Genomic DNA, 288358 nt, shown 5'->3' with positions numbered 1-288358 from the left:
CCCCACACCTGCACTCGCTGGGGTACCACTGCCCCAACCCTGCCCAGGTGTCTTCGCCCACCCACTCCATGGGGCAGCAGCAGCAGCAGCAGCAGCAGCAGCAGTCTGCGCCTCCGATGCAGCGGCCCATGGGGGGCTACCACCCCGCCGGTCAGCGCTCCGCCTCCTGCCCGTCGCCCTCCAGCATCCCCCAGCAGCAGCAGCAGCAGCAGCGCATGGTGCCCTCCCCCCATTCAGGGCCCTCGTCCCCCCAGCTCCACTCCCTGCCCTACCAGTCCCCCACCTCGCCCTCCCCGACCGCGGGCAGCCCGCTGGGGCCGATGTCCCACTCCAGCCAGCCTTCCCCCCAAGCCAGCAGCCCGGTGCTGGGCAGCCTGCCCTCGGCCGCGCCCATGGTGCACCCGCTGGGTCCCCAGGCGCCCTTTCCAGCAGACGGGGAGCGGCTGAACATCAAGCAGGAGCCGGAGGAGCGGGAACCCACCTTCAGATCCATCGGCCTGCAGGACATCACGCTGGATGATGGTGAGCCCTGTCCAGCAGCCTCCCTATTATCATTGTTTTTTTTCTTTTTTTTTTTTTCTTTCATTGTCTGCAAGTAACAGCACAATGCAGTATAAAGTATATATCATATTTTGGTCTCTGCATTTATCCCAATCCGTGAATTAGTGAAACACACACAGCGCACAGTGAACACACAGTGAGGTGAAGCACACACTAACCCCGACGCAGTGAGCTGCCTGCTACAGCGGCTTTTGGGGAGCAGTGAGGGGTTAGGTGCCTTGCTCAAGGGCACTTCAGCCAACCGGCAACCCTCCGTTTACAAGTCCGAAGCGCTAACCAGTAGGCCACGGCTGCCCCATAAATCCAACCCTTTATGCCCCAGTGTTTGTACTGCACTGTAGATACTGTACTGATATGTTGTCGACATAAGTTACATAACACTTTTTACTCAGCGCTTTCACAACCCACTTTCAAAATAGAATCACATAGCAAAATATTGCGCCATTGGTACTGTAAGCACTGTATGTATACAATTCATTTTTTCTTGTTAGTGTAATCGAGGAGGCGGTGGAGTGTTTGGGCTGTGCGTGACCCACAGTGTCTGCACTCCAGACACGTTTGCGCAAAGGAGTGAGCTTAGTGTCATTATCAGCCACTATCAGATTAATCATGTTTAACATTCAGCTCCTCAGCACCGGAAGGCTTACTGCAGGGAGGTACGTCAGGGAGAATATGCAGACTGAACACTTAAAGTCACACCTTATCAGAACTGACCAATGCCTTCTCACAGATTTATTTAATTTGTGAGTGTGTATCTGTACACGTGTATGTGTTAGTTTTGTTTATTTTGTATGTGTGTCTAAGTGTGTGTGTGTGTGTGTGTGTGTGTGTGTTTATATGTATTCAACTCCTTATGCCTGCTGGAGTAGACTGTTTTGTGGGTATTTACACACAATGCGAACACACACACATACACACACACACTCATTTAAACTCTGCCCAGAGGCTAAAACACTGCTTCCCCTTCAGGGACTCCTGCTTTCTGAGCGAGCCCACCGTGTGTTTACACGGGCTGTCAAATAGCCTCGGATTAATAAGCAGCCAGAATGGCCGCGGCATTAGGGCCTTCTGTATTCTGAGTAAGCAGCAACAGGCCAACCTAATTAAAACAGACCATTCTCGGCCAAGCCATGTGTGAAAAGCTACCTCAAACGTCATGTGTCGACAACCCTAATTACACACACTCATACTCATACACACACACACACACACACACACACACACACACACACACACACACACACACACACACACACACATACATGTTCTCTCTTTCTCTCTCTCTCTTTCTCTCTCTTGCTTGCTCGATCATAATAATACACGCACACACAACCATAGTCACACATAGACAGTTTACACACATGCTGTGCAATCAATGCTTTATATATAAGTAACTGGTGTAGCATATGGCTGTATATCCTGGTTGTCGGGGAGACATGCTCAGTATTCCTGACGCGATGCGTAGGGGAGAGACAGGGGAGGGGTTTGGGGAGTTTGAAGAGAGAAATTTTGGGTTAATGTATTCCCCCCGGAATCGTAAACTCCCCAAAGCCGAGGCTATAAATAGCTTCCGTAAGAGTCTAATGGCGAGTTGCGTCCCATGAAGCTGTTCGGCGTGCTAAGTTTTTAAAGAGGTCAGCCCTGTAAATAGACCACAACTCAGTTCACATGCCCCAGAGTACAGCTCTCCCTATCTGCCTCTTCAATCCGGGCTTGCATCCACACATTCAGTACACACACGCACGCACACACAAAGCCACAATCTCTTATGGTAATCACATATAGCGTGAGCACCCTATATCCTTTGCATTTGTATGACCCACAAAGCTAATTTTAAGATTTTAACTGTGTCATTATTTTGATGTTGTGACAAGTCGGTGGTCGTCATTTTCAGTAGCAGTAAGGTTCTTATTTAGAAACTCACAGAGACAATAACAGCATGAACACACACACACACACACACACACACACACACACACAGTTGGCAGAGTGGGCTTGAAACGTGAGCGTATGCGGGTAGGGAGAGTGGCGCGTCACAGGCCGCAGCGTGAGGAGAGCGGAGCGGAGAAGGAAAGTGCCGCCATAAGACGGCAGATGGCGCAGGTGGCGTCAGGGCGAGGGCCCGGGCGGAGGTGGCCAGGGAAGGGCCACAGACTGACTGACAGATGGACAGACGGGTCCAGAGCTCCCACTGCCTGACCCTCCCATGCCAACCCCCCGCAGGAGCTGGCCCCTGTGCAGGAATAAATCACTCAATACCAAACACCCAATACTCACGTGCAGTACGTGTCTCATTAGACTTTTTCTCTTTTGATAGAATAGAATTTAATCTTATAAATAATTTAATATCATAGCTACATTATGAACCTTGGCTTTTGACGTAAAAAAAAAAACACATGAATAATTAATAGAGTATTATGTCGGTAAAGCATGTTTCCTGTAATGGATATGAAGTGCTCTGGGTTGTTGTAGGCAGCTGGGTGGAACAGTAGTGTTACAGTGTAATGCCCTGGTTTTGGTGAGCTGTAAAGGGTGCTGTATGAGAGCATATGTCACATGCAGTGTGTGACAGCCAGAAGGTCTGCACCGTGCAGTCTGTCCATATTTGCAGAAATGAGTTGGACTCGAGCCCCTATACAGCTAGCAGAAGGAGTTCATGTTGTGTATCGTCTTCTCTTCTCTTCTCTTCTCTTCTCTTCTCTTCTCTTCTCTTCTCTTCTCTTCTCTTCCCTGCCCTTCTATTCCCTGCTCTTCTGTTCTCTTTCCTGCTGTTCTGTTCTGTTCTCTTCTCTTCTCCTCTCTTCTCTTCTCTTCTCTTCTCTCTCCTGCTCTGTTCTTCTCTTCTGTGCTCTTCTCCTCTCTTCTCTTCTCTTCTCTTCTCTTCTCTCTCCTGCTCTGTTCTTCTCTTCTGTGCTCTTCTCTTCTCTTCTCTTCTCTTCTCTCTCCTGCTCTGTTCTTCTCTTCTGTGCTCTTCTCTTCTCTTCTCTTCTCTTCTCTTCTCTCTCCTGCTCTGTTCTTCTCTTCTGTGCTCTGCTCTTCTCTTCTCTTCTCTTCTCTTCTCTTCTCTCTCCTGCTCTGTTCTTCTCTTCTGTGCTCTTCTCCTCTCTTCTCTTCTCTTCTCTTCTCTTCTCTCTCCTGCTCTGTTCTTCTCTTCTGTGCTCTGCTCCTCTCTTCTATTTTCTTCTCTTTTCCTATCTCCCTTCTTTCCCCTCCCTCCCTTTTCTTTTCTTCTGTTCTTTTCACTTCTGGTTGTATCTGTTCTTCTCGTCATGTCTCTTGTCAGCTGTACTCTTTCCTCTCCTCTTCCTTTCTTTCCTCTCCTCCTCTCCCTCCTCAGTGTCCTCTCTCGCTTTCTCTCTCTCCATCATTCTCTGGTGGTTCCCATTCTATTCTTTTGCCTCTTGTCCTCACACTCTGTCCATACCTGTCATTCTTCTCTATCAGTTCCTCTTCTTCACCTCTCTCATTCTCTCTCTCTCTCTCTCTCTCTCTCTCTCTCTGTGTCGTGGTTAACTCTCCTGTGAGGCTGATTATGGCCGTCATGGCGACAGACTTTGAGGGCCCTTGTGGTGTCGACCTGTGTGTTTATCTAATTAATCACCTCACACTGGCTGCTGTTTGTGTTGCCAGCACAGATAGAGCCTCTTGTGTGTGTGTGTGTGTGTGTGTGTGTGTGTGTGTGTGTGTGTGTGTGTGTGTGTGTGTGTGTGTGTGTGTGTGTGTGCGCGCGTGTGTGCGTGTGTGTGTGTGTGTGTGCGCATGTGTGCTTTTGTATTTGTCATGATGAGTCTACGAGTCTATGAGTTCTTGTGTACTCACACTTTAATGCATACATGTATGCAAGCGTTTGTGTTGTATCTGTTGTAGTGATTGTGTGTGTGTGTGCGTGTGCGTGTGTGTGTGTGTGTCAGCGCGTATGTGGCACTCCTGTGTCTTTGTTTGCTCTCCAGCCCGGGAGCGCAGCTGCCTCCGCCGTGAGAGTGTGGTGATCTAGGTTAATAATAGGCAGAGCCTGCTGCTCCACTGCCCTGCAAAAAAAAATAAAAATACACACAGACACACACACACACACACACACACATATACACACACACACACACACATAGATCCACATGGGCTCTATGACCACAAATTATCTCAGCAATGTAATATCCGATGTACTCTGAAATTGTATTTAGAAGAGTAAATGAGCACCAAAGTTCCTTTAAAGATTTTTGAGTAATAACTATTTTAGAAACATGGAAGATGAAGTGCTTTGCTGTCTTCCAGGCTTGCATGGGTCTCCACCGGAAACCCATCAACCCAGTGTTTAACTTTGAGCAGTCAGGAGTAAATAAACAAAAGGCCAGCAGTAAACTTACTAATCTCCATGGTGGGTCTTGAAGCCGAACTAGGATGGATGGCACCTTAGGCTACATTGACGTTGTGCTATTTTTAGCTATACATTTTCAACCATAATCTGAACCATACCAGTTACAGGGGGATGAAAAAGAAATCAATATGATGTAACTGACATAACCGCTGACGAATGGTTATAATGTTGGCTGGATTGTAGCAAGTGGTTATAAGGTTTCTATCTTGATTGCTAAGATATTGTCAAAATGACAGTTAGTCTCAGTCTCAGCAGGCAGGAGATACAGTACAGTGTCTTCGACTGTGAGGAGACTGATCCAACCACACCGACGGTACATGATTTATGTTGGTTTGGCTTAGGGTATTTCTAGTACTGTGTGTTTGTCATGTGCTACAGTACATGCAGATATTGTGGTTTCCAGAATTCACGTAGCTTACACCACATTCAAGAGTACGAGTGTATCCAACACACAAATGTATCTGAAAGTTCAGTTAAATAAATTTTCGGAAGTGAGCATGAGATTTTTTCAGCAGTGCACGGAATTTGCGACGAAAAGCATTTTAATTAAAATCTACCGAAACATTGCACAGCAATGTGTACTACAGTAAAACATCCCAGTTTTTTTTTTTTGTATTGACTATTCATGATGATTGCTTCCCTGTGGCCTCCAGATTGCTTTTGGCTGGTCTCCACTCATTACTGACTGGCTGGTGTGGTCTGTGGAGGGAGATGCAGAGAGGTTTGCAGCAGCCTGTGCCTTTGGGCATGAGCAGTTTAGTGGTCCATCTACTCAGAACAGGAGTAAAAATGAGGACAGAGGCACCTCACTGCATATTAATATGACTGTATTCTGTTAGACCATACTGGATGGCTGCTTAGTTTCCCATATATAATATGATCGACTAGTCTGTTTATGTTATAGATTTAGAAAGGTTATGTCCATTAATGATGAGCCATATAGATGAAGGCATATATAGCTATAGAAAGATAGTGCATTATTGATTTACAAGGTGTAACACTAAATTGATTTTGGTTCTGTGGTTGCAGATTTCATTAGTTTCAAAGGAATGATTTGGCTTGCACCAAAACAGTCAGAATTGACTGCCAAGAGTTCTCAATGCTTTAACTGTTGGAGTGGGGAAAACCCCTATTTGAATTTGAGGGAGCAAGCGAAGCATTTTTGTTTTTAGATGTCTTTTAACACAGGCGTGATTAATTTCCCTGGTCCCTGGCCCTGACTGCCTTTTAACTTTTAATCAAAAATTAAGATCATGTTAGTTTAGTTTGCAATTTATTTTTTTACTTGACATCATAAAAACAGGAGTATGTATTTGAAACATACCAAATATATCATCAAATTCCATTCTCATCACTTCTGGCAGTAAATGGAAGATATAAATTGGTAGTGATAAACGCTTTAGTCAAATTAGTTAAAAAAATGACTAAATAGTATCTAAAGACCATTTCAAATGGCAAAAATCTTACACTATTACTATGTTTTCTATATATATGAAAAAAGCATTTCAATATTTAAAATATACACTCAAGTGATCAAAAGTGATTATATATTGTTTGACCTATGATTTTGCTATACCTATATTTTTGTTTTGTAACTTTAATTTGATACTGCAGTCTCATACATATGTGTATGAAGGAAGAGAGAAGTCGCAAATGAATAGCAAACACCTCAGCAGGAGTCTCACCAGAAAAGCACTCAGTGCATATGGGTATAATGCACTCCCAGCATTACTGATAGCAGTTTTGCATGCATATGGACACACCCTTACGCACACACACACACACACACACACACACACACATGCGCACGCACACACACACACACACATACACACACACACACACACACACACACACACACATGTATACACACACACACACATACAGTATACACACACACACACACACACACACATATGCGCATACACACGCACACACACACACACACACACACACACACACACACACACACACACGTGTGTATTTGTCATGTTTTTACATATTGTGAGTTGAGTAGACACATGCAAAACTCTCAGGGCAACCGCCCACACGTGTTCTTGCTCATGCTCTTACCGTATGCGCCCTCTCACCAAGAAACTCACTGCAGCCAAATAATGACACAGGCATCACTCGTGACTGCCACGCTTGGTGAGAAACCTGTTCGTCTACAAGGCATCACCACAGCTGTCACTCAGTAGAGACCTACTTTCACTGATGGCATTCTACAACCATCAAGTTAATTGTAAATACTACATGTTAAGAGGAAAATTAGGGTCATTCTGATCTGACTTGGTTCTTGTTCTTGCCCCTGTCTGGCATATTTTGAAACCGTGACGATTCAGATTCTTTGGTTCTATAGAGATCAGTTTTGTAAGTACGTGCAATTGAATTTTCCACACTTCTGGCATAAGTCTGTTTCAACAAACAATAAAACCAAAGTCAATAAATGCATTCTCAGTGCTTAGTTGAAAACCAACCATATAACACATTCTCTTTTGATTTGTATACAGGAAAGCAGTGGGACAAACTTAGTGTTTTTATGCATTTTGGATTTGTACATGAACATTGGCGATTGAGTGCGCATGTGTAACTGTGTGTGTGTGTGTGTGTGTGTGCGTGTGCGTGCGTGTGTGTATATGCATGCCCTTGTGTGTGTGTGTGTGCTCTCGTGTGTGTATGTGTGTGTGTGTATGCATACCCTTGTGTGTGTGTGGTGTGTGTGTGCGCTCGTGCGCGTGTGTGTGTGCGTGCTATGGACGTATCCCACTCCTTGGCTGGAGATTGATCCTGGGGCTGGCGTTTGTTATGGAGCCTCGCTGGTCTGCAGACAGAGATGGAAACTCCTTCTCGTAGCCCCCAGTCCTGCCTACGGTCTGCGGCCGAGGGCCGAGAGCGGCCGTGTCAAATTAATAACACAACTCCATATTCATCCCAGGGAAAAATCAACAGCGGTAGGAAAATGCAGCCCTGGACCAAAGGCAGCTCATTAAGTCGAATCACAAACATGCGGCGGGGCCCCTGGAACCAGTGGAAACGGACTCGATGTGTCACCTTTCCATACAGTTAAGGGCCTGAGCAACACAATGCAGAGATGTTGGCATGTGCGGCCGTGTGGTGGTGTGGTCAGCCCAGAGTTTGCATTTCTGCAGCGACTCTGCAGATGACGGGCCGGAGTGATCGGCCAAGAGAGGTCCCTGGAAGCTGACATGACACATGCCAGTCATATGCCAAAAACGTGAAGAGGTTTTCCTTTTTTTTTTTTCTCATTGAAACCTTAGAGCTGTTTTCGGTGAAGATGAAATCTGTTTTTTTTTTCCTCCACACTGGAAAATGCCTGAACGTTTAACCTGTTATTTGACATGTCTTTTTTTCCCCATGGAAAAATGTGCGGTTGGCTGGGTCAACGACAATGACAATGACTGGCTCATTTATGAGAATGAAAAACCATGTGATTAATAAAATCATGCTGTTCATATTACAGTCTACGCAGGTAGCTACAGTTAAAATATCTGTGATTACTCATATCACCTAATGGTAATTGAAATATTCTGTAAATGAACACTTCTCACACATACACCTCACAATACCCCCTTTAACATTACGTCAAGCATCGGAAATGTATCCCTGGTCATTTCATATTAGTGAGACAGAAATTAAAAAAGTGCAATGCTAGGGTTTGGCTTTGCATGGATTTCTGGTTTTACAGTTAAGTTCTTGAAGTCCTCAGGAGCGTCGTTCAGGTCACAGGGTTTTTATTGGGCTCGAAGCGATGCAGTGTGGTCATTTAGCCGCTTTCCACACGAAGCAGACATTTTGTGGCACGGATCAAAGACAGAGGCTCCTCTGAATCACTGCCGGTGACTTGAGCTGGGAAATCCACCGATGATTCACAGAGATGACTGACTGCGCCGTTAAAACTACACCACCTCGGCCTATTCAAAGCAGTCCTTAATTGACTCCGTAGGCGGCCTTATCGGCCAGTGTTAATGGCGCTGAAATGGCAATGGCCATAACACTCATGTATTCAAACACCCATAAAACAGAAAACTTTTTTGCGGGTGGAACTTTTTTTATGCTGAAAAGAGTTAGTTTCAGGCCATTTATTTCCAGTAATGTGACTCGAGGGATTTATGGCTGCAACTTCTCAGTCATTGTTTCACATTTTAAGGCTCTTTCTCTTGTGTGTGTGTCTGTGTGTGTGTGTGTGTGTCTGTGCGTGTGTGTGTGTGTGTGTGTGTGTGTGTGTGTGTGTGTGTGAAGGATGTGTGCATGCCGTCGTGTGGACTGTAAATGGAAACAAATGTTCCTCCTCGTGCCTTTGCCTCTGCAGAAAAGCTGAACCTTGCATCTGCTATGCACTAGAGTTTTCCACTCGAGTTGTCTTTTCTTTTTTCTTTGATACTTTAGGACATGAATGCCATTTTTCATACTGTTTTAGTCAAGTATTTCTCTTGCACCATTACGGTACATATTTTTTTGAAAATTAAGCTTTTAGAAGGTGAAAATATGAAATATGCTTCTAATATTCTCCTTAATGTAGTCTTAGCATGTAATTGTTTTTATATTATTGATTGAATGGACATTATTGTTTTTTTATTGCCTTTCCCCTTTTTTTCCATTGCTTTTTATTAGGCTATTGATTGAATTGATATTATTGTGTATTATAACTATTCTCCTTATTATATTTGACCTACATATTAATCTGTTCCCTGTTCAGTTTTTAAATATTATTATGTTGCTTTGTATTTATGTGTCGCATTGGACAAAGGCGTCTGCTAAATCCATAACCATAATCATAACCATAATATCCATCCTGTTTGAATGTTTTGTTTTGTCTTTCAAATATATCAACAGTTTCAAACGAAATATAGTCATCAATGTTATTATTATTATTATTATTATTATTATTATTATTATTATTATTGTTATTGTTATTGTTATTATTATTCCTGAGGGGTATTTCACAAAACCTAGATAAGGGATTAAGCTGGGATTTTTAGGTTATCCTGGATGAATTTAGCCTTGACTTGGTTTCACAAAAGAGATGGCACATAAGTTACCATGGGGATTTATTCTCTGCACCTAGCCAAGCTAAGTTAATTCTAATGGTAATTATGGCGTTTTATTGGAGCTTTATTCCATGTATAAACTATTTTCTAAATGTATTTGCTCGCAAAACAAAACAGATTGTCTGCCTACTACCATATAGTTATTATTTTAATTGTGATAGCCTTATAATTATTAACATAGGCCTAGGTACTCTTTGTTTGCTTATTTTATATATAGGCATTTGATGAATAGCCTACTGTAGTTGATTGGAAGAGGAGGGGCAAGTTCTCGAAGGTATTTTCAACTATAATATTAAGGTATATCATACTATGTGCATCTTTGCAGTGGCAAGCGCTTTCTTAATGACGTTGCGTGCCGAGACAAGGAAGCACTCACACGTGGGTGCATACGTAAATTTGCATTCAGTTGGTCTACCACGCCTACTCCAGAAATAGCCATGATTCCCCATTCCCCATTCCAAAAAGGACAACTTTACTTCATTGTTAGTCTATATCAAAAGCGGTTGTTCACTTTGTGTGAATGACGCTATTTTCCGCGTCTTTTTTATTCCAACCATGGGCACTTTGGAGCAGAAACGAGAACGCGCACACATCCTGAATTACTTACACCTGGTTTGACATAGTCGCTCCTACTCATCCTGGATTGGCATTAGTGAAACGAGTTGAGCTAGGATGACCAGACAACGCTATGTCAAACCTCGCTTTATCACTTATCTTGGATGTCTTAATTCTGCCTTTATGAAATACCCCTCTGGCCTGCTTTCATGCTGTGTTAGTCAGGAATTTCTCTTGCACGGTTAGTTTGAAACTTATGTCTTTAGCAGGTAAAAAAATTCACCAGGCATATTTGGGGACGTTTTTTTAAATAGACCATCAGCTTTTCAGCTCAACACGAGTTAATCAGTAACGGTATGATGCTTTGTGATTTGTATAAAGTAAAGCAGTAGTTCAAAATGTGAACAGACAGACACACCTTGTTTAGTACAGTGGGAGTGAGGCACTAACAAAATTCCCCTCTGTGTTAGTAAATTATGTGTCACTGTCTAAACCCCTCGCCCCACTGCCCCCTCTGAGCGCACATTTTCAACCTTTTACACCCCGAGTCTCCCCTCACCAACACACACACACACACACACACACCTCAAATGAATTTCTCTTGAATATTCTTTTGCATGCATTCCCACACACACGCACTTCTATGACACATCCACCCACCCAAATGCTTTGGACTCTCACTACTGTCCCTACACTACTGAGCGCTAGTTCCCACAAACGCTAAGCTAAGTGTGTGGGAGGAAGTAAGGTCAGCGTCCAGACGTACTTAAGCATGGTGGCACACTCGTGGGCTAAGTGTCCAGACGGACAGAGAGACTAAGACAGAGATTCTGAACTTCGAGGGGTTGTCCCTGTCTAGTCATGTAGTCAGGATCCCCTTCAAGCGACTGAGTGAAAACCAGAAAGCAACACAATCACATCAAGTGCATCATATGTTTTCTGAAGACGAGGTTGAAGCATTGGAGTTTATGTCAGATCAGTGAGACCTGAAGAGCATCGAAACTCAGCGACTTCCCGCCTTTGTTTTTTTTTCGCGTAGCATCGAAGTTGTTTATTCCAACAACAAAGAGTTTTTATCAGCTATTTCTGTGTGTGTGTGTGTGTGTGTGTTTGTGTTTGTGTGTGTGTGTGTACAGACTTGCCTCATGCTTGAATACGTATAATTAACCACAATTTGCAGACAAATTCTGAAATTGAGATTGCTCTGCAAAGCGTCCGGGGAGTCTAACTTGTATGTGTTCTAATATTCTTTGGGAACGTGTGTGTGTGTGTGTGTGTGTGTGTGTGAGAGAGAATGATGGAGAGGGTGCGTGAGCACGAGGCCCTGTGAGAGGGGCTGTGACAGACAAAGATGGTGCATTTCTGATGGCATGCAATGCAAACCTCGCCCAAAATAAAATCAGATGCCACGGGGTCCAAATTTACCCTGCACCCTGTCCAACTGTAGCACTTCACTCACACAGCTCAACCCTGCAATTTATTAACTAGAAACTCAAATAAACACAAGTTGATGTGCCTGCTGGGCATAGCAAGTGAATCCACCTACAGTTAGTGGAAAGTTTATATTATGAATTTTGCCCTCAAAAAACTGAGTTGATGCTTGGAGAAACATTTATGTGTATTTAGTTGAGGCCAGTTCCACCTCTTATACCAGTATGATTGCCACCAGCATTTTCAAGTATGTTATTTTTAAACTCTTGTTTTTAGGCTTTTACATCATAAGTCAATGAAGGTACTGGGTTATATTTAAAGTTCTTCTTCTGAAAGCTTTTAGTTGCCAAGGTCTAAATCAGTAAGGCCGAATGGCACTAGGAGGGTGAACTGAGAATGGTAAAGGTCTCTGACATTGACGCACCATAAGGCATGGAACTGTCAATGGGCTCGCTCTTATTGGTTTTGCTCACAGCAGCATTGCATGAACAATCGGTACAATTACAGATAGGCCAATCTGAAACCTTCAGTAATTGTGTTGTGAGCTTCAATAAGACATAAAGGAAGAGCAATCTGTTCATGGTACATTGAGTCTCTTTGGGTATAAGAATGCAAAGATGCCAACTTGCCAAGTTAGTAAAATTGTGTGAAGAATTATGTGCTTCCGACTTATAAAGGGCACCTATTGCGAGTGTCTCAGCTCAGTCTCAGCGAGAGGCAGAGAGCATCTCTCTCTCTCTCTCTCTCTCTCTCTCTCTCTCTTTCTCTTTCTATTTCTCTGGCAGAGTTGTACGTGTGAAGCGTACTGATACGAGAGGAAGAGCCTCCCACACGAACAGGATGATCTGTGACAGGTGGCCAGACTCGCAAAAAACAACAACCAACACAAAAAAAAGTGCTGATCACTCTCAAAAACCTCTGTTTATATGTACACAATGAGTGGAATTGGGAGGGTTCTCATTTCTAGATATCTACACACCTCGTGGTAACTTTTACTTCTCAAAGGCCATTTGATGTATACATTTAAAATGATCAAACTACCACAACCAAAAAAAAACATTTACAGTTTGCGTGTTAATATTCAAAATATGAGCTTATGTGCTAACATCCTTAGCTCTGTCATATCTATCTAAAATAAACAATCTTGTCCGGTGATTGTCAATATGGGCTCATTGATAAAATATTGATCTTTATTAACTATTTAGGTCACTGAGCTTTGATCGGCCATGCTGAGTGCTCACAGGAAAAAAATACATTTAACCCCTCCCCTCTTTGAGAGTGGAGAATTTCACCTATTTCAGTCATGCCCTCTTTCATCAGATGAAGTTGCACAACAGGACGGCTACAGCCCTGAGAGAGAGAGAGAGGAATGCAGTAAGCAGAACTACTGTTGCCGTCATGTAGAGACAGGCCTCCATCGTTCCTCATAGTAGACTTTTCCAGGAGTTGGTTTTATGCCCTCCTGTCGTGTACCTGAGGGATGTGGGTAATCAGTCCTCCTCCCCACCCTGGCCCTCCCATCGCTCCGCGTTACAGACGCGCTTTTTAGGCATTGCTGTACTTGTTGTTAGGAAACCGTGGCAACTGCACACACTTTGTGATTGAGAGCTGATTTGACTGTTGGAAAACTTCTGATCACTTTTTCCACAAATACCAGGAAACAAGTGTGCGTACTGTCTTTCTTTCTTTCTTTCTTTCTCTCTCCCTCGCTCTTTCACTCTGTCTGTCTTGCTTTATCGGCCTCCCTCTCTCTCCTTCCATCTGCCTCCTCATCAAGTCCCATTGCGTGTTTTTTTTTTATGTAATAAAGTCAAAGATCACTGCTCATCTGTCAAGGTGCAGGATTGGTAGGTAACTTATAAAGGATAGAAGAAAAATCCACACACTCCAGTGTGGGCAAAAAAAGTAAAAAAAAAAGATTTAATGATGTGGAAGTACTTTACAGCCGCAGTTTTATTCTTTCTTTGTAACGGGGCGCCCTGTGGGGCTGTGCTGTGAGCTGACCAGTGGGAGACCGGTGCAGACCCAACGGCCTCGTCACCGCAGCAACAATCGGCTCTCTGTTGGAGGCCCTCTCTCACCCCAACTGATGGGGCCTTGGCTGCGCTGTGGAGCTCCAACGCCACAGAGCTGCGGCACTGCCCCTCAGCCCTATTTATTTAATAAGAGACTTCCAGGCAGCCAGAGCGAGTAATTACGACCCTCGCCTCAGCGCCTCTCCACCACGGAGAAACATGTGTTTTAACAAGGCATTACTTTTTATGTGCCCTCTCGCCCCGCGCGCTCACTCACTAAACCCTGGGCAGAGGCTGGGGGAAATATTTATTTATATGTTTAATTGTGAAGAAGCGACGGACAGCGTGCATGGCAGCTGGAGCCATCAAATGAAGTGGAGGTGTTTCATTGAGGGTTTATGTGTTGTGGTAACCCTCAATAAGACAAGACACTGTGTGCAGAGTTTACGCCTTCACACACCCTTTCAATCTCTTTGACTATCTCAAACTCTCTCTCAAACCGACACACACACACACACACACACACACACACACACACACACACACACACACACACACACACACACACACACACACACACACACAGTATGTGAGAGAGAGAGAAAAATAGTCTGTTCCCGGATGACATGCCACACCACTGATGCCACTGAGTGGAAGAGTTTTTCTTTTCTTTCCACTTGTCGTATGTGCGTTTCATACCAAGTCTTTTTTTTTTTTTCATTTTCCACGAGCTCTTCACCATCCGTCACTGGTATTGTTGAGCTGCGCTTCGCCGACAGCTGGGCAACACTGCCACCTACTGGTATTCTGCAGAACCTCTCCTGAATGAGGACCGGACCAAATATTGGCATATCCATATTAGATATAACATTAATTTGCTGTTTAAAAGTGTATGTTTCACTTATGCTCCTGAAATTGATATGAAACATAAAAATATGCTTAGGTCTGACGTATAACACACGTATAACCCACCCATGGAATTCTATTGTTAACAATAGATGGACATTAAATGGGTGACTTAAAAATGCTTCAAATAGTTTAGGTGTGAATTGTCCCCTTGTGGACTGTTGACAATATTGGATGATAGTAGATTGCTATATACCATACCAATTGTGTGTTTTGTGTTTGTGTCCTCTAATGCAGTAAACGAGATCATCGGCAGAGACATGTCCCAGTCTCCAGGGTCTCACCACGCGGCCCCCCCACCCCACAGCCAGTCCTAGCGCTGCCAGCGCAGCGACACAGCAGCAGCAGCAGCAGCAGCAGCAGGCCAGCCCCCTGGTCATGCCCAGTAGCCCTCGGCCCTAACGGCTGCAGCAGCGGCCCCCTCTGCTGCAACACTCTGCCTTCCTCCTCTTCATCATCATCGTCATCATCATCGCCATCGCCATCACTCATCCTCAGATCTACTGCGCCCTGCCCTTTCGCACACACACACACACACATATGCACATACACAAGCACGTAATACTCTCCCATTTACACCATTACTCACCTATAACATCTGCGTCAGAAAAAAAATAGCCTACATGTGCTTGCTCAAACATACACACACATGCTCACATACAGACACTCACACACCTCAGATTTGTGATTTTAACAAAGAGGTATGCTTCACAGAACATTAGACTCCAGCTGCCAGCTAGCAAAGCAGTAAAATCAGATAAATCTATGCAATATGAGGTCACTGCAGTGCCCATCTGTCTGCGCTAACGAAGAGAGCCATGCTTAATCTGCTTACCCTGGGTTTTTCTAATGGCCAACCTGTGTGTTAGGGAATCTTTGGGAGATAGCTGGAAAACAAGGGTCTACCACATTCATACAGGTGCAGTATCCACTCACACACACACACACACAGAGTGATGCTTGTCTGACCAGCAATCCCCACCCCTCCCCCCGTCTGTTTCGGTACAGGAGTACTAGAGATGCGTCCGATGCCCTCCTGGGTTCGGCAATATGCAACATTCCACACTTCTAGTGACCTTTCAGCATTGTAGATAGTCTGTTTTATTGTACTCCTCTCCCCCACCTTTTCTTCAGGTTTAACAAATGCCTTATTAAAGTCTAGCAGCTTTGAATGAAGATGCTTTAAAATATATAAAGTTACTTTTTCTTGCACAGTTGACCTTTGTGCTGATGACGTGGTTGAAGCCTAAAAAAAAAACGTATTATTTTAGAATTAGCTGTAGTGTTAGATACCATTAGAGTTGCAATTTTTTGGATTGCTAGTGTGTTGGTCAAGTGTTACTTTGTTTCAATACAGTGGTTTCTTGCAATGAGTGATTGTGGACAAATATTTTATTTTTTGTTTGTCAAAAGTCAAAGACTGAAATGAGCAGATACGAACTGTGTGTTTATGCTAGAGTAGGAAGCGCATGTCAACCCTACTGCAATAGGAATATAGAAGGGAAGGGACAATCGAGACGGAATTTGGTTGATAGCTGGGGGTTCAGCCTCGGTCATGATATACTATGAGATGAGGAGGGAATTATATGTGCCTTTGACTTTCCACTTTTCTAAGCAGCCGTGCGTAGAGGAAACCTAGCTACCGTTCAGAATAAACCCCAACCTGTTTATGCTGAATTTGACGTCAGTAGACAGACCACAATTAAGTGGTTGTATTTTAATTTTATTTATTTTTTTGTGTGTGTGTATGTGTGTGTGTATGTGAGTGTCACACAAACACACACACACACACACACATAATTTCCAAATCAACCCTGTCCCAGAGCGGATATGGTTTTTATTCACAGAAATGTTGCATCCTGACAATCAAAGACTAGTTCAAATTGCAGTGTGGTCACAAAATTGCACTATTTGGACATAGCAGAGACACACAAAAATATCCCATTGGCAAAAAGAAACTGTAGAGCACTGTCCATTTTCACAAGCATAGTTTGTATGTTAATCAGGATGGTAGTCCCAACATTGCAGCAGGAGGGCATTTCAAGGGTTGGTTTGGCAAATGTACAAAAACCAAACAAATAAACAAACAAACAAAAACAGTGACCGCTTATAGCATGTAGCTTTGAAATGAAATGGTTCTTATTAACAACTTCTCTGAGCAAGTGTTCTGTCGGATAGTGGGCAGGGAATTCCAACTTTGGGAAATACTCCTGTGATTCATGAAGACAATAACACAAATTTACAACAATCTGTGGGACAAGGGACAATTTTCAAATAGAATTTGAGAGCAGACGTGCACGAAGACTGACTTTATGATGAATGGTGTTGAGAGCTCAGTAATGTAGTCACGAGGTGCAGTTCATCTTTAAAACTACAGATTTTTTGGCGAACGTGGTTAGAAGTTTCATACAAACAAATCTATGAAGAATTGTAACGGCTCTTTGCCTTAATTTTTTTTTTCTAAATTGACAGTGATGTTGCATGTATATTTTTGTATTCTGAGGGAAAAAAAGGTACAGTCACTTCATAGTTTTTTTTTTTTAAGTTTTTAACTATAGCTATATTGACAACTGTTCATTTTTGTCCAAGAGAAAATGAAAAAAGAGACAAATCTGCTATGCACTAAGAACCTGCCTGATGCCTTTTGAGAAAAGAAAATCATAACAAAAAAAAGACAACCTTGATGCCTCTAGGTGTAGCAGCTCCTGAGATGCTTTCTGTTAGACTAGCATGCCACATGTCCTATTCCCACAAGAGAGGTTTGGAAGGGTTTGCATTACTGCCTTGGTTTAAACAAAAAGAATGAAAATGACAAAAAACAGTGCAAGCGTCTTAACAGATTGTGTGTGTGTGTGTATGCGTGTTTGCGTGTGTGTGTGTATGTATGTGTGAGGGTGTGTAAATTGTGTTCTTGAGTGTTTCTATTCAGTAGACTGTAGATATGATTTTTTTTCCACTTTTTTGGATTTCAATATTGAGAAAGCACACAAATCCATGAGGCTATGCAAAATGAAAATCTGCAACTTGATTTTGGTGATATCCAGCATCAGGTAAAAATGGGACAGTAAATTATGATTTTCCTCTGCATTTAACCGGTTGTATGTAAACCATTACATATAGCAATTGAGGATCATGATGCCACTCTTTGAGTTATTTAATTTAATCTATCAAACATACTGTAGGAAAGCCTTAACTTGTGTTTGAAGTACAGATTACTGATTTGGGTGTGAACCTTTGGGATTAATTTAGGACTGGGTTTGATCTGTTGAGGCAGGATGTCACTGGGGCTGGTTCCAAGGGTCCTTACTAGTAAGCCCTCAATGTCTAAGACAAGACCAGTCCTCACAGTAACTCCTTTTCTATAGGAAACCAAAGACCGAACATGTTCCCATTTTACATGCAGGTAACAACAGACTTTAGAACTCTATTTTTGATACTTTAAAGTGGATGTCATTCCTAAAGGTTGGTGATATATAAATATATATGCATATATATCTATATATAAAATGTTTTGTAAATTAAAAGGGAAATACAGGTTAGCAAATGTTTACGGAGCCTTGTATTGTCATTTCATGTACATTTTGTATTTTAACATTTTGTAATTTTTAAGACTGCAGTGCTTTTTGAAATTATTCAAAGGGAATACCTTGCATTGTAGGCTCTTCTATGGTAATGTATCAATAAAAACGAAAACCCCCAGTTATTACTGTTTGTCTTTTGTCAGATCAAATGTCACATTTACATTGAGTTACACATGATACTTCCCCACTGGTCTCCAAAGGATTTGTTTTTTTTTTTTTTATGTTTTAGGATTACTCTCATCATACTGTCCATTTCATTCTAAAGATGCATAATTATTTGCTACACTGTTAAAAAAGTCAGTTTAAATATTCTTTTGCATAATGCATCGAATGGACTAAAGCTAGGTCACATTGTAGGCCACAGCACCATCTTGAGGATTTCAGAAGAATTGCACACTGGGAAATGTCACATGCCCAGATACAATATAATAAAACAATACATATGTATTTTCTCTTAAATAACAAGTATTGGAAATATTCCTATTTGAGTAGAACCTCAAGCTCTCTTTGAAATGATCGGTACCAGAAAGCCTCTCTACTAATTAAAAAGACCCACATAAAGGGATGCGCCAAGGACCAAGGAAATATATACTGGCATAGCAAGGAATAATTGAATCAGGGTCAAGGAGCATTTTTGATTTATTGTCAACATACAGGAGTCACAAAAGAGAGCATTTCTAAACTCAAACAAGTTTCAAACTTGTTTAAAGGGGAGGAAAAAAAACAAACATGCACTGCTGTTGCAGGCCCACTCATCCCTTAACACTGCCCCCTGAATGATGCTGGCATGGCAAAATCAAGAAAGAGAAACTGTCCCAGTGGCCTCGTCACAGTCATGAAGAAACAGGACGTAGAAGGACGTTGCTGGTTTAAAAAAACAAACCTAAGGTAAGGGAGTGGATTTGGGACTGGGGAGGGCACTTTAAGTGTTTTTGACAAATGACATCCTCGAAGAATCAACTCAACAAAAGAAAAGCCTCTTTGATAATCTACTGATGACAATGAAAAGCATGCAAAACAGACAAAAAATATTCAGCTCCTGCTTCAATAAAATAACGGGGTTTTTTTTTAAGGGGATTGGATGGATTAAACTATTAAATCACATTTACAAGACATGCAAAAGAGTACACAGTTAGAGGCACATTTGGTCTATACTTGATTATAGCATCTGATACAAAGTATAAAAAGCTTCTCGAGTTCTACAGTGCTTTGACACTTTCTATAGAATAACATAACATCTTTTTCTTCTTACTGCAACAAAAAAGCACAGACACATTTGGCTTTGATTTTTTTTTTTTTTTTTTTCGCTTCTGCACACAGTGGCTTGGACTAGACTGACCATCTAGTCAAGACCGTCATCAGTAGTGCTTTGGCTTTCCCTTTGCCCTCCAGTGTGCACTGCAAGGCTAAGTGATCAACAGCATATGGCTTTAATATTATATTGCAACAGCCTTGGCATGTCAGTTTTACAGTTACGGGGGAAAATCAAACATCATCCAAGGGACAAGCAAAGACACGAGTTTTAAATAGGAAGAGCTTTCCTTGTCGTAATGCAGCACTTATTTTGTTCGGCAAAATAAACATCCCGTCAAACTTTGAGGGACTTCAATGCCTTTATGAATATATTTTTTTTCTTTTTTTTATCGTCTCCACCACTAGAGAATGGTGTTAGTACAGTGTAGGGCCAGAAGAATCCATGCTCACAAGTCCACACACGCACTCTCTCATGCACACACTGACGCACACAGCACAGGCACTTTGAGCGAGACTTCTAGAGACACGTTTGTATATATAAATACAATATGTACATAAGAGTTTATACATGTAGCATGTTGGCTGTCCTCCAGTGGGAGTAGAAGAGGAGAGGAGAGGAGAGAAGGAAGGGAGGCAGGGAGGGAGGTGCTGGTCTGGTTCTCACAAAAAAACAAAGCAGTCGGTGTCAGGAGTGAAGTGGTGAAGTGCAGTCCTCTCTTTTGCATTATTTTTTTTTGTTTCCTTTTTTTCCCCCCCTTCCCCCTTTCCGTCCTCCCATCCTGGTCACTTGCAGCAAAGCAGGCGCACGGAGTGACCGTAGAGGTTCTGGTTGGAGCGCTCGGCCACGGCCCGCCTGGCCGCCTCCTCGCTGGGAAAGGTCACCAAGGCCTCGCCGCTGCGCTGGCCACTCAGGTTGTACAGCACCAGGATGGCGTCGGCACTCAGCTGTAGCAGGAACCGGTCGGACACACACACACACACACACACACACACACACACACACACACGGAGAAACAGAAAAATAAAATTAGATATGCAAACATTTGAATATTCTTATGCAGCTAAAACTGATCCCTTCTCAAATCCAAACAGGAGAATGGACAGACAAACATAACATGCCAAGGTTGAGTCCGCAATTTCAGTAACACCCCAATACAAACATCTTATTACACTTTGCACAGATGATTAAGGTAAATGGGCATTATAAGAACAGATAACAGTTAGATGCCTTACTAAGAGCCCAAATAATAAATCATTAATGCAGTTTACTATGCAATCACCTACGCCTCCAAACAAACACCCCAGGCAATGCTGCTTTTTTTTTTTAAGGAATCCCACAAGCGAGAAAGTTCGCTCAAGAAAGAGTTCAATGTTAAACAAAACAGAGAACCAAGTAGCAGAAAAACTACTAAGAACAAAATTTTCACCACCCAAGAGAGATGGATATGGGAGAGAGAAAGAAAGAAAGAAAGAAAGAAAGAAAGAAAGAAAGAAAGAAAGAAAGAAAGAAAGAAAGAAAGAAAGAAAGAAAGAAAGAAAGAAAGAAAGAAAGAAAGAAAGAAAGAAAGAAAGAGACAGAGACAGAGAGACAGATGTTAGAGGAGTGTTAGCGAGACGGGTGAAGAGGGTCATCGGAGCACGTTTCTGATTAGAGGTTAGGAGCTTGCGACCAGAGGTCTAAGGTGGTTGTTAGCAGCCATGCCGGGTCCTTACCTTGTGGGTCTCCCTTACAGGCAGAGCCACTCTTTTGGCTGGATCAGACTCCGTGCCTGATCGCTCATCTGAACCATGCTGCTGTACTCATCGGGAGCGTACTACAGTCACAAGTGGGTTTACAGTCAGCACTAGGGCCTTAGGATTCATTCATGCACACATACTGCTCATTCATTCGCTCATACTATACATTCATACATTCTCTTGTTCATACACCAACAAGTTTCTAATGGTATCTACAGTATAACACTCAAAATTCACACAAATGCCTACAACTACAAGACCCATGAGACCCTAATTGTGACCCACAGACCAAACATTAGTGACAAGAAAATAATAATAATAAAAAAAACAAAAACATGGTCTACACACACGCGCACACACACACGACACACGACACACGACACACTTCCACCCCCTACAAAGAATCACCTGCAAACAGCACATAGAATCCAAGAGGATGGAATCCACTAGCAAGACCTAAAGCAGTACAGGTACATCTAGACTAGATGAGCCAAAAGTCAAACTTACATTTTACAGTCTCATTCAAATACACACTCACTCTCTAATGTTGCTCTGCAACAAAAGGAGTTTGGCTGTTGAGTGTCAACAACAGCATAACCCACCTTTCCCTCAGGACACACACACACACACTTTAAATGACTTTTGGCCATTCTGAATGAGAGTGAGGACAAACAAAGGACCCAAGCCCAGTTCAACACAATAGAATGCACAGCACCCATCCCCCCCTTCTGAAAACCCCTCAGCACTGCTTGTTAGAGCTCATACCGTCCTCTGAAGACTCCGCCTACTCAGGTGTCAGCCCACAAGGGAGAAAAAAGGTGGAGGAGGTGGAGTGGAGAGGGGAGGGGAGGGGAGGGGAGGGGAGGGGAGGGGAGGGGAGAGGAGAAAAAAAATGCACAAGGGAGGTTCAAAAACATACAGGCAGGCGGAACCCTGTTGCTTTGGTTACATGGGAAGAGAACTTGGGCTGCCGCATAAGCGGTGTGGGGTGGAATTTCTGTCATGACACAATCAGCTCTGAAAACTGAAGCGCTTGTACTTATGGTAGCTTGCCAGATTCTTTACATTCAGTGCCAACAAGAGGCATCTTCACAAAAGAAACACCAGATATACTGTATCTATATACAGATATATAGTACATTCTAAAGTACTCTGGGGAAAAAGCTCCTTCAGTGTGAGACATGGTCAGACGTGCGTGTGTGTGTGTGTGTGTGTGTGTGTCAGTGCTGGCCGTAAGTGGAGAGGGGAATTACGTGCCTGTGAGCGGTCTTTAATGTGGCCACTGTGGTGTCTGCTTTTCAACCAGACGACAGCAGGAACAATACAGAACGCTCATGTTGCTACTCCCTAGCCCAGGCTGCTGTCCATCTCCTTCACTGGAAGGAGGCCGGGGGGGGGCTGTACACGATGGGGACTGGGGCAAAAGGAAGAGTAGGGAAATGAAAGCTCTGTGGCCCAACGCTTGAGTCACCCTGACTGACACACAGCTACTGTGTATTATAATGAGTCAGCGCCCGGTCTGGTTTGACACCAGTCACTAAGGAAAGGCAGGGTGGACCAAATCCCATTCACAACAAGAGCTGGATAACAGCACTGGGGGGGGGGGAAAGGTGATCTATTTCAAGGACTGGTCACCTGGAAGTCTTGCTAAAACAAGGCTAAAGCTGAACGCAGATTCAGAGATGCTTACGATTCTTATAAACCGCAGTGAAGAGATCAAAAGCTCACCTGGTAGCCCTGGAAGAAGCTGAGGATGTCCTTGACGCCGGCGTTGTAGGGCAGGCCCTGCATGCGCACCAGCGCCCCGTGCTGCGCTCCGTGTTGGAGCATGGCAGGGCTGGGCTGGGCAGCGACGGCCGCCGCCACAGAGCCCGGGGGGGCCGCGAAGTAGCTCACCGTGGAAGGGGACACGGGAGGACTGAGGGGCCAGGGGGGAGGACACACACACCAAAGATTAGTGTGAAACTGAGGAAATGGTGGACAGTGGATAATCACGTCGATACTAGATTCCTTCCTCTATCTGAAACTAAGAGGACTCCTTTCTTTCCTCCCTGAAACTAGCTAACGGCTAGACAAGTTTACGTTAATTTTTATTATTATTTTTTTTTTTTTTACATATTACGGCTATAGATTTGCTCACTCGTTTCATAGGTCAAAACAAAAATATTTTGCAAGTTTTCCTTCATTTGGAATAAACAATAGACTTTGCTGACTCTGAACAGTGTCATTTATTTGATCTCCTATGAATAAATGACTACTGGCATTTGAAAACCGTTTGACTTCATTCACAGCGAATAAGACCTTGATGACACCACACACACAGACACACACCAAATTTGGATAGTTACCTGGGGTAGTAGGCTGTGTAGTTCATGTTCATATTCATGTAGAGCTGGGCGTGTGGTTGCGGGGGATAGTAGGCCAGGGTTGGGGCGGCCGTATGCGTTGGCTGGGGAGTTCTCGGCGTGGCCAGCAGGGGGGGTTGGTAGAGGGCCGCCTCAGTGGGGAGGAGGGCTGCAGGGCTGGTGAAGGCAGCGTATGTCGGGGGAGAGAGACCTGTGCACAGGAGGTGGAGACGTCATCAACACCAGAGCACGGTTATTCAGTCACAAAGCAAGGCTCAATTGTATGCAGAGAACAGACAGCCTACATGAAGTGAGCAGGGCCTTCATTAAGCCATTAAGAAATGGCCAGGTAATGTAAACATCAACACAATGTGCAGGAGAGGACTGGGCAAAGCACTCATGTTCTGGTGGCAAGGACACAGGGAGGGAAAGAGACTAAACGTCCTTGGGGAGATTTGGGTTAAGTGCAAACACACACACACACACACACACACACACACACACACACACAAAACACACATACCCACACACACCCACAGAGAGAGTGAAAGCGAGAAGGAGCAAGAGAGAGAACAAATCGCACCTCCCCAGATATTTACACACAAACAGGCTGAGCAGGGCTATGTGGGAGCCTATGCATTCTCCCTCATCAACACTCTGGCTGCAAAGACAAAGGACTCTCCTCCCCTCACCCACTGACTCTGCATACGACTGACCCCAGGTTGTACTGCCCCTACAAAGCCCACTGTAGACCCAGTACCTCTTGCTAATCATTACACACTAATGATTACAGCAAGGTCACTAAGCCAAAAGGAGATCTCTCTGGCCAGTACATGGTCTGGCCCGACCGCTGCTGACACAGGATGTTTGACATTGTGTGGTTTCATAAAGGGTGACTGCAGTTGCAGCAGGTCGGGCCATTTCTTCCTTGAAGATAAATTGGAATCTTATCTCCAAACGGCTATACTGATATGAATGGCAAATACACCGGCAGGGCACTGGGCACAGCCCTGCTTCACTCAGTCAGCAGTCTGCTACTGTCCTAGCTACTCTGGACCATCAAACCCCAAGTGCCACAGCACATGACAATCTATAGGTTATGGTTCCATTGGGGGAACTAGGTGAGGGTACGAGATAATTAGCATTCAAAGGCCTTAGCATTTCAGTCAAAGTGACGTATATGAATCGACTGAATAGAAGCCGGATCGATTGCCAAGCGGCAATGCCAACCACTACACCAGGTCTACCGATGTGTGAACAGGAGGACTTACAGGGTAGTTTGCAGGGTGGAGGGGAGAGGCCACTGCGGTTGAGGGTACCCCCCATCAGCACGTAGCTCATTTCCTCGGTGGAGCACTGGAACACCTCGACGTAGCGGTCCTTCATCATCTTCTTGTGGCACTTCTGCGCCACCATGAAGGCCCGGTCAGCAGACTTCATCTGTATGAAGGCATCGCCAGATGGGCGCCCCTATTGGGTGGCAAGATGGATTGAGAAGAGTTTTACTTGGACCCCTACCTGGAAAATCTCATCAGTAAAAAGCCTGGCAAGTGTTTGAACACTCCGGCACAGCAGGATGATGAGTCTACACAGAAATAATGGACTTAGTCTGCAATTGGCTTTCAGTCTGGAAAAAGTCTGCAGAAAACTACACTGCTGTTGCACACTGCGATTGTGCTGCATAGTATTACTCGTAACGTTAGGCAAAGATGAACTGTTCTGCAGTTCATGTACAGTTTTTGTCAATTGTCTACTCTAAGATCTAAAGTACTTTAAGCTTGTACAGGCCATTCATGCCAATAGTTGGAGTTTTTTTTATGCATTCCACGTGTTAATATGTATTAGATTGATGTTATTGTTGTCATCTAATGAAGTATGCGTACTTGTACAAGAGTCAGATGCTTGCTGAGTCACAGCAAATTTATTTGTTCTGAAGAAGCTTATGAAATGCACAAGCTTGTACAAGAGGAGTCACATTAATTCGGTTGAGCGAGCTGGCAGAGTCAGTCACCTGCTGGTTGAGCACCATGTGAACCCCGTGGGGCTTGATGTCGATGGTGTGCTCTCCCATGAACTCCAGGATGTCTTCGATGGCGGCGGTGTAGGGCAAGCCCCGGAGCCTGACACAATCCCGCGTGGTGCCTGTTGCCAGGAAGGGTGGGGTGGCCAGTACAGGAACCGGCACCATGGGAGGAGGCGGCAGGGTGGAGATTAGAGGAGTGGACATGTAGCGGTTCAGCACCTGAGAATACAGGGAAGTGAGAATGCCAATGTTGAACAACGGAATTGTTAGCTGATTAAAAACAATGCAGCGTGAACATTATGCTTCCAGAGTGCAGTGTTTTTCACGTGTTGTAGCTAGCTATGTGTGCCAACGACTGAAGAGAAAAGTGACAGTAGAGCTATAGAACGTCCTTAAAAGCTGTTTACTAGTCTACTACAATTTGTACTTCACCAGCATATAATCAACGGCAACATATTGAAAACAGAAAAGTTATTCTAGCTTAGTAGATTTGACCACATGAAAGTTAGAATTCTTTAGGAGAAAGTAGTATTCGTTTTGCGGACCAACATACCTGCTGCACCTCAGCGGCCGTACTGCGGAACAGCTCGATGTATCTCTTGCCGAGGATCTGCTTGTGCTTCTTCAGGGCGTTCTGGGCGTACTCCTCACAGGCAAACAGCACAAAGGCGTCGCCCGTCGGGCGCCCGTCTGGGTACTTGACAAACAGGAGCCCGTCGGTGCCGTCAGTCACTGGGCTCTCGGGGCCCAGGAAGCCCAGTGCATCCTGGGGGGTGGAGGTGAAGGGCAGGCCACGCATCCGGATGATCACCTGGTTCTCTTTGGACAGGAACTGAGCCACCTCGTTGGATGTGCCTACGGTAAACAGTTTGGAGAGGTGAACGTCAATATCTCGTAGGACACACTGAAATGCCAAGCAACAAACACTTGCACATCAACTTAAGACATTTCTGGCCAAAATCCCTGAACATGAAAATGATGTGAGCACAATCAAAGTTGGCTTGTGCAGACTCGCAATGTACACAATGAAGTTCCAAATAAAACGTACTGCAGGTATTTTCTTGTACTCTATATTACTTGAATGATTGTCACACGTATTGATTGTCACACGTATTAAGGTTTTGTTTTCTGGGGGGGGAATGTCTGGCTACCCAATTATGGTGGGAGATACTAGTCAAACATTATTGATCTGTTGGTGTCTGAGCAAAGTCCTGCAGCGTATGTGTACGTTTATCAGGGTTTATCTGCCGAGTGAATCTGCCTTTGCTCCTTCCCCCCCCAAACACACTAATATCGGCCCGCCCTTTGTCTCTTTACACCCCCTTTGTGTGGTGTCAGAGCCGGGCTTTTCACCGGCCGCCGGCCCCCCTCTCTCCCCTGGGTATCGGCGCGCTCTGCGCGGCCCTGGCAGGGGGCTACCGCACACAGGTGAGCCGCTGTTGGACGGGAGTAGAGTTTCCAGCAGCTGGCCACAGCGAGGCAGGTCCAGGAGCGTGCTCACAAAGGCCCTTTCATTCCCACAGGATAAGCCTCTGAGAATGAGCCCTGGGGAAGAGCGTGTGTGTGTGTGTGTGTGTGTGTGTGTGCATGTACATAGTGTGTGTGAGTGCACATGTACGTAGTGTGTGTGTAGTGTGGATGTATATAGTGTGTATGTATAGTGTGTGCGTGTGTGTGGATGTACGTAGTGTGTGTGTGTGTCGCTGGTGTCACAGGACGAGCCTGACTGCACAAGCTCTCACTATAGAGTAGCCTGTCTGTGGATGTGTGGCATTAAGGTCCTGCACGCATGCAGCAGGTGGGGGGGGGGGGGGGGCAGATTGAATTTAATGTGAGCTGGCACACAAAGTCTCACCTCCAGCAATCTTCAGGAACTCCTCACCACTGGCCTTGTAGACCTGCAAAGATAAAAGACAGACTGGATCAACAAAGGAACACCAACAACCAACCAGACAGAACCTCAAAATGTTCCCGACTCACAAGACCTTAGGTGTGCAGTGCGAGTCTCACCTCTATGTAGCGGCTGCCCATGTGGTGTTTGTGACGCTCCAGTGCCATGTCTCTGTGCTCAGAGTTGATGAAACGCACCAGGGCCTCGCCATTCCTCCTTCCCTGAGCATTCAGACACAGAGCAACACCACCCCTGCCACACACACACACACACACACACGTTAGACATCTTTTTTTATACACCAAAAAAATGAATGGTCAAAATGACATAAAAAGATGTTGCATTACTTACTTTGCAATGTTGAGGCCCTTGAAAAAGCGTGCAATGTCCTGGTCGGAGGACTGCCATGGCAACCCCCTGGCCCGGATGACCGTCTCGCTGTCCACTGCTTCAGTTTTGCTGCTGTGCCACAAGCAGTCATTTACTACAAATGCTATTTGGATTGGTCTAAGCACATAATCCCACATACAGTATACACACGCAGGTCCATATTCAGGCACTGAATTAACAATTATGTGGATAATTGGTAATATGACAAGCTGTGAAATGCAAGCTGGAAAATCCAATTTTGCACTTACCATGCTCCTGATTCAAACTTGTACTTGACGGCTTCAAAACCTGTGAACTTGTGACCTAAAAATTGAATGACAATTTCGGTTATTTGTGAAGCAAAGGCTCCCTGATATGATCATCAATGACCTACATCTACATTTCTAAACTTTCAGGCCAGTTTTCTGGTCTGTTTTTTTTTTTGTTTTTACAGCCAACATGCTCTTGCTTTTCACAAAAAGAGCAGGGAGACCCCATTGTCAGAAGCTGAATTCTTGACTTCTGCCAGTGCGTTCAAACATGAATCATCTGCATGTCTCGGACAAGCAACAATTTGAACCCAGTCACTCGGGCTGCACTTGGTACAGGTCCACACAGGCTGGCAAACTGCCTCATCTTATCCCAGCATTCCAAGCCACAATTAATACACGTGGAGACTGGTGGTCTGAGTGGGTGGGTGGTTGTGGGAGAAGGGGGGAGTGTGGTTTACTCACTGTAAGGCTCAGCCAGGATGTGTAGTGTGACCTGGACCATGTTCTCCACCTCTGTTGCCCCCGCCATTTGATCCGTAACGGGAGGTATACATACATCTGCATTCATACGGTTAAAGGAAATGCGGACAAAAGCTTGAACAACTTTGAACAGTTCAATTTAAGAGCCAAATTAATATGCTCTTCAGCACAAACAGTCATAAGAGGCGTTAGCACTCCTATTGTGGGAGATGAAAGGATACAGTCCAGCATGGATGGCAGGGTGAGGTCTTTGGCGGGGCCTGCGTTGGGACAGCATTTGTAAAACTCTTTCTTCAAGTCCACAAAGGAGTAAAAACACTCGGGCAGGACCAAATTCTGGAAAACAGCCGACAGTCGAGTGTCACCTCAAAACAGCACGAGTAGAATTACTTTACTTTGAACACAACAACTCTATGGGAACTTCAAAATGGTATTGAATACAAAGATTGAGGACGAGTCAGAATCGGTCAAGACTGGCAGGTGTCTAGCATATGCTACAAAATCTTAGACTCTGACAAATAAACCTACACGTGTGGGCCGATTATGAAACGTGAGCATTACACAAAATACTGCCAAGAATTGCCACATCACCGTCACATAGGAGCACATGATTTCAACATCATGCGCTAGTCACTAGCATGTGCAAGGTCAATAAAGACATTGGGGTTGCAACATCCCACTGACAAATATCTGGACACCTCATTGTCTGTAGGACCTCATTTCCATTATCAGTTACATTTACATTACATTTAAATTCACAGGATGCAAACTACACATTCTGCAGCGTGCAGTGCATTCAAATCCATCAGGGGACGACGTCAGTGGTTTACATGTGGCGTGTGCAGTGCTGGCGTGTGGTGGAGCCACCAGCTTTACCTTTTTGGAAGCTTCTGGGTGGAGAACCTGTCGAATTATCAAAGGGCCATCAACGCACAGCGTGTAAGAACTTCTGCCAAGGGCTTTCACTTCTGCAGACACCGACTGCTGGAACTACAGAGTGGGGAGTGTGGATAGGAAGGAGGAAAAAGAAAAGAAAATAAAACAAAAAAAAAAGAGGTTACTTGGAGATAATATGGCTGACACATAGGCCTTTAAGCCTAAGCCATGTGCATGCTTGCTTAGGTTTCCATGACAAAAACGATTCATCAACATTATAGAAGTATTGTTTTAACAACACCAGAGAAACCAATTGTCACAGAATAGATGTTTGTAAAGCATCTAAAAAGCACCTTGGGCTTTTGTTGTAGTTTTCAGCAAACAAAAACAGTGTTTATATTGGAGTTTGACTCATTTCTCAAGTCATTAAATCTGCTGTGAAGACATCTTAGGCAATACATTGTGTACAGGCTGTTCTCTGCTTGGTAGGTGTGGGCTTTACTGTGCAGGTGTGGGCTGGTTGGACAGGTTTCACATTTGGCACACAGAGGTTGCCATCTAGCTATCACTAGAAGATCAAGGATTTCACTGAACAAGTGAAACGATAACTTGGGCTCCTCAGAAACAACAGCCAGCACAGTTCTTGCCATTATACACACACACACACACACAATACCTTTGTTTAGTCACAAACACCACCTTTATTTGAGTCAAATGCACTTGTTTTGTAAACTTCTTCCTGATTGCTGTGTTAGGTCACCAACAACCCCCATCACCCAGTTGAGAACAAAACGAAAAGGGAAAGCCCTCCAACTCTGATCCAAAACAAACATTTTTCTAAGTGCATAAAAATGATTGCTTGTCAGGTATATAAGCACAGGCTGCTTGCTTAATTAATGTTAAACCGTCATGAAGACATACCAACAAGATACCTGGAGTAAAATAAATAAATAAAATAATAATATATATAAAAAAATTTTTTTTAAAAAACACTGCAGACATCTTTTGTGTTGGTGTAAGCAAAATATCTATTAGATTAAATTAATTTATGAGCAGAATTCTTTCCCTTTTAGTGTCGTCAGTACCGGCATGTACTTAATCACCCCACCCAAGTGAAAACAAAACAAAGCACCTTCAAAATTTGACCCAGAAAACAATCATTTGCCTTTCATAGGAAGCTACTAATGTGGAACCGCCCCACTCTGCTTCTCTTTCAAACTCACGTAAGAGCAGCCAATCAAATTGTCTACTCTTTGGACACAGCCTTTGGCTATTAACGGCAGGTCTCAGACTGAGTGATTTGAAGCACTGTCGTGCCTCAGCATGCTGTTCTATGAGAGCAAGGGAGGGAGAGAGCAAGCAAGAGGGAGAAGATAAGTCTGACTCTGGCGGTTAGCTGCGGTCATTCAGTTACAGAAACTGCTGCTTCTGAACAGAGGTCATCAACCTGGTTTACGTTATTCTCTTTGATCATATTTAGGGGCTTAACTGTGTTTCACCAAATTTAGTAGACCTGAACATGACCTAGCAGAGCATGTGCGTTTCTGTGAGCGTGAATATTAGTAACGTCATTCATTTAATGTCCCAATCGTTTCCAACCAAAGTCCAATAGTGGCTGATAATTAAGACGAAGTGAAAGAATGTTTGTGACCCTTCCCAATGCCATATGTGCTATGACGTTGGATAATGGCACTTGTGAGAAGGTTGTAGCATTCTGACTGCCAACAAGAGTCAGATCACAGGTTACTGATTGATGAGCCATCCCAGCATGCACGGAGGAAGACGGCCACTCCTATTGTGGCCTACTCCACATTTCATAATGGCTAGTGATAACATCTGGCTCAAGCCTGCTACACCAGCCACACAACCAGTGACTTCAGATACCAGAGGACAGCTAGGAAATATCAACCCCAGTAGCAACCATAAAAAAGGCATCCACATAATCATCTCAACCACATTCAAGTTGTATCAGGCACTACTACTACTACACCACCCTATGTCAAGCTGAGGGTCCATCATAGCTGCATAAAGCAATTAAGTCATTAAATCTTGTAAACATAGATTAAGCAGGTAGTTAAGAGCTTTTAACAACAGACAGACAGAGGCATGATTAGAGAGGGTGGGGTGAGTGCGGGTTCAGATTGTCAGGGCGTAATAATCTCACTCAGCCACATTCTTCATCATCAAGGTTCTTCTGTAGACACGCCGATGCTGTTCCATCTAGTCAAACAGGACTAAGAGACCAAGCTCACCAAAACCGATGCCAAGGCGGATTACCACAGTGCAGCACAAAATGGCAGCCATGTCTGGAGACCAACCCATGTATCAACACAATAAGTAAATACCAGCGCTGTAATTCTGACCCGCGTCCTGTTCTGCAATGCAGGGACATAAGGGGTTGGCACAATAACACCTCCGCATGACACCCAGTCACACTGTTTACTCACGGCTGTTTTCACAGCTATGCGGTCCCACCTTGCGCAAATCAGCCCTGGGGATTAGCAAGTGCAACACAAATGGTTTAAGGTATAATTGACACACCTCAGGCCTCACCCTTTCTGCCATTAGAGCTAAGTCTCAAATGAGAGCAGACGGGTGCAGGTAAACGTGTTTTAGGGGCTCTTCTTTCTGCCTGGGGGCAAACAACAGCCTACATAATGGGTCAGAGTGGAGCGAAAATGCAAAAAAACACCTTCCTGCTGTAATAACAGCAGTAAAGAAAATGGCTTTTTCAGTCAACTATAAAAGATGGGATGGAATTCAAAAGGGATCAGGCACCAGTTTCATTTTCTCATCTGAAATGATAGCTGGACATTGTGGCGGTGCATTCAGTGAAAGTGACACAGTTGATCTTTAGCACCCATGCTATTGATCAACTCTTCTCGGACTAGGGATGTTTGCTCTGTGGCAAGGCTGACGTGTTTGTACACTGTGGCCCAGGCCAACACACAGAAACACAGAGGGGGGGGGGGGGGGGTTGCAAGATAAGGCACCAGGAAGTGCCAGGACAGCTGGGGCATTAAAGGCACAGTAACCTGGAGACTTCACAAACTAGACCGACAAAATCTGAACTCTCATTCACTCCCATTGAGTCGAATCGGACATTTACCATCAAATGCCACTACAAGATATTGTGATGTTCACATACGTCGCCCAATGTCTGAGCATGTACATGATTTATCCACACAAAATCGTTCAACTACAGTAACGTACAGCACAGGAAAGAAACACTTATGTCAGTGTGTGAACTCCTTAATGAAATTCATGACCTTGATGCTACTAGCACCTGGCTCTACCAGTTCAGCCACATGAACATAACATGGATGGATTTGCATTTTAGATCTGCTGTCCATCCCTGCTAGTCTGAAAGCCTGGGAGCCTCGTGCTTCCTGTAGTGAGGCGAGGAGAGGGGAAGCGAGGCACGTCTCACAGGCTCTGGCTTGCTCCCTGCCAGGCTCTAGCTCGGGCTTGCCGGATCAGCTCTGGCTAATTCGCACAGGTGAAGCAACGTCACTCCTTTCCCACAGATAGTGTTCTTCAGCAGGTGCAGAGAGCAAGATACACAAGATAAGGTGCCAGGGGCCGTAAAACTACCTCTAGCTCTATCCCTCCTCTCCAAACGAGTGTCTTCCCCTCACTCACATACTCTATTTAATCTTTCAAGTGCTGATGAAAAAGCCAAAACTCAAGTGAAGCAAGTTATGGCCATGTGTGGACCTGTTACAAATTGGCTAATATCAAATTATGCAAATGATTTACAGTGGGTGAATAAAAGTTTTAATGAAAACATAAATAAATAAATAAATAAAAAACACACATCTATCTATAAATCACTATGATTATGTGTAGCTCAATAGTTAGTTAGTGGGGGGCAAATCAAGCAAAAGTGGGAGGTTAGAATTACATCTGTGCTTAAAAGAGGTCATTTATAATAACAAAATAACCCTTCTCCTTATTTATTTTACCTAAAAACTTGCCACTGCAGCTGAACTGTTCAAATCAATATGGCAACATAAATAATCTTGATTACTTGAAAGAACACATTTCACAATTAAGTGAATGAGTGCAATTGATTTTACTGGTTAATATTTACGTACAAGAAAACACTGCAGCTACATTTGCGAAAAAGGGCCAATCAGTGGGAGCCTCATCTTAAATAAAAACATCAACTTCATTACACTGAGCTCTATCAACGATTGCTGGGAGGCAACACAGGCTAATCTCTAACCGTATAGAGACCGTAACCTTTTGAAGGGAGGACAAAACAATTAGGGGTTAGCAGCACATACGAAATAATGGAGGGCAGGGATGGGTTTTCAAACGGCAAACACATTCTCTCAGCACAGAGGTGGAGAAACACGTTTGGCAACATGCGCTTTTGACAAAACATACCGGTACAGGTTATGAGGAACCTAAAACTCATTCACATCCTGGTCATGAAAGACCCACCTGAGTCTTAACAGGGCCAAAAGAAAACCCCTCATCCACACCATCAGTGGACCAACAGGTTGTGTTGGTTTCTACCCTCACTCTCTATACCCCCCACTCTCTCTCCAAAAACAAATCACCCCGATTTCTCATTCCCATCCTTGGCCAGCTTCTCATGCCTCTGTCTCGTTCCTACCTGTGAGAGGGCTGACATTTAGAGGAGGGTGGTGCACTCCCAGGTAAACATTCCGCCTTCCAGATGTCTGTGGAGTGCCTCAGCCTTAAAACAAGACCGGACCTGCTGCTCTCTCCCCCTTCCAAGCCTCTGGCACTGCCCTGCCCATCTTCCCACAGCAACTTCTAGACCTACCAGCAGTGGAGATAGTGACTTTCTAAAGCTTACTAAATATGATTTGGCACTCAAGGATAGGCCTACCTTCAGACATAGGCAACATGCTATAGGCTATTATGCTAGGACCTGATTATATTTAATTCGGTATGAAATATATGCGATAACATTCTTTTACAAAATCTTGAACCACAAAGCACTAAGGAAGCGCCACACCACCTGAGGCCTATTTCTACATCGAGCACAGCAGGTCATCAGTTGAAATTCAGCTCACCTGTTGAAGAACGCTGTCCAGTGGTTCGGCCTTCAAAAGTTCGTCCACGGTCAGGCCGGTCTCCTCTTTACATTGTTCTGTTAAATCCAATGAGTCCGGCTTTACTAGACGTCTCTGAAGTTTCCCCACCTGTTAATGAGACCCAGGAGTTCACAGCATGTTGCTTTTTTGCAACATTGAGGTTCATACACCACGCACCGAAGGCCTACCACAGAAATACTAGTTATGCCTGATCAAAGCTTACGGTTTCCCTCTCAAACACACCAAGAGAAGCCATGTGCAAAACACTGCAATATAACCGCAAGATATTTTTTTTATTATTAACAATGTAGTGGCAAAGCAGTTAGAACTAATTCGTCACCGGTAGCCTATACGCTAATAACAGGCTACGGCTCTGACATATTCTTAAAAAGGTACGTTTCGCTCACCCTTATTTTCAGTCTGGGTTAACTTAGTGTTAGATTTCTATGAAACACCATGCAAGCCAATTTACATCCAAGGCCGACACAAAGAGTGTTGTGAAACTTTGTGATGGTCGCCCGTTTGTTTGTCAAACAATTTAACCCCGCTTTACAAAACGTCTATACACGTACCTCGTTAACAAATATGTCAGCTGTCAAGGTAGTATTTTAATTATGGGCTACTTGTATGGCATTAAATAGTGAGCCACGTTTAGACACCTTTCAACGGGTCAGAAGGTCCGTACCTTTTTCTCATGTAGATCCACAATTTGCCACACCAAGAGAATTAATTCCCTCTCATCCGAACCCAGTTTACCCCCATTTGCACCAGCTGTTGCCCCAAAGAACACCACCAGAGTATCACTGTGCGAAGCCATCAGGGACCACAAGGGTAAAAACTACAATTAAAAGCAAAGACCAAAAAAAAAAAAAATAACACGAGGGTTCACCTTCCTCCAAGTGATAAGAGAAGCAAACAAAAGAGCTGGAAATTCAATTGCAGTAAACGAAGAAGAAAAGGAGATTATTTTCGAAGAGAGGACGAAAGAGTTTGCGACCACAGACTCTACCTGATCCGGTACTTGTGTGCTCTATCCAGAGTTACTGGTTTAACTGGTAAAGAAGGTTGGAAAAAAATCGTGGTTTCTTTCACTCTAACCCCATAACAAGCCCTAAGGGTTTTTTCTCCTCCTCGCTATTTTTTTCTTAGTTACCTGCGCTTGGTTCTGCCTCTCTTCTTGTAGTCAATCTCCCAAGGGAGTTGGTCTATTGGCTGTTTCCAAAAGGTGAGGGAGGGACGCGATAGCACCAATACTATGTAACCCAACCTGATTGGTCTATTATGTTGAAAGGAAGTTACCACATTCGAGAATCCATTTTTCCCTTCGCGCTCACCTTTGCAATTATAGGTGCGCCTCTGTCTCGGTGACATTGTGCGCCACCTATATGCAGCCCTATTAGCCTACTAAAATGTTCTTTCAGACCAGTTCTACTTTTGGCATAGTTATATTTTGTTTGTTATGGTTGTCATACTTCACAATGGCTAATGATAGATGTGCTAACGCCAAGGTAGATGGTAGAACGTTTGGACATGTAGCCTACCATTGCTCAGTGTATTTTTTGGCTATGTGTTGCTATGCAGGCAATATGTAAATGAATGATACAATTGCTAAAAATCCATGATTGTTAACCCTTAAAGGAGTACCGTCACACCGGTGTGACGGGAATGTTGGGAAATGAACGTTCTAACGAATATCTGGGTTCATTGAATTCAACATAGAATTTTAGAACCTTCAATTGTTGCGGAACTTAGAATGTTCAAAAACCTACACCTTTAGACAATATGACAGTTTCTCTCATATTGTCCCACCAACCTGCTTGATTACAGCACTTTGCTTCACTGACATCAGTAACTAAAATACTTTTGCCCATTTGCCCTGCAGTGAAACCAAAAGCTGGGTATCATCAAATCATTGAGATCAGAAAGGTCAGTAGTGTTCCTTAACATTCATTTGTAGATTGAGGTCATAATGTGCTCATCAACCATACACTCAAGCCACCCCTTCTATCTAAACAAAATCATGAGTCAGTATAGTTTTCAATGTCACATAGACTTATATTTCATTATATGTGATGTCTTTGTCTTTCTTAACATGACATTTTGGATTTGCAAATAACTTTGAATGAATCCAAATTAAAGAGTATATGACTTTGTATCTGAGAAATACTCATATTGTTACCTTTCTCTCTCGTGAAAATTAACATGAACAGCCAGGCAGGACACACTCTCTCTCTCTCTCTCTCTCTCTCTCTCTCTCTCTCTCACTCTTTCTCTCTTACACACACACACACTCTCTCTTCCCCCTCTCTCTCTTTCTCTCTCCCTCTCTCTGTCTCTCTGTATTATAGCTGTCACCTCTCTCTCTTTAAGTGAAACTAATACAGGCGGGACTTATGTATGGCCAGACGGAGCACTCTTGAGCCTCTTTCTCTCTCTCTCTCTCTCTCTCTCTCTCTCTGTCTCTCTCTCTGTCTCTGTCTCATGTCTGTTTGTTTTTTCACTCTCTCTCTTCAAATGATCAACTGAAACCTAGCTGGAGCAGATTGATAGCAAGTGTGGCCAGACAGGGCACTCTCAAGTCTCTTTGGGATTTATGTGTGTGTGTTGACAGACTATGTATATGCTAAAAATATATTGAAAATGCATACTTGCAAATATACATTCAAGGAAAACAAGAGAAAAACATAGTAGGAAAAATATTTAATGCATTTGTTTTAAGGCTTTCTCATTTTTACCTTGCAGGATAACAGTATACTATAGTAACAACACATGGATGTTGTAAAATTATTAAAAACAAAAATAAAAGGTAGCTTAAATTACACAATATTCCTAATGAACTCTCATTTGTTTTAGCAACTCTTAACAAAAACAGTGCGTCTGGAGGAGCCATTTCCTCTTTTCACACACATGTGCACGCAACAGTAGTTGTGAAATCCACAGAACTTCAGAACAGAACACGCAAGTAGCGTGCATAAAAAGCTTGCACCACTGCACATTTAAAACCCCTGTGTCAGCTGTTCATGGTATCAACCATGGTTGAATCTTCAGTGTTCTCACAACTATTTCTACTAAACCTGTTGTTGAAATTACTCAAAAGGACCGTATGCCATTCTAAAAAAGACTAAATCGTCAGATTCAAAATCACGAACATTCAAAAAGATCTCAATTTTAAGTGCTTAATTTGTTGATACAGTATCATTTGGTGATTTAATAGTCCTAACATTTCAAATGTAAATTTTATAATTTTAGGATGATTTATAATATGAATATGAAGGTTTAAGGTAATTTATACACCTGTGTACTTCTGTTTTTCTTGTAATGAGTTATTATGACTTATGGATTCATTATATGTTGGTTTGTAAAAATACAAAACAGTAAGCTAAAAAAAAAGTAAAAATACAAAAAATGCAAAAATACAATACATTATTTTCCAAATTTGCATTAAAATGCATTATAATCAGTTCCATAACAGCACATAAATGATACTTTCCTATGCATAAATGTTATAAATTCTCAATAAAAACTTGTACAAATGCACAACAGTAAAATCTCATAAAGTTGAGGCCTGGTGACAGATGTCCGGGAGGTCTATTTGAGTTTTTGATTCTGTACAACACTGTGAAGACTGGGTGTGAGAGCTCTGCCTCTTGGATGTGAAACATAAGTCTTTATTCCCCTCACCAGTAGCTGTACTGGAGATGTGGCGGAAAAGCTTCTGTATCCCCGTGTCGCGCAGTGAACTTCGAAATGACCGCGCAGCAAAGAAATACAGCACTGGGTTAATAGTGCTGCTGACAAATGCCAAGGCTGCCGCAAAAAACATCATGGTCTGTCTAACCTCCTCCAAACGTTCGGCTGCCTCTTCATAAGATTCTTGGATCCCAATGTAAATCAGGGAGAGGATGTTGCCAATGTGATGAGGGGTCCAACAGATGACAAACGTGACAACCACCGCTGCAATGATACCTGTTGACTTGCGCTTGGATTTGAAGTTCATCTGCGCAATGCGGCTATACAGACAGCCATAACAAACCACCAAAACGGTAAGTGGAGCGACGAAGCCCACAATGGTCTCCAGCAGCACATTTATAATTTCTTCAGTGTCGGAAGTGTACTCCCTAAATGTACAAAGCTGTTGGCCTGTTTGCTCACCCAGCGCTTGCGTGGGAATCACCGGAATGCTGAAGAGAAGGGCCGCCACCCAGACACCAAACAGTAGCTTATGAAGCGCTTGTTTTCTTCTCCAGCCAGCTGAGGCAAAGGGGTAACGAACAGCCACAAAGCGCTCCACACTCATAATAGTAATGAAAAACACACTGCTGTACATGCAAGCATAGACAAGATAGACCACGGCCTTACATGTGACCAGCCCAAAGATCCAGGAGTGGGCGAAGGAGTAGATCCACAGGGGCAGGGTGATGAGCACCATGAGATCCGCAACGGCCAGATGGAGGATGAGAATGACCGTGTGAGAGCGCTGCTTGATGTGCTTCAGGATGATCCAGATCACAAACAGATTCCCAGGAGCGCCGACCAGAAAAGAAAGACTTAAGATAACAGAAGCCACCACCAGCCCAGTTTCTGGACTGGACTGAGGCTGACTATCCATACCCACACTCGCCATGGTCACAGCAAGGTTTGTCGAGACTGTGCACCCTTGGAAAATGCTGTGGCAGAAGACACAGTTTTAAAGACAGCCTTGACTTCCTTCTTTTGAACAGAAAGTAAGAAATGATGAACAGGGAAGATGCTAAAAAACAGCTTTGGTCAATGCTGTGACAAAAAAAGCAGACATTCATGTTGAGAAATGATATATGATTTCATCATTCCATGGGTTTCTCATAGTTTCCCCAGACAAACAGATATAAAGAGTATCTAATTAATAACAAAAAAATAACAATGCTTTACCAACAAAAAAATTAATTGATTTGTTGAGTTAGAAGCATGCATTTAATTTGACACACAATGTAACAATTTACATAAGAAATAAAAAAAAACTTTTAAGACATAATTAAACACACTTCTACAGCTTCAGTCAACCAAATTAATTTATGGTTTCTTGTTGTGTTTGGCTGGACGTGAGAACATATCTGTGTGCACATGATATGGGAGAGCTTATGTCACTCAACTACGTTGAAAATGGCTTAAGTCTATACTCATGGACAACAAGTGTGATTTGTTGTTTTTTTGGCTTTTACAAAATGTACTGGTTCTTATATTCTTATTCTTATATTTGTATGGAAATATATAATTAGATCATATTACTGGTTACCTAAATATAAGAATTTCAGTGAATTAAATATATTTTTGAAGTACCCATGAACAATTACTGTGACTCTGAAAACAAACCAGCATACACCTTAAAATCTTCTGTTACTTTGTTTTCAAAGGTCCGCTATTATTTAACTGACTTTGCACAAAAGGCCACCAGGTAAACTTTTTTATGCCAGAGGTAACATTAATACTCTGTCTTTGCATCTGCACTAAGATAAGATTTTACTGTACAGAAACAGTGAATTTTTTCAATTTCAAAAATTGAGAACAATCTCAATGTTTGTTTATTCATGGTCAAATCATCTCAGTCATTGATGCATTAACATTATGTGTTGCATGTATTTTCTTAACATTACAGTGCATGAGTATGATAAGTATGATGAGCCTTTGAGTATAATGAGTCTGTGCGTGGAACCATAATGTCACACTTACATGGTTGCCTTGTCTGGTAGGAATCACTAGGAAATTGCTTTTCTATAGGCCTGCAAGATCAACAGTACAAGTGGTTCTGAACCTTTTTTGAATGCACATTTGTTGCTTTGTCTTTGTCTGATTGACTTGAATAGATTATGTTTACTCTTAAATGCTCATTCTAATGAAGCTTGTCTACATTCAATTTTAAAAAAGAGCTTAGCAAAACCACACAGCGCCTTCCTCATTCTGATGAAATTATCTGATAAAATGGAACAGTCAGTAATGGACTAATGAGAACAATGTTAATGTTTGTTTATTTTTGGTCAAATCAGCTCAGTCATTGATTCAGTCATTAACATTCCCACTAAACATTATACATCATTAGACGTCTGATGGACATGCAGATCATGTCTTTATTGCATCCGTCTGTCCAAGACCAATTCTGGAAGACTGCAGGATGTGTAAACGTCCGCTATTTTGATGTCTAACCATGACCCCATGCATTTGGACTTCAATAGGACTATGTAACCTATTTTGGACGTTATAGAGAGGTTCTGTGGATGTCAATACTGGACGTCGGGAAAAAAGACTTCATCTGGCGTTACAATCTGCACCTGAAGTTGGACGTCCAAAATAGGTATTTTTGCACAGTGGGAAACATCAGGAAGTATGTGTGGGGACGGCAGAGGAGGGAGGGACCTATTTCTCCTGTAACCTGTTATACTTCAGTTTGTGCTGTGCAATCTTGAACCTTTGAATTCTCTTTGGCTTTTAAAGAATTGGAGGCTATGTCAAGGAACAGTTTCACAAAGCCAGACCCCCTAAGTCCACCCTGGAAATTTCGTGCCGCAAAAGCATACAGCACAGGGTTCACAGAACTGCTGATAAAGGCCAGGGCGCCTGCAATGAGCACAAAATTATCTCTGTAGTCTGGTGTAGAGTCAGAGTTCTCCGTGGACAGGATGATAACGTCGATGACATTGAGGATGTGATGAGGAAGCCAGAGAAGGGCAAAGGCCACCACCACACTGCTGATCAGAACAGTTGACCTCTGTTTGGTGGCGGAGTGTAGCTGCTTTAGCTGTGTGGCCACCTGACAATAGCTGATGGCCAAAATGGAAAATGGAATCACAAAGCCAACAGAGGATTCTAGGCAGAGGCAAAACAGCTCTTGGTTCACAGAGGTATAATTTTTGAAAATGCACTGAAGAGTACCATCATCAGTCTCATCCACGTAATGGATCAGGATCACTGGAATTCCCAATAGAAAAGACACAAACCACATGACTCCCAAACATTTGTACAGCATATCCAAACCTTTCCAGCCACGCATTTTGAAAGGGTAGTGGATGGCCACGTAGCGCTCTATACTCATAATGCTGATGAGAAACACACTGCTGTACATGCAAGCAGTAATGATGTAAGTTATGGCTTTGCAAGTAGCGTTCCCAAAGACCCAGGAGTTTGCCAGGGAGTAGATCCACAGGGGCAGGGTGAACAGCACCAGAAGATCCGCGACAGCCAGATGGAGGATGAGCACCACTGTGTGGGAACGCAGCTTGATGTGCTTCAGGATGGTCCAAATCACCAGTAGATTCCCGGGAGCCCCTACCAGGAAGGACAGACTCAGAATCATGCAAGCCACAGATGTACTTGCCATAGACCACTCATCCAATGCTGTGCTATTGAGGTTGGAAGGTCCGGAGGCATTCATGTTGCGTGCTCTAAATCAAATCAATGTTCACTGGTCACACAAACCATTGTCTACATTAGTTCCTTTTGAATTGTTCTTACTCAGCAACCCTTACTCTGCTCTTGTGATTCACTTCTGCAAAACAGGGTGTGTGTCTACTTATGTCACAGCAGTGTCAGGAAATACCCTATACTTATTAGATGCATATTCTGTTCTTGACATCATTTATTATCAAGTTATTTTTGTTCATATGTAATGTGGTTTGTCTCTTAACCAGCAAATGCAAGTTATGTCTGGAATCTGGATGGTGACAAAATAGGCTTATACAACTTCATTTAATTACCAGGGATATCCAAACAAGTGCAATAGCCTAGATCAGAGGTTGCCAAACTGCAGGGACCCCTTTTGAGGGAGAACATTCCCCTTCCCCTTCTTTTTACAGTGTACTCAAGGAATGGGCAGCTAGCGGTCATGAGATGATTGCTGAATGTGACAACTATTTTGGATGGCATAATTTGATGATGTGAACTGACACGCATTTCTAAGCAGCTAGAAATGGTTTATTCATTGAAGTGAAGTGAGTAATTCAAGTGATTCATGAAACATTGATGTGATCTGTCACAAACATATGAGTTATTGTTAATATGGGTGGGAACAATGGACACCGTTTGCTAGTTTTATTGGTGCAAATGGTCATCATCTATATGCATTTTTGAAATTATACAGCAAAACTTTAACTTAGTCTATTGAACATTATTTCACTGACCCCCTGTCTATGGGTTAAATATTTTAAATTGAGCTCAGACATTAAAAAATTAAAGTGTTAATTCAATTAAATTTAGTTAGATCAAATCGAAGTTCAATTAAATTAATTATATTCAGTAGTGAAGTATGCATATAATAGGCCTATAGGGGCTTATGTGGCTGACAGCTTGGTCTGATGAGAGTGATGCATGTAGCCTAACAAGAAAGTTGATGTAGTGTGCTCATCAACTTTGGTCAATGTGAACACACACAGTATAATATTAAATACAATTACCAAGACTAATGTGTGGCTTGACTGTCATTATGAATGAAGTTAGGTTTGATACATAGATTTCTATTAGTTTGATACATATTAGTCCTGGTGGCATTATGTACTCAAGCCAGTAGGTGGCAGCATAGATACCACTTTCCACTTTGAAATTGTCTAGTCTTCTCGCACGAAGCACTCTCTAGGTCTGTGGTATAGTCGTCGGAGAAGAATAATGTTTGGGGACTATGCTGGGATAAGCCACCTGAGTCAAACATATCGGACAGTGAGATTGACATACTCAAGGAACGCATTTGGTAGATGCAACCCTAAAGCTAGATTCTTGTAATGCGCCGTTTCAAACTCTGACGTACATATCTACGCGTATCTGTCATGGTATCCTTGAACCGAAGCTGCTAAGTTTGCTAGCCAGGTCAGGTGAGCCTTAGGTTGATCATTCATGTGATAGCTAGTATTTGCTAACGCAAATATATGTTTTTCATATATTCAACTGCTGTCCATAATCGTGATACATCTGTCGCGGTGGTTAATCTTGTTCAAAATCTAACGAGAGATAGTTGTCCCATAGGAAAGCTAGAAACAGCTAAACGCGGAGGTTAGCTGCAAAGTGATAGTTTGTGGAAAGCTAGCTTAGGGTTAGAAACGTTAGCGATACATTTGCCAATTGTGGTTTGCTGGCGCTGCCCATCTCATAACATAATTTTGTGAGGCCAATTTCCTGAATTTAGAGATCTAGGCAGGCCCTGGCAAAAACATTTGATTACAACCTTAGTATATTAGTCTAACCTTAACTCATTTTATTGTGTTGGAACTTTCAGCGATGATTAGCCTCGAATTAACCTAGTTAACAGTTAGCTAGCTAGCTCGCTCGCTAGCTTAATATTAGTTATCCAGCTGTCTGGTCCACGCAGCTGACTGTCTGACTGAACGTGTTGACAAGTAAAGTTTTTCCGCGCAGTTGGCGCGGAAACTTATTTACATTGGCAGACGAACTTGTTTGGAGTTCCAAGGATCTAAACTCTGTAAGACTGTGAGGATTTGGACATTATTTATTCCCCACACGCTTTAAGTTGCAATGCCACTGATGTTTTTGGAGAGATTGCCATGGCCCAGTTTGCAAACCTACATAGCGCTCAGCGTAGTCCTGTTGACAGGAAGTATCTACAGCGCTTACAGCACCCTGACAGATTTTAGGCTGAAGTCGTCATCTTTGGATGAAGCCCCTGGCTCTGTTGACACTCTCCAGCACCCTGATCAAGATGTGGACAGTGAAGTTATGTTGTCCACAGTCCTGTGGTACCTTGTTAATGACAGTGTTTATGTTTGGGTAAGCTTCATATGAACAGTATTTTGTCCGTAAATGCACATTCAAATAAGATTGATGTCTTGTCAGATATGCTGTCGTGCCTCATTTATACAAACCTAATTTTGATTTTACCCTAAGGTGCTTGTCAACACCGCTTGTTGCACTCTTATGGTCATTGCCAAAATGATCCAATGGATGATTTTTGGAGCCCTCAGAGTCAGTGAAAAGCAGGTATGATTATTCATTCAATTCATGCTCCAGTCAGCCATAATACATCAAAAAAGAGGCATTTAATAAGGGAATGATTTAAATACACATGAGTAGAAAAACTGCCGCTCTATGATGCCGAGTAACTATGAGAATGCAGGCTTCTTGCATGGGACTGGTAGGCTACTGCTTTTCTAGTGTGAGGTCAGCTATATTAGGAGCGAGCCCCTTCTGTAAAGTTTACTAGGTGTAGAAGTGTTAAAGTTGTCTCAGTTGTGGTGGTTACCTCTCCCTCTAGTCTTGAGACCAAAAAATGAAGGCTCGTGTGTACCAAGTTATGAACTTGTCTTGTTAGTATTACTTGTTGTGCCTTCCACCTCAGGTGGTCTTTAGATGCCATACTGCTGTCCACTGTTTTATCTCAGACCAGGGCGACATCTGTTCGCTTGGATAACCTTTGCCATAAGTTTCTAGCTTTCTGACTCTGTTCTTGTCCTGATCTGTCTAGCACTTGAAAGACAAGTTTTGGAACTTCATCTTCTACAAGTTCATCTTTATTTTTGGAGTCCTGAACGTGCAGACCGTGGAAGAGGTGGTCATGTGGTGCCTCTGGTTCGCTGCTCTCATCTTCCTCCACCTCATGGTTCAGTTATGCAAGGACCGCTTTGAATATGTGAGTTAAATTGGGCACTTGTTGCTCTCTAGTGTAAACACAAAAGGGAGTTTGCATTCTAATGTACTAACAGGTGTGGTGAAACCGAAGGGAGTTTTGAAGTTTACAGCACTTTGTAACTTTGTTTTGAAAAGTGCTATATAAATAAAGATTATTATTATTATTATATTATTATTTGGGGGCTTGGGGATGCCATGAGTCGTGTAAATGTAGGAAGACTCTGAAAATCTGCTCATCTGCTCTTTCTTAGTCTTGCTCCGAGCCTGTCTTTACACTTTCTTACTTGCATAGCCACAACACAACACAACGCATTGCATTTGTATAGTGCTTTTCAAGTCACCCAAAACACTTCACAGTGAAGGGGCTAACGCTGAAACACTACAATAATACAGTATAAACTGTTACAAATTGCTGTGCTATGAGACAGTAAATCTTTTTAAATGAGTGACAACGGTAGGCCATATCTTTTTCAGGTCTGCCTCTATTAATAGTATCTGGCTAAAGCATGTGAGGCCTAGAGTGTTGGTCATGCAGGGAGCTGCTCATGTTGTGCATCTGAGAAGCTAGGTCTCCAGGGACTTGTTTTTATTTGTTGTCAGGTTATGATTGCAGGTTATGGACATGTTACATGTAGGTCAATGTTAAAATGGCATATTCTTTGCTTTTAGATTTTAGGTTGTACCAGACATTGTCCTACCTACTGCCGTTAAGCATTAGGCTATAGTTGGCTGAAGTGATCTATCCTCCTAATATAGGCTCGTTTCCATATGGGCGTTCAGGGTAAAACCTAAGGAGGTGGGAACTTGTCCAGGAACCTGCTCTCACTAGGTCCTCTCAGTCCTTGTGTTTCCATTAAAATTGAAGGACTTTGGTCAAACTCGCCAGCCTCTGGAAGTTTGTTACAGGACATGCCCATATGCGGCTTTTGTTGCATGATCGCGACACTAATTAGATTAACTAAAATTGCATAGCAGATCACACAATCTGACATAACAGGCCGATCTGTGTTTGAGAAGGGGTCTGTTGGGTTCCAGTGTTCTAACTTGTGTGTTTGTGTTTGTGTGCGTGTGTGTGTGTGTTTTGTCCCAAAGCTCTCCTTCTCCCCGACCACCCCTCTGAGCAGTCACATGCGGGTGATGTCCCTGCTGACGGGTCTGCTCCTCTCCTGCTGTGGTCTAGGAGTGCTGTGTGGCCTGTGGGGGCCGGCCCATGGCATGCACACGCTGGCCTTCATGGCTGCTGAGGTGAAATATGTAACATGGCAATCACCCATGAGCTCACCCATGTATTTTTCTCTTTTGCGTAAACACATATTTTTTTTTCTCTTCTCTCTGTAGTGTATGTTGGTGACCGTGCGCACTGGCCATGTCATTATGCGGTAAGCCTCAGAACACCCAAAGATAATGATCTAATTTCTTGCTTTGGCACCTGGACTTAGTCGCCTCCTGCTTGTTTGAGAGAAACTCCTTTCTCCTTGCTCTACCAGAGCTCGCGTCAGCTGAAATGGCAGCTTTGTGTGGTAAAGGGAAAGGGGGATTAGGGCTTTATTTAGTTAGCAGACTCATTAATTAAAGGATTATATTTCAGCTTACAAACTGTAGGCTAGTCAAATTAGCAGTCTAGTGTCTAAATGAACCTTAGGGCTATGTTTATTAAAGACCGATGTGCACAGAGATGTAAAATCATTCAGCTGTGTTGCTTTTCAGTGTATGTTTACTTTTCAGCAGACCAGTTTAAAATCACACCTCATGAATGGAAGAAGCACATGTTTTACCGCTAGTGCATGACCTATCATCTCATTTGTCAGTATCCTGGACAGCACACCTGCAGAAATAAACACTGCATGTCCACATTAGGCCGCATTCTCTCAAAGTTCAACAAGTTTAAGCTTTAAAACATAACATTTCACCAGAGGCACACTACAGTTGTGTGGTTGTGGTCACTGAATCACTATCCCCCTCATTCTTTTAGCTACTCCATTCACCTGTGGGATCTGAACCACGAGGGCACCTGGGAGGGCAAAGGTAGCCACATCTACTACACTGACTTTGTTATGGAGATGGTCATGCTGTCGTTGGACCTAATGCATCACATCCACATGTTGGTGAGTGGGGGAGGGGGGCTGGTTTCTGTTCTAACTCGCAACGAGGCTTATAGTACTCCAGTCATGGTTGCATGTGTGATGCTAAATTACTAGGGAGAACTATCAAAAGTGTTCACCTGACTATGTATGTAGGCATAGAGATAAAGGATCTTGAATGCCACTCAAATGAGCTATGAAGAGAAATATCCCAGTAGTAGTGATAAATACATGATCACCCTTTCTTCGATCTGTCTCTGTTCCTACCTCTCTCCCTCACGGCATCTCACATTATCTCTCTCTCTCTCACACTCTCCAGCTCTTTGGGAACATCTGGTTGTCCATGGCCAGCCTGGTGATCTTCATGCAGCTGCGCTACTTGTTCCACGAGGTGCAGCGTCGCCTGCGTCGCCACAAGAACTACCTCCGCGTCATCGACAACATGGAGGCCAGGTCTGCTGCCCTTAGTTGTAGTTAGTTGCTCATGACACCGGCCCCTACTCCTCTGTCATGGCCAGGGATTTACTGCTGGCCTGGTTGCGTAATGTCCAAGCCTTAGGCACAGATTTAGTGCGCCGGTAATCCTTGGCCAGGTTTTGAGTAAATGAGAGGTCTTGAGAATCACCTGGGAGAGTGGGGTGGACTGTGGTCGTAATGCTGATAATCTTTGGTTGGTTGGGGTCTGTGTGTGTCTCTGTGTGTGTCTCTGTGTGTGTGTCTGTGTGTGTGTGTGAGTGAAAGAGTTGGTTTTGGCTTACTCCACTGTCTGTTTTCATAGATTTGCAGTGGCCACTGCAGAGGAGTTAGAAGCCAACAACGATGACTGTGCTATCTGCTGGGATACCATGCATACTGCACGCAAGCTGCCCTGTGGGCACCTCTTCCACAAGTGAGTTGTATATTGCTCTGCTGCAGAACCACTATGAACAAGAGGATTGCCAACATTTGTTTCAGGAAATGTTTTGCATTTGTTTCCTTTTTTTTGGCTTCAAAACATTTTTTTTTATTCCCTCAGAATGCCATGTATAGGTCATATCCTTAGTGACCAGCATAGGCCATATCATTTGTGATCTGACACACCATGATATGCAACACTGAGTATACCTAGGGAGTTGGCCACTGTTGCTGCTGTTATTTGATCTGTGCTTGCGTGTGCCTGTGTGTTGTGCACATGCATGAATAGGCTTCGGCTTTGTAATGTTTACTGTGTCGTTTCCTCTCAGCTCCTGTTTGCGCTCCTGGCTGGAGCAGGACACTTCGTGCCCGACCTGCCGGCTGCCCCTGAACATCAGCGGCGAGGGGGGCCATGCCCGGGATCCCCCGCAGAGGGGGGCCCTGGAGGGCAACCTGGCCCCTGGGGGCCCCGCCGCAGACGCTCGACCCCACATCAACCAGCACAATCACTTTTTCCACTTTGATGGTAAAAGCCCATGCTGGATCTCAGATGTGACCTTAGATAACTGCAGGCTTTTATTATGCCAGATGAACTGTGCATTGTTTGCTTTACTTGGCCCCACCTCAACCTGCGTGTTGCAGCCTCTTTGAAGTGAAGAGTAGTATTTTGTGTATTCACCAATACTGCTGGTGTTTGGATTATGTAGTTGGATCTTATTTTTTGCAATATCTAGAATAAGTTTTAATCTTTTAAGTGTGAAATGATAATGATAGTATTCACATTGTGGGCATTGCTAATGGGTACATGTTTGACTTCCCACGGTGTTGTGGTTTGTAGGATCTCGCATTGCCAGCTGGCTGCCCAGCTTCTCAGTGGAAGTCATGCACACCACCAACATGCTGAGTATTGCACAGGCTAACAACTCCCAGCTCAATGCTATGGTGAGACATGATTTTTTGTTGTTTTGGGAAGTGAGAGCAAAATATTAAAGTATAAAATGAACTGATGACCTCTAGAGTGTTGCAAAAAGTTCAAATTTTGCACTTTTATCTCCATTTAAAGAAGACATTTTAAACATGAGTCTAGCTGCTACCAGTACTTACAAGACTGAAATTTGTATTCTCTTCAAGAACGCTTCTATTCATTCTCAAATATTCTTCATGGTTGTGAAGAGTAATGTTGCCCTTTAAAGATAATCCAGAATGGAAAACCATTTTTACCTTGGCTTTGTTGAATAAGTTCGGTGCATGACCATAAAACTACCGTGAATGGGAAACACAGTTGTTTCCTCCTTCATATGTAGATCTTGAACTTTGAAATGACCACTACAAAATGGACGAATCTGAACGATGGATTGTGACGTAAATACAGACTGTAATGCAAACCATCCTTCTGATCACCGCTCCCCTCCACACGTTACTTTATCACTACGAGTTGGAGATTCAGGAGGAAGTTGCTGGAGCCTATTGTTATTCCAAATAACGCCTTGAGGGGGCGCTATATATCTGCTTAAACGGGCCATTTTATTCCCCAGCCTACCCTAATTACAGGGTTGTAAATGGGCTTGTAAAATAGCATCTGAACATTGTTTTTTACAGACCAAAGTTGCATACAGTACCTTTAATGTTAGCACCAGAAAACATAAATATCTTCATCATTCTATGTCATCTTATTTTGCATATATCAATCTTTTTTATCACAGAAGCGTTTTGGCACAGTGCCACCTTCAATGTGCTCTGCACACAGCCTTTTCTCCTTTTTTGGTTACTTATAAGTTTGGCCCAGCACTCTTAAAGACAAAAAAAGAGAATGAGTGAAGCCAGATCCTACCATTGTATTCTCCTAAAATTATAGACTCAAACTCAGCAGAGAGTTGGTTTCACTCTACTTTTTTTTAGAGAACTTGCCTGAAAGCCAGCGCATCATTTGGTAGACAGGCCCAACCTTAGTATGATAAACACCAATAATTCCAGTAGTATGATAAACACCAATAATTCCAGTCAGTCTCTGTTCCTGAGTTTGCCATTTCGCAGACAGACTGCAGCCAGATGGGTGGTAACACCTTGTCCCCTTTTCTCTCAGGCCCATCAGATCCAGGAGATGTTCCCTCAGGTGCCTTACAACCTCCTGCTCCAGGACCTGCAGCTCACACGCTCAGTGGAGGTCACCACCGATAACATCCTGGAGGGACGCATCCAGGTGCCCTTCCCTACTCAGGTGATTTCTGCTTCCCTGACCTTTCTGTTGGGAGTCATTAGTAGGCAGCCAGTGGGCCATTTGACTCTTTCAGTTCTAAACACATCCATCTCACTACAGTAATTTCCTGTGTATTAGCCGCATTGTGTATAAACAGGACAGTGTTGTATGCAAGTTAAAAGAAACGAAACCATATTAATACCATATTAACTGCCCCCCGTGTATTAACCTCATAGCTGAAGAAATTTTGCAAAATCAATATATAGGCCACGGCTAATAGTTGGGAAATTACGGGTATACCAAGCGTGGTATTCAAAATCCAGAATAAGAGGACAAAATAAGGGACATAAAAGCTACTAGATTAGAGAAAGAGGTAAGATTCGTTGACAGCCTGAGAGTCTTGTAGATGATGCAGTGCCAATGATAAAGCAGCAATGTACAATGTACACAGCATCAGGCAGAGTTACTCTTAACCCCTGTGTTCTACATGGTGTGTGTGTGTGTGACGGCAGACGGTGGAGCGGGTCCCTCTCCAGATGGGCGCGCCCCCTGAGGATCTGGCGGCGGGGAGCAGCACCTCGGGCGGGGACGCCGCGTCTGCGGAGCCAGAGAGTGTGGAGGTGCGGGGCAGCCGCTTCTCCAAGTCGGCTGAGGAGCGCCAGAAGATGCTTCTGCAGAGGAAGGAGGAACTACTCCAGCAAGCGCGCAGGTACACAACAGCACTGCAGGGCCGAGCATATTTTTCATTGTTGGTTGTATGATTAGTTTTGTTTCGTTTGTGATTTTGTAGTGTATTGAGACCATGTTACATGGTGATACTGCACTATGAACAATACATGTATTGATTTGATTGGTTAACAATTTTAAACATAAATGTTGCCATTTGTTACATGGCACCAGAGTTAGCATTGGACTAATTCACATCTGTCCTGAGATATGCTTTTGATTGTGTTTTAAAGGAACTTGAAAGATCGCAGGTAATATCTCATATGTGATCTCATTACCATAGCATATGCACTTTTTGATATTTTTCTTTATCATAAAGGCTAAATTGTTGTGGAGTGTCATGTAAGATTAGGCATAGGTTGTGAAAAAATATGTCCTCTGTGCTTATCAGATTTGAAGTTCCATATATCAAAGAAACTTTGTGAAAGCTGAAAATAACAAAAGGTATTTCTGAAAAAAAGGAAATGTTGACCAGAAGCATTGGCAGTTTCAAGAAAAGTAGCCTAGACAATATGACTAATTATTATGAAGCAACAATCTGTCTTTTGCCCTAGGACAAAAAGAACCTTGGAAATGAGTAGCCTATAAGAGGAAAAATGACTAGCATAACTTCGGAGAAACGTCTTTTCGTAGAACCAAGGGCCAGAAAGGACATTGATGCAGCCAAAGGCAAAGTTCTTTAATAAGAACTGTTTCTGAAGTTAACGGTTATGCTGCAGTTTGTGAATATCGTCTGCCCAGATAATGATATTTAGAAAGTAAATACAAATACAGTCTCAAATGCAATGGCAGAACGTTAAAACATGATGTACAGGTGTGCACTAAACCAAGAGGTGTGAATATCCACTCACTTGATAAAAACACAGGCATGTGCTAATGTCAAATGACAATGCTCAACTAGCTATTTATCAGGGGTTGGAATGACTGTTTTGATATGACAGAGGATTTCCCCCTAATTCCCTATTGCACTAACCCCTCCCACCCCCCAGCACCTCCAGACTATTTCAATGGTTATTGGCACTGTACAAATGGTTGTATTGAAATTGAAAACGCTCTCACACACGCACACAACCAGACGGAAAATAAATCTACCCCGCACAGCCCGTGAAATCACACTTCATAGAGGAGTCTGCTGTCTGAGGTTAGTGTATTGTGTACAGGCTATTAATATCTGTGTATGTTCCTTCCTTCCTTCTCATAGGAGGTTCATGAATAGAAGCCCAGGAGAGGAAGAGGAGTATGAAGACGAGGATGAGGACGAAGATCTGCCGTCTCTGGAGGAAGCTGAGCCCAGCTCAAACCCAGCACTGAGGAAGCGACACACTTTGGCAGCCGCCGCCGAGCGCCGCATGCACAGGCAGCCATACCCTACGGAGTGAGCCAGGACACTGAGGACCCTTGAGCAACACACACACACACACACACACACACACACACACAGAGATACACTCACCAGTAAACAAAGCAGAACCAGTTCAAGCAGCCTGCGCTCTCTCTCACACACAGCCTTCTCTTAAAACAGTAGTTAAAAGTACCTACAGAGAACCAGACGAGACAAAGCGGAGAACTGCTGCTTCGAGGGTTGCCTTAGCCAGATCTGATCGGTCGGAGGAGTCTGTCTTCCTACTCCAGATAGCTATTAGGAGCTTTCTTGAAGAGCGTTGGCATGGCGTTGAAGCTTTCAGTGTTGCAAAGGACGATAGACGATGGCTGGTGGTAGCATGCAAGTTTGAGATGGCTGCTGCATGGTGTGTGTTCAGAAATTGTGTTGCAGAGTCACGACAAGCAACAGAGTTGGTTGCTACTCTTTTTTTTTTCTCTTATTTTTGTCGGGTCCGAAGAATACGTTTATAGCTGTGGTTTAACCTGGGATGTCAGTGTTGTTTGTGTAAGGGATACTCATGTTGCATCTGTCTTTCTCTCTCTCTCTCTATCTCTCTCTTTTTCTTTCTTTCTTTCTCTCTGTCTCTTTCTTTCTTTCTTTCTTTCTTTCTTTCTTTCTTTCTTTCTTTCTCTCTCTCTCTCTATCTTTTCCTTTTATTGCTCTTGAGCCAGAATCTACCACCGGAGTGTTCTAATTGGATCTAGCAGTCGAGTGGAGACAAACTGTACTACATAGATAGACTTTGCTCCCACATCACCCTTATTACTACTGCTTAAGGCTACATATCAGACATCCATATCATTGTCTTCCTGATGAGACACTGTCAGTTTGTCATTTTATCCAGCATCATTGTTGATTACAGCATGGAACTTTTGCCTATGTGTTACTAACCCACGCGCCCATTTTATTTTTCTAATGTAGGTGGATGGCAACATTGTTATTCTATTCCACACAATCTGCCCAACTTTAAAAAAAGCACTACTTACTTTTTAAAGTTAGCCTTTTGTTAGTATCAAAGACTGCTAAGGACATTTTTACCTTTAAATGATCAATATATTCAGAATGTATGGGTTACTTTCCTACAGTCTTAAAGGGACACATATCCCCTGTTGCACATGGTGTTTAAACAAAAGCAGAAAAGGCTGTGATGTAAAACATTGACACACAGATAAGAAGTTGTTGTTTTTTTGTCTACTGTATGGGGGCTCATGTAGAGGTTACAAAAAATGTTCCTGTTTGCGTTTCTTTGCCTACTTGAGTGAGGTGGGCTAATATCTCCCATTAACAGTAACCGTTTACATTTAGCTAACAAGAGACCGGAGAGGTGCTGTTGCAGTGCCTGGCCATAAAGCTACCATTGTTATTTCATATCTGTCGAGTAACACTCCGGCGAAGGTATTACATTTGATTTTCTTTATGTCCTTGACCACCAGCAGAGAGAAACTAACATGCCCGGTAATGCCACCATGTGAGATGTGCAATGGGAGATTTTATTTTATTTTAGGTTGCTGGACATTCATCTGTTTGCCCTATGCAAAAAATTTTTTGTCAAGTATATTTTATTTCTGAAGTCTATTTTGTTTCTTAATATTTTTCCCCAACATTGTAGATGATGGTCTGAAATGTTTTCTCAATGAGAGATTGGCTGTAGGGCCTACTGATAGAGCTTTATTAAATTATTGTGCCTAAATTGGAGAGTAGTGTCAGTGCTGAATGAATTAGTTTTTATATGTATTATAATTGTACCATTATGAATATATCTGCTAATTAAAGTTTTTAAATTGAGCTTTAATCTACTGTTCTTTGTTTATATGAACATCCGTAATTTAGTCAGTAGAGGGCGATGATGAGACTGAAATCTCCGACAAATGTATGATTTAGTCTGGTTCAGAAAGTTCAATATTACAGCGTCATGGGTGGGGTGTACCGACATGGACATGGTATGTAGCCGAACGCATATTTCTCTCTGACAACTACGACAGAGTGTTAGCCAGAGGTACTCTGGAAAATTAACAGTAAGTTTGCCATTGGCAGTTTGTATTCTATATAGTTCCATTTAACTATAGCGTAGCCTATAGCAATTAAATAAATGCATTTTAAATAGACAATACGATTAATACTTTGATGAAACATATCAGTTCATCTTACGGGCATTTATCTTTAAAGACCACGTAAACAAACAAATAAACGCCTATGTGGGAGTTAGTTTTTATCACTCTGACATGCACGGAAATGTTCTAACTAAGGCGTGCATAGGCTATTTATTGCATAGCCCATATTTGTATGCGACCTTTCTTCCAAATGTACTTATAGCATCTTTCTGCGAATGTCAATGTCACATTCACGCCACATGCTCTTTAAAGTTTTACATTTCTGTGAGTGATTTTTATGTATGTAAGAGATGTGTGAGTGTGTGTGTGTTTGTTGTGTTATGGCTGTATAAGCTACTGGATGCCTAAAATTTCTCTCGGGTGAATAAAGTATCTAACTATCCATCCATCATTAGGCTACGCGCTTAGCTACTGAACAAAATGCCCCAATGCCAATGTATCAGTTGCATTTTAACCGGAACGTTAAGTCGGTTTTGGCTACTGACGTGAATTTCTTGACTCGCGAATGTTTGCGCACACAAACCTATGTTGATGTATCACAGGAAATGCTGCCGCACACTGTCTGGATATTCTTATGGTGTGTCCTCTTGGTCCAGTGTGATGTTAACTCTGGGTCAAGCTTGGGAAAACAAACTGTGGACCTTATGTTAAAATATCCATTAATAGACGGGTAAGTCTTTATATGGTTGCGTTTTTGTTGTTGATGGAGTTTAGTTTTTCCTCAAGTGTGTTAGTTTGTTGGCTTTTGATCTAACCCGGGGGATATTCCATCAATCTCGCTAATGAAGGCGGCGCTTAACAGAAATAGCCTGGCTTGAACTAGCGTAGACTTTCACTTGGGGCTGAAGCCGTTCCATTAACTCAAGTTAGCGGCGTCTTGGCCTCGGTTATTCAAGCGAGGTTTACTTCAGCTTCATCTCTGCTCGTGCACGAGGTAGAAAAGTAGACCAAAACAGTAGATTGACGAAAAGACGATATATGTCGTAAAATTAAGACAATACTAGACGATTTATGTTCGATAGGCAAGAGCCATCTACATGATTTTCATCGAAAGTCATCAAATTTAACATCGAGAGAAAAAAATAGATTGCCTACAGAAATTGGAGAACAATGAAAGCATACATTTACAATGTTAATGGTTTGAAATCAATTGCGAGTTTGATTGGCTTCACTCTTGAACACATAGACTATACAGTCTATGCTTGAACAAAACGAGTGAATGAATACATAGTATAAAGTCAAAAACAACTTTGGCATATATTCAAAACTATCTATAGCCTACGTTCTTATATTAAAAGAGTTCACTCCAAATTATTGTCAAGGTGTAGGTGGTCATAAAATAAATTATCATCAACATAATAGCCTAATGTCTCCCATAAGTCCCAAAGTGTTTGAAATAAAATGATCTGAAATGCAATGGCTTTCAATTCAATTTGTGCCTAGTATTTAATCTGTGTAGCACACAGTTGATTTGACATTCATGAACAATCGTCGACACATGAAGCAGTTTTAATTATTAGCTGCCTAGGCTACAGAATAATTATCATTTGGCTTGCATCAGACACTGGACAGCCTACCAAATGTGCATTGACCACCCGCGCGTAGCGCGTTTGAAGCCATATTCAGCGTTTGAAGCCATATTCATGCGTCCTGCAAATTGAGACTGTCACGCATAATCAATGCTTGCTCAAAATAAAATTGGTCGCTCTATATCCTGCAGCCGGTTGCACGTAAGTTCCATCTGCATGTGGGTTGCACTGGTTAGCACTCTGGATTTGTAACCGGAGGGTTGCCGGTTCGAGCCCCGACCAGTGGGCCGCGGCTGAAGTGCCCTGCTTTGAGCAAGGCACTTAACCCCTCACTGCTCCCCGAGCGCCGCCGTTGAAGCAGGCAGCTCACTGCGCCGGGATTAGTGTGTGCTTCACCTCACTGTGTGTTCACTGTGTGCTTGTGTTTCACTAATTCACCGATTGGGTTAAATGCAGAGACCAAATTTCCCTCACGGGATCAAAAAAGTATACTTATACTATATAGCTCAGTTCTAACGTAAACTGGCTCGTTGAAGTTTACGATACTAAAATGTATAGGGTTGTACCAAATTGAATAGTTTCAACGTAACACCAGAGAATCCGTAGACGGGCTCTGGTAACACAAGTTATGACTTAAATTACACCCCCCTCTCCCTAGGTGTAAGGTCCGTCGTAGGTAATTTGTTAACATGGTTTTCTAATTTAAATTGTGGGGATGTTAAATTTAACAAAGTATAGGCCTAAGTTCCTCCCCCTTATCGTTTTTTACAGCTCCTTCTTTACATTATAATTTATTTAAAGTGAATAAATGGTAATGAGAAATAAATAAAATGAAATAGGCCTAGCTAAAGTAAATCGTAAGTGGAAGTGGATCTGTCAATTCACTGAATGTTCAAAGTATTATGAATCTTTATTTAGAAAAAAAAATACACATTGGTTGGCCTATTCATGATACATCAGCAATTACACATGTTTAGGGGAGGGCATTATTAATATACCATGTACGGTGGATACGTGCTAGAAATTGGTAAACCACTATCAGTGAGTCTGCCCGTGAGGTGGGGGCACCGCCGCGCCAGGCAGTGTCCCACATTGTCCCTCAGAAAAAATACCCCCTGTCCGCCCTTGGGATTATTAGCAGGTGGTCACCCTAAATGTGCATGACCCTTTATCAGCAGTAGACATATGTCTTTCATCAAAGATTATAACTAAAAATGTTATTATCAAGGTGATAAACAATGTAGCCTTAATACTTCGTATGGGAAGCGAACCTGCGAACACGCAAGATTGTAGACTAATTCCTTTCCTATGCCGTCTCGTTGCACGTTACACCACCACCGAACGTAAGTGACGTAGAGTAGCACGATTCCTAGAACAAGGATACAAGGAAGTTTATTGTCACATGCATATAGTTACTGGAAGCAAGAAATGCAGTGAAATTATGTCTGGTGTCAGCCTATTTGTGCAAAGTGGGGGGGTAAAAAGTGCAGTAGAAGAGGGGTTTAGTAGATTAAGTGGCAAGGGCTGCATAAGAAAGGTGGGGGAGAACTGGAATTGGCGGGGGCACCAACAAGGAGCACCCAAGAGCAACAGGGGCAAGGAAAAACTCCCTTACCAAGGAAGAAACCTTGGGCAGATCCACGGCTCAAGGGGCTAACCCAACTGCCAGGGGTCTTGGTGTGTGTGTTGGGGGGATGACAGGGGAGATGGGATAGTGTGCTGTGTATGTGGGGAGAGGGCAGTGTGCAATATGTGTGTTGGAGAAGCTTCCACACGCATGTGAAGCTAAAACATTTTAATCGTATAATCTTCATACATTCTTTGGAGCTAGTGAATGTGTAAATCCATGCTTGATGCACTGTCGGAAAAAAACATGTCTATAGGCCTACTTCTATTTTTGAAGTTGGCTACAGGTGACGAGAGCACAGGTTGAAGGAACCATCTTTTTGGACTCGTTTTCCGACAGATTGGGTTTTTTTGCAACACAGCTTAATTTAGCTTGAAAGTTAACCTGCTACGGAGCAGGTTAGTTCTGTGGCATAAATTCCCATAACTGGGATTCACGTTAACCTCATTAATGGAACGGAATTCTCACTAAAATTAGCGAGACTTATCAAAATAAGCCAGGTTTGGCCTTTAGCGAGGTTGATGGAATACCCCCCAGATCTGTTTGGTTATCCTACTTCTTTCATTGATCACATTTACTTTACAGGTGTGTTCAATATTTGCACTTGAAATAATTTGTCTCCCTTTAGACACAATGATCTTGCACTACAGCTGAGGATCAGGCATAAAAATAAACTAAGTCAGATTGACCCATACAAGATTCCACAAGTTGCCACAGACATAAATCGCCTTAAAACTGGTTATGTTGGAGCGCTGGTAATGTGACTCTCTACTTACAAATATTTTTACTCTCATCCAGTGATATCTTAGATGATAATTTCTGTTTGTCTTCTGTCTCTGCAGGTGTTTGCTGCGTATGTGATGTGCACTGCCCAAGACAAAGATGCTGTGCGACTGGCCCTTGAGCAAATTGATGTGATTCTCCGGCTGTGTAGTGAATGGCCAGATTTTGAGATGGTCAATTCATCCGAAGGTACTGTAAATACTAAGAGGCTTATCTGTAGAGGAAAAGAGATCTGCACACCACACATTTATCTCCCATTTATAATATTTTTTTTTATTATTGTGTGACGTTTTAAACTCTTGGCTCTTCCTCAGACTTAGTAAGTCTGGCCACAGAAGTCACACAACAGAAAAAGGTTAGAATGGGAACTAAATGGAATGCGGAAAACTTTTCCTCTTGTGATACATTCATGCTGGATCCTGCATCTGTCCAATTTTTGGCTCTGGGATGTGTGTGGTCTTACGTTTCTACTAAACAGACTTTGTTGTTGTAAAAATCAACCTCTTCTCTGCCACTGTGTCCCCTCAGCATTCTTTCCCCACTTCAGTTTGATTGAATTGAATATTTCTCATTGTCGTGAGAGGAAACTCATTCAGATGTAATTATGTGACGGTACTGATGTCTGTAATAGCAGCAGAAAACTTAATGATGTCCTTGGGCTTTTTTCCTTAATTATGTGCAATTTCTGAGGGTTGCCCAATTTGTTGTTTGTGTACGGCGACTGCCCAGTTGTCAGGGCTATTATCCAGACAAAGCATCGCTTAACATTTCCACTTTTCACATGGATATAGAAGAAGAAGTGGAAAATCCAACTGCTTATATCCTGTGTAGCTTGTCAGTTGTAACATTTGCCATTAAATCTGGATTATGTGTTTTTGTGGGTTCTGTCACTTAAGGGCTGAGGAATACTAAGAAAATTGCATGTATACTGAGCCTTGAGGGTGGACACATTGTAGACAGCTCCCTTCCTGCGCTACGCATGTTCTACAGACTAGGAGTGCGCTCAATGGCTCTGACGCACACATGCAACACACCCTGGTAAATAACCAAAACATCTCTGTTAATGTCTTTTATTTATAGATCTCTGTGTAACTGTGTCTACACTTGTAATGGCAGAGTACAAGATGAGTATCCACCTTAAAAGACTGATGTATGCAACCACTCATGATGAATTGAGCTGCAGAAATCCTCACTCTATTAGTAACGGATACTGTTGTTCTTTTAAGGGCTGAATCATCATCAAACCTTTATACAGTGTATAAAAAGAAGAACAGCAGTTTATCAGAATTTGGAAAGGTAGGATCTTGGAGGTAAACATATCAATTAAACTGATAAATGGAATGATTCATAATGGTCATATACTGTAGCTGAGTAAAGATAAAACTAAAGTCGAATGTTTTCAAATCGAATTGATTGCAAGTCTGCAATGACATGCCTGGGCTGCCATGGCATGAACTGTTTCAGGTGAATAACCAAGAAATTGAGAGAAGAACATTATGTTCCCAAAATGATTCTAACCCGGGGCGGAGCTTGGGGGGGCGCCCCTCTCCCACCTCCGGGTAAGGTGGGACGGGACTCCCACGGAGGAGCTAAGATCATGCAAACGGTTTCTTTTCAATCATTTTTATCAGAGTGGGAAGTATTAGGCTTATAGGTTGCCCCAGTCAGGACGAGTTATGACTACGGTTGCTGAAAAGTTTTGAAATTTACTTTGATGATTTAGTAGGTGTAAAATATTGAATAAAATGTTCTGCTGTATGACTGGTTTTATTTTAACTCTCATATTGAACTTTACGACGTGCAAATTCGCAAAATTGGATCAACGATATTGTCTCCTACAGGCGTCAATGAGAGAACACTTACACTTACATGATTTTGGTTTCGATTTTCTAATTGGAGTAAGTCTTTGTGACAACACGTCATCATGATACATTTGATAATGTTTGATCGTTGTTTTGGTATGAAGCATCTTTTACGTAGCCTAATGAATGCGCTCTAGAAAGTGAAAGTAGCCTAACCTAGGCCTATATGCGCTCTGTGTCTCAGCTGTCTGTGCACGCCCGCAATTGATTACCTTCCTCAAATGGAGAACACATCAATCCCATGGTATTTTTTGCCCTAAAATGCATGAAACATGCAAGTTCAAAATCCCGCCGGTAGCCACGTTACATCTACGTTTCATATTTGCCTAGGCTATTAGCCTACAATAAATTGAACGAACTCAACTGACAACAGGTATATCTACTGATTCGGTAATTGAGACTACAGACTACAGAATACAGTACAACAAACTTTCTGTCTTTCTGAAGTTTATTTTTGTATTCCGGGGTACAGTAGCCTAATTGCATAATGTCTTGACAATATTTTTTCTTACCGGCTTTCTGTTTAAACTGACTGCGGCGCTCTGAACTTTCCTGCCAGGTTTATGACGTAAACCGCATCTCGGATCTGGCATTGCCTAAACTCATCCTGTGGGAAATCAGATTATCTGTCAATATTGGGCTTTGAAAGTAAGGGATATTTGCTCAGTAATAGTAGGCTACATTTTGTAACATTTACAGAGAAACCGAGGGGAAGTTAAATTAAAAATTAGAATAGTTGGAAATTGAAAACACATACAAAAAAAGATTAGGGGCTTTTGAAAAGAGATTCGGGGCTTGAGCCCCCGAAACCACCTCCTCGCTCCGACAATGCAATCACACAGCAGTAACTTTTGCATTCAGTGATTTGCACCGCCCTAATTTTATTTTTGACTCTTCCCGTCACCGTTGCAACCTCTGAGCGCTCATTCTCCAAGTTAAAGATCATTAAAAACCACCATAGAGAATGAGAGAGCAAAGAAAATGGACATACACAGAGCATCGTGGACGAGTTCGCGAAGCGCAAGGCTCGTCGTATGCCCTTCAAATAGTGCTGCGTATTATTGTTGTTTTATTATTATGGGTCATGTAGCCTGTTTTTGTTGTTGTTCTCTTGGTTACACTTCATGTACGTTCGATGGACTTCAAAATTACAGTTGCTCTCCGTGGCGCTGACGCTTGTAAGACCCGCTGTTGCGGGCATGTGTAGCCTATGTTGTAAAATTATGTTATGATGAGTTTAATAAAGGGCCCGCTCATGTGCCCCGCCCCCGGCCCGGCTCTGACTTGTTCCGCCACTGATTCTAACACAACGGGTGAAATCCTTAACGTCATCTTAATTAACAGGTCACAGATCTTGACAAGTCTCTGCAGATATGCAGAGGCATATTTTAAAAAAGGGAAGCATTTAGTCTTCTCAGAAGGAAGGAAATGTGACCTTTTCAAAGAATCTGCTGTGTTTAGTACTATTAGTACTCTTAGGTGTAGTATGCACAATGCCTTGTTGCATATCAATAGCGTGCAGCAGATGATGGAGTGTTCTTAGCAATGAGGCTGCTTTAAATATGTACATTCAACCATTCATCACAGCTCCCACACAGTTGCGTGTGTTGCAGTCACTTTACATGGGCTCTCGTCATCCGTTGCCGAAAAGTTCAACTTTTGCTGCACCGACTGACGGCACCAGCCAATCAAATTACGAACAAGCGAACAACAGACGGCACCAGCCAATCAAACAATAGACGGCACCAGCCAATCAAATTACAGTTATACATGAAGTCATTTGGATAGCTACCGTCGGGAACACCCACGCAGCAGCTGAACTTCTCAACCGAGTGTCGGGAGCAACGCGACGCAACTGACCCACAATTCAGTTCGGCAACGGATGACGTAAGCCCATGTAAAGTGAACGGGATGCGTCTCCAGCACTGCAACGCACGCAACTGTGTGTGGGAGCCGTAAAGCTGGTGATACATTAGCATGCGATGCGAACTCCGCGACGCAGTATCCCTATTCATTTCTATGAGAAACGATTCTGGGTATGCGGTGCGACGAGAGCTGTGGCTGCGGTGCGTCCAAAAGTTCAGCAATCCCCAACTTTATGAGAATGAATCCGTCCATCGCGAGGCGAGTATCCAATAGCAGAGCAATACGCAGGGGAGCTCCATCATCACGTAGCCTAAACAAAACCTAATTTTCCGGTAGTGTGGTTACCGCCAAAACAACGTACAGAAACATGGCAGATGAAAAATTCATCATAGCAGTGTCTACATTTCCGTGTTTGTATGATGTGTCACTAGAATCATACAGGGACAACTTCATGCGAAATGAAGCGTGGAGGAAAGTTGGTGAGATTGTTAATGTAGCATTTAGGCTAATATAAGAACGGCCAATTGACCTGTCGCTAAGCCCCGCCCCCCATTGTTACCGTGTAAAAACTCGGACAAACAAACCAGACTTGATTAGAAATACATTGTGGACAATGGCAGCTGACAGTATATGAAAGCAGGCTTTGAGGACGTTTTGATCGACAAGAGGATTTACTTTCCTCCAGAAGCTATCAAAAGGGACTTAATTATGCTATGGAGGGGTGTATTCAAAACTTACATACAAGGTGACAAGCAGTTGTGGCGAGTAGCCGTGCAAAAACCACTGACGTTAATGCTAGCTAGTGGAAGATTGATACTAAGATATGTTACGTTAATATTTGATGTAGTAAGAATATAGTAGTTGGTTAATGAGCATTTTCATCTTGGGATTTAACCCTTTAGGCGCCAGAGGTTTTTTTCCGAAACGATCAATTTTGACATCTTCATTTCAAAAGGCTATATCTTAAAAGTGATAAGAGATAGAGACTTTCTGTAAATTAGAGAAATATTAAGGATGACCCAAAGTGTATGTAGAGATTAAATGTTTATATCTAATTTGCATATTATGACGTCATATGGTGGCGGCCATCTTGGATTATAGAATTTTCATGAAAAGTTGCATGTTTGAATGATAAATGCACCACTTCTTTCCCCCCAAAATGTCCCTCACCTTCTGAATGCTATATTGCACAATACTGAATGCTCAGGTAAATAGTAAGTAGTGAACAAACTGTGTAAATCATTACTAATAAATGGCAGAAACAAACCAAATGCATGTAGCGGTAGACTGGCCTTTTGCTGTAGAGATTTTCCATTTACTACATACAGTAGGCACTCTGATTCCATGTATGGGGCACATATATATTATTCAGATGACACACAAACACAAGTAGACAAGACCTGTTTAGTTCAAAAGCTCATTTGCCACGGCAAGGCACAGATCAGGAGTGAGATGACGAGACAAGACAAGAGACAATGTTAGTATTTTTTTTCTTTTTGTTGATGTTTTTTTGTTTTTTTTCTTAGCTGACAAAGACACACACATCACAAGGACATGAACACACAAAAAGGAACACATAGTGTACTGTATGTCCTAAATGATCAGGGAAGTAGATAGCAAATCAACAGTGTAAATCATTACTAAATGGCTGACTTTTTTTTTTTTTATGTAGCAGGCCTTTTGCTGTAGAGATAATGACTCCCTATCCCTATCCATACAGGGCCGGCATTCCCATCATCTTGTGATAGACTATGCATGACCTAATGTGTGTGTGTGTGTGTGTGTGGGAGAGGGAGAGAGCGTGTCACCACCTCCACCATGCGAGCAGCATGGCCAGATCTGCCTCGCGCGCGCCGAGTGGAGAGAATTTGCGCAGCTCGGACTAGGCCTACTGTCATTCTCATTGCGACTCCCCACACTGCCACTACGTTCCCCCCTAACTGTCCTATGAGCACTTCGACCTCGTCTAACATACCCAGTGGCATTAGACAAAGGCTCCACCACGTTACTGTCGCCGCGATTGTGGAGAGGCACACGTTCAGAAGACAGAAGCTAGCGCTATGGATATTAGGCTACCTCCAGCCTCGTTCGCCACACCACTAACACCCTGCTAACTTCCCGATGAACACTCCGAACCTGTGAAACATTATTCCCACCAGTGACATTGGGCAAACGATTCAACGTTTGTGCTTGGTGTAAGCTAAACTATGGAGTAAACTCTCACTTTGTCCAGCTGCATCATTGCAAGGCAGGGACGCATCTGAAGCCTCACTAAACGAATCACCGTCATTTTCTGAAGGCAGATATTCCCCTTCAGAATCAGGGTCCGCGAATAGAAGACCCAACACTTCATTTCAGGTAAACTTTTTTGATGCCATTAGACGATAATCTAATGCAAATACTCGCTGACGTTGACAATATCGCTCTGACAAAGTGGCTCACACGCACACTAGCTCCGGTATTTCATACACTGATTCACTGCGCTGTAGCTAGAAAGTTTTGTTTAAAGCGTGTCCTTTTTTCGACTCGGGGATGACGTATGACATGTCTGCCATCTAGTGGAGTGGAAGTCGAACGAAATATGACACCCTATTTGACTAAATCGGCCGTTTTATTCAGTACCGCATCTTGTCGACTATAGTCGCCTGTGGCGCCTAGAGGGTTAACAGGGAACCTGTCCCCACGTTGTTGGCTTAGTAGCCTACATTACGTCGAGCTGTTGCAAATGCGAGAGACATCCTGTAGGCTACTGTTGATGAAAATATAGACCCCGTTTTCTAGCCTCTCGGGGTACCGGCTATCAGTATTACACGTCCCCCATGCAAAACGTTTGACGTTTTTGAGTTAATAAACTCTATAAATAACCATTAATTTGTCATTTTATGCCTGCTCCCTGTTGTTTCCTATGGAGTTGTCCGAGCTGATGTCCGAGTCCCGTTGAGGCCATACTGTCATTGGCTCATCAGCGTTCTAAGGGTGGCGCTTAGCGACAGGTCAATTGTTTATCAGTTACCATGGGAATGACAAGTTTGGGGGTGTTGAGGTTCCGGTGTGGAGGAGATCTCGTTGTTGTAAGTTGTGGTGAACCGCCATTAAACAGAGAGCCATTGTCTCATCCAAAGATATATACGTATCAGTGTATGTTCTTAAGTGACCTCGGACGCTACATTAATATAGATGGTGAGTGTTATGAAGTTATGAAGTTTATTGGTTGGTTGTTTACTAGGCTACCCTAGTAGCCTTACTAGGCTGCTCTTGCCCTGCCGTTTCCACCCATCTACAAAAGGGAACGCCCATCAAAGCGTCTTCATGGAGGGTAGCGTCAAGATTTGGTACTGCGTTGCGGAGTTCGCATCGCATGCTACGGCGCTGATCCACTAGCACGACACGACATACGCATGGTGTCGCGCTGCCTCCCCTCGTTCAGTCGTGTGTGGGCGTTTCATTTAAAATGTCAGTTAGCAGCTCATATTCAGTTCGTTTTAACTTATCCTAAGTGTTTTTCCACAAATGGACCACAATAGGCATGTACTTATAAGATAGATAGATAGATAGATAGATAGATAGATACTTTATTGATCCCCAAGGGGAAATTCAACTTAACTGTATACAACACATTAATAGCCTATACAAATTATGCAAGCCATTTCGAAATCTTGTTTTATTTAAACTACTCAATGCAATCTCAAATCCTCACCAGAACCACCAACAGTCAATGTATTCCTCCAAATCCTAGTTTCGTTTGGTTTATGGACTATTAGGTGGTCGTGGAAGAGACGTTAAAACATTAATTTGTCTTATAAGCGGAACCAAAGTTTCACAGGCACTGTTGTGGTAGAACAAAGGACCTACAACCTCGTGCTTTCATTGGATAGTCGCGTCGCGTTCAACGGATTCATTTGCATAAAGATGGGCATCAGCCTTTTTGACGCGCTACATTTTTTCAAATGCAGTGCTGCCTTCCCGGAATGGAATGCGACACGACAAAATGTTGTGCAGTGCTAGTGGATCAGCACCACACAGACTCTGACGGCCCCACACACGGTTGCGTGCGTTGCAGTGCTGGAGACGTAAAGCATAGTACAAAAGTACAAAATATTCCACTTATATCCAACCCACAGTTTCTGAGCTGAATGTCTTTCTGTGATATGTAATAGAAAGGGGTAATGTTACCCCCTTTTGATGTCCGAATGTTATCCAAAGTCGTCATCGTCTTCTTCTTCTTCTTCTTCTTCATCGTCTTCTTCTTCTTCTTCTCCTAACCATCTGTGTCTAATTCAGCTTCAACCGTTTAATGTAGAAACTTTGTAACGTAGGTCTTGAAAAGGACACTTGAGCAATGTATTTTTCATTTACTGGATTCGGTCCTCTCCCGTCGATGCGCTAGATGTGACCCGCAGTAGCGCGGAGGTATATTTGTTTTCAATGTATTTTTCATCTTTGTCAACTTTATACTTGTTGAAATACAAGAAAGCAAGCTTATTTTCCCCCATATACGTTGCATTGGCACTATGACATCATAAAGGGCTAATTCAACTGATTTGCACCTGTATCAACTGCCAGCTGCTCATCTAGGCCCCCTCAAAGACCCAATTAAACTGATCGCACCTGTATCAACTCAACTAACTAGGCCAACTCTCTGTCTCCCTCCATTCTACAACGATATAAGGCACATTCCATCTAACTTTCTATCTATCCATCTTCAAACCATTCACTCAACAATCTGCCTATCAAAATCCATTAAACTTTCTATCTATCAACATCCATTACACTACATCAACTTATCTTACTTGTATCTACTTGTCTCTAGCCTGGGTGCCATTCCGAACTTAGTCCCACCCACAACATTTGAGGTCGGGAAGTTCTGGTCTGGCATTGCTCCATTGTGGAGCAAGTATGCTCGCCCTAGATCGGGCGGACCAATCAAATCGGGCTTTACGATGATGGACAGGTGAGCAACAGCGCCTGGTCTATCACGTCATCTGAGCACGCTTAGATCAGGCTTATGTTTGAAAAAAAAACGCTGTACCAGAAGGATACATGGCTTTTAAGACCCCATATGGAAAATGCATATTATTTAATGAGGTTTTATCATTGAAAACGATTATTTCTGAAAACTTTGGCCAAAGTTGAGATGTGGGAAAGCTCGTGGTTTCACTTTCATCAAGGGAAAGCAGCGCTGTTGCGTTGCGACATGTTCCCTCGTTCGTTTGAAATCTCTGATTGACCACCTGTTCGAGGGATTTGCGACAGCCTTTCCCAGCTGTTTAACATGTTTGTAGCATATCAATGTTCAACAGAATTGGGTCATTCCACGTCAGTTCAACCAGGGCCCACGCACTTAGGTCTCAAAAAATTCTGAAAAAATTACCAGGTGTACCTATGTTACCCAGGAGACACACTGTAAAATTACTCTTATGTAAGATCAATACTTTCCAAGATACAGCCAGTTTTACAGGGGGAGGGGGGTGTCGATTTTGTTCGGCCTCTTTTTTTTGTCAAAGTTCACAAGCCCACAGCACAAGAACTAAACCATGTAGGAGGCTCAAATTTTGCATGCTGGTACATAAATAGGAATAGTATGTAGCAAAATCGTCACGTTTGGTCTGGATAATCCTGCATGGTCATAGCTGTCCCTCAAAGTTGATAAAAATTTTATTGGAGTTTTTGGCTGGGCTCTGTTTAAGCCTTCAGAAGACATATTTGTACTCAACATAGGCTCTTGATTTATTTTCCTTACTGAGATAAGTAGAAACACTCTCACAAAAAGCAATGAACAGAAAACAAATCCCTTCAGGGTCTGAACAGCAGACCTCACAAGTCTGAAAAATCATTTTGGTTATCATTTTCAGAGCACCCAAACACCTTGTGGGAATATACAAAGATTTTTTAAATATGTTTTTATTTATTCTCCATGATCCCTTCTTTTTGAAAACACCAATTTGACTTGTCTTATGCAAATCGTTCTTTTTTATTTTCCACCCTGAACATGGGCAAAATGCCCCATTGACATCAATATGTTTTATATAGTCACCACACTGCCACCTGTGGTTGTATAAAGTAACCTGTGGTAGCAGCAAGCAATTATTTTTAAAAATGGAGGGGATATAGGCTATCAGTTTTTTCCTAATAGCCTACCCTACTACGTATCTCTTAGATTTCGCTAATGAGTGTTGTAGGCTAGGAGTTATTGACGGCACTAACTTTTACAAAAGACCAGAAAACAATGTTAAGGCATTTGTGGAGAATAAGGATGGTTAGTGTGTTTTCTTCCTACACCTCACGGTAAGCTATTTTGTTGCTCTGATTGGTTAGGTCTATCCAATTGAGTGCAGAGGCATTCCCCCCCTGTATCGGTTGAAACACGCCCCATAATTATGAGCAGTATCAGACTCATATTCTGACGAGAATTGAGTATGACTACGTCGTGCTAACTTGTCTCAGGCTTTAAGCATACAATCTGGCTCTCTTAAGACTACAGATCCTATTCAACCGTTTCCTCTTCCCACAACTGTTTCAAAATAAAAGTCCTCACTACAATAATTCACTATTAAATAATTTAACTATTTAAACTATCCGACTATTTAACTGTTCAGCCATTCCAACTGATCAGTTGTCATGTGTAATCGTACCAAAATAGTTGAAAACCGATCAGCATCAGCCCTTTTAGTCCAGTCATTTTAGGAGAAAGGGTTGAACAAATTGCAACACAAGCAAACTTAACTGATTTTGTATCCTCAATATGTCCTGAGTAAGGGAAAAAAAGCCCCGAAGAATCCCAATAGGGGAAAGTTTAGAAAAAGACCTAAATATACCCTATTCATGCGCCTATACAGTATTTTTCTCACGCAAATAGGGGGAAATAATTAACCTTCACATATCACCATGAAAATTACTGAGTTGATTACTTACATCAAGACAAACAAAAAATGTATTATAAGTTTTTTTAAATTGTTTGTTAACATGGGCAAACAGGGCATAATGTAATTATGTATAGCTAATGTATAGTGACCCAAAACTAATTGCAACATTTGACAAACAAATTGTCCAAGGCATGGAGGAAGATAATACATGTCTTAACTGGTATTATATCTCATCTAGAAGGTATATGCTTATAGAAAATATATAGTTTATGGTGTTTAATTTGTTTTCCCTGGATAGTATAGGCCAAAATGTATCCACTTTACACTAGATTCGCCTTTACAGAATAGAGGGCAATGTATTGTGCATGGCATAGAGGAAGATGGGAAATGTCTTAAATGGTGTTATATCTCCTCCGGAGGGTATATGCTTTCAGAAAATATATAGTTTAGGGTGTTTAATTTGTTTCCCTTAATAGTGCAGGCCAAAATGTATCAGCTGTTCACTTGATTTAGAGGAGTATGTGTTATGCATGGTATGGAGGAAGATGGGACATAAGTTGATTGATGCTATATTTCATGTACAGTGCATATACTTTTAGAATATGTATAGTTTTGACTGTTCTATGACTTTGGTAAAACCATGATCCATGCATAGGCATGCATTGTTAATTATTAATCTTAAACTATATTTATTAGTATAGCATTTTTGCCAGATGTCACAACAATAGAGTCACTTGGAAGCTAACTGCAGTTATCCCATCTGCACCCTTCTGTCGAAGTAGGACATTATCATGTCCATCTTCAACTTTGCCTTCACAATTTTCCTGCATTCACTAACATAAACATACTGTGCTGTCCGATTATTGTTTTAGACAAAAATTGTGCAAAGTAAAGGGGCATCATACAGGCCCCTCTGATTGGACAGACAGTATATCAGTCAACCCCTGGGCGAGAGGACAATTACTATAAGACTTGCAAAATGATGGACTGATACTTTAGTGCAGGGGTGGGCAAACTTTTTGACTCAAGGGCCACATTGGGTTTTGAAAATTTGCCGGCGGGCCGCACAACATTTTTTATAGCCTATAATTTAGTATGAAAAGTATTTATTTTAAAATATGAATTGCTTAAAAATACTGCTGATGTTATGTATAAATTGTGCACTGTCGCTTTAAGACAGTCGCGTTAATTCACGTTTATTTCTCAATGATCTTCTGCCTGCTCCGCTATGGCTAGTGCTGTACCTACGGCTGGGCCCTCTCACAGTTTTTAAATGGTCAGTAGTGGGAACTACTGTTGCCTTCATGATTTCCTTTTAAAAATTTCTTATAAGAAGGAGATATCAATTATCAACAATGACAAGCCATCTGGAACCGCGGCTCTCTCCCTCTCGTGAGTCCAGACGCGTTCCCAATTAAATGGATCACATAATGTTCACATTAGATCTGCTGCAAAGGAGATAACTAAGAGTTAACTTAGTTTAACATGATGTTATCTCTATTTAACATGATATTTTGACATTGTAAACATTCTCTAAGGAGAGTGAAAAGCAGTTTGCAGTAAAGCTAACCAACGTCGTCTCTATCGCAGGAAAAAAATAGCGAGGAGCCTGATAACCAAATGAAATGCTCGGCGGGCCGGATGAAAGTGCTTGGCCCGCGGGCCGCAGTTTGCCCACCCCTGCTTTAGTGTGATATACTGTATGTTTCAGTGACCTCTAAATCAGATTACGTAAACACCAAAACCACTTTCCTAGGCTGAATAATGACTAACTATGTGTTTGTACAGATTACACATTGTGGAACACTTACATGCAAAAACCTACTTGGCTCTATTTAAAGATTCAACAACCATTTCCATTGATTCAAAGGGCCAAAATGTAAAAATACACCAATTTTGCAACAAACCAGTATGAAATAAGCCAAAGGAATTCACTCTTTGAAAATAAAAGAATGTTCCTCAACAATGCAAGATTCTAAAATTCCATGTTAAGTTGGATGGGGTCAGATATTCTTTAGAATGTGTATTCTACAACATTCTAATTACAGTTTTGTCAGTATTTGCTGAAGAATAATGCATAAAACAACCCTCATTTTAACATTTCCACCAACTGGATTTTCATGGTCTTTTACTATGGTGTAAAGATCACCAATTGAAATATTAAAATGTGAAAATAAATTCTGTTGCAATTAGTTTTGGGTCAGACCTTTGCCTGGACTATTAGCTCTGTTGTGGTATGTATACAAATTAACTATACGTAATTACATTATGCCCTGTTTGCCCATGTTAACAAACCATTTCAAAAAACTTATAATACATTTTTTGTTTGTCTTGATGTAAGTAATCAACTCAGTAATTTTCATGGTGATATGTGAAGGTTAATTTTTTTTCCCCTATTCACGTGAGAAAAATACTATAGGCGCATAGGGTATATTTGGGTCTTTTTCTAAACTTTCCCCTATCGGGATTCTTCGGGGTTTTTTTTCCCTTACTCAGGACATATTGAGGATTCAAAATCAGTTAAATACTCTTAAGTAAGTATACTCTTAAATAGGCTTTTTTGGAAAAGCCTTTATTTGTAATGGCAGCTTCAAGACATTTCCTGTATGACGAAACTAATCAGACGCAGTATTTAAATGTGATTTTGGCCCGTTGTTCTAAACAGATTATATAACAGTCTAGAATAGATAATCTTGAAGATTCCATGGGTTCTCTCTGTATTTCATAGGCTTGTCCAAATGTTGTGTAGTAAACTTTAAACAAGCTTCGACATGTTTTTATTCAGCAATAGAGTCGTGCGAGGTGAGCGTACTTACTGTACTTACTGAATAAAATGTTAAAGCGTTCAATACTTATTTCCCCAGCTATATGTGTATAAGCCAATATGATTTAAATGTAAACTAGAAAATGTAATTTTGAGGAATTACCAGTGCATGAAAATGCAAAACATATTATGTAAAATATATAGTGTTAAAACAGATAATATATAGATAGTTACAATGGTTTTGGTTAGGTAGACATGGTTGTTGCAATGCTAAATAAAGCTGTTTCTATGATGGTTGATAGGATAATCATGTTGATTGGTATGAAAACTGACTGATAGATGCTTTATTTCAATGGGTGCTATGTTGGTGGCTATATAGGTGGTGGTTAAATATAGTTGGCTGGAGGCATAGTTGATGATAACTGACAGTTGGAATGGCTGAACAGTTAAATAGTTGAGTTGAACAGTTAAATAGTTTAAATTGTTAAATTATTTAATAATGAATTATTGTAGTGATGACTTTTATTATGACCGCCGCGCAGCGAAGTCATATAGGTTTAGTCAGATTTTTTTTTTTTTTTTTTTTTTTTTTTCGCATGCCCAAATTTCCATCAATGAGTCCCGGGACACTGAAAGACCGGGGTACACGAAACTTGGTGGGCATGTAACCCCACATGGATAGCATGGAACCATCGTTTTTCGTTTTGATCTGTAACCCCCCCGCTTGACTGGACCCCCCGAAAGGAGGGTAGGGCAGACAAGGGGCCATGTCAAGGGGCCATGTCAACCCATTCCATAACCACTCATTTCATGTATAGCGCCACCTAGTTAAACACAAAAAAGTAAAAATGAGGTGTTGTAATTGAAGGTATCTGTGACCTAACATAGTCAAAACTGCACGAAATTGGAAGTGTATGATCATTATGACACCCTCTGTATGCACGCCAAGTTTTGTGGAATTCCGTTCATGGGGGGCCACACAATAAATTAATTTATGTTACTATACACCAACTGGCCTGTAGGTGGCCGGAGACAGTTTTCTGTGAATATCTCGAGAACCGTAGGGCCTAGGAGGTCCATCTTTTTTATGTATGTTGGTCTTAAGGGGGCATGTCAACCCATCCCATTACCACTTATTTCATGTATAGCGCCACCTAGTTAAAAATTAAAAAGCAAAAAATGTGGTGTTTTTATCACAATATCTCTGGCTGACAAGGTCAAAACTACACAAAATTAAAAGTGTAGGATCATTATGACACCCTCCGAATGCATGCAAAGTTTTGTGTACTTTCATTCATGGGGGGCCTTACAATAAAATAATTTATGTGTACATTTAGTGACGTACACCAACAAGGATTCCCGGGACACTGAAAAACCGGGGTACACGAAACTTGGTGGGCATGTACCCCCACATGGATAGCATGGAACCGTCATTTTTCGCTTTGATCTGTAGCCCCCCCGCTGGACTGGACCCCCCGAAAGGAGGGTAGGGCAGACACAGTTCTCTGTGAATATCTTGAGAACTGTAGGGCCTAGGATGACCATTTTTTTCCGTATGTTTGCCTCCAGGGGTCATGTTAACCCATTTCATGTGCACACATGTGCACAAACAGATACACACACACACACACATACATTCACAGTAATCATACGTATGACACATACTCACACAGTAGACATATGTACGCTTGCATGCACAGGCACATACGCAGGCACAAACACAAGCACGCACGCACACACACACACACACACACACACACACACACACACACACACACACACACACATAACATAAACATAACACAAACAATCAAGAATTTCTCAGAATTATAAACAGGCAAGATGGAGGTGGGGTTGTATAAAATGAATTTTACATGTGAAATCTATGAACTAATTTTCTTTTTACTTGTTGTCTAGCAGATACCAGTGAGAATTGAGTGTGGATAATGCAATTTAGTGAGACAGTTAGAATCATATAGGCCTTTCAGCGTGATTTCTTTTTGTGGAAAAAATGTGCTGGACTGGGCGGCGGTCATATTTTGTACCGCTCTGCGGTACATCTAGTTTTGAAACAGTTGAGGGCAGAGGAAACGGTTGAACAGGATCTACCGTCTTAAGAAATTTCCGTAGGCACGTTTTTTCCTGTGTCATTCCACTTTGTTACACATAACTCCTATGGGTGGATTATCTAAATTAATACTAATCTCTGGTGAAAATTTCATGTAAATAGCCTCACTGGAAGTATACTTACTGAAAAAAAAAAAGATTTGTTCAATACTTATTTCCCTCGCTGTACATGCTGAATGTGTAGTACTGTTATTGCCAATGTGACGTGTGTCTGCGCTGTTCCTCTCTCTAGGCTGTGGTGGATGAGATGAACAGACTGGGGATGATTGTGGACCTCTCACACTCCTCCTGGGCCACTGCATGGGCAGTGCTGAACGTCTCCAAGGCCCCGGTCATCTTCAGCCACTCCTCGGCCTTCGCTATGTGCAGCCACCACCGTAACATTCCAGACAACCTGCTGCACGCGCTGGTTAGCCTCAGCACACACAAAATGTGTATCAAAGGGTATCATACAGTGTGGAATGGCATTCTTGTGTTTTGTATCAATTTTTAGAAAGACAACAAGGGGCTCATCATGGTCAATTTTTACTCTGAGTTTGTTGGCTGCGGACCCAAAGCAAACATCTCCATTGTTGCTGGTGAGAAATCATTCATGTCAACTGCTATACTGAATGCTCTCCCTCAATCAAGTAAATGATACATTGAAGTGCTCTTCTTTTTTCAGACCATTTTGACCACATCAAGAGCCAAATTGGGGCTGACAGTATTGGGATTGGTGGGGACTTTGATGGTGCCTCTAAGTGAGTATCTCCAAATGCAATGAGTATATCTGCATGCATGGTTCCATGGCAATAGCACATGTGACAGATTCATTACTCACCCTGTTCCATGTGGTTTCCTGTACCTCAGCTGCGTCAGAGTGTTTATGATAATGCAGCATCACTGTTCCGTAGTTTCCCAGAGGGCTTGGAGGATGTGTCCAAATACCCGTCACTGATCCAGGAGCTTCTGCGTAGGAACTGGACCGAGGCCGAGTTGGCAGGAGTGCTCAGGCTCAACTTCATCAGGGTGTTCGAGGATGTCGAGAGAGTGAGTTGGGCTCAAGATGTTATCTGATATGATAGCTAATAATAATCTTATAATGGAGTATCTATCTAGTGGGTCAAACACTAATCCACAAACTATGCTATTTTTAAGATTTTTCCTTTAAAGGAGAATTCCGGTGTGATATTGACCTAAAGTATATTGAAACATGATACCGAGTGTGAACGTATGTCTCATAGCCCATCTCGGCTTGTCCCTGCACTCCAAAATCTGGCGCTAGTTAGCCGATGCTACCAACAGCTTTTTCAATAGTGGTGCTTCGGCATCGGGCTAGCCATGCAAATAAATCACTGTTTTACACCCATTTACGAGGCTCAATGTATCTCCACACTTCATTGGTAGACTTCCGAGGGCCCTGACATTTAAAACGAGACATTGAGAACTTTGAAAAAGCACTGGTAGTTTACTTACAAGACGATTTATACAGACAGTATCTTCACGAAGTTTAGCGTTTGCAGCCATCTTGAATTTAGTCACGATAAGTCGAGCAACGAGTAAGAATGAACAGGTATGATAAGGGATCAGATTCCAAAAATAATTCAGTGGAAATACATGGATTCCAGTTGCTGCTACTACTCCCTTTCAATTGTCCCGAGCGGTCATTCTCTCTCCAAACTAACTTTATTCTCAAAATGTTGAGTTTAATGTTGACACGTCGAGATAAAAGTCGACATGTCGAGTTTAATCTCACCATGGCAAAAAATATTTTGTTCTTCATGTGTTGCCCTAATACTCGTATATTCTCGTCGTATATTTCACATTTGCACTTTTTGTTTTATGTAAGGGATAATATATTGTCTGCCAATCATTATCGGACAATAACTACCGGCAGGGAGAACAGGACGCGGAGGGGTTTTGCTTTGTTTGCCACACAACAGAAGTTTCGAGTGCTGCGTGGCAATTGTATTACTTTTTTGAGCACTTTGGTCAACCACAGGTTGTTTTAAATTGTGCTATAATTAAACTTGACTATGACTATTACTTGCTGACTTTCACTTTCAGTGAAGTTCCATTGCGATAAGCAAACCAACTATTCGCGGAATTGTATGACAGACGTGAATCAGAAGCACAAAACCCGTTGCCATTGACAGCGGTCATTATACAGATTTAACAGATCTCCGAACGTTGGGAAGGCCCATTCAAGTAAATGGAACTTTCTGCAGAACTCTGAAGAGCCGTTCTCTCACTGTTTATTTTTTTGGTGACTAAAAAATATCCTACCCATGGACACTACATTTCTGCCAATTAGGGACTTTATTTTTAGTTTTGGATTATTTGATTCTTTTTTTATTTTGTAAAGTGCATTGAGACCGTGCTACATGGTGATTTTGTGTTCTAAATAAATCTATGGACTGATTGAATGAATCTTATTTGGGTTCACTTTCCCAGGTACGAGACACGTTGAAAGGCACCCAGCCAAGCGAGATGGAGATCCCACTGAAGGAGGTTGATGGTGCTTGCCGCCTGGATCTGAGGCCTCCAACGCCAACCAAGAAATCCATCGGGCTGACAACTGTCAAGAGTGAGAGCAATTTCCTGTCGGGTGGAGCTCTCATATGGATGCTACTCCTGATCTGTTTACTCCTTCAGTAGAACAGGCAAGGACCTCTCCTCTGGGTTTAGACGGACAGCTAGAAGCTCAGATGTAGCACTTTATTTCAGGGCTGTGAAACTATGAAGGATTATTTTCACAGTTGATTGTTTTATCAATTGATCAATCAGTTGTTTGGTCTATAAAATGTCAGAACATTCAAAAATGTTAATCAGCATTTCCCAAAGCTCAAGCTGACGTCCTCAAATGCCTCATTTTGTCCACGCGTCAAAGATGTTCAGGTTACTGTCAGTACTACAGTTTACATAGAGGAATAAGTAAATTACAGGTTACTGAAGTTTAAGTAGCTTCAATCAGAGAACTTTCCTTACAAATAACTAAAATTGATTAATTGATAACCAAAATAGTTATTAGATAGATAAGCAAATTGTTTAATAGTTGACAACTAATCCCTTTATCAACTAATTGTTGCATTCCTACTTCATTTATATACAGAGAGGAAATAGAATAAAGTAACTGAGAAATGTGTCGGAAAACGTCTAAATGCTGATTACCAAACATGCCTCTTACTGTGAGTGAGTGAGCTCACAACATTATATGAAAATGTTATTCTTTTGAGTATTTCTTTTGATATTAACACTATGTGGTAGCATATTGTACTGTGTTTTGTTGCTATGCATTGGAACTGTAAAATATAGTCTAACTTGTAACTTTCAGATTACCATTTATTGGAATATTTAAGTGTTAGACGAATGTGGCATGTCCAGTAAGTTGTTGAGTATGGAAAATGTAACCTTCCAGACATATCAAACAAAGGGTTTGAATATCCTATGGCAGCAAACCTGGAGTGTTCTTGAATACTTGGAGTCTTGGAAAACTAATCACCTCAGCTGTTTCGCATCACTGTTTTTATGTCCACGGAGTTTCTATTTTTAGCTTCATGTATCGATCATTTTACATTTACACTTGAATGTATTTGATATAAATACATATTGTGTTTAATGTAATCATAACCATATATAATGCAAGATTATATTGTGCTTTTAATTTAAAGTGGTTTATGTCATTTTTGCATGATGATATATTATTTGTCAAATAAAATAAGTGCACTAATCAGTGTAATATATGAATTGATTTTTTAATGTACTTTATTATCTTCACTGCTGAGTGGCAGACAAAGGATGGTGGTCATAAATGGTCATATGTATTTATTTATTTTTTTTGTCTTTATTCAGTGTTTATTATTTAAACATCAGACTTCATAGCTGAATAATGTTTTTGTTTCTACAAGCAAAATACTTTATTTTATAAATAGTATTATTTATAGTATAATATTCTGGCGCAGGTCCTATTGAGTATTGTACATGAATTTACAAACTATCTCATAGGATTATCAGTACACATTTACAGACTGAAAAGCGTTCATTCAGAAATACAAAGCAAATATAATGTACAAAAGTCATAAATTACTTGCTCTTTCAAATGTTCCATTACTCTATTACAAATTCCTGCATTTACAATTTTTAACGGCAATCCAAGCAGCGAACCCCACTTCAGTTAACTATCTACAACCTAATACTTGATCCCAATGGGGGTGTTACAAAACAAAATAAATAAGAAAATAAATTATTTTTCCAAACTCGAAGACAAACCAACGTTTGGCACTTTTGTTTGCAAAGGCAGTGTAACATGCTCAACACTCGAAACCTAGAGGAATGTTAGCTGGACGTGAGCCTTCACATGGATATTGCTTCTATAGGGCCACAATCATATCAAACATTTGCTAATTTGTTGTCTAACATTTGACTAAGTGTCTTAGTCAGCAGGTTTCACGACTTTTTCATCATGCTCAATGCACCATGTTTGTTCCAAATGTTGTCATGTCAGTTACAAGCAACAAAAAAGACTTCCTGATAATAATAGTCCAATAACAGTCCTGATAGTTATTCCAATGATTGTTCAGTGGTGGGACGTGGGAGTATATACAGTTCTGTTATGGCACTGTCAAAGGTTTTGGCAAAGGTTTTGGAGCAGTCCCAACTTGACATGCTGCTGAAAAATGTTGCAAGATTATATAAGCATCCTATTTGGGGGAAATACATTCTGTCAAAGTGCCAAGCCCATATTTTTCAATCATCTTTCTGTGTGTTTACACAGAGCATCAGCCAAACTGAACCAGTCGCTGCGTTTATTGTGTCTGGGTGTTGGAGTAGATCCAACCATGATCAATCATGAGTAGATAGTGATGACCTCTCGACCCCCTCCTCTCACCAACAGAACTCTTTCGAGACCCTCCGTCAAGACTTCCAGGAACTCCATGTCTGAGGAGCAGTTAAGGACACATAATGCAAAACAGGAAGTCTGGCATAAGAACCATATGGTGTCTGTCCATGTGCCAATGCTATTCCCAAAAAAGTACCATATGCTAGTCACTCAGGCATATAAGCACAAGCAGAACCTCTTCTTTACTGGTTCCAACTCTGTAATGTAAATCAGGTTTCTAGGCCAAGTATACTTGCATATACAAGAAATTTGGTCTCTGCATTTATCCCATCTGTGAATTAGTGAACACACAGTGAGGTGAAGCACACACTAACCCGGAGCAGTGAGCTGCCTTGCTACAGCGGCGCTCGGGGAGCAGTGAGGGGTTAGGTGCCTTGCTCAAGGGCACTTCAGCCGTTCCCACTGGTCGGGGATCAAACCGGCAACCCTTCGGTTCCAAGCCCGAAGCCCTAACCAGTAGGCCACGACTGCCCTAACTACAACACTCAACCAGATTAAAGGTTTTCTGCCATTCAGATACATGTTAACTATGACAGTGATGACATATTTCTCCCATGTGAGTAAAGGATACAGTTTTCATCCCCGTCTGTGTTGCGAGGAGGACCAGGCATGTTGAGCAACACCAGCCTTGCATCATGTGATCTGTTTACGATGACTTCATTGAGCTTAACAGCTGTGTGCATTCTTCGTACATTAGACTGATCCCTAAAAAATGCAAATAAACTCAAGTCAACACAAATGCATCTAAGACACCATCGGTGTTAATTTCAGTTGTCTTCAATAAACAAGCAGCAAAATGCTTGCAGGCTGACTTACAGACCGACCCACTCTCTGCTTGCACAACAGCAAAAACAGAGTGAGAGAAAGCATTAGAGCGACAAGGTTAAAAGAGATGTGTCTGAGATGCCTGAAGTTACGGCTCGTTGTACATACGGTTTGATACTGATGAGCTCTCTGAAGTTCTCTGGAGCATTGGTCCGGTTCCTCCTCTCGGCCTCACACTTTTCCATCGTCCAGGTCATCTGGATTTTATCAGGGACGGGCTCCGGCACGTCCTCCTCCTCGTCTGAGTACAGGCTGCCCATGCGGATCATGGAGTGCCGGTCCTTCACCAGCTGGGCCTGGGAGAATGTTTCACAGACATGCAGTGAGGCTAAAATATTTTCAGAGCCGCAAATGGAAACCCTTGTTATATTCGAAAGGCCAATAGGTAATTGCGGATGGTCCTGGAGGCATTTACCTCTCTCTCTCTCTCTGTGTTGGACAACCTCATCTGTCTCAACATCTGAGACCTCTGCTCCATCATCAGAGTCCGCTCATATGTGTACGCAGAGATATCACTGTCGTGCTGGGGAGGGGTGAGGAGTGGGGTTTATACATGATAATCACAAGATGTTACTTTGATGAATTCACATTAAGGATGTTTAAGGAAATATATCTATTAGCATTAGTACACAGAGATGGGGTGGATACTGGAGCCTACCATTTCCACCACCTCTACTTCAGCCTCTATCCTTAGCTGGTAGAGGAAGGTGGCCAGGTCTTTCTTCATCTGAATGCTGTTGTCGTCCATCTGGGCCACTGTGAAGATGCGCATTTTACACTTCCGCCAAACCTTTAGAGTAAGTGAGAGTAAATGAGAGGTGTTATTATTGACTTAATCAGTCTGTGTCTAGAGATTCCTTGATTTTCAAAGTTTCTATGTTCATTTTGATCATTTTGACACCGCACATGGATAATTGAAAATAAAAAATGTCCAAAGTTAACTGAATTTATATGAATGACAATGGTACAAATCCTGCATATTGTCACTTTAGTTCTCTTAGATGCTTTACCATAGACAGTGATTATAAGAAGACAACACCCTCTCACCTTGTGCTGTTTAAGGAGGAAGGGAAGCAACATGAGCATGCCACCGTCATGGACAATCCACCAGACGTCAATATGGCCATCAATGAAGCGCTCGTGGTTGCTGGGGTAGAAGGACACATTCTTTGGCACCATGAGGGCCAGGTGAGCCGCTGTTATGCACCTGACCGTATCTGCAATGACCACAAGCCAAACTCATCAGAGATGCAGTGTACCAAACTATAAACAGTGACTTTTCGAAGCTCTCCTTTTGTATCATTACAGCATGAATATATCAACAGACATATCAAAACACAGACACACACACACACACACACACACAAAGAGCATACAGAAGGAATGGGAATAGCTTGTTTGTAATAACAAGTAATAATGCAATCCATCAATGTTTGTATAATGTAATCTATCAAATATTTTATTGTTTGTTGCTTCAGATGTTTAGGTGCTTTACTATACATGTGTCACCAATCATCATCATCATTGTAACTAATAATTTTACAGACTGCACTCACTGATGAAGGTCTTCCAGGCCCGAGGGTCCTCACTCTGTCTCCAGCCGTATGGCCAGCCCATAACCACGGTGTTGTGCTTCATCCCGCCCAGACCACACGACTGGATGAGATGGGCAATGCCCTCTCGTACTTTTGACGTCACCACGGCCTGACAGAAACCTTTCACCCTCTCAATCTCCATCATGTTTTTAATCGCCTGAAGAAAAAAAAACAAGTTATGTGAAATTTACAATTTCAGTTTGTAGTTAAAACTGTAGCATGTGCATTGAAGAATATACAGTAACTATGGGTCACTCTGAGACCAAAAATATGACTTCTAGTAGTGGTACCTGTTCAGCTGCTTGTGTTTCACCATAGCTGTCAAGGAAGTTGCCCTGAATGACAGACCCAACTATGGTCAGGCCTTTCCCAGCCTTCAGCTGGGAGGCGAAGGTCAGCAGTCTGGGATACTTCACGTGTAGGTCCTCATCTAACTTCAAGAGCACCAGCAGCTGAGGCCTGAGGGAATTGAACGATAAAAAAATATCTAAAATTAGAAATATTTCATGTATGCTTTGGCAGAACACTGTTGTTGCTTTCACTGCTTGAACCCTTACAGCACTATTTGATAACCCTAGTGATATGCTCTCACAGCCTGCTCTGTTTGAGAGGTTTTTTTGGCCACAAAGGTTGCTTTTTATTGGTGATTTTGTTTTTGACAGTAAATAGGCTAATTGATTTGCCGCTGTGTGAATTCCTTACCTCTAGCACTAGGAATTGAATCTCACATCTCTCCTGTGTATATTTGAAACTCCTACCCACCCAAGGAGGTTATGTTTTCACTTTGCACTTTGTTTGTTCGTTGGTTTTGTGCAGGATTACTATTACAACTACAGGCCCGATTTACAAGAGAGATAAGAACACTTTGAGCAACTCTGATGGCTTGGCAAATTTAGTTTGACTTTTACATGACAAGATACAGCATTTGGCAGTGGTCCGTGCTTTCTGGGAGGCCTTGCTGTTGTTGTTGTTTTGGTTTGTTTTGTTTCATAGGTCTGTTTTCGGCAGCCTAGAGGATACCGACCTCCAGTTTTTGGTATGAGGTGGTCCTGCCTCAAGGCGTAGGAGGGCGTAGCGAGCAGCACTCAAAGATAATCCCCTTATTCCATCCCCCCACTCCTTCTCAGCTCTTAGAAAGAGAGAGGGAGAGAAAGAGAGAGGTTTTATACAACACACTCCTTTAATCAAAATAGCATAAATCATGCATGTAAACAACAAGATAAGAATCTGAACTCACCCTTGATACTCAATGTACTTGTATATCATTCCAGCTATTCCCATAGCCACAATGGCGTAGTACCAGGAAGAGATGAACATCAAAGCCAAACACATGCTCATCCCCAGAAAAGAGAGAGCCCTAAAAGCAGAACACGCTCAGAACATTACTCTTAAAAGACCATTACTCTTCCAATAATAGGGTTCATTACAGTTTGGCATAATGTCTATATCCCTTTATGCTATGATGTCATAATGTTTATCTACGGTGTACTTTTCCAAGTAATTTAACAGGTAGTGTCTCCGCCTTAGATTTCCTTGGAAAGGACACTTAGGTAACAGTAGGATTGACATTAAAAAATATTAATTCGCTGACAGGACACACCTATCGCAGGCAGGGTAATTATAACTAACTAGCAGGGACTAATCTGATGACTCACCAGTGGTAATATTTGAACCTTGGCCTCCAGTTTGGAGTTCGGAGTAGTGTTTGCACTGCACAGGCTAAGTTCACAAACAGATAACACATCAGGAAGAACCTGTTGGGCAAATTAAAACATTAACATTGTACACATGTGTACCTTTTATGGGTAAACTCAGCCCTATACAATGTTACTTCTAGTTTCAGCATTTCAACATCTTGTGAAATTAGGGTGAAAGAGACTGGTTGCAAATGGAGTGCTGAAATGTGTTCCAATAATTAGTCTGATTTCTGATAAATTCATATCAGATAACTGCCATAAGCAAGATGCCAGTACCATTAAAGAACCTTCCATGAGGGAGTGTACTTAATGAGTTGTAAGCCACATGTGTACGGGTTCGACTGTGGTCTCACATTGAGAGAATAGGCGCCACCATATCCAACGAGGCGATGAGAATACCCAGTTCAGCAATGAGGCCAGTCAACAGCAGGGCCCACGTGGGTTCCCCATTGGCCTTGCTGTGTCCAAACACCTAAAAGGAAACCACAAAACGTGTTGACTGAGCACTGCCATAACGTTTATTCTTAGCCAAACTTTGCATGTGGAAATGCAAATGCAACCATGCATATCTGATGTACTGCTGTTTTTTTTTTTTTTACATTCCTGTTGCACACAATGTGCTTATTGCTGACCAGTTAGGACTTGCCCAGCATGACCAAGGCGGAATTAAAAACTAGATCTACTTGTAGCAGGTTACAGAACCCTACCCTGAGAAAAGGGATGATGTTGTCCTTAGCAATGGCCTGCAGCAGCCGAGGAGCCCCGGTCAGGGACTGCAGCCCAGCTCCCACCGTGGAGAAGAAGGAGCCGACCACAATGACCCAGGGCGAGGGCCAGGAGAGGGTGCCCACCACCAGGTTCTTACTGACAGCGTCCCCAAACCTGCAGCGTTCAGTTCAACTCAGTGACTGGAACACAATCAGGAAACTGTACAACAACCACACTGACTAGGAAATAAATAGTAAATAAATAAATAAATAAATAAATAAATAAATAAATAACCAATTACTGGCCAGGATCTGTCCTAGACTAAAAGCTTTTTCCATGGAGAATGAAGTTTTCTTTTAGTCTAGGATGAGGCTTAATCCGTAAAATATGCTTGAAATCCGACCCTACAGTAGCCATTCAAAGGATTTAAAAGCGTTGTAAATTGAGCTAATGATGCATTGCACTGTGCTGAGAGTATAATCCACAGTCTCCTTACTTGTCTCTTAGGACCGCACCCTCTATACACCCACCAAACAAGACCACCGAAGTCATATCTGTGGAACCAACAGTTAAGGGTAATATTTCAAATCAATACATTATCATTTCAACATCAAACTGACTTTCACCAAAGTGAAACACAAAACTTTAGCTGCAGCTGTAGAGACTTGGCTTATGCTGCTTCAGGAACTAGATGTACCGTATAGCATTACATGATATGACAAGCTGCTAAAATCCCAAAAATAAATCCACTTTTCAACTTCTATCCATCCCCTGCTTCTGCAACTCCTGGTAAACCGGCAGTCTTATTTAAATGTCCTCCCATTGATTGCTCAATAGTTGTTGAAATCTGGTTGAATAATTGTTGAATCAGCTACTTGCTTATGTATACATGTTCATTTCACAAAATGTTCAAATTTTAAAATGTAAGTGCATTACCTCACTAAAATATCTGTTTGTGCATGCATGTTGCTGTGTGTGTGTGTGTGTGTGTGTGTGTGTGCGTGCATGTGGGTGGAAATATCTGCCCATGATGCTGCTCTGAAATTGATTCAATGTACAGATACACATGCTCACACTCAGAAACTGCGATCATAGGGGTCTGAGCAGCTATTGAATTATGCCAGTTATAGCACCCCCTAATGGACAGTGTGTGTGTCCATTGTGCTCAAAATTTGGCATTTAAAGATTGAATGAAACACTTCTATTCCTTATCAGCCTAGTGTGGCCCACCAAGTTTCATGTGCTCAAGGAACCATAATAAACACTACAAATATTGTTTGCAAATATCAAACCTTATACTGATGGCAAAAAAAACTAAATTTCTTAAATGCCCAATGTCCAACAAACATTGGAAGTACACATAAGAATTGTTAATGACCAGATCCTTTTCAATGGATGTACACTCTTAAAATGAATGTATTGAAAATAACATGACTTGTGTTGTATTTAACACATCTCTATGTTCAGATAGGGACAGTCCAGTTTAGAAACGGAATGCTTAGGCCTACCCTGATTGTGTCCACCGATGTTAACTTTGGCATTATACCAGAATTCCATAGTAGGTCACTCACTAAAAAATAATGGACTTATTGAAGGATACAGACAAGGGATGTGGTTGCTATTGCCAGAATGGTTCCCACTGGTATGGACCTTTGTGCATCTTTGAGATCTCCAGATCTGTTGGAGCCTGCCATAATACCTGCAGCACAAATAAGGATTCATGAATGACATGGGAATGTGGAACATTTTAGCACCCCCATAATAATGTTCCACAGTAACGTCAAAATTATGCATAACAGGGCATAAACTTAATCTTGAACAGATGGACAACGTGGTTGTGGAAAGTTGTCTTTTTACCAGTGGATGATGGGAAGAATATCCCCACTAGGAGGGTGAATGAGGTGGCTATATCAGCAGACACATACAGGCCAAAGTTCTCCATGGAGCCGTGCACATCCACCGAGGCCAGACCAACTTTCTCCAGGATCTGCCCCTTATCAAGGTAGTTAGACCACATGTTGTCTATCGGAAAGGCAGAGCAAAAATACCAAACAATTATTGGAGCAATTGTATCAACACAGTATTTTGCCACATACCAGGACAGCCGTGGCCTACTGGTTAGGTCTCTCTCTCATAAAAAGTTGGCATATCCAGTAGGCTACATAGCCTAAAGGCGATACAATAAAATGAAAAGCCTAGGCGCGAGTGGCGCTTTTGCGCAGTAGGCTATGCGCACGGTAGGCCTTGGCTATAACTTGACAGATTTTATAGAAATTGATTCCTTTTAATTAATTTCAACATATTATTGATTGCAATAGTCCATATTTCATTTCAATTTCACAATACAAAAAAATAGACTAAACTTAGTTTAGTCTGAGTGCCATTCTCAATTTAACAACGTAACTCATTTGAACCATACCACCATCTCAGATAGGCTAAATTAAAACACAATAATGCATGTAGTCTTTAACTTATACACAGGGAAAATGCACTAACTGGCAGAAATGAATAAAGCCATTGCAGCCAAACTATGTTCTAGTATTATAGGCTAATGTACACATAGTGATATCAACACCGGGGTGTTCAGTCGTCTCGTGTGTTGAACCGTGGAAATAAATAGACGAACAATTTTGGAATTTGCACTGCGTGATGAGATGTAGCCATTGGGTAGCCATTGAATATTCCGCCATCAGAGATTGCTAACAGGTGTTTCAAAATGTCTGGGAACTTTCCGGAGCTCGAATGGCAGAGGATAGTTGCAGATCAATTCACACAATCATTGAAGTAGGCTGTATTATGGGCCATAATTTATTTTTGTCAATAAACACATAAGAGGCGAAGCACAAGTTCAACAGCAAACAGGACTTTTTCAGCCCAATGACCGCCTATGTAAATAGACAAAACACTCGCATCAAAGCAGGGTGACTTCTTCGGACTTGCGAGTGCTGTCAAATCGATATTAGGCTATGCGGTTTTCTCATAGGCTATAGTGGTGTTCTGCCCTCTACCCCCAACGCCTTGCCAGGGTCGACAGATAGTTAAACTCCTCTCCAGGAACAAACCACGCAGACGACGTATTCCAGTTCACTCTTTATGGAGTTCTTGAAGTAGGGTAAAACAACGATGCTTTCAGAGGCCAATTTGAACAAGACTTAAACAAGTAGAGTGCGGAGCACTGCGCTTATTAAACCAGTGTGAAATAAACAAAGTCCAAGGCATATGACATCATCAGACAACGACAAGTGTACGCATTTATATTCGAACTACCAGCTTTCACCATTAGATGGCAGAAGTGGACCATTACTAAATCTTAAAACACGGAGTTACAGTCATTGAACACAAAGTAAAAACACATGTAGCAGAACACTCCCCGCCTGATACCCATGGGTTTCACTCTAAGTTTTTGAACATAACATTCCAACATTAATAAATCTGTATTATGCCTGTTTCTCTTGTCTAACATTTACTCTTGTCAATACATTCAGAACATCACAGTATCATTTATCTGGGGAAATGAGCAACACCAGTTCATGCACAGGCCTGAGGAGCAGTTTTGGTCCATCCTTTCTGGAAATTCTTAGTTGAACTTTGCGCACCCGTCCATCTTTGCTGGGGTATACATCTGTGACGATACCAAGAGGCCAGTCGTTCCTTTTGCACTGAATGTCCCTGAGAAGAACCACGCTTCCTTCCTTGAGATTGGGCTGGTCAGATAGCCACTTCCTGCGGGGTTGCAGTGTCGCCAGGTACTGTTTCCGCCACCTGTCCCAGAATGTGTTGGACAGGCTTTGCACTCTGCGCCACTGTTGTTTGAATAAGTCTTTGTGCTCAAACTCTCCAGCTGGAGGTGGACATGGGCCTACCTTTTGAGTCAGCAGTGACGCTGGTGTGAGGATGAAGGGATCTGAGGGGTCCGTGGAGACAGGTACAAGTGGACGGTTGTTCACAATGGCAGCGACCTCCGCCAAGAAAGTCGTGAGCACCTCGTGTGTGAGTTTAGAGGATCCCATTTGCATGAGCATTGAGTCCAGGATACGGCGTGTGATGCCAATCATCCTTTCCCAGACTCCTCCCATGTGGGAGGAGTGTGGGGTGTTGAAAGTCCATGTACAGCTATGTTCTGAGAAAAATCTCTCCATTGTTTTCTCATCGGCATTGGAGGGGATTTCGAGGTCTTTGGAAGCCCCGATGAAATTCGTGCCCCTATCAGAGCGTAGGTGTTTCACAGGCCCTCGGATAGACTGGAACCTTCTGAATGCATTAATAAAGCTGGAAGAGTCCAAGGACTCTATCACTTCAATGTGAATGGCTCTGACAGACAAGCAAGTAAAGAGAACTGCCCACCTCTTACTCTCAGCGTGACCTCCCCTTGTGCGACGTGCGGCGACAGCCCAGGGCCCGAAAACGTCCATGCCGACATTAGTGAAGGGCGGCTCCGTGCTGAGTCTGTCCTGTGGTAGGTCAGCCATTTTTTGAACTTCACACTTTCCTCTGAGTTTACGGCACACAATGCATTCAAAAATCACTCTGCTGACACATCTCTTGCTACCTACTATCCAGTAGCCAGCAGATCGGACAGCCCCCTCGGTGAAGTGGCGTCCCTGGTGATGTGTCTGTTCATGAAAGTGATGCACAATGAGGGTGGCTACATGGTGGCGTCCAGGCAAGATGAGCGGCCTTTTCTCATCAGGATCTAGGTCTGCTGCAGCGAGACGTCCCCCTACTCGCAGCAGGCTGTCCTGGTCGATGAAAGGATCCAGTGACCAGAGTGGGCTGGTCTTTGGAATGTTCATGCTGGATGTGAGGTACTCCAGCTCTCTCTCAAAGGCTTCGTGCTGGACTGTTCTAATGATGACTGCTGCGCTTTGACGAGACATATCCACCGTTAAAGGCATGTGACAATGGTGCCATCCCTGACACTTTCCGTTCTTTTTTCTGAAGCTCTGGATGATGTGAATCAGAACTCCAACAGACCTTGTGAGGGAGCTCCAGCGTGAGAAGCGGCTGAAGCGCTGTGACCCTAGATGTTTTAACACTGAAGTGGAGAGTGTGGTCACCTGCGGTCGGATTTCAGGGTCCTGTTCTGGCTGTAAAAGTTCAAATGTCCGTTCAGGAAGTGACATGTCCACAGGCTGAGACAAGAATGCTGGTCCGGTGAACCATATCGTGTTTCTTAAGTGTTCAGTTGGGATAGACCGTGTTGGGATATCTGCGGGATTGTGCTGTGTGTGAACATACCTCCACTGTTGTGGCAGTGTGCTTCGTCTGATTCTTTGAACACGATTGCTCACATACACGTAGAATCTTCTTTTCTCATTGAAAATGTACCCGAGTACAATCTTACTGTCCGTGTAGAATGTGACCGCATCAAATGTGATGTCAATTTCAGACATGATGGCCTCTGCCAGATTCACTGCCATGACTGCTCCACACAGCTCCAGACGGGGTATGGTGTGTTCTGGGCGTGGCGCGAGTCTAGCTTTGCTTGAAATCAGTCCTGTGTGGGATGTTCCATCTGCATGTACAGTCTTTAAATAGGCAACCGCAGCAACTGCCCTCTCTGATGCATCTGAGAAGACACATAATTCAGTTCGTTCGGCTGCAGACAATGACGCACCTGTGTAAGCTCTGGGGATCTTTAGGTGTTGTAGCTCCTGAAGAGAATCTCTCCAGCTGTCCCACAACTTCTCCTTTTCTGCAGGCAGTGGGGCGTCCCATTCAGGAGAGTCAGAGGTGAGTTCTCGGAGGAGCGCTTTACCTTGAATAGTCACAGGAGAGACGAATCCGAGCGGATCATACAAGCTGTTCACTGTGGAAAGGACTCCTCTTCGCGTGAACGGCTTCCTCTCATCCTGCACACGGTAAGTGAAACAGTCAGAGTCCAGGTCCCAGTGTAGCCCCAGGCTCCGCTGCACTGGTAGACTGTCAGCTGCCAGGTCCAGGTCTTTTAAGTCTGTGGCGTGGTCCTCACAGGGAAAGGCCTCCATAACTTCCTTGCTGTTTGAGGCCAGCTTATGCAGTCTGAGGTTGGAACACGCCAGCATACTTTGAGTCCTTTTAAGTAGACTGATCGCCTGCTCTGCTGTTGGGAGGGATTTTAGCCCATCGTCCACATAAAAGTCACGGGCTACAAACTGCCGCGCGTCCTCTCCATACTCACTCTGTTGCTCTTGGGCTGCACGCCTGAGACAGTAAATGGCCACTGCCGGGGAAGGGCTATTTCCAAAGACATGGACATTCATGCGACATTCTGTTATCTCTTTCTCTGGGTCATTATCTTTGAACCAAAAGAACCTGAGGAAGTTGCGGTCCTCTGGTTTGACCTTGAAGCAGTGGAACATTTGTTGTATGTCCACAGAGAAGGCGACAAGTTCTTTTCTGAAGCGGAGGAGGACCCCCACGAGGCTGTTGTTGAGGTCCGGTCCAGTTAACAGCACTTGGTTCAGAGACAGTCCTTTGTGTTGCGCACTGGAGTCAAAAACGACTCTTATCTGAGAGGGTTTTTTTGGGTGATACACACCAAAGCATGGTAAGTACCAGTGCTCCTCACCAGGTTTCAGTGGGGGGGCTTCCTCAGCGTGTCCACTCTGAAAGATCTTTTTCATGAATGTGATGAACTGTTCTTTCATTTCAGGCTTTCTCTTGAAAGAGCGTTGTAGCGAGTTGAGGCGTTCCAGTGCTTGTGCGCGATTGTCGCACAGCCGTGGCCGTTGAGCTCTGAAGGGCAGGGGAGCCACCCAGCTGTTTCCTTCGTCCTTGTAGACTCCACGGTCCATGATGCTCATAAACTGCATGTCCTCGATGGAAGGAGCCTCTGTGTCATCGTCCTTTGTTGTCTGAAAAACATCACAGTTCAAGATGTTCTGTACCTTTGCATGACTGTCTCTGTGTAGGATGGCGTGTGAGGGGGACTCAGCATTACAGTATCTCTCCTTCACCGTGTAGCTGTTTGGGCATGGCGGAAAGAGAGAAGGGCGTCCGTTTCTCAGCACGTTGGTGTAGTAGGCGCTGACCAGGGTTGGTTTATGCATATCTCCAATGCACACATCACCCACGATCACCCAGCCCAGATCCAGCTTTTGGGCGTAGGGTGCGTTGTGTGGGCCGTTCACCTGCCTTCTCACCTTATGAACTCTGATCATATCTCTGCCTAACAACAGTACAATAGGAGCTTGAGGATCCAGCTCAGGGAAGTGCTTTGCGAGATGTTTTAAGTGTGTGTGGCTTAAGGCAACCTCAGGTGTGGGGATTTCTGTTCGGTTGTTTGGAATTTCGTTGCATTCAATCAGTGGTGGCAGTGTGAGTGTGACACTGCCATCAATGGGCTCCACCATGAAGCCACGTGCCTGTCTGCCTGCAGTCTCTACTGTGCCAGCGCACGTTTTCAGAGAGTATGGTGAGGGGCGTCCTGAGATGTTGAACAGACTGAAAAACTCAGACCGTGCAAGAGATCTATTACTTTGGTCGTCTAGTATGGCATACGCACGGAGAGCAGAGTCAGGGTGGTCGGCTGGGTACACCCTCACAAGGCATATTTTGGAACAGGAGCGTCCTGAGATGTCCTTTCCACACACCTTGGTGCATGTGGTCGAGACTGCAGTCTCCCCGCCGTTCTCTGATGCAGGACCTGAGCTGTTGGACCTCTGGACCGGGCCGGGATGCAGTGCAGCGATGTGCGTTTTGCTTCCACATTCTGTGCAGCTTACCTCCTCATCACAGTTCTTTGCTAGGTGTATGGCCTTGCAGCATTTGTAGCACACTCCGTGTTTCTTTAGGAGTTCCTTTCTTTCCTCTATGGGTTTTTCTCTAAATCCACGGCATTTGTGGAGAGGGTGAGCTTTGTTGTGCAGCAGACAATGTTTCGCTGGGTCCTCTCTGCTGATGGACTTACTTGCTGCAGGGGAGTCAGATGACATGAGTGAGGTGTTGCTGGACACTCTGGTCTTAAGAACCGCCACTGCCCTCTGACTGTCAGGTTTAAACGTTGGCTTGTTATGACCAGAAGGTTCGTTACTTGACGCTGACAGCATAAAACCTGGGTCATTTCGCATTTTTGCTTGCTGACACACAAAGTTCACAAAGAAACTGAATGGGGGATAGGGGGCCCTATGTTGTTCTTTAAAGTTAAAGCCTAATGTGAGCCACTTTTCCTGCAAATAAAATGGTAATTTCTGCACAATAGGGTTGACCCCACGGGGCGTGTCTAAGTAGCTAAGCCCAAGCAGGTCCCCATCATCCTTAGCCGCTTGTATTTCCATAAGCAAGTCCCCTAGTTCTCTTAATTTGCGGCCATCTTTGTTCTGGATCTTGGGGAAGTTCTCCAATCTCCTGAACAAGGAGCTCTCGATGACCTCTGGTGCGCCGTAGCACTCGTTGAGCCGGTCCCATATAGCTCGGAGTCCTTGTTCCGGATAGTTCACATGCACAGTCCTTATTCGCCTGGCGTGTTCAGCTGAGTCTTTGCCTAACCATTTCGCTAGGAGGTCGAGCTGCTCACTAGCTGACAGGTTAAGGTCTCTGATAGAGTTCATGAAAGATGCTCTCCAAGCCCTAAAGCATTCAGGACGGTCATTGAACTGCATAAGTCCAGTGGAGATTAGCTCACGTCGAGCCATGAATCTGACAATGTTTGACATGTCGGTGTTATTATTGTCGTCCGTGTGGCTGTGCACAGGGCCATTTTGCTTGTATGCAGCATCAGGTGGCACATGGGGATTGTCAGAAAGTCTGTTGTATGCAGTGTTGCAGCCATTTCCTAAATGTTGTACAAATGCAGTGTGAGGTGTAGTTTTAATCACATAGTTAATGTGCTGCGGTCGTGGCACAAACTGTTCTTTAAAACCTCCCTCCACAGCCTGATTTTGGGTTGGGACGTGCTGTACATAGGGGGGTCTAAAGTTCTGTTGAGGTTTACTACCAGGCATGTAGCTTGTATGGTAGGAGGCAACGGTGTGGGCATATTCAGAGGTCTGTCTCTCCGGAAAGCAAACAGGGGCGCCCACAGAGTTCATGGTCGGAGCGAACTGAGCCACTCCTTTAACATAGTTCTTTGTGCGCGTCTCTGAATCGTCCGTTGGCACGTCGATGTGGCTAAAATCCTTCTCAGAGCCCTCCTCCAGTTGTGCTGCAGCTTCAAAGACCTCTGCTTTAGCCGCTGCAGCTGCAGCCCTTTTCTCGAGGTGTACTACATTCAGTGACATTTCTAAACGTGTCCGCTGTAACTGAGTGGATGCCTCCAATTCTGCTTGCTTTATCTTGAGTTCGTTCTCCTGTGTAGCGAAAGCTGCTTCAGTCCTTGCTGCCTCGGCTTCAGCGCGCGCTTTAGCAGCGGCTACTTTGCTAGATATTGAGCTCGCTGACCTTTTCGAAGAACAAGATGCAGTCGATCTGATTTTAACTGTTCTCATAGTTGAGTCTCTTTCTGCCATATTAACTTTGAATTTAATGTCCTTACTTGACGAGAAAATCCAGTCAGTTGGTTCTGTAGGATGCGTAGCCTAGCTCCCGTCCAACGTTGTTCTTCCTCCAAGCGTGAAGAAAGCCCGCCAGAAGTCGTTGTTTTACTGTTCTGCCCTCTACCCCCAACGCCTTGCCAGGGTCGACAGATAGTTAAACTCCTCTCCAGGAACAAACCACGCAGACGACGTATTCCAGTTCACTCTTTATGGAGTTCTTGAAGTAGGGTAAAACAACGATGCTTTCAGAGGCCAATTTGAACAAGACTTAAACAAGTAGAGTGCGGAGCACTGCGCTTATTAAACCAGTGTGAAATAAACAAAGTCCAAGGCATATGACATCATCAGACAACGACAAGTGTACGCATTTATATTCGAACTACCAGCTTTCACCATTAGATGGCAGAAGTGGACCATTACTAAATCTTAAAACACGGAGTTACAGTCATTGAACACAAAGTAAAAACACATGTAGCAGAACAAGTGGTGTGATGGTATAGTGCAGTCATGCTGCGTTCAAGAGCGTAGGGTAGGTCTACGTCCAGTAGTAGCCTATATTTTAATTTAACGTAGCCTAGCCCAGTGGTTTTCAAAGTGGGGGCCGCGAGAGGGTGCCAGGGGGGCCTCAGCAAGTTGGAGGAAAAAACAAAAGCAACACATAAATACATTTGAAAAATTTCAAATATACCTATTACTATGAGGGTTGTTATACAATGCCATTATAATAATGTGACGCATATCTGAACATTATATTTTCCATGATAATGACTGGGAATAATAGTCGTGATAGCTCTCATATAGCAGAAAGCCCCAAATAAATTTTTTACGCACTGTATGCTCCATCGTGAAGTGTTTGTGGCTAAAATAATTATTAGGATTAGCTTAATGTATTTTTACATTTGCCGTAGTATTGTCGATGGGTTTAATAAGGGGGTCCTTGGCCAGAATCTAGTGGTATTTGGGGGGCCTTGTTTGGGAGCCCCTGGCCTAGCCTACTGGTAAGAGATCGTTCAGGGATGGATAATGAGCGTTGTTTAAGATTAAATTACAATGCCAGACACCTTCAGATATAAGAGACCCCCTCAGATTTTTGACTTTGTTGTTTTTATAGGAGCCAGTCCTCACTCTAAGGGAGCTCGGCTCCCTCTGGCTCCCACGTAATTCGAGCACTGCGGTCTCCCATGCCCACATCCACGGCTGAAGTGCCCTTGAGCAAGGCACCTAACCCCTCACTGCTCCCTAATTCATGGATTGGGATAAATGCAGAGACCAAACTTCCCACACGGGATCAAAAGAGTATATATACTTATATATATATAAAAGTAACATATCACATTTTAAAAATACATGTGGCATTGCACCAATTACAGTACTCTATCCACAACTGAATGATTCTTACCGCTAATTACACCACTGGACAAGCCAGGAATTCCCTGTATTTCAGTAACGTTGTTCTGGTTGAAGTACTCATCGTCACAGTGGAGGCTAGTAGCATTTCCTGAGCCGCAGAACATTCTCCACAGTTGGCTTGGTACGGTGTTGTTGCCCTCCACAACGGTCTTCCCGCACGTGTCAAAGAGATCCCTCACCAGTGTCCGGTTTCCCAGCATACAAATCCTGCATGTTAAGTGTTAGAGTAAACAGGAAAAGGCCAATGACGACCAATGTCCTGACCACTGTCAAGCACAAGCACAAACAAGGCCAGAGAACATACATGAATGCCATCATGAATGCCCTCTGGAATATTAATGTGAGGAAATTATATAGTGGACTGGAATCATTGTAGCGGTGTGTCGTGTCTTCCATTCTACCCGTAATTAATGAATGAACCTGAAAAGAAATAAATGATGTTGTTCTTTTGTGGACTGCTGCCCTTTACTCTCTGTCTTAACTTACGAAAAGTCTGGTGGGTTGAAGCTGGACATCACAGCTCCAACATAGATGGACACGATGGAGATGAGCACGCAGGCCAGGAAGAGGGAGGCCAGCTTGTTGACGTACTTAACCCCCACAAATACGACAAGTGCCATCATACTGAGGCATATAGTGCCATAGACCCGCATGTTGTTGAGCATGGCCCCATCTGCTCCGTGCATATCGGTAGAGTGAAATATTGCTGACTGTGGTACCAGGTATTTCTATGGAACAGGAACACAATACAAGTACATTATGCGACATACATGGAAAACAAAAGGTTAAATGAAATTATTAAAAATCAGTAGCCTAGTAAAACATAGGTTTAAAACATAAACACTACTGACTTACCAGAAATATTTCAATTGCTCCTAATATGTACATAGCTGCTGCAAATGTCGTTCCCAGGTAAAAACAGAGTCCCACAGCACCTCCAAACTCTGGGCCCAGAGAGCGGGAAATCATAAAATATGCCCCACCAGCTAGAAGAACAAAGCAACAAAAAAAAAAAAAAAAAAAAAAAAGCCGACTTGAAACAGGCAGGTCTATATCATGAGAAGGGTGAAGGACCACTCCAGCTTCTCCAGACACCAAACTGTATAGTGGTCAGTACAACTGACAGATTCTTAAAAGGGAGTTTTAACCCTTAAGCTTACCTGGCACAACTCCATTAGTAGCAATTGCGCTCATAGATATAGCAGTGAGCATTGTCTGTAAGATGAAAAAACAAACAAACAAACATTAAAATAACAGGCCTGTAGCTGATAGACATGGAATAATAATAATACAAAAAACATTTATCATATCTTTAGCCTACTTAAATAAGTATTATAATGGCGTTTTGTGTTGGGCTACAATTCAAACTTCCTGGATAGCTAAGGGGAATGGGATAGGTAAAGAGAAAGGTGAGGAAGCTGTGTCTGTCAGTTGTCACAGATCAGCACATGGGCTATTGAGGCACTCTGAAAAGAGTTGGCCTGTTGTGTCCACTCCTGTTCATAAGGCCTAAACCATCATTCGTCAATAACATTTTATGCTTTTTTTTCATATGCACGACAAGTTATCTATCTGCAACTATTTTGCTGTCTGGGAAGTGAATTGCTTAAGTCTGTGCCATTTCCTGCCATCAAGTGTAGGCTAGGGGACTTGCTACTGTGAGAGAGGATGTTTTTCTCAGGCTGATATAGATGCCAATGTAACACCCTAAAAATAAGTTATATTTTCGTAAATAGCTTAACTGCAGCTTTAATTAATTATGTCCGTCAGTATCATGTTTGTTGACAAACATAAGACATGTGTACAGAGTATTTGTGTTTTTATTCTAGAAACAGATTTACTGACGTTAATGGTCTCATGAGGACAGTGACGTGTTGAAATTGATTTAGCAACACAAATGTCCTCGGAGTTCCAGTAATAGACTTACACATGCACAGCACATGAGAACTATGAGGAAGGACTGTACAACTCCAGCCATGCCCACAATCCAGGTGAGTCGGAGGAAGAGGATGACACCAAAGATGTTTTGTAGACAGGGCAGGTAGACACCCATCAGCGTGCCCATATTTGGTGACTAAAGACACAGGAATAAAACAGAGTCATGTCACTAGGCCTATGCTAATGCACTGACAATAATACAAATAGGCTTGGGAATCGGTTCCAGGTATCGGTTAGGAACCGGTTCCAAACGTTCCGATCCATCGGAATCGTACAAATCCACATGTTAACGATTCCACTAACGATTCCAATACAAAGCTTTGTTTTAGAAATGTTTACTTTTTCAGAAATGTTAAAGCATTCAACTTCTGTATTGATATTGCACACTTGATATTCATTCTCTAAACTCACTTTAAATTAAACATTCAAAGCCAACAACTCTCAAAGCCATCCTGTAAGTGTTCAGCAAATGGTACAGGAATCGATATGGAAATCGATAAGGAATCGCATCGATAAGCAGACTCGACAATGGCATCGATATCGATAATTTCTTAACGATGCCCATCCCTAAATACAAACCATCCAATATAGAAAACCATCCAATAATAACTGACTTGCAAAACTGAAGGGAAATGCTACATGTGAAGCACATTCACACCATGTAAGCCACTGTATTCCTCTACCAAGGCAGTGTTTCCCATACATTGACTTATTTGTGGCGGCCCACCACAATATCAACATTGAACACCACACAATGATTTTCCAGGTTGTACTAAATTGTGCTTAAATCTGGTTAGCATCATAACCACGCTGTGCTAATTTGTTAAAAACTGTTGCATTCAAGTTAATTCTGCAAACCAGCCACCACAAATGGAATTCAATTATCTGGGAAACACTGCAAGGAGATTTGCAAGTGTATTAGTCTTGTATGTAATCTTTTTTATGTAAAAAAAAAAACTTAGAGGTTGGTTGAGGCTTGCACCACAGATGGCTCCATGAGTGTGTGCCATTGATCAGGAGCATTGATTAGTGGCATCTGGGTCATTCATGCTTAGAGAGAACTGACCCCAATGGAAGCATTAGTTATTTGCAAATGTAGGGCATGATCACTTATCATGTACTGATGTCTAACTAGGGTCGTAGCTAGACACATAACTCTGAATTCTTAAATGCATGCATGGAATGTGCTATACAGTGTGTGGTACATTTTTGAACTTCCCTTGCTCAGCCCTTTACAAACCCTGACTCAAGTCAACTATAAATCAGCCATGAATAATTTCAGACTTACTTTTGCCAGACCCACAGCAGGCCGGATAGCTTACTTGTTAATCACTTGTTAATCATCTACAGTCAGGTCTTACCTCTGTCTCATCCTTGCTTACTGCTTTCCTGTCTCTGATTCGTTCAAATAACTTTCTGATGTCTGTTCATAGGAGTTAATGTTTGAGGCAAATCAAAATTACCATTAAGTAACCACTTTTAAAAAAAAATATATATATATACAGCAGGGAAAATAAGTATTGAACACGTCAACATTTTTTTCAGTAAGTATACTTCCAGTGTGGCTATTCACATGACATTTTCTCCAGACATTAGTATTAACTTAGATAATCCACACATATTAAAAAATCCAAACATGAATGTCCATAAGTAGAGTTATGAGTAAAAAAGTGGAATGCCACAGGTAAAAAGTATTGAATACACCTACTGAAATTTCTTAAATACTTTTTTGTTGTGTAGCAAACTTTCAACGTGTTTCGACATGTTTTTCTTCAGTAATAGAGTCATGCGGCGTGAGCGTGCATAGAGGCCATGGCGGTGGAGTGCATTACCTATGATTTTCTCTGTAACAATTGAACCTGCTGCCTCCAAGTCTTTCTGGAGCTTTCTCCAAGTGGTCCTTGGCTCTTCTACACTTCAGGCTACACTTCTGACTATCCTTCTGACTTCCTGGTCAGAAATCTTGTCAGGGGAGATCCTGTGCATGGCCGATTGATGATGCAGTGATGTTCCTTCCACTTGCAGATAATGGCTCCAATACTGCTTACTGGATGATTCTTAAGTTTTGAAATGCATCTGTAACCAGTTCCACTGATATGTTTTGCAACAATAATGTTGCAAAGATCTTGGAAGAGCTCTTTGCTTTTACCCATTATGAAATGTTTCTTATGTGACACCTTGGTAATGAAAAACCTTTTATAGCTCATTAATATGTACTAATCCATCTTATATTAATTTGCACAGATATGAGGGATAATTACTCTCTAACTGCGTATAGATTCCAGCTCGTCCCTGGCCATTCCTTGCCTTTGTGCACTGCTTTTTCTTAGCGTGTTCAATACTTTTTCCCTGTGCCATTCCACTTTTTTGCTCATAACTCTACTTATGGACATTAATGTTTGGATTTTTTTTATATGTGTGGATTACCTAAGTTAATACTAATGTCTGGTGAAAATTTCATGCAAATAGCCTCACTGGAAGTATAATTACTGAAAAAAATGTTGACATGTTCAATACTTATTTTCCCCGCTGTATATATATCAATAAGGATTTGATTGACCAGTTCATACATTACTTAAGTGACTATTCTACAATTTTGGTCAGAAAGGTTGTTGCTTGATGTTAATAATAATAGCTTGAGATTTTTTAATTATTATTATTATTATTATTATTATTATTAATATCATAGATTAATAAATTGTAAGGTTCTTGTGACTATGGTTCGCCTATCTCTGATGATCTTAACCTTTGGGATATTTCTTCTGGATGCATCTGCGTTTTCAGCCTCCTCATGTTCTTTGGCCCCCTGGGTCACGTTGGTGTAGTTGACCAGTCGGCTGAGGAGATGGGACACCTTGGGCCTGATGTCCAGCTCCTCCTGCAGGACACAAGACCAAGTTTTATGCAGGCTCAGATAGTTAATAATAATAACTAGATGTACCGCATAGCGGTACAAAATATGACCGCCGCTCAGTCCTGTACATCCGTTCCGCGAAAATAAATCACACTTCAATTTGTCTCCATATTTTACTCCATCCCCCACTCTTGAAATTTTTGTGTATGCTTGTTTGGCATGCCTGAGTGTGTGTGTGTGGCTGCACAGAAAGTAGCCTACTGGTGCTGAAAAGGTGAATAGATTGTAGAATAGCCAAAGAAGATGTAGCATTGTTATAAAAACTTTAAAATCTCTAAACAATCACAAGTAGGGCAGTTCATCACAGTTCATCCATTGCAACTGGATTGATGAAAGGTCACTTACACCTGTAGGCTACATTGTATTTGGGAAAAGCAAAAGGTATCAGCATAATGTTATGTATTTATTTATTTATTTATTTATTTATTTATTTAATTTATTTATTTATAAACAAAAACATCTCTGTCAGTTCCATGCCGTTTTCAACAGCTATCAAAAACAAAGGTCATTTTTGGATGGATGGATTTTTTGTGAATGTTTCTTCTTCTACAAGATTTTAGTCATCTTTAGTTCATGTAATACTTTATTGTCAATGCACAAATTAAGTAACAGTAGTCTGAAACGTTATTGTTAATGCACAAATTAAGTAACAGTAGTCTGAAACAAATGTGCAAATAACTGACATGTCCAAATGGGCCTTGATGAAATGCGTCGCTAGACTGTTCATACACACTTTAACGGGCCAAAGTTGAAGAGCTGTTGTCCGTTATTGTTCGTGCAAATATAGGCTGATTCAGGGGCGCCTGCAGGAATTAATGCTATAGTACGCACACCCATCACTGAACCGTGGACTGTGGACAATATTTGTCCGTTTCCCGGTTTTAGGTCCGTGCATTGGTCAGCAAAAAAGTAGCATAGTAACATTCACATGCAATAATACAACAACGTCTTCAATGACCTATTCATTTGGACAACTTGATACAGCCCTATTAGGGTTGCAAAGGGGCGGAAAATTTCCGGTAAATTTCTGGAAACTTTCCGGAAACTTACCATGGGAAGTTAAGCTGGGGAATTTTGGAAATATTCCAAATTGGAAACTTTCATGGAATTAAAGGAAATTATGGGAATTAATGGGAATTTACGGAAATGAACATGGACTTTTGGGTAATTCATACAAACTGTTTCATATACAAACATTAACATTTTGTTTCGTAATAAGCAATATGATTTGTATGTTCGGATTTGTGCTTAGCATACAAAGCTAGCTAGCATGCTAGCGGGGATCCCATTCTCTGCCTATGGTTTACTGGTGTGCTAAACTAGCAACACTGAACTGCCCAAGATACACTACACCACTCAACAACAAAATCCGATTGGTTGGAACATTTTTCCCCCATGCATATGAACGCTAACCTGGCAATAGCCAGATGAATTTCGCTCCACCTAGCTCCACTCATCCATCTGGAACCGATCCATTGAAGTGTTGCTTCAGAAGGCTGGGCCTAATCAAAAAATGCTTGCATATGATTGAATAAGCCACTTGTCCGTCATCTATTGACGTGCTACTTCAACCACTCACATCGAAGCCAACCCGTGACGCTAATAACAGATTCACAGTCGCTTCTACGCTATGTCACATACTCCCGCCCTGCGTCCTGATTGGCTAAACCATAAAGTTGGTTGGAGAAATCACTCTCAATGGAAGAGGTCCCAGATGGATGTGAGTGAAGCTAGGCGGAGCTAAGCGGAACGACATTCATCTGGCTAGGGTCAGGTTATATGAACGCACCATAGGTTTCCTTTATGTCTAGCAGCCTATGCCGATTGCTGTGTGCATGTGATTGACATATGTGCAGGGTAGAAATTTGACTGAAATTGCATTAAATCAGGTTGTTTTAACTAATATTATGCTGCAAGATGGGGTTTTGTCCACTACATTTAAGTTCCCTGTTATAGACTAACTTGCCATATTAAAAATTCCCAGTTTATTCCCATTAATTCCTGTTTATTCCTGTTAATTCCCATATATTCCCGTTAATTCCCATGGAAAGTTTCCAACTTTGAAAATTCCCAGAATTTTGCAACCCTAAGCCCTATACAGGCTAAAGTTACCTTTAGTTTTGTTCTAGCCTACCGTGACGTCTGGCTTTAAACATCTGTCTAATGCAGTCTAACGTTCTGACAAGCAATTGCCTACCTTGTTCTTGCCCATCTGGAATAACTCCCCTAGCTTTGCTGCATCCATCGTTTCTGTTTTCGTTGTTTAAACTTGTGATATCCATGATGAGTATTGAGTTAGTGAATTAACTCAACAATGTGTGCTGATAACTATATATAGATAGCCGAGTAAAAGAAAACAAGTAGCCTAGTTGCGTGCCTGCGTGCGTATTCTCTCTCTGCTGCTCAAACAAAATGTGTGCGCGTTAATTTTGATAAGGTATTCACTAACTTCAATAGAAAATTGTAAATTGTAGCCTGATGGCATGCAGCTAATGGGAGATACTGTCCATAGTTGGGAAGGTATGGTGGGCCAATTTGGTGTGAATACACACACACGGGAAATTTTCTCTTGGTGTTGAGTAGCCTGATGGTACGCACAGTGCGTACGGACGTACACCTGCAGGCGCGCCTGGGCTGATTCATGTTCCCTTGCATTGTGTAACTGAGGTCCATGGCTAGTCTGGCTTTCACCAGACCAAGCTCAATCTTTTAAGAAATCAAAAAATGCAAATCACAAATGAGTGATTATGGGCCAGATTGATGTGGGCCCTTGAGACCAACATACCATAAAAGATTCTTCATCCTCAGTGCCACGGTTCAGGTAGTTATTTAGGAAAAACTGCTTTTTTTGCGGTTCGGGGGGCCCAGCACGGGGGGGAGTGGCCCCCGGGGACGAAACAAAATTTTTCCGTAAGTCTAGTGGGGTTACATACCCACCAAATTTCATGTGCCCCGGTGGTTCGGTGTCCCGGGTATCGTTGACCAAAAATTCAGGAAGTAGATGATGGGGGAAAAAAAAAAAAAAACTTTGACAATCCCTATATGACCGCTTCGCTAGCGGTGGTCATAATAAACAGGCTATTCACATGAGTACACCACTTTGATGCCACTGCTTTTTCAGTAAATACTAAGTGAGAAGGGTATAATGTTAGAGACAAATTGTCAAGAAGCTGCCAGAGGTGGTTATTTGCTTGAAAGGACACAGAGTAGAATGGTGGCTTAAAGGTGCTCTCACCTCAAACAAAGCCAGATTTTTGTCATAGTAATCATTCTTCTTTGATGTTGACTCATTGCTGCTGAGAAAGGGGCTGTCCTCTTTATGATTTCCATGGCCTGGAATAGAGCAGAGGAAACACATTGAGTTTAACACAGTATGGATGAAACAGATGCTAATGCTTCAGAACTTATTTTTGTTCAGGGTGAATCACGCAGTCCGTGCTGTTTGTCCTTTTTGGGGGATGGGCCGCTTTCAAAACCTAGTAGGGCCTTTTTGCATTTGCACTGAGGCAGTCTCATGGTTAGCTACATGATATGTTTGGAAACACTGAACAGAGTTAGTAGCCTATATCAACAGAGTGCTCTTTACAACTGCATTACCTACACCACAGCAATGACCAAAGCATTTAATTATTTCCTGTGAAAGTGTGAGTCTACATACAATGTTCCACGTGTTTCATAATGAACTGATGTTATTGCGTAAACAGACCATTTTCATTGGAATCATAAGTGCACACCCACCAAAGCTTTATGGCAGACAATAGCACAAACAAAACCACCAAAAAAAACAGGCTGCTTATGCTGCGCAGAATATAATGTCATCTTCTGATGGGTGGTGTTTGTGTAATTGGCTTTTGTAAGGTTTCAGATTGGGCTGATAACAATCTAGCTCTTGGATGAAACCTACCATTGATTTTCCTCCACTTTGTGCCTCAGCATGAGTAGTACAGTACAATCTCTGTGAGATGAATATTGGTGTCTCGTCTTGTTTAGTTCACACAGAAACAACCAAATTCATGTCTGTATTTTCAGTCTGTTCTGTGTACTATTTCCAGTGCCCTTAAATGACTAAAGTAATGATTATTATGAAGAATATGGGGAGGCTGTGTCCTCACAATCAGGGAGCTAATTCCCCATCCCTGTAAATGTCCCAGTGTAGTGTGGAAGAGACTAACTGTCATGTGGCCTTGGGTCCTCTCTGCTACCCTGAGCCAATCAGAGTGAATCAATTTCTCTGTCTCTGCCGTCCTGTGTGTGCAATTGGTGTGCGAGAGTGTGTGTGCATGTGTGGGTGAGTACGCGTTTGTGTCCTTGTACATCTTTCTCACTGAAAACACACACACACACACACACACATGCACACATACACACACACTATCACTGTAACTACACTCTTATCCCAGGTCACTTAGTCTGAAGACCTGTAATTGTTTTCTTATTCTGACATTCTCATTGACCACTGAAGCGTTAAAATGAAACACCAAGGACAAAGGCTTCTACGCAAGAACAAATAAGAGCAAATGAACTCTTTCAGACTGGACTTCGGCTGTGTCATCAACAATTAGTCTAGTGTTTATACTGTCCTGATTGTTTGCCATGCTTCCAAGCAAAATCCAAATTGGTTTTTATCAACAACAGTAAACACTTTCGTCAATACAGATGTTAGTGTGTATGCAGTGTAGTTGTGACCGTGGCATTGCTTAAATTCTTCCTCTCATTTTTCTTGTAACTGTATGCATCCCATATTATACTTTAGTTACATACACTGAAGTACAGCCAGAGGCGGACAGAGTACACAGCTTCATTACTTGAGTAAAAGTACAGATACCCCTAGCTAAATTTTACTCAAGTACAAGTAAAAGTAGATGTCTAAACAGTCAGATGTCTAAAAGTACTGAAGTACTTGAATTTAAAAGTACTTGAATATCAAGAGTACAAGAGTAAATTTTCTAAATATTGCATTACTACTGCCACAGTGCTTACATTTATGTACAGAAACGTCCTACATGGAGTTATGAAAAATGTTAATGTTAATACCTTGGAGAATGTAAAAGGAATTGAAAGTAAAATCAAGTCATTTCCATCTTTTTACCATGTTTCCAGGGATGGGCAGTATTTCTAATACATGTATTTAAAATACGTATTTCAAATACAAAATACTATTTTGTAATTGAAACACTTGAAGCGAAAACTATCATTGTAACTTGTTCAGCAAATTGAAATAGTCTGGTGAGGTGGGGCCACGGGTTGGCACATTCCCGGCATCTAGAAACCTGCTGCGTCTTCATCCATTATTTCATCCATGGTTTCGTCTCTTATCTAAATCTGACCATGGAGTTGACTTTGGCGGAAAGCTGAAGGTGATTGCTGATAGGCTGTCCCAATCAGTGGCATCTGCACAATCCAATCACGTTTGAGAGGGAAACAACAAATTGAGGGTTTCCTACATTTTTCTTTTTTTTAGAAGAAGTAAAGGGTACTCACGGTTAAGGATAGAAATGTAGTGGAGTAAAGAGTACAATATTTGCCTCTCAAATGTTCTTGAGTAAAGTCATGAGTAGCTTACTCCCCAAAAATGATACTCGAGTAAAGTACAGATCCCTCAAAATTGTACTCGAGTACTGTACTCAAGTAAATGTACTCCGTTACTGTCCGGCTCTGAGTACAGCATTAAAACTTTAGGTCTGGTCAAGTGTATGGATCAGTCAATACACTAATTAGTACAACTAAAAAGAAGTTAACATGCATGTCTTCAGACTTTACTCAAGAACTGCAACAAACCTCAATGGTTTAGCATGACGTCCTTTGTCCCTTTCACCAGCAAATGCATGCTCTGACTTCCTGACATGACCTTTGGTCCATCACACAACATACCAGTTTGCAATGCTGAATTCTCCTCAAACAAATCATGCCATGGCAAATACCTTTAGCTCTGTGCCCTTTTGAAACGCGTCTGCACGGTGCCTAATAATTCCTCGTGGTGAGAAAAAAAAAAACAGCTGGGCAGGTTAAAAAAGTGAAAGGTGTGCGACCAGGTGAGTTACCCCACACAATCAGCCCTCTTCTGCCCCAGCTGGGCAGCTGGAGGTGCCTCACTCACCTGTGTCTACCATTGCACTGCCATTGCTGCTGGTGTGGTGGGTCAGCATGCTTCCTCTGTGGAATGCAGCGGTTTGTGCTCAGAGCATAGCAGCTCCAGAACAAGCAAGGCAAAATCCAGGGCACACTATCACTCAGTCAGCTGTAGTAGGGTAGGGGTGGGGGTATACTGACCCTGCACACCAGGGGACACAGCACAAACTAGATACACACACACAGTGGAGGCTGTGGTGTGTGAATAATCTCCCATCATCCACATGCAATAGGATAAAGAGAGTACAACTCAACCAGTTCTAAAGATTTTAGCTTGGGTGAAGACAAGTCAAAACATGACAGTAAGCTTCGGTAAAAAAATGATTCCGAGGGTATTTCACATACCATTAGCTGTTTTTCTTTTGAAATACTATGGCACCTTAGTCAGATGAACAGAAGCCACAAGGACTTGTTTGTATGTGTGGGAGGATGAAAGAATGGTCTGTGATTGTGCCTATCAGGAGAATATTTTGTGGAAAATGTAGAAAGGCTGAAGTCAGGCCAGTATTGACGTCAGCACACCGGATGGATAACAACTTAGATTGTTGTGTATGCTGCTCTCTAGTGTTTGCCAATGGTATTTCTCCTGTTCTAATTTTGAGCCATTACCATATCTTCCTTTGGTTTGTGTTTTTTTAAGTGTGCATCAGTGTACTGTCAATATTGATCTCAGCGATTTTCACTTGTCCTTAGAGAGAATGAAGGTCTGTAGAGTATGAGAGTGAAATGATGGGACATTATGAGAAGAAATGTCAGATTATGCTTTGGTTTGACAGTCTCATTTTAACTCTGCTGGCTTCCGTCTTATTAAAGAAATGCTGGCTGTTTCCCTTTGACCACATGCTGGACATCTCATTAAAGAGATTACAGGTTTCACGGAAATATCAAGCACACTCTAATGCCCTGCTGGGCTGAGCTTATAAAGAAAAGTTCTGACTTTATGATGGCAAGCCTGGACAAGTCAACAGAGCCTCTAGAAGAATGCCTCACAGTTCATGACATCAAGGAATGGCAACAAAGCAAAACTCACAATCTCCATTTGAGAAGCATTTGCTGTGTTGAGCTTTTACTACACTCCTGAGAGTACTAGTAGTTTGCGTGCAGTTTTCAGGTTTGCTGTTGTTACTCAATCTGTAGTATGTCCATAGTTTACACCATGTGATGTTGGCTACTTGTAAAAAACTAAACTGAGGGTATTTGAGGGTTTACGTCTAAGCATACTAGCTTATTTAATGAATTGCTCTGTCGGTGCTCCTGTGATAAAATGTTCATAGGGTGCTTGAAGAGCCAGTCATTTATGGGCATGTGGACAGGATGTGACATAAACATTTTTCTCTGGCCATAGACTTGTGGTTTCTGCTGTTGTTGATGAACAATGGTTGGAAGGAAACTGATGAGTTGTACTGTAGCAGACATGATAAGTCTTACAGTACTTGCTGTGCCAGCATTAGTATAAGATCTTGTCCACAGACTGACTCTGTGTTTGTCTGTTTGTGCGTCTCTGTGTGTCCATTTGTGTATGTGTGTATGTGTGAGAGAGAGAGAGAGAGTGAGAGAGAACAATGTGCGCGTGTATTTGTTTCACTTTTAGCAGTGAATGTTTTCCTATCACTAGGGGGAGGCCAGGCTGTGCTCTGTGAAATGTGTGCTCTAAATCCGATTAGCCATCCAAAACAATTTACCACCTTATTAGCCTCTTAGGCATGAAGGCTTATCACTGAAAATTCTCATTTAATGCACATTTATGGAGTTCATTAAAACAAAAGCCACATGGCTTAGGCCGCTTTGCTTCGTGTTGTGCCTTGGCAAAGTGTTGTGTTATGGTGGCATACCTGACGGTTTCATTCATGTCCTGGCTCAAAGAGTGCTTTTGAGCCACATGAGTTTGTGTGGGTCTGATGTGTGTGTACTTCAAAGGGGTGTGTTTAGGAGTGGTCATTAGATGGCAAGGAGCTCAAACATTTATATAAGGTCTGTTTTTGACTTGCATCAGGTGTTGATCCCAAGGAGTTGCTGCCATCACATCAGTCTCCTAACCCTCTCTGACTCTTAACCTCCACACAGGAAAGCAGCAGAAGCTCTGGGTATCAGTCATCCAGACCCAGTACAGGTGCGATAGAACACATTTATCTGTATAGCAGATTGAGATCGATATAGATAGATACCTGGTTCATTCCAGGAGACATTTTGGATATTTGAATGTTGTTCATGTGTCATTTTACAGCTTATTTAAGTCTGGGTCTTATGTAGGGGAAAGGGCTGTTTTATTTGTTTATATATGACATGTTGAGGAATATTGAACTTCTACAGTCTTTGTATTTACTGTAAGCTTTGTTATGGTAGTCACAAGAGAAGGATGAAATTCATCACTCTCTGTTGGGTTTCTGTTACCTTCGAAGATGTTGAGAACTTCAAAAAGTAAAACATTTGTGTTCTAGAGCACAAACAAATTTGCATGACTCAAATTTGATTAAGTGTGTACTGGTTTCAGATCAGTCGAAGCAGAATATGATTAGAAGATCACATGCAAGTGATTTGCCTAAACTGTAGTGATGTACACAGGAACTAATCAAATTGGCTGTAGAGGCTCTTGTGACGTTGTTTTATTGATGTAGTAGTTGTAATGTAGTTCTTTCTTACACTTAGGGACTGCCTCTAACTCCTTTCCTTTCCCAACTGTAACTCACAAGCCAGGTATGGATGCAAATTATATGCCTCTACATTTTGGTTTTTATCTATGAAACCACGCCATGTTCTAATCTGCTTAGTGTGACGTCTTGTACATTCATTTGATTTCATTTGTGGAAGTGGGAGGTCAATCTGATTACCTAGGTGTTGATTACCTTGTTTTGTGATGATAATTTCCCCCTCAAATAGATGGAGCAGATTATGAAGATGGTGCTGTTATTAACATTATTCATTATTCATTATTATAACATTATTCCCACCACCACCACCACCATTTTCAGCAGGAAAAAAAAAGCAAATTTTTCTGAAGCAGCCGCCTGTCAATCATTATTCATAATAGGCCTGTCATAAAAGTAGAAAGGAGAGCAACTGTAGTGGAATAAAGAGGAGGAATGCTAAGCGCCTGCATCTGGCCTTTGTGCTAGGGCTTTGATGTGTGCTAACGATGAGGAATGAATGAGGAGGCGGTGGGTGATGTGCTGAGATGAGGAGAATTTGCCTGTACCACACTCTTTTCTTGAGCCTGCTTTTCTCTGGGACAGACATGTTAATCCACAGACAAATCTGTTCCTTGAGTTTCTTAGAATGTGCTTTGTCATGGATGATATACATTACTGCTGCATTACACTCTTGAAATTGATTTGTTCAGCAAAACCTGTGCTGCTCTGTTGGGCTCTGTGGCATTGAAAGAGCTCTTTTATGCCGGCCACCTGGTCTGGTGCCAGTTCGCAATGCCAGTCAGGGCAAGTTAATTCGGCAGACGGGTTGGTCACCAACTGCTGTGTGTGTTGGTCTCTTTGAGCTCGGACTAATACCCCACTTAGGGAGACACATTGTAGTCAGAGCAGGAGGATGTAGAGAGCTCAGCTATTCTCTGTTGCACAGGATTGCAGGCCCTCGGGTCAAAAATAGAACTGAGTTGTTTTCATATGTTTCGAATAACTTCTCCCTCAGGGTTAACAACTGCTGTTTGTGTGTGTGTGTGTGTGTGTGGTGAAAGGGTTTGTGTTACAGAACTGAAAGTAGGAGTCTGTTTGAGAAATTTTGAAAACTTATGATAAAATTACATGTAATGACTCATTTATGTAACTTTGTACATATTTTTCTAAATTTCAGCAGATAGAGATTAAGTCTGTCTTGTTAAGAAGACTAGAACTAGAACACTTTGATAACAAACTTGATAAACAGATAGGTGTTGATACCACCTCAGACCCAGAGCCGTATATATACCTTTATATGGCTCTGCTCAGGCCAACATAATTGTTGTACTCATACCCCCCAACTCTGTCTACCCTCGTCTGATCTCCTGCGTGTGGGTTTACAGCAGTAGCCCAGCTGTTAGTGGGCCACCTCACCTCCCCCCAGACACACCCCAGACTCAGCTGTCTGTGAGGCCCTGTGTCTGCTGGGACTGCGTAACCCCTCCGTGTTTATCTTCCACCAGCTAATGTCATCTCAGATATGCGGGCCAACGAAAAACTAGGACTAGGACTAGCAACAGTGTTCACCCATACAAGGCCACAGGAAGTGAACGCATGAGCGGCACATTGTTGAGGATAGTGTTTGTCTGACTCTGCTGCGTCATGGCGATATGCTGAAGATGCGTGACATGCTCATTCACAAACGCGCTCCTTGAGTCGCACACAAGACGTGGCCTTGTTGCCACGGCGTTAATGGAATTATGGGGTGGACCACTTGAGCCTGCTCTCTGTCTCTCTCTCTCTTTTTCTGTGCGGCTCAGCTGGAGTGCTGGTCCTGGGCACAATGGTCACAGTGTGCAGTCCAGTGCTGAAACGGAGCAGAGTTCACCAGCTGGAACAAAGTTAGCTCTGTGGCCGTCTTCACTCTGCTCTGGTTCCAGCAGCCCCCCCCCCCCCCCTCCTCTGGTTGCTCAGTGCTGCCGGTGCCCCCCCTCCCCCCTCCTCCTCCAAAGCGTCCCTCCCCAGAGTAAGAAGTAGGTCTCCTCTGCCTGGCCGGCCCCCCTCTCTCTCCAGCTACACAGGGGCCTCTGAGGAGAGGGGGCTCAAGCCAGGTCGCTGCTCACACTCTCACTCTCTTCTCTTCTCACCCTCTTCTCTTTTCACTCTCTTCTCTTCTCTTCTCACTCTCCTCTCTTCTCTTCTCACTCTCCTTTCTTCTCTTCTCACTCTCTTCTCTTCTCACTCTCCTCTCTTCTCTTCTCACTTCTTTATGTCTCCATTTCTCTCACAGTCCCCTGGGTTGGTCATTATTTTTCTCACAGTCCACTCTTACGCTTTACTATTTCTCTCAAGGCTGTCTCTTTCTTGTCTCAGTATTTCTCTCACAGCTCCTTGTCTTGTCTTGGTATTTGTCTCACAGCTCCTTGTCTCTCTCTCTCTAGTCTCTCTATCAACCTCAGCTCCTTTGAGACCCTCTTAATTAGGATAACAGACAGTGAGGTTCAAGATGAGCTCTGGTGTTGATGTCATTGCCAGACTGACCTCTGCTAAGACAATATATATTGAGGAAATGTGTGTGGGAGCATTTAAGGTCAGATGCTTCTACAATTGTTGAAGTAGGCCTATACACAAGTATCAAAAGGACAAAATTAGGACACAAATAGGAATTGCTTACAACAAAGAGTGAGAGTAGGATAGTAAATAATGTGGAACACCAAAAGGTAGCAGATGAATCGAATGAGACGAGCGGAATTCAGCGCACACTTTGAAGTGGAGTTTGAATCAGCATTTTCCATCTATCCCTCTTTCAAAGCTCCTCCCCTCTCTGCTTCAGTCTCCAGTAGTTTTGAATTCAGATCCTAATTTAAAGGAACCATATGTAAGAAATGTACTTCAATTAATCATAAAATGGCCCTGATATGTCACTAGACATTAAGAAATCATGTTCATTTCAAATACTTATATCACTGACAACAGTAGTCTGGCCAGGATATTGTCATTTAAAAAGTTAAAAAGTTAAAAACTGATGTTGATGTTGTGTTTTGTCATGTCATGTTGTGTTTTGGCCTGATGCGCCACCCTCCACCTATCTACTAATCACAAAGTCAGTAGTGTTTCGGCATCGGGTTTAGAGTGCGGATCGGGCCGCAAATTTCTGTCCGAATCCGGCCTGCGTCCGACAGAGTTGCGTCCGAACCCGACCCGAACCCGACAGGCATTTTCATTTTTATGTCCGAACCCGACCCGAGCCCGACGCAGATGATGCCTCAGTTATTCTCATGCTAGTGATTAAACGTTCACGTTTGTGGATAGCCTGTCTTTTTAGCCCATTAAACGGAACACACAACAAATTGTCTACAGAATCAGATGAGCGTGCAAGCACGCAGGTCACACACAGCGCACATTAACACAAGAGGCCCAAGCAAGCATAGCCTATTAAAATAGAATTCTTGTCTTACCATTGACGAAAAGTCGTGAAATGAACTGCAACAGTCTTTGAAACTACAGTGCCTCTGTCACTGATATGCAGCATTGACGTTAATTGGTGCAACTCGAGGAAATCCTCATCCAGTTGAACGAGACGACCTTATAGCCTACCGGTAGCCTATGTCTTTACCACAGTATGCAACGCAAATAATCTTAAAATCTCCTTATAGGCTAACAACTTTTTTTAACGTCACCCAAGACTGTGCTTATGTGCATATGTGCATAACCATTTGTTTATGTAGTCGTGACAACGCGTGTGCATTTCAGGCTGCATGCCTGAAAAGAGTTGTCACGATAAACAAATCTTGCACACAGGAAGAAAGCTATTAGGTCTTTTTCACATTTTACTTTATTCTCAAAAAACTACAATTTCTAAATATTTGTCCGAACCCGACCCGACTGTCGGGTCCCGTCGGGCTCGGGTCGGGTAGCCACACTCTAATCCGGTTGGCAACCTCGAGTCAGGGGGGGGAGGGGGAGGGGATACACCGTTCTACAGTAATTTGAAAGTGATTGCAGTACCAGTTTTGGCCACAATCTTACATATGGTTCTTTACAAAACACTTTCGATGCAAAAAGCAAGATGGAAATGCTTATTAAAATAGAGTAACTATCCTTCAACTCAGCAATGGTGCCATGCTGGCGAGGTGTTTATGTAGGTCATAGTATCTCATTCTCTCTTTGCCGAGTTTGCTACCTTAACTGATCTCCTGCGCACAGCCTGTTTGGAGAGGCTGGGTAGAAGGCCCAGACCATAATAAACCCAGGGCAGGGCAGTTGTGTGGTTTCTACGGTTACTTCCTTTTTGGAAAGTCTGCCGTCATGTTCGAATGAGAAGCTAGCTCAAAACTGCGCACCACTGCTCCTCGCCTCTCCTCTCTTCTGCTCGCATTAGATCCCGTCCCCCCACAGCTAGCAACTCCGTCATTTGTTTTGCCTTTCTTTGCCACCCTTGTTCTCGCGCCTCTCTCCATTCAGGTCGAGGAGTGGCCCTCTTTTTATTGGCTCCCGGGGGGAAGTGGGGAGCGAGGGAAAGCTCAGCACACCAGCTGCTCTCTGGGGGGGAAAGAAAGAGAAGCAGCCCAGGCCACCGAGGCCCATCTTTTGTGTGGTGGGAAGAACACTCCAGGCCTGTCTTATTACAGAGAAACCCAACTACCCCCCCCTCCCCTCCTCTTCTACTCTCCAGCCCGCCCCACGCCTCTCCTTGTCTATCCAATTGTTTTTCTTCCCTTTTGTCGCCACCACAGTCTATGCCAGGCCCTTGGAGTGGGTTTGCAAGAATGTTTTGTCTCAGTTCGGGACTCCAATCCTCTGCGGATCCCCCCAAAATCCCCCAAAGTGCACACACTAATGGCTGACGAGTCTTTTTCAGAAGCCCCGGGAAAAGAAAAAAAACTGAACTGTCAGAGAGGCCGCAACTGCTGGTTGGAGAATTGCCATGGTTACCGGACCGCTGTAGGGTGGAACACACAGCTGAGCGGAGTAGGCTGAGTTTTCATCAGAGTCACAGACTTCTAACTTTGAAAAGAAATTAGAAGCAAACCAAAAAACAACCAAAAGACACATTTTTCTTCCCTCCTACCATCCTTTTTGTTCACACATACACAAGAGCAAGAAAGTCTGTTGCGCAGAACTTTGTCTGGTCCTAAACTTACCATCAGAGCTGACAGTGTCCCCATGCCCAGGGTATCCTTGTCCCGTGTCCTGGTAATCCACCCAGTTTATCCCCTCTAGGCTGTCATAAGCTGACGGAGCGCTGTCTTCCACTGGCACCACGGTGAAATGGGGCATGTTTTCCTCCGTTCACAGCACTTTAAAGTCCCCTCAGTCAAAATGCCGCTCAGTCAGCCCGCGTCTGTCTCCCCTCAGCCTGACTCGACTCCCACTAATCTCGACGCATTCCAGTACCCTTCGGTCACTTCCTCCTCTCACAATTACCATACTCTCCTCCCACCGGCCGGCCTCCTAGGTTCGGGGGGGAAAGGGGCTGCTTTGACACTGTCATGCCTCAGTGTGTTCTTGCGACGACACCTCGGATGAGGAAAGGGATGGGATTTGGGAACAATGAGAGAGAGGATGCCTTTTCTCTGCGCTCACTGGGTCCATACACAGTAACATGGGGAAGACTTGTCACCCACCCATCACCTATAGACTTTCCCCTCACTATATGAGGATGATATTTTTGGCATAGTTTGCTGTTATTAATGAATCAAACAACTCTTCCCTTTTCTAAACCATACTTAACATAAATATTTCTAACAGAGGGGGAGGTTTCTATGTAGTCCAAACAGGCTATTCTGAGCAGGGCAAATACGCCCAGATACAGACTGACATGGGCAATTTTCTGCCAAGCTTTAAAGATGGTTTTTAGTTTTTGCCTCTTAACTTTGTTTAAACAAGTGCCTTACTCAGAGGGATTACTCTATGCTGCCAATGGTGGAACTGTCATGTTCTGTCATGTTAGAAGTGTTATATAAATGTGCCATTAAAACAAGCCCAGTAAGAGTAAGCCATCCCAAAGTTTTCAGTGTATCCAGTAGTACGTTTCGTGAAGAGTGAAGTGAAGTTTTTCAACAAGGAATACGGTCCTGTAATTTCTGGGAGTCTACAACAGCTTCCAAAACTACAAAGACAGCCTTAAGTAAACCAAAAGAGTGTTTTTGTTAGACTTTTCCCTTTGCCTCAAGACAGTCATATATCTTCCTCTTGGGCAAATGGATGCTTACTCTACGTGATACAGATGGGAAACCCTTTGAAAAGTCCTGTAATTACTCTGAACTGGTCTGCTTTAAAGTCATTCCAGGTCATGTCTACATCTGTCTATGTGTGTTCGTATCTGTGAGGGACGGTAAGATAGGGGGAGTGAGAGTGAGTGGAGAGAGGGAGACACAGTAACCTGGTGAGGGCTAAAGTCTACTCTAATGTTTGTTCACTGTGAGAGAGGTGGAAAGAAGCACCAGCTTGATTTCTTGCTCTTGTCATTAGCACGGTTTGCATGCTGACTTTAGTAATATTCCCTCTGATTCATTTTGGTAGCGAGACTGCTGACGTCAGAGTGACTGATGCACTCCAAGAATTGCCTAAGCTTCTCCGTTATCTTGTTTTTTGGCTCTTCTTTGTTTTCATGGATACAGTAACTACAGACCCTTCTTGTACTGTATAAAAGAAAACACCTTCAGTACTAAGTTGTGTGCAGACACTCTTCACCAACAATGACACACAACACAGACACTCATTCCAGACACTCCTCCTCATGGTTTGTCGTGTTGTACACCATTTATGTTTTCTACTTCTCTGAGTTGTTTGAAAAGCTACAAAGTGTAGAAGCCCCATAGTTTAAAGCAGCAAAAGCAAAACAAACAGAGCAAGACACTCCTGCAACTGCGACCAGACAGCATTTGGGGCTGTGAATGTCTTGCCCTAAAGCAGTTTATAGTGCTGTCATTGGGCAGTAATTATCACACAGACGTCATTGCACACCCAAGGAAAGTTCCCACCCTGGTGCTGTTTGTGGTCAGTGCGGGTCAGTAAGCAGCTGGCCCCTGTGCTTCGCTCTGCCCTGTTCAGTCTCTGCTCCCACTTGCAGTGACTCAGTCATGAGGAACAAAAGTAAGGACAGGGGGCGGCTTCCTGGAAAGGCTGGGAGGCCCCGTGAGGCCAGGTTGTTTTGTACCAGCACATGGACAGGAAACTTCCAGACAAGCTGGCAAGCGCATTTCTAAGACCACTAGGTATCACCCGCCTTTGTGTGTGGGTCGGTCCGCATTTTCTTTAGGGGTAAGCCATTCCTGAGCATTTGAAAGATTTTTGTTCAGTTTGTGTATTATGTTGTGGCTCATTGGATGCTTCAATATTTCAGTGTGTATGAATATTTCACAATGTTGTATGCAGTAATGTTTCTGTTTTTTTATTATGATGTACGAATGTACAGTTAAAGCTGCAGTTGGCAAGATTTGTTTTATCATACAGTATTCACTGAAACCGACACTATGCTCCGACAGAACAACATAAATCAGCCGGTTTTAGAAAAAAAAACTTGCACTTCTACCTCCACCTAGAGCCTGTTATTTGTTTTGCAAAAATCCACAGCTCCTGGATCTTCTGGTCCAATCAGAGCAGGGCTGTGTGAGATCTGACTGTCAATCACAGTCTGGTGCAGTTTGGTGCACATTGACGAGCACAAACTTGATGAGAGGGTACTCGGTAGTAGTGGGGGAGGGGCATGAGAGTTGTAAACATTAAACATTTTGGCTAAGTCCCCTTAATCTGTCAGATTTGCCAACTGCAGCTTTAAGAACAAAATTATTCATACCCAGGGCCGGAGTGGGGCCACTTTTCAGTCCGGGAGTTTCAGGCCCAAGACCAGCCCACGTTTTCCATAGTGGTGGAAATTGGATAAATGAAGCAACATTTCAGCTCTTACTATCCTGTAGTTTTTATTAGTACCATGGTTCAAAAAATGTGTAAAGGTTATATAATAATTCACTTCAACTGAGAAGTTAACAAAAACAGAAAGAAAGAAAGAAAGAAAGAAAGAAAGCCTTTGAAATGTAGCCTATATTCCACGTTTCCACAAAGAGGCATATTGAACTAATGTTTAGGCTACATGTTTTTTGCATGGGTAGGCTATATTGTTGTTTGGTGATTTAGGCTACTCCTTTACTACACCCACTTCTGAGCAAAGTTTTGTTATCAATATTTGCATACTGTAGTCTATGAATGAAAGTCTACAAAAGGCTAATATTTTAAGTAATTTAATATGTTGCTTGTGAATAGCTTGACAACGCTACAACATCCAATATTAGCCCAATAATTACATTGCTAGTGTCAGACACCAAACAGGACGAGGACCACAATTGCGTCACGTTCAAAAGTTTATTTAAGGGTTGGGGGTTTCAGGGGTTCCGGGGGGGGTACAGGAGTTCCAAGAGTCTGCGTGTGTGTGTTCCCCCAGTAGCCGAACAGCAAAGGCAGGAGCTGGATGATCCGGGAAGTCCTGGGGGAAACACACACACAACAGCAATTGAAACGAAGCAGCAGTACAGTCAAGGACTAGGCGGTATTCGTAGAAGAGGGACGGAAGGCAGGTCAAGATTACCGGGGCTGGAGAACACAGAAGTAGTCGAGCGGGTCCGGGATCACAGGCAAAGAGTCAGAGGCGTTTTCAATAAACAGGCAGGTAACTGGTGCTGGTTGCAGACGATCTGACAAGTGTGGACTGAAAAGCAAGGCTTTATATAGAGGGCATGATGAGTGGTGAATGCAGTGCAGCTGGTAGGTAACGAGGGTGAGGCAGAGCAGAGCAGGAACAGGTGGAGGTCATCAGACTTCAATCAGCACGTGTTACCAGGCAGAGAGAGAGCTCATGACAGAACCCCCCCCCTAAGGGACGGCCCCAGAAGTCCCCAAGAGTGACACCACGTCGGGAGGGCGGAGGGGAGCCGGTGGAGGGCTAGAATTCCTCCGAGCGGTCCGAGTGAACATCCTCATCCTCGGAGGGAGCTGGAGGGTCGTGGACAGAAGACGGGACAGGTACCGAGACAGGGTCAGGGTCAGGCACATGACAGGAAGCCGGGCGGGCAGGACGGTTAGGGACCCCTCTGGGGCGGCCCCTACGGATTGCAGGTTGATCAGGATGCAGACGGTGGAAGTCGGCGATGAGTGTCCGGTCCACAATCCGACTGGCTGGCACCCAGGTTCTCTCCTCAGGTCCATAGCCCTCCCAGTCGACGAGATACTGGAGGCCCCTACCTCGCCGTCTGGACCGAAGCAGGCGTCGAACGGTGTACACCAGCCCACCGTCAACGAGGCGAGGAGGAGGAGGAGGAAGCGGCACGGGGACCAGCGGGCTTTCATGCGTCGGCTTGACTTTCGAAACATGGAAAGTAGGGTGCACCCTCATGGAGGTTGGCAACTGGAGCCGGACTGCGGTTGGGCTGATGACCCTCTGGATAGGGAACGGGCCGAGGAATCGAGGTGCCAGTTTACGCGATTCCACCCGCAGTGGGAGATCCTTGGCTGACAGCCACACCTTCTGGCCAACACGGTAGGCGGGTGCCGGCGATCTTCGGCGGTTAGCCCCAGTGGCATAGCTGACAGCTGACTTGAGTAGCGTGGCACGAGCTTGTGACCAGGTACGACGGCAACGGCGGGCATAGGCGAGGGCAGACGGGCAGGACACATCTCCTTCCTGGCTGGGGAACAGGGGGGGCTGGTAGCCATACACACACTGGAAAGGTGACATACCAGTGGCAGAGCAGGTGAGGGAGTTGTGAGCATACTCTATCCACATCAGTTGTTGTGCCCAAGCCTGGGGTTTGCGAGAAACCATGCACCGCAGCGCCTTCTCCAGCTCCTGGTTTGCCCGCTCGGATTGACCATTGGACTGGGGGTGGAACCCAGAGGTGAGACTCACTGTGGCCCCTAGAAGACGGCAGAACTCCTTCCAGAATGTAGAGGTAAATTGCGGGCCTCGGTCAGAGACAACATCCCTGGGCAGCCCGTGTAGACGGAAGACATGATCAAGAACAGCCTGGGCAGTCTCTCTGGCAGATGGCAGTTTAGGGAGGGGAATGAAGTGTGCCATCTTGCTAAACCGGTCAACCACAGTGAGAATGACAGTCATCCCACCTGATGGTGGGAGGCCAGTTACAAAGTCCAAGGAGACGTGGGACCAGGGTCGTGTGGGCACAGGCAAGGGCTGGAGTAAACCAGCGGGGGGCCGAGTGGAGGACTTGTTCTGATTGCAGGTGGGGCAGGCACGGACGAATTCTCGGACATCCCTTCTCAAAGACGACCACCAAAAGCGCTGGGCAAGGAGATGGCAGGTGCGGGCGGAGCCCGGGTGGCAGGCAAGGCGGGAGTTGTGTCCCCACTGTATGACCCGGGACCTCAAATTATCTGGGACGAAGAGACGACCGTCTGGGCATGCACTGGGACTGGGATGGTCACGGAGGGCCTCTTGAATTTCCTCCTCGATATCCCAGGTCAGGGCAGCTACGACGCAGGGATCGGGCAGAATTGATGCAGGTTCCTGGGAAGGGGCGTCATCCTTATGAAACTGACGGGAGAGAGCGTCCGGCTTGGTGTTCCGAGAACCTGGGCGGTATGACAGGGTGAAGTTGAATCTGGTGAAAAACAAGGCCCAGCGGGACTGTCTGGGGTTAAGACGTTTGGCATTGCGGATGTATTCGAGGTTTTTGTGATCGGTCCAGACCAGGAACGGAACTGTGGACCCCTCCAGCCAGTGACGCCACTCCTCCAGGGCAAGCTTGACAGCCAACAGCTCACGGTTTCCAACATCATAATTGCGCTCTGCAGGTGAAAGCCGGCGAGAGAAAAATGCACAGGGGTGCAACTTGTTGTCCTCCACTGCCCGTTGAGAGAGTATGGCCCCGACTCCCACGTCTGAGGCATCCACCTCGACAACGAACTGCCGGTCTGAATCCGGCATCTGGAGGATGGGGGCAGTGGTGAACCGGGCCTTGAGGGTATGAAAGGCTGTGTTGGCCTCTGGGGTCCAGGAAAAGGGGTGTTTGATGCTGGTCAGAGCTGTGAGGGGAGCGGCGACGGAGCTGTAGTTCCGGATGAATTTCCGGTAGAAATTGGCAAAACCGAGGAATTGCTGCAGCTTCTTCCTATTCCCCGGAACTGGCCAGGAGGTAACTGCCGAGACCTTTGCGGGGTCCATCTGGATATTGCCTTCAGCGACGATGTATCCCAGGAATGACACAGTCTGAGCATGGAACTCGCATTTCTCCGCCTTGACATAGAGAGAGTTCTCCAGGAGCCGTCGAAGAACCAGCTGGACATGACGGGTGTGTTCGGACAGAGTTCTGGAGAAAATTAAGATGTCGTCCAGGTACACGAAGACGAATTTATTCAGCATGTCCCGCAGCACATCATTCACCAGCGCCTGGAATACCGCTGGGGCGTTGGTGAGGCCAAATGGCATTACCAGGTACTCATAATGGCCGGTGTGGGTGTTGAATGCTGTCTTCCACTCGTCACCCTCCCTTACTCGCACTAGGTGGTAAGCATTTCTAAGGTCCAGTTTGGTGAAAATAGTGGATCCCTGGAGCAATTCAAAAGCAGAGGTGAGTAAAGGCAGAGGGTACCGGTTCTTCACTGTGACATCATTCAGACCTCGATAATCAATGCAGGGGCGAAGAGAACCATCTTTCTTTCCCACAAAGAAGAACCCGGCACCAGCAGGAGAGGAAGACGGGCGGATGAGTCCAGCTGCCAGGGAGTCCCTGATGTAATCCTCCATAGTTTTTCTTTCAGGAGGGGATAGTGAGTAGAGGTGACCTTTGGGTGGAGCAGTCCCAGGGAGGAGATCAATGGCACAGTCGTACGGACGGTGTGGGGGCAGAGATGTGGCTTTGGTCTTGTTGAACACCTCTCGGAGGCCATGGTAACATTCAGGGACATTAGAAATGTCGTGGGCAATGCTGGGGGGTACTGAGCCGGGGGGCAGCGAGGCAGCACGCAAACAGGTCAGGTGGCAGGCATTTCCCCACTCTTTCACAGTTCCGGAGGCCCAATCGAGGTGAGGATTGTGGAGACGGAGCCAAGGGTAGCCCAGGATTAGGGGTTGGCCTGGAGAGCTGAGCAGGTGGAAGCGGATGGTCTCTCGGTGGTTTCCTGACACCATCATTGAGATGGGGGCTGTGATGCTGGTAACTGTGCCAATTGCGTGACCGTCCAGGGCCCGGGCTGGAACAGGAGTGGACAAGCGATGGCTTTCCAAGCCCAGCTGACGAGCAAGTCCTGTGTCAATAATGTTTGCTTCTGCGCCAGAGTCCACCAGGGCTGCCAGGGTGTGGGTGGAATCAGACAGGTGAAGACAGACTTGGATGAGGGGTTTACGGCTGATGGAGGGCTGAATGTTCATTGAGCTCATCCGGATTCCTCCTACATCTGGTGAGCTCCGGCTTTTGCTGGACAGGTGGCGACTCGATGACCATCACCACCACAGTACAGGCACAAGTTGGAGGTGATGCGTCGCTGGCGCTCTGCAGGGGTTAGGGAGGTGCGGCCGATCTCCATCGGTTCAGACTGGTCCGGCTGGCTAGATGGTGTGGCAGGTGCGGACAGAAGGGCAGTTGGGACACTCCGTGTGCTGGTGGATGGACTCTGGCGCCCTCTCTCATGACGGCGGGCCTGGATCCTGCGGTCGATGCGGACAGCCAGAGCAATGGCTTCATCAAGAGTGGGGGGTTGATCATGGGAAACCAGCTCGTCCTTTATGTAGTCCGCCAGGCTGTGGAGGAAAGCATCCACCAATGCTTCCATGTTCCAGGAGCTCCGACTTGCCACGGTTCGAAAGTCGATGGAGTAATCCGCAACAGTCCTTCTGCCCTGGCGAATACTCATCAGGATCCGAGATGCCTCGGCTATTGTGGATTCCAAATCGAATACCTTGAGCATCTCCTCTGCGAATAGGTTGAAGGTTGCACATGCTGGGGTCTGGCGCTCGAACTCCGCCGTTCCCCAGAGTCGAGCTCGGCCCGTCAGGTGAGTGATCACGTAACCGACCCTCGCCCCTTCAGTGGCAAAAGTCCTGGGTTGCAGGGTAAACTGGACATGGCAGCTCGTCAGGAACGCCCGTACCTGGGTTGGGTCGCCGCTGAACCGCTCTGGATTGCCGATCCTGGGTTCTGGGGCTCCGGCAGCCACGGTAGCAGTGGACTGGGCAGGAGACTCGGGTGCTGGGCCGGTGAGCAGGCTGGCTGGGGCTGGGCCGGTGGGAGCAGGCAGAGGAGAAAGGTTGGTGAGAAGTTGAATGATCATTGCAAGTTGTTGCTGTTGCTGCTGGAACTGCTGACGCTGGCTCAAGCCGGCTTGAAGTAGGGAGGCAATGTCAGCAGTGTTGCGGTTTACCTCTCTCTCTGTCTCTTCCAGGCGTTGCATGGCGGTGGGTGGTTCTGGTTCGTCGGTTTCCATGCTGGTTCGACCGTGCGCTGGGTCCATGTTTGGTCAGATCGTACTGTCAGACACCAAACAGGACGAGGACCACAATTGCGTCACGTTCAAAAGTTTATTTAAGGGTTGGGGGTTTCAGGGGTTCCGGGGGGGGTACAGGAGTTCCAAGAGTCTGCGTGTGTGTGTTCCCCCAGTAGCCGAACAGCGAAGGCAGGAGCTGGATGATCCGGGAAGTCCTGGGGGAAACACACACACAACAGCAATTGAAACGAAGCAGCAGTACAGTCAAGGACTAGGCGGTATTCGTAGAAGAGGGACGGAAGGCAGGTCAAGATTACCGGGGCTGGAGAACACAGAAGTAGTCGAGCGGGTCCGGGATCACAGGCAAAGAGTCAGAGGCGTTTTCAATAAACAGGCAGGTAACTGGTGCTGGTTGCAGACGATCTGACAAGTGTGGACTGAAAAGCAAGGCTTTATATAGAGGGCATGATGAGTGGTGAATGCAGTGCAGCTGGTAGGTAACGAGGGTGAGGCAGAGCAGAGCAGGAACAGGTGGAGGTCATCAGACTTCAATCAGCACGTGTTACCAGGCAGAGAGAGAGCTCATGACAGCTAGTAATCATTGCCTATAGGCTATCTCTCTTTACCAGTTGTACGACGGAGTATTAGGGCCACACATGAAGAACATTTTTTTTTTGCCATGACGAGATTAAACTCGACATGTCGACTTTAAAGTCGCCATGTTGACATTAAACTCGACACTTCGAGAATAAAGTTGAAATATCATGTCGACTTTAATCTCGACGTGTCGACATTAAACTCAACATTTTGGTTTGGAGAGAGAACGACCGCTCGGGACGAAGGGAGGACGAATGAAAACATTGCAATTTTCTTCGAGTGCAACAATGATTAGACAGGCCTACACCATGTGGACAAAACATAGAACTAACCTCTGTTGCTCAGCCAAATACTACTATCCTGTTATCACGGAGTTATAAATGCGATGTATAAATGCGATGGTCAAAAGTAGGCTAAACGTCATTAGCGGTTTATTTATTTATTGTAGGCCTATTAATAACGAAGTGTTTTTCATCTAACGGTTCAACTTCATGCTTATGCACTAGGTATAACTGCTCTCCCCAATCCCAGACTTTCACATTGCATGTTTGTTTGTAATGGATGCAAAACAGCCTGAATGTCTATGGAGGGACGAATGAGGCTGTCCTCCCGACCATAGGCAACCCCGTGTATTCTAAGTAAATGCACACATATTCCCTCACAGGATCAAAAAAGTATAGGGCATAGGCCTACTTATACATATCTGTGTTTATAGTCTCCTATATGTATCGCAGGTGAGACATGGAAAAGCAGTTTTAGAAAAATGAGTTTTGCATGTTAACCATATGGAGAGTGACGGCCTGTGGGTCATGAAGGGCAATTATTTGGATGTGCGGTGGCCTTACCCACGTAAAACAGAGTGAATTAACATTATGTAGCCTAGGCCCTACTATAGAAACAAATTGTAACGATTTGATAGCGACACACACAGTTGTCTAATTAAATGGTTTATTAGCTGAGAATGAGAGCAGGGACACAGACCCAGAACACAGTACACACGGAGCAGGTCAAGTACACACACACACTCCACATACAGGGGAGGACGCAGCCCCCCACACAAAAAGGATCACACACGAGGGAGAACTAAAAGGGAAACATGTTACAATAAAGATGCTAACATTACACTCAAAACTAAGGGGAAACACAGACATACTGTAAACCCCAAATGTTCGCTCCCGCATCCCAGCATGCCCTGCGTGGGAGAACGCTATGCAATGTCTTGTGCGCCGACGTTACAATATCATTGGAAACATGTATTATTCTAACTATATAATAGTGCATGGTAGGCTATAACCGCGTGATACAGTGCTTCACGATGACGGCAATGAGTTAACAGAAGACGCAATCTATCTGAATATCTGCAATCTATCTGAATAACACCTATTTGAAGTATAGGCCTATTAGGCTATTCATGTCACATAGTGTAGGCTACATAGCTTAAACTGTAGGCTATGTTTAAACTGTATTTCGAGTTTAATGTCGGCATGTCGACTTTAAAGTCGACACGTCGAGATTAAAGTAGCCTAGATATGATATTTCAACTTTATTCTCGAAATGTTGAGTTTAATGTCGACATGGCGACTTTAAAGTCGACACGTCGAGATTAAAGTCGACATGACATTTCAACTTTATTCTCGAAATGTCGAGTTTAATGTCGACATGTCGACTTTAAAGTCTACATGTCGAGTTTAATCTCGCCATGGCAAAAATATATAAATATATAAAAAATAAATAAATCTGGAAGCTTGGCACATTTGGCAGCATTTTACCTGGCCGTTTCAGTCCCTCCTTGCCTCTTTCTACCATCCATCCTTCCTGAGGCTTATGGCTAGTAGGGCCGGCCCGGCTATCCGTATCTGAGAAAACTTTTTGGAAAAGACGGGCTATATGGACCCAACCAACTCTTTTTGTGAGGGGAGAACTCCCTCACATGGTAGGCTACAACCCATGCAGAGGCAACGGTGTCATGCACAGAATGCGGAACGTGTAGCCTAAGGTAGACTAAAGTGACAAATGTCAATATTTTTGCCTCGACCGCCCCAAAAGTGAAGCGGCCTACCGGGAATTCTCCCGACCTGTTCATACCCCTGACAAATAATGATTTAATGTTGATTTTCTCTTGACCAATATGTTTGTTCTGACCGAAAATGACACTGCCACATGCCAAAGGTTTAGACCTCACCTTTTTAGCAGCAATCCGGGCTTTGAGGCAGGAACGATTATTTGCCATTACTCTGGTCTTGTGCTCACTTTTTGACGGATTGAGGTCTGGACTCTGGCTGGGCCACTCTAAAATGATGATAATTGTTCTCTGTTAACCATTTCTTGCCTTCTTTGGCTGTTTAGGATCACTGGTGTGTGACAGTTGCTGGAAGTTAGCCTACAGGGACTATTTTCAGGTGCTGCATGATATCATTGTGCTGCTGTGCCCATGGTGTTCCTTGATTATTACGCTAATCCAAATGGTGGAATATCCCTTTAAATCAATATTTGCCAGGGGTATGGATAATGTTACTGTATATACATTATTAATACATATACATATATTGTAGCCTACTCTAAAGCATATTCCACTCTAATAGACTAGACTATGTCAAATTCAACGGGTAACTGTATTACACTGCAGAAAAATTGGTACACATGTCATGATTTTCCCAATCTGGATTTTGTCAATGTCATGAATAGGGCTGGAAAATAGAATTTTAAAGTTCCATGACTTGTTTGTGGAAAGTGGGAACCTTTCGACCTTGAGTGTTGTGTGAAAAGAGTACATGTACAGTATTATGCCTGCAGTTTGTCTGAAAACCTTCTTCAAACTATGCACAGAGAGCATGCTGTGGTCTTAATGGAAGAAGCATGCCCTGGCATACTGTCACACACAGAGGCCACACAGAGAAGATAAGAGAATTGGTAGCATAAAGAGAAATGTTGGTGCAAGGTAGATATGGCGCACCATGACATTTTAAACTAAACCTGATAGTAAAGCCTCAAGCACTGAAAGGCACGATAGTTTTGGGTTTCTTTTGTTTCTAGTAAAAACAATCTAATCTATCTAATCCTGTTGTTGAAGTTGTGGTGTGAGTTTGTCTTTCACACTTAAGCTGGGTGGTGTCAGGGGAAAACTGCAATGTCCAATGTAACCAGCTACTGCATTGTTTGACATGATGTGATCCAGCCGCAGATTCTTTCCACCATGGAATTTGGCAGATTTGTTTGTATTCAGAAATAGACTGTCGGTATTCAGTATTAGAGTTAGACTGTATTAAACACATAGATTGTCGGTATTCTGTAGTACATTGCAATAAATGTGTTTCACAATAACTTCTTTCCATGTCAATATCTTCACCAACAAATTATTGTAGTAAATGCAATATTACACTACTGAAATTATTTGGCAGTGTGTATAATAGGCATGCTCTCAAATATGCAGGAAGTTGCTTTCGGAAGCTTGACTTGATCTCGGCAACCTTTACTGTACAGATTCAAATCTCCATATCCACAACTTTTGTAGTATTTTATCATTGAGAGCTATGTAATATTTATCTTTATTAATACACAAATGAATTTCATGCTGACTACTGGCTGATTACTTCAGTGTAGTGCAGCAGAACAGCTACAGTATGGGACTGCAAACTCAAGAAGAAATCCAGTACTCAAGGAATCACATTGATTATTGCCATTATATTAAAAAGGGTATTGCTGTCCAAAATTAAAACATTTGAGAGCATTAAAGCAACACCAAAGCACTCTTCCTGATGATGTATTGCGACATCAGAAGCAAGTCAAATTTGTCTTATGTCTCATTCCATCGAACTACAGATCCGCTACCGATCTGGCAAACTTGCATAGTGCGGTTATAGCCGATAGAGGGCCGCAAAGCGAATGTGAAGTTGATGTTACGAGTTGATGAACCACTGAAACGATTTTGGAAACATTATTTTAAGGTACAAAAACTCTTTGGAGTTGTTTTAAAGTGATACTAGTGGGTTTAAAGTGGGTTTTGTTAAGACTTTTGTTTGGGAGCAAATTTACGTCAATCAGAGTAACTTTTTTCAAACCACTAACGTAACCACTAAGTTCAAAATAGCCTTACACTACGGTGGTTGTGTCCATGGGTATACTACAGATAAACTGAAGTATTGCAAACTTTGGTAACACTTTAGAATAACATGTGCTTATTAGGTATTAACAATGCATAATAAGCAGTTAACAATTCGTTACTAACAGTTAATAACATTAACTAACTAATATTTTATTTTCTGACAGCTGAGTACAAATATTAAGTTACTTACAAGCATACTTGTTAACAGTTAACATGCAGCTTGTTAATGCTTTTTAATGGTGTATAAGACAAAGAGGTGATAACTAATACGCTTATAAGACCTTTCTTACCTATTTGTAGTAAATTTTGCAGCCCCCCAATCTAAAGCGAGGACTATGTAGCCTATAGTTCTACAAGCCCAACCTTCTATCTCTATATATCTACTGTATCTATCTATCTAGCTCGGTTAAAGGAGAATTCCGGTGTGATATTGACCTGAAGTGTGTTGAAACATGATACCGAGTGTGAACGTATGTCTCATAGCTCATCTTGGCTTGTCCCCTGCACTCAGAAATCTGGCGCTAGTTAGCCGATGCTACCAACAGTTTTTCAATGGGGGTGACTCGGGCATCGGCCAAGTAAATCACCATTTTACACCATTTACGAGGCTCAAAGTAGCTCCATACTTCATTGGTAGACTTCCGAGGGCCTTGACATTTAAAACAAGACATTGAGAACTTTGAAAAAGCACTGGTAGTTTATTTACAAGACGATTTATAGCCTACAGACAGTACCTTCATAAAGTTTACCGTTCGCCGCCATCTTGAATTTAGTCACGATAAGTCGAGCAACGAGTAGGAATGAACAGGTATGATAAGGGACCAGATTCCAAAAATAATTCAGTGGAAATGCATGGATTCCAGTTGCTGCTACTGGAAGCAACCGGAATCCATGCATTTCCACAGAATTATTTTTGCGGTTCTCTGGCGGACATAGCTTGCTGGCATTTTTCGGTTCTCTGGCGGTCAGCTGGCGGGTTGGAGACAAATTGCCCATATTTTGCCACTATTGGTCTAAAAGCTTTTTAATTTGTTCAGTTATACTCCATATATCATTTTATTAACTTGTCTTAATATTCATGACAAGTTAAATTTAAAGAGATGGTATTTCAACGGCGGACCACAAGTGGCATACCACCAGCGGTCAGCTATCTGCCAATCTGATTTTGCTATCTGGGCCTCTCTGTTCACTTTAAAAGTTTGCAATACTTCGGTTTATCTATAGGATACCCATGGACACTTCCACTGAAGTGTAAGGCTATTTTGAGCATTGTCAGTGGATTTAAATTAGTGATTTATTTTGATTTTGGCTGTATGTTTATTTTTACTCTGGAGTATCCCTTTAAGTAGGCTAATGCAATCCAAGGGTCGAAATGCTTCTAGCTATGTGATTGGTAAATTGGCGTAGGCTGGGCGCAGCAGGCCAAAATGCAAACTTAAAGGGACACCAGGCAACGTTTTCGTGTTAATTACTCATCTTCGTAAGTTGGTATATAGTTAAATGACTCATTAAAGGGCGAATGAAGACTCATTGTTGTCAGTGAAGCCAGTATTTGAAAATAACATGTTTCTTTAATCTTTCATGGCATATCATTTTTTAATTTATTACAATACATGTCTCATTGCACCTTTAAAGGAACATGCCAACTTTTTGGGAATTGGCTTATTTGCCATCTACGAGTTAGAGAAGAGGATACATACCCTTCTCCTCTCTGCTCGTGCAATAACCCAGTTTGACACCATTAACCCAGTTTAGCATAATCACGTGGTTTACACCAGTTAGCCTAATGCAAAAAGGAAGCTAGGCCTATAGGCTAACTGGTGTAACCCACTTCCAATCAGAGGCGGACAGAGTACACAGCTTCATTACTTGAGTAAAAGTACAGATACAGATACAGAAAAGTACAACAGTCAGATGTCTACTTAAGTAAAAGTACTGAAGTACTTGTTTTTAAAAGTACTTGAGTATCAAGAGTACAAGAGTAGCCTACATTTTCTAAATATTGCATTACTACTGCCACAGTGCTTACATTTATGTACAGAATCGTCCTACATGGAGTTATGAAAAATGTTAATGTTAATAGCTTGGAGAATTTAAAAGGAATTGAAAGTAAAATCAAGTAATTTTCATCTTTTTACCATGTTGCCAGGGATGGGCAGTATTGCTAATACATGTATTTCAAATACATATTTCAAATACAAAATACTATTAGTATTACTATTACTACTATTAGTATTACTATTGAAGCGAAAATTATCATTAACTTGTTCAGAAAATTGAAATAGTTTAGCGAGGTGGGGCCACAGGTTGACACATTCCCGGGATGGACCTGCTGCGTCTTCATCCATTGTTCCGTCCATGGTTTCGTCTCTTATTTAAATCTGACCATGGAGTTGACTTTGGCGGAAAGCTGAAGGTGATTGCTGATAGGCTGTCCCAATCAGTGGCGCCTGCACAATCCAATCACGTTTGAGAGGTAAACAACAAATTGAGGGTTTCCGAGATTTTTTTCTTTTCCTTTTTTTTTTTAGAAGTAACGGGTACTCACAGTTATGGATAGAAATGTAGTGGAGTAAATAGTACAATATTTGCCTCTCAAATGTACTTGAGTAAAGTCATCATGAGTACTCCCCAAAAATGATACTCAAGTAAAGTACAGATCCCTCAGAATTGTACTCAAGTACTCAAGCAAATGTACTGTCCGGCTCTGCTTCCAATGAATTATGCCAACAGGATATTCGACTCTAATAACTGTGTTACATGTTATTTTCTATATTTCTGATATGTTGCTGATTGGATCATAAACAGCCACAGCAATGAAGAAGTCAAGTCAAGTCAAGTCACGTTTATTTATAAAGCACTTTAAAAACAGCTGACCAAAGTGCTGGACAGGCAAGTTAGTATGACTTGGTAGACAACAAAAAAGACAACAAAAAGTGAGGATAACAATATTTACAGGCAAACAAACAAACAAATAAATACATAAGACAATCAGACTATGTTAAACGCCAGGGCATAAAAATGGGTTTTTAGGTGAGATTTAAAAACACTCAAGGAGGGAGCTAGGCGTATATGTTGGGGCAGCTCGTTCCAGAGCTTTGGTGCAATCACCGCATAAGCCCGGTCCCCTCTGCTCTTTAGCCTAGAACGAGGCACAACCAGCCGGAGTTGGTCAGCAGACCTAGAAGCCCTAGAGGATGTCTGCACCTTCAGGAGATCTGCTATGTACAGTGGGGCCAGACCATGTAAAGATTTAAAAACAAATAAAAGAACTTTAAAATGTATTCTAAAACGGACAGGGAGCCAGTGAAGGGCTGCAAGCACTGGTGTAATATGCTTACACCTTCGTGTTTTGGTTAGAAGGCGGGCTGCAGCGTTCTGAACAAGTTGAAGGCGGGATAAAGAGGAACAGCTAATGCCCACATATAGGGCGTTGCAGTAATCTAGGCGGGAAGAAATAAAAACATGAATAGCCATCTCAAAGTTTTTGAGGGATAAGAAAGGCTTAACCTTGGATAAAAGCCTTAACTGGAAGAAGCTAGATTTTACTACTGTGTTTATCTGTTTCTCCATTTTAAAATTACAGTCTAAAATTACACCAAGGTTTTTTACAGTATCTTTAGCAAATGGCTCAAGGGGGCCTAAGTCACCCTGTGTGTCGCAAGCAGCACTGGGCCGAAAGACTATGACCTCAGTTTTATTTTCATTAAAATGTAAAAAATTTAAAGCCATCCAGGCTTTGATGTCCTCTAGACAAGCTAATAAAAGTTTAAAAGATTGGGGGTCGTTATATTTCAGGGGCATGTAGATCTGTGTGTCATCCGCATAGCAGTGGAAGGAGATGTTATATTTTCTAAGGATGGATCCTAAGGGGAGCATGTATAATGAGAACAGTATAGGCCCCAGAATAGACCCTTGAGGAACACCACAGGGAAGAGGCGCAGAGGGGGATACAGATCCATCCAGGCAGACAGAGAAACTTCTTCACTTCAAGGGAAGTGAAAGTGATTGATAATGACTGACTGACTCTATTATTGTGTTACATGCTCCAAATGTAAAGCACTTTGAGCTGCATTCTGTGTATAAAAGGTGCTATACAAATAAAGCTTATTATTATTATTATTATTATTATTATTATTATTATTATTATTATAGCAGTGTCCAAAAAAATATAACTGATATAACTAATAAAATATAACTAATAAAAATAACTGAGTTATTGCGTGCACAGAGAAGAGAATGGTACTGTATATCCTCTTATCTAACACTGGGGTAGATGTCAAATAAGCCAGTTTCCCAAAAATGTTCCTTTAGAGTAAGTAGAGTTAATTAGAGGTTTGCTATATTTACTTTCATTTGGTCATTTGGTTATGAGTTTTTTCCACCCGGTGAATTCAGAGATGGAATGCAGTGTGCTGTGTAGTGATGTGCAGTTCCCAAGTAAGGCCTGCAGATGAAGCCAAAACACCATTTTGTGAAGAAATGTTATCTGGATACATAGGTGACAAACATTCATTTTTATAACCACTGGATGGCAGCATGGTCCCAGTCTAGTTCTGTATGTGTGGTATATAGTATGCACTGAGAGGACCACATGTGTAGTAGTGAAAATGTATAGCATCCAGGGAAGTCCTCCTACCTTATAGTATATAACATATGGCGGTTTCTCTAACACTTACATAACACCACAATTGTGTATGCCAAGGGTATGGATTGTTGTAGTGAGATTTTGGCCAGGTTGCTCATAAGACATTTACTTGCTGTTAGTATGTGCCTGGTGCACTGTAATGCACAATGTGAAAATGTGATGCACTGTAATGTACTGTATAAATGTGATGAATTGGGGTGTCCACAATATTACACCACAGGATGCTAGTGTTTTTGTGTGTCTGTACCTATTGCAAACTAATGTCCTCTTTGAATGGGCGAGCTCTACAACATTTTGTATTACTGTAGCAGTGAGTGACATTTGGTCTGTCACCTCTGATTCCTGAGTGTAAAACATATAGGTGGAACTAGTCTTACAGTACATGTATGCATTTGGCGTCATCTTTTACGGTCAGGATGAAGCCAGAATGCCAGTTTTCTGCTTTCAGTTCCGAGAAAGGTCTCAAATTAGATCGTATCAATGCATTTCCTAGAATTGACTTGATTTTTAGACCTAAAGCTTTTAATCACCAGTAAATCTATTCCATAGTAACCTCAATAAATCAACAGTATCTATCTGACAGCTCCAGATTTGTGATTGGCTCAATGTGTAACTAAGAAGGAAGACTTGTAGCTTGCTTAATGACCTCAGTTACAGTTGTTATTATTTGTGGCAAAACAGTATATGTGAAAACAGTCATTTTGTGAACAATATATCAATGTGGGGATGCTTTTTGTATACTAATATTGTAATCTAATCTATCTAACGATACTCAGAGTATCAGAACAGAGAGTTACCTATTGTAAGGAAATGTAATGCATTTGTCTACCGGAACAAATTAAATTACTATATTGTAGGCTATTGGGAACTATTGGCATTTGGACAAAGAGGCACTGAAAGCTGGACCTTATTAAACCTTAGCTCAGTCCTTGTAATTTTGTTTTGCATTGCTGTGGCTATCCCATTCAAGAAGGAACCCAAAGTCATGGTGAAAGGGGGGAATTTTCCCTTATGAATGGGATTACGTATGAGGACCAGGGAACAGCATGCAATCTTTTCACTTAATCTCCAGCCTACCAATGACATTCATTATACTTTCTGACCGAGTGCTCGACGGGGCTCAAGTCAATCCAATTACAATTGCCCTCCCGTGACATGGGCAGGGACCCTCAGGTTAGCCCCTATTGTTTCACACAATGAACTGGTTCTTGAAGGAGTGTCTGACATTTCTGGCCCTACAAAAGTCATGTTTTTGTTTTGGCCTTCTGGAAATGTTCTCTTCTTTTCCAAAGTAGGCCTCTCATGTCTGTACATTTGTTTAAATCATGTGTATGCCAACATTTCAAGATGAGAGCCATGTCATGCTTTGATCTAAGATATTATTTGTTTAACTTTTATGTTCAATGTGTCATGATTAAGCACAGATGGTTAGATCATAGTATCCCCAAAGCTGTGTTTTTAAACTCTTCTTAGAATATGACTTCAACCCTCAAAATTGAGAAGAAATAGGACTTTGGCACCAACTTATTGCCATAAAACAGCTATTAAAATCAAACTGATGAAGAATGTTAGCTCATATTGACCGCTTTGTCGAGAGGGTCTCCAAGAATAGCAAAGCACTGTTGCCCATTTTAAACCCCTGGAAGTTAAGAATGATACAACTGTTTAGCAGATGGCAGCAGTTGAAACAAAAAAGCATTGCAGCATAATATTTAGAACGTTGGTCTGTAGGTAAGTGATGTGGATGAGCTGAGATGAAACTGGTATCTCAACATGCTGAAGGGACATTGTGTCCAGGGACTTAGCCTTTGAAGGCCTACAGGGTGGAGTGCAGTGATTTACTTAGGGACCAGGTTTATGCCTCTTCACTATTTTATTTTCATTAGAAAAGTTATTTAACAGTCTTCTCTATCCATCTGTCTGGCCTCAAAAAATCAATGACCTAGATAAGAGGCTATGACTTCATGGGTCTAATCACTATGCTCACGCTCACTACTTTCTGGTCTTTGTGCTAGGCTGTTTATTACATTACATTACATTACATTTAGCTTCTTGACCAAAGTGACTTACATATGTCAGCTATTACAAGGGATCACATTGTCCCCGGAGCAACTTGGGGTTAAGTGTCTTGCTCAAGGGCACAGCGGTGGAAGCCGGGAATTAAACCGACAACTTTCAGGCTACTGCACGCTAGCCCAGCTCCTTAACCACTACACTACACTACCACCGCCCCCGTTTATACACAGTACATCAGCATAACTAGGTCCAGTAAACAGTATCAGCATTATGGGTGATGTGAACGGCAGAATCTGTCCATCAACAGGCTGATAAATGCTGGGACGACTCTAGCCCTGGTCTGGCCCAATCCTCCCAGAGTCCACTGATGTAAGGCCAGGGTGGTGTCGTATATGGATCCAACATTTCATCTCTTAAATGGTACACGTGAGATTTATATTGGGTGTTCCTCTGCACTCCCTGTTGTATTGTGTGTTATGTCCAGTGCAGTGAGTGCCGCACAGCCGGAGCAGCAATAACATTGGTCTGTGCCTTGGCTTTGGATGCGGCCAGAAAGGCTGCCAGATGAAAACGTGGGGAAAAAAGACTTAAGGGGACACCAGGCAAGCCTGATGCTTTTTCTCTACGAAACTCCCCCTCGTTCGGTCTGAAGCTCTTTTCCTTTTCTTTGCATCTTCCGTCAAGGGTTTTCGCTGCTTCTTCGCCGGCTCTGCCATTATACACATGTTTGCAACAATCTCTAGCGTTTTGTTAGCCTGCCTCTGTGCTGTAAACTGATCCTGCTTTGGTCGGCGGGTAGGATACAACAAACTTGCAAGTGGGATATTCTTCCTACAGGCAGTAGGGGCGGGCGAGAGAGCCTTCATTCGCCCTGTAATGAGTCATTTAACCATATACCGACTTACGAAGATGATTAATTAACACGAAATTAACACTTTCATATCTTAAAGGTTAGCCTTTTTCAAACAGAGATCCAGTGTATTTTACTGCACACCATTGTCATTCCATAAAACAGGCTCACTTCATCCCCTCCTTTACATTCTCGGGTGGCCAGCAGCCAAAACTGTAGACTTGTAACTAAGACAGAAGACGTCATCAAATCAAATTGCATTATATTTTCATTAGTCCACAAATGAGAACCATCAGACTATTTATGAATAACTTTTATCAAATTAGCTACTGCTCACGTGTGAGCCATGCAGCCATCACCTCAAAGGCCTCCCCAAGGTATTTGCTCAGCTCTCTCCCACCAGCCTCTTGACCCTCTGAGTGCTTAGGCCTTAGGGCTGATGCCCTGGTCAGCTCTTGTGGTGATCTGACCTTTCCTCTGCTTTGCCAGGACGTGAAATTAATTCACCATTTCCTTTGGAGGTATGATTTGAGGCCCAAGAACCTATACATTTTACATTATGAAATGATGGTCTCTACAGATTGGTTCTGTAAATATCTTTGCAATGGTCAGATTTCAGTATATATGACACAAGGTTTGTTGTGGCTCCTGTTTGTAGTTATAATCATTGTAGACCTGTACATGTCCATCGATTTGCCCCCTGTATCTAGATTTCACATGCCCCCGTCGTTGTAGGTGTCTACTGTGGGACTTATATATATATAATAATATAATATAGTGTGTGTGTGTGTTTGTGTGCTGAGTGTGTGTGTGTTTGTGTGCTGAGTGTGTGTGTGTGTTTGTGTGCTGAGTTTCTGGTCTGTGACGGGAGGTGACTGGCAGTCAGACAGGCAGTGCTTGAGGGATCTCATCAAAAACAGAGCGCCCCCTCGGCATCCCAGGAAATCCGCCGCAGATGGACGCGATAGCATCAATTCCACTTCCTCTTGTGACAGAGCACAGAGGAGTATGTAACCAGTCCAAACAGGATTAGAGTGGGGATGGAGATGTAGCCCTGAGTCAGGGCAACACCGCACACAAACAGAGAATTCTCACTGCTGTGTGTGTTTGTGTCACGCATGGGCCTGAAGGGGTCAAGATTGCCATCTTGCAGCCAGTACACACACACACACACACACACACATACACTCAGACATACATTCAGGCACACACACACACACACACACACACACACACACTCAGACATACATTCAGGCACACACTCACACACACACACACACACATTCAGGCACACACTCACACAAACACACACTCACACAAACACATACATACACACACACACATACACACACACACCACATTGATGTCCAGATCCTGCTGCCCCTGGTTTGTTAGTGTTCAGCACTGCCCGCGCTGTCATGGATGTTGATAGAGTTGTACACAAGGGAAATGACTCCGATGTCACGGCCAACACACTTTTTTCAAGCAGGTTATGTAATGTAACTCTATCTGATTAGGGAGCTGATAAGTGGACACATTTGGCACGGCACTTACTGTATTTGATCCTTTTGGGTGTTTATTTTCTCCTTTCAAATGTTGTTCTGTTTACACAATCTTTTGGGTTTAATTGTTTTTTCTATGATGATAATGTATTGGCAAGCGATGAATCTGGGTTCAGATATACAGCAGATTGCTCTGTGCATAGCATGCAGTATGATAAAGATGGGGATTGTAAGGGACCGATCAGTGAGGCATGAGGACACAAGAAGGTTTGGTTCAAAATGGAGGGTTTTTATTACCCAAAAAATGATCAAAACTGACAAAGTCTACAAACTGATAATTAGGCCTATAAAAGAGGTCAACCAAAAGTATAATGACACTAAAGACACAACTGACGTGACGTAGACTGAACAAAAAACTGACCTGACACAATGAAACAAAAGGGAACATGTATATCGGCTTGGCCAAACCAAAGGACACAAAAAGTGGATACACTAAATACATAGACTTAAATCATAACACAGAGCAAAGTAACTAAGGCCAAATTCGGTCGGTACCCAGACTTAGGTCCCCTCAGCCCTCAGCCACGCCTTTGCCCAACCAGGAAGGGAACGCCCCCAACGCTCAGCCCAGGTAACTCAAGACAAAAGAAACACATGATTAGCAACAAACAACTTATATAACCTTACATTGTTAAAATGTGTGCACCCATATAAAACAATGTAAGGCTAAAGTACAAAAACTAATAAAGTAAATAAATGAAACAAAATGTTGAGTGAGTTATTTGAATAGAATAGCACATGTGACTGCAAACAATAAAATGTGCAGCAAATTCATGATGTACCAAAAGAAACTAATAATGTGCATTTGTAAAGTGAGGGCTTGTGTTACCATGTGTGGCTGTGGCCATCACACCCCCGCTCCCCTTTAGGACTCTCGCTGGTACTGCGAGAGAGGTAGTCAGCTGTCAGGTTCTCTTTGCCTGGGATGTGCTGGATGCTGAAGCGGAACGGTTGGAGAGCCAGGTACCATCGGGTGATTCTTCCATTGGCATCCTTCATCTTCTCCATCCACTGGAGCGCCTTATGATCTGTCTCCAACGTGAACTCTCTACCCAGGAGATAATAGCGGAAAGAATTAAAGGCCCATTTAATAGCCAGAGCCTCCTTCTCTATTGTTGAGTACCGGACTTCCCGGGGAAACAACTTCCTACTTAAGTATAAGTATATATACTCTTTTGATCCCGTGAGGGAAATTTGGTCTCTGCATTTAACCCAATCCGTGAATTAGTGAAACACAGCACACAGTGAGGTGAAGCACACACTAATCCCGGCGCAGTGAGCTGCCTGCAACCACAGCGGCGCTCGGGGAGCAGTGAGGGGTTAGGTGCCTTGCTCAAGGGCACTTCAGCCGTGGCCCACTGGTCGGGGCAACCCTCCGGTTACAAGTCCAAAGTGCTAACCAGTGGGCCACGGCTGCCCAAATGCTTACTTATGTAAGCGATTGGATGACGGTCCACCGGGGGGCCCCTGGAGAAGCACGGCTCCCAAGCCCATGTCGGAAGCATCAGTCTGCAAGATAAATGCACCATTGAAGTCAGGACTGAACAAAACTGGCTGCTTACTCAGTGACTGGCGGAGATCATGAAACGCTGCCACCGCTTCCTCCGTCCATTGGATCTGATTTGGGTTCCGGGTTCCCGTCATGTCGGTGAGAAGCGCTGCCCTGGTGGAGAACTGAGGGATGAAGCGGTGGTAGAAGCCAGCCATACCAAGAAAAGAGCGGAGCTGCTTCCTTGTCTGTGGTAAAGGACATGACCCTATGGCTTGGACCTTGCTGACCTGTGGTCGTATTGACCCGTTCCCCACTATATGGCCCAGGTACTCCGTCTCGGATGCTGCAAAGACACACTTGGATGGATTGACAGTCAGCCCAGCAGAGCGGAGACGACCCAGGACAAGGCTCAGATGTTCCAGGTGCTGGTCCCAGCTATCACTGTGAAGGACTATATCATCTAAATATGCAGCTGCGAAATCAGAAAAATCACAGAGCACCTGGTCCATTAGCCTCTGAAAACTGGTTGCGGCCCCATGGAGCCCGATGGTAATACAGTGAACTGAAACAGCCCCCACGGAGTCCGGAAAGCTGTTAGGTCCCGGGACCGCTGAGTCAGAGGGACCTGCCAGTAACCCTTACAAAGATAAATGGTAGTTAAGAATTTTGCTTTTCCTAAACGTTCTAACAGGTCATCAATCCTTGGTGTCGGATAAGAATCGAATTGGGAAACGGAGTTGAGATACCTGAAGTCGATGCAGAATCTTATGCTGCCGTCTTTTTTCGGCACAAGGACTACAGGACTATTGAAGCGTTCTGTCAGCCCGTCGGTTTGTGGGTGGTATGGCGTTGTTCTCAGGCTCCTGATTCCCAGCAATTGATAGACCTGCTTTAAGAGAGTTGACATGAAGTTAGTTCCCTGGTCAGTGAGAATTTCTCGTGGAAAACCCATTCTTTTTTTTCACACTTTATTTAAAGGTTTTCCAAAATACAATAATATGACACAATCAAACAAGATATCTCAACCGGATTAAAAGGGAACACATACAGACAGAATGACAATACAGATACAAACACAGACCATAAAGGACTGCAGTAACAAAACAAAAAACAAACAAACAAAACAAAAAAAAAACACAACAACAAGAACACAAATGTGTGCACAAGCTCCATGCGCTTTTTAGTGTAGAACAGTTGGGGGAAGGGGAGAAATTATGCCAGTGTTCTACACAGCTAATGAATACAGACCATGTTTTATCAAATCTTTTATATGAACCACCCAGATCCGATCTTAACTTCTCTATTTGAAGGGCCATCATAACATCATGTACCCACTGCACAAATGAGGATGAGTAGCCCTCCATCTAAAAAGAATTAGCCTGCGGGCTAGAAGTGAGGAGAATGCAATAGCATTTGATTGGTATTTGTTAAGCTTATATTCTTCTGGAGTAATTCCAAATATTGCTATGTATGGATTAGGTTCAATTGTTTTTTGGCAGATTTCTGTATATACCTCAAATATCGATGTCCAGAAGTCGTTTAGTGAGTTACATGACCAGAACACATGCCCCATAGTTGCTGGGGACTGATGACATCTACTGCAGCTAGAATCAGATGTGTGAAATATTTTTGCAAGATGGGCTTTGCTAAAGTATAAGCAGTGAAAATATTTGAATTGAATTAAGCGGTGCCGGATACATATGGATGATGAGTGAATATACCTAATGGCTTCATCCCAGGTGGCTTCTGGGATGTCAACACTAAGGTCCTCTTCCCATGCAGTTTTCCTCCTGATTAGTGATGGGGGGTTAATCTGTTGAATTATGTCATATACTCTGGAGATATGACCTTTTAGGTTTCCTGTGACGTGTAGGCATCCTGCTAAGTGGGAATCTGGTGGGAGATGAGGAAATGTACGGAAATTTATCTTGGTAAAGTTTCTCACTTGTAGGTATCTGAAAAACTGAGTTTGAGGGATGTTAAAGTTCCTGACTAATGTGTCAAATGACATGAAAATGTTATCAATAAAGAGATCTCTGAAAAACCGTATGCCCTGCCTCCTCCAGAATGTGAACGCTGAATCAATTTGTGATGGGAGAAACAGGGGATTTGATGTTATAGAAATAGACGTCAGTGTTTGTTTACAATCAAAGTGCTGCCTACATTGAAACCAAATTCGTATTGTGTTGTGGACTACTGGGTTCTTAGCACAGCTTTTTAAATTCATTGGGAGAGTGGAACTGATGAGAGATACAGGTGAGATAGGAAGGCTAGAATGCAGCTCCATAGTAGCCCATGTAGGACCTTCACCAGATTGAAAGGTAGAGAGCCAAATGGGTAGTTTTGTAATGTTTGATGACCAATAGTAGTGTAGGAAATTTGGCAATGCCAAACCTCCTATTTTCCTTGAACCCTGTAAATGGGCTTTGTTGATTCGTGCTATTTTGTTATTCCAAATAAAAGCTGATATAATTTTGTCAAGTTTCTTAAAAAAGGATTTAGGTAGAAATATTGGAATCATACGGAAGAGATATAAAAATCTAGTAAGTACTGTCACTTTAAGTATAAGTATAAGTATATATACTTTTTTGATCCCGTGGGGGAAATTTGGTCTCTGCATTTAACCCAATCAGTGAATTAGTGAAACACAAACAGCACACAGTGAACACACAGTGAGGTGAAGCACACACTAATCCCGGCGCAGTGAGCTGCCTGCTACATTGGCGGCGCTCGGGAAATTTTGACAGAGTTAATCCGACCAGCAAGAGAAATAGGGAGAGTCGACCATCGGGTCAGGTCCTGTTTAGTGCGTTCCATTAGGGGGTTAAAGTTATTTTTTAACAAGGCCTTGAAGGTGCGTGTGATCTGTACCCCCAGATAGGTGAACGAAGTAGATTCCACCTGAAATGGGAGATGATCATAGTCAGTATCAATTGCTAGCTGATTCACAGGGAAAATAAGACTTTTGTTTAGGTTCAGCTTGTATCCTGATAGGGTACCAAATAAATGCAGAATCTCCAAAATTATAGGAATAGTCTTTTCTGGTTCTGAAATATATAAAACAAGATCATCAGCGTACAGTGACACTTTATGACTGATCCCATCTCGCATAATTCCTGAAAAGTCATTATTTGCTCTTAGAGCAATAGCTAAAGGTTCTATAGCTAGGTCAAATAATAAAGGGCTGAGGGGACAGCCCTGGCGAGTACCCCTTTGTAGTGGAAAGTAAGCTGATGTAGTGTTATTGGTTCTTACTGATGATACAGGTGATGGGAAAACCCATTCTAGAGAAGAACTGTACCAGACAAAAGGCAACCGATCTTGCTTTTATAGACTTCAATGGGAAAACTTCTGGGTACTTGGTCGCATAGTCTGTTATGACTAGCATGTAACGGTTCCCATTAGTTGGAACTTTCACAACAGTATGAAGACATTTTTCCAGTCTTCTCTGCCTACGAGTCTTACGAGACTTCCCCGGGTTTTGTCTCCAACTCATAGTTGTAAAATGGCAGGGTGCTGTGAATCTCCTGGTGCTCGTTCGACTTCTTAGCTTGTCCTCTAGTGACAGCAGCACAACATTTCAGGTTCTTGTCTGGCTCCAACAGATCCAGCAACACTGGGAGGTCACGCCCTAGTACAACAGGGTAGGGCAAATTATCAGCAACCACAATATTCAACAGATAGGTTTGATCATCAAATTTAATGTACATCTCGGCTGTGGAATAACACTTCTCGTCTCCATGCACACAGCAAATGGGCACAGCATCTTTGGTACTGCCAATATAAGGCGGCACAAATTTCCTGTGTACAAGCGTCTGTCCACTCCCAGTATCAATTAAGGCTCTAAGAGCAGTCCCGTTAACTTCAACATCAATCATCTTGGCATCTTGATCATTAACGTGAACTGAATCCACACCAGGTCGTGGCACAACACACATATTGTTGGACTTTGCTGTGTTTTTAGGACACATAGGCTTGGTGTGGCCTTCTACTCCACATAGATAACAGATGGGCATTCCACCGCCAGTGTTGGGAGTAACGAGTTACAAAAGTAATGTAATTACTGTAATATATTGCTTTTTGCTGTAACACAGTAATGTAAGGCATTACAAAAAACTATTGGGTAATATTTTACTCGGTACAAACTTCAGTAACGCGCATTACAATGCATTTTAACCTGAAATTAAGTGGTGTTATGTTTTGATACATATTCGCAAACAACTGAGCAAATAGCAGAACGTATCTCCTGTTACTGGTTGAAGATGACTGTGGCTGGCTGCAACTGACTGGATGGACATAAGCCTACGCTCATTATTTTCAATTTATCAGAGACAACTAGGATATGAAGAACAGTTAAGTGCACTTTGTGTGTGAAACCGAAAGATCTCTATACCTCGCGAAATAGCACAATTAATTTAATGACACATCTAGAGCGGTGCCACGAATCTTTTTGATTCTTGATAAAGCATAAATGCTCTTCATGTCAGCTTCGTGCTGTGAACTTGAATTTAAGAGAATGAAGGGATAGAAATGTAAAAAATATGGGGACTTTGTGACTTGGACAGTGACTTCAGACTTGACTTGCGACTCCACTCAAAAGACTTCAGACTTGACTCGAACTCGAGCTTCGAGACTCCTGAACAAGCTGTATTTCATGCAATTATTGCTTTTTTAATCTAAATTTATTCATGTATTTCTATTTAGAGGGGATGCATCCCCTCTATTGAAATCCGGAGACTTCTTATTATTTTTCTTTTTACCTTTTTGTGCACGCTATTCAGCCCAAATCGCTTAACGTACAAATTTGGTTGAAACACCGTTCCGTAGATCTTCCAAGGCTTTACCGTCCTATCCGTTTTTCATTTTTGAGAAGTTTATACTTTTTGAGATATTTGTAATTAAAAGTGTATTTTTCCCCCATAGACTTGAACGGGGGCTGTGATGTCATAATAGAGCCAGCTGCGCTCGTTAAGTAGTTCTCAGAGTAATTCCCAGGCTAATCAGAACACTGGCACAGTTGTCACTTGTGAGGAATTCAACTGTCTCAGCCTCTAAGCATACAATCTAGCTCTACCTAAACTACACATCCTGTTAAAGTGTTTCCTGTGTGTCAAAATAAAAGTCCCAGCCATAATATCTCATGCATTCAGCATTATATCTGCAGAACGGCTTGACGTACATGCTTCAAATTTGGTACGAGTGTTTTTATGGACTCAAAGATGAAGTGAGTTGATGTTGGAGGTTGAAGGTCAAATGTCAAGGTCAAAAACACCTTGAGTGTGATATCTCAAGAATGCCATGACACACAAGATTCAAATTTGGTTACTCCAAAAGCACCTTTGCAGGTATCACAATTACCCTACCAACCAGCTAGCATCAAGCTTAACAGCCCCACCAACACCCTAACCAGCAGATTGCATCCCCTCGTGTAATTCCTCGGAATTGCATTTCTAGTTTATTTTACTGCTACATATACCTTGTGAAACGTATAACGAGCGGCATGGCCCCTTTGCCATAATGTGCAATGTAACGCATGCGCTATGTGCGCACACTCACAGATATAAATGCATTGACCATGGCGACAAGAAGTCCTCCCGGAGTTGTGCTTTTATCATTACTTTCGGTTACAAAAACTGCACAGAGGAAATAAGCGAACAGCTACATGCAAGGTGTGTGGCACCAGGATAAATGATGCCTATTCAACAACGTCTGATTTCATCAGGCATCTCCAAACGCACCCAGATAGGTCAGTCACTTAGGCCTAGCATATATCGTCACAGGTGACAAGCTAACCATCGCAAAGTGTTGTTCTAATGCTGGGAACAGGCAGGGATGGGCAAAAATACATAAGAATGTATTTCAAAATAAAATATCTAATACCCTCATTTTTAATGTATCAAAATAAACTACAAAATACAGTAACCATATTATGTATCAAAATAAAATACTGTATTTTTGTATTTAGAAAATACTCAAAATACTTTTTTCAAGGAAGTATGAAAGCACTGCAAAAAAAGCTTTTTAATATCCCAAACATTTAGCCTATTAAAACTATATAGTAAAAAACAATACAATTTGGCCCGTTATACCAAATAGTACACCGTATGCAAGTTTATGTAGTGTGATCAGAAGAATAATTCAAGAATTTACATTTACATTTAGTCATCTAGCTGATGCTTATCCAAAACGACTGACAGAGCTTTCAATTAACCACAATATAATCAATAGGCCAAAATCATAATTGTGTATCTGTGCTGAATTTCGTAATTCAAGTCCAGTGCAGAACTGAATAAGAAAATCATAAGGCTTATGTATCTTGAAGTTCCAGTATGTGAGAAACTTGATATGCCTTAATATCTCCAACCTCAAGTATGCAGCTAATAAGGAAATAGAATTGTTATTTAATTAAACAAGATGAACTTGTCCCCACTGTAGAATGCAGAAATGGATGCTACAAGGTTAGAGAATTCAAACACACTCAACACCTTACCATCTATAGATGTCATTGTGGTTCATTGAGATATCTGACATTTGTTCTGTTAAAGATTGGCATGGAGACAATAGGACATGTTTGCCTTTGTCGGTGTCCTTATGTGAACTTGCACAAATAAACTTGCTCATCTTTACTTGCGTACGACTTCACACCAGTGCTTCAGACCAGAGCTGATGCTTCAACAGTAGCAGTCACTTAAAAGCTGTGAGTGTCTGTGAACACAGCTGTTCTCACATTAGCTGATTGCGATAAAAATAAACCATTGTTGCCTAATTACCAATTATTCATTACACCTATGTGTAGTATCTACTTTTTTTTTTTTTTAGTGTTTTTTACATATAGTTTTGTAGTATTTCTTTGCAGTATTTCTAAAATACAAAAATACACATTACATCTTTATAGTTGGCCATATGATGACATACTTAGGTTAATACTGTATTTCACCAGTTAGGGCACCAAAATGGCCAGCAGCGGCACTGTGTAGCCTATCTTGACAAGTTTTTGGTTACAATATACAGGTAGTGGGCTCTCTGCTGATTTTAATGAGTAGGCCTAAGCCTAAAGTTACAGCATTTTTATCACAATTGACCAGACTTCGACCTTTTATCTGCTTTTAACAAAATTCTGGCTATGGTTGTTCCTTGTATTGAATCATGAGCCATCACTGCGCCTATTGCATTCTACTGTTGTTAGCCTTAAGCCTAGCTCAATCATTATACCACATCGCCCTCCATTAGAAGTGCAATGAACTGCATTGAGCATAATAAACTACATTTAGAATTCCAAATCCATATTTCTAGATATTTTGGTAAAAGTAACAAAATAGTAGTGTAATGCCTTACAATTCAGAGACAGTAATATTATAATGTAACAAATTACTTTGAAATGACAGTAATAAGTAATACATAATACATTACGATTTTAAAGTAACTTGCCCAACACTGCCACCAATTGTAAGGGACCAATCAGTGAGGCATGAGGACACAAAATGGTTTGGTTCAAAATGGAGGGATTTTATTACCCAAAAAATGATCAAAACTGACAAAGTCTACAAACTGATAATTAGGCCTATAAAAGAGGTCAACCAAAAGTATAATGACACTAAAGACAGAACTGCCGCGACGTAGACTGAACAAAAAACTGACCTGACACAATGAAACAAAAGGGAACATATATATCGGCTTGGCCAAACCAAAGGACACAAAAAGGGGATACACTAAATACATAGACTTAAATCATAACACAGAGCAAAGTAACTAAGGCCAAATTCCCCCCTCGGACACATGGCAGACGTGGTACGGTCTAATAGGTCGGTACCCAGACTTAGGTCCCCTCAGCCCTCAGCCACGCCTTTGCCCAACCAGGAAGGGAACGCCCCCAACGCTCAGCCCAGGTAACTCAAGACAAAAGAAACACATGATTAGCAACAAACAACTTATATAACCTTACAGTGTTAAAATGTGTGCACCCATATAAAACAATGCAAGGCTAAAGTACATAAACTAATGTAGCGCTCGTAGACCTGGACCAGTAATTCAAGCACTAAACATCAACCTAGGCTCGGGAGAGGGGTATGCTTAAATGGACTAACTCACAAGAGGAATTAATAAGTTGAACAATTGACAGTTTTATTGCCTCCAAAACAGCAGTGTGGTTACACAGCATTGAATGGGCAAAATATAATTGAAATGATAAGGAAGAGCTCTTCGAACAAATAAAATACGAAAATCAAAGGAAACTTAGAATTCAAGCCCCTTATTCCTGTATGTACTGATTCAAGAAAGAGTTCAATTCCTGTATGAAAAGTGTGTATCAGTTCCTGTATGAAAAGTGTATATCAGTTCCTGTATGAAAAGTGTATTGATTCCTAAAGTTCAGTTCCTTGAACGTGTGTGTGTATCGATTCCCAAAGTTCAGTTCCTTGAATGTGTGCGGATATGACTACTGTGTTGAGTCAACAGTGTGGAAAATCTTATCTGGTGTTCGATGAACGAATGAACAAATCTTGGGTTTCTCTGAGACAAATCGTACGGTTGGCCACACCGCTTCCACGATCGTTCTCAGTCTCACTGGGCTGGGCTCACCATCTGGGATCCGAATCTGATCTGGTCGTTCAAAAAACCAATCTACACAAAGTGCAGAATAATAAGAATTCTGTTCTATTTCTATTCTTCAACATGAGACCTCATTAACTTCTTTCTTTCTTTTAGAACATCTTCTAATGTGTAACCAATAACTAAGGATGCACTTAAGATTACATTGAGATGAATTACTTGCATCACAATAAACTATACAAATGAAATATAAGCAATTACATTACTTATAAGCATGTACTTTCAGTACAATTCAACGAATTGCATATATGAAACAACAATAATGTTTTAACATCATTAAGCAGTGTGCTTATCTATTTTACACTTCCATTTACTAAAACATTTTCCTTTTTAACCTTTTCAAGGACTATTTTAACATATTGCATTGTAACATGACTATGAATTAAATATTACAACTAACTTATTCAAAATATACATGTGAAACTCAAAATCTATGCATTTGTAATGCATCTGTATTATGACTCATTAGCATCCGCTATTACATCAACTGAATGCTAAAATGTAAACAAGTTAAGCGCCACGCATCTTACATGGTTCAAAACGCTACTAACGGCTCGGCTGAATAGGCTACCATGCTGCGCCAGCTAGTTAGGGCGTTAGCTAGGATTTAACATATAGCACAATGATACGGCTTGTACCAAAGTGGCAGGAAACATTAAGATTCTCGTCAGAGATTAAACATTCTATTTAACTATGATATGGCATACCAAGGTTTCATACAAACATTGAGCACTGTCTCACTCATACTCCGATTGGTTTTTATGAATTACATCCTTTCCTAGATGGCTAGTAAGAAACTAGCAAAGGGTGCTTTCCTCACCGGAGTTCCAATTTGCTGTAAACTCGACAGAATCACTTTTCTTTCTTATTCAAAGTTGAGTTTGAGGTAGACTAATATCTTATGGATATAACTAGATGTAAAGTATTGACTTTTCAAAAGTATTTCGTTATTATTTATCTTCTAATCCGGGAGCTCTTTCAGGTGCACGTTCACAGGAAATATGTCGCTGGTAGAGAGAGAGAATGTTTGCTAGTAGGACGCTCTAGTCTTCTAACACATAGAGCGCCCTCCATAGGAAGATACATGTAATTGCATCTAGATTAGTAGCCCTAATTTCATGAGGTTTACACCAATAAAGTAAATAAATGAAACAAAATGTTGAGTGAGTTATTTGAATAGAATAGCACATGTGACTGCAAACAATAAAATGTGCAGCAAATTCATGATGTACCAAAATAAACTAATAATGTGCATTTGTAAAGTGAGGGCTTGTGTTTCCATGTGGCTGTGGCCATCACAGGGAACATAGTTCCTTCATATAAACATAAGTACTGAAATGAGTACAATGTACACGTGAATTGTTTATACAAGCTAAACTTAGAACCATGCATTTTTTACATATTAGTTCATGAACTATACATATAACAATGGATAATAAGGGTGTTTTCAGTGACAAAAAATAACTCTTTTATTATTGTGTATTATTTTGAATATTTTCTGGGGATACAGTGTGTGATTTCTAACACAATGTGACTTATAATGTCAAATAATGTGATGTGATTAATAGTAAAATAACAAATAATAATCCTGCACTCTAAATGTAATCTTGTCTCACAGGCTGTTTGACCTTTAGCAAGCCATCAAGACCAAACTCCTGGGAATGGAGTTTTTTCTGTTATCTCACTGACGTAATGAGTTATATTTACACTGTAGAGGCTCTTGCCTAACTGGTAATTAAGTATTTAGTAAACACAATTTGAGAAATGACTCTTAGTGCGTTTTCCCCTTACTTATCCCTCGGGGTTTGTGACTCAACCTGACAGCATCAGACACACATCTGGTTTATACTGTAAATGACCTGTTTAAGAGATTTCTTTCTCTCTGAGAGAGCCCAGTGGTTTGTGTAATAGCAGAGTAATCGGCACAGTATCTAAAAAGGTGATTGCTGTTTAAACGTCACTTGGGACAGAGTGTTTTGGATTAATCTCACGGAGGTTAATGTCACGATGCCCAGGGCTGGGAGATGCAGGCCATGCAGCTAGCCTGCAATGTGTGAAGTAACGGGCTAGCCCAGTGAGAATGGCACCGCCGTGACCCCTAGCGTACGTCAACACACATTTGGAGCAGACAAAACAAGCCGTAGTAAAGAAAACAAAAAACAGCTGTGCGGAAACATGTACCCTGTGTACTGTTCAACACCAAACACTTTCAGTCACACTGGCCTGGAAGAGCTATTGTTGGAGGCCAAAAGGGTGGACTTTTGTATGGTGCAACCTGCTTTCACATTCTCATAACTGTATCCATCTTGTCTATTAGATTTTCAATGTTGTCAACAGTGAAAGGAACATGTAAACATGGCCCTATAGTAAATTATATCCTTTTGTAATACTGCAGAATACAGTTTAACATTTGATTTTCATCATTCCCTGTTATGTATTATTTTCTCGGGGAAGAACATGAGTCTGGGTGCTTGTTGTTCGTCTTTCTACGTTTCATGTTGTTGTTTTTGCACGTCATGATTTTTTATGTACTATTTGTAGTTGCGATGGATGCACAAAAGGGGGATGTACTCCATTCCTAGCATGGTCGGGATGATTTGGGTACCTTAATTATTGTCCAGTTAGCCTGATGAGTAGGCCTGTTCACCTGATCAGTTTAAATATATCAAAGTGATAAATCTGAATGTTAATTTGTGTTAATGCGAAAAAACATAAACATAGCCGAATGCAGTTCAGTCATATAACATCGTTCACCAAGTATATGGAGCTTCAATTCTGTGTGTGATCCCATGGCAAGATCTCATGAAAATCTGTCAGTTCATGACAAATTTACTACAGATATTTTTTTTTTTTGCTGTATTGAACAGTAGCTCTAAGCTAACTCGCATACACTTTATCTAATGCAACATTCATGTTTTGATATATTAACATACACTGACATTCAAAAGTATGGATTGATTTAGATATTTGCTTGTTTTCGAAGGATAGAGTATTTTTTGGCTATCAAAATAACACCTAATCAATCAGAAATACAGTGTAGACATTGTTAATGTTGTAAATGGCTATTATATCAGGAAATTGATATATTGACATTACTTTTAATGCAATATCTATAAAAGTTGACATACAGTAGGCCTATTGTCAGCAAGCAACCATCCATCCTATGTTCCAATGGCACATTCAGTCTGCTAATCCAATTTTTTCATTTTAAAAGGCTAACTGATCATTATAGAAAACCCTTTTCCAATTATGTGTGCACAGCTAAAAACTGCTGCCTGTTTAAAGAAGCAGTACAAGTGGTATTCTAGATGAGTGGAGTATCTGGAATATCATCTATTGTGGGTTTGATTAAACGCATACAATGGCCAGAAACAGAACTTTCTTCTGAAATGTGTCAATTCTTGTTCTGAGAAATGAAGGCTGTTCCATGTGAAAAATTGCCTAGAGACTGAAGATCTGATACAACGCTGTGCTACTCCCTTCACAGAGGAGTGTAGACAGACTTTAATCTGAATAAAAAAAGGATTGGAAGGTCCCGGTGCACAACTGAGCAAGAGAACAAATGCATTAGACTGTCTAGCTTGAAAAACAGATGGCTCACAGGTCCTCATCTGGCTGCTTTGTGAAATAGTATCTGCAAAACACCCGTGTCAAGAGAAGAAGGGACTCCATGGTGCTCACCTTCTAGAGTTGTGAAGAAAATAAATATTTTTCAGACTGGGCAATAAGAAGAAAAGATTAAGATTGGAAAAAGACCACAGACAGTCGACTGAGAGGAAGACTGCAAAAAAGTATTATAGACAGACAAATCTCAGGTGTTCTGACCACAAAGAATTGTGGTCAGAATTGATTTAAGAACTGATTTAAGAACAATGTTCAATGGGTTAAATATTGAACTGTGTGAATTCACACAGGAGGACACAGTTATCCTTTGTCATATAATAAAAGCATTTGTTATTTGGTATGAATTCATTGGCTCTACTTGCATATACTTGGATATGTTTTCTGTTGGACACTGAAATTTTGATGATTGGTCCTGTCTCTACTTTTCTGACACGTTTTGAATCGCCTTTGACTAGTCAGAGTGGCTGCCTATACAGGCATGCTCAAACATGTCCTAAAACAACCCTTAACGTTCGTTTCCAAAACTGCAACTGGTTAGTGGTGCGATTCAAAACGAGTCAGAAAAGTCGAGACAGGACCAATCGTCAAAATGTCAGTGTCTACCACTGTAGTTCATCCAAAACAAACAAGAAAAGGGACTCAAAGTGCTAAATACCGGAATTTTCCTTTAAATAGTGAAATGTTGGAAGTCTGAATTTTGTGGCAGTGTTTATTTACATTGGACTAAATTCTAAAATAATATGTGCAAGGACTGCAGTATTTTGTAGGTAGAATGTCAACATAAACATTTGAGACCCTGAACCTTGCTGGTCACAGTCCATCTAAATCAGTTTTAGTCTAAGATTGAATTACACTTTATCTGCGTTTCTCCTCCTGTCTGGAGACTCCCATAGTTCAACTACAGGTCTATAAGATTTAAGAACTGTAACAAATCTTCTCAGAATTAATTTCATACTGTCTCTGAACTCTTTGGGGATTCATAGTCATTGTAAACAATAATAATTATCTCATTTGTGCTGGATCCATGAAATAAAACATTGACGTCATAGACTAGCCCTAAATCCCAACGGAGAGCTGTAAAGTCATGCCAACACCACACGTGAACATCTAGCAGAGGATGCTAATACATGTATGGCTCTATGTTCATAGTCTCTGGCAGAGGACGCTAATACATGTATGGCTCTATGTTCACAGTTTCTGGCTTTTGTTAGATTTAGACAGGTCCAGCTTACTGTGGGAGCCATAATGGCTTTTTGGAATCTGTGAGAGGCTTCTCTAGAGGGTCCAAGGGTCTAAAGCACAAAGGGAGGTTGAAAGTGACAGGACTCTGAGGATTTCCAGGTCCAAATTAAACACACAAAGACTGACCATCAACCTAACACATCCATAATAGACTAGGATTAGTATACAACAGTGATGAACAGTCCCAAATGAAAACAGTGTCATTTAAAAAGCCTGCGAGAAACTATAATTACAGGGATTTCAAGAAGAATTAGAAAAGATAGAAAGTTATGTCAGGTGGCTTAGTTGTGGTGGAGGACTTGGGGCTGTGGCTATCAAGAGTTTCAACATTGACACATTAACAATCAAAGTTCCACTGTGCTAAAATCTTCTTGTTGTTCGTCTTTGTCATTTTACATCAGCCTTACTAGCAATGTTAAGTGCAATGATTAATATAATGCATTCTATAATGGCCCCCCACCCCCCTCGATAACTTGTTTGACAATCTTATGGCTTTTTATGGATTACAAGGGTAGAACATCTCTAATGAAAATATTATTTGAATCACTGAGTTCGCCGAGTTGCACTTGAGTTCCGTCTGAAATCAGTGGATCTCATTTAGAAAAATTGGTTGTGGGTAAGGACCCTAAGGAAGCCAAAATGCCCCCTCAAACTACCACCTAAAAACATTTCTCAAATGTCTCTGTTAATTTTACTCTCTCAGGTCTTGTTTGGTCATGAAAACAACAGAATCTGGGCCAAATGTAGAGTTTGGAAGCAAATAACAACTGGAAGGTGTGTCTAGTCGTTGCGAAAGACTGAACTTATGTTAACTCTACACAAAGTCCTAACTGGCAGTATATTCCCATTTCACAATACTCTGGACCAACACCATTTTATGTCTCAACTTGTAAGGTGGCCTACTGATTCAGTCTGTGTGTTTAGAGAGGCACCATGCTTCTCTGTGTGTGATGATGGATGTGCCTTTGTGCGACTCTGGGTCATTACGGAGTTGAAATAACTTTAAGGACAGATGACCCTATGGAGCATGTAGGACACACACACACACACACACACACACACACACACACACACACACACACACACACACACACACACACACACACACACACTCCTTCCACAAACATCGCCTGCCCTACTCCCGGTGGGACTACATCCATTTTCCACTGTGTGGCCTGGGACTCCTGATTTAGACTTTATAACTCCATCAGATGGGCTGTAGCTGTGCTCAAGATGAGCTAGAATGGCCCCTCAGGCAGAAAAAAAAAAGTTTAAAACCTCTGCACACGTCTGTGCACTTGTTAACACGGCCACCATTTTGCCCCCTTTACACTGTGGAAATATTTGTTTGTGTGCCCAGTGCACTGACACTAATTTAAAAATAGAACAGACAGTGACAGAGCAATTTCTTCAAACGGACGTCCCCCCTCTGGACATGATATCTGGCCCTTAATCATGGCAGCACTTGTGTGGTCTGTGGCTTCTTCAAGAGAGATAAACAAAATGAGGAGAACATCATTTGATGCTGCTGGTTTCTCTTGTCTAGATCAGCCTCATCTAGATTGCGATTGGCAGTTAATCCTTCTTTTGAAGGGTCGACAGATTTGACGTCCTCAAATACTGAAAGAAGGAATTCAGAAGGCAGACTTTTTTTATGTCTGTCCCTCAGCTTGGGGTCCTTGGGTATTCCGGGTTCCCTTGTGTGAGCGTGGAGGCTATGTTAGCAGTCAAAGGAGAAAACAGGAAACTCGTGCAGCACATCGTCCCCTAAACTGCCCCCAAGAGAAGACATGCTTTCTAGTACGGGGAGGAATTTTTCATTGCTAAGCACACCCCTGATGCCCACACGTTTTTTTTAGTTCTTTAATGGCCTTAGACCGGATATGCTTTATTTCGTAACCATTGGAAGAAGCAGAATGCAGAAACCATTGCAGAATGCTCTCTAAACCACAGGAAAATAAAGTTTACATCACAGATGGGGGATCATATTTCCTCGCTTAACACATTTACAGGGCCCAAAATATTGCTTTTCTTTGACTAACAAGTTTTACCAACAATAACACAATTGGCCTTTGTTTTTATTATACTTACCACATTTTTGTTCCTCTAAGATGTTTTCACATGTTCTAGACATGGAAACAAATGAGAAATGCATGCAGAAAATGAAATGGGCCATGAAATGAGTCTCACACAAGAATCAAAGGATAAAAAAAATCCCCATTAAGTATTACGTAACTGCGAAGTGATCCATATATTCTGTGTTGGATATCTACGTGGAAGAAAGTCCCTTCCTCATGTTGCTTTCTCCTGAGTTCCAACTAAAACAACCACAGGGAATATTTACTGTACTGAAGAAGACCATTGATGCCTGACTTCCTTCGTTACACCCCAAATACTCCTTCAGCTCGAGAGGAAGAACCCCACTGTGACCCGTTCTCTAATATTAGTCTATTTGCCTTAGTGCATGCCGTCTGTAGTGATGTGAAGCTAGGCTGGGTTATCGGACAGCTTGGCGGATTCCCCAGGGATGACTCAACAGGAAAAGGAGAGCATAACCACAAGATTAATAGGCTCACCAAGGACTAACAAACTCTTGTTTGATACACATGGACAGTGGCAGTTCTCCTGTTCTGTAACAGGAGGAGAGTCAGGTTGATTTTCAGACATTCACGTCATGGGGGGAAAGTGGAATAAACTGTCAGACAGTGTGTGGGAATTTATGTCCTGAGAAAAACCCTTCCAGTTGTCCAGCTGTGGTTTCTTTTGAAGTTCGTGGCCACAAACAGAAGGCCAAAATGGATGCAAATTGTGCAATATACCGTACATTCTCTCTTTTCCGAGATCCTGGAGACTGACCATGAGAATATTTTACACGTCTTCCTGTCTGCTTTGTCTGTCTTTCACTCATTTCAGGGTATGTTCTCGCTGGGGGGGAAAATTACTGCATTACGGAAAACAGGGTCAAACCACAGCTATGTGGCCACCGAGAAGAATGTGCTTTTGCAAACCATGCCAAGAGATCCTGGAAAAATACTGTACATATATAGCATTTAAAGGATTTGGCTGATATTGGTTACATTCAACCTCTGGAATTGTTTTGATTGTTTGACAGGCTTTTCGTAACCACAGATACGGAAATGTTTTGACTCGCTGGGAGCAGATAAATAATGGGAGGCCTAGTGACATTTCATTAATAAGCAGTTCATGAATGCAGTTTGTTCACAGTTGTCTTTTTTGTTTGAATTCCCAGAACTGACCCCTGAATTATCCTCTTAATAACGACACCTTCTCTTTTCTCACCATGTCTTAATGTTTAAGTCAAAAGCATCAACAAAGGGAAGATTTTTTTTACCAGTGCAGTCACAAGGATTAGTTCTCTGCAATTGGATTATGAGCATAAACAAGCCTCTAAATATGAAGAGGCCAAACAAAAAAAAAAAGTCCTCCCCCTCCCCCAATGACATTACAGCACCACAGAGCATCCAATTAGCTTGTTGTCTGCGAAGGGCCAGCTTGACTTTTATTGGCTAAACAAATTTGATGAAAGTTTGTGGTTTTGACCTTTTTGTTACATTAAGCTCTACGGGAGGGAGATAAGGCCGGGCAAAATGGCAGGTTTTTTTTATCTGTAACAAAGATCCTCGGAACTCTCTGGAGGTCACAGCTCATCAGTGTCAGTGGTGGCAGAGGCAAACCAAATAAAAGACTTCCCCGTTCTGAAATCACGTTATCGACTCATTTTGATGTTCCTTCTCCATCTCCCCATCCTGTACTGTTTGCTGCTACAAGAGACCTGGACAGAGATAAAAACAAAGATGTGAAAACAGAAGGAAGTCCTTATGCCATACTCAGGGCCAGAGAATACAGTGGAGGGAGAGAGAGAGAGAGAGAGAGAGAGAGAGAGATTCACGTTGTCATCAAAAGCATCCAGCAGGCTTTGCCCAATGTAGATAATGGGTAAGAATTTTAATTCAGGCTGTTGAATATTGCATCACTCCTCACATAATTTAATGGTTCTCATTTAAAAGCAGCTATAATGATGTGCACGTGCAAGATTTATATGGTGTGAACTATATCAAACAGATCTGTTTGTGTGGTCAATATGCAAAGGTGATGTGTATTTGTATAGTGTTTCATTATATACACTGTACATTTAAAGGTTATAAGCCCATAATTCTAGATAAAGGTTGTTGATATCTGAGCTTAAAAAAACAAACAATAAAATTACACCCCTCCCACCCTGAAGTAATGTGTTAATTAGCTGGGATTGATTTTGAATCTATTATGCTTGTTTTCTATTTACTGAGCCAGAACTGTGCAAACAAACTGAACAAATTGCACACTGAACTGACAGCACTAGCACAATGAGGAGCAGTGTGATGGATTTGACAAAACTTGTTTTGAATTAGAATCACAGACTCTACCTTTAAATAGTTTTGTGTAAATAGAAATTGACAATATCTGTCATTTGCATACTAGGGTGTGCTTTGGTTGCAAATCAGCAGCTTTGTTGCAATAAATATATCAAGCATGGTAGAGTTGAGTTACGGTAGTTAATGAGTCATTTCCTTGGTAAGAATGTGTTGTGGAGGAATTAAACTGTGGTTATGTGTGGGTCTGCAGGGAAAAAAGATAACAATGTTTCTCATGTAAATATGAAAATAATAACATTTCTCCACACTTAAAAGCAAGTAAAAAAAAGAGTATAAACTAGGATATGAACTCTTGGCTTATAATGAGCTCCAGTAATGTCACTAATGCAGGTCCTTTTTCTTCTGTACTGCAGGAGTTGATTGGACTAGATATGGTTAATGTATGAGTTTCCCAGATATCCCCTTAAATACTGCAGTATATCATATTGTGAGATTCTTATCAGGTTCCGTTTTATTCCGATTCTGATATTCAGGGTATTTTGTTTACAGTGGCCTCATGTTCAGGCAATGCAACATTTTGTGAGTCACTTTGGACATTTTCCCCTGTCTCATCCTAGTGCAAACCTCACTTTTGTATGCGGTGGGATAGAGTTGGTTTTTAAACTGTGGTATTTTGTGGAAGGAGTTATTGCCTGTGACGTTCTTAGTTGTCATTCTGATCATCAATAATGATGTAGTTTGTAGTGTCAGCTCATTTGCCATCTTGTTCAGGTAATAGGTGTTTGTGGTGTGATGTCAGCATAAAGGGATTGTTTACAGTGAGGCCAACTTCTGTTGGATTTATTATTACATGTAGCAGATATTCTGGGTTGAGTGAGCTGAGCTGAATTTACAAACTAAATTCAACTAACACGGATGATGTGGGGTCAATGTTAATCAAGCGTGACATCACCTGCCCAAGTGCCCATTGTTATAATGGTCTGGACATGCAGTTGACAAGCTCATCTCATCCACCTTTTCAAAAGATCAACCACACCACTCAGTAGCTAGTTGCCTATCACAGTAGTGTATATTTTTATAGTTTTATACCAAACCAGTCTCAGTGGAGAGTAAATTGACAAATAAAAATCATTGTCTGTAAGTGTAACATTTCTGTCTCAAACAAGTATATATTATTGAGTTAGAATAATGTCGGGAACTGGTCTCAGACTACATTTTAGGTAGCAGAACAATTTGTTGCCCCCTCAAATAAATCAATGCATAACCTAATAAATCAACTACTGATAGAGAGCACAACACACCGCTCAATGTCACTGAACATTCTGTGATTCTGAGGCATTTAGTCAGAGTAAGTAGCTTATTTCCCTCCCCGGTGGACCTCTTTCTCTCATCTCTTGTTCTCACACTCGTCTCACTGTCTGCATTTCAGTGTGAGAACTGTGTGATGGTGTAAGACCCAGACCTCTGGCCAAACCGTTTGATAAGCTGCAGGAGTGGACAGTGTTCCACTGGCTGCGTCGATATCAGTATGGAACAAAAACACTCACTTCCCCCCTAAATGGTTTAGTGCAATCACTGATTTCCTCCTCTTGACATTCAGGTTAGTTAGCTCACTCTTCCTATAGTCTGCTGTTGGCAGCAATTGAGAGATAAGAAGACAGGTTATGATCTTTGTTTGAAGTGTACGTTATGTTCACTGATAATGAAATGACACTATTAACCCCGCATAAATATAATAATTCAGATATTCATTGTAAAGGTTAAAAATAAATGCAATAGCTTAACATTCAGACCATGAGTTAAAATGCATATAATTTGAATTATTTTCTGGCTTATTAGCTCTTGTTTACACACTACACATTATGCCTATGCATCTCATAGGAGAGCCTCTTGACATAAAAGCCTACCACATATTAATCTAAAAGGTCTGTTTACATAATAATGTACAGGAACATGTATAATATGTAAACATCCATGCAAAATATCCCATATATAATCTTGCAGTCATTGAAGCAGAAATTTCTAGGTGGAAAGCAGTGATGACTGTGGGGCTAAAGTTACCATGTAAGCACCCTCTGCAAGCAAGTGAATACAAAATTAGGAGTGACACGCTAGGATCCCATACCTGCTGACCTGCTATTAAGTGGCATGCTAGGATCCCAAACCTGCTGACCCGCTAGTGGCATGCATGCTAGGATACTGTACCTGCTGACCCCGCTATATGTGGCATGCTAGGATCCCATACCTGCTTACCCGCTATGTGGCATGCTAGGATCCCATACCTGCTGACCCGCTAGTGGCGTGCTAGGATCCAATACCTGCTGACTGTAAACCATGATGACAGCAGCACAGCTATAGCATGGGGGCCAGGGATGGGATGGTATGAAGGGGAGGGGGGTGACATGGAGTGAGGACTGATACAATGGCGAAAGTGACCGAGGCCAGAACGGCACTGTCAGCCTGGGCTGGAATGGAAAGCCTCTGGTCAGCACAAGCCAACACAAAATAAATGTTCGCAGCCTATTATTTCATTGAAGTGAAAGGTGTGTTTGTGTGTGCGCATATGTGTCTGTTTGTCTGTCTGTCAGTGACTCTGTGTGTTACTGCTTTTGTGGGCTGCTTTTATGGGAAATTATTTGGATGGAGACTTGTGAACGTTGAAGAGGCAGCACATTCAGACAGTTTGTTCTCATTTACTGTTGGAAAGAACAGTGATTCCTCTGTTCGTGTTTGTTTCGTCTCGTTAAAGATCAGCTGAAGATTGGTGATCCTCTCTTGACTCTGTCAACACTCAGTGAATTTGGCGGATTAAATCCCTCAAGTACTCTGAAAGATTAAGTCAATCAACAAAGGCTTTGGCCTTCTTTCTAGCCTACGCCTTCCAAACTAATTAAATTGTGTCGTGCCAAGTTGCAGTTTTCCTTAATGAATAACTTTTCCACGTCTGTGTGTGAGTGTGTAGAAGAAACTCTTTATTGTAGTAGTGTGAATAATTGGATTTGTCTTTAATAGATAGTTGCTTTGCATGTTTAACAGAACAATGTGGTGTACATAGTCGGAGTTCAGTAATACCAGGGCAGATTCAGCTACATTCTTGCAATAGAAGAGATCCTGGCTTACACTGAAGAATACATTTCTGAATACTGTTTTTTTGTCTTACATCGAACACCATGAAATAACAGTTTACACTAACGTTTAAAATACTTTACATTCACGGCTCCTTATAAACAATTTGATAAATACAAGATTAGATATATAACAAAAGAATATGTATATATACTTTCTTTAACTCACAATATCTTAAATTTATTTATGTGTGGCTTATTTCCTACTATGCACTGTTTACAATGTGATGTTCAGATTTCATTTAATAATTTCCTTCTAATAAATAATAATAATAGTATAAAACAACATTAAAGATTATACATTTGGATACTTAAAAAAATGAAGTAAAAAAAAATCTGCAAATTATGCAAAGTATCATATTTTCTGCTGAACAGGACAATCTTACACATGACAAAACAGTGGTTATGACTGTCATTTTCTAAAAGATCTGCAGTCGTGTTACACACATACAATACATATAGCAATAGCACACACTCACGCACAAACACCCGCACATTATAGAGGAAAATCTTTTGCAACTGCACTTTACATTGCAGCTGTAATACGTGGACCACGATGGAGTGGCAACCCTTGACATGGGCCGATGATCTTATACTGCCAGATAATTAAAGAACAAAACAGAAAATCATTGTGGAGTCCTCAACATTATCACTTGTAAACCAAAGTTTAGAGTTTCTTTATAAAAAAAGACTAGTTGTGGCTCTCGATTTGGTATGTAAAACAGAATCAAACTGACTGATGCAAATCCGCATCCCACCATTGCCTCAAATTGGCATGCTGTCCACAGAAACACTAAACTAAAGAAGCACTTTTTGATGGGAGCTCCTTTCAAGTTCTGGATCTGTTCTCTCAAATAACCCTCACTGCCACTCTCCCATCAGATCAAGGACCGACCTCTAATGCTACTAAAACAGTAAATTCAAAGTATTTGAATTATGATAACAGGCTTCTCAGGAGAAGCAAAACTGACAAAAGTCATAATACACCATTGGATGATGGTTAAGCAAAAATAAAGAGAGATGACTCTTCATAAGAGAGACAGAGCCTAGCCCTCTTAAAAAACCTTCGTAAAGTAATATATATCTTTGGAACTGAATAGTGCCAATATGATCTGTTCCCTTTTATTCGAGATAAATGATACGCTTTCTACACAACATCTACATGGCCAATATGAACTCTATGCTGAGTTGTAATCTTAGTTCACAAAATGGCACACACTGCCCCTACAATAACATGCTTTTCAGGGCAGAAGACCAGGAGGATGTTTGTCATAAAGACACGTTTATCCCCATCTTTGTGAAATAACTAAGTAGTAGTGAAAGTAGTATTTGAAGTGTCTAGCTTGATAAGGCACTGACACAGTCGAGCTCCTTTGATGAATACTGTAGTAATCCTGGGGGTTCCCTAGCAATTGCCTTCATACAGTGGTGAGGATCTATTTTACAACTTCACTGAAACAATGAGTTTACATATTCCATCATAACACTTAAATGGTTGGTTCCATTTAAAATATGTTCAATGCCAGTGTTTTATATATAAAAAAGAATGGTTATGCTATTTGGTGTGGGAATGATTATGTTCTGACAAATATATAATTTTTTTATAAGCAAATAGATTTTTGGTTGCCGGTTTTAGAAGGGAGACTCAAGGAAGGGTCTGTTTCTAGTTGCCTTTTCAGTCACAGACAGCAGGAGGGCTAAGCCGTTTATAAGGGTCTCCCAAAAAATCTACATCTACAGATTGAATTGCTTCCCTATGCCACACACAACGAGTCGAGGACTGTTTGACATGACTGATATTGTTGTGGGTTTTCGTCATATTAAGCAAACAGTAACAAATGCCCAAAAATAAAAATGTATAAAAAATCAGAAACATATAACAAAAAGTATGATAAAAAAAATTGGTTTAGTGAATAAAATACCTGTAGATTCCCAGCATGATTTGTATATGAGAACTATGAGGTTTGAGTTATGATTTCATCGAGGAAAAGGGGGTGGGGGGTGGTGTTGGGTGGCAAAGCAAGAACACAGACAGAACGTTTTATTTTGCGCACTGAAAAGTAGCGACAGCCATTGAACAGTGATGGAGCGGTGCGGACGGTGCGTTGTGCTGAACACAGAGAAGCAGATGCCTCACCCTGTCCACCCCACCGGCGGAGGCCTCTCCTCCCCCCACAAGCCAGCAGCAGACCCTCCTGCAGAGTGCATCACCTTCTCTAGCCACATCCTGCCATTTGACTTTGGACACAGCGGACGGTGGTTCCATCAAATGGCAAGCCAGTGTTTGAGCTGAAACATAAAGGTCCATTGACATTTCACATTGTATGGCAGTTCTTGAAGATAAATTTGCTTAAGACAGCTCAAGCTTAAGTGTCATGGTATCATGGGTATATGCCATAAGTTTGGATCTCAAAAACAGCAAGACAATTCCAGAGGTGGGACCAAGTCACTGTTTGGCAAGTCACAAGTAAGTCCCAAGTCTTAGCAGTCAAGTCCAAGTCAAGTCCCAAGTAAATACAGAGAAGGGCAAGTCGAGTCCAAGTCCAAGTCACATCAAAGCCAAGTCGAGTCCAAGTCCAAGTCCCAATCTTTTTCAAGTCCTGAACAAGTCATCAGGTACTCTTCACTTAATAATGCCATTATTAGACTATCGATCATAATTTTAGCACTTCCATCTAATCCACAGTATTTTTTTTACAAATACAGAATAAAATATGTTCAATGTTTCTGTCTTGTAATCTTTTACGACATATGCATGTGCATACCTGTGTAATATACACATGTGCATACCTGAGTAATCTGTACAAAGCGGATAGCTACATGACACTCAGCACAGCTGCAAATATATATAACGTTTTTCCAAATTGCGGAGCCCACTGTAAGGATGAGTAATAATTTGACTGATGGTATTTCACTGCGCTAGGCCACAGATTTGCCTGCAAACAATTTATTAGGCTGTCTGCCAGTGGTGACTCATAAGGGAAGCCAAGGTCAACACCTTTATATTATTTAAAAGATAATAATGACAGTAATTGTGTTTTAAAGTATTCATTTCTTAAGAAATACACATTTGATGCTGTTTATCTAATTTGTAAATGGTGCACTGTCACTTTAAGCCCATTGTGCACTGTCCACACGTTCTCATAATGATCTTTTTTTACCAGCTCCGTTCAAATATAGCCTATGGCTAGTCCACAAACTCAAAAATTGTTTGTGCCACATGTATAGCACAATATTAACAATGATAAGCATGATATTAAGTTGGCACAAACAGCTTTCATTCCTTTGGAAAGAAAGAGAAGCATGTATGACATGATGCTTGCTTGACATTTTCTGTTTGCAATTAAAAGTGAATTATGAGCCTGGTAGCCAGTAGCCACCTAGCTACAGTAGCTGAGTGGAATGCGTTTCAATCGGCATATCATGTGCTTCATGTAAATAAATTATTGAATACATCAAGACTCACCAGTTCCATTACACAAGGCAAAGACAACTCTTCATAATATTCTTGTCCACTTTCCAAATCACAGTGAGTGCAGCTATGTCATAGTGACCTGGATCTCATAGTTTATAACAGTATAGTAGACTAGTGAGAACCGGATAAATTCACAATCTCCTCTAATCTCGTACTTGTTGCTTCCACGATTTCTTTTTATATGTTTCTTATATTTAAAAGAAGATATCAATCATCATCAACAATGACAAGCCAGCTGGAACCTACTCGTTTTCTCTCCCTCTCGTGCGTGCTTAGGTGTGTTCTCAATTAAATGCAGTAGCCTAGCATAAGTTTAAGTTGGATCTTAATGGAGAGGACTCGAAAAGTATCATCTTTATGTAACATGCTTGAATTACTGCATACTGCATATCAATGTAAATATACAGGTCACACAAGCACAAGTTTAAACTTCATGTAACTGTTAAGACTATAGAAATATACAACACAACTACCTCTATTTTTTTTTTATATATATGTCCTATATTTCTATTTTGATACATACATGTTCTATATTTCAGTCTTGCACTTTAATTTAATGTTTATTGTCTATGGCTATGTCCATAGTATGTCTATGTCTGTATTTAAAGCATGTCTATGTCTGCATGGGAAAGTAAGAAACGAAATTTCAATTCTTTGTATGACCAGTGCATGTAAAGAAATTGACAATAAAAGCCGACTTGACTTGACTTGACATGCTGTTGGTGCTTTTTGACAAACGTTCTCTAACAAGAGTGCAAATCAGTTTGCAGTAAAGCTACTAGTGATTGGCTAAATGTTGATCCTTCCTCTGTCTCTTGATGCCCTACACACAGTGCGTAACGCGTGTGAGGGTAGTGGCAGTAGGCTACTGAACTGTGCTCTGCCGCTTGTCTCCGCTATTTTTTTTAATTTTTTTTTAGTCGCAGGAAAGCATCTCTGGGTTGACTGGTACACGATCAGGAAATTTAGTTTTTGATTCGAGACATGTCAAGTCATCACAAGTCAAAGAGGCAAAGTCCGAGTCAAGTCTTGAGTGAATAGTATTCAAGTCCAAGTCGAGTCGCAAGTCATGCCGAATTTTATCAAGTCAAGTATGAAGTCATTAAAATCATGACTCGAGTCTGACTCGAGTCCAAGTCATGTGACTCGAGTCCACATGTCTGGACAATTCTGTACAGGCTACTTAGATTAGTGTTTTGCAATCTCATATGAAAAAGGAATCTTCCAGTTGTGTCCCTGTTTCACTTCTGCTGACACAACTGAATTCACCACCTTTACCCAGGATTATCTTAAAAATTCTTGTCAGAACAGGAAAACATGCATGACAACGGTATCAAAAGTGTAAGACTGAATGTACCTAATTTATATTCTTTAGCCTGAGCGTAATCTGAAACTGCAGCGCTAGTTTAAAACTAGCAAGTTTCAACGTAAAATTTAAAACACACCTAAATTTACAGTACAATCAAACGCACACTCGACTAGTGCAACCAACTGGTGGCCATTTGATTTCATGCCTCTCACCGTAAACTGTCTGACATTCCCCTCTTTCACCAGGTGCTGTTCATGCTCTGGGGTCACACAGTAGGCTATCCTCTACAAGAACAAAAACCCATTACAGAAACAAGTTAACATGGCTGCAAAAGCAATACTGAATATGTATATGTTCGGCTCCAGTGAAAATCCAGCAGTTATTTGTGAGATTATGGCAACACGCACACACAGGCACACATGCACACACACACACACACACACACACACACACACACACACACACACACACACACACACACACACACATACACATACACACACATAAATACAAAATCAACCAGGGAAATCTGCTTGTACAAAATGTGATATAAAAGTCCATAAAACATTCTTACCTCTTTGAAGCTCCCTGGAACACTGAGGAACTTATAAATGGCGTAGAGGGGTACAAACATCATAGATGACATGGCTATACTCCAGCCCACCACATTGGACCACCACGGAAATGTGTAGTCATCGTGTTTTAAGCCAGTAGATGTGACGATACTCGCAATGACCACGAACTGCAGAAGAAAATGTAAACAAAGAAAAACATTTCTCATTTAAACAGTTAATGTAGCCGTTTAAAATAAACATCTTTGTCAATGTATCCTTCAGACTACCACTTTGATTGAACTTCTTCCCACCTGCATTAACCTTCAATACTAATGAAATCAGGCTTGGGTATCGTTTGGGTTTTGTACGATGCCGGTGCTAAATCGATACTTTCAAAACTTTACCGGTGCTTGAATGGGGGCTGAACCAATGCCTATGGTTGATTAAATTGTTTTTTTGATGGATAAGATGAAATTGAATATGAAATTCCATTGAGGATTAAACAAATTACAACCAATCATATGAACATATATCTGGTATAGAAAAATAAGTCCAGATGTTGTGGCCAAAATTGAATTCAAATATTCAAAAACTTGTGTGCAGCATTTGCATGTCTGGTCTACTTTCTGGGTATGCATTTATGTGGAAAGTAGTTAAGCACTACCCTAGTCCAACTTAAAAAGAGCACTGATCAAAAAGCAATTTTATGTAGTCAGTTTACATTACGTAAGTGAGATCATCTCACATGTGCAATCCCTTTCCCTTTCAGTTATTTAACCATTTAGCACTTTAGCATACCACTTTAGCATATCACTTTAGCATACCACTTTAGCATACCACTTTAGCATAGCAATGTATGTCTTGATATTGGTACTTTTGATATCATTATAATTACAGCCTTGTATTGATTGCGCTGAAGATATGTTGCAGTCTGCTGCAAACAATAGACATTTTATGGCTTAAATAAATACAGCATTAACATCTAGCAACATATTGATAAGATAGCAAGCTAAATTAAACAGCAATACATGGGCTTCCTGGGAGCTTCCTGGATTGAGTAGGGCCATCTCAAAATTTCGCCTCAGAATTTTGACTTATTTTTAGACTGTTTTTTTTTTTTTTCAGGTGATCGAAATGGAACAATAACAATTTGGAACACCAGAGGGCAGATGAAAATAAACAGCTGAGCTTAGGATCCGCCTTGTTATTTGCCTTTCACGTTGGCACTGGTGCCATCTTGGGCACAGTAAAGTCTCGGTACCCAACCCTAAATCAGATACTAAGGTTACTCCAGTAGGGCTACATCAATCCCTTGCCAGTTCCCCTTAACTTCAAAGTGAATATCAGAGGCCAACATATTTCAGTCTACTCAAGAAAACCTTAGGAATATCAAAAAGGTGAAAAAATATTTTGAGTGATGTCTAGGGATAGAATTTTCATTTTTTTGCTTTGCAAGACCTTATGTGAATTGGAAGCATGCATTAATCAGATTATGCATTATGCAGTTATCCATGTGATTTACCCCTGAGTATGTTCTGAATGAAGACCTTTGTTATGCACAAATGATAGGCATGTGTTCCTCTGCCCATCTGCTGAAGCAAGGTGCTTGCAATGCTATCAATGTGAAGGAATCACATGTACATGCCATGCACCATTCTTGAGAAATCTGAATTAGTGTATATATGATATAAATTCATGTATGTATTTGAAGAATTCAGATGCAAAAACAGTCCATCCTCACAATTGTACAAAATGTGCATGCTTTTTTGACATTCTATCAAACTGCCATTTGGTAGTTTTTATTAAATATATTTCTGTAAATTCATCAGAAATTGACTGTTTTTTTTGCATCTGTGCCTGTCTTTTAGAGTGTTAAATACATATACATAATGTATTTAGATACACATCGGTGCCACATTAGTGCCATGATGTCACATGTTGTTGACTCCACCTGATCTCCCCGACCATGGATTACTGTACCTCTTTACCCCCCCCCCACAAACACACCCACCCACACACCCAACACCCCCAACATCCTCTCCTCACCAGCAGAAAGGCCGGACTGACAAACTTCCAGCAGATCCTCCAGTAGAGACCTGGCTTGAAGCCCATCATGCGCTCGATATCCTCACTGAATCTGTCCACGCCTGAGGGGTAAACAAACAACAAGGGGTCCAGGCGTCATTTCCCTGAATGCCAGAGAGCCTTGGGAAAAGCACACTAAACACTTTCCAGGGAACTGTACCCTCGCTCTTGTGATTGCTCTTGTCTGTGCTTGATATCATCAGAACACTGTGTCACGACTTTCAAAAATTCTCATAAAGATCTTAAGAATCAGGACGTGCCATCATATTTTACGGGAAAAACAGTCAGTTTAGTCTACTACTGTGTTTGTGTTTGTTTGTTTGTGTGTGTGTGTGTGTGTGTGTGTGTGTGTGTGTGTGTATGTTTGTTTGTTTGTTTGTGTGTGTGTGTGTGTGTGTGTGTGTGTGCGTGTGTGTGTGTGTGTGTGTGTATGTGTGTGTGTGTGTGTGTGTGTGTGTGTGAGAGAAGTAGTCTGTGTGTGCCAATGCTTTCCTGCTTGCACACATTGGCCTCCGTGTGTGCTTTCATCCAAAGGGCTTAGTTTGTGGTGAAATAAGAGGGGGGGGGGGGCTTCTCCTCATCTCTCCTCTGCTCTATCAGAAATGCCAGCTGTAGCTTGGGGGCTCCGCTGTGACAGAGCCACAGGGCCGTGCGTGGGGCAAGAGCCCGGAGGGGGCCATGGAGAGGCAGGTTGGGCACCACTTGAGAGCCCAGATCAAGACCTGTGGCTGCTGGCATGAGCCATTAAAAGTCAAGGCTCTCAAGCAGCCATCTCAGCCTGCGTGTAGCTAAGTAAAAGAGACTAGGAGCGCAGAGCATAAAATGCTAGCAGTACAGTAAAGGCAGGGAATGACAATCGGGGTGGTCAGCTAGCATGATGGCATGAAACTAGGGGCTAAATATCAAACGGTGACAAAGGCAGAGGGTAGACCCTACCGTAAAACCATGAGACACCGATGGCCTCGATCAGTACTCCAAACAGGATGGAGGTCCCGGCAGCATACTTGTCCAGCAGGGTGAACACGTAAATCCCTCCCTGCAGAGCAGAGAGATCTTAAAAGGCAGCAGTTCTTGGGCAACATCAATAAACAATCACATGGACCATTAACACGGAAGGGAAAACATTGGATTCTGATTACCCCGAGGTGAGGCTTTAAGGGCGAAAGTACGCCTCTGCAGCCACAGATTTTTGTGCAGTGCAGATGTGTGCATGCATGGGTGCCTCCAAAGTATGTCATTCAAAAGAGTCAATGTGCACAAGTGTATATAGACACAGAATTTCAGTGCTGTGTGGACAGTGTGAGTGGACTGTGCTGATGGCTACATTTGTATCATGTGCTTTGTGCACAGATTACGTGGAGACCATGTCTGCAGAGATATAGTTTCCACTCAAGTGACCTGCAGGCAGGCCACTCTAGTGAACTAGTCATAGTGTCAAGTGTACTGCCTAGCAATGATTTATGGACTAAGTAAAATGTCAACATAACATATTGACGTGCTATTGAAAAACCTTTTTTACATTTTTTTAACCACTAGGCAGGACAAGACAGTGCTGTGTGAGTTTAAGCCCTGTTAAAATGTGTTGTTTGTTCTGATGCAAAGTGTTGCATAGAATCAAATTAATGCTTTAGTTCACAATATCAAACAGGACATGAAGGCATCAAGTCATCAAGTTTGCGGTCAAGCATCAAGTTTGAAATTTTGAACATTCCAAAAAGTATTTTCTGAAAGCATGCAGGGTTTACAGGTATAACATTCATAACACACAATGAAAACAGGGAATGACTTTAGAAAACCAATAAGGCCCTGAAGCTCAGACTAGGCTACACTATGAATCCGTGGGCAAAATGGATGCAGCTTGAGGCGAAGTAGATTTCTATCTTGAATATTCACAAAATTGCCTTTTCTCTCTGGCTCTATTGCTCAGTTCACTCACTGACATCACGGTAGAACTGTACCGATCTGACGGTGAGTGCAGATAATTACTTCTTTCCACATTTGACCTCCTTTTTGGTGCCATCTACTGATACCACAATACTCGCTGTACTACTGAGATCTATTTACTCAGATACACTCACTTCTTACCAGTGTGATACAAATCATACATGTAGATGTGAAAAGGACAGAGATCAGGTGTCACTAAGCTACCAACAAATCATTAAAGGAAGAAGGGTCATTACAGTGATGAACACTATAGCCATATGCTGTGGGGTCTGCACACTTTTTTTAAATATCTGTCTGTCTCTCCTGAACTTGCCTGGTGGAGAGAAAATCTTAAAGGGGTTTAATGGTCCTTAAGGGTGATGCATAGTACAGCAGAGCTATAGAACTTGCCTGGTGGAGAGGAAATCTTAAAGGGGTTTAATGCTCCTTGAGGGTGCAAGTGATGCATTGTGAAGCAAAGCTACAGCATATAGAGAAAGAAAACACAGTGCAACCCACCCAGTGCGTCACTCACTGATATTCCAACCCTTTTATTGTAAGGTTTCTTATTTCCTGGAAGTAGAAGTCTGGCTTGCACTGATTTAATTAGTTGGCAAGCCATTTTTCTCAACTTCATTATGAGCCAATGGCCTCCTAGAATGCAGAGTGTAATGCGGGGCAGGCAAATCCTACATTTGTTCAACCACATAAAAGTGCTGCATTGTAGGTTACTTAAGAAACACTTCGGTGAACCATCACTCTTAGAGTTGTCTGTTTTTTGGACTATTTTGTGGTGTGGGTGTTTTTTTTGTGGAAATTACCGTAAAGAAACAAAAGAGCTGACAAAAGAGCTGACTAGAGATGACACACCCTGTTCCGTGGAGAGGGGGCACACTTACATTGGTAATACAGAGTAAGGCAATCAGGAAAGTTCCAAAAGCTGTGGCAAAAGTGAACAACTTGCGGTTCCTCTTAAGTATTTTGAAGTCATCGGAAAGGCCAGTGATGACTGCTTCCATGCCTCCCATCTACAAGAGACGAAGTGAACATAGGATTATTACACGCAAACACTGTCATAACACCCCACTTTTAGAGATAGTTATTTTTACGAGCACAAGTGTTAGACGTCAAGTTAGATCTGATGGCTGTGCCAAGGCTGTTTGAAATGTGCTTCTCTTGTGTGGATTTGCTCATCTTGTTTCTCCTCCATGTGCCTTGGATGTAAAAAAAGCCCCAAAGGAAAATGTTTTCTGTTCTGCTAGCTGTTGCACAATATTTCAGGGCCTACTGCTGTTACCCTGCAGGACTTCTTACATCACTCACTAACACACACATTCTAATTCCACGAGCAGGTGTGTGTGAGAGACCAAAAAGTGTTTGTAGCCTAAGTGAGAGAATGATGGCAAAGGAAAGTCACATTTGAGTTCCACAACCTTGGCCAGTGGGGACACACACTGAGACAACATCAAAGTAATATGGGATCAGTTGATATATTGCTAATAGCCGTTGTGATGTGTAGGCGGGAGTGAAACTTACTGAACTGTCAATGCCAAGGGTGAGGAGCATGATGAAGAATATAATGGCCCACAGGGTAGACAGGGGGAGAGTGGATATGGCCTCTGGGTAGATGATAAACACCAATCCTGGCCCTGTGGAGAGATGCACCTCAGCTTTATAAAAACAACTTAAGCAGTAAAGTCAGATAAAGCAGTAAAGTCAGCAAAGTAAAAAAAACACAGAGAACGACACAGAAAGGGAAAAATAAGGTAAAACAAAACAAGGAAGAAGAATGTCTTCTATTTTTGTGTTTCAAAGGCAAATGTTTATAGTATTGTCGGGTTTGGGGGTTAGGGGAAGGGCGACACATGAAACACTTATCTTATATTATTATATTTTGAGCAGAGCGCTAATCCTTTAGATTAATTTCTGCCACTGTGTTTGTCACAATCAATATCTAACAAGTCGTTGTAGGGAGAAGAACGTGGTCATTCTGGCATATGTTGGAGTGAAGGGGCACCACATCCAGTGGTGCTGGGGAGACAGTGAAGGTGGGCCAGTTGGATTAAACATTTTAAATATTACATACAGAGAATGAGATTAGGCATCTGAATAAAAACACACACCGTCCGTGGCCACTTCTTTGATGTCCACGCCGTGTTTCTGTGCCATGTAGCCCAGCACAGAAAAGATGGCGAACCCTGAGAAGAAGCTGGTGACGCAGTTCACGGTGCTGGTCAGGAGAGCATCCCTGCGTAGAACACACAAAAGGAACACACAAATGCCCAGTAGTGTTAAGGGTAGTGTGTGCATCATTCAGGAAATAAAAATGCCAGATCACAGTACCATGGACGAGATGTTTCACGCCACAGTTGTTGAGGTAATAACAGATTGGATATATTCAACTTCATCTTTTTTTCCAGTTGTCTGACTCTGTGGATTGTAGCTTAGAGCCTGCTGTGTTGATATAAAACAGTCATGAATCAGTTTGTTTCATGTTTTTATTGAAACCTTGTCTTGGCTTGCTTCAAGCATCACACTGGATTGTCTAAAAAAAAAAAGTGTAAGCGTGTAGTTTCTTTTTTGTTTGCAAACCCCCAGTGATTTTTTTCTGAAACCAAAGGGGAAATCAGGTTAACGAGGAGCTAGTCCTTCACCCCCTACCACGAGCCTTCACATCCAATTATAAGCACAGACTCTAGCTTCGCAGGCCGTCTCTGGATGAAGAGAGTGCAATGCCGCATTGACCTTGTCTGGCCCTGGGTGGATGTTGAAATCCATCCTCCCCGACTACTTAATGGCGCTCCTTCAGTGGCTCACTGGGGCCACTTCTGACGCACGTGACCCGAGAGGCCAAAGAGTCGAGGGTTTTGACTGAAAGTGATCCGTAATTATCCAAACATTCAGCTGATTTACAGTGTCATGTGTCTATTTGGAATGTGTGGAGAAACAGTAAAAACTACAGGAGATGCTCTTCATGTTCTCTCACTCACTCTGGCCCTTTGAGAGAAGCCCGTCAGCTCTGAAACAGTTCTTTGTTTCTGTCTGTCTTTCCCAGCCGTCTCTAGGCAAAGACAATTATCTGTCCCAGTAGAGCTGTTTGTCACCAATCATATATAACCCGAAGCTATTTTCCTTTCCATATTGCAGTTTACCTGCACAGATGGCAAGACAAAAAGCACCTTTGATCATCACAAAGGACTTTCTTTGTTTTGGATACCCCACACTCCAGTGCAGGTCTTTCATTTTACGATGGATCTAATGACAGATAGAACCTTATTATTCTAAGGTAGCGATTTGGTGTTATGAAATATATAAAAGTATAAAAAAATACATAATATAATGTAAATAGAAATAAAAATAAAATATGTACTAGAGCTCACTTATGTTTTTTACATAACAACAAAGCTGGAGGTTTTTCCTTCATTTTTAGGCTACTTATCTTCATTACTTTATTGTTTGAGAGCCAAATTAAGAGATGTATCATCAGAATTTCTCAGGTTCTGAAATGGGAAATAAGGCCTCTCATTTTAGCTAGCTTCCTATGTGCAGTCCTTTGCAGTTAGCAAGGCTCAGTTGAGATACTACAAAACAATATAAAAAATGTTTCTCTTTTTTCATAAAATTATAGCAGGTTTCGTTACCTTATTTATTTATACCAACAAGCTTCCTTACTGTGTAGTTAAAAATAGTTGATTATTTGATATACCCATGTTTACAAACAATATCTTACCTGTAACAGTTGTTGTCAAATTTGTTATAACTGGCAAATGCAATGAGAACTCCAAATCCTGCCCCCAAGGAGTAAAATATCTGAGTTGCAGCATCAATCCAGACCTACACCAGAATGAACACCAGGATAGAAGCAAAATGGTTAGTAATTCTCATTGTTTAATGTATGCCTCAACTTATTCCAAAGTCACATTTTACCATTCTATAAAATATTGTTCATATTTTACAACACTGTCCCAAAGAATTTAAGAAAAGGGAAAGTCTTACCGATGGTTTTTCTAACATCTTGAGGTCGATATGGAGGTAGCTATTGATGCCATTCATGGCCCCAGGTAGAGTAATGCCACGAATCAACAGCACAAACAGCACCACGTAGGGCATAGTGGCTGTGACATACACCACCTGGAAACAGGTATGAACAGGCATCTACTGAAAGGTAATACCATTAACCACATTGATGTACCAGTAAGCAATATTATTCAGAGGGGTAAAAATATTACAATTCTCCACTTGGATACTGAGTCAGTCATACAAGCATATCAGTATATACTTGCCTGACATCTATATGGACAATATATAGACAGTCTTTTCACGTGTCTGGATATTTTTTACTGCTATGAGCACTCATCTTATATATAAGTATAAGTATATATACTCTTTTGATCCTGTGAGGGAAATTTGGTCTCTGCATTTATCCCAATCCGTGAATTAGTGAAACACACTGCACACAGTGAACACACAGTGAGGTGAAGCACACACTAATCCCGGCGCAGTGAGCTGCCTGCAACAACAGCGGCGCTCGGGGAGCAGTGGGGGGTTAGGTGCCTTGCTCAAGGGCACTTCAGCCGTGGCCTACAGGTCAGGGTTCGAACCGGCAACCCTCCGGTTACAAGTCCGAAGTGCTAACCAGTAGGCCACAGCTGCCCCTATCTTCTTGATGGTGCAGCCAGTTTAATTATTTTTTCAAACAATATTGGACTTCTCACATTAGAATCTATTGCTACAATCTCCCAATGACATGAAACAACAGCAACCCACGCTCTCCATAAGTCTGTAGCAGCACAAACCCCATGCACACTGTTCAGGGAGTTCACCTAAAGTACAAAGGAGTTTCTCCCTGAGCAACACTCTCCTCCGTGCCAAAGGCTGAATAATTTTTAATCCCCCACCCCCCCTCCCGTTGTACTCTACCTTTCCTGAGGACTTGACCCCCTTCCACAAGCTGAAGTAGAGGATGAAGACCACCACCACCAGGCACACAACGAGCTCCCAGCGTGGAGTTCCCAGGTCATGGATTCCTCGGCTCTGATAACTGCGAAGGACACCTCGCCTGCAGAACAAAAACCACGGGTGGTGTTAAGATTGGGTAACTGCGTTTTGTTCTTTACTGAGAACATCCAGATTTTCTTTGGAAGGACCGAACTCTGGGCCATGAAACAGGTTTACTCTACAACATGTTTTCTGTGAGTACGTTTATACAAATGGATCAGCAGCTCCATTTGAAATCAATTGGACATGCACAGATTTCCCTTGTCAAATTTCATATTCATCAAAATATTTTTGTCACAATTTAGGACAATGTATTATACACAAGTCAGACTACCAACCGTCATACAATTTCACACATTTATATGATTGAGCAGGTGTTAATTGCATATGTCAGGAAAATATGGATATTTATCAATATGTCAAAATATTTACTCTGGCAAGACAGAATGTTTTTGAATAATTTGTCGGCTTGAAGCACTTTTCCAGCCAAAGCAGTCTCAACAAACACCACCTAAGGCTGATAAAAGCCACCTGTTTAGTTCATATCTACAGCTTTCACAGTAACGGTGCAACTGTTGGACACTATTTTACATTATGTCTGACAGTTCTTGCGCAGGAGCTTTTTCAAATTGACAAACTTCTGTATGTTCTTCAGATAGAATATGTGCTATTCCCCTCAGCAAATTCAGTATAAACAGGCCATCTTTCTATTTTGTACATTTTAACAACTGAAATGCTGAAGTAATAATAAACAACAACATGATGGTTTCTATGTCTACTAATAATTTAGCCAGGGAATATTTATAACCTCATGAAATTCTTGTGGCCTATCTACCTTGCCTCCACTAAGCTCCTGTAGTGATTGAATGAAGGGTCAAAGGTTTAGTCATTTTATGGTGACATAAATTTAAGATCTTAGTGATCCTTGGGTGATAGATGGAGTCTCATCTTTCCTGCAATAAATATGGCTTCTCCTCAGTGATGTTTGCCAGGCCACTGCAGAGAATTTCAAGGCAACACCCTGCAACAACACACTGTGAGTGAACTCCCTAGACATTATCATTATATATATATAATTATAGACAACTTTTTTAATACCGTGGCTCTTCACAACCACAGGCTCATCTGTTGTCTCTGGCATTTAAACATTTTAGCCTATTTTGGGGTGTTTGAGAAAAAAATGTCTTAAGCTATTATTATGTTGGATCCTCTCACACGAGTTACCTCTGTAATATCCCAACACTGAATCTGAAAGCTAAGAAAGAAAAAGCCTTTGTTTTTTCTGGTCCCTCAATTTTGTCAGTGGAGTGCCTCTGCTCTGTTCAAAGTTAAGATTCTTCCTATGATCAAATATTTCCACAATTTGGTCTGGTCATAGCAAACATCTGAATTATCTCTGGAAACATCTGTATTGTCATATGACTCTGAGTGTGCATGTCAGTAAACAGAAAACTTTCTAGAAGGTTTTGGACCCACACCAGACAGCTCATCTCTCAAATCACAGTGAAACCCACCAGCCCAGGGCTGAACAACATAAACCTCATGTTGAGAGCTCCACAGTCTCCCTCATACCACAGCCCACTGTAACAGTATATCCAGAGTCTTATCCTTAGAAGTTAATCTTTAAAATGCGAAGCTGAGCTGTTTTGAACAGTCCCTCTCTCCAAAGCCAAGCCTTGAAACTCAACCTATTTGTTTAAGTGCAGCTGTTGAGGAAGCGTGTTACTTGACCGTCGGAGTCACACAGCCTAACATCTCCTCTCCCCATCCATTAATAGTTTCCCCATGAATGTGCCTAGCTGCGAGAGCTTAACGCACCGTCTCGGTGATGGAGCGTGGTGATATAGTGGGCATTCCATTTAGATCTGATGAGCAGTGGAGTTACATAGTGTTCCACCGTTCTGGAGACATTGAGCAGACTAGAAACACACACGCCATGAGATCTAAGCTTTCACACACGCCATGAGATCTAAGCTTTGGAGGAGCTGGTGGTTTAGCGGTCCAGCCCCCCCGCCAAAAAAAAAGTTTTTTTTTTTTCAACAAAAGGTTTCAGTTTCTCCCATCTTGATAATAATGTCACAGCTGTGAAGTCTAAAGGAAACGAGATAGATAACAGGCAATTGTAGATCGAGAGAACAGGAAACTCAAGGAACACTAGCTAGCCCTCCTGCCAAAAACAGATCCTTGCATCACATCATATCTTATCTGATATCTGCCCTATAAAGTGCATCCCATAGGACCTCAGTGTCACAGTGCCACAGTATGTGTCCCTCTCATCTCCCTCTACAAGAGGTCTTCTGGAGCTCCTCTTAGGTAATGTTTTGTTTGTTGTTGCTGACTGAAGCCATTATTTAAGTAATATGTCACCATTAAAGTTCAGCCTTGATCTGAATAAGGGGGTGGAGGTGCCCACAGGAGCTTCATGGAAAGGCCGCACATTGCCTTTAAAATATTCTCACACTAACAGGAGAGCGATCCTTTTAAAGACATTGTTATTGCAGTGTGATTTGTTTTTTTAAGACACAGGTTAATGTGATCACAAGCCTGTTTGTTACACGAATTACAGACACTATCAATTTCCACAAAAGTGGCTTCTAATAAGACCAATCTTTTCTAATTCTGTACAAATAGTGATTGTAATGAAAGCCATCCATCATCCATCCACTAGCCATTCATAAAATCACACACAGATGCTTCAGCATGTAAAGAAGAACATTGTTTTTTTTTGTTTTAATCTCACAGAGCAGGACTTGTTTAAGTGGTCCTTGTGCAATCCCTGTGCACTGATTATATGGGCAGATTTATATTTTAACTAAATGGTATAAGCAGCTTATTGGCTGGTAAAATTGAACTCATTTGTTCATGTTTCACTCTGCCCACGAGGCCGAAGCTGTCAGTTCGTGTTGGTTTGTAAGACTATAGGAAACCATGCCATGCCTACCAACCATGCCATGCTGAACATTTTGTTCTGAGCGTATTGCGCCCTGATGCCTGAGATCTTAAGGGAAGTGAGAACAGTAGCTCACCACACATACTCCTAAGAACCTGCTGCAGATGATACTTGCTATTGGAAGGCTCCCTTCCTTAAGCATACAGCAACTTGTCATGCTTGCAGGTCTTTGTGGAAATATTAACAACTCAATTGTCCAAGGCAGCAGACAAAAAACAAAACAAAAAAACACAAAAAAGTAACACTGCAACTATAAACGTATTAGTGTGAACAATAGAGGTCTCCAAACACATTCCCCAAAAGGCTTCAGCAAAACTCTGAGTGGATCCCTTCCCCTTTTTTCACCATTTATTTGGCGAGCACCTTTACCAGGGGGGTGATAAATATGAATTACAATCTCAAATCCGCACCTGGCATTGCTCCAAGCATTGGAATAAGAGAGTGTGAGCGCTGCGTTCTGGAGGATAACACCTCCAAGAAAAAGCCTGTACCTCCAGATGGTCTCAATCAACATGGTCATTATGAATGTCAGGCTTAGGACATCTGTCTGAGAACAATACAAGCAACACGTTGCCACTTTTGATGCATGCCTAAGTCACCGAAAAACAAAAACATATGGAATCAGACCTATTGGTGAGTCAATAATCTGTCAATAATCTCATAAAACTCTAAATCCCTTGTTGAATGAAGTATCTCAAAACTCCACATTCACATGCAGTTTTCTCCTCTTCTACCATACTTTTGGACACCACGTTCACATGTGAGGTCTGCCAGGAGGTTCAGTTAATCAAGCAATTGTTTCTCCCTCACAGGCACCTGGCTGTCTATCTGACAGTCTACTCATCACATAATATGTTACTCTTGACACATCAGCGAAAGATTATTCCGTCGTTGTGTAGTTCTGTCCAGATAATGGGAGGAGACCCTCTGGACAGTTGCTTAGTCCAACCCTTAATCCAGATCTTCCTCAGGTCTGGGAAATTATGTTTCACACATAACCAGACGGAATAATTTTCACACACAATGCATATTCAACATGCTCTGGAAACCACTGGGGATCCCTCAGTAATATATCATTAGTAGGTAGATTGTATTCCTTTTCATGAGACACTGTGGGATAAGCTAATGCTGTGGATAAACTGCTGATCACACATACGTCTTCCATAGTGATTAGAGAAGTTCTGTTGGAGTGACAGCATCCATAATTCATGAATCTATTCATGAGACTATGATTCACTTCTATTCTCGCTGAGGGGAGTCTCCTGTGAAGATTCACAGGTGGTGGTCAAGGGAATTGGCAAGACAGCAAAGCTATAGCTGCCAACAGACTGTACATGGGCAAACTATGCTAACACACACACACACACACACACACACACACACACACACACACAACCCAACACTCTATGAAACAGCTATCTTCCATGTCTACTAAATACCAAAACAATAAGCAAATGATTCACATTCACATGAGCTATTTACTAGCTTGCAGTTCAGTGGTTTTAGAGATCAGTGATTTAACCAAAGCATTTACATATAAATGGCATTCGCCATAATTGAAGTCTCCCAGACAACACTTGAGTTACATAATAAGGTACATAATAATGAAGTACTATGAAACATGAGCAGCTTGCATGCATTGCTGTAATGCATGCGTGGCTTCTTCTTAAAGCAACACCAAAGGGTTTTTTGTACCTTAAAATAATGTTTCCAACATCGTTTCAGTGGTTCATCAACTTGTAACAGGGTGAACGGCACTTCTGCATTCGCTTTGCGGCCCTCTATCGGCTATAACCGCACTATGTAAGTTTGCCAGATAGGGTAGCGGGTCTGTAGTTCGATGGAATGAGACATAAGAAACTACAAATTTGACTTGTATCTGATGTCGCAATACATGGTACTTTCATAAATCGTGCAACATATTATACTTTGTCTGTGGACATCATTATTTGCAAAGCCGGTGCTGGATAAACAAATAGCGTGCGTGCGACAGAGGGAAAGTTCTTTGGTTAAACTATAGGTCAGCTGTGAGCCAAACTGTGCAACTTGAGAGAATTCATGAACTCAGTCCTACACAGTTGGCAACTGTACCACGCTTTCTTCCTCTCTGTGGCCCACAGACCATAAATGCTGGGCACACGCATAGAGAAACTATTGCTTTATCATAAGCAGAAACATACACTGAAAAAACAACCATCACCAACAGCAACGGCATGTTACATAATCGATGTATTGGAAACACATTTCAAGTGCATCAACATTCCCAGTCTGTGTCTGAGAACATCAGATTGGATAGAACATGGTAATACTGGAAAATATTTTGTCCTTTATGTCCTCTTTCTCTCTCTATCTCTATCTATCTCTCTCTACACACACACACACACACACACACATGTGACAGCACACTAATAGGGTGTTACTGTAAGCAGTACCTGTGATTTACGTTCTGTGGTTTTCAGACTTTCTAGTGAATACAAGGATGGAGGTTACTTTTAAAAAAATATTGTTATCTTTAAAATAATGAATTTGAGCACTGACTACAATACTCAAATATAGACTCATTTCTTTAGTGCAGATGAAAGAGGACCAAATAAATGTTGTAAATGAGAATTAAAAGCCTAAATTAGTTATGAAGACAGATCAAACTATGTCAGGAAAATAATTGTGAAGGTATGCACACCAAATTTCAAAATCTTAACTTAAAGGAGAACTGTGCAGTTTTTTTTTACCTTAACTGAACAGCTTCGGAGTCATTTTTTCGGGTTGAATAGTGGCTGTCTCACTTCCCCCTAGCGCCTGTGGGCAGAAAACCACCCTTGCAACTTTGAGCCGGCAGACTCAGAGACAGAAAGTCTCGCAGCCTCGCGATGTAACAAACTGCTTTACTGCACTACACACATACACACCAGGCACCGGCTAGAACAAGGTAGCGATGGAGTTTCTCGGGCATTCGTCATGGCAGAGCCAGCGAAAAGAAGCAGAAAGCGAGTAAACCGTTGTCTGAGGAACAAGGAAAGAGGAAGCGGCAGACTGACAAGCGAGGAGTGTTGTAAAATATATACTCTGAACCTGTAGGGGGAGCTCTGCAGAGAAACCTGCGAGCAAAAAGTGAGAAAACAGCGAAGAAATTGCCAAAACTGCATAGTTTTTCTCCATAAATGAATAGAAACGAGTAAGGGCAATGCATCTCCTAGAATTCATTAAAATGTCTGAATTTTTGGCAAAAAGTTTTTAAGTTATTGCCCAAAGAAAGCTATCAGCCTACCTCTCTTCAGTGGGGGGACACAAACCTATCAGTCATGGCGGGATACAAGAATACCTTGTGCCATGTACATTGGTGAAGTACTGCAAGAAGAATGGGAGCAAACAAAAAACATAGCAGTGGTCATATAACTGAGTGGCATTGTTGGGGTAAGCAGGGCCCAGTCGCCTGGGCCCCCTGCACCTCATTAAGAGCTGCTGCTGTTGTGAGGCTGTGGAATGAATCCATCTGACTTCAGGGCTTGAGTGACACCCGCTGTGCTCTAGTGAGCCCTAGCTGCACTAGGATACTACCGGCCAGCCAGTGATATGACACTAATGAGCACGCATGAGGGGAGTCTGCGCATGTCCTTGCAACAAGGCAGGGCGCCACTGATCGATGAACAGAGTGAGATAACCCTCCGTGGAAAATGGTGGCCGCAGCCACATGTTTTTCTAAGGCGGAGGACAAGAGATGAGATGACAAATCAGTGTGTCTACTCTGTATTGAGGGGGAGGCCCACTTCCCCCAAGGAGTGGAAGCTAGGCGGCGCGTGGGAGTTCATGCCAAGGGTACTCCTGAGGGGATTTAGGAGAGGCCAGCGTTTCGGCTGTGCAGGTTTGTTAGTCCTCTGCTTTTGGTAGCAGTGTGTCAATCATTGGTGCACAGTTGCTAACGGTGTGCCACTGAATTGTAGTTGGAAGCTACTATGTTTATCTCTCACTCTGTTATTACTTTATAACTCTCTGAGCTCCCTAGATGTTTCCCTAAGCAAAGAAACTTTCCGTCTGGAAAGTGAAAGAGTTTTCTAGTACAGATGTAAACAGTGGAACGTTTACCAGAACACTTTGTTAGAATACAACTCAGTTCCACAAGGGTGTCCTTGGATAGTGACTAATCTAAAAACAACACATTGTCAGGAAAATAACTTTTGAACAGTTTGATTTGTTGTTACAAAATGTTTTATTATTAATCTACTGAAAATAGAAGTGAACTGTTTACTAGACACTTTTAAGTTAGCTTCACAGCCAGGGTACATTATACATCTAAGCGCTTTACTTAACTAAACACATCTATTGGTTAAGAATCTGGATGATCTAAATGTCCACCCTTTATTAGATGATACAGCTAATTCTTGACCAACCATAAGCAACAGTTCAGCGTTAATAGAATTCATAAGAACATAGGTTCTTCTTACATCATATCCTAATGGGTGTACAAGCTGTAACCCTAAAAAACTCTGTAACCCTAAAAAACCCTAAAAAATCACTGACTTATCAAATGACACTACCATCTTAGGTTTCATGAGGAAGGACAGCACAATGTCAGAGTATTATTGAGAAATTAATCGCCTGGTGTGATGATAACCATCTGGAGGTGAATATCAAGAAGACCTAGAGTTTAGCCCTATAGGACTGGTGGACGTATGATCACAGGCCTGTGGTCATCAACAACGAATCTCCCAGATCTCTCCCAGATGATTTGGTGCTTTTATTGATACTGTAAGTCACTCACTTAGAGCATGTATGTTGAAATTCTCTGTAGCAGACTGCAATCATATCTGCAGATCTTGCAACGACTTTTTTAGATGGTGTTCAAAATGTATGTCTTTTAGTCTTTTATCGGGTGGTCTTTGTGTGCCTGAATGGTTTAGTGACCTCTCTGTGCAACTGATGAATTTAAAAAATAAAACTAGTTTGACTACGTAAAAGATAAGAGGAGTAACACAGCATCCACCGTATCTACATGTGAACAGCACTTTGTAACTTTGTTTTGAAAAGTGCTATATAAATAAAGATTATTATTATTATTATTATTATTATTATTATTATTATTATTAAGGCTAGTCATGTAATATTTCTGCATTATACTGTAAGTATTTGACATCACTGTGCTTTTGTTGTCATTTTAGTGATTGTGTTGATGATCATGTTCTTATATATGTTTCTTGATCACTCTAAAAATGTCTTGCCTTGACTTTTCTTTTTGCTGAGTGTTTTTTTTAATGTATTCAGCCTTTTTGTTTTCAGTATGTCTACAACATTGTACGTTCCCAACGTCTGAAGACTGACCGTTTCTAAAGTAATCCGTACAGAACCAAGAAGCCTGCGTGCCTCATTTGGTGTCAGCGAGCTTTTAAGCAGAGGAGTGAGGGAGTCTAGAGCTCAGGCCTTCACTTTTAAATAGAAAAGAACATAAACAGGATATGTAGGGCACATATACCTGTTTTAAAAGATCCCGTAACGTACAGTGGGAGGACATTTCAGCATGCCCTGTGCATAAACAGAATGTGCCTTGAATGCAGGAGAGAGGTCGGCAAGAATGTGGCACTTTTATCTCTGGCAGGACCGGCTATGACGTACCAGTCTCTGGGAGTTTTGTTTATGGCTGACGGTTTGCACATCAGCTGAGAGATAAGGCTCACGCATTGTCCTTCTTGTTTCACTGACTTCCTCAGGGCTGCAGAAGCAATCTTCACACAGACTCTGGGAGAGAGCTGCCTGACTTTGAAGTGCAAACGGGTGCCTTTTTTGGTGACTTCAAAAGCAGGAACTAAGCTTCTTTGCCTTTATGCACTAGTGCTATCGGTTATGAGTGGATTTAAAGAATATGTTGGGTGCAGCACAAAAGTTTTTAGTCATAGTGACCCAGTTAATGTGCCAACACATTGGTCATGTTTGCAGCTATGACTTCTGTTGCACATGCCTTCTATGTAACAAAGGTCTACTGGACAGTTGTACAGTAAGTGAGAAGTTTTCCTCTTTTTCATTGTTCCTGTCCATAGTTAAACTTAAACTTATTAATGGCATCAACAACTCAATCTAAGATATGCCTAAAAGTGTAATACACAGTAGAGTGGTGTTTATGGAATACTCAAACTGTGGAACTGAATGGGAAGCGATTAATGTCTCATCGAAATGAACATGCACATTATCAAAATATCACATTCTTTTTTTTATTTTTTAAATATACTCTTTTGATCCCGTGAGGGAAATTTGGTCTCTGCATTTATCCCAACCCGTGAATTAGTGAAACACACTCAGCACACAGTGAACACACACTAATCCCGGCGCAGTGAGCTGCCTGCAACAACAGCGGCACTCGGGGAGCAGTGAGGGGTTAGGTGCCTTGCTCAAGGGCACTTCAGCCATGCCTACTGGTCGGGTTCGAACCAGCAACCCTCCGGTTACAAGTCCGAAGCGCTAACCAGTAGGCCACGGCTGCCCCAATTACCATTTAATTACCATGCCAAGTTTTTTAGGTATTGAGTTTATGTCTTTGTGTAAAATATTGTGCCTTTGTACACCCCTGAGGGAAAAACAGGCAATTGTATTCTAATAATATATATATGTTTAGTAGTAGTACATAACACATTTGTTATCAAATTCTTTCAGTGATCATTATGTGTAGATGAATCTTTGAGAATATGCACAGGCTTTCCACATCAGCATCCTCCTTTTAAACAAACCAGCACATCTAGTACTGAATGAACACTGTCTCCCATGGACCCGAATCCTTGCGAATACAAATAAGTAGAAGTTAAAACAAGCAACACCGAGACAACTTCCTTTTGCTAAAAACATAAATGATGCCATGCAAGAATAACAGACAGGAGGAAGAAACCAGGGAGGAAGGAGTCCTCATAATAAACTCACAATATGAAGCATCCTCAGCGGAGAGAGGACATGTGGAATCACAGGAGTGAGAAAGGGTGGTCTATATTATACTGTACATCCACAGAGAGCCCACGCTCATCTACACAATCATGCGCGCAAAAATCTATTGCATTTCACTCTGGCTGACTCCCAACGGACCAAGATAGAATGAAATGCTGTCAAGCTATTTCTGGTCAAGCAGTTAGCACCCAGAATAATTCTTGCCATTGTGCTGTGCTGAAGCCCTTCACCAAATGTCAGACGTCACTGTCAAAGCGAGACAATTGGCAGTGACGACAACATATCTAAACAAGAGTAGGATGGAGGAAAGGGATGGTGTTAGCAGGTTTCGCAAGTTTACAGTGATTGGTGTTTTGGAATCTGGCACTTGTCCTGAAATATATAACCTCTTGCAGCCTTTTGTTCTTTTGTATGTTTGATTGACTTGGTGTGTTTATGTGATGATTAAATCAAAGCTTTCAGGAAGAGTTCATTTTTGTAATTCAACACAATATTTAAAAATAGCAGGCAGGGGAGGATACTCCTTTTAGGAACAATCCTTTCTTTTCCTCAAGTGTACAGTGGATATTTCTTCAAAACCCTTCAATGATTTAAACAACTAGTGCATACAGGTTGTGCACACAGGTTGTACTTACTCGTAGAATTCAGCTGCCGGCGTGAGCTTGGATTTGGCGTAAGTCCCCGGGACAGAACCATTGAGGTACATTGAGTCTGTGCAGTTGGCACTGTTCCACGGATGTCCACAGTGTTGCCAAGGCAGTTCAGAGGTGCAGGATGAGAACAGATAGTATAGAGACCAGGCTATGATGACATTATAGTAGAAGCCCACATACAAGGCAATGAGGATGACAGTGTAGCCGACACCTAAAAAGACATAAAGAAACGCAATGTAGAGTTAAACTGCAGTGATACCCATGTACATATTAAGACAGGATAATACTGCACTGTTTGGCTTTCAATGGTGAAACCTAATGGTTTAGCTTTTAGTGGTACCTGCTAAATTATGCTTGTCATCACACCAGTTAATTTCTTCTGTGTAACACAACACTTCAAACCTTCTGAGGACACACTGCAAAAAAAAAAAAAAAAGTGCACAGGAAGCTTTCTGGTAATGTGTGTTTAACACCTCACCTTTGAACACTGGGCAAATCTTCCACACTGTAGCGGCGCCTTGTCTGTTATACTGTCCCAGAGCGAGCTCCATGTAAAACAGAGGCATTCCGGCAATGAACAGGAAAAGAGTGTATGGGATCAAAAAGGCCCCTGGAGGGTGAAAGAGGAAACAAATGATTTAATAATTTTGCCAGACCGAGGTGCACGCACAAAAGAGGTAACTACACATAACAAAAGAGGTAACTACACATAACAAAAGAGGTAACTACACATAACTACTGTGCTCCGCATCCCAGTAAGGGAACAAGACAAATAAAGTGCCATTAAAGGTATATACACTTTATTTGCAGTGTACATTATATTTGGTCAAGTCTATCGGCATCCATATCAATTGAACATTTGGATATTCATTATATAAAGACTACAGTAAATGATTCAATACGTTTTCAATGCTTGAAGGATTTTGATTTTCAGCTGTCAATCAGTAACATCTTGAGTTGGAGACTGTGTGTCTGTGTGGAACATTGTCAGAGAAGCAAGCCCTTTTATTCATTAAGAGGTTAAGAATTAGCACACAGTTGGAGTTAACACAAAAATAGGACATATAAACATACTGATATGATAACATAGACTAACTCATATATGGCCAACTTATTTGCACTTAATGCTATGCACATTAAACTACGGTTCATTCATTGTCTGTCTTCAAACGAGCACTTAAATGTGTTCACTTTTGGTCAGGTTGGCACATAGTTATTATAGTTACTGTAGACGTCTCATTCGTTTATGTAACAGTTTCCTAACTTTGCGTGCAAATCCTCTTATCCTTTATTCCACCAATATTTCTGGCGTATAAATTGTTGTTGCCACAATACCGGTACGGTGTTGTTCTTTTGACCCACATAAATAGTTTGTGTGTTCAGGCTTTATTTCTACGACCATCTCATTATATAACTGGTACGCGTATTAATTACAGTTTTTTTCTAGAGAAGAATAAGTGTTAATGCTAATAAACAGGTATTGGAACTTTTACGCAGGGTATTATCTAAATTGCATACACTCCACTCACCTCCGCCGTTTCTGTAGCACAGATAGGGGAATCTCCAAACATTGGCCAAGTCCACAGCAAAGCCAATGACCGACAAGAGAAAGTCTAATTTCTTGCCCCATGTTTCCCTGTTGACATCCCTTTCGGCGAGCGCAGATGGACAGTCACGGGGGGTTGGGGTTTCGATGATGGAGGAGTTGGTGTATTGGACCCCATTCTGATCCTTCACCAGGATTAGTTCAACTTCTTTCTTTTCCACATTGTACGGTTTCAAGGGGGCGACAGATGAGGACTTGTGCTCGGGCATGACTTGGATGTTCATCTTCTTGGCAACTTGAACCCCGGCGGCCTCGTGCTTTCACAGCCCCGAGGAAAAAGCAAAGTTGATGCGGGTGCCGCCGCCGCCGCTGCGCGCCCGGATGAAGATGATGCTAATGATGAGGAATCACTGTCTCCACTTAAGCAGTTAATTTCCCCGTGAACTGGAGTGGTGTCCGCCGCTTTCATCAGCTAAGGAGATTGATTAAGCATATTTAGGTGAAACAAAAAAATCGTCATGTCATCATACAATAACTATTGGCGAAAGTCTTGTTGAATTTCCCCAAACACATCTTATTTGAAAAAAGAAAAACCGTTATAAATTGTAAATGTTTGCCCATTGAAATATATAGACTACTAAGTATCAACACGAGGTGAAAAGCAAAAGCGGAGGTAGGCTACCCTATGCTAAAAACTTCTGAATCAGCAGCGCGTCTGTCCGCTGCAACTTTTCACGACTGTCGCCTCAGTGCGCTGCTTCAGCTCTGCTGATTGAGCTTGACGTTTAAACTTACCAGTTCTACTAAAACTAAAGAATAACATTGACAAAGCCGAGAATTAACAGAAGCACAATGGAGGTCTTGCAAGCATGGCGACATATAGCATGCCTTTAGCGCGTTGTAGTTACCACGAGTAGGAGAGAAATCCATACTTGTGAACCTGACGGTACCTCTCCATGACCCGCTTCTGTTGCTGTCCAGATGGGTGTGAGAGACTGCCCATTCTGATAGAACTTTAAGACTCGCCTTCCTAAAGGCTGGAGGCAAAGTAAATTGCGAGCATTTAAATCCACATCCTCTCCTTCCACGTGATATTTCATAATTTAACATTTTGATTTGCTTTCACCCAGAGTGCGCGGACCACTGCATCTGATAGACAGAAGCAAGTAGGAGCAAAGTAGCTCTTGGCTACAGCAGTCTATGAGGCTGCTGGAATCTACGGTACAATGTCATTTACACTGCTCATTTCACAAATATCTGAGATTTGGACTTCCCAAATACATGGTAGCAAAGACACAGCAAAAAGGCTATTTGTCAACATTTAATTCATCATCCAAGGGGCGCTAAAATGAAACTGGACGCAGTGCTTTGTTTTAGGGTGCACAATATTGTGCACAAATTGTCCAGCAGTAAACCACATAGAAATTCACAGGTAGGTAGGTCGCAGGGCAGTGTAAAAAGCAGACTGTTGACTTAAATCAGTGCTAGCACATGTGTGCTGAAGAAGTTTAGGAAAACACAGTTATTTTTTTTTCTACTTTAATTACCTGTTTCTTCTCTTCTCCTAAACAGATTGAATTATGTTTTTCTAAGAATCTGTAAAAGCATTGTGTTCTATGTGTAATCGAGTTGTGAGTCAGTTTTAGCCATAGGCAGTGATTTCTATTAGATATTGTGGATCAGTTCATCCCATTAAAGTCAATGAATGTCCTCTTAAGGCTCCCCAGTGCTTCTTTTATAAAACCTTAAAAGGCGTGCTTTGGGTGTTTTGTTGATACTCTCGTGAAGATTGAATAATAAATGTAATGTTATAACAAGGAACAAGGTTATATGGGTAATATATATTATCATTAGTGTATTTACTCCATGTGAGGCTACATTTCAGGAAGTTGCCAGGTGGACTCTGGAGGTGACCCAAACAGGGGGCCACTGGCTTCTTCAAACAAACTCCTCACCGTGCAACAGCTTTGTATAGTGACCTACAAACAGTACATATGGCTCCTATACAGCTTGTCCACAGTAGAATGAGGTTGCCATTGTAAGTCGTCAGACTATGCCCTTGTCCACTAACTACTCTGGGATTTGGGAATTTGAGGGTCTCTCAGAGGCAGTGTTCATCTAGAAGATGGATAGAGATGATGACTGCGTAATGTATCAGCCTCGCCTGCATAACCTCCAACCCAGTCCGGGCCTGGCTACCATCCCTAAACTCTTTTAGCATCACTCACCAAGAAAGCATTTTCACATCACCGGAATTGTCTATTGCAAGGCTAGTGGCACCTTGCTGCTTTACGGAAAGAGGGTTCAAGAGTCATACTGCCACATGTGGAAACACATTATTCATATCATGTTTGAACTAAATGCGGTAGTCTACACAAGTATGTCATAACTCAACTAATCTGACATGGTGGCAGTGAGAGAATAGATGTGCATCCATTTCTGTGTGATGAGATCAAACAGGAAGTGTGTTCACCCTGTGTGACAGGAAATTAACCGTGGTAAAGGTTTCAGTGGTTCTCTTTCAATGATGCCACAGTAGTTAGTAGATCTCCATTCAATATTGTGTGTGAATTCTCTTCCAGCCCTGCAGGCTACCCTGGCTGTCGTATCTACCCAGACGTTTCCCTCTAGCTGGCATGGACCAGCGGCGGCTCCCAATGTCCACCTCACCCCTGCCAGACTGCAGGGCCTACCCCCTCCCTGGCAGACACTCCTCTGCTTGGGCCAGGTCTTTATCTGGATGGGCTAAGCTTAACCCTTAAAGGTGTAGGTTTTTGAACAATCTAAGTTCCGCAACAATTGAAGGTTCTAAAATTCTATGTTGAATTCAATGAACCCAGATATTCTTTAGAACGTTCATTTCCCAACATTCCCGTCACACCGGTGTGACGGTACTCCGTAAAAACTCTCACTATTGGCCAACGTCAGACTCACGATGGGGTCACCAGTGGAACCCCATGCAAGCTCAGCAACACTGATTTTCCTGGATGGTCTCCATCAACTTCATATCATAAATGTTACATGCCAAAGTTTAATGCCTAATAAATATATTGTGAGCATTTGGATTCTATATGAAGTATGCATGTCAATGTGCAATAGTCACAACATTTGATAATAGTATGCTAAAAAAATAAACTGTCTAAAATGACACAAATTGCAGCCCCTTTAAGTGTACTATAGCTATATCATTGCATAATAGTTCCACCCAGAATAGCAGACATATGAGCTGCCTCTATGTGTATTGTTGCTCATCTAGAATCTCCTGCGTTTAAGAGAGTAGAGAACTCCTCTCCTTGTTGTGTATTTCTCCTCTGCGGTCATTTGTGCAGTTATAACCCAGTTGAGTATAGAGGGAAAACTGCCCAGGGGCACAGGGTCAAAAGGTTGAACATTAGATGACCTCCTAAGTGAGGACTACAAAATTTACTTAGACGTTTCCTTGACTTTCCCCTAATTATCTGTCATCCAGATCAATATCAGCTTCAGACATTGTACCATAAGACCTGCTATTGTGTGTCACAACAAAAGTGAAAGCAAGTTTAGGTGAAATGAGCCGCATTCACCTGCAGGCCACATATTAAAGTTCACTGCCTGGTTGCAAGAGGTTGGGGGAAAAAGCCTGCAGCACTGGGACTTCTGCATCCAGTGTTGTATAAAGTACTAGAAAGCAATACTTGAGTAAAAGTACAAGTATCGTACTAGAAAAAGACTTTGGTAGAAGTGAAAGTTACCTTTTAGAATATTACTTAAGTAAAAGTCTTAAAGTATCTGATATATACTGTACTTAAGTATCAAAAGTAATTTTCTGATATTTAATGTACTTAAGTATTTTAAGTAAAAGTAAAAAGCGGTTTTATTTTGAACTTTTATTGTGAACCTTACTTTGGCTTTCTTATAGTAAAGATTAAAGCATATTCATATTCATCTTCTTAATCTCTCTCATCAAACCAAAATCACATTCTTTTCTAGGACTTTTCAGGCACAATTCTCTTAAGTTCAAAGAACAAACAGCATATATTTAGAGCTGACATCAAAGAAAAAAACAAACAGAAATTTCACTTTTGTATGAACTTCAGGTAAAAATGAAAAATAAATGACCTGCTGGTAGGGAGACCATTTTGGTCATGTGGTATGAGCATTTCTAGGGCTTACTCCCCAGGTCACTATCTCACTCTCACACACACACACACAGGCCACCTATGTCCAGCAGCTACTAATATGCCAGTCATTAGTTGAAACTGAAAAGGTGTCTGTTCATCTTCAAAATAAGCTGGTTTTCAAAGTTGCCAGAATTCAGTGCCCGGGAGTTTCAGGCCCAAGACCGGCCCACGTTTTCCATAGTGGTGGAAATTGGATAAATGAAGCAACATTTCAGCTTACTATCCTGTAGTTGTTATTAGTACCATGGTTCAACAAATGTGTAAAGGTTATATAATAATTCACTCAATAATTCACAAAAAACGTTCCACTATTCCACAAGTTAACAAAAACAGAAAGAAAGAAAGAAAGCCTTTGAAATGTAGCCTATCCCACGCTTCCACAAAGTGGCATATTGAACTAATGTTTAGGTTACATGTTTTTTGCATGTGTAGGCTATATTGTTGTTTGGTGATTTAGCCTACTCCTTTACTACACCCTCTTCTGAGCAAACAAGGCATATAGGTTTATCATGTAGGGTAATTGCTCTTTCTTACATTAAATAACTTTAATTTATCCTCTCTACTTGTCCCCGTATCTGAGAAAACGTTTTGGAAAAGACGGGCTATATATGGATGGACCCAACCAACTCTTTTTGGGAGGGGAGAACTCCCTCACGTAGGCTACAACCCATGCAGCGGCATTGCATTGGTGTCATGCACAGAATGCGGAACGTGTCCTACTTTAAGGAAAGATAGACTAACGTGACCAATGTCAATATTTTTTTCCTTGACCGGCCCAAAAGTGAAGCGGCCCACCGGGAATTCTCCCGATTACTCCCCCGGGCCTGATTCAGTCTTACTCTTCTTGGACTGAAGACAATTAAGTCCTGCGATGCTAAATAGCCTTTCACAGGCAGCTGAGGCAGGTAACGGGGTGTTCAGCTTCACAGAAGCTGCCAATGTACAGAAACATTTCTTGCAAATACGGCCACGGGTGTATGACGTTATCTTCATCACTACCCTGTCCACCACTATCGTCGGGGTGGTCGTCTATGATAATGGGAGGTCCTCCAGTAGATGCTCGTGCTCATGGCGGTTTCAGTTGTGCGTCCTCGTCCTTTAGCAACAAACACGCGCTGAAATAGAGTGCGGAGCGTGCGTAATGCAATCTAGGAGCAGATTCGCCAAACCTCCCTTATTGCACTCGCACACATTTCTTCTAATTTTATGTTTAAGTAACGAGTAACGAAGATGCTTAGTGGAAATATAACGTATACATAAAGTAAAAGTACATAAAGTAAAAGTATACATTTTATCTAGGAAATGTAGTGGAGTAAAAGTGAAAGTTGCCATAAATTGAAATAGCGAAGTAAAGTACAGATACATGACATTTCTACTTAAGTACAGTAAGTACAGTATTTGTACTCCGTTACATTACACCACTGTTTGCATCGAAGCCTGAATAGACTTTGTCAATAACTGACCATCCCTTCTAATTTGTTGAGAAAAACACTGTTTGTTCCAAGTACTGTAGATGGGCAGTACATCCTTTTACTCAGCACTAAATGGCAAGAGTTTGCAGTCGAAAGTAAGCTAGAATATTATTGACAAATTGTGTTGTAAAACTAAGAGTTGCAAATGGTGATATAGCAGAGAGGGCTGATAAATGGGCATTCAAGGTAAACACTAACAAACATAATATATGAGACTAGGCTATTTGCAAGTTTGAGCTCACTATGCCTTGAAGCACATAATATTGTAATTGGTGAAATGTCATTATTAATTGATCTGTATCACAAAGCTGTCCAGGTCTTACATAAATGACAGGGAATGAAATAACTGGCATAGACGGCTATGACCTCTTTTGAACTTAGGACTTTACCTCTAATAATACTTCTTCAGCCCGAAGAGTTGTTTTTTGTAGTATAAATCAATAGGTGTACACATGACCAAATGTCCAACTACGCCCTTTTCAAGATACCTAGATTTTTTTGTTTGGTCTGTTGTGCAGTCATTCATAATAGAAAAATAAACAGTTATATTTCATTTCAAATCAAATGAAACTACACTAATGCAACCACAGAACAAACAAGGACGGGTACGAATGGATGATTCTGTCAAATCAGATCCATCTCCCCAAATAAATAACAAAAGTACTGCACATGATGATGTCAACAAAAGAAAACAAAGCAAGAGAAAACATAAAATAATTTTTTTTAACATATCCATCTTAACATTTATAAAATATATGGTTTTACCAACATTTTTTTCAATAGTTGTTAGTGTGTATGTGAATTGTGAAATGATGGAATTTACCATAGGTTGCACAAAAGGATACATCTTTGCCAGGGAATACCCATATGAACCTTTGGCAAATTTGGGATTTGCTCTGCAGGTCCGTCTGGCCAAGAGGCCATTGAAGCCCATTTCCAATGTCCATAAAACACTGGCACGCATACAGTATACAATCGCTAATCCGGCATGAATGCGTAATTCTTTGGAATTGAGTAAACAACTGCATTTAAAACCTTCGTTTACAAGATTGCTGCACTTCTGAAACGATTTGGTAAGAGTTTAATGCACCAATTTATGTTTATTTTCACTGCTAGTTAGGACCCTGCTGGAAGTCACAAGTCGTAAGTCAATGTACCTTGTCCAGACTCACTCTCAATTCCCAGGCTAGATACTGTACATCCTGGTTTTGCATTTAAAGTAAAGGTATGCAGCAATATGCCAATAGGCACCTTGTGTTGACATCATCTTAAACAATGTGAGGGGCAGGTAAACACACCTGTTGTTCCCGCTACCTGCCCAGCAAAGATTCTAGAGTGGAGCTCTCTTCTAGAATCTTTGCTGCCCAGGCTAAGCACCAACCATACTTCTGTGGTTTGGGTCGGACCATCCCACCCATGAAAATACAAGGAAAGCTTCGCTGCTGCTGTAAAATATTACCTTTAATGTTGTCAACAACAAAAAAGAATGAAACATTATTGACAAGACTGTGGGAGAGATAAATGACCCGGCCTCTGGTCGGCCTCTCTTCTCTACACGCCCAGGGAGCATCTGGTTCATCCTGCTCTCATCTAGACCAACAACGGACACTCTGGGAGAGCCATCACCCATGCTGACCTGAACCCCCCCCCACACCCACACACACACACCACCCCCTCAGAGTACAAAGTGGGAAGTTAGGATGTGTCCCTCCCAAAGTGATGGGAAGACACATAACAAAGCACTGCAGACAAAAACTGTGAAGCTAAATATTGTCTGTCTGCCACCTCGACCCTGGTCTATTATGTCCCCGTGTTGTTTTAATACTGTGAATTACACTAAACAGGATACATTTTCCCCCTCTGATGAAGAGAATAGACATGGTGTCATCCAAAAGTGTAAAGGAAGAGACGACAATGGGATACACACACACACACACACACACACACACACACACACACACACACACACACACACAGAGAGAGAGACACACCAGGAGCCGCCTTGTTCAGATCTTCCTTGAGCAGGGTATGCTTGGCCAGCAGCTGTGAGCTCACGCAATAAAATGTGTGGTATGGGCTTCCAAGTCTGTGCAAACATGCGAGCGACACATGTCGAAATATGACATGTCCTTGTCAGAGAACACACTGTCTTTCCAACACAACACAGACGGACGGTGGCAGCTACCACAGGCTCATAAACTCATACCCCTCCACCTCACATACACACACACATAGGCATACGCATGCTCATGCCTTTCTTGCCAAGAAGGACTGTGTGTGTGTATGCGTGAGTGAGTGTGTGGGGGGGGAGTGGGGGGCAAAATGAAATACAAGTTTCATTACCACGTATGGGCAAAACATATCTGGAGCAGGTGGAGGTGTGACAGTGAACAGTGAAGCTACAGTGTACAGTGAGTGCATGCATAGAATCTGATAGACCTGTGTGGAATGGCTTAGGCAGTAGGCTATGGCAGCTTGAAGCAAAAACACACAGAGAGAGAAAGAGAGAGAGAGAGAGAGAGAGGAGAGAGAGAAAGAGAGGGAGGAAAAAATAAGCCATTTGTTCTTTGTGTTCCACCCATGGGGAACAGCACAGGGTGTATGCTGTACAGCAACCCTCTGGCAGTGAGAACAAGAAGGCAGAAGAGAGACAGAGGTGGAACTTGGGTGTCACTGTGATTGCAGCTATTAACTGAGCCATCAATTAGACTATGGGGCCTGTCAATGGTGACCTTTTTCTATCTCTTCTCTGATTGTCTTTTTGCGCTCCTCTGTTCCAGCTTGGTCTGTCCTACGCAGACCCTGGCACCCGCACCTCGTTTGGTGGGAGGGAGATAAAACCAGATTAAGGCCACTGATTGCCCACAATTTGACTAGACAGGCTCACCTTCGGGCACAACTGAAATGGATACAGCAATATTGAGACCATGGCAGGAGGAGAGAGAGAGAGACAAGGAGAGGAGGAGGTTAAGGGAAGACACACATCCACACGCACACACACACACACTCGGCGACAACAACAATGTGACTTAATTGATGCCATGCCACCTCATCAATTGTGATTAAAATGGAATGGGCTCTTTGCGCTTGAAAAGGTTAAAACAAATTGAACGTGGAAATCACAGCTGGTAATCACAGTCTGTACAACACCAGGCTTTTAATTAACCAGGCCTGCTGCCATCATTCATCTTCTCACGTTTAACACGAGTGGGAGGACATCGCCACTTCACAGGGGAGGGCACCATTGATTTGGAGGCAGAAATATCATACAGCCACCAGTACCTGTTACATCACAGGCTGGCTACTCCTCTTTCTATCAGTTCGTGGGATGATGAAAAGAGCTACACACTCATCATGCAGCTTACATGCTCCTTCTCCATGATGTCAATTTCATCCCGTGTCGGTCAATAATGACAATTCAATAAATAGCGCTGGCAGGCAAACATGAACGTGCATTAGCTTCATCAAGCCTCCACTCACAATATAACAAGAACAAAGACCTTTGATGCCCTATTGATTTCCCTGGCATCTCCTTTCTTTTAAACCAATGGCATGGTCATTGCAGCCTTAGTGGTCAGTGTATAACGGCTGCTTATACACATCTCAATCGTTCCTAAATGATTAGATATTTTTCAAAAAACTAAAGACCTCTGGCATTGCCCCTTACTGTGGTTGTCACTCTCCAGGTGCCACTTGACACACACAACCAGTTTGAGTCCAATGACCAGACCCCTCTTAGAATGTGTTGAAAACCAATACAAGTTGCGTTGTTTTTAACACATCTCTGTGTCTAGATAGGGACAACACAGCTTGTGTTGTTTCCAACACGTTTGTTTTAAGAAAGCAGTCTTTCTAAAAACCGCTGCATGAGACCTGACGTAAGGGAGAGCTGTTGGTGATCTGATATCCATATGTTGTTATTTACAGACACTGAAGGCAACATCATTTCATTCCTGTTGTTTTTCTTCACTTCATTCCTTCAAAACAAACAATGTCTTCACACCTCAATCTTTTGTAAACGCAGTTGAAAACAGTGAGGAGAGATGTTTTTGTGCTAGCTTGTTGGGGTTAATGGAGTACAATGCATTGTGTTATATGGAGAGCTGCTGCCACCTTGAGGTTGCTTTAACAGATGCACACACACACACACACACTAATTCAGGGGCAGTCTGAGGTCAACAAATAATTTCACTGCAAACTTTATCACTTGTTTCCAGGAAAGGAATTAAAAAGTTTACATGCTGTGTTACAAACAAACACAGACAAAAACACACACAAACAAGGGGGGGAAATTCAAAGATTTTATTGCAAAATAAGCTAAATGTGCTGTGTTAACAAAAATCATTTATAATTGGCTCCTGCATGGCTAAGTAAATAACAATGTAGATGAATTTGAAACCTGCCTCCCCCTGGAACACAGGCTTGTATGTCGGTGGTGTTGCCTTTTTGCTCACAAATTGCCCTATTTTTTCTGTAGTTGCTGGGCATTAGCCTACAAAAGCTGCAGGGATACACTGCTGCCTCAGCACCACTGTTCTTAAATAGAAATGCAAATAGAAACAGATACAAAGCAAAACCTTTGATTACTGCCGACTTTTCGAAGCAGAGTCCCTGAGCGGAGAGAGAGAGGAAGTGAAGAAGCCCAGCACTCCTTGTGTAATCTCTTGGGCAAGAAACTCCAGTGACTTTTTTTTCTTCGGGTAGCTGCTTGTCTTAGGAATATTTCGCAATAAGAGTACAAAAATGAATATCTATAAGGCAGCCAGTTTCCTTGCCCATATCATTAAAACAAAGCCAGTTTCCTTGCCCATATCATTAAAACAAAGCCAGTTTCCTTGCCCATATCATTAAAACAAAGCCAGTTTTAACCAAAGGCTTTGGAAGGAGATTCAAGTCAATTGTCTTTTGGGCGGTGGGGTCGAAGTCAATTACTGGTCTTAAAAAACGATTTTTTTTATTACCAATATTAAAGAGATAAAAAAAGAACTACAACACTGGCACAATAAGTGGTCTTAAAAACACCAAGCCCAAGACATAAAAAATAAAGCGCTTCGGGGAGAAAAGGCATGATTATATTTAAGTTAAATTTATTTTGATCATAGAGAGTTTTGTATGTTCCAGTTTCATGTTAAAGCACTGATTGCTAAAACGGCTGAAATCAGTTATTACTTTGAGAATTAACTCCCAATTAAGATCAAGATATGATGACCTTTTCCTAGACTTATTTATGAAGGGGCAGCTTATCTTTCTACACAAAAGCCTTTTCTCCTAAGGCGGATTTAAAAAAGGGGGTTCCATAAATCTGGCTGACTTCTTTACAACAGACCGGTACCTTTTCACATACCAACTCAGCCATAGCTCTAGTGGTTCTGACAGTTCAGTACAGTTCAGTTCAGTGCATTAGAGAAGGGCCAAGTCTTTTCAGAGCAGACCCCTTTTTCAATCGTCTTTCTTGTCGGAGGTGCTCTCCTCCTGGCTGTCGTCTGAGCGTGCGCAGGCATAAGAGCTCAGGAAGTCCTGGTCCTCCCCCTTGAGGGCTTGGTAGCGCTGCAGCTCCAGGTAGGTGGTAAACAGTTTGGCATATTGCGGGTGCGTCAGGGCGAAGGTCCGGAACTCAGCTGCACGGAGACACAGAGAATTACTATGAGAACCCAGTAGGAGGCAGAGTGTATACAGCTCTGGAAAATATTAAGAGACCACTGCACATGTTTCTGATGTTATCCTACGGTTGCTGAGTGACATTCAAAATTAAAAGAGCACTGCAAATTTGAATATGAACATCAACTCATTTGAATGTCACTCAGCAACCGTAGGATAACATCAGAAAAATGTGCAGTGGTCTCTTATTTCTTTCCAGAGCTGTTGTATGTATATGTACAGCTCTGGGGAAAAAGTATGTCATCCTACGGTTGTTGAGTGACATTCAAATGAGTTGACAGTCATATTCAAAATTAAGAGATCACTGCAAATTTAAATATGACTGTCAACTCATTTGAGTGTACTAATATAAACTACACTCACAATAGGTAATGTGGCCAGACCCATCTGCATCGATGTCTTTGAAGAGTTTGGTGACATTGAGATCACATACACCCAAAGCAGAGCGTAGCATATGAGCAAATTCCTCTCGACTGATGCTTTGGTCATCATCAGTGTCAAAGAGCTGATGAGGGAACAAAATGAAAATTACTGTGACATAAATGATACTGTACATTCAGCAATGATCTAACTCCTCTATTATGTAAACAATATCTGTGCAAGCGGAAATAAAGACCTATAAACCCATCAATATCCTGTCTGACTCATTACCACAACACCTCAGGCATGCGGCATACTAACAAGGAAATGGTTCATGTACTAAACTGGACAGTAGTTTCCCACATTATGTATGCAGTGCTGTTTGTACCTGAAAAGCCATTTGAATAACCTCTTCTGTGTTGGCAGGTCGGCATAAAACAGTAACACCAATGACATACTCTCTAAAGTCAATGGTACCGTCCCCATCCTGCAAAAAGCAGACCAATAAATATTATTAAGGTTTTTTTTTTTTTTCATCTGGCAAACTTACTGACCAACCAATCAATATATCACAAACACATCAAAACCACAAATATTTGTATACATAAATTATAAAAATACAAAACAGATATTAGACAAACACACAACCAATTACCATCTCTCTCATAAACACATCCAAACAGAGATACACACATACCCTGTCAAAGAGATTGAACAGTTCTTGGAGGACAGGAGTAACAGGAATCTTGAGGTAGTTTGCAAACTCCTCGATCTTAATGCGACCGCCCTTGCAGGAGTTGGCTATGGCGGCGAAGCTTTCAAGTTCTTTCTGGATGTTGTCCCATTTCAGGCTATCAGAGACCAAGAGAGGAGATAGAACACCTTTCAAATGAAAATCACATGAGATAAATCACCATAAGCAGATGATACCTGGATCTTGAGCCAACAGCGCGTGCATCAGATCTAGACAACACAGGACCTTAACTAACAAAGTAGCTTTATTTAAAATTGGCCTCAGTTTGACAAATATACTGTTGAAGAGCATATATTGTTGTTGAAGCATTTGAAAAATGGTGCATGTTGATCTAGGTCAGTAAGCGACTCCTATTGATCTTGTTCACAAAACTTGGGCACAGATTGATTGCCAGCAATGATGAACAAGAGAAAAAAAGCTGTGATGCTAGTGCAACTGATGGACCAGACTGAGTTGTGTAGAAACCTGTACAGCTACCAAACATTCCCTAATTAACGGAAATTATTGTTCGTGAGTACTGCTCTATTCATATTTTTTTAAGATTGTTGGAATGTTTTGCTTGTAGGCTTGATTGAACAAATATCTCAGAGATAAAGGCAATATTAATGCTTTGAAATGTCCATATGCTCACTACATGATCCATCTGACTTGGCCAAATATGTAACCCTCATGGATAACAGCTACAGTGAGCTGGTGTACTGTGATCCACGGTTGTGTTCAGCCTTACTCCAACTTCCTGCTGATCTTGGTGAACTCCACGAGGCCAGCCTCCATAGGAAGGGTCAGTTCCCCAGCAGAGATCATGAGCCTGCAGTCCTCAAAGGTGTGGTCCGTCACTGGGACGCCCAGGGCTCTGCAAAGGTGCACAAGCACATGAGTGCACCGTTTGCTTGTTTTGCAGCAGTTCATAAAGTTATTCCTAATTAATGTTCATAAAGGCATTCTTTTCTATATGCAATGTGAGCATCTGTGGTGATAGATTCTGAGGTAACCTCTTTGTGCATTCTTTATGTTCATTTTCTGCACTGCGTTTGTAAGTGTAGCAGCCTTGCGAAAACAAGCCAAGACACTTCAAAAAATAAATCGATACCCACAGTATATGAACCACACAAAAGTACATATATATACACACAATATGCACTAATGGACATATAGCACATGCATCCTTGCACACTATGCGTGCATTTTATATGTGCATGTAAAGCTCATGCATTCCTGTGCACTATGCAAGTGCTAAGTATGTGCATGTTATATGTAACAGAGGAACCAAGAGAAAAGAGGAATAAAGATGATGCTTTACTCGGCCATGACTCCTCGCACTTTCTGTGCAAAAAGATAGGGGCTTTTCTTCTCAGCCTCAGTGGGGATTTGAGTGGGCAGGAACTATAAAATAAAAGTCACACATGTCAGAGGTCCTCCCATAGAACAACACTCTTGCAACATTCATGGCCAGTCACATGACATGTATAGCAGTCACTTCCATGTGCCAAAGCAAGAGTTGCAGAAATAAAGAAGCAGGGGTTGGGGGTAGGGGTACTCTGTGTGTGTGTGTGTGTGCGTGGTGGCGGGGATGGGGTGGCCAACCTCAATCTCCACCGTTGTGTAGAGCTGACACAGAGTCAGAAGAAGCAGAGTTCCCCTGCAACACACACACGCAATTACTCACACCATCTCTACTAACATCTCTCACTCCTTTTCTCTCTCACTCATTCTCTCTCTCTCTTTCACACACATGCCCACACACACACACACACACACACACACACTCACTCACCTCATCACACCCACAGAGAGCTGCTTTTATACACAGAACATGGTAGATCTAATAATACTGAACTTCATTTAGCAACTTCCTGCACCCCTCTTGCACCTAGAGGGCTAAATGCTGGACTAATCCCTCAGCCTTGAAACAGTATTTCACAAACAAGCTTGAGAACAGTTCAACAGTTTGGTAAAAGGGACAGGAATATCAAACACAAACATACAGTTTTGCAAGGTAACATAGATATTTTAAGAGTTTGTTTGGTAGATGTTTAGCTATCAAGCAAAAAATAAAGTACATACGAACTTGGGCCTTGCCATGTCCAAGTCACATTGTCCTTTGGGGAGAATATATACAGTCATTAATCAGCTATCAACAGCTGTGCTATAAATACAGATGCTTTATTGCTTGTTTTTTAATTTAACAGGTTGGTATTTAAGTTAGCCGGTGGTACTGACCAGTTTATTGGGGTATCTGAGGATCACAGGTTGTACTGGGACACCAGGGATGAAGGCACCTGGGAAAGAAACAATAATCATTTACACATTATACTTTCTCTCTCTCTCTCACACACACACACGGTTTCATGACTACTGATTTTTACTGGTTGACGGTTTTCATAATAGTTGTCGACTAGTCGTTACGGTGACCGGTACAGTGCTGTTGCTAACATTACTGCTAGCGCTAGCTGTTGGTTGAAACTTGCAGGTAACAGACATGTTCTTGTTGTACTTTAGTTATGCACAACGTAACAGACACACAGAGAGACAGAGTTCTTTACCTACCAAACAAATGCAAATGTGAATGCAAAAAAGCTGAGTGATGAGATGGCATCGAAACAGTAGGCAACTGATATTTGAAAACAAAATTGTCTGATGGGATCTGACTTGTGCTTACATGCTTGCAAATGTTTGTGTCCACTAAATAACGGTGCCATAAGGGAGAGGTCAATTTGGGACACTATTTACAGCCTGGTGCCTCTGCTTTTGTCCACTTCTGCTGACCACATAACCAAACCTGCCACATGAGTGGGGGGGAGAGAGAGAGAGGAGCCCTCACAAAACACCATGAACTAAAAAAAGAGATGCCACTCTCTTCCTAACACATAACTGGCAAATTTGTATGGTGGAGCTTTGTTTTTGAGTTATGACATCTACACTGCACAGTCACAAAACAGACACTAAGGCTACAATTGCTAAGTTTGGAGGGAGCTTGTTTGGATAGGTGTTGAAGCAGATTATGAAATTATGCTTAAAGAATACTTAGCATATTGCTATAGAATACTCATGAAATTTGATTTTCAGATCATCTAATAAGCAAGCTAAGTATATAACTAGCACACTTATGCGAAGGCCTACTACTACTACTACTACTACTACTACTACTACTACTACTACTACTACTACTACTACTACTACTACTACTACTACTACTACTACTACTACTACTACTACTACTACTACTACTACTACTACTACTACTACTAAAGAACGAACTCATAACCAATGGTACATGGACAAAACACCTGTGAGCCATGGATGTAAATTCAAAGACAGTTAATTAGTGTACAATCTGCCCACCTTGTTTGAATGAGATAAGACAGGATCGATTGGTACACGTTCCCTCAGGGAAGATCAACACCTAAAATGAACACATCTGTCAGCACAATGCCACATATATACAGAACACTAGTAAACTAGTGACCTCTTCAGCCATTTCATCAAGTGGTCCTACAAACAGACACTTGTTATTGTACAAAAAAGCTAGTTTCAGGATGGGAGAATGAGGAAGGAAAACACTTTAAAATGGCAGTCTAGCAAATGAACTATTCTGTGTTAGCATGTAGCATGTAAGAGTACAGAGTAGGCGTTGTGCTACAGAAGTCAGACAGGATGTTAAAAATGGGTTTATAGATCGCAATATCTAAATATTTCCCCTGACGCAGATATCTTTCACACATACAGAAATAAGATCATTGCTGAATGTACCATTGAGGAAGGAAACTGCAGTGTGTAAATATCCTGCAGGTAAAACGCAACTGGCTGTATGGGCGGCAACTTAACCAAGTAATACGTGGTGTGCCCTGATCTCATTTGGGTGACCTACACCTTAATACATTTGCACCAATTATAAGCCTGCTCCAATAGGTCCTTTTATGCATTATGTATTCTGGGCATGGGGTTTATCAACTGTTCTGACCTGGATGTATTCACAGTGCCCTCCAGAATTATTGGCACCCCTGGTAAAGTTGACTTTTGGTGATTTATGGTAATCTCCCAAATGAAAACAATAAGGAATAATCCAACCTTGAAAGGAGGCATTAATTCTGGAGGACAGTATATGCAGCCGACAATTTTAAAAAATATATTGTGCATGACAATTATGGAATGTCCATTTCAAAACATAGAGCAAGAATGAGATCATGCTACGTTGGGGAAGTCAAGTCTGATTTCTGAGAGAATGATCTTCTTTGGAACAGACTACCGCAAACATACAAAAGAGGGGAGACATGTGAAAACTACAGACCTGAGGCCAGACTCCTCCTGACGTGGACCTGCTCTCAATCTCCTTTATGGTGTTCTTACGAGAGTCTGGATCTTTACGAGAGACCAGCACAGGCTGCAGACAACGCAGAAACCCTGTTCTCGCACACAAACACACACACACACACACACACACACACACACACACACACACACACACACACACACACACACACACACACACACACACACACACACACCTTTTAACGGCTCAGTCAAAATGACTGAAAAAAACATCCCTACTATGAGAAACCGGTTCAAATACTTTACACAAGTAAGCAGCTCAACGGTCATGTTGTGAAATACCTCACAGCTTTTATGAACCCACTGACTCAACCTCCCTTCCATGATGGAGAATGCAGACAACATTCCTCCTTAACACGCCATATTTCTCCTCAAACTATAACACAAAACCAATCCAGCTCCAACTCACTGCCAAATATTGGCGTGGACAGGGTCTCTGAGCGGGAAATTGTACAAGGGAGTCCAGCGATGATGCACACAATGGCGTCGAAGAAGCTGGAGTGTGGTGCAACAGCCAAGATGGGCGCCTCACCGCTATCCGCCTGTTTGCCTTTCACCACCCACCGAAAGCCCAGGCCGAAGAAGTACATCCGGCCCAGAGCGGCTATCACCGTCCGGCACACAAACCTGCGGAGTGAGTGAGTGCTCACAGTCAAAGGTCATAAAACCACCTGAAGAACTTCTACGGCTAATGACCTCCTTACACCAAACAACTTTGACAAGATTTGGGAAAGATTCTTGAAAGATTGGAGTCTTTCGAGTAAAGTTTGAATGGGGGGCATTAGTTAAAAGACTACAATCTTTCAAGAATCTTTCCCAAATCTTGTCAAAGTTGTTTGGTGTAAGGTGGCCATACAATGACATTTCTCCTGACTTTGGGTGTGGTGTTCCTTATTTACACAACACAATCATGTGGGACAGCTTTATCATTACTTTGTGTGTTGCTGAGCTCATTTTGGGTGTTGCAGCATTAATTGATAAGATATCCTTAGGTGTGTGAGTGAGTAGCAGTTAATTTCCTTCCTCATCACATTTAACAAGAAGGACTGATGGCATGCTGTGGGGGAAACACGTTATGCTTTATAACTTGTGGTTCATCAGCCCATCTTATCTCTCTCCACTTTTCTGTTTCAGCTAAGACTGACATTTTATCACTAAAAAACAAATTGACTACTCGTGAATCACACATTTGAATCCAGTGAATGAATGATTCATTCAGTATAGTCAGTCAATCTGCAGGCAAGGACAAGGACTCAGGTTGCCTGATAGTAGATAGATAGATAGATAGATAGATAGATAGATAGATAGATAGATAGATATCCCCTTTGATCCCCAAGGGGAAATTCAAGAGTATCTTGAATTATCGGTATTTATCGATCTATTTATAGTATCCGTGTTAGTAAGAGTACTCGGTGTTTACCTTCTCCATCCCTTCATGGGCTCTACTGCTCCTTTGAGGGGCATTCTGAAAGTGACAAGAGTAGCCAAAGGCCATGTTACCAGGCACACCAAGATCAGCCAGACAGACCGAAGTGGCAGCAGCACCAGCCCCAGGAGTGCACACTAGAGAGAGAAAACAGTGGTTTTAGGCAGAGCAAACCCACCAAAACACCACTCACATGGTTGGGCCACTTTACATTCCCATATGGTCTGAAGCCTCTCCCTCCATAGCCATTCACACTAATGAACGTACTACTAGAGCAGCTGCTGCTCGAAAAACAAAAAAACACTTTCCTTTCACTAAATCCAAACCCGTAGAGGGATTTAGAGAGGTTGCACAGTTGAGTTCATTGTTACTGTTTCAAAACGAGTGAGTAGTATTACAGGATCAGATTAGGTCGATGGCTATGGGCAACGTCAGCAGTAGTTAACAGAGGGCAATTCATTATCAACCTTCTGGTTAGAGCGAATAACATGGCAGTTCTGCATTGAATTGAAGTGATACTCACTTTAATTTTTTCGGCCTTGGTTATTTTCTGTTCTAGGACAAACGGATTGAGAACCGCTGGAAGAAGAAGTGACTGTTGCCTCGGCAGAGCGAACACTCTCTGCGGCGGCATCCTTACAGGGTTAACTTCGGTTCAAAGAGGTTAGAGATGATGACAGCGGATGTCTTCCTCAAAGGCCAGAACACATTTTGCTACTGTCCAACATCTTAAATGCGCGCATCCGCGCAATGGCGCATCGCGAAACTTGCGCATTTCCTAGTTGTGCATAGCTAGCGTCAAACAGATCGGAGGGAAATAGGAGTAGTGTAGCACTCCTAGCCCCTCCTCTCGAATCTAATCCTATTCTGAGATGCAGTGACAAATCAAGTGGAACTGAGGACGTCCTTATGAACACAGTTATGTGTAAAGGCCGCTGGTATTGAAATCCTAATTAGCCTAAATAACGACCCGGTCTTTGGAATAACTAAAAAACAGTATGGCAATGCACCCTAATCAGAGTTCTTGTGATTTCGCCTCAGAAAATCAGTGTTGCTACCCAAAACGGATAATAACTGTCCCGATTTCTCTCGTGCGCCCCCTATGAAACTACTCGTCCTCCACTCTAAAAATGGCGACGGGTAAATATGGAATCAAACATATACCGATAGGCTCATAGGATAGGCTACATTTCGAGTCATGTCCAAGGGCATTGGTGACGTATGGTCATATCCGTGCATGCTCAGTATTCCCGATCGGATCAAGCACGGTTACAGTATTTCACCACAGGATGTCACTGTAAGTGTAGCGGATCTCTCCAACTCCACCACAAAGGACGTAGACGCTCACACCAATGCGTTAACTGCTTTTTTATTTAAGGGGTTTGCAGCTCCTGTCGTCAACCAACATGTACACACAAACAGGGAGGCACGGGATAAAGTCAGATCAAGCCCTGCCTCACTCAGCATTTACATCCTCTCAGAAGAAAAATAGTATAATTACCTGTCGTCAACCAACATGTACACAAATGGAGGCACGGGATAGAAGTCAGATCAAGCCCTACAATAAGACAAAAAACAATAAGTTCCCGTTCCCCCATATAATGTTGGTAGATACGGCAATACGCCGTTCGCTAAGTATTTTTCACTTTTAAATTGCGTTCTCCAACGGCATCTCTCTCCAACGTATATAATCTAATTTATGGTTTAAACATAAGCTATCCTAAGATAAATTGTCCCGACATTACAAAACCCCATTAAGAAAGACAACAAACAGTATACAATTAATTCATAACAGTAGGCCTATATAATTAATTCATAACAGCAAATTGAATACTCTTGACGTTACTTAGTAGCCTAGGCTATAGTTTATAGATAGATAGATATACTTTAATTATCCCACAGGGAAATTCAGTTGTTTCAGCAGCCTTAAGAACATACAGCAAGCACACCACACGCAGACATATAGTCCACATACATTACATTACAACAAGAAATTACTTTCACCCACAAGACATAGCATACGGTAGCTGTTAAGGTACCATACACATCCAAGTACCAAAGTGTAACTGCCTAATAAGACATAAATCAAGACAATTGCCTCCATATTAGATATAAAAGATTAGGCCTAAAAGATAAGTTGTCTCTCTACTCAAAGGAGAGTCATTGTAAAGTGCTATTGTTGTGGGTAAGAAGGTTTTCTTATATCTGTCCTTACTGCAACTGAGTCGGCAAAACCGCCAACTAAAAACACTTTGTTGTTTTGCCAGTGTACTGTGTAGGGGATGTGATGCAACATCCTCCTTTCTACCACCAACTCTAGAGGCTCTAGAGTAGTCCCCAGCACAGAGCCTGCTTTCCTAATCAGCTTGTTCAGTCTGTTAGAGTCACTGGTCCTGATACTGCTACCCCAGCAGATGACAGCAAAGAAAATTGCACTTGCTACCACAGACTCATAAAACATTTGTAACATCTTAGTGCACACATTAAAAGACTAAAGCTTCCTCAAGAAATAGAGCCTGCTTTGACCCTTCTTGTAGACAGCCTCAGTGTTATGCTTCCAGTCCAGTTTATTGTCTATGTGAACCCCCAGATTTTTATAGTTCTCCACCACCTCCACCTCTTCCCCCAGGACAGTGAGGGTGTTAGTCCTGTTCCTGCTAAAGTCCACCACCATCTCTTTGGTCTTGGCCACATTCAAGAGCAGGTGGTTGCTACCACACCACTCCACAAAGCGATCCCGCCTGTACTCTGTTTCTACCCCCCCCCTTAACACACCCTGACCCCACCAATGCAGAGTCATCTGAGAACTTCTGCAGATGGCAAGACCCAGAGTTGTATTGGAAGTCAGAGGTGTAGAGTGTGAAAAGGAAAGGGGATAGCACAGTCCCCTGAGGTGCTCCTGTACTACTGACCACCCGCTCAGACACACAGCCCCCCAGCCGAACAAACTGTGGCCTATCTGAGAGGTAGTCCATAATCCAGGAAGTGATGGTGGTGGCCAGCTGCATCTTCTGCATCTTCTCCCCCAGCAGCCTAGGCTGGATGGTGTTAAATGCACTGGAGAAATAAAAAAAACATGATTCTCACAGTGCCACCTGCTCTATCCAGGTGAGTACTCTCTGGAGTAGGTAGATGATGGCATCCTCCACTCCCACCTTGGGACAGTAGGCAAACTGTAGGGGGTCCAGGGAGGGGGGCCACCAGTGGTCTCAGATGGGCCAAAACCAGCACCTCTCTCCAGCACCTTCATGACATGTGATGTCAAGGCAACTGGTCTATTTCGTTGAGGGCCGATGGAGATTAACAATGTTAGGCTAATATCTTACGCGACTCAATACAGTATCTACATATATTACATGTTTTTATCCAACAATACAAAAGAAAATCATGTATATTTTGTGTATATTTATCTAGTATTTATCAATTATTATCATATTCAATATGATATTGGTCGGAGCGTAGTCGCTATGGACCCTTTCAAGAGAGTTCCATTATCAGCATCATAGTTGGCCCCACAAGACTTCCGTTTTAACATTCCATATGTTATCTTAATGCAGAGGAAGTAGATTGGGGCCCAAATAGAACATTCAAGCATTGTTTTTGTTTTTATTGTTGAAAGGGTCCATACCTGCCTCACTCAGCATAAACATCAACTGAGGAGGCAGTAAACATTCTGGTTGTTATGGTAACCGGAATGGTCAATGTGTAAAATATTAATCATCAACACTATTCACAGTTATTAATTAAATAAAAAAGTAGGCCTACTAACAAATAGATATGCAAATAAATAAAAGGTAGATTTGCTGAAACAGTTTCTCACCATTACATAAGATCTAGACTACTCTCATATTTGAGAAAACAGATTTGGAAATTCAACATACTTTCAATCCCTCCTCAGCCATATAATGTTTTTAACCCCCAGTGAAATTAAAGGAATGATCTTGAAACAACAAATTCAATACAGTAGGTGGACGGATAAGATTCTTCATCTTTATTTTTTTCCAACAACGTATAGAGACAAAGTGCACAAAGCAAATACAACTTACAAATTAAAAACAAACTGTACTGTCAACTCCAGAGTAAAAAGACAAAAAAGTAATTATACAAAACGATTATTTCAACTAAAACATTTCATGGTACTTCCTTGTCATGACTCCATCATGCACCAGACCCTATACAATCCTCAGGCAACCCGTGCCGTGAATCTACCAGCACCATGATTATACATCTAGAAGAAAAATATTACGGACTGACTTGACAGTAATTTGGTCTCCATGTGTACAAAACACATTTATATAAAAAAGTGCTTGTCTTTAAGTAATCATTGTGAAATATTTACGTGTCAAATGTTACTACACAAATATGGTTATCCATTTGAATCCAAGAATACAAGAACCATTTTTACAAGGTTGTATGTTCAAAAACTGATACCTTTTGACCTGTCATAATCAGATACCTTACAGTAAAGCACCATCCGATTTGTATGTAATGGGGACATACCTGATGTCTCTGAATACTTGATGTGGAAATAGTTTATCATTCAGGATTGGGGAACTTCAGATCAAAATTATTCACCTTCAGCATTACAAAAAAACAGCAAATATCACACAGTAATATAAAAAAGACTTTTATGGTTCATCCAGTTTGCCTATGTTCAGCTTGCAAAGAGGGTTCAAAGATTTATCACTACTGTGACTTGGCCTTCCGGCAGGCTGGGTGGCAGGTTATATTAGTTGATTGGTAGTTACAGTCTTGCAAGTGCGGGGGGGTTGTTGGTGGGCGAGATCGCCATGGTAACATGGTTTGTGATGACGGTGGACTGCACTACGGGCCAGGGTCAAAGGTCATCACAGAATGCCAGTGGCTTAATGTCCAACAATCACTCAGCAGCGCAGCCAGTCTGCTTTGACCTCGCCCACTTTGGTTATCTTCAGACTGCTGTCATCCATCTTGAGATAGTAGGAATCCTTGAAAAAGTAGCTGTGACCTGTCAAAACAGAGACCACAGGCAGACATCAATGCACATGATACTGTATCCCCCTCCCCCAAAAAAATCATTTTCTTTTAATTTCTGACTCTGATCTCTTTGTCTCCTACAGTTTGGGCTTTAAGTAGAAGGAGAAGAAAAGGTTGCTTACTCTGTTCAACTGTCTTGCAGAACTATTCCAAGACAGACCAACTCCTTTAGTAATTACTTTGTTTTTCTGTTATTATTGGTTTGTGTACCCAGGTAGTGTAGACTGTGGAAAAGTCCTACTGTAGCCTACTGCTGAAAACAATAATCAGGCCGGGCCACAGATCCAGCTCTAACAGCTGCTTGGGGGATAGGTCAACAGTTTGCAGTGAAGTTACTTTAGTGATGAGGCACTGACTGGCTAGCCTTCCCAAAAGCTATTTCACTAAATGTTTAATGTGTGTGTGTGTGTGTGTGTGTGTGTGTGTGTTTGTGTGTGATGAGGTTGATAGAATGGTGTTTGGGCTTTATGAAACCTGGGAGGTTTCGTATGGTCCCTGTGGACTCACATAGACCTTTGCACATCTCAAGCACAAATGTACAAACATAGCTCTGCCACATTCTCCCTTTCTCTAATCTCTTTGTCTTTCTCTCTCTCTCTCTCTCTCTTCATCCTCTATTTCTCAACCTCTTTGTTTTTTAGTCTGCCGATGAACGGATGGACAGGCCCATGCAGGAAAAATGACCTCAGTCCTTGCAGGGTTATGGTGTCTGTGGGCCTTTCTGCCGTGTTGTTGGAGGCGCAGTGCCAGCTGTAATGGGGCCCGCCTGGAGCTGCTGCCAGGAATGCTCAGCCAGGCTCCAGCCAGACGGCTCCCCCTGATGGGACCAGGAGAAGCTCAGACTGCAACAACAAGCAGCTTCTTGCTGGGCTCCAGTCAGCTATAGGTTAGGCTAGGCTAGGCTAGGCTAGGCTAGGCTAAGCTAAGCTAAGCTAGGCTTGCTTATCATTCTGGTTCAGGCTGAGAGATATGCCTATGTTGTTTGGGCTGGACTCAGCCAGGTTTTGTTAGCTTAGGCTAAGGCTAGGCATGCTTACCATTCTGGTTCAGGCTGAAGGCTGCATCTATGTTGTCTGGGATGCCGTTCCAAGCATCTGCGATCTGCTTGGGGAAGCCAGGATCCATCTTCTTCTTGGCCTCGTTGAACCTGGAAAATTAAATGCAAAATATTTTGCCATATGCATTGACAGGGAACATTATGAAATTTGCTTGATCATTCCATTATGCCTTCTTCAGCCAAGGGTGCAAAATGTGAGATAAAATATATTTTTTTGTAAAACAGTGGGTGAATGATAACTTTCTCAATATTGGGCTTTGACTCAAGTCATACCTCCAGAACCTGCTTCCAGCAAACAGGTAGGTCTTCTTGCTCTTGCTAAAGGAGAAGGCTGCATCTACGTTGTGTACGTCTGATGGCAGGCCGATGGAGGAGAGGGTCTTGGGATAACCTCTCTCTAATGTGCTGCCTGAGAAGATGTAAATCTCATTCCCTGGAAGCAGAACACAGAATCAGTCAGCACAACAAGAATAGGAAATGGTCATTAGACCTCACACACAACCTGTGGGTGTTCACCTCTGAACAATGATGGATTTGTGATTCAGTAAACATTCACAGTCAGTGTACCTCCTTTGACTTGTACCAAACCTTGGCTAATATGACAGCACATAAAAATTTCCACTGGGGCCCTAGGAATCATTTAAATTATGACCAAATGAAAATAGTTTTTCACTAAAAATAAACCAGAGAAAAAACAACTGTATCATCAATTCTGACTACTCCAAGTAGGCAACATGAAAAATGTGACCTCATTGCATGATAATTTGAAGGGAGAACTTGAATGAAAAAAAAGACCAGACATGCTTGTCAAATAAATCTCCTTCAGGATTGGGGAAAAAATTTGTTCAGACAGAGCTTTGCTTTCAATATCTGTTGAGAAGAACCTTGCCTGAGACCCATGGAAATCTGTTTAAGGGAGCATGCACGGAGGCATGCCACGCATGGCATTTATTAGCACAAGCCACAAATATATCAAATGTCTGAAGCAGGGTGAAAAACCACATTCTAATGGTAAAACCAGGTCATTCACTTGTGGTTCAGAGATTACGGCGCTGATTTATATTTCAGTCAGCTTCCAGTAAAAGGAAATGTATTATGGAAATTTCAACCATACACTTATAAGCAATTTTTTGCGTAAGGGGAAATGTGATGGTGTGAGTTATATTGGCATGGAGGTAACGTGATTTGAGGTTTTTACGGTGGTGCAGTCGAACTGGGTCAGCTTTAGCCTATACTGTACCTGCAAAGAACACGGTCTTCTCCTCCAGTGGATTCTCGTAGGCGGCGTCTATCTTCTCTGGAAGCTCACTCCAGAATGTGGCCACCAACATCGGGCCCGTGGGCTTGGACATGAAGTTGGCAGACCTGAAAAGGAACCTGGAAAAGGTAGAGAGAGAGAGAGAGTGAGTGAGTGGGTGAATGAGAGAGAAGAGGGGCCAGAAAGGTGAGTAAGGAGAGATGCAGGAACGGAGGAGGGGATGAGGATGAGGAGGAGGAAAAAAGAGAGTGTCAGAAGTATCAGATGAGGAAAAAAGGGAGAATAGACAAAGAAGAGAGCAAGGAGGATATAAGGGAAAAAGAAAGAGTGAAAGAAACAGAGGAAGAGAGCAAAAGGAGAGAAGCGAAGCAATAGACAGAGGATCTCGACAGGCCACAATGGCGTGATTCATGGGAGCATCTGGTTCTCGTTATGGCTGAAGGTGCCGACGCCAGCGGAACAAGCCTGCACTTGCCCGGATTTCCAATATGAAGCACAGCCACTGCTACAGCAACAGCAACAGCAGCACCAGCACTCACTTCCCCCTGCTCCTTTCCACTGACCTATTTTTCTAAAAGCCAAAATAGTTTTGCGAGTCTCTGCAGCCACTTCATGCGATGCTAGATTGGGATTTTTCAGGAAGAGTTTGTTTTGATAGCCTACATTTCTGTGACATTGCCATTAAACAAATATTTAACTGTCCACGGCCTGTCAGCTAACCTCAGCTCTCTCAACTACTTGTCAACTGAAACAAACCATAACCTACCCCTAACCCTGACCTTAAACAAACCCCACATCGTGTTCTGACCACTCCTCACTGACAGTTTATGCAAAAGTGGGTTTTCAAAATACCCGTACCCAATTCCCTTTATCTTGTATCCTGTAGCCTGTTCCTGCCTTTGATGTCCACCTTAGCCTTTTCTTTCCAATGCAGGGCAGACAGCTTCACACAATTCAAGACTTCAACTAGATTGTTTTATGAAAGTCAAAAATTGTTTGTCTGTAACATGCTCTTTTACGCTTTCCTTTTTCATTTCCATTTAATATTTCAACTGTTTGTTTCCAGTTTATATTTTAAACATATATTTTTGCAAAGATAAACTTTGTGCTTTAAATGCTTTACCTTATCTATCAATGGTGCAGCTGCTGAACACTCCCTTAGGGTCACTTGAAAAACTACATAATTTCAAGGTCTCTTTTCTCTTTGACTTGTTGCCAACCACAATACTGTATAACTTCTCCTCAGCAGTGCTTCAACCTAAGCTAACCTACACGAATAAAGCAAGGGAACTGGCGTTGGAACAATCATTGTTCCTTCTGAACTGCCGAGATCAGAGGAGCAGTTCCAAGACACCACACCCAACGATTTCCCGGAACGGCTAAGTATGAGTGAAGCCTGTACTCATCTTTCTCCTATTTGCTTGCCAATGAAAACATGCATGGGCAGCACAAAGACCAGGGACCTTGGGCAGTGTGGAATGGCTATTGTGAAATGTTAAGACCTGACAACTTGCTTTTACTGTTTCTTCACCTGAGAGTGTGAATGGGTATGAAGTCAGGTGACAGCATTTTTTTTTCTTCCAGTTTTTCTTTTTAAAAAAGTGATCATACCCAATTCCATTAGTAGTGCAGAAAAATATCCCCCATCCAATGAGTTAAACATCTGTAGTTGTCAGAGCCAGCTGTGAATGTCTGAACTCCAGAGTCATTTTTCCACTCTGAAAGCTGAGACTTTCTCCAAGTAGGCCTGTGGATACAGAGCATCAGGCAGAGCTGTGTTTTTATCTTAACTCTTTTTTGCGGTGGAATTTCCATTTCCATGTCAGTCTTGCTTGAGCCACTTCCAACTCACGATCGTCATCAGAGATGGGTGTTTCGATTGCACTGAGCTTCTGTAGGAAATTACTTTCCAACTTCATCAAATGTCAACCAGAGCATTTCTTTTAAAATTTTTTTTTAAAAAAGCTCTTAACTTCACATCTGAATAAAGCATCACATCAACCCAGCATTAGGCACATTCAGACATAACAGCATTATCAGGGATGGGGAAGGCTAACTACTTATAAACTACACAGCAGCCCAGTAGCTGAAATAACACAAACAGTATTTACACAGCAGTGGCCCTGGCACTGACTCACTGTCTGTTTCCAGTCGGAATGACGCAGGGCGCATACGTATCCTGCCCTATACCTGACGTACACTCACTGCCTAGGTCTGGCCATGCGCCGTTGATGGGATGATGAATAGCAAACCACTGAACGAGAAGTCCTAATTCTGACTTAAAGCAGGATTTGTCTGCAGAGCTTGTGGGTGGTTCGTCTCTGCCCCCGAGCGTACGATTGAAAAGAGTTGCTGGTCTTTGGTATGAGAGCAGCTCTTTGAGTCCAAGTCCCACAGAATTGTTTGTTTTGGATGTGATTCCAAAATGGCTGCCACAGATCTTACAGTATGCTCACCTCAAAAGTAGGGAAGGCCAATGCTGGCAAATAGAGCCAGGGACTGAGGCATATAGAGATGGCTTTTAGGAGCAGAGGCTGAAGTCTGCCTCTCTCTGTTTGCATGTGTATGTGTGTATGTGTGTGAGTGAGAGTGTGTGTGTGTGTGTGTGTGTGTGTGTGTGTGTGACTGTGTGTGTGTGTGTGTATGTACTCATGCATATGTGGGAGGTTACGCAGGATACCAGTTTATTTGGGTTAACGGCTCCCCCAAAGGTCTATCTTAGACAGGGTTCAGCTGTTGTGGTAAATTGTGTATGCATTGTGCAGCTGGGAATAACAAAGAGTCATGCAGAGTTGAAGCAGAAACGCTGCCGCTGCAAAGCCTAGGGGTCTGAGTCACTGCAAATTCAGAGCACTTCAAGCCTCTGGAAGCAATAGGTCCACCACAGCAAACGTAGACTTGTGGAGGGGTTTCTACGGTCAGTAATAACATACTGTCTCTACCCAGTCTACACTCACGCGACGGATTTAATAGATTAACTACACTGGCTTAAACATATTCCATATGAAAGGCCATTTTCAGTAACATCCTGGATTTAATAAAACATCTAGAGCTGCAACTGACAATTATTTTCATTATCGATTAATCTGTTGATTAATCCTTATTTAAACCTGGCTGCACCTGGCTGTTTTTGTTGCCATTTTTGGAGCCTGAGCTGTCTAGAGAGACCGCATTTTTTACACTGTATTCAGGTGACAAGCAGCTAGCAGATAGTGAAGAGATGTTTACTTTATATGACAAAATGTTATGCTTTGAAACCGCGTAACATCGCTTAGAGCACCTTTAAGAAATGCTATTCTTACTAGTTTTAGTTTTTTTTTTAGCGCTATGACATAAACCATAAAGTTGATAAAATGCAAATGCAAATGTAACTGTGGCTTTAGACTGAATATTTCACTGTGGTTTGCCACAAAGAAACAAAAATGGAGCATGGCAACTCACTCTCTATCACATATGCTGTATATACCATATGTTTGCGTCAATGTACCTGTCCTTGAAGAAGAATGTCTCTCCCCGAATTTGGGCCACAGCATCGAAGATAATGGGCTCATTGCAGATGTCCATAGGAGTCACTGGGCCCTGAGTAGGTGGAAGGGGTTTGTCTGTAGAAGCGCCTGCATAGAAAAAGAAAATACAAGACTTAGTAAGGAAAACAGAGATGGGTACTGCGCCAATAGAGTGACTCTACTACTGCACAGATGAGAAACACTGAGGAGTCTGTGGTCTCCATGGCTCACCATAAAGCTCCTGGATGCCACGGATGTCATCGTTGGAGAGCCTGAAGTTCTTGGTGTAGGTGTACACGGGAGCCATCAGGGCGCCTGGGTCCTGGGAGTGCTCCAAGCCCAGAGCATGGCCAAACTCATGGGCCGCCACCAGGAACAGACTGTAGCCTGGAGCCACATATGGGGCAGAGAGTTAGCATTCTGATCTATGGAGACAGCGTGAGCATTAAGCAATATCATGACCAATGAATTCAGAGCCAAAGGAACAAAAGCTATGCTATTGCTACACTAGACACTACCCTCATCCATAGATTGTGAACCACCAGTGGACAAGGCTGGTAATCCACTGATGGATAACTACAAACACCAAAAGAAACCACCAAAAGCTGCAGCAATACAAATGACTTTAACACAGTTATTTTTTCCCTAAGGCAACTACTCAGGACCCAGAGGTGTGTGACATTACTGTAGTACCTTGGTCAGGGCAGAAACCCCATTTACGGTCATCATCGAAGCTCTTGGTGACGGCACACCACATCTTGCCATCACTGCGTCCAGAGGTAGTGCAGGAGTCGTAGCTGTTGCCCAGGAAGATGAAGGGGAACACGCAGGGAGCTCCCTCTGAGTTCCCTCCCACCGTGGACATGGCTGCAACAACACCGGTTGTACATTGTGAAATAGGACAGTTCTCCGAAACAACTTTTTTTACTTTTTTAATTGCCACACAGATTTTCCAGGCCAGACACTCCTTCCTCAGCATGCACTGGTGATCTAATCAGCAGCAACAGAAAATGGAATTCCAAATAACATTTCTTCATCCTTCCTCTATCTTGATTAAAGGGAGTATGTCTCCGAGACCAAAAGGATAAGCCGTGGGAGGCATACAGTACATAGCGACTATGATAGGAAGCAACAGTGCATTTGGGACAACGGCACAAAAACAAATCGCAGTAAACTTGGGCTCTGGATCTGCTGAGACTCTGTGGAGTCAGTCGGGTACGAAACCGAAGCAGAAAAATGTCTGTGGTCGTGATGACACACATTCCTGTATTCTAAAAGATATCTACCACAAATGCTGACAAACATCTTGGCCATACAGTATGTTTATCCTTTTGATTATTTGCTTTGGGGCAATCCTGCAACACACACACACACACACACATACACACACACACACACAGAGTAATACACAAAGTACCCTGCTGCAGGACTGCATTCCCAGTGAATTAAAACCAGATGAAAAGCCTTCTTTACCCGCTCCACTAAGCCAGCCCCCCTGACACAATGGAAAATAAACTCGGCCAGTGCACAGTAAAAACTTTTACAGCCATCAGCGAGACTACCACAAAAATGGAAACCACAGTTTTGGAATGTTCTTGTCTGCAAAAAAAACACAGAAATTGTGCTGCAGATATACTCATCACATAACAGCTAAAATAAAGATGAATCAACACAAACATGTCACTTTGTGCTTTCAAAAAGAACCAGTAGTCGACTGTTATACTCATGCATTCCTGAAGCACAGCAACACCGTGAGAAAGCCAACAGTCCAGCACAAGGATAATCATGGATCTCTGTTATTCCATGGTCTGAGGTAAAAACAAAATAGACTGTTCTCTGCTCACAATGTCAACAATGGTGATGAGGATGAATTGAGAGTTTGAAGCTGTATTTTGTAAGTTGGGAAGGTTTGGTGGTCACTTACCGGTTTCGGGACAGAACCCATACTTCTTGTCACGGTCGTAGTCCTCTGTGGTGGCACACCAACGGTAGCCATCATCACGACCTTGGGTGGTGCAACCGTCATATGAATCCCCCTGAAACGTGAAGGGGAACTTGCAGGGGGACCCGTCAGCATTTCCACCCAGTGTAAACAGCACTGCGGCACAAATCACACAAGCCAGTGAGAATGTAGAATAATATATTGGCTGAGTTGCACTGATGTAGACTAAAAAAGCAGAATATACTCTTTACTGGTATATAATATACTGTTCCACTGTAATGTCTGATGCCAACATACATGTACCTTGAGGTGTATAGCAGTTTAGTTTGAAAGACTTAATCATCTATATGTGTGTACCTATTTGTGTATAAAGCAGTTTTAAAGAATTGGTTCTGTGTTTGAATTGAGTTTGAGTTGTTGTGGTACACAACCCTATGTAAGGATACTGTGTATAACTTAAATTTAAATCACACAGATCACACACCAACTGTGTGGTTTGATCATTAGTAAATTGAAGACAATTGTGCTTGGTTGTTGTCTGAGTGTCTGATGGGTGCATTAATAATACATAAGATATACCAAAACATCAGTACCAAGGACAGCTACCAAAACAAACAGGGTGCAAACATCTTCCTCAGCTCCAACCACTGAATTGTGAATACATAGTGGTTTATCATAACAATCCTAAGTGACGTGAGAGATAGAGCACTCACACTCATGAGGACAGAAGCCATATTTTTTATCGTCATCAAAGTTGTATGTGGTGGAGCACCAGAGGAAGCCATCGTCACGGCCCTGTGAGGTGCAGCTGTCGTACTCCACGCCCATGAAGAGGAAAGGGAACTTGCAGAATTCACCCTCCGCATTTCCAAACTTCACCTTCACCACTGTGAAAAATGCACATCACATTAGAAAGTGAAGAACGACTAGCCACAGATCACAAATACACTCAAAAAAGGTGATTGATTCTGTTGTGCAATATTATTTCAACATATCGAGTGTTATTGCTAGGAGCTATCCTTTGAAAAAAAAAAAAGGCTGGCTCAATAATAAGGCTTGACCCTGACTCATCATTGCCGTACAATACAAATCAGGGAAATTCCCCTTATATTGAGACGAAAAACAGAACAGGACCCAGTGTTCAACCACATGGAGTAATTGCTTAGATCACTTGCAGATTCCTGGCTTGTTTTGCATGAGATCTCAACCATTACTTCCTCCCTCAAAACACTGAGTTTAAAAAAAAGAAGTAGAGCTGAACTTTTGTACCTTGGCCTTCGCCCAGCGTCCACTGCTCATCATCGTCAAAGTGGGAGTCGCCCCCAATGCCTGGGCCTGGAGCGAAGGCATGGGCCAGGAGGCCATCTTTTCCATCGAAGGGGTAGCCGTCACCATGCTCTGGAGACAACGCAAGGCAAGACAAGGTTACTTATATAGCTCATTTCATACAGAGAGGCCATTTCCTTTACATAAATAAAAGCAAAAAAGAACAGATAAAAACAACATATAAAAGTATTATTAAAAGCAAGGGAAGTGCGCAAAGTAGAATAAATGCATGAATTAGAAAACATTAAAGTGTTTAAAGTGGAGTTAACACTTAGATTAGAGGTATGAAACAGACACAACATTCTCACATCATCATGTATACCTTTGTGAACAACAGACACAAACAGTCAAATCTGCTACTTCCCTTGCTCCCAAAGATTTATACGCCTGTCAACACTGCTGTGGGCGCATTACGGGAACCAGCATTTATGCACGTCCACTAATCTGACTTCATCGTGGGCAGGTCCACGTAATTTAGGATACACCGCAAGAGATGCTTTTTTCTGACTCACTGTCCTGGCTCGCGGGAGCCGAGTCTAACTGCTCTCCGTGCAGACACCTACTTTGTGCCTGGACATTCCATCGACCTCCTAAATGCTGACCCCATAAAAACAGGTTTGGTTGAAGCAAGATCAGGGTGCGAACACTTTGAGAGTAATTGTGTGTTGTTCCTGACCCACTGCTGGGCAGATTTGGGCTGTGTTCTCACCACAGGATGCACGGGCTGCCATGAAGCTGTCAGCTGTGTGGGCTCCACTAAATTGTGGGAGCCGTTATGGGCTATGATGGGTTCAGCGGAGATTATCATCATTCTGCCAACTAAAATCTGATGATTTATTTTATTTTACTTTTATATATTTTTTTTTTAAATGAAGTTGTGTGTGGAAAGAACTGAGACAGATGTTCCGTACCATTGCGGCCAAAGTTGATCATGATGTCAGCTTCTCCGTCCATGATCCTGCTGAAAGTGAGTGGAGTTACGTCACTCCATACTTTGAAGGCACGGAAGAAGGCATCGTCGATCGTCTCCTCATCCAGATCAGGACTGTGGCCAAGAATTCTGTGGGAGAGGAAAGAAAAATAATAATCTGCTTTAATGAAGCATTACTTAAACCTTACTAAGGGCTCCAGTAATTCAGCAGGTAGATTGAAGAATTGGTGACATCAAGGTTTTAGTATGTGTGTGAGTACAATTCTCTAATTCCCTTAAGGAAATACTCAGTTCAGTTGTAAAGCACCTTCTGCACTGCTCTTTGGCTGACCTGACTGGTCACACCTCATTTGTATCTTTTTGAGGTTGTTATTGAGGTTGGTCAAGCCTACTTCCCAGCTTCTTAACCACCATTTAAAAACAAGGGTCTAAAAAGGGCTATGTTGTTTGTCTTTGGGCCTGGAACCACCTCATACATAGATTTAAAAAAATCAACCATTTCATGCTGGGCAGTGATTGTCTTATTAGCATGTTCCATGCTCAAGTTGTTGATGGAGGTGGTAACCATCTCACAAAATAAACAACAGGGGGCGAAGGATGTTGGCTTCTTAGACCAGCACTTGGAGAAAATGTGTACGCATACACATACAGAAACACACACACACACACACACAGAGAGAGAGAGAGAGAGAGAGAGAGAGAGAGAGAGGGGAGGGGCCATGTTTTTTCACCTGTATGTTATGTCCTTCTTGCCCCACACAGGCTTCCTATGGAAGAAATTGTAATTGGCCACATCTGGCACTCCACAGCGGGGCTTTTTCATGATCTCCACAGTCTTATGGTCGATCTCCCCTGTTTCTTGCAGGGAAAAGAACTTCTGCATTTTCTTCAACGTGTCTTTAAGGACCATGAGGTTACATCTGTCTTGTGGGCACCCATAAAACTTATTCAGATAGTGCTGTTGATTGGAGAGAAGGAAAGGGACAAAATGGGAACTTGGCTTTACCAAAAGTACAAGCAATTTTCTGCTCCACCCAAACTATCTCCCAAAACTTATGTGAAAGGTCTTAGCTGGTTTCAGTAACTCTATAAGCACAACAAATGAAACACAGCTCAGACATTATTAATTAATTTGGTAGTTTTGCTGAAGGGGATCAAACTAAGCAAATAAATAACAGTTTATAAATGCCAATGATAAAAGCCATCAGTAAACTGGACAAAGAATAATCATAGCCTATTATTTGATATTTCGCAGGCAAAAGATTTTATACACATGCACCGTCACATAAAAAAGGGTTGTTAAACATATCAACTGAAATAAAACAGTTTATTCTGGCCATAACTTAACTGAACACAACAAACTACAACACTCTTGAACTCTTACCAGCGCAACTTCTTTGTCCGTTCGGGGACTCTCATCTCCAGGAAACTTGATAATAGGCGAGGGAGCTGCTGAAGTTCTCATTAAGACAATGCACTGTATCAAAAACACTTTCAGGATCAAATGCCTGGAGCTGAAAAACTTATAAAACCCCATGTTTACCCCTATAGAGACAAAACGAATAGGTAGTTTTGGGCTTTGCGCCGTGCACACAGGGTAATATTCCTTTCAGCCTCCACTGCTATTTGACTTTCCTTAGCGGCACATCCTGCTGCCCCCAACCCGATAGAATCAGTTCTGCTTGCATACGCAGTTTTGTGATGCTGCTTGGAGTGGATTCGCACAGAGTGCGCAGTCTCCAGACTGGGAATTTTGGGGGAATGAAATAGGAGACGACTCCAACGGGCAGTGGGAATGTGCATTTTTGTTCTCTTCAAGAAAGTCTAAATATTAAATAAATAGTCTTACTTTGTACTCTAAGGGTAAAATCAGCCGTGACTAGTCATTACAATTAACCTTCAATGTTTGTTGCCTATTTTTTAAATGTATTTATTTATTTATTATTCCTAAACCATCGGTTGTGACCACTGTTGAACTGGTCCCAACACGAAACGAGGCTAAAAGATGCCCTCTGGTGATAGTTGAGGGATGTGTAAAAACACACTCTTTAAATGATGTTGGAAAAAAGAAGGGCGATCACGTGACGATCACATGCAACAGATTGTTTTTCCTCTTGGCTGAATTTGGGAATAGAAACTGCAAGAAGTAGTTTTGACTTTCGAGATAGTGGCTAGATATAGGCTAAATGCTGTCCAAGCCTTCAATGTATGGGTATGTACAGTAGCTTATGTCTTCCCCTCCCCGCCCCTCCATCGAACGTGGTTAGACTTTGTCTATTTGATAACACTGAAGAAAACGACGCATTTACAGTAACTCTGAAACAACAACTCCCTTACAGAACAGACAATTATGATAGTGCAATTAGCAGGTTTGAGGAAGCAAAGGCCACTTAAATCTAGTGCATAATGTGGTCTACGAGATTTAGCATAGGCTATGGAATAACCTAAAATATGAAAGTATTTGACCTGGAAATCTTCCACCCATTACACCACATGATTTTTGTGCTGTTATTAATGTGCTGTTCGGAGACTACTAGTAATTAATAGTGAGTGTGTGTTGGAGAAACATTGCAGGCCTACATGTTGCATTTAGGCCAAACCGGAAAAAGGCTTTACATCTCTTCGTGGTTTAGGCGTGAAAGGTCGACCCCTGGTGGTAGTGAATATGTAGTAGGCCTATACGACAGTTCTTGATGGGGACAAAAATACATCTGATTTGTCCTCTTATATATTCACAATATTGAACGACAATAGTTCTTGCATATCTCGTAGCCTAAAACAGGTCATATGCATGCCGTAACGGGAATAAATCAAATTTAAGACAATTAAAGCTGTTGATTTTGCAAGGTGAACGCCAGTAGGAATGCTTGTGCCTAAACTCGGTTTTGCAAGTCGGCCTAATACATCACCACCACAATATGAATGACATTTCAAATGTGTAAATTACATTGTTTTTGTTTTTTGATTAGACTTAGGTCATTATGTGATGTCCTTGTAAATAACCTATTTAATCGCAACGGGAATAACGATAGGCCTAACACAAACACCTTTTTAACGACGATAACGTGTGCATTTATAACCGTGTGCTCGTTGTCTCCGGTTGGCCTAATTGGATTCACTCACAGACAGGCCCCCTCTATTTGAAGTCGGTGAGTCTTCGGTGTGAGTGAAAGTAACAGTGCCCTCCCGTGGCAGCATTAAGCCCTGCGCTCTTTGATGGGTTCTTAGAGGAGCTCCCTGAGCTTGAGCAGGCCTGCAGATTGCCCCTGGATTTCTTTTAACTCCTTTTGACATCTCTTTTTTCTCCAGCGGAGGATTAATCTCGACAGTGTATTGACGTGGACTCTTTATAAGAGAAAGCCAAAGGACTTAGTGGAGTGATCTGACAGACGAATAGCTCTTGAACAGGATTTTTGCGGCATATCTCACCGACCAATTTCCCTGCATTGAGCCAGAGAACAGTTAATTTTTCATAGCCCGCTGTTTGCAGCCTCAGAGTAAATGTAACATCCATTTGCTTACAATATCCTGGTCTTGTCACTTTAGAGTAAGGCTTTATTTCATGCTCTGATACATGCTGCCATCTCCCCCATCTGACAGAGAACAATCTCCCATCAGTCAGAGAGAAGCCTGGCTGGCGATTAAAAGAGCATCCGCTTTTCTCCCATATAGAAAATGCTTAGATGTGTAAGCTTGGTTTGGTGGGGTTGGGTAGGGGGGTCGTGGGGGGACTAAGTGAATGCCTTTGTGCATATGAATGCAAATTTGCCTGCGAAAACAGGCATAAGGAGATTGAGATGATAAACTTTGATTTGCATGTAAATTGTTTCTTTTATTCTGCGTTTGTTGACTGCCAGGTCCCCTTTAGATTGAGGCAGCCTGAGCTTTCACTTGGCTCTTTGCCTCAGAGTTTGTGTAGCCTATGTATGTACTTGTATACGGGTGGAGGAATACGTGTGTTGGTGTGTTTTTGTGTGTGTGTTTAGAGAGAGGGAGTTTCATTGCACAGTACACTAGCAGTGCTTGTTTAGATAGAGAGTCTTTCACGCTACAACATGCATTGAGTAAGGAAGTGTATATGTTGGTGCTTGGTCTGTGCATGCATTAGGATATGTGGCTGAGAAAGCTGCATGCGTTTGTCACTGACAACATCATGTATTAACAGGAAAACATACATTTGACAGATGTCACCATCTGACTACAAGCCATTGCCAGATTCTGTTCATGTGCCATGTAATTAAAAGCCAGAACAAGTTGCCATCCTCTCAGCTATTCTCAGTGTCACTTCAGTTCTGGGAATTGACCAGGCAGGGAATGAAGGCCCAGTCCTCTTGCCTAAGTCCAGCTGGCCCTAGAACAGGATAGGCAGTCTTAAGCCTGGTTCAGAAGGATGGACTTGCTCTGATGTCCGATATCCATATTGGCCCATAGAATATTCATTGGAAGTGGTCAGATGTTATGTTAAATCAATAGTGAGTCAGTTCTCTACATGTTTCCTTTATGATCATGAATGACAAGTATGGTCACATCTGGATTGTCGTGGCCTTCTTGGGCAGCTGTGGAGAAGATCCAGCTGGATGGAAGAAAGGGGGGGGGGGTACATAAAGTCTGAAGTCTGACATGATCATTATGCAAAACCCTCTAAGCAAAGTTTGAGAGGGGCTTTGATTAATAATAATGACACAACTGTTTGGGTTGGGAATCAAAGCGGCTCTTTAATGTGCAGCTTTAGTCAAGTACAGTGGTGGGGAGTAAACAGGCAAGAATTAAAATACCCCTAAGATACTAGGAAAGACTGGACATCACAATTCTGCATTGGTATGCAGTAGGTTATGTTGTTTTAAGTAAAAGTTAATTTCGCTAAGTACTCTGTTACAACAAAGCATGACATATAATATCACTCTGATAGAAATGTTCAGATAAATTATTGAACATAAATCCATTATCTTTGTCATCCTTTATTTATGAGTGCATTAGGCAGCATGGTGACTTTAACACTACAGGGTAATTATTGTTCCATAGTCTGCTCCTTTTCTGTCATCGGATGCAACTACTGAGGCGAGAGACAATGAATGAATCAGAGCTTTGAGGATGTATGAATTATTTTTATTTAATGTCTTTTTTCCTTCACTCCAGTCTCTCTGTTTCTCTTTTACGGCGGCTTGTAAACACTGATGAAATAACGCGCTCCATTATGTGCTGAGAGCGCGTGAATGTCTCCCGTGGCCCTCCTCCGTCTCAATAATAGGTCAACAGCTGTATTTAAAAAATTAATCAAATTTCTTGGCAGTCGCAAAGGTTAGCCGACGCGCTCGGAGATGCAAGTGGAACCTCAGATCAGCGGAAAAATCTCAGAGGAAATGTGAAGTGCCGGCTTTGATGAGAGCAGCATGTAAATGATTTGTGTGTGTTTATGGGACACGCGTCTCGGTGTGTGCAGCTCTAGTGTCGCGCGCTCCGTTCCGTGGCGGGAGTCTGAAAAAGCTCAAGCTTCCAGTTCAAGGCCGCCCACAGCAATCTGAGTAAAGACCAACATTGGAAGGAAGACGAATTAGCCGAACAGAAAGTCAAAATATAGGCTACTCTCCTCGACATGGCAGCCTCTGGATACTTAAGTTCGATGACATTGATGTTATTTCAACAGCCAATTAGGCTACTATAGTGCAGCAGATTAGTAAAAAAAATCGTTCACTTTGGTATAGAAGCATGACATTTGGCACAGATACTCTCTAAGGGCCACTATTTTGGAAAAAGGCGCTGGCCACTCAAAAATTCAATATGGCGGCCATTTTTCAAGATGGCCGCAATTGCTATTCAATGCTTATTATATCAATTATTCAAACAGTGATTTAAGCATATAATTGGATACAAATACTCTCTAAAGGAAATGTTAATGGGAAAAAATGCTTGTCCCTCAAAAATTCAAGATGGCCGCCATTTTTAAAGATGGCCACCATTCCTGTCGAATATTAATCATTTCAATTGTTCAAATGGTGATGCAAGCATAAAATTAGGCAGAAATACTCTTTAAGGAACACTCTTTTGGGAAAAGGTATGTGTCACTCAAAAATTCAGGATGGAAACCATTTTTCAAGATGGCTGCCATTCCTGTCCTATGTTCATTGCCACTGTTTCCAAAAAGTGATACAGAAAATATGCCACAAATATTCTGTTAAGGCCACTTTTAAAAAAAAAAAAAACTGGATGGCCAATAAAAAATTCAAGATGGAGACCTTTTCCAAGATGGCCGTCATTTCGGTAGTATGTACACTGATGCACAAATGCATGTTAGCAAAAATATTCTAACGGCCACACATTTAGAAAAAGGCAATTGCAAAAATTCAAGGCATTTTTCAAAGTGAGTGTTGCTTTAATAGTGTACTCTGTTGGGACTGAGTTAAAAGGAAGGATTGAAAAAATAACATAAATTCACATTTTTTCCAGCTCAAAGGCCTTGTGGTTAGAGTGTCCAGCCTGAGCTTGAGAGGTTGTGCCCTGTCGAGTCATAATAAAGACTGTTAAAAATGGTAGCCAATGCCTCCCTGCTTGGCAGTCAGCAAGTGTTGTATTGGGGGCAACATATCCAGGAAGGTGTTCATATATATCATGGTCCAGAATCAGGAAATCGGCTCTCGACCACTGCAAACTTACTTTTTTATTCACATTTGCAATTGCACAGTTCTGTGCAAGTGAAACCCAATCTAAAACATTTGCATCCTCCACGGCACTCTGATTTGCAGCCACACTTGGCTAGCTGTTCACAACTTTGTGCAATTGGTGCATTTGCTGTCCAGAAGACCCCCCATTGTTCACCAAGCTTTTTTCATCTCCAGTCAGCAGGACTCTGCTTCTGACTGACACTGGGTTGCTTGACCCCATATGCAGCCTGCCTGATATGCAGCACGTTTAGTGTGTTGAAGCAGAGCTGCCCTTGTTGGAGGAATGGCTTCATATGGCCTCTGCTTTCGGGCAAACATGTCTAGCACAAGTCTAGCCTCATTTACACTGACAGCTGTGCTTGATCGATCATACAGCAGGACCACAAACTTCTCAAGGATCTCCAGGTCACTATTGTGAAAGAGTGGAATGTTGGTGGCAATCATTTTATAGCCATCATGTTGAGAAACATGATGGGTAGGTGGTGATAAGAGGGGTTCCTTTGTGGCCAACATTTCATTCAATCAGTTGATCTCTTGGCTGACATGGGATTTTCATTTGCCATTTTGGGGGATTGTTGTCTGATTAAGGCCGAGGGGTTATCCTTTTACCACCTCAATCATAGACATAGTACACATTCAAGTATGGGATACAATTAGGTTTGGGTCACCTACACCTAGCCAGATCATTCATCCAGTGCCATTTAAGTCCCGTGTGATCTGTACACCTTCCAGGTAAGCATACATGAACAAGTCATGTGTTGCCCCGCTTACCCTTGGCTCGGCTCTCCCGTGCTGGCACAACCTGTCAATTCAGGTGCGGCTATCTAACTACATCTAGCATCACCATTTGAAAAATTGATGTAAGGATTCAAGAGAAATGGCGGCCATCTTGAAAAATGGTTGTCATCTTGAATTTTTGAGGGACAAGGACAAAAACATTCTTAAGAGAGTATTTTCACAAAATGTTATGCCTACATCACTGTTTGAACGATTGACATAATGACATTTGACAGAAATAGCGGCCATCTTGAAAAAATGGCCGCCATGTTGAATTTTTGGGTGGCCAGCGCCTTTTTCCCCAAAAAGTGACCCTTAGAGAGTATCTGTGCCAAATTTCATGCTTCCAATGCATACCAATTTGAACAATTCTCTTGAAATATGCCATTAATCTGCTGCACTACTATGGAACATGTAAAAGAGAGTGACCTCAGGGATTATATCCACGGATAGGCCTACCGTGAATTGTTTTTAATTACTGTAAAATATACACACCGATATTTATACCTACTAATCTCCCCCATGCCACCATTTTACATTTGTGTATTCGTTTTTCTGTAGGCTAGCTCTCTGACACATATTTCTACTGTGTCACTGCAATAAACCTCACTCAGTAAACATTTAAGATCAGTTTAGGTTTCTTTTGCACCTCTTTGTGTGTGTGTGTGTGTGTGTGTGTGTGTGTGTGTGTGTGTGTGTGTGTACTACGAGGGGGTCAATCTCCATATCAGAAACAGAAGAAGCACCACTTTCTGCTATGACTACTGCATCCTGATTCAGTCATGTAGAGGCTCAGTTTTTAGGCCACTGAAGATGTACTGGAGATTATATGGAATTGGGCAGTAATTTGTCATCAATGAACGAGGCGATCAGTGTCTGTTACTCTGGCTCCCAGAGCTCAGTGTATAAGTAATTCAGAAGCTTTCCCACTGAAAGTGTTAAACCAGAATTTGGGAAAGTTTGTTGAAATCATGTCAACCGTTGGTCCCAAGCTTATTCTGCTCTTGCAAGTTGCCAGAGTGCCTCTGATGGGTTGTCAGATGTGTGGAAGTGGAGTTTGTGTCCTTCACATGAAAAGCTCCTCTCTCTCCCTTTCTCTCTCTCTCTGTCTCTCTCTCTCCAGTGAAGAAGCAGTGCCCCTGGGCTCTCGTCGCCTGTCTGTGGAGGAAAAGTGAGGATTTTCGGGGTCCAGTCCCTGGGAGTGCAAATCCCTCTCCGAACATGACGGGGTGGAGATGCTCTCTCCCCGGGGGACCAGCGTTCCTCGCCCGTGGCCCTACCTGCACTGGCACTAATGTATTCAAACCTGTGTGCGGCGTCTTAATAACATGTCGTGCGTGTGCTTAGTGACAAGATTACCTCATCAGTGCCCGCCAGTGAGGGAACCGCGCCCGCCTGTCTCTCATAGCCGGGGCGTTCAACATGTCTCCCTTCTCAGCGGCGAGCTTCCTTGATTTACGGAAATTGTAATACATCCAGGTAAGCACGCTTAATCTGCTTTGGGGTGTGCGGTGGAGAGCACGCAGCGTTTGATTTGATTTGATGTGTATCTGTGGCACAGACGCTCAACATCAAACAGCAAATTTTAACAGCTGGCCTCAATATGAGTTTTGACATGTTTTTTTCTCCCCCCCCTCCTCATTGTGCTTATGTTGACTGCTCTCATCCAAAGTAGTTCAAACAAATCCACCACGCCCCCTTCTCACCTCCTCGAACCTGCTTCCTGGAAATAAATAATACCTTTAAAAGCTCAATATGCCGCTGTTATGCTTTTTTACCTCCTCTGTCACAAATTCCAGACAAAAGTGAATTTCCTGCACCCTGTCAATAACAATCTGAGTGCTGGGCCAGTGAGTGTAGAGGTGTGATTTAATAAAGCTGTGACACTTGCCCCCCTCCTGTTTAACCCCCCACCCCTGTTCTGTGTCAGTACAAGGGGGTGTTCAGTTTCACACAGTCCTCAGATGAGAATTTACACACACACACACACACACACACACACACACACACACACACACACACACACACACACACACCTCCCAACACTAAACACATCCACCACACAGCATGGCCAATGTCCACCGTTTGCAACCATGCCAGACGATTGCATCCACATCATGCAACTCTGAAGTGGTGTCTGTTTTTGAGTGCAGTGTTGGTAGAGCCGCCCCGTGCAGCTTGAACACCACCAGGTTGTGTGGTGTGTGTTGGGTGGGAGTTTTGTGTTTTGTGTACATGATGGCAGGGTTTCCGTTTGGGACAGCAGGGGTGCCGCCTCTTATTCCTGGTGTGTGTGATCTGAGCCCAACCTGAAGATTCCAGTTCCCCTTAACGCACCCCCGTGGCACGCCACCTCTCCCAGCAAGTCATGTTTTCAGGATATTGAGAAAGACCTTTGTCAGGAAAGGGGAAAGGGGAGGCCCGGTGGTCCTCGGGGAAATGGTCATATCTCTGCTTTTAATTACTGCCTTACCTTTGGCTAAAGTAACGCTGAAGCCAATTTAAGTGCCACGATGTCTGACAGGTGACTGTTTAGGTTTTGTTATGATATGATGTGTGTGTGTGTGTGTGTGTGTGCATGCATGTGAATGATGTTGAACACGTGTCAGAAAATATAATTTTGTGCAAAAGACTTTTCACATTGATCATTTTTCACATATTCTGGTTCAAGGTGCAAAGATTTCGGTGTAACTGTGTGTTTGTGTCCTGATTTTTTTTCTTAAAAAAATAATTTGTGTGTCAGGCAGGGCCAGCATCTGTTGTAGTGGCCATGCAGGAATGTGACAGCGAATGAATCAACTCGGCAGCCAGCCTGGGCTATTAATATGCAAACAGAATAGAAGGCTTAAATTTAATTTATATAATATTCCCAGAAGAATCATTATTATTCCGAGGATCTTGCCAGCAACATTTGGCCTATCAAGAAATTAACTTTGTCTCCTTGCTAAGTACACCAATACATCAAGCCGTAATCTCTGCAATAGATGAATCATATTTCATATTATACAAGATGAATGTATTCATATTTCAGATTTTTCTAATTTTTCCTGTCTGACCATCTGTACGTATTAAGTCTTACTAAGATTAATCCTGTGATCCTATTCGAGCAGGAGGCAGGTGTTTTTCCTAATACAAGTAAGAGTAAATAAGAGTGAGTATCAAGACATAATCCCTCGCATTATTTCTCATATTTCCGCAACATATCAGGGACACTGATTTCCCCGTCTAATGGCTATGCCAGATTCACTTTTATGATCGTTGTGTGTGTGTGTGTGTGTGTGTGTGTTAGAAAGATTAGAGTGTGATGGTGGGGGGTGGGGGTGAATGCCCAGAAATTTCATATGTGCAGCATTGTGAATATCACTGGCGTATGAAATTGCTATGTATGTTGGCGGATCAGAGTGCTAAATCATTTAAGATGTGGGCCTATAGGGGGGATCCGGCTTAGAGTATCTGGAAGCAAGGCTGCAGCAACAGCAGAGGTGTTAGCGATGCAGGCATGTTTTGCTTTGCTGAGGAAAGGTCATCCTCCTGAATTGACCCACATTCCCATCCTAATACCAAAACTGCCTGTAATTATTTTTTTTCTAAGCGAATTCTATTTGCTCTCCTTGTAACGGAATTGCTGGGACCAGGTGTTGAATGTAAGGTGTCAGTATTACTGTACAAGGCTTACCTGATGGCTGGTGATGTGTTATCAGTCAATAGATCTATCACTTTTACAACCTCTCCTTAATTTCACTTGTGTTGTACACTTGTCTTTCCTAAGGCGTTGCAATGGGGCACAGAGCAGACGCATAGAGACAGATAGCTGGAGAGAGCTAATGATCCCTTTGTCAGACAGGGCTCACTCCACTTAATCTCTCTGTTCTCTCTTGGCGTGATCAAAGGCACACTAACGCGGGCCCCCGATCGATCCACAGAGCAGCCCTGCATATGCACTTATGGTATGTCACTGACGTAGAGACATTTTCTTTTTCTTATTTTTTTTTTTTAAATCTATCTTTTGTACTGCTGTAACACAGCTCAGGACTGGGGTAAGTCGTGCTCAATCAATGATTTTCTGTCACGGATAGGACTAACTGTTCCAGTGACTTTGTGTGTGTTATTGGACTGGCTGGTTAATAGGAACAGTGAGGATCTTGTCAAGGACAGGGAAGGGCTCAGCCTGTCCTTGATATATGTCTTTATTTTCAAACACTAACATTTGAATAGAATTATGTCAGGCTGTAGTATAACTATGTTAAATACATCATATTTGGATAACTATTATGGTTAGATGCACCATCAAATCATTTTGTAAGTTGCTGCCCCTTTGATGGAATGTCTACGTTTTCCCCTATCTGGTGGGTAATTTAAATTGTATTATATATATGTATGTGTGCTATATTTCTACTGGAACTATATAACTGGAAGAACATTTATGTACCTAAAGGGATCTGTCTTGAATAGTCAGTGTTAAAGCTGCTCATGTGTATGCTATGCTGGTGTTGCTGGAAGACGGCCTGCGTGAACTCTCCCGGTGTCGCAGCAGCGCTGCACGTTTATTAGGCCCGGTGCTGGGAAAATGAAAATGAATTCGTCTGGCTGCGTTGCTCCGTGGGGGCTCATCCGGGCTTGGGCTCAGGTCAGCCCCCCACATAGCTAGCGTATGCAAAGTAATTCATCCTGGGCATTATCCCAATAATGATATATTTCAGGGATTATGAATGGGGATGTTTCCTGCGATGCCGCTCTAAATGTTATTTAGGAAGTGGTTTCGCGTCGGTTTTGCCCTTTAATCCCGTCGACGGATACACCGCCACCCGGTGTGGAAAATGTATTCGAAATAGTGGAGAGCAATTTGCGGCGTATAATCACCTGACCGATCATTACGCATCGGGAAATGGGCCCACCTTTAGTCTCATTTGGCAACCAGGACAGGAATGGCTCATGAATAACGAAGGCCTGTTGAAATTACAAAGAAATCCAACACATAATATTTCTTTTTTTACACTTTGACAACAATTGATTATGACACATTATGATATTATGGTCTTCATATACTTAAAATGTACTTATACTGTACATGCAAGCAAGTTGCATGGATTTGATAAAAAAAAAAAATCAGCTTTCCTCCATTGCTCCAAAGCACCATTGTGCATTGTCAGATATTTTGGTCATTCATATCAACAGGAAAAGAGCTTTGGCATGCAAGATGGATTAGTTATTTCTTTAAGATGTGCATCTCCTGTGTGTGTGTGTGTGTGTGTGTGTGTGTGTGTGTGTGTGTGTGTGTGTGTGTGTGTGTGTGTGTGTGTCTCCATTTTGGGCACCGTGAAGCCAATAAGTGGCAGAACAGTGGGCGCGTTTGTGTGTTGACAGCGCTCTTCAGGCTTCTAATTGATGACTAGTGGGTGCATTTCGGAAACAAGAAAATACACTTGGGGGTATCTGCCAGTGCTCCCCTTCCCGCCCTGCCCCGCTGCCTCTCTCTCGCTCTCTCTCTCTCTCAGGTTTCCTCCTTTGAAGTGGTGGAAGGGGAGGCTTAGTGGTGGTGCTCAGCGCTGCTCTGCGTGAGGGATCTGTGGCGTGCCCACCCGTTTTCCTTCCTCCCTCGATTCCTCTCCAGGACCCCAGTGGCATCTACAAAGGCACCAGTTTGCATCTGAAGAGTGGAAATATCCCGCTGACCCCCTCCCCACGTCCCTCCCTCATTTCGTCCCTTCTTCCTCCTCACTTCTTTGCCAAATGAGTGCAAGGTCTTGCACACTGAGACTTTGGCGTGGGCCCTAAATGGATGCAGTGTCATTTAGTTTCTCCACATTTTTTTTCTTTCTTTTTTTTGTACTTGTTTTTCTTCCTTTGAAACTGCCCTGGTGAAAGCTCGGAGCGGCGTGTCAGGGTAGTTTCCCCTGAATAATTTTTAGCAGTGAGAGGCCTGTCTGAGCGCCCCCTCTCTCACACCCCGTCCGCCCCCACAGCCCCAGTCCAGCCCGGGCCTGGCCTTCATTACGCATGTGATTGGTTGCACATGGAGGGCCACAGAGAGCGGCCTGTGTGTCTCAGCTCACGCGAAAAGGTGTGCGGAGGAAATTACCGAAGTCCTCTTGTCGTAAGCCGAGTCCCGCGGGGCGATTTCCTGTGCCGGCTTTGCACGCGTGGCCCGGCGTCAGGCCCGTGGCAGGGGAAATAAGGCAGATCTGTAGGGAAGCTAGAGGGATTGGGCATGGCAGCCAGTCAGTCAGCACGCACACATGTGAGCTCTCTCTCTCTCTCACACATACACATACACACATACACACACACACACACACACACACACACACACACACACACACACACACACACACACACGCACAGTCGCAAGTGCACACATGAATGTAAGTGCATGGACATTCAAAAAAGACATGGTAGTCCACTGAAACACACACACACACACACATACACACACACACACATGAATGTAAACACACATCAAACCATAGTGTGACATTTAGTCCATACACACACTCGTCCACAGGGGGCCTCTGAGGAACCTGATACTGAGGGCCCAAGCCCATGGCCAGGCCCCAAAGCCACAGGCTGGGCCTGCTGGGATACCTCTGGGTTCTGGGTCTGCCCCCGTGGGATCTTGGGTTGTGGGGATCACATATCTCTCTCTACCAAATCTGACATTCCTCTACACATGTCTGCTCCCATGTAGACATTCCTGGGCCTGCATGCTGCTTGTATTATAGGGGATTACCCAAGGAAACCATGTAATGTAGTGTCAAAATGTCAAGTGATAGCTACATTTTTTTTCTCCAAAAAAGGATGCGTTAAATTGCTCCAACATTGGCAAATAAGGTGGTGAATCATATTCCTTCACTACAAGACTTTGTTGCTACACTGATGCAGGATGAGGATAAAATGGAGGCGGTATGTGGCTGGATGTGTCTCTGTGCTGTCCTGTCTGTTTGCTTGTGTATGTGTGCCGACATGTGTGTGTCTGTGTCTGTGTGTGTGTCTGTGTATGTGCCGTGTGCCCAGGGCACAGATGAAAAGTTTTTTTTCCCCTCGTTTTTTTTGGATGTGTAACCCCGCTCCCCCTGCCGGTAATCACCCCGGAGTCCTGTAATCCCCCGGCGCATGCAGATGCCGCCAGGGAAATATTACTGTTCCTAATATTAATCTGCTCTCAAATGCCTCTCAGTGCCTGAGATGAGGCGTCCTTGCACTCCATGTTCCTGTGGGAATTAAGTGTACTACAAGGGATTCATCGAGAGGTAGATATGCCCCCACCCACCACCACCACCCTCCTCCTTCCTAGTCAGGGATCAAGTCACACTTGGAGGTCGCATCGGTGCTTTAAGGAACACCCGCGCTCACACATACAGTACACACACACGCACACGACGTGGTCCCGTATCTCCGTATTTTCATAAACACGCCACATGAAAGGGAAGTCGGTGCATGTCGGCGTAGGAAGACAAAAATCCGTGTGTGCCACGCGCTGCCGTTGTTGGCGTTGTCACGCAGTGAATGCTGTGAGATGGGAGCGTGATGAAGGTTAAAGCTGCTTTAAGGCGCTGTGTTTCCACAGCTGTGATGCTCGCCTCGGTGCGGCGGCTCCATAACCCCCCCCCCCCCCCCCCCCCCCGACTCCTCCGCTTTGTTGTCTTTGTTGCAGGTACTCTGCAGCATGATGTTTCCATCAGGTCCTTGTGCGGCATCAGCCCGAAGAAAGCCGTGAAAATACCAGCTCAGCAGTCTTTATCGCTGGCAGTCATGTGACCCTGGCCAACGTCTCGCCCACCATCCACGGCCTTGTCACTCACTCGTTCATTTTGGGTTTGCTCAGTTTCACGCCCTGTGAGGGAGAGCACATCGCTGTGGACAGATTCATGTACATAACACATAGTATAAGTATATAAGTAACACATAGTATATGTATATAAGTAACACATAGTATAAGTATATAAGTATATATACTCTTTTGATCCTGTGAGGGAAATTTGGTCTCTGCATTTATCCCATTTGAATTCATCCCAAGTCCCAAGCCCCAACCAGTAGGCCACGGCTGCCTCCACATGATGAGGATGATGAAGATGATAATGGTCTTGGTCTGTGAGTGTTTATTGCCAGTTTATTGGTTCATAGGTCTATTTGTCGTTGTGTTGTGTGGTACCACCTTATGTAGGTGAGTGCATTTCTGTAGGCTCTAGGCTGTTAATCTCCACAAACATTTTTTGACTTAATAATATGCCAGTCTCCAGTACATGGCTAAAGTCTCGTCCTGAGCTAAAGGAGAACTTCAGTAGAGATTTCCATTAAAAAAAAACCTTTTAGTCTAGGGCTTGGTGTAATACATTTACAGGAAGCCGGCCCAATATGTCTCTGATATACCTATGCCTCCATGCAGATCTGTGATAAATATTAATATAAGTATTGTCTTCATTATATTCAGACAAGCTGCTGTCCATCAGGGAAGTGGGGCATGTGGAGACGTGGGCCCTAGCCTCCCCCTGGCTGCACAGACAGCACCGCGTGTTTATGAGTCAGTGTCCTCTCTGCGCCAATGGCTCAGGCATGTACTTGCGCAAAATGTTTTTACTCTTTGTTTTTTTTTTTTTATTTGAGTGCCGCTGAAATTGGATGCAGCCCTCTGTTTTATTTTCATTTTTGTTTTTTCCCCCTTCTGGTGTATATGCAATCTGGGCGTGAGGGGGAGGCGAAGGTGAGGAGCTATCAGTGAAGTGTGAAATCTGCTGGCAGGATTGACAGCCGGATGACGGATACCTGTGAAATACACTCACACTTCAGAGCAGAGGGAGATGGTGGGGGATTATTCTCGACGCTCCATACAAAAACATTATCAGTGACAGAACTGAGGGATTGCTTTTTTTCCCCTCTCCCTCATTTCTCTTTCTTGCTCTTTCTCTCTCTCTCTCTCTCCCTCCATCTCTCTCTCTATCTGAAAAAAGAGAAAGAAAGAAAGAAAGAAAAGGGGAGAGTGTGCACAAGAAAGAGTGAAAACACTCTGAAGTTGATCTCAGATGTAACAATGGGAAAACATCCAGAGGCCGCAGACCGATATTGTCTTGATTTGGCAGGGAAAGCATGCTCAATTATGAATGTGTGTTTGGGGGGCTGTTGTGTTTCCAGACCGGAACAGTAGGGTGATGCCTTTTAATGGAAACCCATTCTTTTGAGACAATGCTGTCTGCATTTGCATGCCTTATGTTTGTGTACTGAATTTATGTAATACCCCCCACCCTCTCCCTACACACACACACACACATTCGTTTTCTCCTTTCTCTTCTCTTCTCACATACACCCCCGCGTTCTGTTTTTCTTGCCAGATCAAAGACAAACTGGCTTGGTAAGAGCTACTTGTGATGTTTGCTTTTTAAATTCAAGGGTTTTTCGTCGTGCTAGAAATTCTGCCATTTTCCAATGCATTTCTCCATTGGAGGAGGGCGATTTGTGTTCCCAGTGGTGAAGTCCTTCACCCTGCTAAAAGCTGTGTGGGGGATATTCTCCCATGTTTTGCTTATCAGGTCACCTTGTAATGAGCTTCCTCTGTGTGGAGCGAGAGTAATGACAATGGCACATTCGTGGTGTTTTAAGACTTATGGCTGCGTCTTAACCTTGACCAGGACAAGCTGTTCCTCCAAATAGTTAGTGAAGATCTTTGATGTGGCGCAGGGGGGGGCGGTGTGGGTGGGGTGGAGGAGGAGTGGATCGGGGGGTGTGGTGGTGCGGGGTATGCCTTTGGGAGACGGCCTCCGTCAGGTTCTGTTAGCTATCAGTATAAATGCAGACCACCAGCCATGCATTGAGTGTGTAATTATTCCATTTCCAAGATAAATCTGAGGTACAGTGTCATATCCATCATGCCTGTCAGGGCTTACACCCCGACTAGCGCAGTAAATGGAAGCCTTTTTGCCCATATGCACTTCTATATAGTCATCAATTCTGGGCAGTCTATCCATTGTTTCGTCTTGACGGCAGTAAGCCAATAATGAATGGGCAGGTAGTCCACCAGCGACAGGGCCCCCATGACAGAGCCCCCCCCCCCCCCCTGCAGCATTGCTTTCTCTGGACATGGCTTTTCACTTGTACAGGACATAAAGCCCTCTTCCTCTGCCTTGGCCCTGACGACAACGTCTCTGCCTCCATTATTTCACATTTCCTTCTCGATTTTTTACAAGGTTGTCGAACACGGGCGGACAATTTCTGCCTGGGACTGTCGGGAGGAGAGAGTTCGGGTAAATATTTTCACGCTATCGTGGCAAAAGAATGACCAACAAACAAGTGTTAACAAAGAGGCCCAGCCATGCACCCGGTGGGTTTACAGCGTGTCTACACTGGAAGACGCTCCGAAACAGTCGTTCCGTCCCTCAGACCGAGGCTGTGATCCTTGTCTCAGCCGTGTTACAAAGCAATAAACATTGCTTGTCTACTCAGCGACGACATGGAAAAAAGACTTAGTGTGTGGCTGCTGGATATTTTTTTTTTGACATGTTATTTCTGACGACACTGGATTAAGCTTGTAACTCTTGATATAAACCTAAAGAAAGGCTTTTGGATGATTGAGGTCAACACAGGTTGGAGCCTCCGAATATGAGATTTTTTTTTTTGAAGATGTCAGAGATTCTGAAGAGCAAATATTCTTCAATTCTTACATTTGAATCGCTCACGAAAATGTGTACATGGCCTTTTTTGTGTTGACAGCAATTTTCGGCTGTGTTTACAATATGTTTGAAACAAGGTTAAAACACAGAAAATAGTCATCTCTATTTGAAGCACAAACCTTTTTCCCCAACATCACCCTGTTATGCTTTAAACGACAGCAGAGTGTGTTTAAACGATCTCTCCCCTAGGCTGCAGAAGCTCTTCATGGATGGTGCAGATAAGCTGTGTTAGCATTGATGGTTTACTTAAGATGCTGACTTATCTTTCGCCGAGGAGCTGGAGGAATCATTTTATGCCTGCGATAACACCCGAGCCTGTACCGTCTACCTCAGCACTTTAAGTAACGCTCAGGCCTCGACCGTGGCAAATGTGCCATTGTGCAAACCATATTGGGAATCATGAGACCTATTGTGAAGCTGATATCTGATATTTAGGGGGAAGGGGTGGTGGTGTTGGGATGGATGTGGCAGATGAGTGAAGGGGTGGGGTGGTGGGGGTTGCCACCACAATTCATCTTAATGCAATGTTTAAAGGATTTGTTGGCCTATAATGTGCCGCCATTAGTCCTGAAATGTGACTACTCTACAGAATTATGCCAGCGATCTCCTCGCTGATGGCTGTGGCGGCGGAGGCCCCACTGCTGAAATGTTCTGATATGTGCAGTATTACATGCATGAGTAACTCTGATGCATTTACAGTAATTGATTCTTTTCAGGGCGTTTTCCCATCCTTTTCTCTCCCCCCCCCTCCCCCCCTTTTCCAGAAGCTTCAGTTCCTCTTGGCTTGCCCTCTGGCTTGCATTTTTTAAGAAGGCAGTGGAGCATGACAGCCTGCTCTTAATACCACTGATATGACCCCCCCCCCCCACACACACACACACACCGACCCACCCCTCGGCACACACACGCACATGCACACACACGCCTTCACTTGCACCCCCGTAATTAAATCCGGCCTTTTCACACCTATGCTGTCGATAAAACCAAGCCAGGGCACACAGCCTGCCGACCTCGCCATGCTGACGCTACACGGTGCCCTCGCCATTGTGGCACATGTGCCCTTCCATGCACGGTTTGGGAGACGGGTTTCGGTCTCTTTTGTAGTCTGACAGCATCCATACACGTGATACCCCAGTTTGCATACATGTAGTCTCAACAGTCTGAACTCCATGGCCCTTACATCACTAAACATGTAACGAGTATCCCTACACACACACACACACACACACACACACACACACACACACACACACACACACACACACACACACACACACACACACACACACACACATTCGGATACAATATATACAATCATGTTAGTATGCATTATTATTCATTGATGTCATGATCATCATGGCATGGAGTGAGAGTGCATGAGATGAGGTCCGGCTGTGCCTGTGACATGCCTGCTAGCATTGAAATGTAAGAACTTGAAGCAGCACGCCATGTTTAGCCAGCGCACACATCTCCTGTATTTCCTCCCAGAGTCATTCTTCATTTTGAAAATAACTGTAGACAGGCTGTGAAACCGTACACTGTCTCTGAGCACAGCCCCTGTGTGGATGCTGTGAAGTCTCAGCTTTTTTCAAACAGGCCGCCGTGTTGGAGACACTGCTCAGAGGGCAACAATGCACAGCTCACGTAACGCTGTGCAACTGCAGTACAGCATGCTGCATGTAACAGCCACCATGAACATGGCCTTTTCCTGTGCAGCAGCGCTGGTAAACAACGGGGAAGTTATTTTGGAAATGAAGCAATTAAGAGGCTCCAAAACGAACACAGCCTTCTTGTAAACCGGCACATGGCAATGTCATTTGCATGTCTTTGAATAAGTAATCTCAGAGGGGATTTCCTTCAGATGAAATTCTCAACACCATGCGGTCTTTGTTTTAAACACAGCAAACAAACAAACAAAAGCATCCTGGGTAACGAATTGTTGCCCCCCCCCCCCCCCCCTTCTCCACTTCCTTCCCCCAACTCCTGTATTTTACCTCCTGTCAAATGACCTACAGCAGACTGACAGTGCCTATAAAGGGCATTGCTCACCCAGCTTAAAAAAAACAAAACACATCAGGACTCTCTCTTATTAGATGAAGAAGTAAAAAAAATGTTAGGAAAAAAAGAAAGATAATAGCGTCTCAGGTTGAGCACAGATCCTTTCTTTGGTCTTAATTAGGCGTGCCATCCATCATGGCGGCAGAGTTGCTATTCATCGTGGTGATTGGGGACATGACAAATGGATGTGGGAATAAAGCGGGTGTCAGTGCGGAGCGGGAGATGGATGTCGTGCTGGCGGGAGCAGAGAGGGGGGGGTGAGAGGTACAGTCGACTTTGGCCGCTGGCCAAGCACCCCGCCCCTCTCACTCCTGTCCTCCTCCTCGTCCTCCTCTCCTTCCTCCTCTTCGATGCATCACCTTAGATGGACAGACACCATGAACATCACCTGGCCCAGACCTGGCCGAGGACCCCACCTCACCTCCGTGTCCATTTATTAGAAAACCAACACCTTTCTCAGGGGTCCGCTTTCATTCGTCATCCACACAGCCCTCATGGCCACCCCCCCCCCCCCTCCCCGCCACACACACACACACACACATCTCAACATTTCCAACACGCTCACACACACCATCCCAATTCCACAAAGTTCACCTGCTTTTTAGGACGATAATTGGATGTCACTCAAAGGTGGTAAATAACACTTAGCTTCTCTGTTTGCATTGTACCAGGATGTAACCAGACCTCCTTCTATCAGATGACTCCTTCCATTATAGTTTCCCATCAACTTTCTATGGTGAGGAACACCCTGAATGATGTAACAAGTGAACGTTAAAAAAAACTTGTACCAAGATGTTGTGTGGGTGTAATGATGAAACGGCCATATTGAATGCCTCTCTAGCGTTTAGTGAGAACAGATTAAAAGGAGGTTTTAGCACAATGATAAGGCCCAAGCTTCTCTTTCTCTCTCTCTCTCTCTCTTCTCCTCTCTCACTGTATCTTTTGCTTTCTCTCTCTCTCTCTCTTCTCCCCTCTTCATTCTCTCTCTCTCTCTGCTGGAAGCACTGAGCTAATGGGCTCATTGAAGTGTTAAGCAGCACACAGAGAAACCAACAAGAGCATCAGAGGGGTTTGAGAGAGTTCACTCTGAATTGGAAACTATTAGAACGGCGTGAGTGACACTCTTTAAGTCTGTCTCCTTTAGACTTTATTAGCCGACTAACTTGAATCCTATTGTGCTGAGGGAAGAATGGTTCATCTGAAAATGCGAATGGAAGTGAGAGAGCGAGAGTGAGGGAGAGAAAGAGAAAAATAATAACATTATGAAGATTAATGCAGGTCTCCAACCTCATCCGTTCGCCCACCCACTTTTTTCTCTTCTTGCTTTCTTTCTTTCCTTAGCTTATTTTTTTTTACATTGCATGGAACCCAGCTCTCATAAAATTTTGAATTGGTTTTTCAATTACTGGAGTGCCTGCACTCTCTCTCGCTAAACAATGACTTTTCTCAAGATCCATTGAGATGGAGTTAGATTATGCATTACTGCAATATCCAATTTAATAACTCGGATTTCCCCCCTTTATTGTTTTTCTGTTTTCATTGTACTCCCTTCATCAGCCGGATCCGGCTAGCTGTCTGACGGCAGACAGGGCCTCTCGGCCCGCTAACAAAGACATTGGGCATGACGGGGCCAATGAACGAGGTGTCGCACACGCAGCCGCCATGAATAAATACAGCAGCTCCTCAATGAGGGAGACATGAAATTGGATTCATAGTTCAACTCACTGTAAGAAGCGGAAAATGTGATTAAATTAATTACGGTGGGAGAGAGATATTACGCTTCGAGATATTAGGCTTCATCTACGAATGCCTTTTAATGTACTCCATTATGGGTTTTTTTCTTTTTCGGTTTGCCTTTGAATTTGTATAAATCTTGTGCTCATCGAATGCCAGCGGATCTCATTTCTCTTCCTCCTCCTCTCTGATCTTCACTCTTCGCTTTGTTTCCCAATTTAGTGTGGCTGCCACCTGGCTACTTTTGAGAGGGCTCTTTCCCTGCCGTGTGCTTTTCACACGACTCTTAAAGACTTTGAGATGGAAATCGATAATGACGTCTGAAGCGTTTCCCATTGTTCATTTACATTTCCCCTTATAGACATTTCCATGCTGAGGCACTCTGGTCACTTAGCACGGGTGTTTTGTCTTTCGCCTTCCATGATGAAAGGCTTACTTAACAAAAGACGGGCAAACTCCAAAGTCCCATTTCAAAGTTAAGTGTCATGGTGAATTTTTGAAGCGATAAGCAAGTAGCCCCTGCTGCATTTAGGAATCCCACTGCCCCAGGGAACAGTGACACTCTCAGCTACTGGAATTTGGCAATGATGTCATTTCAATTTGGCCGAATTAAGCTGATGGATCTGCTTAGGAACCGGATGGGAGAAATTGCCTTGCCAATCACATTTTTAAACAATAGAAAACGTGGAGCTAAATGGATTGCAATTCAACCTGGATCCAGCCTGAGGGATTTATTTCTGTTTTAAGTTCTTACTGGCCGAAACTGAGACGGGCTGAATTGATGGTGCTACTGTACTGTACCTCTCCCTCTCCATGCCTCTGTGTGTGTGTGTGTGTGTGTGTGTGTGTGTGTGTGTGTGTGTGTGTGTGTGTGTGTGTTTATTTGGGTGTTCCTGTGAGCTCACTCAGTGTGGTAGCATGGAGCACGGAAGACAGGGGAGTGAATTGAGGAGTTTGTCTCCATTTTTCATCCCAGGCGGCTGTTGCATGTATTTTTTTTCCTTTGCCCAAGGCAGCTCCCTGTGCAGCAGTCTGACTCCCAAGGTTAGGCATGGGAATCGTCAAAGCATTTGTAAAAGCAGATGCACTCAAACACTTTTGTAAAGGAGCGAGAGAGAGAGAGGGGGGGGGGGGGGGGGGGGTAAGAGAGTTAGCAAGAAAGAGAGATGGCGTGCTGATTAATTGAAAACATGGGGGTGATGTTTTAGCGTGTTTCACTCCATGGCTGTTGTCAAAGAGATTATCTCTCAGTACACTCTGTTAAAATATTCAGCACTCAAGTACTTAAGATTGATGGGCTTGTGCTCGGATGGAGGCAATGAGGCAGGGTTGAAGATGGCCATTTGATACGGGCCTAAGTCCGTCATCTGAATATCCCCTATGGTGCCTAAAGCTCCAATAAGCCATGGCCCATATAGGCTTCTCCTCAGCCCCATTTAAGTTTTTGGATGTAATCTGTGTTTTTCCCCTTCTTTTTCGCTCCTTTTCCCTCCTTCCTTCCAAAGGGGGCGAAATTGCAAAGACATCTGTTATGTTATTAATTTCACATAAATCTTAAGCTCCTCGATGCTTGAAATGAGGCGTCATTCAAGCCGAATTAATGAAACATGATTGTAAGTCCCTCACGTGGAAGAAGGGGGCTGTCATACAATATTGAGTTGCCTATAATCACTGTGTAATCTCCGTGTCTGCCAGGGGAGGGCGAGTCGCCGTCCTGCAGTAAAACAATATCGCGCCCCGAGATCAGAGCCGCTCCCTGCTCCCGTCTGCCAGGATGAAAGGGCCCACGAAGCCTCTGGTGCGGTGGAGTGCTGTGACTGGCACAAATGAATTGCACACTTTTTTTTATCCCGGTGATGATGATGATGAGGATGATGATGATCACAGGCTACAGGGAACTGTGCTTTCTTGTCAAATTGTTTAGATCCCAGTGTGAAAGAGACAGTGTTTTTTTTTTTTCTTTTTTGAGGCAAAGGCAATCTGATGAGTGACTATTGCTTTGTAAGTTAAATGCAAGCGCTGTTTTGAACACAAGGCCTTAGTCTGCCATCAGTTTGAAGAGGGGAGAAGCTTCAACTGAAATGACAGTGACAGATATACTTTACAGTTGACATAGATGCCATGATAACTTTGAGGACTCCTTTATAATGGATGCGTGCCTCTGAAATCACTGGGATCTTGAGCTATCACAGTACTCATTGCTTATCTGAAATCAGCCATATCTTGAGCCCAGGCTGAGGGGAAGCGTTTGATGTGTTAGCACTACGTGCCCTCTGTGCCCTGCGCTGAGAGTCAAGTTGTTGCTCTGCCAGCCTTCAGCTGAAGCAGGGAGGCTTCTGAACAGAGGCAGAGCTGCACTTCCAACCAGCTGTTTTTGCCCTGCTTCAAAATGGAGACATTTTGTACACCCCTATCATCTCTGTGTCGAGAGCGGGCACCGCGGCACACCCCGTTTTCCGTTGATGTTAATATCCACAAACACGCAACAAACGTTTTTCGGTTGACATCCACTGAGTGAGCCGGGGCGGCCGGGCGGGCTCTTTGCTCATCTCTCACTTCTCGTCTCATACGCCAACCTCTGCTGCCGCCCGCCTAATTATTTTTATGCAAAGTGATGGGGGCGCCAAAAGAAGAAGAAAAAAATAGAAGAGAAAAGAAAAGGGGGGGAAAAAAAAACGGGGGTGACACACAAACACTTGAAATGGGGATAGACCTCCTCATTGTTTTGCTGCGCCCACGGCTTAATTAAAATTCACGAGGAGCCAAGCTGCCTTTGTTCCCCCTTGCGTGGAGCTGCATTGTTCCTCAGAAGTGAGCAGAAGTGCACATAATAGAGCACAAACAGCTCCTGCCGCTGAGATGAGCGGAGGGGAGCGAGGAGAGGAGAGGAGAGGAGCCTAGCCGAGGAGAGGAGAGAGAGAAAGATGAGGGGAGGTGAGGGGAGAGAGGAGAGGAGTGGAGCCTAGTCTAGCCTAGCCGAGGAGAGGAGAGAGAGAGATGAGGGGAGAGAGGAGAGGAGTGGAGCCTAGCCTAGCTGAGGAGAGAGAGAGAGCGAGAGATGAGGGAAGGCGAGGGGAGGCGAGGGGAGCTGGGCCGCCACTCCTCTGGAGGTTTATCCTACTTTGCTCCTGCAGACTGACAGAAATGGGTTGTCCCCCCCCCAACCCCTTTCAAAAAACACACGCTGCTCATTGCTTCATTAGAGTGGTAGCCTGCCTTTAAACAAACAGACACCTCACCCAGAGCAATACAACCACCCCTACGACTCTAACTTGTACCAGTGCACCTCCACCCTTCACACACACACACACACACACACACACACACACACACACACACACATACACACACAAACACACACATTTACACATACAGACACTCCCCCAACACAGACAAATCCACAAACACAGACGCCAGACACGCACAGCAGTCAACTCCTGCCAAAAAAGTGTCACGTGTCCAAGCAATCTGTAAATTTGGACTCGAGGGGTTAATTGCTTGCCGTTTGCTTCAAAGGGGAGATTTTGATGTGCTTTTTTAAGGGGCTGTGTTTAGCCGCCCAGCAGAAGGGGGCACTTGAGACCTCTCTCTCCCTGGGCCACGCACGCCTCCGCCACTGCCTGCGCATGCATGCACGCACGCACGCACACAGGCATCTTCTCAGGTAATCCGGCCTCTCAAAGACATTATTGAGTTTTCTTGTTTTTCTTCTCTTTGTCAAGGGTGAAGACACGGTGTGTGTGTGTGTGTGTGTGCGTGTGTGTGCGTGCGTGCCTGTGCGGCTAGGGAGGGCTGAGGGGGCTGAGTAAAGAGAGAGGGAGAGAGCCCCGACTTCTGACGAGGGGCTGCAGTGGCTGCTTGATTCTCATTCACCTCTGCAGATCCACGTCAAAACACAGCTAGACCTTTTAAGGCGTCTGGCGCTTTGAAGTGAAGAAAGAGCCTAAAATCCACCGCTCTCTCTCTCTCTCTCTCTCTCTCTCTCTATCCCTTTCTCCCTCTGCCACATTGGCTGGGGCCAGAGAAATTAGCAGCCGCTCGCGCCCCTCAGCTCCCTTTGAAGTCTTCCGCCTCCCTTTTCTTCCCCAGCAGACCTAACAGTGAAATCAGACGGAGTGCTCGCTGCCCCACTCTCAGATTAAGATAACTCACTCAGTGGACGCCATGGAACATGCCTTTCCCCAGCCCGTAACGCGTCGCTTGCCAGAGGTTCTCCTTTGTTTGTTAGCGTGTGTGTGTGTGTGTGTGTGTGTGTTTTGGTAGGGCGAAGTAGACGTCGGCGGCAGCACCTTGAAAAGAGTCGCCTGCCAGCGTGTTTGACATTGTTTACACACGTTTCAGCTCATGCGAAGGGTGCTTAAAGACGCTTTTGGTAGATCATTGAACCGCTGCTTTTGTGCTAAGCTGGGGTAGGGAGATTTTATCTCATGCGGTGTCTGTGGGTGGATCTGAGCAACAGCAGCAGCAGAGAAAAAGAGAGTGAGAGAGAGAGAGAGAGACAGAAACGGAGTGAGGGAGAGAAAGATCAGGAGATGGCATGGGAGAGAAAGACACTTCCAACGAGTCGATAAAGAGCGCACCGTGCGCCGAACACCTCCGTGTGAGCTGTAGGTTTCAGAGAAAGTAGCTCAGGAGTCAGTCGAGGTCAGGCCACAGCTCTGTAGTACGCCAAGCAAGGCCTAGCTACTGTAAAACCCCTACTGAGACAGAAGCCAGAGAATTAGCCCCTGTGTGTACAATCTGCAGGGCCCATTGTAATCTGGCCTGATTGAGGTGCTCTGATTAAAATGGAAGGGGGGGGGGGGGGGGGTGGACCCGAGCAGCCTAAGCCCAGGGGATATGGTCTCATTGCCCCCACTCATCCCCCCTGAGAATACCCCTGCTACCCACCCCAAACCCCCCCGTTTGCCCCCGTAACCCAAACGGTCTAGTGTTGTCAGTGCTGGCTGAGCTGACTGCCCCAGACTGAAAGTTTCGGCCCTTGACAGAGACGGCTAATCCCCCCCCCTGGGCTTCTTTTCCCTTTCTTGATCCTCATCAGCCGCACTTTCTGTCATTTGCACCATATTGGATGGAGGATTGCTATTTTTATGAGCAGTCAGGCTGAGAGGGACTGAGCTCGGCCTAATGACACGTTCCCCGTCTTAAGAACGATTGCTCTTTCTCTCCTTGAAAAAATGTGGTAGCGGTAAGAAGACTATGTAAATAGACACTGGGGGTGGTGGAAGACTATGTAAGTTTGTTATTAGTGTTCATAAAATATGTGATATGGTTCATTATTCAATTAAATTAAAATAAAAAGTTTTATGTTTATAAAGTAATTCAATTAAAATGCAATAATAACCTGTTTTTGTAGTTGTTTGATCTTCTTACACACCATTGTATACATTTTATGAGACTGACTTCCAATAGGGAGATGAGAGACACACTGCCACTTCACAGGAGTTTTAGTTTCCATCAGATTTTGATTTCAGAGTTTTTAATGTCATGTCAACTAATATCACTTTTTCCATTGACCCATCACAGCTACCTACGAGCTGACATGAAGATGTTTATCTGAAGATCAGTAGTGAAGACACAAAAGACATGTGCGCCTCTGTTTTTAGCCAAACACAAAATGACACACAATGACAAATTCAGTTAAATCTCTTTTTTCCCTCCCCTTCCCATATTTTCTTACAAACGGAGTGTACTGCTCATCTCTTTCAGTTGAGCTGCTTTGTTGTTGGTAGCCTGGAGGTGGATAGCAGGGTGGTATCAGTGCTCCCCTTTCACTCTTGTCTGGCATCTGACTACAATCAGGAAGGAGAAGGGAGGGGAAAAAAAAAAAAAAACGTTTTTGGGTGATGGGTGATGTGTGTGTTCATGCATGCGAGGAGGTCAGGTTACTCTTCAGACAGGCTCTTTAAACTGTTGCTTTTCGAGTAAATCAGTGTCTGGTGTGTGTGTGTGTGTGTGTGTGTGTGCCTTAAGTGTGTGTGTGTCTACTTTACTGTGTGTGTGCTTTAGTGTATATGCGCCTTTTTTGTGTGTGTGTGTGTGTGTGTGTGTGTGTGTGTGTGTGTGTGTGTGTGTGTGTATGTCTAACTAAGTGTGTGTGTGTGTGTGGTGTGTGTGTGTGTGTGTGTGTGTGTGTGTGTGTGTATGTATGTCTAACTAAGAGTGTTTGTGTGTGTGTGTGTGTGTGTGTGTGTGTGTGTATGTATGTCTAACTAAGAGTGTTTGTGTGTGTGTGTGTGTGTGTGTGTGTGTGTGTGTGTGTGTGTGTGTGTGTATGTATGTCTAACTAAGAGTGTTTGTGTGTGTGTGTGTGTGTGTGTGTGTGTGTGTGTGTGTGTGTGTGTGTGTGTGTGTGTGTATGTATGTCTAACTAAGAGTGTTTGTGTGTGTGTGTGTGTGTGTGTGTGTGTGTGTGTGTATGTATGTCTAACTAAGAGTGTTTGTGTGTGTGTGTGTGTGTGTGTGTGTGTGTGTGTGTGTGTGTGTGTGTATGTATGTCTAACTAAGAGTGTGTGTGTGTGTGTGTGTGTGTGTGTGTGTAGTGCTGGGGCTATAGTGGTGATATCTCTACCGTGGCTCCTTCTCCAGGTCTCCTGCCTGCTGCCGCGGGGTCTTCAGATCTTATCGTTGGGCACGGCGAGGCCTGGGCGGGTCTGCCTCATGTGTTCAGACGCGACAGGGGAGAAAGATTAATGATGTTGCTGAAAGGAGGAGAGGGCTGGTGTGTGAGAGTGTATATGTGTGTGTGTGTGTGCGAGGTGAGGGGGTCTTCGCTCCCAGTGGCCTGGCCTGGCCTGCCCTTCTCTGGCCCGCGGGGAGACCCTCCGCATTTCACACGGGACAGGTCAAGTGTTTTTTTTTCCCCCTCTCCCTCTTCTTCATCTTTTCCTCTTTTCTTTTTCCTACTTCTCGTTTTTTTCCACTCACTCACTCACTCACTCACAAAACGAGCGTCTGGCCTGCTTGACTGCTCATTGTTTTCTTTCAAGTGTGTGGTGAGTGATGAAGCACTGGAGAGCGGAGGAGAGGAGGAGGAGGGGAGGAGAGAAGGAGTGGCGAGGGGGAGAGGAGGCTGCAGGGCTTGGCTTGCATACCTGTGTGAGAGTCACTCATTCACAACTCTGTCTGCCCCGGTGTCCGGGGGCAGTTCACTACATAGCTCTTTTCACATGGCGCAAAGTCTTTAAAAGGGCTACGGCATAGTCGCTACCTTATTTGGTGGGTCTGGTCCATGAATTGTCAGTCTGTGGTCCCTGGTCTATAGTTCTCTTGTATCATGTCAGTCTGTGGTCCATGGTCTATAGTTGTTTTATTTTTTTTGAGTCTGTTCTGTTGTCCATGATCTCTTTTTACATGGCGCTACGGCATAGTCACTAAAAGGGCTACGGCATAGTCACTACCTTATTTGGTGGGTCTGGTCCATGAATTATACACTTTTTATACACACTTAGTCGAGCCTGTGGTCCATGGTCTATAGCTCTCTTGTATTATGTGAGTTTGTGGTCCCTGGTCTATAGTTCTCTTGTATCATGTCAGTCTGTGGTCCATGGTCTATAGTTGTTTTATTTTTTTTGAGTCTGTTCTGTTGTCCATGATCTGTAGTCTGTAGTCTGTATTTATGCGAGTCTATGGTCTACGGTCCATGGTGTGTGGTCTGTAGTTTGGTTGTGCACTGTGTTTCCTGTCTATAGTGTATCATCTTTGGTCTGTGTCTCGTAAGTCTGTGGTCTGTGTATGTAGTTTGGGTCTTTACTGGACATTTATTAACCCAACTTCTGGTTTTCAACATTATTTTCTCTACCTCAGTGTGAAGTTCTGTACCATTTCCTAAGCTGCACCAACAAAAAATATTTGAACTAAGCTATAAATTTCAAATGTGTCCACTTGACAGTCATACAAGACAGCCAGGGACCGACTCCATGTTTTCTTATAAATTATATAATTTATATATTCTTTTATGGAGAAAAGAGAAACTTGGATATTTGTTTTAAGATGTTGTTGGCCACGAGCTCCAGCAGCTGGTGGAGGTTTATCTTACTGAACCACACAGAAGGCATCTTGGCTTAATGCTCTCATTTCAATGAGTGACAGTTATAATTCCTCAGGGATTGTCTTATAATTATTCCTAATTCCGCTAGAAATGGTCAACGCGTGTCAAGACGGATCAAGGCCAAGAAGAGCCTAAGCGCTGCAGTCTTTTGGCCCCCTGCGTTATGGAGTTTGGATAGGAACGCTTCGGTCATGTTCCTGTTCCAAACAACAGTACCCAAACACTTGCATGCTGCCACCGCACAGGCGAAGTAATTTGTTGACAAAAATGAAGAAAAATATATTTTTTGGAGTGATTTACTTTTTAATGCTTGACCAGTGTAAATATCCATGTATTTGAATAGAAAACAGACCCTCTGGAATCAAAGATTTTTTGTTTGTCTCGGTTTCGGTTGTTGTCTTTACAAACATGAGAGCAGTACTGTAGAGGTGATGTCATGTAATTTAAACCTAAGTTCATAAGGACCTTGCCAGCCCTGGAGTCCATGGGGCACAGTCGACCTAGTTGCCAGATTAGAGGGGCTTTTTATTTGCCCCGATGTGAACAGTTACCTACAGCCCTACTGAGGTTTGGCCTGAATGGAGCTGGAAAGACACAAAGGTAATTCAGCACACACTAGGGTACTTGGCTAACAGTTTTTGAGAGGGTGTAGGGATTTAATACTGTACATGCAGTGTTCTCACACACACACACACACACACACACAGAGAAACACACACTGCAGTAGAGTGAGGTGAGAGACCCACAGAGAAAGAGAAAGAGAGAGGGAGAGAAAGAACAGGTCTCACTGGCTTCATCACTTTCCCAGGTCTGCCCTCCCTTTGACTCCTGTCTCCGTAGCCGTGTGGTTAGGTGCTGTAAACAAGTTGACAAATGGCCCTTTGAAAACTTTGTTACAGGCGACATTTATTCGGCAACAAAGCAGTTACTTGAGATGGCTCCCTGGGCTTGCTTTACATTCATAACAGTGATCGGTTGACGACGTGCCAGCCTGCTCCCAGCCACTAGCCCACCCATGATGGGCCTTCATGAAGGAACTTATTTATAATTGCAACTGAGGCAAGGTTTCCTAAAAGCATTCACCCATCCACCCCCCCCCCCCTCCACAGCCACCCCCGCCCCGTATTCCCCTCTACCCCCCCAGTGAAGTTTTTTGGCAATTGCAGTCGGCGAGGTAGCCAAAAGGGTTAGTGTTCTTTTAGTAACATTTTAATATGATTTGTCTTGGCATCCAGCGAAAAAACCTGGAATTGGCACGCCCAAGTAGCCATGAGCCTCAATGCGGATGCCAAATTTGCCGTCAACTGTTTTTATTTTGAAGACAGAGCAAGGGGTTTTGGGGAGGGTGTGGGGTGTGTGTGTGTGGGGTGGAGAAAAAAAGATGTAATTAACTCCATTGTGTTCCTTTTTTATTGGCTGCCTCGCTCGGAGTAGGGCTGGTAATACCTATTGATGTCTCCTCAGTGGCCTTTGTTGTTTTGGCCCTTGTTGAAAAATTGGATTATCCCGTCTACCTTAGTAAGAGGCGATAATCCCTGACCTGGAACCTTTGTTACCTGAAATCGCTCCTCAAAACCGAGCCTTGCTGGGGGGAAAAAAAGCCTCTGTTCTCATGTGATTCTTAAGAACGCTCAGTGTTTCATAAATACAACATGCTGTAATAATGAGATTGAGGGGAGGGGGGGTGGGGTTGTTGGTGGATGGGTGAACGTGACTCCTCTTGACTGAATGGAGGCCAAGCGGTGTGGGGAGCAGGCGGTGTAGCGTTACCCTGTAGCATTACCCTGCTCCCTGCCCTCACTGTACGGGCCTATTAATGCATTAGCCGCGTTGTGTGCCACTGCAGCCAAGCGTGGTGACACCCATGTCTCCTGTGTCTCCCATCGTCTTGGAAAGGTCAGGGGGGATGGGGGGGTGGAGTGGCCAGGGGGATTCGGTGACTGTGTGAGATGCCTCTCTCTCTCTCTCTCTCTCTCTCTCTCTCTCTCTCTCTCTCTCTCTGTCTCTCTGTCTTAATTCTCTCTCTCTGTCTCTGTCTGTCTTTCTTTCTCTCTCTCTCTCTCTCTCTGTCTCTTTCATGCATAAAGTGCAGTCTCTCTATGACTGACTCACCTGACCTGAACAGGTGCCCCCCTCACCCCCACACCCCCCACCCCACCCTGATGAAGAATGGCCTTTCATTAGGGGCCGATTTAAGGGCTCCAGCCCTGCAATAAAGGCTCCATTCGATACCCTTTGAGTCCCGCACCGCTCCTCCTTTGATTTGCCTCTTAACTCCCTGAGCTTTGCCACTTTGTTCGGGGCCCGGGGGGTCAGATGTCCATACCTACCTGAGAATGAGAAGTGGAGAAAGGTGGAGAAAGAGAGGAATGGAGAAAAAGAAAGAGTGAAAGGCACGTTGACTAGCATGTATCATTCTCTTGGAAGAAGCTGGATACTTAATGCGCACTTTTAAAAAGTCATAAATTCAAGCAATGTGGAGTAAGTGGTTTGTAATTGCTTAAAGCCGTGTGACACACAGTTAGCTGAGGGGGTGGTGGTTGGTGATGGATGAAGTCCCAGACCAGGCGGTCCGGTGATAGGCTGCTGCGGAGGCTCCTGCAGGCATATTGCTTGTGGCAGGCTGTAGCGTCGACACCAACCTGTGCTTGCAAACATGTGTGGATAAGGAGAGCACACCACCAACACACACACACACACACACACACACACACACACACACCTCAGTTAGGCCCTGCAGTGATCAAAGGATCTGTGTGTGTGTGTGTGTGTGTGTGTGTGTGTGTGTGTGTGTGTGTGTGTGTGTGTGAGAGAGAGAGTGTTTGAATGTGTGTGTATGTAGGTAATCATGTGTGTGACATGTATTTTTGTATGTGTGTCTGTCTGTGTATGGGAATGTGTGTGGGTGTGACTGAGTAGGTGTGTTTGTGTATGTGTGTGAGAGAGAGAGCCCCCTCCTGCCACACCAGTCCCATCAGTAAGTCATCCCCCAGCCCTGCCGCCATTGCAGGACACACTTAGCCTGCGTCCTGTCTCTATAAATCTGCACCAGAGAGGTAGTTACCAATTTAGCGCAGCTGGAGGCCAGCGCTTTAGTCTCCATGTGTGTGTGGAAGCACCCCAGTGTGTGTTATTTCAGTCAGTCTCAGACACACATGATTTGTTTCCCTGTGTTTGTGTGTGTCACAGTCTCTCTGCTGGTGTGTCTGTCTGTGTGTGTATGTCTGTGTCCTAGTCTGTCTATTGGTTTGTGTGTGTGTTTGTGTGGTATGTGTGTATGTTTCCATTGGTATATGTGTGTGCGTCCATTGGTCTGTGTGTGTGTGTCTGTGTCTGTGTCTGTGTCTGTGTCTGTGTCTGTCTGTGTCTGTGTCTGTGTCTGTGTCTGTGTCTGTGTGTGTGTGTGTGTGTGTGTGTGCGCATCCTAGTCTGTCTGTTGGTGCCTGTGTGTGGGCCGCTGTGATCTGTTCTGTTCAGCTCTGTGCATCGGGGAGGACACCGCGCCTCATCACACGTAAGCTCGTCCTGAGGACTTCAGAGGGCCCTGCAAATGATAGGTTTGTTTAAAGGCTGATTATTCCCCAGTGTAATGAGCAAAGTGCAGCCATAAATTTCCCCTGTAGGCCCTGGGGGCCAGGCTCCTGCTTGCCTGGCCGCCCGACTCATGCTGTTGGAGCAGTGTCTGCTTGAAACCGCCCATCTCTTCAAAAAACGGCCCAAGGTTGTGTTTAAGGAAACGACACCCCAGGTGCCGTTCCCTCCCCTCTCTCCTCTTCTCTCCCAGACCCCTTTTTCATGCTAATCGGCTGCTCTTTTCATCGCTGCTGTCCACAGGCCTCCGACGGCGCACTTTGTTTCCGTAATTATCTGTTTAAAGGCGTGAGCATTTAGACCGCTATTATTTCCAGATCCCCACACAGGTATAGTCTACATGAAAAGGGGTGAGAGATTAGTGGAAGGTGAAAGAGATGATGAAAGTGATGAGGACAACCCCCCCCCCCCCATTTAATCGTTTTTCTGATGTACAAATCTGAACAAGTACAGATGACATTTTCTGTGGGATATAATAAAGAGCCACCATTTAAAGACATGAAGGAATTTCACCTTAAACTCCTTTTTAAATAGACATTGCATTTTGTTTTGTGATGTCTGTCTGTGGGAAACAGCTATTTAGCTGTAATTATTGTTTTAGTGGATGGAGCATTTGTCTCATTTGTTTTGGCTTGGCTTGTGTGCATAATAACCATGTCTGTGAAACAGTCCAAGCATATTCGCCCCACGCCATTCATTCACACCGAGGCCAAGGCTCCAGATAATGTGCATGTTGTGTGTGTGTGTCTGTGTGTGTGTGTGTGTGTGTGTGTGTGTGTCTGTGTGTGTGTGTGTGTGTGTGTGTGTGTGTGTCTGTGTGTGTGTGTGTGTGTATGTATGTGCGTATGTGCATATGCATATCCGTGTGTTTGTGTATTTGTAAGGATATATGTAATTGTGTCTGTGTGTGTGAGCAGCATGTGTGTGTGACTGTGGGTTTAAGCTGTTCCCGTTGGTTATACACACAGAGCCATGCAGCGGGTGCTGTGCCCTGTGCCCACTCTGAGCTCACCATGCCCGGCTGTGGCGCGCTCTCCCTCGGCCAGAGGGGGAATGAAAGGATGCGATGCGCCGCCTGGCACCTGGTGCCAGCCCCAGCCCCGGCGCCAACTCCAGCTCCAGCGCCAACCCGCCACAGATGCCCATACCTCCCATCACGCCTCCTGTTCATCCCCTCTGTTCCCCTTTGACTCTGGAATGGGGCTATGGGCTGGGGGGTGAGGGGAAGTAGTGGTGGGAACAGGGGCCCCCAGGTGTCCCCATTAGCTGGGGAAGAAGTGCGCCACTGGGAAGCCATGGCAGTGGCGGTGGTGCCCGTGATGGAGGCAGGTTGCTGCTGCTCCTCTCTGTGTGACGCTACTTCAGCTGTCTCCTGCTCTCCTGATTCACTCTGCTGCCATGCTAGCACCCCCCCCCCCCCCCCACCCATCCCCCAAAATCATACAGCGACTTCCTCTTCCTCCTGCTCCTCCTCTTCTTCCTCTGCCAGGCCTGGGCCCAGAGCTATCTGTTACACAAGCCGAGATCAAAGCGCTGGGGCCTGGTAGACCCACATATGCCCCCCCCCCCCTTCCTCCCCCTCCTCTTGTGCCTGGACGGGCCTCTCTTCTGCTGGGCTCAACCAGCTGTTGAGCAGGAACGGCCTTTACTCGCCTCTTTTGCTTTTTTCCAGGGGAAAGGAGCTGAAAGATTTATGGGTGGAATGTGCCATTAACTCCTCCATGATTGATGTCCTGAGCCTGGCTAATATGTCAATATTTAAAACTGCTCACGAGGGGAGAAACAATGTTTTTGAACATTTGATCTTGTGTGTGGTGTGTGTGTGTGTCTGTTTTGTCCTCTGTTGGTTGTCTTAAAGACGTTGATGTGTGCGTAGGAACAGATGTATTATCAGTTAATGGAGACTTTTTTTCCTGTCTCTTCTTGTGTGTCCTCAAATACCCATTGACAAACTGAAACCAGGTTTTTGTCTTGTTAGAAACAAACTGGCTTGCTGTCCTGAAATTAATTATTAAGAAGAATTAGGCCCTAATCCTGCATGACTGCATGTGGAACACATGCTGAACCTGGCTCACCTTGCCACAGACCACTGCCAATAGGAGCTAACAGAACTGTTTTCAGCTTTAGAAAATATAAACAAGATAGCCTATACTATATGTATTCTTCAACCTTAGATAAAATTATTATGGAATAAGAAAACTCATTGAACTCGTTGAACTTTGCACACCATTATTCATTAAATCAAAGTTGTTGTTTGTGGTGAATTTTCAAAGAATTGCGCATATAGGTCATTTGCAATGCAACTTTGATAGAGTCAAATTCTGTCATTTCCCATGATTCATTCTGCCGTAATGCTCAGTGAGCATTATACTGTAGAGAGCCTGGATGTATTATGCCACATCTGTGACAGGGCCAGCCAGGTCTCAGCCTCTGGATCCATTCAGGCGGCTCCTCTGGTTCTTTTGTTTCTTGTTTTTTTTTTTTTTTTTTGTAGGGTGACTTTGTGTCATTTCGCAGATATGTGAAAACCAGATGCTTGTCACGTGTGAAAGAACATGAAAGAAACCAGCCATTGCCTGAACCATAGCATGGATTATCTACAAGTGTTAAACAATGTTATTAGTTGAGAAATGTTGTCAAAGGAAGAATCAGAAGGCCAGGGTTCAGGAAATGTGATATCGTATATGTTGTAGATTAAATCCAGGCCTGACATGAAAAACAAGTTCAGCTTTTTTGGGTTTGCGAGAGCAAGGGGACTTTAGGATCAAGCCATAAATTGGACACAATGAGAGATGTGTGAAAATGGTAGCCTTGATTCTGAGCTTTGATGGGGCTGCTTTTGTAGTTATGAAAGATGGCTTTTTCCACATCCTTTCATTTTGCAATGTCATGTCATACTTCCAACGGTTCACACCCTGATAAAAACTTATTGGCATTCATGTTCTGTCCGATCTCTAGTGCTTTCCTCCATCTCTATGCTTTTTTAAGGCACCACATTCTTTTCAGTTTCAAACACAGGACCATGTGTGAAACTTGAAAAGCGGAACATTTTTTTTCTCGTTGCACAACCAAGCTTTATAAAATGAACACATATTATTTTGCTCATCTCCGCTGTTTCTGAGGCAGTTTGCAAGTTGTCATACGTCTAAACTGGGTGCTGCCAAATTTAGCAAAATTAGCACTGACACTGTTTTGTTTTTAACGTACGACTATGAATTGATGGGCAGTTGATCCAATTTATTTTCCTTTTCAATAACGAGGCTCTCTGGGGGGGAGGGGGGGCGTGCTTGGAGATAGACACGAGAGAGCCTTGGTCCGTCTGTGTGGGTCGCAGTAATTAGGCGAGGGAATTCCGCGAGACCTTGTTTTGAGCTAGAGCAAAGGTACCAGATGGACTCTGCAAGGGGGTTTAGACAGGGAAACAAAAACAGACAGAAAAAAAGATGGTAGGAATAGCAAAAAAAGTGTGAAAGGAGGGACAGCAATCACGGTGACCTAGACGTAAGGCACAGAGCCTCTCCCCCTCCTCTCTCAGGCCCAAGCCTATAGCACTGGTAACCGTATGATGAGAGAAGAGCCTGTGTTTACTTAAGGAAGGCAATACCAGCGAAGTGCTATCATAGTATTTGTGCACTTTTTTCCCCCACATAATCTGCCACAAGCCAGATAGTCTGTGCTTGACCTATAAATACCCTATTTACATGGGACATAGCCTCGACTCCTCCCTCCCCCGACAGAAATACCCAGCTAAAGAAGCTTAAGAAAGAATAAAGAAGTGAATTACTTCTGAGCACATTTAATGTTGTTTTTTTCATTCTCATATGCTCCATGATTTGATTTGCTGTTATTGTTATTTGGGCACTCCATCTGAGCCGCTTTGAATTCTCTTGGGCCGGGATAGCTTATCATGTCTATCCGTCATAGCAAACTCTACTGGTACTTAATGACTTGGGCAGGAAATGCTTATGTTTATGTGTTTTTTTTTTTGTTATTAGGCTTTTGTTGTAGTTGTTGTTTATTTTTTCAGTCAAGTTGAATATGTTAAAAATATTTGTGACTTAGCCTTGTGTTTGGGTGAAACATAACATTGGGCTTCAATCTGTGAAATTTGAATCTTAATCTCTGCTCTCTCTCCCCCGACTCCACTGAAAGATCTCACAGCATATGGAGATGTATGCAGAAAAACCTCTCTGGGGTGTTGGGTTACCAGGCCCAGGCTTTCCTGTGTGTTCTGCATGGCATATACTATTCTATTCTTCTATGAAAAAACGCAGGAAAAGACAAGGGTGAAGCTTGTGGGAGTATGGGTTCGAAGGGGATGAGCAAGCGAGTACGCAAATAAATCTGGAAGAGAGAGAGAGAGAGAGAGAGCGAGAGAGAGAGAGAGGGGGAAGAAGAGACACTCGTCTTTCCTTCCCCTCTCCCTCCCTCCCTCCTTCCCTCTCTTCATGGGCCAGGCTGACTGCTCTCTGACAGGCTGCTCCTGCTCTGACCATACGGCCTGTCTCTTTAGCTAACAGCCCAGCTGCGGCGCCCATGTCCCGGGCCCTGACACTTTGACACGGGCGCCGCATTGACAAATAGCTGGAGCTTTCACCTCCTGCCACACTGTCTGCTCTGCACTAAATCAGCCCTGGGACACTGTATGAGCAGAGTGACAGATCCCCTGTCAGGCCACATCCACTGATCGAGGTCTCTCTGGGTGGCTTATTCCAGCAGCGAGGGTTTGGACAGTCAGGCTCCTGCTCTCTCTTCTCACTCACTCACTCTCTCTCTTTCTCACTCTGTGTCTATGTCTCTCTCTCTCTTTTTCTGTCACTCTCTCTCTTTCGTACATTTTTTTTCCAGCCCCCTCTCTCTCTTCGTGATATAGTCTTCCTAATTCCCAGCTGAGCGCCTTGTCAGCTCCATGTTGGGCTGGTGTAGCCGTAATCGAGGCTTGGCATGGCAGGGGGAAGAAGAGGAGAGGAGGAGGGAGGAGGAGAAGAGGGAGGAGGAGGAGAGGAAGAGGAGAAGAGGGAGGAGGAGGAGAGGAAGAGGGAGGGGGGCCTGGAGGTGCTGTAAGGTTCAGTGCTGCTATACTGAGCCGTGCTCAGCGTTCAAGCCTCCACCTCTTTGGGGGAAATGGAAATGATGCTTTTGTGGTCAGACGAAATGTACATTTCAGATGTGTGTGTGTGTGTGTGTGTGTGTGTGTGTGTGTGTGTGTGTGTGTGTGAGTGCGCGCGTGTGTGTGTGTGTGTGTGTGTGCGCGTGTGTGTGTGTGTGCATGTGTATGTGTGTCTGCATGTGTATGTGTGCGTGCATGTGTGTATATTCCTTTTCACGAAAATATGTAATTTCCACATGGCCTTGCACACCACATAATCACTCTTAATTGTGGGAACTCAGCTTCAGATGACGCAAAACGTCCCTGAAATTGTGCAGTGGACTGTTCCGTGTGTGTGTGTGAGTCTGAGGGTCTCTGGTGTTACCCATGTGAAACTCAACCCTTCTCCCCCTACCACTCTTCTCCATGGAAACCTGGAGAAATAAACACAACCCTGTGGCTCAAGGATTACAGAAGTGTCATGTTTGGTTAACTACTGTATGACAACGGGTGCATCAGGCACAATGGCTTCCAGAAGGATCCTCTCGCTCCCCTCTCAGTGCAGGCACCAGTGCTCTGTCTGTCTCAGTGTGACAAAAACAGCAGGCACTGTACCCTCAGGGGCTTTGCTTCGCCTTTTGTTTTCCCTGCTCTACCTTAACATGGTCGTGAGGCTGGGGAAACTGACAGGCATTGCTGTGAGTGTGTGTTTTCACTAGCAAAGCTCAGTGGCATACTGAAAGTGTGTGTGTGTGGGTGTGTGTGTGTGTGGGTGTGTGTGTGTGTGTGAGTGCGCGCGCGTGTGTGTGTGTGTGTGTGTGTGCGTGTGTGTGTGTGTGTGGGTGTGTGTGTGTGTGTGTGTCTTTTTTCGGTTGCTTTTCCCTTTTTCTCTTCTCTCTTGATCTCATACTCTTGTCTAAAAATATGAAAGGACAGGTGTAAAACGTGTGTTTTTGCAAATGTGTGTGTGAGAGAGTTGACGTTCATAGTGTGATTGTATTATAGTATGTGAACTTGCATGCATGTGTGTACTTTGCACTAAGAATAAAATCCCAGCTATGCCATTTGAGGACAGCATGAATATGGAGTACATGCTGGTCTATAATGATGGTCTAGAGTGACCAAGGATCAGCCACTGGATTGGATGTGTGCTTGGGTGCTTCCATGTTGATCTGTGACTGCTTATCTGTAAGATGAGTTTATGTCCATGCCTATATTCACACATGTTCTTGTATGCTTCCTGTATGAGTGCATGTTCGTGTTCATGTGTGTCTGCGCTTTTAGGTTAAGGAAAGTTACTATGTGCATGTGTGTGTGTATGTGTATTTGAATATGCCTGTTTATTTGCATATGCGTGTGGGTCTATGCTATACATTAGAGAGAGGCTTAAGTAGTGACTAGTGGCTGTGACTGTGTGTGTGTGTGTGTGTGTGTGTGTGTGTGTGTGTGTGTGTGTGTGCGTGCGTGTGTGTGTTATTGATTAATCCCTCTGCCTGTGTAACCTCCATCTCACTTTGAGGTGTCCCCGGTGTGTGCTGCTGTGTGCTGGGCCGCTGCTGTGCGGCTGGCTGTGTGCGCGTCCCTGTGATTAATGTGGATCTCCAGAGTGGGTGAGATGGAGCAGAGTGTCAGGCCAGATTTGTCAGCTCGCAACTATAGATTATTTTATGTCACCTGAACTTTGGCGACACCACTGCCTGGAGCCTGATTGTTAAATCTAAACCCCAGACACACACGTGTACCCCCTCCACCCCCCCCGCCCACCACCACCACCACACACACACACACACACACACATACAGATGCACATAGAGAGTAACCCACCCCACCATTCTGGCTGTCCCCTGGGTGTGGGGAAGCCAGATGCATTAAACAATCCACTTAATAGATAAGCTACAGTGTGCTTGACTTTTCCTACCCCTCCCTCTCTCCCTCCTCTCTCTCTTTCTCTCCAGCACTGCCCCCCCCACACACACACACACACACAAACCCCCAACTCCACTCAACCCCATATCTCCTGCAGCTGAAATGGAATTGGATCAAGGGAGGGGGGGGGGGTATGGAGAAAAAAACACACACTCACACTCACGCACGCACACATCCTCATTGGGTTTTGTTGAAATATTTATAGGTCAGGGTTGACTGGCTAAATTGAATATCTATGCTGATCTCACTTGCCTGTTTAACTTGTGCTTAGGCAAATATGTTTCCTAGGTGATAACCTTTTATGTACCCGTCTGACTTCATTGAAATGCATAGAGATAAAAATGTGTCACACTTCACAGCCGAGCTGGTGCGCTGCGCCGGGCTCGATTATTCAAATGATAATTGACCCCCACCTGTAGCTGGCTTATAGTCTGTAGTCAATCACTCCATTTGCTGTAAAGATATGGGAAGAAAAATGCAGTTCTGTCATTTACATTACAAACCGTCTGTGAATATCAAGTACCCCGGGGCTATTTGCAGAGAAAAGAATGAAGCCCCAGAAATACAGCCAATTATTATTTCCCATCTATTTTAATAATTTAAATATTGTTGATGTGTAAATTAGAGAGCAGTCTTTTTGGTCAGTACATGACCGAACCTCTCTTTCCCCTCCCAGTTTTGTAACAAATGTGTTTGGTGTTTATCTCCGTCTATATTTTTCATTTCCGTGATATAATGCTTCATAGTTCATGGCTGTCACAGGGTGATAAATCGACAATACATGTCAAGGCACTCAAATCGACAAAGCAGAGAGTAAGGCCATGCTGTGTGCCAAGTTGTGGCTGAGACGGGGTAGAGGGAAAAAAAGTGCACACAGCCACACACATAGCCAGAATCTCTCCGTATTGAAAACATACATAGAAACTTGCACAGAAAACATAAATCAGATCAGGGCATTTGCCAGAAGAAAAAACCCAGAAGCATTTGAGTGAAATTTCCAGGAAAATGAAGGAACGAAATGATGAATCTTTGAATCGGGGCGTGCAAATGAAATCATCTGATCGCACTGACGTTTAATGCCCCCCATTTATTATTAAAAATGATTGACCATAGCGCTGTGCATTATTGACCCGCAAACGCCTGTAGTTTATGTGTCTCCTAATGAGCAGTGGGTGTAAATGCCATCCCCGTTTCATTTGTGAGCATATTAAACCGGGGGGGTGATTCGCAAAGAGTTCTAATGAAAGGCGTCAAACCTTGCTCGACGACTGCGCCTGTTTGTTTAAAGTCAGCCAAAGCCCTATAATTAGCACTGTTTAATTATGGAAATGGCTGCCGTGGAGAATTTCAAACACACTCCTTCCCCAGATCATTAGTTACAGGGCAAAAAAAAATGAAATGCTTTCAGCAATGAAGGGTTCATATTTCAAGCTTATAGCAGCTAAAAGGGGTGTACTCAGAAAATCAATTTTATGAAAGTCCGTTCAGCACTAAAGGGAGTTCTATGCAACTAAGCAATTTTGAAATAATGTCCGTGGGCTCCAGCAGTCCTGATTCATGTATGCTAACGGCTCCAGGCTCTCCCGAACCCTTCCACATTATCATCCCCTGGCCGGGTCAGAGATCACTAACTGGTTTAAATCAAGTTCCCCTTAGCATACCTTAAGGAGCATACGGTGGTGGCCAACCCAGAGAGGGTGCAGGTAAGCTATGCATACATCATGTTATCGAGCTGGGGGACAAGTGGAATTATGTTGATTAAAAGTCTGTCTCTGATGACTCTTAAGTGGTAAGATGAACTCATGTTAGGTCACTGAGATGAAATAATAATAATAATAATAATAAATTAAAAAAAAACATTCTGACGACCCTGTGAACATATCGTCTGCCACACATGCTTGTGATCCATCTTTTGGTCCCGGCCTGTCCATGCGCCCAGATGCTCGCTGTGCCAGGGAGATCAGGGCCCATCTGATGGGCCTCCTCGGCGAGCATAGAGTGCCCTCGTGGCGTGATGAATGTGCCCATCACGTGCGGGCGCTCCAGGACACTGGCAGAGAAGCAGACAGCTGACATGTGGGATATGTTAGGTCCTCCTGCACAGCAGGGTGAGTCACATCACGCCGTTGTCATGTGGTGGGCAGACCCTCAGCCAGTTGTGTTTATGTGTGTGTGTGTGTGCATGTTTATGTATTAGTGTGTATCAGCCAGTTGTGTTTATGTGTGTGTGTTTGTGCGTGTGCATGTTTATGTATTAGTGTGGGTTTGGGTGCACAGTCTTTCCATTTAAGTGTTATTTGTGTAGATTAGTGGTTGTCGGTATGATTTTTCTTGTTGTTGTTGTTGTTGTTGTTGTTGTTGGATTTGTTGTTGGTGGTGGTGGTCTGGTTTGCATGGAGACCCTGTACTGCTCCAGCTCCGTGAGGGCCTTCGGGGGCAGTTTAGAGTAAGCTCTGGGCGGCTCTGGCGTGCGCGGCGTGGTGTTTGTGCGGGGAGGTCACACTGAGAGAGTGCAGCTGGGCACGCCACCACGCCCACATTCCACATGAGGGATTCCTATTAGGCAGATTGATCGCTTCCTCCCTCTCGGCCCCCTTTGATTCATGCATCCGATCGGCCTCTAATGAGCCACTGGCCGTATGCTACAGTGCATCTGTGTGTCTGCAGAGCGCCGCGTGCCACTGAAGAGACACGCTCCATCCTCAGGCTGCCGAGCAGCGATTGCCGATATGCATGCATGCATGTATGCATATACATTACAGATACAGTATATAAACACAGATACAGAAACACTGTATAAAGTGGCAGAGTGGTGTGTGAAGGCTATGTGAACTGTTAGTCATTGTGTTGTCTGGAGACGTGTGGTTTAGCAAGAGTCCTCATTCTCACTTCATAGTCAGTATAATGTTTTTTGTACCATATGAACTGAAGTAGGCTTTACAAGTTCAGTTATAACAAATTCAGTGTTTAAGTCCCATATGCGTTCTCCATAACATTTTATTGCATCAGTGCTCTATAATAGCTGTGTATTATATAACCATAAAAGAAGTAATAACTGAGAACTATTATTCTTTTAACAGTGTTAGCCTGCATTGCATGTCATTGTGTCTATTAATAATAAACAAATAAATAATGAATTATAACAATAACACACATCCTAGCTGCATCTATAAATTGAGTTAGGTAATATTTTTCTCCATATTAATAACAGTTTGCACCATATTGTATAGACCACCAGACTGTTGTATAAGGTATTCCTTGAATCTCTTCCAACATTATGGAATGTTAAAATTGCTAATTTTTATTCTATATTTATCTGCATTTGACTGACACATGTAAAAAGCACATACACACTGTACTTGTGTGCTTGCCATGAGGTTAATAGTGTTTCTCTTAGTGTGAAATGAAGGGTTTATACATTGAAATGAGCTGGAAATGTCGGTGTGTCCATCTGGTTGCTAATGTAAGCACTCGGGTGTGTCATCTGGCCACCTTCCTATTGCAACAGAGTGTCACAGATTTTAACAGGCACTCACAGACATTAATATTTAGTATGAAAATATTGTAGAGTTTCGACTTGATTTATGTGCCTCTGATCTGACTCTGTTTCAGTGTCATTTCATTGACAGAATGACCACAGTTTCATAACACCGTGCCAGAATTCCCTCAGTTAATGTAGCATCTTTACCGCGAGAAGAGGACAGCACAACAGTCATAAATCCACTCTGTTTTTTTTTTAATACACTTGTGCGGGTACAGGGAGTGAACTGCAGATGAACTGAGAATAATCACAACCATAAACAAAGACTCCTCAGTGTTATGGAGTTCGGCGGGGAGAATAAATGAGTGTTTGCTAAACACATTAGATCAGATGAGGCTTCGCTCTTTGGGGTGATTCACAGTGCAGAGAGACACACACCAGGGTGGTCGGCTTTACCCACACAGTTTCGGGAGGGATGGAGCGTGTGTATGTTGTATGTCTGTGTGTGTGTGTGTGCGCATAATGTCGCTGTGTGGTGTGTGTTTGGCGGGGGGGGGTTCTAAATGGCATAACCAGGCCCAAGTCAAGACTACGACCCAACCTGTCTGTAATCACACACTGTCAACCTCTGCACACCCCTGCCAAAGCTGTCACCGAGCCTCCATATTGTATGTGGATAGAACGGTCTCTAGAGGTCACTGCAGTTCCATGGGTGACAGCTGCAGCCGTGGCCCACAACACAGCCTCCAACATGGCCGTGGAGACAATAAGAGGAGGAGGAGAGGAGGGGAAAATAATTAAAATAGAGATCAAATGTGTGTTTCCACAACATGCTGTTAAGTACACCCTCACACCACACACACACACACGCACGCACACATGCACACACAGAGAGAGAGAGAGAGAGACACACATACACACACACACATGCATACAACCCTCACCCTCTGACCTTGTCACCAAATATGGTGGAGGACAAGTCGTGAAAGTCCAGAATGTAAATGAATCTCTGGTAACTGCCCAGGACGTCCATCACGCATCTGAACGGCACGGGGACCTCACAGGAAATTCCCACCGATCTCCGTTTTCTCCTGGAGGAGTGTTGGGTTGAAAATGATGGAGTATTTCTTTGAAAGCCTCATTGTGCAGCACCTATTTCTCAGCACACTGTACGCCACCCCGACCTCCAGCCCCCAGCCTTCCCCATATCATGAGCGAGAGCACTTTTCATGTGCAGGTCGTCTCTCTCTCTTACCTGATGACAATACACCCTACTGCCGCTGCCGCCACTGCTGCCGGATTCCCTCTCTTTCTCCAGGCCAAGCAGTCTAGCCTCACCGGCGGCCTAACACGCCTACCTGCAGTTTATCACAGCCTCAGCCAGAAACTCTACAAGCCCTCTACAAGTCTGCACCGCTCCACCAGTCCCTCACACTTCAGTCCTCACCAGTGTTATATTTAACCTGGCTCTGGTGCTGAGGACAAAACCTGCACTTTTTTTTGTTTTATTTATATTTTTGCAGGGTTTCAAGGTTTTTTTTTTTTCACTAACGCCATTATTTCTTTCTTTTTTTTCTCAAAAAGTGCTGTTCCTAAACATTTTCTGTCAGTAGAAGACAGGGAGCTGCTGTTGCTGGTGCTTTGTTTGTGTTGTGGTCGTGGTGGCTCTGGGGCTAAACCCGCTGCCTGCACTAAGCCAGTGGCAGCTTTGTGGCCCACTCTGCCAAGTTTAAAATTAGTAACAAATTTAATATGCTGTGTGTTGGCATCCAGTGCCTCGGAGATTGCAAAAATGCGCTGCTAGTTTGTCGTGGGGTCTTGCTGGAAGACCACAAAGAGGCAGAATTTAGAAACTCAATTGAAAGACAGGGAAAAAGGGCAGAGAAATGTGGAACAGATGCGGATAGCATCCAAAGGGGGGGGGGGGGGGACTAACCCTGGGACCACCAACACAAGGAGCTGTTCACACACACACACACACACACACACACACACACACACACACACACACACACACACACACACAGAGTGTGTTCCTCTCTCAGAAAACTGAACACTTCCCCCCTTTCACTGCTCCGAGCTTGCCTTGTGAATAGCCGCAACCCTGCTCCCCAAAACTATTAGCATGACCTAAATGACAGAACCATGCCCCTGTTAATGGCATAATAGTTGGGAAATATGATTTATGGCTTTCATTTTAAGGATTGCTATCCCCATAACTCCTAATACAGGGGAAAATATGTGTTTTCAGTAATGCTCTCCTCTCATAATGCCTTATAGGCTGTTAAAGCATGGAAAAGAACATATTGGTGTCATAAATCTACATTTCAAACTAGACAGCTTAAAACACGAGGTTGGATTAAAACAGACCCGATTGTGAAAGCCTGAAATGGCAGAGAGGGATTAGATATGACTCCCTTTGATATTGAGCCAGTAAGTTTTATTAATATTGTTGAAGTAATTTTTATTAATAGTGCTTTATATCTGCTTTCTCCCTTCTGCCATTTATCACGCCCTTTCTCACTCGCTTTTTACATGTTCAGAGTGGGTAGGAAGTGTGTGTGAGCGAATATTGGAGTGGTCTGCGTACATCTGTGTATGTCTTTGAAGGCTTACGGACATGGCTTTGTGTGTGTGTGTTTTCTTTTAGAGAGGTGTTGACATTGTCAGGGTTGTGTTTTACTCGAGATGACCCATTTCCAAAGTCCCTGTGAGCCATCAATTAGTCTCATCAAAATCAGGTAACATGTATTTAATATATGGCTTGTCTTGATTATCCTCTGCCCTCCGCATGAGAGCGAGAAACTAAGGCTGAGTGAATGTGAGCATATCCATGAAAAACGTTATCCAGCCTGTAGTTATCGCTCTGGCCAGTAGAGGGAACTCATTGATTTAATTCCTCCTCTACTTAGCAGAGAGAGAGAGAAAGAGAGAAGCCTCTGTTTGCTGATGATGGTCCTTGATTATGAATGATTCCAAAGAAATGTGTCACTTATTATTTTTGGACGACCACATCAAGGGAGAATGGGCTGTACTGAAGGCCCATTCATAATGCAAGTGATAACGGTGTTCCAACAGGAGATTCCTGTGAGGCAGCGCATGAGGTCTGATTAAAAGTGACTTGGCGTCAGGTCGTAAATATTTGTCAGCCTACCTTTGAAACAGGCAAGCTGTGGCTTTTTCCACACGCCTTCCACATGAAAGTGCAAATGGAAACGTTTAGGCTTGGGAGCTGAATCAGTCATAGCTGAAATGAGATGGCCAATAAAATGCGTAATTACATCGCTCTGTCATTGGCCGCAGCCTTCAGGGCCTTTTCTTTCTTTTTTTTTTTTGTTGGTGTGTGTGTTCTCGCCTGGAGAAAGAATCCCACACGTGGAATAATGTGATGTGTTTTATAGCAGATGTGTTTAAGGGGTGAACTCTGACAATGTGTGGTCTACGGGTGGCCCGCGGGCTTGTTTGCTGCGCTCACTTGCACGCTGTTTACCTTGCTGCTGGAGAATGTGGAGCGTGTTGTGACTGCCCCACTTTGATGCCCAGCCATCGCCGAAGTAGAGGGCTCCAAAGTGGTGTCATAACTGGATCGCAACCACAACAACGCCTTATCACAGGCCCTCTTTTGAAGTTAGAAAAGTTGTGCAGCAATGATGCTTCAGGCAAGTTGGTGCTGCTTTTGAAATGTTCATATTTTCCCTCCAAAAAAGTGAATATGAGTTTGCATATTTTGTGACTTAACATTTTTTTTATTATTATTCTGGTAGAGTAATTACATATAGAGTATGCACAATTATTCTATTAAAAATATTGTGCTCAGCACAGATAGCACAGTGTCTTATGTCAAATTAGCACAGATAGCACAGTGTCTTATGTCAAATTAGCACAGATAGCACAGTGTCTTATGTCAAATTATTTTATCACCATATTATAGCATACAAATATTGGGAATATATGATCATTCAAGAGTTATTTTTCAGTGTCCTTGAAAGAACTACATCAATCACAGCCAGCATATGCCAAATATATATATATATCAAATATCCTAAGCCCTTGATGCAGTGATGCAATAAAGTAAATAGACATGTCTGTTAGAAAATAATAGTGGTTTGACTCACCCACCAGCCTCTAATGTAAGCTAAGAGACTCCCATGGTGAGGCAGACCCCAAGAGGAGGCAAGTGAGGAGGAACATGTTGAAGCCATACTGTTACACAGACCTGCTGTGAATCGGCCTCCATTCCACTGGCCTGTGTCAGGGAAATAAATGTAGTGTAAATGTGTTCTGGTCTGGTGGGCCTTGTAGTGCTCATTACTGTTACGGCTCGGCTGATTAGAATAGCAGAGACACTGTGTGACGTGGATTTCATCTCTCGCAGCTGAGGGAGATAAAATATATGTTTTTTTCCCCTTTTCATTTATTTTCAGTCAGAGAGTCTGAGAATAAGTTGTTAAGTTTTCTTGTCTGGTGCAAACATTTTCTCATTTATCACTAGAATGAGATGGGGGGGGGGGGTACATTTTAAGCACACACCCTTGTCTGCCACATCCATTCTCCGTATCTTAGCTGGAGAATTTCTGTGTTGGAGGAAGACTTTCGGTGAAGGAGTGGTTTTCCTTGCTCCATGCTGTAATGTGGCACTTGCACTACACACGTATACCGGCCTTTCGCAGAGCTGAGAAATCTGTTCAACATTGGTGTATATGACTACATGTAATTACAGCTCGCATGCGCCCAGTTGGCTGTGCAGCTGCCTCTAACTCCTCCAGGAGTGGCTTGCAGATTGAGCATTGTTAAAAGAGCGCTGTGGCGGATTTTCTTTTCCCCTTCCCTGACGCAAGGCAGAATGAAACATGCAACGAGGAGTCACGTTAGATTTCCGAGTGAGTGGGCAGAGTGATTTCCTCCACTGACACCAGCAATGGTTGACATGCAGCCATCTGACACATGTAGATTTCCTTGATGGCACTTGTGGCTCACATTTATTCCAGTGTCTGATGTCTTTTGATTTGTGGGTTTTGTTTGAAATCTGTCAATTAAAATAGAATGTAATCACATTTGTAAATGGAATTTCTGTTTCCACACCTTCTGCCCATGTTTGTGAAGATTACACTCTTCCTTATAACATCACGCAGACCATATCAATAATGGAATAACAAAATAATCCTCGGCAGTAGATTCTGTATGTGAGATCAAAGTCAAAGTCAAAGTCAAAGTCTGCTTTATTGTCAATTTCTTCACATGCCCAGACATACAAAGAGATCGAAATTACGTTTCTCACTATCCCACGGTGAAGACAAGACATATTTTACCAATTAAGTCCACAGACAAACATAACATTCAAGTAAACAATAAAAAGTAAATAAGAAGGCACATACAATGAAGAAATAAGAGCAGCAAAATTGGGTTGAAATTGTGCAATTGTGCATGGACAGTCAATATAATAGTGCAAAGTCAAGCCAATAAATGGCTGAGATGCAGCTATCATCTAAGACAGGGATCCCCAGAAGCACTTTACAAAATCAATGCATCATTTGTACATCTACATCATTTGTGCTTTAGTAGACACTCTTATCAAAAGAATTAAGTGCAACAGACATTTTACGCAGCCTGGAGTTCCAGCAATTGCATGTGAGACATTGACACTGTTCCCACAAACATCTAGGAGTAACATTAGGCATGACAGATAATGCCTGAATACAAAATTCACCTCTACGTAGGCCTAATATGTTGAATCCTGGTCTTACGTACCAGACTGTTTATTTGTTGTGAACTGGTTGAAAATAGCTTGCTAGCTAACTTGATGTTAAATTAAGTAGTTTCTCAATTAAAAAGAGAGATGTTAAGAAACCGATGACAGAGGTGTCATGACTTAAGCACAAACAAAGCAAAAATTACAGGCTAAATAACAATTATTGAATGATCTGTTGGATATGGTGTAGACTACTTTGGTGAAGTAGGAAACATTATTTCTGTCATAGGTATGCCTGCATGGCTTTGAGGGTGTCTTAGCCAATCACCTTTGAGGACTGCTACGATTTATTATTATTAGACATACTTACCCTTTAGACTTGTGGTGCATTTGCAGGGGATTTTAAGCCTGCTCTGCATTTGAGAGGTTGTCCACCGAGTGCCAAGTGCCTGAAGCGCAAGACAAACCCCAGAGATTGGGGCCTGATGGCAACATGACACACCCTGTGCCAAAGTCAAAATGGAGATCCGACAGCAGGCATGAAAGACCAAACAGATGACTAACATGAAGAGGAAGAAAAACAGAAGTAGAAGGGGGGAGATTAAATAAGGAATGGGGGGGATTATGGGAGGGTATTAAAATGACACAGAAGATTATGCGGACACTGGGGCCGTCTGCCCAAGGTCGCCAACGGAGATCTGTCACTTGGGCTGATAAACAAAAAAAAGAACAGCCAAATAGGTGAAGACCCGGCTCATCTAAATTCTCAGGCTATAACACCAGTATGCACTGTGTTGATGCATCCCAGGGACAGTTTTGTTTATTGGTGCACCTTATCTATGACTGACCTCTGAGGTCAGCCTTTTTTGTTACACTTCCTTCCTTCCATTTATCTATCTGGTCATGTCTGCGCTTTGTACTTCCGCGCACAGAACACGAGTTGACAGAAAATGGGAGCGTTTCGTTTGGGCCAAGCTCAGCCCGGTTGTTGGAATGAAAGAGCTCGAAGATGAAAGCAGAAGTTATTAGGGTTTGTTACACAATGACCCTCACCTTCATTGGATCACTTTTGCCTGCGGGGTTGGTGTCACACTGGCAATTAGACTCACAGCAGCAGGCCAGTGGGCATGGAGGAGATGGGAGAGGAAGGGCAGGACCACACCAGCGCTTGGCCTCATTTCCACGCACTGCAGGCTTAGCACAGACCTCACATGGACCCCACCATGTCCTGGAATGGTGCTTTTCCCAGATAGCCACAAGAACATCTGAATCAGGTTGCATATTGTGATTGGCACGGTTGGGGCACCGGGTGACCATTTATAACAGCACTGTTATGCAACGACCATCATAACTATGAGAGATAGTGATTAAGGTGATCGTTGAAATGGTTCATGTGTCGCTAAAGATTCTGGAAATGTGTCCCATGTTGGTGTGGGGATGGATTGGTGAACACACACTAAGGATAAAATGAGGAGGGGTCAAAGGTCACAGCGATGAAGGTGGATGGGTAGTACTGAGCTGGGTGAGCGTGGGGCCCCATTTTGTTTGCGGCACCAGTGTGGCCCACTGGCCAGCAGCACAGGAGGTCACAAAGAGGGTAGAGGAAGTACCAGGGGTCGAAAATGCACTGTCCACCCAAAGAGACTCACAAAGCCAGCTTTTCATCCGCGCTCTGGCCTGGCCGCGCAGCCCATAATTATCTTTGACAAAACTCATTAGCGGAGCCCTTGTAGGGACATCGGCGACCAGGAATTCCATGGAGGGAGACATGCACCGGGACAATGCCTCACACACATTTCATTGCGCCCTTTGACAAAATGTAATGAGGTGTGTACGTTGTCCTCCTCATCAACATTTGAACCCTGAGCCATCAGCGCAAGGACTTTGTTTCATGAGCCTTTGCTGCCCAGCGTGGGACACATCAGATGGCACCTCCATCCCCGCTCTTTTGTCAAGCCTTGGGCAAATTATTGTTGGAGATGTTGTTATTATGGGTCTTATTAGTATGAATTGGTTATTGGTACAGTGTCAGAACCTCTTATTTGTTTTTTCTTTCCCTCTCCAGTACAGGCACATGCTCAGAGAACAGACTCAACTATCTTGGTGCGTTTATGAAAGTGATGTGGAAAAATGTGATAACCTACTTTTTGTGCTTTGTTAGCCTTACATTGACCTTTCAATACAGGACCAGAAGTAGTTTAGAAGATGGCTTTCACTTTTATCGTGGTATTCTAAAATGAGGTTAGGAATCTTTGGTCTTTGCAGACAAGTGTGTTTTATATACCAATTTACTGAATAATATAAATTATTCAATAAGCACCTATGTTAGAAGGCCTTTACCTTGTGCATTAACAGTAACAACGTAGATGAACACTGGCTATCCTGAACCCAATCCTGAATCATTTGAGTTAGCCCTTAATCACTGCTTCTCATGTCTGGTTGGCAAAGGCTGTATTGTTGTGTAAACGACTGGAAGTTACATAATTGCTTTAGTACAGTTATTTGTTTTGAGTCGAGTTCACCTGCCCTTTAAATTTCCAGGGCTAATACTCTCATAAGCATCGTGCCAAGTGCGCAGCCTGCCAGTAAAAAGGCCAAACAGCAGGAGGTACGAATGCACAGTTGTGGATGGAAGAGTCTAATCCACTCATCATTGCTCATAGCCGCCGTTCCCAACTTCCCTTGACACGCCAGGTACACTTTACAAGCTACGCTGCGGTCCAGGTGTCGGTTTCGGTCTCTTAGACAACTCAACACTTTGATTATGCTTTGAAAGTTGAAATTTGTTTATGCCACAATTTCTGTCGTCTTCTTTTTTGTTGTTTTCTGATTATCGAAGATTATCCCAAAGTATGTTGGGATTATGAGGGGGCCCATCCCAAATACAGAAAAGAAATTAGGTGGACGAATCCCGTCTTTTCATGCATGTTTTACAAGACGAGCATAATGTTTTTCTGGTCGCAAACATTGTTTACGTCTGTGAGTGCATATCTACTTTTACTGGAAAATATGTTTCTACTTAGATTAAGATGTTAGACAAAGCATAGGCCTTGGCTACATGTTATTAAGAAAGAAACATACTCAGAGCGTTTCGTCATGGAACATGTAGGCTACAGCACAATTGGGGAAAGGGATAACACCCAGTAACAATATTTTACCCAGGTCATACTACTTGGTGAGTGGTAGAAAAGACATATAGGCCTTCCCTGGGAAATTTCATGTTAACCAGATGTAAGACAGTATCTTAATTGATCTATTAGCTGCCTAATAACAACGCTCTATGGCATGCCTCTACGCCATTATGTCTTCTTTCCCTTAGGTATGTTGCCACCGTGCTAATCCAATTGCGCATGCATCATTACCTTCAATAATGTTTGGCAGCTTTTCTTTACAACCTCCGTTTTAATTAACTTGTCTCTAAATATTTAATACTCCACCGGTATCTTAGTATGGCCTATAATGAGCTTTGAGACATGGGTACATTTTCCTCTTACACATAAACTACATTATATACTATTTATAGTCAGAAATCATCTGATGGTAATTTGAGTAGCGTTATGAAGGCATATTCGTGTGTTAGTGAGGCAGTCCATGCTTACGCTTAGGCTACTTTACAAAGGATGTCGCAATATCAGTAAGGCACAATGAATTTGCAAATCGGGGTGAACCCATTTTTTTCATTAAGTACTAATACCCTCCCTTAAATTATTTTCCATGTTATTCACCATCATGTCCAGTTCTGATTTTTAATCAAAACAGTATTCAGAATATGATTCCAAAAGATTATATTTAGGGAGATTTGCCTAAACATATCTCGCCTCCTGGACAGATTGCGTGGAATTGTAGATCTGGATGGATAATCTTAAACCAGTCAGTTGACCTTTAATAAAAGAAAACCTTCTGACCCCGAAGAGATGCTGTGTGGTACACCTTAATTTTATTTTGCATCACAGCTGCATTATGCGCAATTCATTAGTCCATTTCTCCTAGCAGACTTGAACGGAAAAGGGCACTAAATAATAAGAGAAAATCACCCCTGTTAAAGTGTTTGTCTCAGATCCAAACAAACATAAAATATTACTGTCACTCAACTCTTGAACTAAAGATAATAAAATGCATGTCTTCACGCAGATTCGTGTAGTGAAACATGTAGGCTACCAACTCAATTAATCTCCTGAACACTGGGCTGAAAGTGTCTTGCTGGTCTATTTCAGATGGTTTCATCTCAAGTTGTTGAGCTCGTCGAGTTCTGCGTAAATTAAAGGCGAAAACATCACTCCTTGGTCACCATAATGTAGGCTGTGCCTAAATAATGAACCAAAAGGTATAGGTCCGTGGGGTGCAGTACTATTGCTATGCACTGCTGTTTGATGGGACTGTTTTCACAATATTAACAGCTTTGTTAAATAGATCTTATATATAGATATTAAGAATTATAATCGTCTTCATGCATAAATACTGAATGAAGTCGCACCAGTCCATGTTTGCGCGTATGGCCCCTTCTTTGGCCTGCCGCACAAGTTGACCAGAGCTCTTTTGAATAGACCTAATACGAGACCTAATACTCTTATTACATGCTTTAATCCCCCCAAATCCGACCTGAAATAATGTTTATCTTTTGGTAGCTTAATTTACTTGCCTTTAAGCTGTAGGTCACCCGCATCAGGCTGCGTCATTTTGAAGTTTAAGAGATGTTCTTTTATCACGGCAGCATGCAAAAAGGCTGCATATGAGACAGTTGTTGATAGTGCATTCGCAATAGTTGCGCTGAATTCCTGTTGCAGTTTACAAGTCGCTTCCATAACATCGTCACCATTATAGTCATCAGCTGTAGTACAGCACAAGCAACATCAACAAGAGCAATATATTTTACAACCATATACCATGTTGGGACCATATCCTTCCTGCAGTGAAATGTAAAATGACTCTTTTTGGCGTCCGCCCATATAGCCGGGTTATTTTTTCCTTCCCTACAATGCTTATTCTGTGTGTCAAGTTGATCTAAACAGTAACATGTCATAGGCCTGTCTTGGAGGCCTACATTTTTTTGAGATGCATAGTATTATATTCATCAATGATCTCTGACCCTTCAGCTGACAGGTAAGGTCAAATTATTTAAATAAATCCATTGATATTTGGGAGGAGTAAGCCTGAAAGTGGACCATAACTGCTCGCTTAGTTAGGCTATATTTTAACGAGCAACCTGATACATAATGCCGCTTTTTTATTTTGAAAGTAGATTTAGCTACAACATATGACATGAGTGGGTTTTGACAGTAGGTCTATGGAAGAGCTCTCTAAATGGTTGCATCAATGCTGTGTGCGCTGTGGCTTGCTATAGTTAATGAAACGGCTCTGCTACACAGGGGACAAAGCCGCATTCATAACGTATTCCTGCTTCGTTGTTAGTCTGAACTGTAACAAAGTGTTTGATGCCACTACTGATTAAATAATGACAATGAGGAGATGATGTCCCCTTTCTTCCTCGCCTTGTAAAGTTCATTCACGTCCTCGACTGAATTATGACCTTCCAATAATTCCAGACTTTCATGCACCGAGTCAAGAAGATAAACTTTGATCAAGTGCAAAGCCTCAAATGTTTTAATTGGCCGACTAAACGGACATCGGGAAATCACGACGCAGAAACAGGAATCTTGGAAAATGCATTCTTAAAAAATATTTATAAATGAACGACACGGAAATTATATGTTCACAATGTATCTGAAAAGTACACTGTACATTTTTCTTCTTGTCAACACATACTCCACACAATGATTTTGCCAATAAAAATAGGCTTTCAACAATAAACAGCACATCCTTTTCCCCAAAACAAGCCAAACATGTCACATTTAGCACATGGTCACAGATATGAAACAGACTACACAACAAAAACATTTAGAGGACTTATGACACGAAATAAATAGATGAATCATAAACAATAAATACATAAATAAGACTGCTACCCTACGATTGCCAAGTGCAGACATAGGAAATTACCACACAGTTTTCTCATGTGTTGCATTTTTTTGAATTTTGCATAAATTCGTCAACACCATATAATAACATTGTGCAAAGTTATGGCTGCATCCACAGTTGCGAATGAGTGTCTGATTTCATGGCGGTGAAACTCCACTAAGTTCAGCGGGTCAGCCACTAGCATTCTTTGTCGTCATCGCAGGTCCTTAGTGCATAATTGAAATTATATAAACGTCCCAGTGTTTTTTGGCTGCATCTCAATCACTCTAATTAAAAAAGAGACAAAATAATAATGAGATGTTACTGAAAGAGATAAAGGCCAGAGTAAAACAGAAGTAGCCTAATATCAGACACAGAGAAAACCAAATAGGATGTTCTGTTCTTTTCCCTGGGTGGCATTACAACTGGGTTTGCATGTAGTGATGAATCTAATGATGTATTTTTATGACAAGAGCAATATTAGGTTACATGCACATAAAGACAAGGAGCACTACTATGAATACACACACACACACACACACACACACACACACACACACACACACACACAGATTTGGAAAATTAACTATTAGAAATGTAACAACAACCTTGTGTATCCTTGAGCAATAAGTAAGACTAGGTATCACAAACACTGTATTGAATAACAGCATGTACAATAATCCCATTCTAGGCATCTAGCTGGAATGTATTCACAAACTGTCTATCATGACATCTCAAATCTCATTATTTAGTATTAATATCAGTATTTGTCTATAAAATATAGTAAGTACAGTGTATTATAACCATGATTGGATTTCAGTCATATCACTGATTGCCTGTTGGAATACTAAAAATAAATGTGTGTGTGTGTGTGTGTGAGAGAGAGAGAGAGAGAGAGAGAAAGAGAGGGGGAGGGGTGTACACAGAAAACTGATAATGTGAGTGTGCATGCATTATTATTACCTGTGTGGGAAAGATGATGTGCAATTTTAAGTGAATTATACTGGAGGCTATGCTGTATGTCATATTGGTGGTGGTTTGTGTAAGTGTGTGTGTCTATGTATATGTGTGTGTGTATATGTGAGTGTGTGTGTGTGTGTGCGTGCGTCATGGCTCACCTTCCTCACCTCTTCATCACAGGTCTGAAGGCCGTGACCTTTCCGTCCTGCATTGTTATACACGAGTCACTGAGCTCACCGGATTCCGCTTCTGATTTGCCATCACTGGAGAAGCCTGAGGTAAATCCCAAAGCATAAAAAAACACTGCCCATCAGTTCCACTGTTGTACAACACAAACCACAGTCAACAGCACACGTGTCATACTGTTTGAATAAATGCAGTGAAACAGCACATACATGAAATGCCTATAATAAACCTGCAAATATCTGCAAGTATCTAAGTAGTTTAAAGATAATACATTATTTAAGATTTTATGTTTCATTTACATTACTTCATGATGTGTATATGTTATAAAATGTCATATACATTGTTGTCATCCATTTTTTCAAACAAATAAAAAGGCAATTGTCATTAAGGAACTTTATTCAAAAGTCAGAACATACATTTTAACAGTATAAGTGAAACACTAAGAAAGGATGGTAGCATAAAGCAGAGGCCTACCGTCTATGGAGGTGTACTGACACGTGTCAGTGAGTGCAGGGTAGGACGAGCAGTGCAGTTGCAGGGCCTTGTGGGTATAGCTGCCAGCGTGATAGACCTTGTTGTGTGGTGGTGGTGGGGGTGCTGCGGCTGTTGCTGTCAGTGGGCCCTCCTGGTAAGGGCTCTCAGCACTTGGGAGATTATTCGCGGAGTCCTGGAGACCCCGAAGGTCCCTGCAATGTCCGCCTCCTGTGCCCGGAATCCTGGCAGCCTGGAGCTGGCAGTTCACAGCCGGGTTCCCAGTCCGGAGGTTGGCGTCCTGCAAGCAGCTAGTGGCGGCCGTGCGAGCCAGTGACCAGATCCGAGGCTTGTCCGAGCTTTCAAAGTGCGACAGGGACACGCTGCATGTGGGAATGCCCGATGACGGCGACTTGCCGGAGGTTATGGGCTCCAGGAAGTCCGTGGTGAGGGCTGTCACCCCTTTAATGCTGCAGGGGAACGTGGGGAAGCTGGTGAGGGAGAGCTCGGGGTTGCAGTCTCTCTTTGGGGGCGCTGCGGACATGGCTGTCTGGAGCACCTGCTCGTCCTGGCTGAGTTTTTCGCAGTCGCTGTCCAGCTTGTCACAGTCATCGTCCTCAATATCATCCAAGTCACTCAAGTGCAGCTCCTTCTCTTCCTTGAAGTCTTTGGAGTCTACATTTAGAAAAGTTTCAAATTTAGTTATTGACTGTGCATAGTTGTATGAATAATCCTTAGGGGGAAAAAAAGACATAAGAAACAGTTGGAAGCAATCATTATGTCCGATATACATAAGTACTAAACAAAACACAGTTCAGTTTGAAAATGATCTCTACAGGTTAAATGTAGTGGCAACTAACTGCACCTTTGGTGGTACAGTCCGGATCTGTTTTATCCAGGTCATCTTTGCGGTCGTCCCCTGCCTTATTCTTGGGTGACCAGGTCATCTTATTCTCTTTCTTTAGCCTCCGTCTAGCGTTGGCGAACCAGGTGGACACTTGAGTGAGGGTCATTTTGGTAATGATGGCCAGCATGATCTTTTCCCCCTTTGTAGGGTAGGGGTTTTTCCTGTGTTCATAAAGCCATGTTTTTAGAGTGCTTGTGGTTTCCCGAGTGGCGTTTTTCCTTCTCGCTGACCCATTGAAATCCACAGTGCCGTACCTGCAAGTACACCATACATGAGTAAAAGGTTGTATTATAAAAACTGAATAAAGTTTTTTCAATGTCAAAACATTTGTCAAGGATCTTGTGGATGTTAACATTAAGATTAGATAAGCAATTTGATTTTTTAAGCTCTTATCCACCAAACAGGCAGTGTAATGTTTGAAGGAGGTATAACTGGGGAATTTGAAAGAGTTTTAAGGAAGTTATGTGCTGTTGTACCTGTCATACTGATACTGGCCCAGTGAGTGGTCATAAGGGTAGTAGGCAGCCGGTTGGGTGATCCCAGTGTGCAAACCACTGGCACTTTCCTTGATATCATACTGGGGGTTCTGTAATTGTACAGAAAACCAAATGAGTAACTGGAAAAGAATTTCGTTTTTTATACTGATTTTTTTCCTCTCCCTATTATGGAACAATAGTTTATTGGACACCGCAAATGGCGTTTAAACAACAGTAACTTCAGCACGAATGCGTTAATGCTTATTGTTTGAGCTGTTTCATTTAGAGGCACTTGGAGGACTTCAAAACGGCAAGAATAATCGATCGAACAGTCAGTGGGAGAAGAGGTCGGTCGATTAAAGAGAGCTGCATTATCTGATTAAACAGTACACATACCAGTGTTGAATAGATTGCTGAAGGGTCCGGGCTGTATGGAAAGTAGTTTGCGTAGTTCTGGCTCGCAGCGGCTGCGGCTGCGTACGGTGAACTGTACATCCCGAGTGCGGCGTTGAGCTCGGTGCGTGTGCTTGCCAAAAGCCGGTTCTCGTACGAGGGACAGCAGAACGAGGAAGCGGCAGTCTGGGACCCGCTCGACCCATCAGAGACCGACCTGGAAATCGAATCGCAGCAAGTCGTACTGGGGTTTGCCGACACGAAAAACTGCATGAAGAGAGTTGTGGATAGACATGTCATTCTTGGTTGTCAAGGCATCTGTTATCCTGACAAATTCTTTTTAAAGTCTATAGACATCATACATAACGGTAAGATCAAGGACAGGAAAAGATTAGCGCTAACTTTGTTCAAATAAAGTGTTATCGTATCCAGATGGATAGTCTGCCATAAAAGTGCGATTGTGAAAAGTCACGGTCAAAGAAGTAAAGGAATGGGATAGAAACCAATTCAGTAACTTCGTTTACGGTGTGTACTTATCACAAGAAATATTATCAGCTATCACCACACCTAAAGTAAAGTTCAGATTGATGTATACGTTTGTTTGAGTAAGTTTCCCAACAATTTCAACTAAGTTTCCATTATTTATTTGTAAGTTTTGCATTCGCCTAGAATGTAATGCAACTGGCATGATATGCTCCAAGTGCCCGACAATAACTGTCTCAAATCGTTAAAAATCACTTGTCAACTAGAAGTGCCAAATCAATTTACGCACTGTGACATAGTCAATCTATTGGTAAAGGGAGGAGCTGCACTATTCTCGCGGTGCAATTACACCTTAGAGGTAATGTACACATGATTTTGTCACCTCGTAACAACACGTGAGTTCATTCATAATTCAAATTATGCATTACTGTAAATATTCACATCCTGTACTATATCGCACTCCAAAGGGCGATGACTTTTGACATGCTGTTGATTGTTATCTACAACGAAGTAAAACAGAGGCTATTCTACTTTCCACTGGACAGCTGACACATAAAGGATGCTGTTATTCAATTCTGAAAGAAGAGCAATTTAGTTGAAATCATAAAAACAATCTTACCTGTGACGTTGCATTGTAAGGATAGCCAAACTGCGAGAAAGACATAGCTGCTTCTTTTGTTACCATCAGCAATATTCTTCTCCTCTGATCGATTGTAACCAAATCTACTTCAAATCCACCTTCTTGCACACCATTTCCACGCACGGCCTTTCGCTCAATAATAGATGATTGCACTTAAGAGGGAGAACTGAGGCTGTTTACAGCTGCCCAGAGTTTTATATGTATGAATAATCCCCCTAAGGAAAAGCTAGGAAAATAAAATTAAGCTTAATCAAGTACAAAAATTGTTGTTGTCTAACAGCTGAAGAAAGCTTAAAGGATAACGTAAGACTTGGAAGATATGGACTCTGCTTGTGCTATTATTTGTGGCTCTATAGTTCTTTAGCATTCATCCATGCAAGGGTATCAGTGTGACGTCACTGTAATCCCGGAACGGCAGGACAGCAAGGATAGAGTAATGTCTTTGCCAATCACATCTTACATCGCTTTTTCTTAAGGTGTGCTTCGCATTCTCGTGTCCCTTTAACTCAGTGCAATAGCTTTTGCTGTAGCTCAGAGGCAGAGTATGAAGTGTTCTTTGTTCACAGCTAGCACACTGGTGAAAGTGTACATTAATCACAACACTGATGGCATACATACATCTGAGTTGACGTGATGCATCTACATCTACATCTGATAGAAATCACAAGTGCGTAATATTTGGAAAGCAATACAGCGGTGCTGTTGTGCTCAATTACAAAACACAGTTGGATAAAAGCAATTCCAGTTTTGTTCCATTTATACATTATTATATGTTGATATGGTTTGTCAGTCTATAATCTTTTATTGTTCAGTCATTGCTTATTTCAACAAACATCAGGCTAAATATAAACACTATTTCATTCATAAACGCTATGCATCCTCAAATAAGTAGATAAACGAAGAGTTTTTAAACACACTTTACATATTGCAGAAACCTTTGTATATAAATACTTTATTATAAAATATTTTTAAATAACTAATGATTGTATTGGCGGTTAATACAACTGTGAAGTCATGCATCTCATTTTGTGTGTCCTCTGTTCGCTTCTATTTGTCCGACGAAAGGTCCATCCAGAAGTTAATGATGATGATGTACCCATCTCTCTCGATTAGAGTGAGAAACAGTCCCTGTAGGGATGGATGTACGGGTTTGGCAGGTCAATAGACGAGTGATTGATGTTTGTCTCGGGACCTACGTGACCATTACGAGTAATGCGCAATTGTATCAATTAACAAATGGATCTGCCCTTGTTTAACCACTAAGTTACATTGTGAAAATATGCCTTTGAGGTGAAATTCGAAGAGCTAGAGTGAGGGGGGAGAAACTAACTGGAAGCAGCCCCCTCACATCTAATTATACACCAGTGGAAAGAAGCAACGAGAATTGCATTTTAATTGAACGATGCGCAGTTGAAAGAGGAGAAAGAAATAACGTGTGTTGCTGTTGAATAAACATTGGGAGAGGAAAAGGAAGTTTAGTAGTAAGAGTCAGATCTGAACCACAATTCTCTCTCTCTCTCTCTCTCTCTCTCTCTCTCTCTCTCTCTCTCTCTCTCTCTCTCTCTGTCTTTTCTAATCTGCACTGGATGAATGTCTTTTTTAAAACAATTACTATTTTCTTTATTTTGATCAGAACATACGCGCACATTTAATGGAAACACATCATCTACTATCACACGCGGCAATGGCACCGGCGATGATAAACCAATTCGCAGCCTGTCACCCCACAGCGCCTTGTGACGGGGTTTGATCCATTCTCGTCTGGATTTCATCATTTCCAAGGATAATGCTCTATGAGAAGAATATTTCATTGCCATGTACTTAAAAGGGATGTATGCTGAGTCCCCGGAGATCTCTCTGCGATTACGGGCTTTTTCTTCGAGTGGCGCCAGAGAGCTACGGGAAAAGACAGGAACCCCACTGAAAAGACACACCACAAAGAGCCCATAGACCGGTCTACAATGACAGCGTGGTTGCTCATTAAAACTTTATGGTGGCTAGGGGCATGGTCATTCTAATCCAGTGGCATGTTGACACGAAGTTAGCACTGGTAAGACGCCTAATCGGTCATATTACACAGAAATGGATAGAGAAATCCTTCCTCGGTCTGAGACCAGGGGCATGGCTCACATCACCGTTTCTAACTTGGCCCAAAATGCAGATGAGAAATTCAATATTTCACCCAGATTCGGAGCTGTGCAACCAAGGTGACATAGGTGTATCAGTTGTAAAATATTATATTAATGGTAGCCTACATGGAAAGCAACTGCTTACCTAGGTAATTTACTCCAAATTATGATACATTTATACTTTATTTAATACTGTGTAAGCAAACAACATTCCATGCTCCCGCTAGTTCTTTTAGGTTATTTAAATTATAGGCCTATATCCATGCCGCCTAGCACACAGTTCAAGCAAATAGACATACATGTTAAAGGTTTGACACAATTAAAAGTGTTTCAGTAAAATAAATTATAATGCCCATAAAGCCACGCTATCATGTTTTATGTGTTAATAGTGCACCAAGGCTTGGGCCTCTTACAAGGGCGTATGTGATGGCCCAAGAGCATATGGACAAACTCATGCATAATGTATGGGCCGCAGTCACAGAGGATCTCCACGAATAAAACCCAGATCAACACTAATTGTAATGGCAAACCTCACAGGCTGCAACCTTCCCGTCCCTTCATTCATGTCTATCTCCAGCTAAATGCCATCTGATGTGTGCTGTTTTACTGCTAACTCATGTCAGACAATTTTTGCATTTTTCATAGAAACCAGGGGCTTCACTAGAACTAAAACTTTACTAGGGCACAGGTCCACCACCCCCAATAACTCAAATCACACTTGTTTGTTCTTGAATGCATAGAGTGTGCTAGGCTATACATTGTGCTATGTGAACTTCCTCTCTCTGGCCACTTACTAAGCCATATATTGTTGCTACTTAAACTGAAACAACTACCTACTGCTATAGGTAAAAATAGAGAATGATCTTATCATAGCATACATTATGTACAGTCTCATCATGTTTTTTTGGCACAAAAGTGAATATTTTACATGCAAATAACAACAAAGCCCAATCAAGTCAACTATAAATCAACTTAGTCTCCACAAATTGATATTGTATCTGCAATCAGGTTAGTTATATACTGTAGTATTTTTCTCACTGACAAGTCTTACCTGTCTCATCTGTTTTTATTGCTTCCCTGTCTTGCTACTTGCAAATACTTTTCTGATGTCCATCTATAGGGGTCAGTGGTGTTTGAAATCATCATAGGCAACTATATCAATATTTGATTTACTCATTTTTCCTTTACCAAAGAGACTAGCCTGCAATTTTGGTCAAAGCAGCAGCATGAGCTTTCAAAGCAGGTGACAAGGCCAGTAGGCCACAATACAATACCCCAACCCCTCTCTCCCCCAACAATGAGAGGGCTATCATTCCATAATGCTGATTCTTATTTTAGCGTCAATAAGCTGATTGCTACGTGTGCACACCTATTGCAGCGCACTCCTAGACAATGCGCTCCTAGACATTTACCATAGTTCATTTTAACGCGAATACGGGCCTACACTTCAAAGACTCAAGCAAAAACAGCCTATTAAGTCCACTGAAAAAATTACATAATAAACTTTAAAAGTCTCATTGATATTATTTTGCTGTTGATTACTTAGACTTTCACAGTTGTAGTTGGGGTATTCTCAGTTATGCAGTTATGCGTTGGTAGACAAATAACCTTTTCCAAAAGTAATCATGTATTCATATCAGTGAAACTACTGCATTTGTAATATGCAGTCTTACAAAATTCAAAGGAGATATTGGTTAAGATTAAAGCTGAATGCTGTTAAATTCTTATGTAGATATAAAGCAGATTGTCAATGTTACCTTTTGTTTTAGGCACTCATGGTGGCAAATGTTCTCTGTGGTTTGGTGTCAGTGTCACCCACTGGTGTGTGTTTGGGGGGGGTGTGTGTGTGTGTGTTTGTGTGTGTGTGTATTCCCCTGTTCCGTTAGCCTTACGTCAGGATTATCCGGTCGCCTAGGTGCCACAAGTGCTGAAAGGTTAAATCAACACGCGCTGGCACTTTCTCATTTCATACATTTCTCATGCTGATTTAATGAATTTCACAAAGCTTTGCTGGTTTTCATAAGAAAGATCAGGGCTTTTTATGAAATAATGATAAGAGCTGACAGAGGGAGAGAGAGAGAGAGGCAGAGACAGGGGAGGGGAAGAGCAGATATGTTGAGGTGTGCAATCTCATTAGACTGGAGTGATATATCCCAATGAATCTGCAAGCACTTGTGATCCTGAATTATTATTATAGACTTCTCTCCGGGAGAGGGTTTAATACTGCTAAATTACCCAAAATTGAAAGAAAGTAATAAATATTCTAATGAGAGGTGGTCAAATGATTATGAAATGTGGCCACCTCCGACACCCAGTTAAGCCCAAAACAAACTCTCGCACAGAGACTTGAAATAAATTGACTACACTGCGGGAAAGCTTAAATTCTTCATCAGCCAGCGGAACTTTGGGAGTCTCAGTGGTAATGGTGTAATTACAGTATGTAAGGGTATATCCTACATGTGCATGCATACATCTCTTATAGCCTCAAAGGACTCAGAATAGTTTCAAAGGACATGACTGTGATCAGTCACCACTCTCACTTTCCCCCACTCATTAGCTGTATGTCAGTAATGTAATTCTAAGGTCTTGTTATCACAGACTGGCAGTTTGACTTTTATGTCATGGCAAGCTGTTTACATATCCATGTCCAGAGAGTAAACACATAAATAACAGTAGCATGGGAAGCTTGGGTTGTTTATAGCCCAAACATGCCATGCTATGCTACCCATGAGAACAGACTTGCTCTGTCTCACCCTGGCCTGCTGGAGAGCCTCTTGGCAGCACTTGAGCGCCGTGGTGCAGAAACAATTCGGCCCCCACATTGAGCTAAAAAAGGACGATCCATTTGTGCAAACACATTCTGTTTTGAAGTGGCATCTAATTCTCACAAGGAATGATTATATTAAGCTACTGTCCTCCAGGTATGAAATCCTACGCTCAGAAACGTTGCACCCACCATGTTCTGGCTGTCTCCATTGACTTGTATTGCTCGGATGACAAATTGGATTGCATGCTGAGTGTAAATTGTTATAGGGAAATGTGTGTCGTGGTGCAGGTATTACTGGGTGTGCCGTGTAATGCCTTAATGAGTCACACATTGCTGGGGTGTAGCGGCAGCGCTCTCGGGGTGCCTGTGGGACTGTGTGGAAGTTAGCTGAGCAGGCGCAGGCCTCAGGAGGCCACACTGTAAAGCTATCATCAGTGGTGGTGTCAGGGATTTGTAGCTTGTCACAGAGACACAGTCACACAGAGAGAGGAGGAGAGAGATTGAGAGAGAGAGAGAGAGAGAGAGAGAGAGAGAGACAGAGACAGAGACAGAGAAAGAGGGCTGGCAGTGAGTATGGGAAATATCTGCTTATAGAGGGTTTTTCTGTTTGTGTGTGTGTGTGTGTGTGTGTGTGTGTGTGTGAGGCAGAGAGAGAGAGAGTTTTCAGGGGAATTCTGCCTCCTGGGAACATGTGCACACTTCTGCCTTCTTGCCTCGTCTGGTTTTTCATTTCTCTGCTTAAATATAGAAATTATAAGTGTGTGTGTGTGTGTGTGTGGGGTGTGTGTGTGTGTGTGTGTGTGTGTGTGTGTGTGTGTGTGTTTGCATGCACATGTGCCAGAGTGAGAGAGATTAGACAGACAGTGAAAATGTGTGGTCTCATTGTGGATGATAACTGGTCCAAGGTTTGAATTGTCCCTGGAGGCTGCTCTCAGGGTCTCTACAGTTATCCATTTCACTAACCAAGTTAAAAGGCACTTCAGCAAAGAAATCCTCTTTTGTTACCAGTTTAATTATGGAAATAACTTCAGATGAGACGCAACATGTATATCCAAGACATACAGTATCAAACCAAATAAAATGTAAGGGGAAAAAATGACACTACAGAAGTCCAGTTGCAGTGTGTGTGTTGTGTGAAATGGAATGGTATTCATTTATATTTTATTAGCCATAATGAATTCATTTTTGAATTGTATGATCTCATAGCCATTGTTAATTGTGGGTGGGCCCCTGCTGCAGAGCGTTTTATTCCACTCAGATGGAGATCCACAAATCTTTGTGCTTTGTACAGTTTTGACTATCAGCACACACACTTCTGGTCACTAATTCACTGTTGTATGTGTGTGTGTGTGTGCGTGTGCATTGTATGTATGTGTGTATATGTACAGTAGGCCCACTGTATGCATGTGTGTGTGTGTGTGTGTGTGCGTGTGTGTGTGTGTGTGTGAAAGAGAGAGAGAGAGAGAGCATCTGCTACTGGTTGTGCTCTGGTAAGTGAAAAATAGTGCCAATACAAATAGCCACACGTGATGTTTGTTTGCATAAACTGTCTTGAAAGGCTTCACCGAATCATGTTTTTGCTTGTGGAGCAGGGGTGAGCAGGAAGGAATAATCCTCACCAAACTGACAGTGGAGTCTCTTTTTTCTCGCTGCGCATGAATTAATTTGATGAAGTTCACCAGTGGGTACTGACAGGAGGGTGCCCATGAATAGTTTTGGGGCGCTTGGTGTGGCTTTGGGTTATGACAACAAATGGTAGGGCAGGGGCTTACTTTCTGTTTTCGTTAAAATAGCGTAGACTGTAGAAACGTCAAACTCACTCTCAGCAAATGCACTTCTCCACTGTTATGGTACTTCAAAGGAGACATTCTGCATTCTGTGCCATGGAACATGGGTCACGAAAAATATGTCTAATTGAACTGTGAGGTCTTTTTCTATCCTTTTTGATTTGGCCCCTCGGTGAAGGAAATGCCTTGGGAGGGAAATTCAAAAGTATGTAGGGCGGCGAATTAGGCTTGTGTTACATGTACGAAAAGAAAAAGAACACTCATTTACCCTCCATTATCACACGCACATCTTTTTTTTTTTGCTCCCGTCTCCATCCTGAGAATTTTTGGGAGGAAAAAAAGAGGAAAGTGACCAATTGGTAGTCATGATCACTTAGCGGTGGGTATTCTGCAGCTTTACGAAAATCGACCTGAGCACTTTCATCTTCAGGTAAGTGTGCTGGTGTGACGGATAACGGGCTAAAAGCGGGGTCCTGTGTAAGCTCGCTGCAGATGCCCTGCAGACCAGGCTGGCCACAGCGGGAGGAAAATGGCTTTTCCACCCATGACAGTTCAATTGGCGGAGGCCCCCTCTGTTCTTCATTTGCTGGGGCAGGCACTGGAGGGGTCTTTCCATGGTCGGGCCTCAAACGCAACCCAGATGCGTCTAAAAATATGCCCACCCCCACCGCCACCGTCACCACTCCCACCGCACTCCCTAGCCTTGCACACATTTGTTTTCCTCCCCTGGTTCTCTCATCTCTTCGCTTCCTACCAGAGAGCAAAGATCTCAATCATGCTTGAGTTCTAGCTCCTCTGCTAAGACGATAGTCCGCCATTGTGCATCTCGTCTGGGTTAAAACTCTTCCTGTGCCTCACCTGTTTCTGAGAGACTTCACCCATCCTTGCCTGCTCCACTTCTTAGGCGCTGGTGTGCATTACCTCCAACCTTTAGGATGAGCTAATCGTCATACTCCTCTCATATTGCTACTAAAAAAAGAACACAAACAGAAGAACAGATGAATTCCAATCTTTTTTGCAACTCAAGTCAGGAGGAAAAGTTGAAATGCTTTAGTCATCAGTTGGGGCGGTGGAGTGGATTGCACAGTGAGAAAAAGACAGGACTGCTTTAATTCCTACCAGAGCCACTGGCATCGCCCCCACCTAATGAAACCCAGCACTGGTGACACCGACACCCCTCCCTCTCTCCCTCCTTCTTGGCCGAGCGATGTCATGCAGCCACAGCCGTTCTGGTTGCAGTTGGGTTAGATTGCCACTCTGACATGGTGATTTTATTTCATTTTTATTTTCCATCCAAATCATATGTATTATGTACGACCATGGCCTGACCAAGGTTATTTTTTCTGGATCTAGCTGGAACGGTCGGGGCCAGTGAAGCCTGGGCCAACTTAAAAGCAGATGTTACAAAAGCCAGCGACATCAAAAAGCTCTTGTTAAATGTACAGGAGGTGAAATTAAATAGCTTTGATTGCCAAAGTTGCTGGTTATTGTAAACTAGTCCTGAACGCTCCTGCTAGAGGGCCCCCTCCTGATCCCAGGCGCCCGGCGAAGACATCATCAGATTTCAAAACCGGCTACAGCTTCTCGTTGTTGCTGCTAATTTCTGATTTGCAGATTGTCAAGCTTACTTTGTAGACCGGAGGACCAGATCAAATCTCCACCGCATGTAAACTAATAAAAAGCCAGGTCTAAGGGAGGGCGGGGGTTAATTTGGTGGTAGTCGTGGCTCTGCATGAAATGCAATACCATGCTTTTAAACATATTTTGCCCTAGTATGCACCATGTTTTTTTTTTCTGTGAAGGATAAACGCACACTTGGTGCAAATTTTGGCCATTTATCTTTAGTTTTGTAGGCTTAGGGCTTTGCTAAGGTCTTTGCTGGTGGTGGCAGTACTGTGTGTTTCTAGAGGGGAGGCAGGGGATAGGGGAATTCATGTGGCACACTACATTCCTTTAAAATATGGTGAATGAGAGTCCTTCAACACGTGTCATGTTTACCCTGAACATGGGAAAACAAACTGACAGAGAAGAAGTCATTGCAGGTTGTAAAACATCCATTTGAAAGGCAAGGGGGCTTAAATTCCAAGTGTCAAGTACAGCAGTGTCACCACAAGGTGTTGAAAGTAAATATATAGTGTTACCTTGAGCCTAACTAAACACAAAGTAAAGCATAAACTAAAAATAGTGAACATTTGCTGCAGACATGCTGTAGAGGCTCATTGCCAGAGTGGACCAACGGACTGACTGATTTTCCAACAGTTTAATGGATGTACCATATAATGTTCTTCTCCAGAACTAGTGAACAGCCAGTGATCGCATCTTCTCCTGTGCTATATATCTTTTCATGGATGTTGCTTGTATCGAATGACTAAAGCAGCTTGAGAGACAACATTTGAGAACAAGTTAACAAATAAAATAGCTGACATTTTAGAACAGCACTGTGAGAGGTCCACTTTTTCTTTGTCATACGCTGGGCAAAATGGGCTAATTTGAGGTGATGTCATTTTGTTGTCACTGTTGTTATTCTATTAGTGTGTCATAAATGTCTGTTATTTTTTTGTCTCAAGCCTAATCAGCATCACAAATCCTTGCACCATTGACCCTGTTGGCAATGCTTTACTGTTGTTACTCAGAGGCCATTGCAGACAATTGTATCATACAACCTGGCACCTTTGGTGATGTTGGTCATCATGTTGGTGATAAATGAAAAATAAATGGAAAAATATAGAATTTTATAAATAGTATGTCCGTGCAAACGTATTATGTTGTTATATCATACGTTATTCCAGTGCTAGGTTGTTGAGTTTGGTTAGATTGTTTTTCTGTCGAGATGAGACTGATTAATAGTTTGGAATTAGTGAACTTTTTGATTGCCTAATTTTTGAATACGGAAATATATATATATATTGTTTGTAATTGTTTGCATTAATTGAAAGTGATTTATAAGTTCCGGAAGCTTTTACTTTTCCACAACCTCATGTGATCTTTGTATGACTGTATGCTGTGGAATGCTAAATCCCTGTTTGAAAGTCATATTTTGTCCTGAGGCTCTAGGTTCTGACCCTAGAGAAACATATAGCTAAGGCTCTAGTTATATCTGATGTAGTATGTTTTGGCAAACCTGTAGAAGAAAGAAAGATATCGGATATCAAAAAGCTTATGTTTATTTGTTATGACTGCAGCTATTTGGAAATTTGATTTTTCTATCCTGCTAGGTCCAGAATATATCAGGTGTATGGGGTCCCCAAAACCTGAAACGACTTCTGTAAACTAAATAAATACTGAACAACAATACTTTTCTTGGAGGACTGTGCTTGAACTCTTATCTTGTTGTTTGGAGGACTGATGCACCACCTCAAGCCCAATAGAACGATGTAGTATCCCATCCATTGAATATTTCACACCTTTCAGGCTTCAGAAACTCTCAATCTTCTTTAATACATCAAAGCCCAACGCTAAATGAAGGGCTGGCTTAAAGTTTCATACCAGAGATGAACAAGGGAAGCAGAAGAGTTTTTTTTAAACTCAAGGAAAAGTAAGGGTGCACTGATACCACTTTTTTCAGACCAACTATATAGTATCTATACCAGCACTTAATAAGGCAGTATTTCCATACAAATAACAATTACCACCAAAATGCATTGAATTTTAAGAAAAGTTTCATCAGATGCACTGTATTAAAAAGAAATATAAATAACAATATGAATATAAAATAGAATGTATAACAGGTGGCGATTTCCAACCACAACGTTGTCATGGTATCACTGCATGGTGTCAGAGAATATTTATGAGAACAAGTATGAGTGCCCCATTCCCCGATATCTGATACC

The 288358-nt window shown here is 42.8% G+C and overlaps 12 protein-coding genes and 2 long non-coding RNA genes across 26 annotated transcripts in view; 4 read left to right on the top strand and 10 right to left on the bottom strand.

Moving 5' to 3' along the window:
* Positions 1–18612, top strand: part of nfatc3a (nuclear factor of activated T cells 3a) — a 62241-nt gene extending 43629 nt beyond the window's left edge. For both annotated transcript variants that reach the window (XM_042062471.1, XM_042062472.1), the window contains exons 9-10: positions 1–522; positions 15147–18612. The exon at positions 1–522 is cut by the window's left edge and continues 609 nt beyond it. In XM_042062471.1, coding sequence (XP_041918405.1) covers positions 1–522; positions 15147–15226 — 602 coding nt within the window. In that variant the 3' untranslated portion in view covers positions 15227–18612. The remainder of the gene's footprint in view (positions 523–15146) is intronic.
* A 499-nt stretch (positions 18613–19111) lies between these two features.
* On the bottom strand, positions 19112–35971 carry esrp2 (epithelial splicing regulatory protein 2). Of its 6 annotated transcripts, XM_042062474.1 has the most exons (17): positions 35819–35971; positions 35495–35647; positions 34789–34917; positions 29738–29851; positions 29083–29197; positions 28844–28939; positions 28379–28433; positions 28092–28202; positions 27860–27992; positions 27705–27747; positions 26403–26704; positions 25838–26068; positions 25098–25296; positions 23830–24037; positions 23210–23408; positions 21458–21558; positions 19112–20689 (listed from the first exon to the last, which is right to left on the bottom strand). In XM_042062474.1, exons 2-16 carry the CDS (start codon positions 35624–35626, stop codon positions 21472–21474), a joined length of 2154 nt encoding a protein of 717 aa, XP_041918408.1. In that variant the 5' UTR covers positions 35627–35647; positions 35819–35971; the 3' UTR covers positions 19112–20689; positions 21458–21471. The 6 variants fall into 6 exon arrangements, with proteins under 6 accessions (XP_041918408.1, XP_041918407.1, XP_041918410.1 ...); XM_042062473.1 differs by having other exon boundaries at positions 35495–35964; XM_042062476.1 differs by having other exon boundaries at positions 23210–23399; positions 35495–35964.
* A 1523-nt stretch (positions 35972–37494) lies between these two features.
* On the bottom strand, positions 37495–39639 carry si:dkey-148a17.6 (uncharacterized protein LOC108190685 homolog). Its single transcript, XM_042062370.1, has one exon. It carries the CDS (start codon positions 39431–39433, stop codon positions 38360–38362), a length of 1074 nt encoding a protein of 357 aa, XP_041918304.1. The 5' UTR covers positions 39434–39639; the 3' UTR covers positions 37495–38359.
* A 1183-nt stretch (positions 39640–40822) lies between these two features.
* On the bottom strand, positions 40823–42249 carry si:dkey-148a17.5 (uncharacterized protein LOC100535037 homolog). Its single transcript, XM_042062371.1, has one exon. It carries the CDS (start codon positions 42209–42211, stop codon positions 41216–41218), a length of 996 nt encoding a protein of 331 aa, XP_041918305.1. The 5' UTR covers positions 42212–42249; the 3' UTR covers positions 40823–41215.
* Positions 42250–43380: 1131 nt separating this feature from the next.
* Positions 43381–54475, top strand: amfrb (autocrine motility factor receptor b). Its single transcript, XM_042060740.1, has 13 exons — positions 43381–44550; positions 44668–44760; positions 45245–45409; positions 46501–46653; positions 46747–46787; positions 47381–47513; positions 47809–47942; positions 48268–48378; positions 48713–48909; positions 49222–49325; positions 50467–50601; positions 51093–51289; positions 52508–54475. Exons 1-13 carry the CDS (start codon positions 44299–44301, stop codon positions 52683–52685), a joined length of 1893 nt encoding a protein of 630 aa, XP_041916674.1. The 5' UTR covers positions 43381–44298; the 3' UTR covers positions 52686–54475.
* Positions 54476–54561: 86 nt separating this feature from the next.
* On the top strand, positions 54562–77931 carry dpep2 (dipeptidase 2). Its single transcript, XM_042060741.1, has 11 exons — positions 54562–54630; positions 55344–55471; positions 58586–58712; positions 58800–58929; positions 59637–59778; positions 59967–60036; positions 74455–74631; positions 74716–74800; positions 74887–74962; positions 75116–75251; positions 76656–77931. Exons 1-11 carry the CDS (start codon positions 54622–54624, stop codon positions 76857–76859), a joined length of 1284 nt encoding a protein of 427 aa, XP_041916675.1. The 5' UTR covers positions 54562–54621; the 3' UTR covers positions 76860–77931.
* Positions 77932–78033: 102 nt separating this feature from the next.
* slc12a4 (solute carrier family 12 member 4) lies at positions 78034–113763 on the bottom strand. Its single transcript, XM_042060739.1, has 24 exons — positions 113526–113763; positions 102879–102976; positions 99476–99607; positions 96719–96865; positions 95952–96006; positions 95647–95777; positions 95278–95519; positions 94781–94998; positions 85784–85948; positions 85527–85625; positions 84423–84480; positions 83926–84100; positions 83572–83690; positions 83177–83275; positions 82759–82878; positions 82546–82650; positions 81812–81980; positions 81483–81678; positions 80974–81143; positions 80585–80716; positions 80342–80449; positions 80035–80222; positions 79673–79806; positions 78034–79139 (listed from the first exon to the last, which is right to left on the bottom strand). Exons 1-24 carry the CDS (start codon positions 113659–113661, stop codon positions 79048–79050), a joined length of 3288 nt encoding a protein of 1095 aa, XP_041916673.1. The 5' UTR covers positions 113662–113763; the 3' UTR covers positions 78034–79047.
* Positions 113764–135801: 22038 nt separating this feature from the next.
* LOC121682301 lies at positions 135802–141171 on the bottom strand. Of its 2 annotated transcripts, none has more exons than XM_042062392.1 (3): positions 138807–141171; positions 137156–137974; positions 135802–136641 (listed from the first exon to the last, which is right to left on the bottom strand). In XM_042062392.1, exons 1-2 carry the CDS (start codon positions 139703–139705, stop codon positions 137941–137943), a joined length of 933 nt encoding a protein of 310 aa, XP_041918326.1. In that variant the 5' UTR covers positions 139706–141171; the 3' UTR covers positions 135802–136641; positions 137156–137940. The 2 variants fall into 2 exon arrangements, with proteins under 2 accessions (XP_041918326.1, XP_041918327.1); XM_042062393.1 differs by having other exon boundaries at positions 137156–137971.
* A 782-nt stretch (positions 141172–141953) lies between these two features.
* LOC121682302 lies at positions 141954–146788 on the bottom strand. 2 transcript variants are annotated; one of them, XR_006022502.1, is made up of 3 exons: positions 146513–146788; positions 145076–145704; positions 141954–141964 (listed from the first exon to the last, which is right to left on the bottom strand). It is a non-coding gene; the product is annotated as an uncharacterized LOC121682302 (long non-coding RNA). The 2 variants fall into 2 exon arrangements; XR_006022501.1 differs by lacking the exon at positions 141954–141964 and having other exon boundaries at positions 144571–145704.
* An 11094-nt stretch (positions 146789–157882) lies between these two features.
* slc6a2 (solute carrier family 6 member 2) lies at positions 157883–185508 on the bottom strand. Of its 2 annotated transcripts, none has more exons than XM_042061899.1 (15): positions 185400–185508; positions 184451–184939; positions 183400–183531; positions 182904–183132; positions 172323–172461; positions 171399–171533; positions 171133–171236; positions 169526–169650; positions 168939–169051; positions 168302–168430; positions 166416–166515; positions 165441–165541; positions 163415–163582; positions 163053–163124; positions 157883–160345 (listed from the first exon to the last, which is right to left on the bottom strand). In XM_042061899.1, the coding sequence occupies exons 2-15, from the start codon at positions 184749–184751 to the stop codon at positions 160322–160324; spliced, it is 1872 nt and encodes a 623-aa protein (XP_041917833.1). In that variant the 5' UTR covers positions 184752–184939; positions 185400–185508; the 3' UTR covers positions 157883–160321. The 2 variants fall into 2 exon arrangements, with proteins under 2 accessions (XP_041917833.1, XP_041917832.1); XM_042061898.1 differs by having other exon boundaries at positions 185376–185459.
* An 8878-nt stretch (positions 185509–194386) lies between these two features.
* On the bottom strand, positions 194387–203766 carry lpcat2 (lysophosphatidylcholine acyltransferase 2). 2 transcript variants are annotated; one of them, XM_042061006.1, is made up of 14 exons: positions 203150–203766; positions 202621–202763; positions 201733–201827; positions 201160–201272; positions 200214–200274; positions 199092–199150; positions 198936–198970; positions 198456–198510; positions 198172–198254; positions 197599–197724; positions 196815–196968; positions 196506–196604; positions 196121–196262; positions 194387–195717 (listed from the first exon to the last, which is right to left on the bottom strand). In XM_042061006.1, the coding sequence occupies exons 1-14, from the start codon at positions 203258–203260 to the stop codon at positions 195539–195541; spliced, it is 1455 nt and encodes a 484-aa protein (XP_041916940.1). In that variant the 5' UTR covers positions 203261–203766; the 3' UTR covers positions 194387–195538. The 2 variants fall into 2 exon arrangements, with proteins under 2 accessions (XP_041916940.1, XP_041916939.1); XM_042061005.1 differs by having other exon boundaries at positions 201610–201827; positions 203150–203765.
* Positions 203767–206602: 2836 nt separating this feature from the next.
* mmp2 (matrix metallopeptidase 2) lies at positions 206603–219359 on the bottom strand. The gene is made up of 13 exons (XM_042061004.1): positions 219047–219359; positions 218394–218620; positions 217643–217791; positions 216675–216803; positions 216119–216292; positions 215388–215561; positions 214157–214330; positions 213695–213850; positions 213445–213571; positions 209940–210076; positions 208973–209132; positions 208680–208789; positions 206603–207613 (listed from the first exon to the last, which is right to left on the bottom strand). The coding sequence occupies exons 1-13, from the start codon at positions 219197–219199 to the stop codon at positions 207510–207512; spliced, it is 1974 nt and encodes a 657-aa protein (XP_041916938.1). The 5' UTR covers positions 219200–219359; the 3' UTR covers positions 206603–207509.
* A 431-nt stretch (positions 219360–219790) lies between these two features.
* On the top strand, positions 219791–274549 carry LOC121681531. The gene is made up of 3 exons (XR_006022166.1): positions 219791–219874; positions 226222–226577; positions 274470–274549. It is a non-coding gene; the product is annotated as an uncharacterized LOC121681531 (long non-coding RNA).
* Positions 272972–278589, bottom strand: irx6a (iroquois homeobox 6a). Of its 3 annotated transcripts, none has more exons than XM_042061317.1 (7): positions 277825–278589; positions 276726–276989; positions 276330–276439; positions 275812–276107; positions 274950–275621; positions 274448–274562; positions 272972–273616 (listed from the first exon to the last, which is right to left on the bottom strand). In XM_042061317.1, the coding sequence occupies exons 1-6, from the start codon at positions 277888–277890 to the stop codon at positions 274453–274455; spliced, it is 1518 nt and encodes a 505-aa protein (XP_041917251.1). In that variant the 5' UTR covers positions 277891–278589; the 3' UTR covers positions 272972–273616; positions 274448–274452. The 3 variants fall into 3 exon arrangements, with proteins under 3 accessions (XP_041917251.1, XP_041917250.1, XP_041917252.1); XM_042061316.1 differs by having other exon boundaries at positions 274457–274562; XM_042061318.1 differs by having other exon boundaries at positions 274457–274562; positions 276726–276939; positions 277825–278588.
* Positions 278590–288358: the final 9769 nt, after the last annotated feature.

Source organism: Alosa sapidissima, chromosome 14, assembly GCF_018492685.1.
Source record: "Alosa sapidissima isolate fAloSap1 chromosome 14, fAloSap1.pri, whole genome shotgun sequence".
NCBI lineage: Eukaryota > Metazoa > Chordata > Actinopteri > Clupeiformes > Clupeidae > Alosa > Alosa sapidissima.
This window is presented reverse-complemented; position numbering and strand designations above follow the sequence as displayed.

Coding starts and splice junctions, on each gene's coding strand:
- esrp2 (XM_042062478.1), bottom strand. CDS start 35,626: ATGGCTTCGCACAGTGATACTCTGGTGGTGTTCTTTGGGGCAACAGCT. Junction 34,918..35,494: donor TGGATCTACATGAGAAAAAG/GTACGGACCTTC, acceptor TCTCATTAACAG/GTGGGGAAACTTCAGAGACG. Junction 25,297..25,837: donor ACATGGTGCTCAACCAGCAG/GTGACTGACTCT, acceptor GCCACCCAATAG/GGGCGCCCATCTGGCGATGC.
- si:dkey-148a17.6 (XM_042062370.1), bottom strand. CDS start 39,433: ATGGCGAGTGTGGGTATGGATAGTCAGCCTCAGTCCAGTCCAGAAACT.
- si:dkey-148a17.5 (XM_042062371.1), bottom strand. CDS start 42,211: ATGAATGCCTCCGGACCTTCCAACCTCAATAGCACAGCATTGGATGAG.
- amfrb (XM_042060740.1), top strand. CDS start 44,299: ATGCCACTGATGTTTTTGGAGAGATTGCCATGGCCCAGTTTGCAAACC. Junction 44,551..44,667: donor ATGACAGTGTTTATGTTTGG/GTAAGCTTCATA, acceptor TTTTACCCTAAG/GTGCTTGTCAACACCGCTTG. Junction 48,910..49,221: donor TCACTTTTTCCACTTTGATG/GTAAAAGCCCAT, acceptor TGTGGTTTGTAG/GATCTCGCATTGCCAGCTGG.
- dpep2 (XM_042060741.1), top strand. Junction 58,930..59,636: donor GATGGTCAATTCATCCGAAG/GTACTGTAAATA, acceptor CTGTCACTTAAG/GGCTGAGGAATACTAAGAAA. Junction 60,037..74,454: donor GTTTATCAGAATTTGGAAAG/GTAGGATCTTGG, acceptor TCCTCTCTCTAG/GCTGTGGTGGATGAGATGAA.
- slc12a4 (XM_042060739.1), bottom strand. CDS start 113,661: ATGCCCCATTTCACCGTGGTGCCAGTGGAAGACAGCGCTCCGTCAGCT. Junction 94,999..95,277: donor TTCAACCCACCAGACTTTTC/GTAAGTTAAGAC, acceptor CTTAACATGCAG/GATTTGTATGCTGGGAAACC. Junction 79,807..80,034: donor GAGCTCATCAGTATCAAACC/GTATGTACAACG, acceptor TGCATTTTTTAG/GGATCAGTCTAATGTACGAA.
- LOC121682301 (XM_042062392.1), bottom strand. CDS start 139,705: ATGCAGAGACCAAATTTCCCCCACGGGATCAAAAAAGTATATATACTT. Junction 137,975..138,806: donor ACCTGGGATGAAGCCATTAG/GTATATTCACTC, acceptor ACTCTCTTAAAG/CAGGTCTATCAATTGCTGGG.
- slc6a2 (XM_042061899.1), bottom strand. CDS start 184,751: ATGAACATCCAAGTCATGCCCGAGCACAAGTCCTCATCTGTCGCCCCC. Junction 169,052..169,525: donor CAAAGAAGTGGCCACGGACG/GTGTGTGTTTTT, acceptor ATCTCTCCACAG/GGCCAGGATTGGTGTTTATC. Junction 166,516..168,301: donor CCTTACTCTGTATTACCAAT/GTAAGTGTGCCC, acceptor TCTGCTCTGCAG/GGAGGGATTTACGTGTTCAC.
- lpcat2 (XM_042061005.1), bottom strand. CDS start 203,260: ATGCCGCCGCAGAGAGTGTTCGCTCTGCCGAGGCAACAGTCACTTCTT. Junction 202,764..203,149: donor CCAAGGCCGAAAAAATTAAA/GTGAGTATCACT, acceptor TTCTCTCTCTAG/TGTGCACTCCTGGGGCTGGT. Junction 198,255..198,455: donor ACACAACGGTGGAGATTGAG/GTTGGCCACCCC, acceptor TTTATTTTATAG/TTCCTGCCCACTCAAATCCC.
- mmp2 (XM_042061004.1), bottom strand. CDS start 219,199: ATGGGGTTTTATAAGTTTTTCAGCTCCAGGCATTTGATCCTGAAAGTG. Junction 218,621..219,046: donor CGGACAAAGAAGTTGCGCTG/GTAAGAGTTCAA, acceptor TCCAATCAACAG/CACTATCTGAATAAGTTTTA. Junction 210,077..213,444: donor ACATTCTTCTTCAAGGACAG/GTACATTGACGC, acceptor TACCTTTTCCAG/GTTCCTTTTCAGGTCTGCCA.
- irx6a (XM_042061316.1), bottom strand. CDS start 277,890: ATGGTAACAAAAGAAGCAGCTATGTCTTTCTCGCAGTTTGGCTATCCT. Junction 276,990..277,824: donor CTTACAATGCAACGTCACAG/GTAAGATTGTTT, acceptor CTCTTCATGCAG/TTTTTCGTGTCGGCAAACCC. Junction 273,617..274,456: donor TTCAGACCTGTGATGAAGAG/GTGAGGAAGGTG, acceptor TTTTTTAATTAG/AGTGATTGAGATGCAGCCAA.